Source organism: Labeo rohita, chromosome 7, assembly GCF_022985175.1.
Source record: "Labeo rohita strain BAU-BD-2019 chromosome 7, IGBB_LRoh.1.0, whole genome shotgun sequence".
NCBI lineage: Eukaryota > Metazoa > Chordata > Actinopteri > Cypriniformes > Cyprinidae > Labeo > Labeo rohita.
The window spans coordinates 14,709,130-14,997,487 of NC_066875.1; the positions used below are offsets into that span (position 1 = coordinate 14,709,130).

The following is a 288,358-nucleotide window of genomic DNA, read 5'->3' on the forward strand; positions in this document are numbered from 1 at the left end:
AGTTGGAAAGATCACGTGTGATCTTCATCTGTGTACTTCGGATCAAAAAGGTAGGGTAGGGTGAAAATCTCCACTTCAAAATTGTCTGGCATCGCTGTTTTACCTTTATTTATTTATTTATTTTTTTGTAAAGGGCATTTGACTTTGCATGTTTGCTTTGTAAAGACTGTGTTGGAACTTGTGCTTATGTCACACCCAACCTTTTCAACGTGACTAAATGCGTGAGGTCGAGTTAGTGCAAGACGAGCATTTGTGGTTAAAAAGTATATAAATTTTTATTCTTTTTAGAAAATGATTCAAAACAATCATTTTGCTAAATAAAAACCATATTCCTTGGCTGGGATTGTGTAGAGCCCTGCATTGAAACTGCAGTTTGGACCAACCTGTTGTAAATTAAGGAATTATATTTACTTAATTATTCAATAAAGTTTGTATACACCTCTGAAAACATAGTTATGTATATGATTGCATTTTTGTCAATAGATCCTTCTAAATATTACACATTGCACCTTTCATTTTGACTAAAGAAAGAAAGACATGAACATCTTGGATGACATGGGGGTGAGTAAATTATCAGGACAGTTTTATTCTGGAAGTGAACTAATCCTTTAATATCACCCTCCAGTGATTGGCCTTGTGTATGAGCAGAGGTTTGCCTTTCAATGACAGCCTGGGAGATCTCTTTTTTTAATACCATGCAGTCTCTCTATTTTATGTCATCTACCTTTACATTGCCTTGATTGTCTTCTAATCTAACCCTTGACATGTAGTGTGACTCATTTATCATGTAAATCATACAGCGTTCCATTCACATTTCATCTAGAAGTATATTGTCATATGACACCAGCAAACAGCCACACAGATACACTTGTAAGTCTTAAATGCACAAGCTCACCACCTAATCCGCTGTAATAACACAAACTCACACACATCGCCTTCAAGCAGCACCTGAAATAAGAATCGGAGCCTCATGCTCTCATTGGCAATCCAGGCACCCATTTTTTGGAGTCTCGCGGGAGACACACTGCCAGAGAACCAGTGAGAGGAAGAATGGGCACGAGGGCTGTCAGGTTGTCCAACCCTGGCTAGACAGATCAAACTGCCTCTGGGTATGACAAATCCCACCTCAGATTTTAGACATGTTAATGGATATAAAAACATACCCCTTTATTCAAGAAAAAACTAAAAAAAAATTACAAGTATTAAGACAGAATTACATAGACAGACAAATGGATAGGTCAGAAGATATAATCAACTCACATCTATAATCTAGAACACCCACATTTTATGTCATTTATACGCTGTCAGAAAAAAAGTTTAAAAATTGTACCTTAAGTGCCTAGCTTGCCACTGGGGCAGTACCCTCAAAGGGACACCTTTGTACCTTTGTTTACCCCGAAGCGTTAAGATCTTAGAGTAGTGATATGTACTCTAAAGGTACTAATGTTACCCTTTAAGTAGTAATGTGTACTATTATGGTACTATTATAAACCCTTTAGGGGTAAAGAAAGTACAAAGATGTCCCTTTGAGAGTACTGCCCCAGTGACGAGCTGCTACTACCCTAAAGGAACAATTTTTGCACATTTTTTCTGACAGGTAGCTCCTAAACTGCTGGCGGTGGCAAGATGATGAAAGGATGTATTGCATAATCTGTTATCACTCAGCAGGAATGATCCACAGTATAGCTTCTTAGAGCACCTTAATGAGACTAAATACAGGATTAAAATTCAATTGGTTTGAAATGCAATTTCAAGTTACATTACAAGGCATTGATCATGGTAAAATGTTGAGGTGTGCAATGTGTAAAGGGCAAAACACCAGCTGAAATTTATCACCAGCTTGATTTCTATTATTATTCCATGCAACTGGATCATGCATCAGTATATCAATATAATCAACAGCACATAAAAAATGAGAAATATGCCTGGAATGAATTGGAATGGTTTAGTGAGCACTCATCTCACTGGAAATAATTCTGCATCTTCTTGATAACTATGATAACTATGGTGTTATGACCCTAAACTTTTGAATGGTAGTGTAAAAATAAGAAGTCTTGTTTTTTTGTTTTTTTTAATGCCTTTAACCTGGACACTGCTTAAACATGGAAATGAAACTTAAACTTACAATGTGGGGAAAAAAAGAGAACGTGTCTCATAACTTCAACAGAGCACCAAGAGTCAAATTATTAAATGAATATGTAGGGCAGGAGTCACTTGTGAGGGCTCTAAACAAGTTCACTTGATTTAATGTACAGTTTCAGTTCATATTCTTTAATGGCATTTTCTTAAAAACATGTCAGGTTGACATTTAAAAGAAAATGAGAAAAAACTGCTGGGTGTCTCTAATGTTAATCACACATAGACATTTGTAGACGTCATATCATCATTTTAGACAAGCCAACGGCAAATACACCCCCACACACAGCACATACACACATCACCGCAGTAATATTAAATCGCTGGCGACCAGACAGGATGTAACCGAATCAGCGAATGTTCGTTTAACGGATGAATAAACCAGAGCCTGTGTGTGTATGAGTCAGAGAGCAGCTGCACACAGGTTGTTTGGTGTTTAGGGAGAATGAATCCACGTGCTCTTTACAAGGGGGCCACAGTATTTATACACACACCAACATGGAGGCGGAGACAGTAAAATAAGCATCTATGACTCATAAAGGGCCTCCCTTCTCCGTCTTTCTCTCTTTCTCTCTTTCTCCCTTTCTCAGTATTGTTATAAATAGATCTAGATGTGTTTGACATGCAGGCCCTCAAATGTTCAAACGGTTCACACAGAAGGAGTTACTGCTCAGTAAGGGGCTTGAAATAGTACAAAGAAAAAAAAATTGGAAAACAATCTCCTCTTCCCATTCACCTCATTTTGTGTCTTTCTCTCTGTCACCTTCTCCTCCCCCCCTGTTGTGACAGTACAAGGGGGGCCATAGACACAAACACGGAATGACAGAACATTCCTGGAGATGAAAGGGCACTGCGAGAACCTCAGGACCCACCACTGAGATGACACACACACGCTCACACGTGACTGTGTGCGCATACACCGACAGACACACTTACCTGTCATCTGCGCAACACATGCACTGACACACACAGCCAGGCCACCTGTCCTTGCGACTACACAGCCTCAGGGATGATTTCACCGAGATAAAAAAGAGAGTAAGATGGAAAAAGACAAACGAGAAGGGCGATCGGACACAAGAGCAGCAGTGTGGATGAGATGGATTCTGGTAACCAGCGAGTGATGCAATACAACAAAGTGAGAGCAGATGTGTCTGAAGAAGAATTGAAAAGATTTAAAGGAGGAGTTTGCAAAACTCATCATTTGCTCACCCTCATGTCATTTCCAAAACCTGTATGATTTTCTTTCGTCTGTGGAACACATAAGGAGGATTTTGAAATTTTGTACTGGTTGTTTCCCTACATGCAATTATAATGCAAGGGGACTGAGGTTTCAAAAAGCTTAAAGGTGGCAACAAATGTAAAACTGTGTTTACCTTGGCATGGTTGAATAATAACAGTTCTGTACATGGAAATGACATAAAGTGAGCCTCAAACACCATTGTTTCACCTGCTTATGTAAATCTTGTGTTTGCAAAAGAAAAAAGGCCAATTCCAACCTAACACCAACTGTTACGTACAGTCGGGATCATTAATAGCTCACCCCCAACATTTGCATATACCAGAAACAAGCAAGGACAATAACTAAAAAGGCAGATCATGGAAATAAATGTTATGTTCCAGGCTGTGCAGGGATGGATTGGTGCCTGTATTCAGAAAGGCACGTAAAACAAGTAACATGTTCTAATAAAATAACGCGAGCCACTAAAGGGACATGGTTAGCTGCTCGCTAACCGTAGCCTGTTACATTACAGTACATAAGATTTCACTTACCACATAAACAGAGTAAGGAGAGATGACTGAGGATGATGGAGAATGATTTACAGATGTTGAGCACCACTGACAAGCATCTGATCTTGTAAAATGTACGGTAAGTACTGCTGCTGTAGTACACACAGAGCATGTGCTATCGCAAATGTCGAAAGTGAAAATAAAAAGTGGTCATGCATTCAAAAGCAGAAGATGTAGTATGACTTCAGAAGACTTTGAAACAATGCAAATGATCACAATCTAATGATTTCCAAGCAGAATTTGCAAGTTTACAAGCAGAATGAAAAATGAAACAATACTTTTGATAAATGTACTGTATTAAACAATTAACATGTTCAATTAATATTCAGCTGAACATTCTGTCATGAGTTACCGACCCTTGCTTGACGTGAGAGAACCAAGGAGATTTGTATGAGATTTGTGTGTTTGTAAAAAAAAAAAAATAAGGGTAGTTTTTGGCTTTGGTCTAAACAGAGCAGCAGGGCTTATTGAAAAATGCAAATTAATTCTCTGCCAGCAGATGGCACTTTTAGCCAGGAATATAACCGTTACCTCCGTAACAGTAAACAAAGCAGCCCCTGGCCTTGAAACTTACAGCGCTCATATTTAATCAGTTTAACCATAGCCTTATGAAATGGAAGCTATGTCTCAATTTACAGGTAGGCATATATATATATCTATATATATATATATACATGAATGAAATGCTTTCCTCTAGCTCTTGAAGCCTGTAGAAAGCAAGAACTGATCAAATGTAAATGTGAGTGCAATGTAAGCCAAAATACATTGAAAAATCTGGATAAAAGTGTCTGCCAGATGAATGTAAATAAATGAAAGTCTCATTGTTTTTGAATGATATAGATGTAAGGGTAGGACTCAGTCATTTTTTGTGTGCTAACCCTTTCAGTGAATCTAATAAAACATACAGGACATGCCAATTTATTTTTCTCAAAATTTTCTGTGGACCACTTTTATGAAACCTGCTGGTTGTAAAAATGTTCATTCTCTTTTGGTTTTAGGACTACCGACTGAACTGGTCAATGTCTTTTCATTGTCAAATCAAATTATTTTTGTATAGGGCTTTTTAAAGTTGTAGCATTCATGCTATCAAAGATGCACGGAGGCAGAATGCAACTGAACTCAGCGGTCTCGTTTATTTCTTCTCTACAAAAGAGCAGCCATAACCACATGTGAATGTCGGTGCTGTGTGAATTATGTCTATTACTCAGTAATGTGTGAGGTGCTTGTATCTACTCCTACAAAGTCATACTGTTATATTGTGGTAATCTCAACATCCCATCCATCCATGCATCCAACCATCAACTGTATTGCCGTGTAATACTGTGAAATCAATACTGTATTAACCAATAACGCTACTGCTGTTCTAATGGATTCAAATATACACTTTTCCTCCATATTTTTCTTCTGGACATTCCTTTTATCTGCTGCTATATATCAAGGATAATATATATTTTTTCTCATTTAAAGAGTTTTTTTTCTTTTCTTTTCATGTTATCTGCTGGTTCTTCAGCATTGTTTTCTCCACTCTCATACATCGTTTTTTTCCCCTTTATGTTCACATTTTTTTTTAGCATTGTCTTTGATCAAACATGTGTTTGGATTGCAGGTTTATTTTCTTCAGTGCTGTTTTCTCATTTCCACCCAGCCATGTTGCTTTATGTATGTCAGTATGACTGAGTGCAGCTTTGTTTTTCAAGGATCACTGCTGAGGAACGAAATATTGTGTGTTTGGCTGAACACAAGTGTGTTTATATGTGTACAGATGGAAGAGAGACTGCAATATGTAGTTTTCCTGCAAATGATACATACAAATCAGATAGCAGGCTGAGAGATAGTATGTAAACGAAAACCACTGGAAAAGGAAAGAGAAGAATAATGGGACAGAGTCTGGGAGAGGACAGGCTGTCTCAGACAATGAGGAAAGGTAAAGAGAACTTAACCTTTTAAGGGAAGGGAAAGAAAAAACGTCCATCTCTTCGTTCTGGATAAATGAAGGAAAGCTGCAGAGCGAGACAGAGCAGGACCTGCGGGCAAAATCTGTTTCTCAGGTCCTTTAATCCAGCTCTCCTCTCACCTCTGCTCTGTTTTCTCTCTGTCTTTGTACAGCCCACGGCTCTCCATCACTTTCCCGCTCTGGATATTGTTGCCAAACAAGATGGAGGGGCTCATGGAATGTGGAGAAAGCAATAGACATTGGGAAAAAATGCAGGTAGTTGATGAGAGAGAATGGCCTGGGAGGGTTTTATCCTTGGTTGACCTTAAGCAGAAAGCCATCTGTGAAAATGATTTATTTAATTATTTAGAATAGACTCTGTAGTTCTGCCATCCAATGACAGGTGTCTTATGTGACATTACCAGCAAAACACTTGATGAAAAACACAATGAAAACTGTAATACTGTAGCTCTATTACTTTTTGTTGGAATTTTACAGTAAAATGCTGTTAAAAATACATATTTTTTGGAAGTGAATTTTAGTTTCATTAAAATATTAGCACTATTGTAGTGCCATGTGTGGTACCATGATGGTATTTTGTAATTGTATGACACTGTGCACCTAAATATATTATTATTTGCCTCAGCTTGTGGAAAGGCTACTTATGATCATGTGCTTGTTTTACCACCTGTATCATTAGGTCCAAATAAATTATACAGATACAAAACAGGTATTAGTATTTCAGTAGAATGGAATATTAACAGTATATTCGTCAATGAAATAGCATACAGTGCAGCATTTACAGTGTAGAATACAGATTCAGGAGTATAGATTTAGGGTGTAAACACTGGTGTAACTATTTATACAGTGAAAGACTACTGTAAATGCCTATTGCTGTTAAAGACAGGTACTACCGAGGCATCCTTGTTTTACACACAAGATGTTTTCGTTAAAGCCCTTTCACATGACTCACATCAAGGCTTCAATGCACTGCTTCGACCTGCAAATAAAAAAGACAGCATCATGGGAGGACTATTTTATACAGTTGCTACATAGCAAGAGTGCAGGCAGTGCATTCAGTAAACTATAATATAGTTAAAGCAAATGAAAGAGAAAAAGTCCTTGCGATGGCTTTGATACAAGACAGCAGGCACATTCTTTTTCACTAAATGTCATGATATGCCTGTGGCTTTGTGTTCTAAGGCATCAGTCTCTCTTCAATCTTGTTTCAATAATCTAGCCGGCACCGCCCACAACATGTGAACTGTCTGGTAAATTGTGCTTTGAACTTTGACCTAGGCTGAGATTGACACTGTAGCATGATGCTTTATATATATAAAGTTTAATAAAATATATTTACATATAGTCCACAAGATAAAATAATAGTTCAATTTATAAAAATGACCCCATTCAAAAGTTTACGCTCCCTTGATTCTTGAGAACCATTGTTACCTGAATGATCCACAGCTGCCTGCTGTTCTTCAGAAAAATCCTTCAGGTCCCACAAATTCTTTGGTTTTCCAGCATTTCTGTGTATTTGAATCCATTCCAACAATGACAGTATGATTTTGAGATGCATTTTTTCACACTGAGGACAACTGAGGGACTCATATGCAACTATTACAGAAGGTTCAAACAATGTATTAAGAGCTGGTGGGTGAAAACTTTTTAAACTTGAAGATCAGGGTTAAAATTTAACTTATTTTGTCTTCTGGGAAACATGTAACATATTCTGTAACCTCCGAAGGGCAGTACTAAATGAAGAAAATATGATATTTAGGCAAAATAAGAAATCCATTCTGTTCAAAAGTTTTCACCCCCCAGCTCTTAATGCATAATTTTTCCTTCTGGAACATTTGTGAGCATTTGAACCTTCTGTAATAGTTACATATGAGTCCCTGACTGTGGCTTTTGCCTCAACAAACTCCAAATTTGCTGTTTATTCATAGTTTATCAGGTCAAGGTCAAGATTAGGGAGGTCAGGTTAAGATTAGGGGATCTAACGTGGTCATGCAGAATAAGGCATTAATATGTGCTTTGTAAGTGCTAATAAACAGCCAATAATATGCATGCTAATAGGAAACTAGTTACTAGTGAGAACTGGTCCCTAACCTAAAGTGTTACCATTTCTTTAAAATAGCAAATGTTGTAGCAGCAACAGATTGAATTTGGAGGGCCCTCAGAAGCATGAAATTGACTTGTTTTTTCTTTGTCTGCTGCTTTTGACGAGTGATCAGTCACATGACAAATGTTCCTGAAACAAACACAGCAGCCTCCAGGTCACATACCTCTGAAGGTCAGTTAACAACAAAACAACTGCCTTTGAGATGAACCAAAATGTTAACAGTTTGTGGCTATTAAAATTATATAAAAGTTAAAAAAATAGTCAAATGTTCAGTGATGCATTACTGATCAGGTATAGAATTAATCTAACAATAAATAGTGTACCATATTTACTCTAAAATGCAGTAAGGTTAACATTGTATTCTGTTGGAGACTACAGATATTTCATACTGAGTGTATACCATCACCTTCATTTCAATCTTCTGCCTAAACAGATTGTGTGGTGAAAAATTGTAAGACTTTGGCATAGTCAAATGAGTACAGTGAGTACACTAGCTCACTAAATTCACTTCACACTATCACAAATCATTGTGTGTCAAACACTGTTTATGAATAAAGAGCTCACATGTGAGATATTTTTGTTGTAATTCTTTATTTAATTGATTGTATTATTTTCCATCTTTATTGAACATCTTTCTAATATGCAGCAACCATCAGGATATACTTTAGAACTGAGAAAAAGCAGAAAACAAAATAAACATTCATAAAACCATGTAAAATTGAAATAGAATGGCATCAAAACACATTGTTCAGACAAAACATTCATTTTCATCATAATTTAAGTGATTAAACTAAAGCATTTGGAGCTTTACTTCTTCAGCTTCAATAGTGAAATCCTCAACTGAAAGACTCAAGGACTGAATTGCTAATGTCCTCAGTTCTCCACCCACACAGAGAATTTGAGTTTACTATGAATTACAAATTTAACAGTAATTATCTCACAAGGATACAAAGAAAAACCCTTTGATAGGCAATAGTTGTAATTATGAAGATAATTATGAAGTTCCTTTTGTATAATTAACTGTAGCCTTGTTAGTTCAATAGAAATGTTCCACATTAAACCCACAAGCTGCTGGTTCCAAAAAGAACCTCACAGTTTCTTATTGATTGAGCTGTTCCCTTGTAAACATCAGACCATGGCAGAAACCGATAACCAGCATCATTTTTTTTTTTAAATACACAAACACATAAAGCGTTTTTTTTATGTTTAATTGAGCAGCTTCAATGAACACTAAATCATTTTGCATGTATCCCTGGTAACACGTGGGTGTCTGTATGCGTCTCTGGCTTTCATATGCATACACCCAAAATCATGCTGTCACATATACACTCAGACTGTTTGCACAGGCTCTCTCTAAAAGCTAATAATACAAGCTCAACATTTGTGAGAACCATGTGCAAGTCTTATGATATTTTGAAAAGCCATTGTGAAATTGAGGCACAATGGAAGACAGTTCTATCTCTCTGCACTAAGCCGTTGGTAAGCCAGCAAAAAGATTCAATCAGAAAAACTGAATGCATCCATGAGCTCAATATACAATCACCCTTGTCCCCTGATCTCTTCAGGCTGCATCAACTTTTTAATCAGTTTGACCATTTCTGTTTTGGACCCTATATGGCCCAAATCCGGATTTCCGATCGTGAATCGCAATTTCAGCTCATATCCACCTTGAAATGTCACGGTGAGGTTTCTATATGAAACTATAATCAAGGCTTATTTCAAGGTCAAGTATGAAATATCTTGTGCTGCATATCATTAATAACACAGACTGAAGACTCTTCCATAATTTATGGCACCTATAATTACCGTCTCCTTTTCTACAGCGTTAAAAGGTTTTTAAAAAGCATTCTGCTAAATGACAAAGCACATTGTTTCAGCCTTTAAGGGGGTTTATGTAAACATATTACACAATTACATTTGCAAAACATTCTGAAGGATTTGTAAAATGAAGCTTCTCTTTGCCGCCCCACAGACACGTTTTGCATTTATTTACTTCATTATTGCTTGTGTAATGACTTGCTGTTCACGTATAGTGCCAGCGTAAACCTGAGTGCTCCTGTGGTGTGAAAGGTGAGAGTGATTAAAAAGAAGAGCAGGATGAAGGAGAGGAGGAGAGGAAAAGGAAATCATAACGAATTGTTGTGTGGAAACTTTCAAAGACATTATTACACGCATTTGCTGCAGTGCATTAGCTACGCTCAGATTCCTTATAATGATATAGTTCTAAATAATGGCTGAATGATTGGTTTTGAATCTTTGATTATTGCTGATTGCGTACATACATCTGAATATATTACGTGTTTGCAATTACTCAACTTTATTGCTTTAGAAAGATGCGCAGAATGACGTTATGATGACGACAGTGTGCTTAATGTGCATCTACTAGAATAACTGCTTGTATAAATATTTCAGACATTTAAAATTGATTTTATGCTCCACTAACATGACATTAATATGAAACTGCTGTTCCTCTTCAAACTCACAACTTGCAGTGTTTCTCTCTCGCTCACACACAAACAATACACATATGCATAAAAAATTAGCTGTCATCTGGATTCATAATGAACTTTGTTTATTTTAATATATTATTATTACTTAAAAAATAATAAAACTATAATGGTCAGTCTGTAATGTAGGCATCTTGTACCTCCCTTCCTTGAGGCTGCAAGTAGATTCACTGGATTCACTGTATTCCTCAGTGTATTAAGACAGCTCTAACTGAATACCAAAGAGTGAATCACAAAGGCTTCTGTAGCTTCTGGTTACAGGCTATAAATATATATTCTGCATCAAATAACAGCCAAAAAAAAAAAATAAAAAAAACTGAAAGAGATTTTTACATCATGTTACAAATCATCAGTAATTATGACACCATCAGTCCACCAAATTACAAGTTCACTCTTAAAATGTTTTTTTTTTTTTTTTTTTTTTCAGAAAAGAAACCTTTAACCACTGTAGCTTTAAAACTTCATTCGGTTATTTCCAGGATGAGGTCATCCCCTTCCAGGCTGCTGTCGGCATTGACGTGCACCTTGGATATGATGCCTGAGATTGGCGAGTTGACAACTGTCTCCATCTTCATGGCGCTGAGGACGCAGAGAGGCTGACCTTTCTCCACCTTCTGGCCTGGCTTCACCTTTACTTCCACCACTTTACCGGGCATGGGAGCTCCAACCTGTCCTCGCACATCTTTCAAGGCTTTAGGGTGAAAGTGCATCTCCTGGTGGAGCAGAAAGCAGAATGAGATGATTACAGGGGAGACCAAAGGCAAAGGACACATTTTTCACATTTTCCCTCACAACTATTTTCAAATCGCCTGCCATCTTCTGCCTTGAGAAACATGTGTACAGGTGTAAATACAAGTGTAAATGGACCATTAAAATATTAACAATGAGAAAGATCATAATGCTAAATTTAGTACAAAAAACAGTAACTCTAATCCACTTTCTCAAATAAGAGTACACTTCAAACAAATAATATTTCTCCTTTATTAATATATACTCTTGATCAGAGCTGGGTAGATTACTTGCAAATTGTAATCCATTACTGATTCCAAATTACATGTCAAAAAGTTATCCATTACATTACACATTTTAGGTAATATAATCAGACTACTTTTAGATTACTTTTAGTTTACTTTTGACCTAACACAATCATTGTGTTGCTTTAAATAGGATAATCTTGTACCATATTGACAAAATAAGAGTAAACAATATATTACATTTGTTGTTATTAAAGGAGAAATTCACTTCCACAACAAAAATTTACAGATAATTTACTCACCACCTTGTCATGCAAGATGTTCGTGTCTTCAGTCGTAAAGAAATTATGTTTCTTGAGGAAAACATTCCAGAATTTCTCTCCATATAGTGGACTTCAATGGTGCCCTCAAGTTTGAACTTCCAAAATGCAATTTTAGTGCAGCTTCAAATGACTCTAAACGGTCCCAGCTGAGAAAGAAGGGTCTTATCTAGTGAAACGATCTGCCATTTTCTAAACAAATTGACAATTTATGTACTTTTTAACTTTAAATGCTCATCTTGACTCATCTCTGTGATGCGCATGGAGTAGTCTGTGTAATCCGGGTCAATACAGTTAGGGTAGGTCAAAAACTCCCGTCTCGTTTTCTTCTTCAACGTCAAAGTCGTCACGTCATCACAATACTGTCACATCGCTGTTTTACCTTTTTTTTTTTTTATAAAGGATGTTTGATGTTCTTTGCTTGTTCACTTTGTAAACACTGGGTCGGTACTTCTGCAGCGATGAAGGGCGATTTTGAAGTTGGGGAAGAAAACGAGATGGGAGTTACGCAGATACGCAGACCTGGACAAGACGAGTGTTTGAGGTTAAAAAGTATATAAATTGTCAATTTGTTTCGAAAATGACCGATCGTTTTGCTAGATAAGACCCTTCTTCCTCGGCTGGGATCATTTAGAGCCATTTGAAGGTGCATTTAAACTGCATTTTGGAAGTTCAAAATTGGGGGCACCATTGAACTCCACTATATGGAAAGAAATCCTAAAATGTTTTCCTCAAAAAACATAATTTCTTTACGACTGAAGAAAGACACAAACATCTTGGATGACAAGGGGGTGAGTACATCTGTAAATCTTTGAAATAAATCACTTTAAAATCAGTACATATTAAAGAATTACTAAAAAATGAAATATTTTATTTTTTACCTGCATGTCATGAGAACCAATGAACTTGCAGATGTGATACCTAATTATTAAATATTTATTTTAAAATCGCTGGGGTGCTTGAAGTAAATATATTAGGTGAAAGAGGATTGGATAACAAAAACGTTTGTGAATTTGTGCATTTTAATGTGTTTGAAAGACAAAAGCCTTTCAAAGACATAAAAATACATGGTTAAATAACCCACAGAGTGATAATTCAAATCAAAATCAATGTGTTCATCAGTAGTAGACGCATTGTTGAAACACTTCTTAAACCTGAAATGATTTTTGTAAATCAGCTGTCAAACGCTGTGTCGCCACCTGACTATTGACTGATCTTTATGTGAATGTACACAAAACTTAAAGACTTTATAAATGTATATAAGCAGTAAGCTATTTTAGAAAGAAACATTTAAAAGATGAAAAAGAGGAATTAGGGAGAATCAATATATGATGAATAATTTATTGCTATTGTGTAAATAATATGTGATCATGTAATCCGTAAAAAAGTAACTGTAGTCTGATTACAAGTATTTTAAAATGTAATTTAATCTAATTTCAAGTGCATAATTTTTGCAATCTCATTACATAATCCAGATTACATGTAATGAGTTACTACCCAGCTCTACTATTGATTAATACATGCCTTATCTCATCATTATTTCATAGTAAGCAATATTTACTTTAAGTATTAATATGATTATTCATGTGCTGTTCAAACTACTACTTTTATTTAGCAAGGATGTGTTAAATTGATAAAAAATGATAGTAAAGACTTATATTGTTAGAAAAGATGTCTATTTAAAATAAATGCTGTACTTTTTTTTTTACTTTTTCATTTATTAAAGAATCCTAAAAAAAGTATTACAGGTTCAAAAAAAATATTAATCCAACAACATTAATTTCCAACACTGATGATAAATCAGCATATTAGAGTGATTTCTGAAGGATCATGTGATACTGAAGCATCACAGAAATAAATTATATTTTAAAGTAGATTAAAATACAAAACCTTTATTTTAAATTGTAATAATATTTCACAACAGTATTGTTTTTCTTCTGTATTTTTGATCAAATAAATGCAGCCTTGATGAGCAGAAGAAATTCCTTTGAAAACATTCAAAATTTTATCAATCCCAAAGTTTCTTTTGTCACATTTCTAGATTTATTTCTATATATATATATATATATATATATAGATATATAATTTCCAGAACTGTTAACTGCATGTATGATAGATTCACAAGTGGTACAATTTTTATTTCGCAACTAGAGTTACATAACCCCCAACCTCATAGCCATGATAAATAAGGCAGAAAAGTCTAAATAGTCTAGAGATAAATCAAAATTTAGTTTCATTTCAAAGGTACTAAAACTTTAGACAGCAGAAGAAAAATGTTCATGTGTCACGAGGAGAAATGCTTTTACTAGTTGTCTTCCGGCAACATGAGAGCTCTACTGAGCATATGCTAAGTAAGTGTCATCCCTCTGACTTATCTGACACTAAGTGTGTTTGGATGTTTGGATTGTCCTTGGTCTGCCATACTAAGCCAAAGAAGACAATAATAAAGAAAAAGAGCATCTACAAGGAGAGGAAACCATCTTCCAGGCTAGGACTATTTGAATGTTTGTTTACCAGAGAGAATATCTTATAATGAATGAATCATCTTTAAGATGATGCGTTATGTGTGGGCAACGAAAGTGAGATCTTCAGTTCTGTCAAATCATGCTGTAATCTGCCAAATTATATTTTTATAGGCAGTGTGGTGCAGTTACAATTGCTGCGTCCATGGCTGACATTAAGTACCTACGCAGCACTACTGACTTGTAATGAAAACATACATTGTGCTTCCTGATAATTTAAAAGATGTTTTTTAACACTGCTGCCTCTACGTGATAAACGCCCATGACAGGGAGAGCAAGATCATTTTTAGCTTATGACAGAAATTATTCACACCTCGAGAGAGAAAAGGGAACATTCGCAAAACATGTCTGAATGATTGAGGGTACTGTTTGCATCAGGATAATTGCTTTTCAGTGATGAAACAAACCCATCTAGCGAGGAAAATAAACAGCGAACAGTTACCTTCATTGCTGCCGTATCCTTGACCAAGACTGAACGCAGCTGGCCGTTGAGTTCAAAAAACACCTCTCTCTGACCAGACTTGTTCAAGTCACCCAAGGCCAAGGCTTTGATGTGCAATGTTTTCCCTCTTTCCAACTCAACCTGTAAGAGGAAAGAGCCAATGTCACATAAAAAACATAGCAAATACAGTAGCTACTGTAGGTATGAGAAATGAAATGCAGTGGCTGAGCCGGAAAAACACACAAAATAAGATTGGAGCACAATAGGCTAAAAAACTTGGGCAAAATTAAAGCAGATTTAGGCTTGAGAGATTAGCACAGGCCTCTGGGAGGCATTAGGCCTGTACCGTGTGCTGTTTGGCTGTGGAGGGGATGCTATTTTGGGGTGCGCCTGCGTTCGCCTCGGTGACAGCTTAATATAGCTCATGCTAATCTACGCTAATCAGCCACGACTAACATCTCATTTGGAACACAAAACACAACGCCAAATAACTTCAGTCCCTGAGAAATTTACTATTACGCATGTTAACTGAGAATAATCTGTTTCAGTCTGAAAGGGTACAGAGAGACCTGGTTTGAAGAATCAGGCCAGAAGATGATTTAGAGGTGCAAGCAAACTCTCAGTCTAACAGATCTGATGCGTTTTCCAAGTAAAATTACTTTGTAGATAAGTTTGTTTCACTTCCTGTCTGGCTCTCGCTCCGTCTCAGAGCGTGATCAGCTATGCGAGTCCTGCATCTGGAGCTCTCAGCTCTTGTGGTGCCTGCAGTAGGACTCCGAGACACATTCATGCTTGCCAGGTAACACCCACTTTACTCATAATTGGGTTTTAAGAGCCAAACACACAGCTAAGCTCCAGTCAACACATTTAGAAACACCGTAGGGCATAGCTGGAGCGAGATACAGCCATACCAGTTCGAGATTATTCAGAAACTAGTATGGAGGAAGCTAAAAAAAAAGTAGGCTCACTGAACATTACAATGTTAAACTCTCGGTTAAATTAGAGTTGTAAAACATCATTTATGGTTTATCTGACTTCGCAACAACTTCACAAAGAGAGCCTAGATGTTCAAAGTAATATATTTTGAACACAAAAAGAGGCACGCTATTCAATCTTACTATGCCAATCAATTTTACAACCACAGTCTCAATAAAGTGTGCTAATAAACTTTGTAAAAAGTGGAGGCAAGTTGAGGACACAGGAAATCTAATTTGACAAATCCCGGTGAGAGAGCAGTCAGGCTCTTGGCTAAAGCTTAAAAGGTCAAATCCCATAGTGTTATAAATTTAACAGGGTGAAATATAGTTTAAATAACTTTGTACAAGAAATAAGGCACAGTGAAAAATACACAGTTCTGCTAATAACTTTACATACCCCTTGCAGAATATGCAAAATGTTAATAATTTCAACATAACAAAAACTGCAAGTTATATATTTTTTGTACTGTCCTGAATAAGCTATTTCACATAACTGATGTTAACACATACTCCACAACACAAAATATATAAAAAGGAACCCATTCAAAAGTTTACATGCCCTTGAATCTTATTACTGTGTGTTGTTACCTGGATGATTCACCACTGTTTTTGTTTTGTGATAGGTGTTCATGAGTCCCTGAGCAATTCAACTACCCCCTGTTCTTCAGAAAAGTCCTCTAGGTTCTGCACATTCTTTGATTTTCCAGCATCTTCTGCATTGTTGAACCCTTTCCAACAATGACTGTATGATTTTGAGATCCATTTTTGACTGAGGGACTCACAACTATTACAAAAGGTGAAAACATTTACTGATGCTTGAGACTGCATTAAGAGCTGAAGGGTGTAAACTTTTTGAATTGGGTGATTGGGGTAAACTGTACTTGTTTTGTCTTTTGGGAAACATGTAAGTATTTTATGTAGCTTCTGAAAGGCAGTACTAAATGTAAAAATATGATCTTTAAAGCAAGACACTGCAGGTGAATAGGGTAAAAAATACCCAGATGACTGATTACATTAATAATTGCAAACATTTTTCGTATTACAAGTTTTCTAAAATGTTAGGTTTAAATATGCTAACGAGGCATTATTTTATTAAATATGCACTAATTTGCATTAATTTCTAGTACAAAAATCTAACTGTATAAAGTCAGTTTCAAAATTCCTGTTTAAGTTTTTTGACATATAAAAGTCAAAAGGTTTTCCAGAGGGAATTTTGGGTATCTCATTTTTGCCACTGCATAATTCAGAAAATACTTAGAACAGAACAGACAGAAAACAATGTATTTTCACAATTTGGGGGGAATAAAATGTTGTATATAATCAAGCAAATTATATAAGGCAGGAATAAAAATGTAAAGTATGGCGTGTGTAAGTGCTACTGAAGTGGAGATTTATAGCTCAGTGTAGAAAATGGCCTTTAAAAATATGTATTGCAATTAAATTCTATTGACACAGATAAAGTGTTATACAGTGCCTTTTAAATATTTTCTTTTAACTAGTCTGAAAAAACACTTTATGAAAAAAACAAAAATCCCAAAATCTCAAACTTGACAGGTGCATGAAAAACTGTGTTTTTGCCTGCAGTGTCTCCCCTTAAACAAAATAAGAAAAATGTACACATCATCCTGTTCAAAAGTTCACACCCTCTGGATGTAAACGACACACAGTTTTAGATTCAAAGGTTTGTAAACTTTTGAACAGTGTCATTTTTTTAAACTTAGTTATTATTTTGCCTTGTGGAGCGTATGTTATGTGAAACTGCTTTTCATTATCCATCTTATTTTGTTAAAATGATTAACATTTAGCATATTCTGCAAGTGGTAAACACATGAGCAGAACTGTATAAATAACTAAAAAGAGACATCATTGAAGTTGATGTAACTGCTATCTACACATACTGTATCCTCAGGCCTTTTTTTGACGCACCTGAAACTCTTCTGCGATTTTGGGGCCATCCAGAAACAGGCGAGTGTTAAGGCAGTCCACTGGGCCGAAGTTTGATGTGAACTCTTTAAACTCCTGAAAGACTTTAGGGTACATGGCTGCTGACATCACATCTTCAGGAGTTATTTCATCACCATGTGCCATTCGCAGATCAGACTCGAGAGCCTCAAAATTCATGGGTGGAAGTGAAGCCCCTGGACGACCTTCGATTCGAGGCATCGACTTGAGCACCTTTGAGAAACATCAAACTTGTTACACTCTAGGAAAAAAATGTAAAAACAGTAGATTTAAAGGTACAACAGTTTGTCACTGGGGCACAAACTCATCTTATTAAAGTAAGTAAGTATCCTATTATTAGTAAAGTATTAGTAAAGTATCCTACTTGATGTCTTAACCAATTGATATGTTAGTTACTACATACCTCCAGTAATTTCAAGTCAATCACACCATTGCACACTGAGATTTGGGTCTCCGTGTGTTTACACTTTCACCAAAAGATGAGCAATTTAAATGTGCATTTTTTTCCCCAATGTTTAAGCGTTATTTTGGGTAAGTTTCACTACTTACTGTAAAATTAAGAGATTAATGTTTAGACTTTTGCAAATTATAACCTGTAACTTGGATGTGGGAAATAATTATAATTAGATCCAAAAGCTAGTTTTAGCTACATAGCGCAGATGCTACAGAACACAGCTAGCTGACTGGCTGTATAAATTTGTGTGCTACACTAACATATAACTTCACAGGCATTACTGGCTTGTATTTTTAAATCCATAACATTATAATTTTACAGTTTATTGCTGGTCTGTGGTTTTACACTGCCGTTATTTTTAAAGACTTAAAGCTTAAAGGGTGCACTACTATGAAAATCACACAGCTTCAGTGTGACATCAATAAGAAAAAGTATAATTTCATGAATATTGTTAATATTAGTTGTTCATATTAAAATATGTATGAACTTAATACGTGACCTGGAATATTTAATTTGCAACATTTTATAAATTTTATAAATATTACATGAAATGTATTAAAAATGGTTGCTGCTCCAGTTAAGCTCAGCTCAGCTCTTCCACATTGATTGTCTATGTAAATACTTCAGAAACAGACTTTAAATATTGACTGATGGTTGTCACTTTAAGTTATTCTTCATAAAATGATAAATAACTTATTTTCATAGATTTAAGATGACACAATTTAGATGTAATTACAGTTTATGCCCAAAGATGAAAGATGCATTCAAAGATGGAGCTATCAGAAACCTGTCATATCTGTCCAGGAAAAAAAGTGATTAAAGGCTGGAATAAAATACACAACTTTTAAAATTTGAACAGATTTTTAAGACACCAGGCATCATACAGACTATCTTTATACCGACTTTGTAAATAGTCATAAAAGAAAACAGGTCATTATACACATACATAAATGACTGAGGATCACACACTAGCAGACTTTAAATTCATTCCAATCACAACCAACTCACACAGAAATGTGCGCATTGTTGCATGACAAATGAAAACAATGTGTTCTAAAATTGGCTGAAAATATCAAACATGTTTGATCTCCGACTGGATGGAATCAAATCTGAAGCTAAAAAATTGGGGGCTGTGACCATCACACACTACACTATTTTCTATGGAATCAGTCGATACAAATCTGCAGACTGGCTCTGACCTTTGGCAACTAGCATCAGCTTCTCCAGACTGTAAACTGGTGGAAAATCGGGGCAAAAATCATGTAGTGTATTGCATCCTTAAGAGACTAGAGATACAAAAACGTACCCATTAAGCACAGCCAGACTTTTTGCATTTAATGATGTACATCTTAATTTAAATGCTTTCGTAAATATTTTTGTGTGAGAGATTAATATTTTATTTTAACATAACATTTGTGCCAAAACCAACATCTTGTGCACTAAAAATGTCTCAATGTAGATTCTGGTGAACTTTACCCTAAACCAGTGGTTTTCAAACCGGTCCTGCAAACACCCCCAACACTGCACATTTTCTGTGTCTCCCTCATCTATCACACCTGATTCAACTCATCAGCTTGTTAGTAGAGACAGCAAGACCTGAAATGGTGTGTCAGATATGAGAGACCTACAAAATGTGCAGTGTTGGGGGTACTCGCAGGACCGGTTTGAAAACCACTGCCCTATACAATGACAATTTAAATTTTTTTGAGTGAACACTGAAGAATGGCCAAGGAGAATTTGTCTTGTGTGAAATGACAACCAATCCAAGTTTTATATTCTGACAGCTCAGGAACAAGAGAGCTAAAAGAATGATGTGAGTCAGTCTGCAGGTCATGGGTCACATCTCTCTGGGATCACTCCTGCAACTTTGAGATTTCCAGCACACATTTTTAATGGATTTCATGACCAAAAATCATGAATATTTAGCTAATGAAACAACAGTAGCACAATTCACTATCTTACAGTGTTTTTGTCCTCTGGCTAGTGCCTGACTTTGCAAGCTCAAACATACTAAATACATCATTAGTGCTGTCAGAGTGGGCGTTAATGAACAAAGGCAGAAACACTTTGACAAATAGGTCAATTGCAAAGGAGAAGCTACACCATCAATATGCCATTAAAATGACTCAATTCATTATGGACAAAAACTTGCTGATTTCTTGGTGTTGGCAAGGCAACAACAACCAAGTGACACTTTTTTGTTTCACAGCAGTGAGAACGAATTGAAAAATGGTCCTTGGACTTGCACTGAGAAACAGTCTGGTGGCTAACGGGAGCAAAGTGAATAGACTACACAAAAGGGCTGGTGCAGCAGAGAGGGAGAAAACAATACAGATCAGCTCATAAAACGCTCAGCAGCCCACTTTGTTATTCAGATAAAATAGCTGAAAAGGCTGCCTGCAGTCCCAACCCACCTAACTTTTGAATAAATCGCCACTTCATAGCAGTTGAGTCATAATTTTAGGCCATATGTGCTCTGTTTTGTTTCATGCGTCCTATAGGTTTATTTTAGCGGTTCTGTGACTCAATTGCCCCGTTTGAGCATTTGTATGCAAGCTTATTTGTCCAGGCTAGCTGTGGGGTAGAGAAGCTCACATGTGCACGCACTTACTTCTAATCTTAATCACTCCATCACTTGAGATTCCACAAGGGAATTTATTTATTTTTCCATTCCAGTCCTGTGAAGTTGATGATTCATACATAACAATTTCAATACCTCAGAATTGAGAGGCTGTTTGTTTTTAGCAACAGAGTAACACATCTCAGAGTCCTCACTGGATGTGTCAGTGCCAGACATCACAAATTCATTCTTAAAATGATCCAAAGGCCAAAATATCTGCATAAAGATCATAACTAATATTATAGAGGCACTTTTATACATTTTATATATTACACATGGGATGTACATGGGATTGACAAAATAGTTTAGTTTGTCTTGTATATTTTTTCATTAGATCATGTTACAGCATGCCTCTCAGATGTTACAATATGCCCAACTATAGGGTATTTGGTCACATTTCATTTTTTACTATTGTGGGGCAAATAAAAAAGTATCCACCTTATTCTTAAATGCAGATGTGACTATGGGCAAGACTTCTGGTTCATTAGCCGCTATAGGGAAATAATGAGAAGAATAACACTGTAGTAAACAGTAAAACTACACAAACTACACAAACCAGTGTGTTCATAATTATGATAATAATACATTAAAATAACATGGTGAGACACCACTTTGCAATATTAAGCAGCAAAACAAGCTGTTTTGTACAGCTAAAAATTGCTGGACGTGGATGAGACTGGAAGCCAGACCCATAAAATGTACAAATGGCTACGCTCACTTTTACAGGAAAAATAAAGTGGATACACTGTAATTATGAAACAAAACCACATATTTATAGTAGACAAGTGTGAAATTAATGACGAAAAAATTATACTCTGAATCTCATGTGGATTTACAGTGAGGGAAAAAAATATTTCATCCCCTGCTGATTTTGTACCTTTGCCCACTGACAAAGAAATGATCAGTCTAGAATTTAATGGGAGGTTTATTTGAACAGTGAGAGACAGAATAACAACAAAAAATCCAGAAAAACACATTTCAAAAAAGTTGATTTGCATTTTAATGAGTGAAATAAGTATTTGACCCCTTCACAAAACATGACTTAGTACTTGGTGGCAAAACCCTTGTTGGCAATAACAGAGGTCAGACGTTTCTTGTAGTTGGCCACCAGGTTTGCACACATCTCAGGAAGGATTTTGTCCTACTCCTCTTTGCAGATCTTCTCCAAGTCATTACGGTTTTAGAGGCTGACGCTTGGCAGCTCAAACCTTCAGCTTCCTCCACAGATTTCTATGGGATTAAGGTCTGGAGACTGGCTAGGCCACTTCAGGACCTTCTTGAGCCACTCCTTTGTTGCCTTGGCTGTGTGTTTTGGGTCATTGTCATGCTGGAATACCCATCCACGACCCATTTTCATTGCCCTGGCTGAGGTTCTCACCCAAGATTTGATGGTAAAAAGGCCCCATCCACCGTCCCTTGGATGCGGTGTAGTTGTCCTGTCCCCTTAGCAGAAAAACACCCCCAAAGCATAATGTTTCCAACTCCATGTTAGACGGTGGGGATGGTGTTCTTGGGGTCATAAGTAGCATTCATCCTCCTCCAAACACGGCGAGTTGTGGCCAAAGAGCTTGATTTTGGTTTCATCTGACCACAGCGCTTTCACCCAGTTCTCCTCTGAATCATTCAGATGTTCATTCATTCAACTTCAGACGGGCCTGTACATGTGTTTTCTTGAGCAGGGTGACCTTGCGGGCGCTGCAGGATTTCAGTCCTTCATGGCGTAGTGTGTTACCAATTGTTTTCTTGGTGACTATGGTCCCAGCTGTCTGAAGATCATTAACAAGATCATCCTGTCTAGTTCTGGGCTGATTCCTCACCGTTCTCATGATCATTGAAACTCTGTGAGGTGAGATCTTGCATAAAGCCCCAGATGTTTCTTCCATTTGCGAATAATTGCACCAGCTGTTGTCACCTTCTTACCAAGCTGCTTAGCGATGGTCCTGTAGCCCATTTCAGCCTTGTGTAGGTCTACAATCGTGTCCCTGACATCCTTGGACAGCTCTTTGGTCTTGGCCATGGTGGAGATTTTGGAATCTGACTGATTGATTGCTTCTGTGGACAGGTGTCTTTTATACAGGTAACAAGCTGAGATTAGGAGCACTCCCTTTAAGAGAGTGCTCCTAATCTCATCTTGTTACCTGTATAAAAGACACATGGGAACCAGAAATCTTGCTGATTGATAGGGGATCAAATACTTATTTCACTCATTAAAATGCAAATCAATTTATAACTTTTTTGAAATGTGTTTTTCTGTATTTTTTGTTGTTATTCTGTCTCTCACTGTTAAAACCTTCCATTAAAATTATAGACCGATAATTTCTTTGTCAGTATACAAAATCAGCAGGGGCTCAAATAATTTTTCCCCCCACTGTACACAAACTGAGAAAGTCAAAGAGTGTTAGGTTGTGGCCCAATGGTTTTCAGAGTACATCAGAGCAGTGCCTATCTGTTATTTTAATAAACAAAACTGGTAGCCAATCATAGCAGTGGTTGTATACTTGTGAGTCTTCAATGCGCCCCGCCCATAAAAACAGACTGTTCTGCAGAGAGGCTCATAAACAAGGTAGAAAATAGCCTATTACTTCTAAATTATGCTAAATTATGTGAGGTAAAAATCACACTTACATTATAAATGAACCTCGAAGAACATTATAAAATAATTAAAAATACAGTTCATGACCCCTTTAAAGATTCTGAAAAGTCTCTATTTCTTTTCCATATTTAACATCATCTTCCAGGGAATGTACATATATTCCCAATGTCAAAAAATGAAACACAAAACTTAAAAAAGAAAGTAGTAAAAACAGTAAATCTACGGAATTGGAGTGAGAAGACTACAAAGCTAGCTTTCCAAGCCTGAGGTAAGGTAAGGAGCTTAAGGAGAAGACTTGAACTGCATTTATTTTTTAAGTTAAAGCATGGCATTATGTATTCCTTATCTGCTCTGTCATTACCATAAACTACTGTGAGAGCAATTGTGCTACCACACATACGGTGGAGAAAGATGCTTTCTAAGACTGCTGGCATGTGCACTTAGACCTCAGACTCGCTGCTATATCATTTGAAAACAGTGCTACATGGACTACTAGGTGATTTGCAGAGAATCTGCAGAAAAGTTTATGGACTCTTGTCAGAGGTTATATAATTTCATAACTCAGAAAATAGCAGTTACTATATCAGACGTCTGAGGCGAGAGAAGTTGCTAGGAGAGCTTCTGTTCCCCTCACATCGGTTGCTGGGCTGGGTGAAAGGGGATATTTGACACTGTTGACACAGATTGGAAGGAGATGAGATTTGCTCTTTTTTTCCCTGAATCATCTGTCCCCATCCGAGTGTGTGGATTTAGGCTGTTTGTCATTCTGTACTGTCATAGCCTGGCTAGAAATATCGCTAGGGTGATGTCATGTGCTAAACAATCCTCCTGGAAAGATCAATAAGCCTGGGTAAAAAAGGTGCCACCAAAATATTACCAGTCTCTGTGACCATTAATCACCAGACATCTGTCTGTCAGTACAAAGATAGGAAGTCAAGTGATGCTTAATTAAATTTTAAAATACATTAGGCGACTTACGAAGAGTTAAACTGCTTAAATTCATGGTGCTTCACTGAATACATCAATTAATAATAAATCTACATTCATGTGCCCCTGACTCATTGATTTCTACTTATAGGAATATTATAAAATGTAGAAATATTCACACACCAAATCTCCCTAAATTTCCATTGAAATGGGCATAAAAGAGATCGCATTTAATTATATGTCTGAAAATCCACTAGGAGTTTTTCTGCTCTCCATCTGTCTGAGAGTGCTCTCATGCACTTTAGCTAACAAAGAGACTCATTTCACTGGCCCAAATCAAATTCGTCAGGCGTGATGGTCCATTGCTTTCCTCACAGGATCCACAGGAGAGAAGACTACAAAGCAGTGGGCTGTAATGGGAACTCATGTAGCCATAAAACAGTGTGAAGCTTCTCGCTCTCTGACCTGAACGCATCTTCCTGTGGTCGAGCCTCAGAGGGAGCTGTGTAATTGTTCCAACTGTGAGTATGTTTACACACTAACTGTCAGATCATATATAGAAACATGAAGGAAAATCACAGCAGATTTTTAGCTGGTAGAGGCAGGTGTGTGCATGTGTTTGTGTTAGCATCAACAAGCATGTGTGTATGTGACTACACTTTATCATCTCTGGTCCAGAATACATGCAGTTTAATATCTTGTAGAACTGTGATACTTGACTTGAGACATTAAGACTGGCCACCAGTTTAAAAAAATACTTATGATACACATTTTAACAAATCAGTTTATATTAAATATCACTAAATAACACTATAAGCAGAATAATTTAAATAACTGAGTCAACAAATGAACAGCAGCATTTAACTAATAATAGGTATGTTCAAAAGTTTTGGGTCGGTAAGATTTGTAATTTTTAAAAAAATTTTTTTTTTTAAGTCTCTTGTCCTTACTTAGGCTGTAATTATATTATCCACTATATGGTAAAACCAGTAATATGGTGAAATATTAATACTATTTTTAAAAAAACAATTTTTTATTTTAATGTATTAATGTATTAATGTATATTTTAAATGTCTTACTTTCATGTCATTAATTATGCCACTAAAGACTCTGTAAATAAGAGTCTAAAAAGACTTTGTAAATCTTCCTGACTTGTCTCATTTTCTCAGCATATCCAATAGATCAGAAAAACTTGATTATGTAACAGAAACTATGAACTCTCTCTTTCTTAGCACTTTAGATTACGGTTGCTCCTATTTGCTTAAAGAAGATTAAGGAAAACAGTCCGACACCGTGGTATAACAAGCACACTCACGCCCCAAAAAGAGCAGCCAGGAAAATAGAGCGCAGCCGAAAGAAAACAAAACTTGGGTATTTCAAAAGTATTTCATATTGCATGGAGGGAAAGTACTTCCTCCTACAGAGAAGCCTTAAAAACTAGTTCTAATTTTTGTCTCTTTTAAAAGAAAACAAACACATGTATTAATTCCATAGAGTGGCTAAATTAACAAAAAATAAAGCATCAATAGGCGTTGACACTTAAATTCTGGCAATATTGCTGACTTGACTGGACAGATACTATTTGAACTGAACTGAGCTGGACAGATGACATCACTGAGTCAATGACGATCTGACTTAAAACTGATAACTGAGTGTTTACTATTATCCTCTTGCATTATCCACACATTATTTTCCAGTTTAATACTGTAAAGCTGCTTTGACACAATCTGTGTAGTAAAAAGCACTATATACAAAAAGATTTAAAAAAAAAAACACAAATGCAATGATACAGCTGAATTTTCAGCTGCCATTATTACAGTCTTCAGTGTCTCATGATCCTATGCTTTGTGGTGCTTGAGAAACATTTCTTATTATTATCTCAGTTGATAATACATTACTGACCCAAACTTTTAAATGTCTAAATTATTGTACAGCATTGAATAGTACAATTTCACTTTGTGTATTGCTGCAAAAAGGAACACGTAAAATGTCATTTGAGCACTAAATTTCAGTATATGTAAACTTTACATTGTCATTTAATTTAAAAACATTTGAGATGAAACTACTCATGAAAATGAACTGGAATTCCCAATGATATTTAAAGAGAAAGAATGGAAATTTTATGGAAAGACATATTGATAAATAAGCACTGACGTAGCTTTTTCACTCCTTGCTAAAAGAAGCTCATTACTGGAAAAAATATTCTGTTTTAAAAATAGCTGAGCTGTTGTGACGCTAATGAAAGTTACTAGTGTTGCTACTTTCAGTGTGTTATTCCCCAACACTGCTGTAGAGGTAAAATCATGACAGGTACCTATAGGGGAAGTGTACATTCAAGGCATTAGGACTGTGCCTATGGGCTGTGACAGAAATGGTCTGGCAGACTCAGAGTTGAAAGGGATGTAAAGAAGTGCGCTGTCATTTACACACTTCCTCTGAAACCTGTCTTAGTCAGTCCATCAATCAATCAATCATTTGACACAGTTAGAAGTGTGCAGATGAGTATGATCAGTCTGGACTGACAAAGAACCCACGTGATGGTAGAGAGACCATGTGGTTGTTTATCCTTAACAAAGTCTGACAGATATTTCATTTGTGACTCACCTACAAATCTTAATCTGAAGATGAGAAACAGGAAAGCTTTTGGCCTGCGTTCTTATCTTACAAGCTCTTTAAACAGTTATTTTATGACCTACTAAATTTCTGCAGCATCTCACTGATGCAGTCAGTCAGCATCTTGGGTGTAAATAAGCAACTGAGGGTGTTTTTTGGCAAGCAAATTTGTGTGTCAAATACATAAGAAATTTTTAATTAGCCTGCTATTTCTCTGTTCTAGTATTGAGCATTTAAATTGTTAAAATATTTCTAATTTATATAAACATACACAGGTGCTAAATTAGTTAGAATGTCTCTTTTGGTTAATTTATTGCTTCATTTTAAAAGGTTTTACAAAAATATCTAAGCAAACATAAAACTAACCCCCAAATTTCAAAATGTCAAATCAATACGAAAAGCCTACAAGTCTAGAAATTGGTGAGCAACAAAGCAGCTAATTAATATTCATAAGCCCTCTTTTTATACTGTGACATCAGAACCTGCCCACTCTAAAACTATTTTCAGTGCCACCGTCTGCATGATATAAAGTACAATCGTGTCTTGTGAGTTGCTCACGTCATCAGTGTGTAGTGCCAACTCTCTCCAGACCTCTTTACGCATTCTAAATTTGATGTGACATACCCTCCCATGATGGTCCTGCTTCTTCGATTAAGTTCTAAAGTGTCTCTGCTCTAGATGAGCCAGTTATTAGCACATTCAGCCAAGCTAATGCATTTTAAATAATACATAAAACATGCTGATTAGTGTATGGAGAAGCTCCCTGAGGATTGCCGGGAAAGGGTTTAGAGGCTTTTCCCTTGGCGGAGGCATGAGACACAAAAGAGGGCTCACCAATTCTATTAGTCACAGTGGCTGCAGTTCAAAGATGCTCCACGCTTCATTCAGTCACTCTTCATTAATTTGACAGCTTTTGAGGCCATTTATAAGCCAGGAATATGTGTGTATGTGTGTGTGTGGTAGGAAGGGTTTCTAAAGATAGAGTGCTTAATTGCCCTTAGGATTGAGACTAGAGCAATGTTTAATTGAAGTGTCTGCTAACGTCACTAAAATCACGTGCGTATAGGAAAAGGTGTGAAGAGGTTTTATCACCTCAAGCTGCTTCTTAGTCACTATAGACATAAATACAAACTTTAAATATTTAGTAAGTGATGGATGAAGTAACTGATGTTTATATGGAAGCCTGTGGTTGTGTTTTTCCATCTCAAACCATTGCAAATTTATAGGCTTCTTGACATGATGGCGCATGACATGTTTTGATCATATCATTAAGACTCTGGTTGTATTTCTTCCATCTCAACGTGTTTGCGCGTGTGAAAGTGTGTTTGTGTGTACGCCTGTGGGAGAAGATTGCCCACTCTTATCAGTGTTTGTCCAGTGGTGTGTAACGCACCACGTCTGGTTATCTGAGTTTATCTGGATGAGCTGATTGGCAGAGATAGAGCCGTGGATGCATGAGTGAGTCACCGTAGGTCCTGCCGCATGAACCTTTCCAGCCTATTATGACGAGTGAGTCTCAAATACACCCACAGACACATATGTTGACCATGCCTGGGGCTGTGGTGGTGTATGTGTATCCAGGTCAGAAGACATAGCATCATTAGCCTTTTAAAAAATGCTAATGCATTATGGGTAACGCCCCAAGTCAGTATTAGGGAGCGAATCTGTGCCAACTTGTATTTAGCCACTGGAAGTGACAGAACAACAGTAGTAATGTTTAGAGATGATGCATCAATGCGGTATATAACTACAACGCAGTGTAATGAAACATGAGTGGCCTAAACAGGTGCAACATGCCGGACGTCATATTGAATTTAACACTGATCAAAAATTAGGCTTTGAGGGATATATTTAGAGTCTTTACAGTGGCATGCACTGTATGCTTCTAGATCATAATTTTCCAAACTCAGAACTGTTATGAAGTGTTTGTCTAATGAAAGTTGTTTTTACTGAAAGATATTTTGTCAGCAGAACAATCAGTATGTTGTTACATAACAGTACAATCCACTTTTGTCCAATGATCCAATCTAATGAACCAATAACATGTAATTTGTGGATGAGATTTCAGTTTGGGTGGGTGTAAGCATTATGACACCACAAAAATAAAAACCAACATGTCCCATCAAGACATAATATCTTGACGATTGTTTACTGTTGCTTTTTCATAGCACGTCTGGTTGGGACTAGTCTCAGCCTTTCAGACAAAACAGCTATAGACTGCCAATTCTTTATCCACCACACTCACATCTGATGCTTATCTGATGCTAAACTGGAAACATTTTGGAAAAAATCTAAATCTGACTGGCTGATATCTAGTCTGCTAGGAAACAAATAGGTATTTAAATACTGGTATTTAAAGACTGTGACAAGTGTGTCACATAAATGCTAGATTTCAAAACATTTGTAAAAGGCAAACATCATGTTTTGAAATCAAGTGAGTTAGAAGGGTTAGAAATATTATTCAAATAAATTTAAATATATAGAGTTTTGTATGAGGCACTTATACATTGAATGCAAAAGAAATGAATGTAACAGATGTTACAGATGAATGTAAGAAAAAGTATTTTTTTTTCTTGGCTGACCCTTTGCCAGCATATGAAAGGATTGCAGAGTGATCTCATTTTATTAGCTGTATGTCCTCTTACATCTCACATTATAATGTAAGATAAGGTGAATACATCACTGAAAAAGCAATATCAACAACATATGAGGGTAAATATGAAAGTGCAGATGCTCACATCACAGCCAACTGATTATAGTATCTGCATCATCTGAACTGCTTGTGGGCACTAAAAGGGGAAACATGCTCCAACAGATGTGTACTTTGAGCGTCTGATTGGAATGGGTGTTGATAAAGTGCACACCATTGAAATAAATGGTGCTTATTTGTTTTAGATGGATTTAAATTCTGAAAAACAAACTTCAGATCATTTAAATGCAGATTGTAGTGCCATTATTCCCAATGCTTTAACATACATGCTGATCTTAAAGGGGTCATCGGATGCTAAGTTCACTTTTACATGTTGTTTGAACATTATTGTGTGTTGGCAGTGTATGTAAAAATCTACCCTATAATGATAAAAATCCATGCAATGGTTTTTAATTAATCTGTAAAAGTAATCTTCCCTTTTTCAAATCGAGCCATTCTCAGATGCCTGTCGTTGTGGCGTCACACCGACAGAGGCCGCTCCCACGATGGTTTATTAACATGAGCGTTTTTACCTCAGATCAGCTGTAACAGTCCGCCCTCTTTGTTTCGATGCCAGAGCAGGGATGTAAGTTAGACAAGAATATCTCCGATTGAGCGATTGAGGTGTTGTGTTGCTGGATGTAATAATGAACGTGGTGGTCGTCATTTACTCCCGACATCTAAGCTGCTGAAGATGCAGTAGATTACGTTTGTTTGTGAAGGGAATGTATCTACATATATCCGTCTATGTTCGCGCAAATCATTCATGATCCAGCTTCACTTACAGCAGATGTGAGTATAAGTTTTTTTTTTATGAATCTCTGCAACTGCCTTTCCTAATAATGTGCTAGTTAGCAAGTTTAGCGGCTAAAGTTAACAGACTCGTCTCTCCACAGAGAGAAGAGAGGGGCGGGGCGAGCAGAGCTCATTTGCATTTAAAGCAGCCTCGACCAGAATGAGATGATTTTTGCAGAGCTTATTTTGGCAAGGTAAAAAGGGTGTTGTTTTACACAACCATTGAGAATTTTTAACCAAAGTATATTATAGACTTTATATTAAGACCCTGAAGAATCATATCAACTTGTGGAAAATGGGCATCCGATGACCCCTTTAAACGAATGGCGTATGGCTGTTTTTAAAACTACAGTCCATAACTTTTGGCACTCTAGCGGTTAATAAACAGAACTGCATGCGTCTTGCAGAAGAACACTTTAGCAGGAGCTACTTCTCCACAGCAGTTCCTACTAGAACCAGTGTGAAATAAAATATAAAAACTTATTATATATTATACTCATTATTGCTTATTACGTAAATTCTGTAAATTTTGCTGACGAAACAAATTACGGACTGCAGCTTTAAGTACTTTTGTCATATTACAGCTAAAAAGCTAATAAATACTAATGGAAGGAGAACTTCCCTGTATTTTTTTTTCAAAGTTGTATATAAGATAGATTATTAGAGCACATTTCAGTAGAAAATACTATTTCAGTATTTTGATCTAAAAATGTCATATTTAATTAAATGTGTTGCTTGCCATTTCTTTGTAATTATTTGTTAAAGTTTCTGAGCGTAAATTGCACACCTTTTTTTTAGTGTAGCTGTAAGAACTACTGTACATGAACTAGCAACAAACTTTCTAGTTACTTAGCAACTTCAGCAAGGCAGGAAGTACATGGGGAGGATTATTTTTTTTTAATTACTGGAGCATTTATGTCAGTGATCACACTTTTAGACACTAATATCAGAAATATATCCTTGTTGCCTGGTGTCTCTGCACTAAAATATCATGTGGCCCCATGGTTTTGTTTGAAGAAAATTTAAAGCAGACTGCAGATGTCAAGTCACACTTACAAAGTGTAGTTGCTTTCATTCAGAGTCACAAAATAAATCATAATGTAGACTTTATTATATATTTTATCTGTTCTACTAAGACAGAATTAAAGTGAACTGTTCAAATCTTTTTCTCTGTGTTAAACTGAGGCCACACGTTGAGCTCTCTTACATGGAAATGCTGCCAGTGCTGACAAACAGCGTTTGATCATTCATTTTTGGACTTCACAGTGCGTCAAAAGGGTTTGTCTGTCTGTCTGTGTGTGTGTGCCAGAGAAATAGTAAATCAAAGTAAATCTGCCCTCAACTGTACAAGCAGGATGTCTGTCCTCAGTAACCATGCCATTTAAAAATTAAGCAAAAGACTCTCCTGTGACCTCAAGACTGTAGATGTGTGTGTGCGTTTGTGTGTGTGCATTATAGTAAATCAGTCTGACTCTGTGTGGTTTCTTTTCTGAGCAACTCTTTCAGCACAAGAAGACGTAAACGCCACAGCTACTACTGAGAAAGTGCCTGGCAAATGACAAGCTTTACTCAGCCTTAAACCTTTTGTCTCTTATCCTGTCTTTCACACATATACACAAACTTTGTGACGGATGCACACAAAGCTATTCTCTCAATCTCTTGAACTGTCTCTCTCACTTTATCGTATCCTCTTACCTTCTAATTTTCTTTCTCTCTCACACTACTCTCTATGTGTGGTTAGAGATTATTCAAAAACAATGCCACTGTCACTCTCAACAGCAACAACACAAAACACTTACGTTTTTCCTCATCTGAAGGTGTCTTGGATAATACCATCTGCTAAATGACTAAACGTAAAATACTCAATTATCTAGGGATCATTACTATGTGAAATGAAGTGACAGTTCTCAATGAATTCTTAAACACCATTCTTGATCTAATGAAGGCTTATTTGTCTTAAATTGCTGGGAGTCCCACTCATGTATTCCTGAGCAAAAAAATTTAAAGGGTAAATCTTGTTTATGCAGTACATTTTTATGTTCCCTGCCTTATAATAATGAATAAAAATATTAAACTTACAATTTTTTTTAAAGGGGTCTTATTATGCTCTTTTACAAAGTCTTGATTTTTTTTGGGGCTGTACAAGAACATGCTTTCATGCTTGATAGTTCAAAAAATGCATTTTTTTTCACATAATTTACATTATTACAACACCTTTCTCCCAGCCTGGCACAAATGGCTTGATTAGATCTGGGTTTGATGAAGGCCCGCCTTCCGAAAAGCGAAATGTGTTGTGATTGGTTAGCTGTCCCACAGCATTGCGACTGGCGAACAGCTTAGACTGATGAAGAGAAACACTCGTCTATGCTGTTCTAAATCTAAATCTTGGGAGTGCCAAGATTTTTAATATAACTCTGATTGCATTCGTCTGACAGAAGGAAGTCATATGTACCTAAGATGCATAGGGTGAGTAATATAATACAGTAGCGTTGGGTCCTATCGTCAGCCTGCCAGATTGCCGATACATGATATTATCGTGCTAATTTAATTATTTGCATATTTAGTTTCATTGCCTGAACCCAGCTCCAGCATAAGGCTAAAAGCAGCCTAACATTATCAAAGAACATCATCACTGATTAGCCTTGCCTTGTCTAGTGCAAGTTTATACATTTTAAAAAAAGGCAGGATTTATTTTAATGATATTCTAATGGACTGCATTGTGACATCATAACATGTGGAAAACAACGCTGTAGTCCAAAGGAGCCATTTGTTGTAGTTCTTGAAAAGGGATTTTTAAAAAACTAAATATTTCCCATTGGAGTGGACTTTGAGATTTGTAATTCTGTAGATCTTTTTATGCCTAAACATACACACCTCACACTGGCTAAAATTCAAAAAGTGAAAAAGCATAATAGGACCCCTTTAGAGATAGAAATCATGTTACTTTGTTTTCTTTATTAATGATTTTAAATAAAAAAAATAAAATAAATAACATTTACAAACAAAATATATTTTCTTGGGAATATTCAGACAGTGACAGCAAACCATGAAACACACTTTGTTTTCATTAAACTGTGTGATCTCACCTTTGACCTGAAGGGCTCAGGGAATCCTCCGTGTGGTATTCCAATGTGTCCTTGCAGGAACTCCACAACAGACAGAGGGAAGGAGAGCTCATCTGCTCTGTCTTCTACCTCAGCCCGAGAGAGAGAGTTCTGCACCATAAACTGAGCTAGATCACCCACAATCTTAGAGGAGGGGGTCACCTGAAGAAACAAAAGTGAGATAAATTATGTCCAGAAAAAGAGTTCTTCATTTCTCTTCATTCAAACTTTTAAAACCAACTCACACAGCACATTTCAAAGGAATATACTGCAAACTGAAACTCGACTTCCTTAGTCAGCTAGATGTGTTCACCCTGCACACGATTCTACTGACAAATTGAGCATAATAATCAATTCACATTGCAATGCTACAAACCCTAAGAAGAAAACATGAACCATAAGAACATAATTCATAACAATTCAATAAATCAAAAGAGGAATTGATTTGTGGAGAGGTCAGATTGAAACAAGTTATGCTCTTTTTAAGGAACAGCTTACCTATCATTTACTTGCACTCATGTTGTTCCAAACCTGCACAACTTACATTTTTTTTTCTACGGAACACGAAAGAATGAAGAATATTTTGAAGAATGAAGAATATTTTTGAAGAATATTTTGGTTACAGGATTCACCGAAAAGATCTGAATCAAAAGAAGGATTAGTTTTCGAAGACTTGGAATACAGTGCACAAGATACAGGTGCATCTCAATAAATTAGAATGTCGTGGAAAAGTTCATTTATTTCAGTAATTCAACTCAAATTGTGAAACTCGTGCAATAAATAAATTCAGTGCACACAGACTGAAGTAGTTTAAGTCTTTGGTTCTTTTAATTTTGATGATTTTGGCTCACATTTAACAAAAACCCACCAATTCACTATCTCAACAAATTAGAATATGGTGACATGCCAATCAGCTAATCAACTCAAAACACCTGCAAAGGTTACCTGAGTCTTCATGGGGAAGACTGCTGATCTGACAACCAGAAGATCTGACTCTCCAGAAGACAACCATTGACATCCTTCACAAGGAGGGTAAGCCACAAACATTCATTGCCAAAGAAGCTGGCTGTTCACAGAGTGCTGTATCCAAGCATGTAAACAGAAAGTTGAGTAGAAGAAAAAAATGTGGAAGAAAAAGATGCACAACCAAGAGAACCATAGCCTTGAGAGGCTTGTCAAGCAAAAACGATTCAAGAATTTGGGTGAACTTCACAAGGAATGGACTGAGGCTGGGGTCAAGGCATCAAGAGCCACCACACACAGACGTGTCAAGGAATTTGGCTACAGTTGTCGTATTCCTCTTGTTAGGCCACTCCTGAACCACAGACAACATCAGAGGTGTCTTATCTGGGCTAAGGAGAAGAAGAAATGGACTGTTGCCCAGTAGTCCAAAGTCCTCTTTTCAGATGAGAGCAAGTTTTGTATTTCATTTGGAAACCAAGGTCCTAGAGTCTCGAGGAAGGGTGGAGAAGCTCATAGCCCAACTTGCTTGAAGTCCATTTGGGGTGCAATGTCATCTGCTGGACACAAGCTGTGTTTTTTGAAAACCAAAGTCACTGCACCCGTTTACCAAGAAATTTTAGAGCACTTCATGCTTCCTTCTGCTGACCAGCTTGGTGCTGATTTCATTTTCCAGCAGGATTTGGCACCTGCCCACACTGCCAAAAGCACCAAAAGTTGGTTAAATGACCAGCACGGTGTACTTGACTGGGCAGCAAACTCACCAGACCTGAACCCCATAGAGAATCTATGGGGTATTGTCAAGAGGAAAATGAGAAACAAGAGACCAAAAAATGCAGATGAGCTGAAGGTCACCGTCAAAGAAACCTGGGCTTCCATACCACCTCAGCAGTGCCACAGACTGATCGCCTCCATGCCACGCCAAATTGAGGCAGTAATTAAAGCAAAAGGAGCCCCTACCAAGTATTGAGTACATATACAGTAAATGAATATACTTTTCAGAAGGCCAACAAGTCACTAAAAATGTTTTTTTTTATTGGTCTTATGAAGTATTCTAATTTGTTGAGATAGTGAATTGGTGGGTTTTTGTTAAATGTGAGCCAAAATCATCACAATTAAAAGAACCAAAGACTTAAACTACTTCAGTCTGTGTGCATTGGATTTATTTAATACACACGTTTCACAATTTTAGTTGAATTACTAAAATAAATGAATTTTTCCACGACATTCTGATTTATTGAGATGCACCTGTATATGTACCACTTCCATGATTGCTTCATTTAGCTTCATAATACTGGCCATTCTATTCAGGATACTCTAAAAATTCACCTTCTGTTTTACACAACAATGTAATTCATATGAGTATGAAGCAACATGAGAGTAAGTGATTTTCACTGTTGAGTAAATTGTTCCTTGAAATGTGAACAACACCAAATAATCAGAAAAAAAATTTCAAAATCTATTTTAGACATCCATTAAAGGTCATTCAGATTCAGCCAATAAAGTGAATGTAAGAAGAGTTAAGGATTCAGGCGAGAGATGGAAAATGACAAAAGAAACCAAGAGAACAAAACAAGAGAGTGGGAGAACTGTATGAAAATAAGAGAGCCATGAGGATTTGAAAGGAGGAAAGACACACAAGGTGAATAAAGGGAAAAAGCAAGAGATTCATGGAAGGAATAAAATGTTAAATGTCACGCCATTTTTCTTTCACATAAATAGTTTAGCACTCTGCGAAAAATACCTTATGTATAGCAAAACTGCTGTCAACTTTTCAGCTTGCTGTGTAGGCTAGATACACTTTGAAAGTGTTGTTTGTAAAAATGTACCATAGTTCAGTATTGGCATATCAGATATTTTAATGATTCTAACTTGGTTCTCCAAGGTATTTCAAAGGATATCATTGTATTACCATGGTATTACTATGTGTCCAAAAAACATACACAAAGTACCGAACTGTAAACACTCCACGACTGGATGGTTGGCAGTAGGTCATTTAGGATTAAGTTTTGTAATAGAGTCCAAAACAAAGGTTACGCAAGGTTAAATTGTTTAAATACAAAGCCACAGACATGACATGTGCAAAGACTTTTTGAGAGCAAAGGATTTAGCAACAACCCCACAGACCCTGAGTGACTCGAGCACCGCTGGGACTGTAGAGGATAACGCAGTGAAGACCTCCAAACTCTGATGTGAGCAATTATAAAACTTCTTATGCACATGAATGTCAACATTACAAACCTTTACATAAGTTACATGTGTTCTTTGAACAATATTAAAATTCTGACACTCTTGCATAACCCTCTTCTGCTTCAGAAGTTTAGTCATCTCAGCCAGGGAATACTACTCATAGAGAAATGACTCGGTGGAAGATGAGTACTTAACTGTCTGGATAATCAAATGTGATTTCACTAAATTAAGCGTGAACGTTTCCTTCATCCTGCCTCAGTCATTTGAAGTCAAGATGCTGGAGCTCATGTTAAATCAAATCCTAAGAACTCATGTTGGCTGGGGTGCTCCTGCTTTGTCATTTGACATGAAACACTGGTTGTGTTCAGAACAGCAGAGTACTGTACTATTTTGTTATTGTGGGTATTGCTTACAATTGTAATTAGTGTTATAATGTTCATAATGTGGGATACTATTTTGTATTAAAAAAAAATATATATATATATATATAGTCATAATGTTTAGAAAATAAACTCATAATAGGCCTTTTTAAAGTAGTGTTCCAAAATAATACTACTTTATTCTCTCAAATGTTAATTACAAACACTAATATTTTACATTTTAAAATACCTGTTTTCTATTTTAATATACAGCGCACAGCCCCTCTGAAACTTAAATTCAGCAATTACTCTTTATTTAGAAGACATGTCGGGGTTCTTTAGAGATATAATATTCCAGCAAGTCTGCTTCATCAGTTACCAAAGAAGAATGTTCAAACTATTCAGGAAAATACAATTATTTTATCAAAGTGATAAAATACTGTGTTGCAAAAATGAGTACACCCTCCTGAAAGTTACTAAATAAAACTAAATAAAAATTTCTGGTTTAACTTTAAGGCAAGTTTTGATCAAGAGGTAAGTATGTCAAACCAAAACTGTTAAAGATATGTTTAAAGTGTTAAAGACTGTTAAAGACTTAATGCTGACAACAATGAAACCACTTAAGAGAGAACTGTCAGGAGATTTATTTCTTAGCATAAAAGAGGACCGTGATACATAAGGAATACCAAATTATTGTTTTAAGTGTGAAAATATAGCAATAGTAACACAGAAATTCAAAAACAATGGACTTGTGAAAAGACCCCTGAAATAAATAGGTCTTCACTTGAAGCTTTCATTTAGTGCTAAGTGAGTTTTTGCTAGAAAAAGAGCAGGACAAATACCAAGAAATGTCTCAGAGCAGGCAAAAGCTACGAAAAGAGTAAGATGCAGCCTGCAGAAGTGACATGTATGGTTGTTTTTCCAAACCAGAACTACCTACTGTAGCCGAAGCACAATAAACTCATGTAGCTTTTTCCAAGGCCCATATTTACACAACATAGACTTCTGACACTTTGTAGAATTAAATCTAGGGTGTATTAATTTCTCCAATCCCTCATTCAAACAAAATTGGATAAGTTACTTATTTTGTTTCTGTTTTTATTAAGAATATGTTTAATACATTTCAATTTTGCCATCTGTCTATGAATTATATTGGTGATCATTTAAAAAAAAAACATCTTTTATATTTAATGAGAGGGGGTGTACTCATTTATGCTGTACACTGTATTATAAAAAAATCATGGTAAAGCTGTATTTCTTGTAGTCATTACTCCTGTCTTGATTGTCACATAATCCTTTGTAAATCATTCCAAAACGCTGGTGCTTAAGCATTTTTTATTATTATCAATTATTATAATCATTATTATCACTAATTTGAGATCTTTTAAAGTATTAATTTCTTTCATACCTACATAAATACATACATACATAATGGCCTCAAACATTTAAATAGTGAACAACTAATGGAACTAATGGACAACTGTAATGGACAAAATGTAAATATTAACGCAGCACAAAAATGGCATTCACAGCATACCTGTTGTATGTCCCATCTTCATTTTTCCCTACAATCCCATCTGTAACGTACAGCTATTTTCTCTGCATCATCAGCCAGTTTTGATTTAATTTCCGCTACTTTCACATCTGATTTTGCAGCAAGGTCTTCTCTCTTAGGATTTTATCTGTTGTGTTTTTTTTCTCTTCAAAACATTCTTTTAACTTTAACTTTATCCATTTTTAATATAACCATGATGTTATACTCTTAACTATCTGTTTAGCTAAATAAACAAAAACATTGCACATTATTGCATCATACCTTGCTGGGAAACAAGTAAGTGAAAAGAGTTCTTAGTATATATACATTTTTCAGAAATTAATTTCAGGTCCTGGTACAGAACATGATTCCTACAATAGAACGTTTAACGAAATATTCAAAATACACTTAAACAACCAATGTAGCCAAAAGAAATCCAAAAGAAAGCATGTTTCTGGTGAAAGATTCAAATTATGAGGATGCTGCCCTCAGTTACTGAAAAAAATCCTTTAACTTCTGCCTTGGAATAGAGAGAAAAATCAATGGGTTGTTAATTAAGTAGAGGATTTGTTAAGTACCCAGACACAATGCAAAACTCGGTCAGGCCAAGCCACTGTGATGGAGGCTGTCGGAGAAAGTGTTATAAGATGAGACTGAGACGGGATTAAGAGGGGATCAAACACACACACACACACACACACACACACACACAGTAATCCTCATGCCCGTCAGTGTCTCCTCTTACTGCTTTTCTGACGTACTGTAATCCTTCTGTGTACATCTCAGTTGCTCTCTGCTTCTGTCTTTCAGTCTTTCCTTCCCCCCCCCCTCTCTCTCACACACACACACACACACAGGTCTAGAAGTGTTTACTCTCTCCTGTGTTATTGTGCAGGGTATCTCCAGCTAACTGACAGGGTACATCTGTTTGGCCATCGGCATGGACAGCGAGCGCTTTGAACTCAAGAGAACGGTTTGTGTGTGTCAGTGCTTGCTGCTGCTTCAAAAGAAACAGAATTAGTGGAGTGTGTGTACGTGTGTGCTGGTGTGGATCTCAGTAAACCAGATAGCGAGAAAGAGCAAGACATGAAGGTTGTGTTCAGAACGAAAAAAGAAAAACTAGCATAATGCTTACTGTGCAAAATATACACTCTGCTGCCTAATATTTAGATATTTTTAAATGTGTTTTGAAAGGCTACATTTATTTGATAAAAAAAAAAAAAACAGTAAAATTGTGAAATATTATTAGAATTATTAGAAATATTATTAGAACTGATTTCAGTTTTAATATTTTTTTTTAATCTAATTTATTCCTGGCAGCCATTACTCCTTCATTACTTTCTTCTTCAGCGTCGCATGATAATTCAGAAAAATTTTTAACATGCTGATTTGGTGCTCAAGTAACATTTCTTATTATGATGAATGTCAAAAACAGTTGTGCTAGCAAATTTTTTTGTGGTAACTGATACATTTCTTTCAGGACTCTAGCATTTATTTGGAACATAAATCTTTTTTGTAGCAATGTGAAAGTCTTTACTGTCACTTTCCCTTTTTTACTTTTGGCAAATAATAAAACTTTGCCCTAACATCTGGTGAAGGATATCACTCTTGGTTCATTCATCATATCAGAGATGGTTTTAAACAGCACATTCTAGGCAAATGTACACTGTGTGCAGAATTATTAGGCATGTTGATATTCTGGTCATATTTTTTTTCCAAACGCATTTTACCAATTCCAAACCACATCAGTCTTAATAACTACTGTTAATTTTGTGTTTAATCATTTATATGTGATATATAATTGTCCGTGAAGGCTGGAAGTGAAAAACTCCTTATATTCAGGTGTGCAGAATTATTAGGCATGTTTTCGTTTACAGCTAAAATGAGCCAAAAAAGAGATTTAACCCAGACTGAAAAGTCCAAATTATTAAATGCCCATGAGAAGAATGCAATACTAATGCATTACAAGAATTTGCAAAGTTAAGGCTTGACCATTGGACAGTGAAATGCTTGTTGAGTCTGCATGGTCAGAAAAAACAGGTGGAGAAGAAAAGATGCATGTTAACTGCAAAAGAATTAGGAATTAAGGTGAAGAATTAGGTGTGACACCATCAGGAACCGTTTCCAGTTCTCCAGCGCCACCATTTTCCAGAACTGCAACCTACCTGGAGTCTTCAGAAGTGCAATGTGTCAGGTTCTCAGAGACTTTGCTTGGTAAAAAATCCTAAAAAATGCCCCTTACTTAATAAGAATAACAAGCTGACGTGTTGTGAAATACATGAAGACAGTTTTTTTATATGCTTTAGAGACAGATAAGTTGAGAGTGACTCTTGAAGGACAAGCATCACATCCTCTTGTGCCTCTGATTCAAGAATTTATCTTCCAAAATCTGGCAGTAAGTTTTGGGAGTTCATGTTTAGTCTCTTATCCTGAAAAGTCTGACTTGCAGAGATGGACTAAAATGAACTCCCAAAACTTACTGCCAGATTTTAGAAGATAAATTCTTGAATCAGAGGTACAAGAGGATGTGATGCTTGTCCTTCAAGAGTCACTCTCAACTTATCTGTCTCTAAAGCATATAAAAAAACTGTCTTCATGTATTTCACAAGACGTCAGCTTGTTATTCTTATTAAGTCAGGGGCATTTTTTAGGATTTTTTACCAAGCAAAGTCTCTGAGAACCTGACACATTGTACTTCTGAAGACTCCAGGTAGGTTGCAGTTCTGGAAAATGGTGGCGCTGGAGAACTGGAAACGGTTCCTGATGGTGTCACACCTAATTCTTCACCTTAATTCCTAATTCTTTTGCAGTTAACATGCATCTTTTCTTCTCCACCTGTTTTTTCTGACCATGCAGACTCAACAAGCATTTCGCTGTCCAATGGTCAAGCCTTAACTTTGCAAATTCTTGTAATGCATTAGTATTGCATTCTTCTCATGGGCATTTAATAATTTGGACTTTTCAGTCTGGGTTAAATCTCTTTTTTGGCTCATTTTAGCTGTAAACGAAAACATGCCTAATAATTCTGCACACCTGAATATAAGGAGTTTTTCACTTCCAGCCTTCACGGACAATTATATATCACATATAAATGATTAAACACAAAATTAACAGTAGTTATTAAGACTGATGTGGTTTGGAATTGGTAAAATGTGTTTGGAAAAAAAATATGACCAGAATATCAACATGCCTAATAATTCTGCACACAGTGTAGTAGGCCTTCAAGGCCTTCCATGCATAAAGAAAATTCACATACTGTACAAAGTATAAATAATGCATAAGGCTACTACTTTCTTTCAAAAATAGAATGTGGCATGCTATTCTGAACATAACCTGAGTGAGAGAGAGAGAGAGAGAGAGAGAGAGAGAGAGAGAGAGATGGCAACAGCAATAGGAATATAAATAGAGCATCAACACAAGTTCCCAAAGTCCAGCCCATTTCCCCCAACCCATGTACTAAATCTAAATGGAAGAGAAATGGCGTGGGAAAAAAGACAAAGAGTGTGAATTGAATAACAATCACATGCAGATAGACTGGAGGTAAATAGAAACTTCTATTAGGAGAATCCCAATAATTGATTGCCCTGAGCGGAAGACTGAACCAAGCGATGCCAGACACATTTCAGCTGATCGGTTAATTCGGCCTTAGAGGCCAGAGCGCAGCACAGCAGAAGCCAGCATTGGCAGGTGACACTGACTGTTGGTATCAGGTTATGAGTCTGATCATCTGATAACTAGAACACTCACTATCACACCGTTCCTGTGACAGAAATCACCAGAACGTGTTCTGATGTTAGCCAAAGAAATGCTGGATGGTGGCAGAATGTCAGTTAATCAAGCTGAATGAGAACTATACTAGATCTTTGTTTCTAAAATAACAATTTAATAATATATAATTATTTTAATTTGAACAGAGGAAAGAATGAAGTCTGATTGTGATGAAATTGTTATTTTGTCTCCATGCACAATTTAGGGTACACTGCAGCATTTTTTTTTTTATGTTTTAAGTTAATTGTTAGGTTTGAATCAACAGGGGGATGAGAGCTTCGACTATATACTTGTGGAATATAAATGACAGTAAATCCAATAGAAAAGAAAAAGCCACTTTATTCACTGGCCTTCAAGGACACTCTTCAGTATGTAGAACAGGAAGAGAAAGAAAGAAAGAAAGAAAGAAAGAGTGTGGGTGACACATTTGGAATCAAAATTAGGTTTTTGGAGGTCTTACTTTGATAAGGTCTCCCAGCAGCTTGTTGGCTTCAGCGTAGGCTTTTTTCACCTCTTTGAACTTGTTACCGAGGCCCATGCTGTGGGCCTGGAAGTGTAGGTTGGTGTACTGGCCCCCTGGGATCTCATTTTCATAAACATCTGCATTACCAGACTTCATTGTTGCGGTGCAGTCGAAGGGAGCATACAGACCACGAGCCACTTCCCAGTACTCACTGTAGTCAAAGACTTTGTCCAGAGAAACACCTGCATAACAGAAGAAGTGTGTTACAAATGCAGCAATTTTATTGTAGAATAATAAGCCATATGGCTTCATATATATGGCTTAAGGCTTCACATAAGACAACAATTTCAATTTCAACCACAATACCCATGATTCAGCAGAGATTCATTGACCAATCAGAAACTGTGGTGAACAAAATGTCCCAAAACAGCTCTGCAGTGACTGCTCAGTCTCCAGAAGGAAACACAATGCACAATAAACAGCCAGGGGGTGAAAACATTTGAACAGGATGAAGATGTCCAAATTTTTCTTATTTTGTTGAAATATCTTTTTTTTTTTTCATTTAGTACTGCCCTTTGGAAGCATCAGAAGATACTTGAATGTTTTCTGAAAGATAAATTAAGTACAATTTACCTTGATCTTCATATTCAAAAAGTTTGCATTTTATGCATCGTGTTTCATTTAAACTTTTTTAATAGATGTGTTTGAGTCCCTCAATTGTCCTCAGTGTGAAAGGATGTATCTCAAAATCATACAGTCACTGGAAAGGGTTCAATTATGCAAAAGATGCTAGAAAACTGAAGAATCTGCGGGACCTGAAGGATGTTTCTGAAGAACAGCGCTCAGTTTAACTGTTCAGAACAAGGACTCATGAACAACAATCACAAAACAAAAAAACAGTCATAGATCATCCAGGTAACCACACACAGTACTAAGAACCAAGGGTTCCCAAACTTTTGAAGGGGGCTATTTTATATATATATACACACAGATCCAGCATAACATTATGATCACTAACAGGTGAAGTGAATAACGCAGATTATATCTTCATCACAGCACCTGTTAGTGGGTGGGATATATTAGGCAAGTCAACATTTTGTCCTCAAAGTTGATGTGTTAGAAGCAGGAAAAATGGGCAAGCGTAAGGATTTGAGCAAGTTTGACAAGGGCAAAATTGTGATGGCTAGATGTCTGGGTCAGAGCATCTCCAAAACTGCAGTTCCTGTGGGGTGTTCCCACTCTGCAGTGGTCAGTATCTATCAAAAGTGGTCCATGGAAGAAACAATGGTTGAACTGGCGACGTTGTGAAAGCAGGCTGGCCCATGTGGTCCGATCCAACAGATCAACTGAACTGTAGCTCAGATTGCTGAAGAAGTTAATGCTGGTCCTAATGGAAAGGTGTCAGAATACACAGTGCATCGCAGTTTGTTGTGCATGGGGCTGCATAGCCGCAGACCAGTTAGGATGCCCATGGTGACCCCTGTCCACTGCCAAAAGCACCATAAAACTGGACCATAGAGCAATGGAAGAAGGTGGCCTGGTCTGATGAATCACGTTTTCTTTTACATCACATGGGTGGCCCGGTCCATGTGCGTCGCTTACCTGGAGAACACATGGCATCAGGATGCATTATGGGAAGAACGCAAGATGGCAGAGGCAGCGTGATGCTTTAGGCAAACCTTGGGTCCTGCCATCCATGTGGATGTTACTTTGACACGTACCACCTACTTAAGCATTGTTGCAGACCATGTACACCCTTTCATGGAAACTGTATTCCCTGGTGGCTGTGGCCTCTTTCAGCAGGATAATGCACTCTGCCCCAAAGCAAAAATGGTTCAGGAATGGTTTAAGGAGCACAACAAGTTTGAGGTGTAGACTTGGCTTCCAAATTCACCAAATCTCAGTCCAATCGAGCATCTGTGGGATGTGCTGAACAAACAAGTCTGGTACATGGAAGCCCCACCTCGCAACTTACAGGACTTAAAGGATCTGCTGCTAACAATTTGGTGCCAGATACCACAGCACACTTTCAGGCATCTAGTGGAGTCCATGACGTGATGGGTCAGGACTGTTTTGACAGCAAAAAAGGGACCAACACAATATTATGAAGGTGGTAATAATGTTATGCCTGACTGGTGTATATATATATATATATATATATATACACACATAATTACCCTCAAAGCTAGTTTATTTTAGGTCATGAAAAAAAAAACATATTTCATATTTATTTTTTTAATAAGTAGCCACATAATTATCACCCCTATATGCAGGGGTCTGTACTGACCGTAGATTATCCTTTATTTAGTCAAAGTGTAGGCTGTTTACAAGCACCAACAATTTAACAATCAAAAATCATTCAAATGACATACAGGTTGCAGTTTTGGCTATAGCAGTTATTTAACCATATTACTATTTCAAATTCATAATATGAATTTTATATTCACACAAGCTGTGAGATTGCCTTTTTCAAATCTGTTTAAGAAGATACAGTAACTTCTCAGAGTAATTAGTGATTAGAGATACTTTTTTTAAGTTCTATTTAAAGCCAGATATACTGTATATTAAAGATGAGACAGTTAGGCTGAAACTATTAATTTAGTGAAACTAATCACCCTGTTCTTTCATATGCATTTAAGTGGTAGTGTTGGTAGCTCTGTCTTTCTCTTTTTGCTTGGGACATTTGACTGACAGATACTGTTGTCCTCATCTGACACATCTCAAAACACACCATCAATCCATCAATAAAGGCCCTGCATAAAGTCAGACTGTAATAATCAATGTGGATTTAATTAAGCCTGATGCCGAAAGAGTCATCTTTCCACTCTTCAGGCCACACAATCAGACACACACACACACACTCACACACTTTTATTTTTAACACACTTGTATGTCATCAGTGAGAAGCTCCCTGCTATTATAATGCTCCTGCTGGGTTTGCGTCACTCCAATAGACAATAATCACCAGTCCATTAAGTAAAGTCAATGTACATTGTGTGCTGTACTTAATGTACTACAGCAGATAATTGTCCCTAAATGCTTTAAAAGTGAATGTGTGCTGATGAATGTATATTGTACTATGTATGTATGTGTGCTTGCATGAGCTATAAATTACGATACAATTTTCTGATGGCTGATTATTTTTTTGCTGTGTATAGAGCTTTGGGCTGTCACAGAGACAAGTGTGATTTCTCAGGGCACCTATTTCAGAGATATCTGTCAGGTAATAGGGATATTCAATGCATGATATTCTAAAAAATGCTTACAGCAGATTTAAGACAAGACGCTAAAACACACAAGTATGCCATTCACCTTCTGGAAAAAAAGAAAGAAAGAAACCTAAGGTAGTTGCCTGGTCTCCCAGTGTGGCAAAGCCTGGTTAATCTGGTATGTTTTGATGGTTTTAGAGGGGTTTTCGGTACTTTCAGCTAAGACACCCACTTGGATCAGACTGGCAGCATGGGAGATAAAGCTTAAAATAATGTCATATTGTAAAACAATGTTGCATTATGAGATGAAAAATCACCCTGCATGTTATAAAGTCACACTGTGAGATACAAAATCACACTGTGAGACATAAAGTCACTATTGGAAGATATAAAGCTGCAATAATAAAAGTGCCAATTATGAGATACAAATATCTATGCAAAATCAGAAAAAGGCTTTTACATGGGAGTCCAGATAAGATCAGCAAACATTGGTTTGAGATGTTTTTTCTAGCAGGGAAAACACACAATGGTACAATTATATGACATAATTCTATACTTTCTGTTCTCTGACAAAAGCAAATACTAAAACTTCAGTGTTCTAAACTAAACAAAACTAAGCATTGCATTTTGTGTTGAGCTCTGAGGTCAGAATAGTTTGTTCATATTATGCTGGAATTTATTGACATCCGTGTAGACTGGCTCAACATTGCAAAGATTGTGTGTGTGTAGGAGAGAGAGAGAGAGAGAGAGAGAGAGACTAAAGAGACTGAAGACAAAGCAGAAAGCCTTTTAAAAGTGAACATAAAGGGCTTGCACAGGGATAAAAGGTTTGATTGTGAAAGTGAGTCCAAACTTGTCTTTCCACTGAGAATTGAAAGATGTAGAGAAAAAGTGACAGATGGAGAACGAAAGAAAAGTGTTAGTGGAAGCAGTGGGTTTGAAGACTGCATGGAAAAACATGGAAATGGAAGAAAAGGAACTTAAAGATATAGAAGGACAAAAACAAAACCAACATATAGGGACAGATGTGGGTAGGCGAGTGAGAATGGGCGAAAGGAAATAAAGGAAAAGATTAAAAAAAGTGAACTAAAAAGCCTGAAGGGAGAAAATGGGGGAAAGAATATTTGAGAGACAAAGTGTGCTAGAAAGGAAAAAAGAAAAGAGAAGAAAGAGCAAGAGAAACACTAAATATTGAACTCAGCCAGAGAACACAAATCAATAGCAGGGCAGCTGGAAAGGGAAATATACAAACAGAAATATAAACAAACAAAAAACAAATAAATAAATGTAAAAAAATAAATATAGAGAATAACAAATTAACACGACATGTGAAAGAGGCTTTGATAAGTGTACGGTACAATAGTGGGTACAATAAATGTGTGTGTAATGACTCATTCAGAGTCAGTGTGCTAAAGCTTTACCTGTGCTAGCTTGCTACACTGGCAACTAAATTAACCAATGCAATACACTAGAGAGAAAACCAATGACAGTAAGAGAGAGTGATGAGAGGGAATAAGGGATCTTCAAGAAACTAGAGGTCTTCCGTGACCAATTACCTCAACAGATGCGCTCATGAATAAAAAACTGTATACTTAACACACAAACACACAAGCTGAGGTGTTAGAAAAGCACAAAAGATATATAGTATGTATCTCTATACTCAATTCTAATCACACACATTTTCTAGCAATTTTCTAGCATTACATATATTTATATATCTCAGACTTTATATATATATATATATATTTATATATTTATATATACATATAAGACTTTAGTGTTTAGAATTGTTGTTTAAAATATAGAAAATAATATAAAAATATAATATAGAAATAACAAAAATTATTTTACTATATTCTTTTAAATGAACAACTGTTCCATCTGTTAAGATTGGCACAAACCTTTGCAGCCATTTTTTTTTTTTTTTTTTTTAAACAGAAATTTGCACTTTCAGTCACATGCCCAGAGCCAATGCATTAAACTACGGTTTGGTGGCATTCATGAACAGATTGCTTTGCTAAGCAACTGTGTATATCTAAATGAATATATAAATGTATAGCAGAGGAACAATCTGGAAATATTTCTTTTGTCTCTATATTTGTTGTTGTTTGATAAACACCACTGTGAATACAAAAATCTGAACGGTTATCTGAAAACATGTAAATGCTGTTTTCATTTCCTTTCTTTTCTGTGATAAGTGGGTGTAAGAAATGGAAGTTATATAAACGGAAATTGATGTAAAAACAATAAATAAAATCAGCATATAACAAATCGGCCTAATAATAAATCCAAAATGAAAAAAATATATATAATCTTCTGCATTTTCCTGCAACACTGCAAACCTGCAGCTTTAAAGTTTGTGTTCTTTTAAATCATCTAAGTGGTTGACACAGCAATCTTTGATTTGTCACAAGTCTTTACATTACATTAATCTGAAGGTCAGAGCGCATCATAGTAGAAGTTTGGAATGCAGTGAAACGCAAAACTTCTTTGTGCTTGGATTTCTGGACTCTGGCATTCACATTTGTATGAATGGAAGTCAATGGAATGAAAAGTGTATTGTGCTCACCCTTAAATGGGTAACGTGGGTACTTTTTTCTTTTGCAAGAGCCTTCTATGTGAAGTGAAAATGGCATTTTCATTCATCAGTGTTTGTATGCAATAATCATTTTATGCACGTGAAAACTGCACATAATTTTTGTGGCTAACATTTGTGCGGCTATGAACAGACCTTAAGGGTTAGGGATTTAAATAAAAGTTTTAAAGGTCAAGACGTAAACCTGCTCAATTTGTGTTGTGACATAAATAATACTGCAAATTGTGTAGCCTTTATATAGCAGAAAATTTTCAGTTTTCACTTAGTAGACATGAAAAAATCCTGTTGATGCGTTTGGGGACCAGTTCTTACTATTAACTATTAACTATGATTTAAACTCCTAATTTGCTGCTTTTTGATTATTAGTAAGGTAGTTAAGTTTAGGTATGGGGTAGAATTAAGGCATCTAAACATGGTCATCCAGAAAAAGGCATTTATATGTGCTTTATAGAATAAAGCAATAAGCCCCAAGGGGCCGCGGTTTACAGTGAATTAATAACAACTAAGGGGCGTTGTTAGCCATGAATGTAAAGCGGAGTTCACTGTAAAACATGGGTGCTCAATCCTGGTCCTGGAGATCGATCTTCCTGCAGAGTTCAGCTCCAACCCTGACCAAACACACCTGAACCAGCTAATTAGGACCTGAAGGAGCACTTGATAATTACAGACAGGTGAGTTTGACTAGGGTTGGAACTAAACTCTGCAGGAAGGTTGATCTCCAGGAACAGGGTTGGGCACCCCTGCTGTAAACAATTCACTGTAAACCACGACTTCACAGGGCTTATTACTTTTATAAAATGTTCATTCCATATACATAGTAAGGTTTCACAAAATAAAACTGAGGAAATAAATTGTAATAATGTCATTAAAAACATTATTCTTCCGCCAAACAATGTAATTCCTTAGAAACAGTTGTGGTTGCAACAAAGTGGTAAAGTAATTTACAACAGCTTTGAACATGGCTCAACCAATCAGAATCAAGGACCGGAACTATCCGTTTTATAAGTACTAATAAATAGCCAATAAGCTTGTAATAATAAATAATAGTGAGAATTGGTCCCTAAACTAAGGCTACGTTTACACTAGTGCATTTTCATAACAAAAGGCGTAACTTTTGCTACAGTTACACCTATCGTTTACACTACTTCGGCTTTTGAAAACAAAAGTGTGGCTGCCTACATTCGCTCTGCGTATCCTTGACGACCGTGTAAACAATAACATCATGCTCATTGTTGAACCCATAGATATGTATAGGTAGATTCTATCTATACATATCTATGGTTGTACCTGCATGAATGGTCATGTGACATGCATTTTCGGTTGTGTAGTGTAGACGGAGATCGTTTCTGAAACGCATTGAAAACGCTAGTGTAAACGAGGATCGTTTTCATTTTAAAACAAAAATGCACTAGTGCAAACGGGGCCTAAAGTGTTATAACAATCCCATTAACTTACAATGAAAGACAGGCCCCAGCCATATCTGGGGACCAGTATAGGAATAGTATAAATACTTGGGATTGGGGCTCTTCTGATGTTAGTCTGTGAGCAACTACCACACCAACCCCATCTACTGCATAGCAATTCTCCTGGCAACCACTCAGAACACCTTAGCAACCGCATAGCAACGTTCTGGCAACCACCCAAAAGTGGCATTGTGGTGGCAATGTTCGCATAAACAATCACCTCTCACATCTTCCAGGTAAAATGTAAAAACATAAAAACATTCCCCCCCCTTTTTCTTTAACTCTTTTGTTTTGCTTTGTCCATTATATCTATATCTATCTCTCTCTCTCACTCTCTCTCTCTCTCTTTCTATATATATATATTGTGTTTAAAGAGCGACATTGACAGATTGTTGTGTATGGTGTGGCTATATGAGAGACTGCTCAAGATTATACTCTGGAGAATTTGAAACTGCAGTGGTCATTATCTAACCACCCTGCCTCAGAGGAACCATATTTGGGGAATAGAAGAGGGGGAGAGAGGGAGGAAAAGGCTGGGAAGCGGAGCTGTATGATTTAACTTTGACTGTAATGAAGTGGAGGAAGAGGAAATAAATGTGTAAGTGCAGTTAAAAAGAAAATTGGGGAAAGGGAAGGGAAGATTCTCTACCTCTCTTTTCTTCTCCGTCATTAGTCTTTGTCCAAGGTGTGTCAACACAATCCCCTCTCTGCTACTGCAGGCCTTTTGTTTTACATGGCTCTCAGAATACAGTAATTATCACACTCACATGGACATTACAGCACACATGCGCAGTACTGAATAAAAGTACAAATGTATTGATATATGACGACAGCCCCTGCTGGGTCCCTTGATTAATGAGCTTAGCGACTTGACTAATTAGACATCATTAATCAGTTGAGCCTGCCTGAACTTAGGCAACATTAAACTGATCATGGGCAGCCTGTTGAATTAAAGAGCGTATGCACTAACCTAGGCCAGAAACACACTTTGTGTAAACATAAAAGTGTGGAGCAAAAGTCACATGCTGTTGCATAATTCTTACCGTTTTGTTCTCACTTCATTTAACTTGCTTAGCACTATTTAGTTTTCAAACTTTTGCTGTGCCATGACAGTCGTTGACCTAAAATACAAAACTACAAAACTGACAAAAATATTAAGCAGCTGTTTTATCAGCAATGATAATAATAACAATAATAGGTAACACTTTATTTTAAGGACCAATTCTCACTATTAACTAGTTGCTGTTTATTAGCTGTTTATTAGTACTACTATTAGTATTAGCCTTATTCTGCGTGGCCACATTTTAAGATCCCTTAATCCTACCCAATACCTAATCTTAACAACTAATTTAATAAACTATTTCTTAAGCAGCAAATAAGCAGTTTGTTCAGGGAAAACTCTTAGTTAACAGTGAATATGTGTTTCCCATTCTAAAGTGGGACACACTTTATTTTAAGGTCCAGTTCTCGCTTTTAACAAACCACTAACTATGGCTTTTTCCTCAATAAACTCCTAATTGGCTGCCTATTAATAGTTAGTAAGGCGGTTGTTAGGTTTATGTATTGGGTAGGATTAGGGATGTCGAATATGATCACGCAGAATAGGTGCTTTATAAGTACTAATTAACAGCCAATATGTTAGTAATAGTGAGAATTGTTCCCTATACTAAAGTTGTACCCTAAAGTGTTAGCTAATAAGAATACGAAATGGTTCACAATCACAGCATATTGACTAGATTAATAGCTGCTAAAAATTCAGCTTTGCCGTGATAGGAATAAATTACATTTTAAAATACATTTAAAATAGAAAACATTTCTTGATTGCAATAATTACACAATATTACTGTTTTCACTGTATTTTTTTTTTATCGCAACACTCAAAAATCTTACTGACCACAAACTTTGGAAAGGCAGTATATTTAAAAGCTTTTTTAAAAATACATTTTTAAGTTATATTTTTGAGCACTGACATTACTTGAAAAAAGGACAGACAGGAGGTCATAAGAGAGGAGAGACTAGAAAAGGAACAGAAAAAAAGATAAGCTCGAGCCAAAACTCGGGTCCCCCGAGTTGTGCGATATGTCAAGAGCTCTGCCCACTAGCCTATGGCTCTGACTCTTTTTTCAAAGCTGAACTGCTATTAAATACTTTCAGACAAGATGTTGTAGCTGAAGATGTCAGACTGCATGTCTACACAGTCTAAGAATTAAAGAATAGCATAGATGGAATAAATGTTTGAGGTAACACTTTAGTAAGGGACCTATTCTCACTATTAACTAGTTGCTTATTAGCATGCCTATTATTAACATATTGGCTGTTTATTAGTACTTACATTACTTATATTAGTGTTTATTACTTATAAAGCACATAAAGTTTTTTTAGGAAAACATTTCAGGAATTACCAAACAATTTCTATACTTTTTAACCTCAAATGCTCGTCTTGTCTAAGCTCTGCCATGTGCATGCGTACTCTGTGTAATCTGGGTCAATATAGTTAGGGTATGTCAAAAAACTCCCATCTCATTTTCTCCTCCAATTTTAAAATCGTCCTACATCACTGCAGAAGTTCCAACCCAGTGTTTACAAAGTAAACATGCAAGAAAGATCAAATGCAGTTTACAAAAAAGGTAAAATTTTTTTTAGAAAATGACTGATCATTTTGCTAGACAAGACCCTTCTTCCTTGGCTGGGATCGTTTAGAGCCCTTGAAACTGCATTTAAACTGCATTTTGGACGTTCAAACTTGCGGGCACCACTGAAGTCCACTATATAACACAAGCTTTTGAGATTAAAAGTATATAAATTGTATTATTTTTATGAAAATAATTGTAATCGTTTCGCTAGATAAGGCCCTTCCTCGGCTGGGATCGTTTACAACCACATTTGGGATCGTTTGAAGCCACATTTCAACTGCATTTTGGAAGTTCAAACTCGGGGCACCATAGCAGTCCATGATATGGAGAAAAAAAACTCAAATGTTTTCCTCAAAAAACATCATTTCTTTACCACTGAAGAAAGAAAGACATGAACATCTTGAATGACAAGGGGGTGAGTACATTATCCGTAAATCTTTGTTCTGGAAGTGAACTTCTCCTTTAAGTCACTTTTAATGACTTTCAGTGCTTTACTTATCTATTACTATTTGGGTTTTTTTCTCAGTAATTTTGGAAAAATCCAGTCATTTTAATAGGAATCCATGTGATTGGGAGTTTCACTTTAGGGCAGAAAAGTTTTTGCTTGGGTTTAAGTTGAAACAGAAAGATGCCAGGTTGAAAGTGACGTCTGTGTAAACAGTGCTTCAATGATCATACACTATTGACAATAGAGCTATTTTTGCTTTTGAAATTTTGCTAATGTGGCCATACCTTTACAGGTTTCTTGTCTACTCACCAGTATCTAGTTTGGTTCCTTTGGTGCAGGCTACGATGGCACCCATGCTCGGTTGAGATGTCATGCCCGCCATCGAGTCCACTGCTACATCTACTATATCTGCACCTGCTTGTGCACAAGCTAACATTGCTGCGACTCCTGCACCCGCCGTATCGTGAGTGTGAACGTGGATAGGGACTTCAGGGAAACTGTCCCGCAGTGCTCCAATCAGTAAACGGCTTGCTTCGGGCTTCAACAGGCCAGCCATATCCTAGGAAAAAAATAGTGCAGAGCTGCTTTTAACCACTCAAGTGCACCCCACAGAAAAGAAAATCACATTATGACGATCACTGTCATTACAGCAGCTCAACAAAGAAAAAGAGAGAAGAAACAGAAATAACAGAGCGAGAATGAGTATTACTGTCAATGTCTTCAGTCATTACACCCTTGAGTAACTGCCAAACACAGCTGAAAATATCATGCTAAGAGTCCTGACACAAAAAAACAGCGGTTACGTTAACAAATCCCTCATCTCTGCCTTTGTGAGTGTGGAACATAAGATTGTCAGGCCAATTCTGTGTGAGCACACGTTTCTGTGGACACGTGATCTACCTTAATCGCCAGTATGTGTGTTCCAGCCTTAACTAGCTCATTGGCCAGCTTCAGGTAGTACTCCAGTGAGTATTTCTGTCTCATGGGGTCAGACACGTCTCCTGTGTAAGAAATGGCTGCCTCCACCACACCTCCCGCTGCCCCTGCAGCTTCCATCCCCAAAAGCATGTTGGGAATATAATTCAAGGAGTCAAAAACACGAAAGATATCCATTCCGTTCTCTTTGGCTACCTCGCAGAATCTAGAGAAAAAGACAGTGAAGATAAATGGAAATAAGGTTGTCAGCCCTGCACTACAGCCAACTCCTTTAAAGCTGACATTTATGGTTTATAAGAGTAAAGAGAGACATTTGTGTGAATGCACATTCAAGTCAAGCCATTGACATCAGAGTTTTTAATGCCTGCCAGAATATTATGTACTTGCCAACAGTTGCCATCAGAAGATTTTATTATGGAATGCGGAAATTCTAAGAAACTCACTGCTATTATAAGGTGTTGTGGGTGGTCGCAAATGCATTGCTATGTGTCTGATAAGGAGTTCTGAGTGAATTTTGACGTGTTGCTAAGGAGTTGTTAGGGGAATGAAACATCTATGTCCAATATTCTGCATATATACATGCTATTACACACTATATTTACACTATTGTATTCAGACAAATGAATATGAGCATCTTTACCAAAGTAACTGTATAACTTGGGAGATTAGTGGGGTATTTGTTACATTTGTGAGCAAACTTTGCCTATTATGAAAGCTTGAGAAAATCCTAACTAATGCGTGTACATGCAGTTTCCTGTAAAAAGAGTAGTTCACCTCCAGAACAAAAATTTACAGATAATGTACTCTTGTCATCCAAGATGTTCATGTCTGTCTTTCTTTCAGCTGTAAAGTTTTTTTAATTTTCTGAGAAAAACATTTCATCATTTCTCTCCCTAAAATGGACTTCTATGGTGCCCCTGAGTTTGAACTTCCAAAATGCAGTTTAAATGCAGCTTTAAATGGCTCTAAATGATCCCAGCCAAGGAATATACTTTTTAACCTCAAATGCTCATCTTGTCTCGGTCTGCCTGAACTTTGTGTTTTCCAGTTCATGACAGGTAGGGTATGTTGGAAAAACTCCCATCTCATTTTCTCCTCCAACTTCAAAATCGCCCTACATCGTTGCAGAAGTACCGACCCAGTGTTTACAAAGTAAACATTCAAAGAAGGTCAAATGCCCTTTACAAGTAAAAGGTAAAACAGTTGGAGGACTTTTGAAGTTGGAGGAGGAAATGAGAGGGGAATTTTTCAACATACCCTAACTGTCTTGAACCGGAAAACACAGACGAGCGTTTGAAGGTAAAAAGTATATTAATTGTAATTGTTTTTAGAAAATAACAGATCGTTCCACTAGATAAGACCCTTCCTCCCTGGCTGGAATAATTTAGAGCCCTTTTAAGCTGCATTCAAACTGCATTTTGGAAGTTCAAACTCGGGGGCACTATAGAAGAAAGTAAAGAAAGAAAGACATGAACATCTTGAATGACAAGGGGGTGAGTACATTATCTGTAAATTTTCATTCTGGAAGTGAACTACTCCTTTATTATTTTAACTAATATTAAAAAATGATTGTGAAGAGCACTGCAACTGTGTTTACCCCTGCTACGGTATCAACTCTAACTCTCTATGGATCAATACATGCACTGCCTTCTTTTGTGTGTGTGTGTTTATGTTGTGCCTACAAATGTAATCACCTAAATTGTGTGGACAAGCCAACAGCACCCACGGGGAAAACAGCTTAATAAACATACTAAACACTATCTTAAACATTTAAATATGCAGAAAGATTTCTGTGAGGGTAGGATAAGGACTAGAGGATAGAGAATAACATTAGCCAACGGATATGTATGTGTTTGTGTGTGTGATCTCACTTGAAAACTGCATTGTCAGGATAGTTTGTGTATCCCACAGCATTGGCTCCACGTAGTAGCATCTGAAATGGGACATTGGGAATCAGAGCTCGGAGCTCCTGAAGTCTCTTCCATGGACATTCCCAAAGAAAACGCATTGCTACATCAAATGTAGCTCCTAGAAAATGCAAGAGAGATACTAAGGTCATGTCAAAGACTGAAGTGATCCTCAGTAATCCAAAACACACACAGAGCTGAGGAACGTCTAAAAAAACTGTTTAATGAATTAGCTTCTTGTGTGAATGTATGTGAAGAAATGACTAAGGAATGACTAAAGACTTTGTGAATGTGTCACGTGCCTCCCCAGTTTTCCAGGCTGAAGAGATTATTGAAGTTGTGGCTCACGAATGGAGCAATCTTTTTGAGGTCGTGTGTCCTGACGCGAGTGGCCAGCAGGGACTGGTGGGCATCTCTGAAGGTAGTGTCCATTAATAGAAGACCCTGGTGCTTTCGAACTGCTCGTGCAAAACCTTCAGGACCCTCCTTCAACAGGACCTCACGTAAGCCCATGGGTGGCTCACCTGGAAGGAAGAAAAAACATTTGTGTATACAGTACACACATAAAGCCACCTGACCTAATCAAAATACCTTAGTAAAAGTATGGGATGATTAGGGGTGTACAATATTTACCAAAAATGTCATCTCAATATTTTCTGGGATCCTGTCGATAACAATAATTAAAACGAAAGTGTGTTTTTAGATTTTTTTTTTTTAAATAATACTTTAAATATAAAACTAAAATCACCAGTAATGGTAATTCCCTGGATGAATGAGTCATTGAGTCAGTTATGTTACCAGTTCATTTATATGGCTGATTCATTCAGGAACAAATAAAGTGACTGTGTTTATAAAAAAATCGCCACCTGTGGTCCAATCTCCTTAAAACTTTGCATGCTTGTTTAGAATCACCTGTCGCATATGCTCAACAGGTTTTGTGAAGTTTTGAGTTTTCCTTTGGGCTTTATAGGATTTTGGGTAAATTTGGACAGGCTCCTGTTCTAAACGAGTCCATTATAGCTTCCCAAAGAGTAATTTATTTATTTTTTTTTGATAATTATTGATGTAGAGAGTCCAGACAACTGTATTGGAGTGATTTTTTTTTCAGATTGAGTCAAAAACCTAGGACTAGTTTGCAAAAGTAGTTTTTTTTTCCCCACATCTTCTCAATCAATTAACAAACAATCTGATTGACAGCAGTGGTTCTACAGGCAAAGTTTTCTGGGATGGGGACTTCTATCGTATGATACGAAAATTGCGTGTATGTGTTCAATGTACAATGATTAACGCTTTTGAAAAACGCGATATTGCCCCCAGTGGCTTATTTATTACAGACATTTGTGGCACTTTGGACCTAGACCGTGCACATCAATTTTCACGTTGTTAGAACAAATGGTTGAATAGGTATAGACATTTTTATGTTTTTTTTTTCCCTTCTTATAGCAATACAAATGTCCAAGTGGCCAAACTCCACAATTTCAGGAGTTATAGACATTTTACTAAAAGTGGCCCCGTCCATTTTAAATGTTTTGGCATCCCTTTGCGACGGTGAGTCTAAAGTTTTTTTTGATAATTATTGATACTCACTCTCCAGAGAATCTTTTTGCACTGGTTTGGTTCCGATTGGGTAGATTTGTCAAAAAATCTGAAATACCCGAAAATTTCAGCAGGCTCATAATAGAATATGAGGCATATGTTTTGTCTGACGTGAGCCAAGGATTCCAGTGACATAAGATACTTGACTTTTGTTCGATGTAGTGCCCCCGTCAGGCTGATTGGGGCAAGCCTTGGTGGCGTTGTCAGCAGTTTGAGTACTACCATCCCTCTCTATGACTTACAGTTTGGTCTGCACGATCAGTTTTATGTGCAGATTGCTGCTCCTTGGCCATTCTAGTAGTTGCAATAGTGTTTCAGCGCTATGCAATTGAACCCCTAAAAATCACAGCTTTTTGTAGCTTGGAGATCTATAATGCAATTTTAGACTCTTTTAGATAGGGAAACAGCCAAAAAACCATGGGAAAATATCCCATTGGGTTTTTGTCTTATATCAGCATTGTATATTCTGGGGCCTCTGACTGCATTCTAATGCAATGAATGTGTGCATTAAGGCATTTTATTTTTTATTTTTTTGCAAAATGAGTGACATAGCTACTTGTCAGCTTGCACATATTTAAAACGACAATTAGTAGCATCATGGATACATATCGCACACCCCTAGGGACTGTATCTACTATTTATCTACTATTAACAACTGACAGTCTTTGATGAACAGCTATGGGCTGACGTTGCAGTAATCTGACTGCTTCTCATTGTGGGCCTGTCACACGTACAGCTTTGAAACAGGTGATCAATTAAATGAGTGCCACTGACACTTCTCACTGATTCCTTGTCATGCAATGTCTTGTTTTGGCAGCCAATCAAAGTAAACTCAAAATAAGAACAGGAACACCACATGAATGTTTGCTGAGGAGAACAGAAAGAAAATGTTGTGCTGAGTAGTTTAAACCAGGCCACATTTCTCTGCTAAACCTGCATTGTTTTTCTGCCTGGAGCTCACGGGTCAGTGCCAAAGCTACGAGAATCCACCAACCAACAGACAATGGGAAATTCCTACTATTTATAGGTCTCAGATGTGGCAGCTTGAGGGGCCATTAACCCAGCAGGCAGGTGGTGGTACAGTCAACTCTCTCTATTAATGCAAATGAGGCAAACACATAAAAACTCTCAAAAAAACTGGGTGGGTTGCTAGCTTATTCAAGCGAAAATCAAATCAAATCATGCTGTCCAATGAGAGAGGGAGTATGAGATAAAAAAGGACGGGGGAGACCAATGATAGAAATGCGGTAAGTAAGACATTGATGCATAGATTTGCATATTTCAAGGCATAAATACACCCACATGTGAGTTTAAATGTATGTGCTGCTGTGGGAATGTCTCTGTATGAAACGCTGGCGGCCATATAAAAGGAAAGATGAAGGCCAAAGCCTATTTATCGCTTATTGTGTGTGTCTGAAACGCACATGCAACACACACAATGCAGAGGAGCATCTCATGAGGCTTGGGATACACCTACCACAGATGTGACCTACTTACACAGACACTTGCATTTTTTATCCCATGAAAGACCTTTTCCACACAAACACCTACATAGACAACACGTATTTGGTCCAATTGTGTAGGGGGGATGATTTTGTACATGCTCTGCAAACTACAACCAGTCCCACTGAGAACTCTCATCTAAACATTGAGAATGGGAAGAAAGTGGGAAAACTTTTTTTGGTTAGGCATACTTATGTGCATACAATCCATCAAGGGTCCTTTGGGAATTATTTTACACATCATGCTCAACAAACAAGAAAAAAGGTATGCCAATGAGAAAAGGAGAAAATTGGCTAAATTAATTGCGCACACATATGCATACACATATCCATCCCTTAGGAATCTCTCTTTCTCTCTCACACACACACACGCAGAGGGAGTGTGGTATGCGGCTCACACACACCTAAACCCCTGTAATGAGATTTCTAATGTGGCCGGATCCCTCTTTCATTTGGCAGAGGGAAGGAGAGAAGGGAAGGATTAAAGCTGCATTATCACACTCTCGTCCATCCACAGAGAGAGAGAGAACAGAGTGGGGGGAGTGCTGCCAGTGTTTAGGGCAGCTATAAACAAGAGTATGAATTCCACAAACATCTGTTGTGGTACACTTTTAATGTGGCAAGTATGAGATATGTGTGTGCTGTGTAAGGGTGTAACTAAACTAAAAGAAACTAAAAGTATCTAAAACTAATGTAAAAGCAACAATGCTACTAAATTAGCAACAGTTTACCCAAAAATGAAAATTATTCATTTAGTCTTATTTAATTTCATGCACATATAAACACAAAAATCAGTCACACTATGACTTTTGCCTCAATAAACTTGATTTCAAAAAACTGATTTTCTGCTTATTAATAGTTAGTATTCCTAGGTATGGGGTAGGATTAAAGGTAGAGTATGAAAATTACCCCATGATTTACTCACCCTCAAGCTATCCTAGGTGTATATGGCTTCTTCTTTTAAACCAATACAACCAGAGCTACTTTAAAAAATGTCTTGGCTCTTCCAAGATGACATAAGACGTAGGCGAATGCAGTAACGAACGCAGAAGTGACAAACATGAAAGTGCAGTGGAGAGAGCAAAACAAAACACCGGTCATGAATTAGAAGTATAAAACGAGGATTTTTTTTAAAGTAAAGTAAAATAAAGTGAAATGTCAGAGGATTTCGATATAAGCCAAGAGGAGACTGGTTTTCCTTTACTGTAAACAAAACTCGGAACTCCCAAGACTAACATATTCTCCCCATAATAACCCCTGGAGCCATGTGGAGTAATTTTTATGATAAATAGATGCACTTTATTGGACTTCAATATCTCAACAGCCATTCACTGCCATTATAAAGCATCAACTCTGATTGTATTCATCTGAAAGAAGAAAGCCATACACACCAGGATGGTTTGAGGGTGAGTAAATCATGGGGATAATTTACATTTTTGGGAGAATTATCCCTTTAAGGGATTTAAAATATGGTCATGCAGAATAAGGAATTAATTTGTGCCTTATAAGTACTAATAAACAGCCAATTTGCTAGTAATAAGAGTGCTAATTAGTGCTGTGCAATGATTAATCATGATTAATTCAATCCAAAATAAAAGTTTTTGTTTACATAATATATGTGTGTGTTCTGTGTATATTTATTATGCATATATAAATACACACACATACAGTATATATTTTGAAAATATTTACATGTATTTACATGTATATATATTGATATAATTAATATTATATATAAACATTTAAAACATAAATATATGTGTGTGTATTTATACATACATAATAAATATACACAGCACACACACACATATTATGTAAACAAAAACTTTTCTTTTGGATGCAATTAATTGCGATTAATCGTTGCACAGCACTAAACTAGTTACTAGTGAGAAGTTGTCCCTAAACTAAAGTATTACCAAAAAATGATTTTTGTTTCTAAGATGAATGAAAGTGCTATGAGATTGGAGTGACATCCTTCCTAACTTATTTTTGAATACTTATTAAATTTTGTTTTTCCTCAGATAAAACTATTGTATGGATTCAAAATACTTAGAATATACAGTAATGCACAGGTCATAAGAACCCCTTTAATGATGCTTTTATGGTGCTACGTCACCCTTTTTAAAGCTTAAAAGCTGTACTCCATTCATTGCAAATGCATGTAAATGCAATGAAAAACATGCCCAGGCAACACACTCTAGTGACAACTGTTTTGCAGAATTGGTGGCGAATACTTACGAATTTTCATGAGATTATTAGTACTTTGTACAGTCTGCTTTACGCCCCATTGAGGTTTAGATTTGGACCTTCATATGTATTTTTTTTGGTTTTGTTTTTGTACAAATCAAATTATATTAATACAAAATCAGCAACTCATTAAAATAGTTACATTTTTTCATGAGATCGGTTAGACCAGGACATTCTTTAAAACTTCCCATTTATAGTGTTTAATGGAAAAAAATGAGGTAAGTAAATAGTAACAAAATGTTCCATTCAGGTTCGTTTTTGTTTTAAAGCAGTGCAACTTTTACAGAAACAAGCAGATTTTACACAGTAAAAAGTAATTTGTAACTTGGGAACCTACAGTTTCAAAGTATCTTTCCCAATTGCATATCTGTGTGTGTCATACCCAAAAAAACAGAAGGAACGACTGGATCAACAGATGAAGATTTGGCTTTCACTGGAATAGGAGTCATGGGTCCATTTACCATTATGTGACCTGTGGAGAAAAACAGCAGATGTTTAAACACAAATGCATTCACACACATTTTAGCCTATCACAGGTGCAAAACAATGATGAATACACACACACACACACGCACGCACACACTGACCCAGATAGTGCAGGAGTTTCTGGGCTCTGTTCTGAGTAGGCTTGAGGTTGAAAAGCTCCTGGTTCTCATCAATAAACTGGGTGTCAACTGTGGCGTACAGGAACTGGCCATTGCTCAATACATTCTGAAGGAAGGGGATATTAGTCTGAAAGAGAAGAAGAGAGAGAGAGGTTTAGATAATCAACTGACAGTCACAGCACAAGCATTTATGCAATATGTGTGGCAATGGGCAACAGAGCAAGTTATAGTCAATTTCGACAATTGCCAAATATTAATTATCTGAGGAAAAATGTGAGAAATCCTGCATGTGCAAAACTGCCAATTGTTATGCAGTTACTAAGATGTTCTGAATGCAATTATGTGGCTGCTATGGTGTTTCTATAAAGTCATTAAGTTGTTCTGAGTGGTTGTAGTATGAGGTTATGTGAATGCTAGAGTGTTGCTATATATCTATACAAGTTGTGCTGAGTGGCTTTAGAGCAGGGCTGTGCAATTCCGGTCCTGTAGAGTTTAGTTCCAACCCTACTCAAAAACATCTGCCTGTAATCCAAGCAATCCTTCACGACTTTTAATCCTGTTTTATCATTCATCTAATCCTTAGTATGAGCAATAATAATTCTATTTTCCTTAGCAAGTACCACTTACGCCAAAGAAACAATCAAACAAATACAATCCAGAACATTATTTGTGATGCTAACAAAGAGCAAAGCATCAAGATGGACTGGAGCCCATAATTGTCCACTTCATTGGCAGTGTTGTTTAGTACTCTCACAGGCCGTGGGAAGTTTGCATTGTAATCTGTATTGTCTGAAAGCACTCGGTTCTTTGCTGATGGCTTCTATAAATGCATTAGCATTTCAGACAGCTGCAGTTCTGCCATAACTGAGCTCCTGCACTGGAATAGGCCCCTAGACTGCAGCTATCAAAACAGCAGTGCACACCGCTCACTGCACCAATAAACACTGTTTTAGCGTATGCAATGGGGCATGAGACAGGAATGTGTGTCGTATGACAGAAAGAAACAAGCATAAAGCAAGTGCAGAAAAGAGATGGGGGTTTGTGTGCATTTTTATGTGACATACAGAAAGAGATCTACAAAGTGCAATGGGACTACAAGAGAGACAGGAGATGATGTCAAAGTAAGAATATAAAAAAAGATCTTGTGGAAAATGCAATGATGTTACATCTGAATTCAATCCCTTTCAGAGCTTACTACACTGACTGACACTTTGTCTCTACTATGTTGCCAGTATCTCTGCAAATACACACACACAGAGGGATGCCCTTAACTCACATACGTCACACACTGTGTTCTACAAAGGGATCAAAACCCAATTACCAAGCAAAACTTGAAAATAGGGGATTTCTCAAGAGGATTCCAAAGGAAGCTGAGGAGTTAATGGAGGATTTAATGCAGTTTTCTCTCCTATTCTTCTCCTGCTTGGATCTAATGTGATGAGTGATGAACAGTTATGAAAAGAACAGCCCGAGAAAACACAGATGAAGTGCTAAAGAAAAGTCATGGATGAAAGAAGGACTGTGAAAATCAGTTTTACTGGTCTTGTACATGTATGCTGCAGAAAAGAAGAGTTTGGTAGTGATAAAGCAGCCAATGTCTTGCTTTTCATGTCATTGTTGCTCTAATTTGGCTGTCGTTCACTCCTGTGAGACCCTGCAGGGTCAAATTCAGTCTCTGTCTTTGCTTTTTTGGCCTCATTTAACAGATCGGCTTTCACAGCAGTCTTATCTCTCTGTTTCTCTCAAATTGTTTTCTGTTTAATCATGTCCGTCTTTTGATAGAGAAGCCTCTCATTTTCTATGCTTCTTGGTCTTCACTGTTTCTGCTCCTTGATTTTGATCCAGTACATTCCATTGAATTCAGTTTGGTTCAACTGATTATTTCCGATCACATGGTTTGGTTCAACTTGACTCAGTTTGACTCATTACCCTTGATTCAATTAACTTACTTATTATTACTATTCCTAGTCTTTGATACAGTTACTTTTGGTTTGACTCAGTTCATCTTATTCAGATTATTAGTTCTTATTCAATTCAGTTTGGTTTAACTTTGTATTCCTGAGCACTGATTTAATTTAGTTTGATTCGACTTGATTTGACTCAGTTAAGCTCAGTCTAGTTTAGCTGAGATTAACTCAATTAAAGTGAATAAAATCCTAAAAGTAATCCATATGAACTGAGCAGTAAACACTGATCAGCGCAGATACTGCACACAGAGCTCATCAAACATGGTAAAAATAGAAACTTAATATTTGAGTGACACATGAAAACAATGTGTTCATTATATGTGCATTGTGTTTATATGTGAGAAAAAATCATCACATAAAGCAATTATGTCTCTTCAGAAGATTAAACCACTCAATTCATGTGGATTATTATTATTATTTTTACAATAGAACTTGTGTATGGTTATTTTATTTTAAGTGTAAGATGAGATTTGTAGTGTATATTTAATGTATGTACAAGACATATTCTAATAATTAGAAAGAAAACTTGAGCACATGTTATAATCTACAGAGAATTAAGAAATTCTAGTGATATTTCACAACTTGCTTAAGTCCACTGATTCCAGCTGTCCATCTGGTCTGTGGTAACGAAGCAAAGCCAAAAACCAACTGATATTAAAGAGAAAGATAAACTGAGCAACATCAAAGACAGATCTGACCCCATCTTACACAATATATATATATATATATGTATATATATATATATATATATATATATATATATATGTATGTATATATATATATATATATATATATATATATATCTTTCTAAATGTTAGATAAACTGAATATTTGTTAAACACTTCAAATTTCCAAACAGACCTGTGGCAAATTGTGCCTGTTTCAAACAGGTCTGTGACTGGCCACTATCTTTTTATTTGTACAAAGAGCAACACACACAAACAAACAAACAAATAAACAAATTACCATGAATGTGCACAATTCTATGCAAAATAAAGGTCTGAGACAATTTAATGAAAGGCCTTTATTTGTCTGTCTAGCGGGGTCTGACAAAGCAAAGTATAGTCCTGTCAGCGTAATTGACATCTGTTCAAGAACAAACAGTTCTTGAAAAAAAAAAGCACAACCAAAACACACATACACATTCTTCCTAAATGTGTGAAGCCATTAGTGCATGAATAGAGGCCTGTCAAGTAATCCATCGTTCCATCTATCCATCTGTCTCTCTCTCTTTTTCTACTAAACTGCAAAAGCGTATTAACAGACATGGTAAACACACAACAAAATTCATGTCAAGGCATACGCCAAAAAAATATAAGTGCAAAGCAAATGCTGCGTTAATACCATGCGCTGTCCGTGGTGCTGAACAGAGTTTTTGTGCATGAGACAAAACAAGAAAGAGTTCGATACTCAGTGTGACACTGTCTCTGTGATTAATTGTCTTCTTTTTTGATTTGTATGTGTTATAGCAATGGTGTGAATGCGCTATGACTAAATGTGTATGAGGATGGGGGAGGAACTAAATATAGAGGAACACAAAATGCACACATTGCTCTCTCACAGACAGACTCAGATGCATTCAGTAGGGTGGGGGTGGAGGCCCTTCTGCATAGTGTGAAAATAAATATTAGTTGACTAATATGGGCTTTTCAATGGCCTAACGCAAAACCCAAAACAGTGGCTCCAACATTATTAGGACACTTAAGCCGCTGTTACAAATGTATAAATGTCTTTGCAGTAGATAAAGACATGCACCATATAGCAATACCATATAAGTCATTAGTGGATATTAGGGTACTATTATTATTATAATTTAATGGATTTTGGTTAATACTGGATATTTAATTGTGTACACACACCCCTGCTTTTTCATCACTGAAAGTTTTTCTTTCAAACACTTCTAATTTAATAACACTGTTAAATGTAATCCTCAACATATTTCTAAAAAATAATTTCCATTTTTCATCCTGTACCTTGTAATTTTGTGATGGCTATAATCATTTAGAACATTTATAACTACTAATTTTAACTAATTACCACACACACAATATCATTTCAATATTGATGGCTTACTAGCATTGGGCAGAATTTAAATAGTGGTGCATCGTATATTTATATATTTTTAATATCTGATCCGAATATCTAAAAATAATGTCTTTTAAACAGGTACATTTTTTCCACTGTTATTTTGACTCGGTTGGTTGCCTTTTTGTACAATTCATTGCGTTAACAATGTTGCTCATTAGTCATGGACACAAGCTGTCAGAACTAACACACCTTGCACCACACACACACTGTAATTCTCTTTATATATGGTTATATATTATGGACATAGCTAATCAAAGATGATGTAAAATTGACATCTCCCATAAAATCAGACTAACAGCTTGAAAAAATATAATTATTTAGCTTAATAGCTAAATGATAGCTTATCTTATAATGATAGCAAAGCTTATCGTTGTGAATCAGGGTAAGGCAAGACACAAGGCAAGTTTTGAACACTGATTTTTTTATGTACTGTATTTTCTCAATAATTGTTTTTTTGTTCATTTTTAACTATACAGTCTTCTATACTGCAGCTTTAATCATATCACTTCAGAGTCAGACACAAAATATGTTGAAGTAACTCTTCTGTTCATTACACACAGTTTATTGGCTAATGCAGATAATCTCATGTCGTCTAAATGTTGTCAGATTAATCCACCTGCCCACTATATAACTAAGAATAGACAAGTATAACAGTGAGCACAAAGATGAGGAAGGAGTGCTGTTTTTCAGTAGTGTTACACACCACTGCATTCTAATCAACTGAACAAATGAGATGCGTCACATCTGAATAGTCTTTCTTTCTAATAAACCTCATACACAATAAACACACACATGCATACCTACACAAGCTGCTTTCTTTAGGATGCTGCATATTTATTATTAGTCTGGAGTGTTGATGTGTTGTTGACGTGCAAGTTTTTAGTGCTGTGTCAGTGTATAAAAGTGTTTGAGTCTTGTATGGTATTGGTTTGTGCTTGCCAGAATGTGGCCACCATTTTCCATATCATTATGGAAATAAACCAGCATATTGTAAAGATATTGTAAAATGCTTTTTAAAATGAAAAATGACACCAATGAAAATATAAAACTCTTAAGATAACACCATTACATATTCTCTCTCTGTCTGTCTGTCTCTCTCTCTCTCTTTCTTTCTCATTACTCGGTGTGTGTTTGCCTTTAACTGGGTAAATTCGAAGGCTGTTCATAACTCATCTATTCCAATAATAACTAATAAGACAAGACAAATATAGCAGGCAGAAATGGAAAGAGGTTCCCAGTGATGGTACAGCTAGATAAATCACACACACACACACACACACACTTACACGTCGGTTCTTAAACACACACTTTCTATCTTTCTCTATTTCCTTCTATTTCTCAGATATACAAATATCACATATGTTTGTTTTTCAAGATGGAGACTTCCATTGACTTCTATTGTTTTTAAACTGAGTTAATGAAATTTCCTATCGTTTACATCGAACCATCACAGAAACAGAATTTACAAAATGACCTAATTTAGTATATTAAGCCGACCTCCTCACGGGGACCATTTTATGCTGGTGATTTCAAGTTTTGCTATCTTTTGCAGGGAGATTTCATGGATTTCAATATTGTAGGCAAAACAAACAAACAAATATATGAGGAATATGAACAAATGTGTATATGTGAGCAAATGTGTACGTGTACATGTCATGTGTACATGTCATGTGTCCGGGAGTGAAAATCTCTTATTAACAGCAGGTAGCAGTAAGAGCTAAATCAATCCTTTCTGTGTTTGATGTACATCTTCATCTCCTTCCTCTCCGTATCACTCTCTTCCATCCATTTCTCCATACTTCTGCTTCTCTATCATCTCTTCCTCTATCGCTCCCTCGCTACCCCGACCATCACACTCAGCCAATACTGCTGGAGGCTGTCCATCTCTCTCTCTCTTTCTCTTTCTCTCTCTGTCTTTTAGCCCCCTCCCTCACTCTCTCTCTCCTGGTATCAGTGCGTGTAGTCGACACTCGCTCCTTAGTCGCTCGCTGGCTCACGCAAACATCTCAGCTGCTTGCAAAAGAAGAAGAAAAAATATGTGTAGAAACCTGAGAAAAACTGAACAAGAAGCAAATGAGAGTATGCAGGGGAACTGCTAAAAATATCTAGCTGTACAAAAAATCTGTCATTTTTCTTCTCACGTTCGCTCTAGTTTTTCTTTTTCTGTTCTGTTGTTCCCTGGATACCTGACCGACAGGATTAAAAATGACTTAAATTTCAATCAGCTGTGGCAGGAGAGAAAGAAAAAGGGATGAAAAAAGAGGAGTTTGTCCTCTGAAGAGATTCAGCGGCACACAGCTGGTGAGAACGAGGGAGTGTTAGACGGAGAGAGAGAAATCAAGAGAGGGAGGGAAGAGGACTGGAGTCCGAAAGAGAGAGAAAGAGGGTCTTGTTTCGCTTTTGAGGGAGCCCGGAGTCGGATCGCCGTTTCCTGTAGGACTACTCGACTGGAAATGCTGGAAAAGCAGGTTTGTGGGAATGCGTTTGTCATGTATGTGTCATTTGAATGATGGATTTTAAAATGGATATTGAGAGCAAAGAAAAGACACTGCTGTTAAGGACTATAAAAAAGACAAATGGATAAGGAGACAGAGAGATGGTGCTTAAATGAAAGCTTGTCAGTCTGCATGGTGACATGTCTGACGCCATATAAGACAGCTGCTTAACTCCTCTCTCCCTCTCTCTCTCTCTCGCTCACACACACACACACACACACACACACACACACATTAACTAGTAGTCACAGTCTCACACACAAAGCAGCACACACTGTCACCGCACCCACAGATTAAAAAACACTCTGTCTGCATCTGTGATTCTCTTGACGCAAACACACGCACACACATGCACACAGGAGGTGTTTAATTTGAATGCTGTCTGTGCTGTCTGAGACACGCTCAAGATGAATGACAAGCTGAAGAGGACACAAAAATACCTAGAGATGTGTGTGTGATAGAAAAGGAGCAGAGAGAGAGAGAAGGTGAGAGACAAAATGACAAGAAAACACTTTGGTGACATTTCCAAGAGGGATCAATGTTTTTCGGACGAGGTGAGAAAAAATGGAAAACAGTGAGAGACATAGATGACTAAACAAGGAGAGTGCAAAATAGAGAGACATCAGGGCTGGTGTCCGGGGCTGGGAGGGGGGTGTCCTGAGCCCTGCGATGGGGCTGTATGGGGGGACTACTAGGGTTATAATCATTTAGCCCAAGGGAGAGTGGGTCCATTTAGTACTGGACTATGTATGCATTTCAGTGGCAGCCATCGATGACATCAGAAGAAACATGTAATTAAATATTATCTCTCCCCACTGGAAAGAAAAATCCCAAATGAGATCTTGTTAATATCTCAATCAATTCTCCTTGATGGCAAGTTAAAAGCAGAGCAAATGGAGCTGAGGTCTCCTGCTTCTCAGATTTTTCCTCCTGAGAAAGACCCCAGTAATCTGATATTCATATCAGAAGAGATCTCAAGAATGTCCCATTCTAACTGTGCTCAAATTTGGCAAGATACCAAGACATTTCAAAGTCATTTTTTAGCAGAATTGTATTTATTGTTTTTTTTTTCATATTATTTTCAAAATTATGCATAATCTGTATTTGTTTACCATTTTTATACATTTATGTATTCTTATCTGTGTTCAATCAACAATTGTGATATTTGTATTTCCACCCAGGAATTTTAGAAGAAACATCTGTGACAACAATGAACTATAATTCGTTTAACAAATGCTTGAATAAATCCCATTAAATTGTCTTCTGGGTTTTAGTTTCAGTGTCTCTGTGTATGTGTGTATTTAGAACAACAATTGAAATTAATTGTTATTTTTATTTGTTTCTTCCTCCCTCTCATTCCATACTCATGCTCCCCATTTAGTCGTCCCTCCCTCCCACCATCCCATTTTTCTCTGTGCTTGGGACGTTTTGCCGTGAGACATAAAGGCCTCAGAACTGGCAGCTCACTGTAATTCGACACTGAAAGACGAATGGAACAAAACAACTGAAGAGGCGAATGCATGAAAACAACAATCAGAACAATTTGGAGGAGAACACAAACAAGGTGCACATCTGGAATAAGGAATAAACAGACTGACAGAATGAGAGAACGCAAAATGAGGAGGTGTTGAAGGGGAAAATGAGCACATGAACATGGCAGGTGGATGAAGAGGAGCAGGAATAGAAGGTGAGAGGAAGATAAAACAGCGGGATCCTGGAAAATAGACGAAAAAAACAGCTGGAAAGAGTCAAAGGTGGAAGAATATGGTAAGAATCTTAAAATGCGTTCAGTGGAAATGTGAAACTGCTGGTAGGCCCTAAGGCCAAAATGTTTCACAGCAGGAACATTTTAACAAGGGAAGAGCATATCCCAGTGCATATTCCAGATACGAGTGGAAATGAGAATCTGACTCAAGTTAAATCCTCATGTTTGAAGTGTGCACATGGACACAGGATAAACACATAAGCACACGCAGACGCTCCTCAACCTTGACGAGGGATAAACACCCCCGTCTGGATTAAAACACACTTCAGAAACTTAAACACATGCAGATAAACACCTGGAAATGAGCAGCTAATTGAACTGGGATCAACACAGACAGAAAAGGTAAATACTCTCACTCACACAAATACACACATATATACTGGAATGGTTGAAGACTAATGGACAAGGCAATTGACTGGCCTAAGATGAAAGATGCAGGGCAGAAAATCTTTACCCAGCTTTTGTATGCGCAGTCCTGTTCTCCATCCTTCAGCACACACAGTGGAACATTTTATCTCTTAGAGGTTGCTCTTTCAGAACTCAGGAGACTTAATGGTGTTCCGAGTTTCATTTAAGTATTGATTTTGTCTCCAAAAAAAAATTAAATGAGACTAATGCCTGGCATACAGGGTCTTTTCACAGTAAGCTGCCTATATAGACAGCCACTTTCTTAAGACACTTTCACATTTACCATTTATGTGTATTTTCATGAGCAAAGTCTAGTCATTTCAACAGCACTCCACAAAATCTGGAAATTCTTGTGAGGATGAAACATTTCCTCACACAGATTTCGCAAGAAGTTAATCAAATTTCTCATATGGATTCACTGCACTGACTAACAGAAATTTACCACACCTTAAAGCAGTATCCTACACAGATGGAAGGATACTCACAAATCACCACTGATTCCAATAGAGTTTGGTGTCTGCATGTTGTTTTTGTTATTGAATATCAAAATTTTAATCAAAATAACACTTTATGGGATGTAGGTGACTGCAGTGGATTCTGGGATTTGGGCAAAATGATGTATCTTAAGTTGTCTACCTTTCAAAACAGCTTTTGCATAGCCATAGCAACACTGGCTCAACCAACAGCATGAGTTTGAGGCGGGGCTATTTGTTTGCCAGACCAATGGCAGACAGTGGTGTTCCGGAAACAATGTTTTTGTATTTCTGTTTGCTGACACATCAGTTCTACACGTCACATTTCAAGAGATCTCATTTGTTATTTTCCTTCCTATGCTTCACTTCCTGTCTGAAAATATGTGTGGTGGTTGTATATTGCGGTGTTTTGGAGGAAGAGCTAGATGTTGGCCTTTTGTAGTCTTTTAAACAGCTGTAAGTTTGACTAGATACATTTGAATGGGTCAGAGAACAACATTCTGCTCTACAAACGGTATGATTGCACACAAATACCTCACTCCCTAAAATGAAAGAAAGATGTGTATATCCAGTTATTTATGGAGCTCAAAGTATGTTTTTGGGCATTTATTGTTCTACCTCTTTTCCCTCTTTCTCCCTCAAATCCTTGCATAAACACAAGCACATAGCCAACAGCGACTAACGCAGTGACACAAGAGAGATTGATTTTACAGTGCTATAAGGACAACACATGCATACACACACACAAAAACAGCTGAAGAGCTCTAGTGCTCTCCATCCAGAGTGCATGCTTTTCTATGCATATTCATGTGCACACATGAAGGACACTTTACACTGCACTACAGCCTTTATCTCTCTGCCTCTCTCACGCTGGTGTATTTTCTGTGTGTGTATCATTAAGTGTGAGAGAGGTTGCTTTAAAAGTAGCATGCATTCTCTTTGTAACCATACCAACATCAATACCAGCACCCCATACTTCAAGGACCGCCCTATAAACCCTCTTTAGTACTTTTGTCTATTTATTCATATTTATTCTCAAGTCTTTTCCTCTGAGTTATTGTTTCCTCTTCTCAATTCAAAGAAAGGCCTGGGTGTTTACAGGCACCTAGACTTTAGGCTTTCTACCTTATTATTTTAGTTCACCCAAAAATGAAAATTCTGCCACTTAATTATTCACTGTCACGTCGTTTCAAACCCGTAAGACCTTCGTTCGATTTTGGAACACAAATTAATATATTTTTGATGAAATCTAAAAGCTCTCTGACTCTCCATAGACAGCAAGGGTCCTTCCATGTTCAAGATCTAGAAAGTAACCAAGAACATTTACAAATGATTCCATTTGACATCAGTGGTTCAACTGTAATTTTATGAAGCTACGAGAATACTTTTTAGTGCAAATCAATGCATGCGCATGTGTCGTGGTACTCTCCAAAAGGACACTAGGGTGACGCGGAGGAGAAGAATTTTTAAATAAAGTTATTTTATTCTTTTCTTTTGTGCACAAGAAGTTTTCCCATAGCTTTATATGGTTGAACCACTGATGTCACACGGACTATTTTGCCTTGAACATGGTAGGACCCTTGCTGTCTATAGAGGGTCAGAGAGCTCTCGAATTTCATCAAAAATATTTTAATGTGTTCTGAAGATGAACAAAGGCTTTACAGATTTGGAATGCCATGAGGGTGACAGAATAACAGAATTGTAATTTTTGGGTCAATTATCCCTTTAAGATAATTCTATTCTGTCTTCCCTTTGTAGTTTGACATTTTTACCCACAAAGTTGTATTCTGTCTTGTCCTATCCTATCCTATCCTATCCTATCCTATCCTATCCTATCCTATCCTATCCTAATCTGACCTTTCCTGTATCCTATCCTGTCCTATCCTATTGTAATCTGACTTTTCCTTTCCTTTCCTTTCCTTTCCTTTCCTTTCCTTTCCTTTCCTTTCCTTTCCTTTCCTTTCCTTTTCTTTCCTTTATCCAGTCCTGTCCTGTCCTAATCTGACAGTTCCTGTATCCTATCCTATCCTATCCTATCCTATCCTGTCCTGTCCTGTCCTGTCCTGTCTTATCCTATTCTATCCTATTGTAATGACCTTTCCTTTCCTTTCCTTTCCTTTCCTTTCCTTTCCTTTCCTTTCCTTTCCTTTCCTTTCCGTTCCGTTCCTTTCCTTTCCTTTCCTCTCAATTATCCCTTTAAGATAATTCTATTCTGTCTTCCCTTTGTAGTTTGACATTTTTACCCACAAAGTTGTATTCTGTCTTGTCCTATCCTATCCTAATCTGACCTTTCCTGTATCCTATCCTGTCCTATCCTATTGTAATCTGACTTTTCCTTTCCTTTCCTTTCCTTTCCTTTATCCAGTCCTGTCCTGTCCTAATCTGACAGTTCCTGTATCCTATCCTATCCTATCCTATCCTGTCCTGTCCTGTCTTATCCTATTCTATCCTATTGTAATGACCTTTCCTTTCCTTTCCGTTCCGTTCCGTTCCTTTCCTTTCCTCTCAATTATCCCTTTAAGATAATTCTATTCTGTCTTCCCTTTGTAGTTTGATATTTTTACCCACAAAGTTGTATTCTGTCTTGTCCTATCCTATCCTGTCCTATCCTATCCTATCCTATCCCAATCTGACTGTATCCTATCCTATCCTATCCTATCTTATCCTATCCTAATCTGAACTTTCCTGTATTCTGTCCTATCCTATCCTATCCTATCCTATCCTATCATATCCTATCCTATGCTAATCTAACCATTCCTGTATCCTATCCTGTCCTGTCCTATTATAATCTGACTCTGCCTTTTCTTTTCCTTTCCTTTCCTTTCCTTTCCTTTCCTTTCCTTTCCTTTCCTTTCCTTTCCTTTCCTTTCCTTTCCTAGCCTGCCAAATATTGGTGTCCTACCTTTATGTCTATCAACTCTCTCTCTATTCCTGAGTATGTCCCTGCAGCAGCATTATATAAACTGAACAAGTTCATTAGCAGTTAGCTTGTAGCTGTGCAGGAACAGCAGGTTCTGATGAAGGAGGGCAGATCATGCAGAAGAGAGAGGTGCTCACTGAGCATTGTGAACATTGTGTTAAACTCTACATTGTGATACCCATCCTGCTATTTCATGAACCCTGCTGAAAAATAGCTTGAGCCAAAATAAATTCAGTTGCACTGTATGCTGGTGTGGGGCTGGTCCAGATGGTGTGCCAGCAGACGCATGCTCTTCACCAGCAAATCCTAGCTTGGGACACTGGTCAGCTAAAATGGCCTTATTGGTTAATTTAGGCATAAGACATCTTATTTGTTAAAGCATTATAAATAGGGGCATCCCAATCAATTTTCAAGACACTGAATATTGAGTATTTGCCAGAACCTAGGTCTGAGCCAAAACTTGTACTTTCCTAGTGCTTGCTGCACACTTCAAGTACATTATAGTTATTAAAATCACTCCAGAGCCATGCAAAAAGTTTCTCAATGGCAGGAGCTCAAATGTAAAAAGGGACATCTAGCACAATGGAATTACTATAGTAACTATATTTATAGGCATAGTCTGTCAGTCAATCTGAAGCAAAATGCAACCAATAGTGCTGTGTTATGGCAACGACATCTCATATAGTCTGACCGCAAATAAAAGTAAACAGTATAAATGACTTTTGAGTGATTTGTTGGAAAAGTGTGCATTAAATAAGCTAAAGATGGAAGCTTGAACAAGTGAGACGCTCTAGAACAGACATCACTGGTTCTTGTGCATCACCTCTTTTCCTTTTAATGGCGGTAAGCAAACCTACTCTAATGTGCACACTGCCACCTACTGCATGACACCTGTGCGATAGTTGACATAAAATAAATGATCGGGCTTAGGATAGCTTAATCGGCCCCAATACTGAGCCATGAAATCAGCTCTGGACCTCCCTAGCTATAAAACTAATCATAGGCCTCATAAATTAAGTCTATGTAGCAACATTCAAAATAGACAACAATAAATACTATATTGAGTCAGGGCTTTTGTGCGAAGTTTGACTACATTGTTAGGACCAAATGCCCCCAGAAGGATAGTAAAACCTAAAAACACCTGCAATGTGTGAACAAGCCAACTGTCCCAATGAGGAAAACAGTTTAATAAATATAGTAAATGTCTTTATGACATTATAAAAATGCAAAGTCCCCACCATGACAGATGAACAAACCTGCCAGTAATACATAAAATGCAAGATGTAGACTGACAGATATAAGTATCTTTTTCTACAGAATATCGAGCGCATTTCAGTGCTTAAGGATCAGAGTTTATATTCTGCTGATTCACTGCTCTGAAACAGAACTCAGAAACAGAAGAACAGGAAATGAGGAGAATTATGAGACTGACCTGCTCAAAAAGATTCATATAGAATGGAAGACACAGACGGAGAGATACAACAGGCAGACAAATTGGAAGGGTGGATGGAAAGATGATGGATGGCTGAATAAATAGAGAAATGGACAGGCATATGAAAGCATGGTTAGATGAATAATCAGATGCCTAGAAGGATCGATGCTGGGAGTCTGAGTGTGCAGTGCTCAAAGGGTCAGTGCAGGGTCAGATAAATAAGACTCTTCTGAAATATGAATTCATCCTGGAGTCAAAAAGTCTCACATTTGATTTACTAAAAAATACAAACGTCTCATTATTCTTTTATTATTAGTTATACTAAATTATATCTTATCATATATCTAGATATATAAACACCCTAGCAACATCAACAAGCACATAAATACCAATGCACCAATTCACCAGCTTCCACTCTCTCTCTCTGTTTCTCTCTCTCTACTGCTCTCTGTTTCTCTTTGGCAAGTTCCCTTTCAGACGCTTGATGGATCACTGCTGTCAGGCCGTCATCCGCCTCCATATCAGTGCATGTGAGTGTGCATGTGTGTTTGGGTGTAAGAAAGACACTGTGTGAACACCTTCCACATCTCTGCCTCTTCTCTTTACATCTTAATGACTTCATGACATTAAGTCACTTCGTCTACTGCTCACACAGACAGAAAGAGAGAGATAAAAAAACAGAGGAAAATGGCGAAGATATGGGAGAGTTGATGTACAACTGTGAGATGAGAACCAGGAAGATGAAAGCCATTTGTCAAAGAGTATGTGTGTGTATGCGCGTTTGATCATGTGCATGTGTGTGTGTTGAAGATCATTTCCTATAAAAGCAGGAGACATCTGAGGATCATTGATTCTCTTTGTTGCACAGATAATAAATCCCCCAGTTCAATTCACAGTAAGATATTTCATTAGAGGATAGAAGTCTTTAATACCACAGATCAGATGATATGAATGATATATGTGGGGCTACACCTATCACCTACAGCTCATCTTTTATATCCACACATATCCAGCATAATGCAGACTTAAACTCATTGTGACCTATGCCACCTGTCTAAACCTTCTTTCTGGCTCTCTCAGTCTTTCTCTTGCTTTTGCAAACACACCCACACACGTTGGGTTTTCCTGTCTTATGGCGACATAGGCGTAATGTTTTTCATACTGCACAAGCTGATTTTTTTCTATTGCCTTACCCTAACCATAACCCTACCCCTCACACAAAACTACTTGCATTTTTAGATTAAAAAAAATAATAATAAAATCTATCATTCTGTATGATTTATAAGCTGTTTTCCTCATGGGGACCAAAAAAAGTCCCCACAAGGACAAGGATTTTTGGATATTGTGACATTTTGTCCTCATAATGTAAGGTAGATCTAAACCACACACTCACACATTTGTTTTACACCTACCTCTCACAGAAACGTGCACAACACCAGATTAAAAAAAAAAAAAAAGTCCAATTTAGCTTTTTTAACTATTGGGGACCAGAAAATGTCCTCACTAGTGGGTTGTCATATTTCAATATATAAGTAAGGACATTTGGCCCTCACAATTATAGTTAAACAAGCACACACACATACGCTTGTACGTATATGTGGTTTACAGGGACTTTCCACAGACAAACTGTATTTTCTTTCCTCTAACATTACCCCTCACAGAAAGCCTACTGGCATTTTTTGAAATTCAGAAAACACTGTTTAATATGTTTTTTAAGACATCTGGTTGACAGGGACACCAGGAGTGTTCTAATAAGGGTTCTTATGGGTTTATGTTGTAATACCCATTTCAATATACATAATTGTGTCCTCATGAACTACGTATTCAAGCACATTACAGTCAGCACACACAGATATTACAAAATCTACCTCAACAAACAGAAAATCACACCTGACAAATACAAAATGCTGTTATTCTCCTTGAACTTCTGCTTTTTTGAGATATGAAGTTATAGTTCTATTTATTGCAATACTTAGAGTTTCTTGTATCACTCTTCAGCAGTCAGAGCTTTGTTTCTCTCCGGCCACTGAATTTAGTGTTATTAGAAAAATATATGAAGAGTTTATTTGCAAAAAAGACAAACGCCACTTTTTAAATAGAATAGATAAATAGATAAATAGATAAGATATGGAGTTATCTGCTTTTGCCAAAAAACAACTGTTGGAGTTATCTGCTTTTGCTATAAAACAAACTTTTGAGATATAAAAAAAGTTATAATTACTTAATCAAAACAACCCAATTGCAATTTGACTGATATTACTTGGAATGCACAAAAAAACATGATTTCTGAAAATAAATACAAACTGAGTTACCCGTTTTTGCAAATAAACTATTCATATACAACTCGAATTTTGGTTTTGCAGTTGAATGGAATTTGATGAGATATAATGAGAAATTTCACAAAGATCAACTGTCGATCAGCATTCAGCTTTTGCTGTTTAGTGTGGTAAATAAACCATTGCTGGTAGAGGCTGTAATTACATTATCTTTCTCCATTGACAGCTATTTAACAATAATAAAAATCTAGAATTTTGATGGATTATTTTATTTCATTTTATTTTTTATTTTTCTGAGGGCTTGCAAAAGTAGGCAATAGGCTCATAGTTCATGACCGATAAGGTTTTGGGGTCGTCAGTCAATCAGCCTGGTCATGTTGTCATTTCCTGCCACCACAGAGTGATTAGTCACTTTCCGGCTCGGGTAAGATTTCAAATCGCACACTTCCTGCGCTAAGTAAGCAGCTGTCCTTGAATGCTAATGGTTAGCTCTCTCCGGGTATTATAGACTTCCTTGTCTCAGACATGCACTTTGCTTCTCTATCGCTCATCGCTTTTATGAGACTGTTCCTGCTCTAAATTCTGACCACTCTCATTGACAATAAATTGTGTCCTAGTGGGAAACATTTCTATGGGCAGCACCCTGCACTATACTCCTCTTCCCATCACTACATCCCACTTGTGCTGCTTATACCTGTCTGGATATAAGAAAAACCTCAAGAGCTGCTAGAGGCCACAATAATAAAGTCAGTGAAATCATAAAATAACATGCAACAAAATTAGCTACAGACAAAACTATTCCCAAATTAAACAATGTTGAATTAAATCAGAATTTGACTAAAATGTGATAATAAATAAACTAAACTGATAATAAATTAAAACTAATTTGAGAATTTAAAATAAAGTGTTAAACAATATTAGATTTTAGCCAATTGACAATAAATAAATAAATTAATAAAATAAATGTACCTGCGAAATAATAAACTAAAATAAAATAAAATACACAATTTGGATAACAGTGACTACAATAAAAGAATAGCAGGTAAAGCTGATGGTTTGATGACAGGTCTCTGAGTACCGTGTTTATGGTGTCATGCTGCCCTGGAAAAAAAAGACTTCCTGGAAGCCTTCATTGCTGTACAACTTGAGCACCAAGGAGTCAGTAAAACTAAGCCAGGATGGTAATGATTCTTACTCGGTCAATGCTGCTTCAATTAGTCTTTCAGCCACTGTGTGTGTTTGTGTGTGTGACAGCTCTCTTCAGAGTGTTGTGCAGTACAGAACGTAATTGATGTGATAATCATTAGCAAATGGTCATCCGCTTTGTGGTCACTGAAGCTGTGGAGACGCTGACAACAGCAGCAAAACTCTGCGTCTGATTTAATATGAGGCAGCGAGGGATACGGGGAGATAGGAGGGGTGCACTGAGGACAGAATGTGTTGGCGAAAGAGGGCTGAGGGAGTTGCTAAGTGCAGAGAGATGTTCACCGTGAGACAAACACACACACATGCACGTACGCATAACGGACAGGGTTATTACGTTCTAAAGCCAGGCACTCGCAGTAGTTTTTCATTCAGTCTGAATCATGAATAACATTACGGATTACAAAAGGATTACCAGAATTTATATTCTATTCTAATCTAATCTATGCCCTACCAACACACACATGCACGCACACCCAATAGCTCTAGAAGATAAAATTAGACCAAGACAAGCACCGGCATGTCCTTAACTTAGAAACGAATATGAGTAAAGGACACAGAGGGCGGAGGATGAGAAAAGAGGGAGAGAGGATGGTAGGAGGAAAAGGCCTGATAATATTGAGGAAGGGCTGCTATCTATCCCGGGCGGCCGGATCGATGGAGGAGAGAGACAAGATCTATTTCGGCTGGTCTGTTCTCAGGTGGCTAAAGATGGTGAGAATGGGAGATGGAGAGAGAGAGGAGAGATACTTTAACTAATGTTGCACCACTTCTCAAGTTACCTCAAGGGCAGATGGGAAGAGTGGACACAGGTGATAAGCAGAACCCTGGATAATAGAGGGAAACTGAAAAAAGGGGCGTGGAGAAGAAATAGGGAGGGAGGGAGGGAGAGGAGAACAAAGGTCATTGGAGGTCAAAGGAAGACCACAGAGGAAAAGTGAAAAGGGGGAGAAGGAGACAGATAAAGCCGATACTTTCGCATAGCACTATAACGTTTTTCTGCTCGATCTCCCACAGACTTCTGGGAATGCAGAGTTCCAAGACATTAAAGGCACGTTGGAAATTGCACTCAATTGCACTTTCCTCTCCCTTCAACAGCACATAACAAATGTATTTCTTATGATAATTATTAATCACAGAGCACTGACATTCTCCATATGTCTTTGTTGAATTCCATCTCTTAAAGGGATAGCTGTCCCCAAAATGAAATGGTTGTTTACCAGATTGTTCTAAACATGTATGTTTAATTTAATTTCAGCTTTCTGTTTAAGTTAGTTGCATTTAAAAAAAAAAAAAAAAAAAAAAAAAAAATATATATATATATATATATATATATATATATATATATATATATATATATATATCATACTTTTTCCCTAATTTACAAAAGACACCCACTAAAAAGTCATTCAGTGTAACAATCTTGTCAGGCATATTTACAGCAAAAATCAATTTATGACATATTAAAAGATGAATTACTTCACTAATTATCCTAAATACTAATTAGTTGTAATTATACATTTTTTAAATTTGCCACTTTCTTTGGTTTTGCCAATTTATCTGTAAGAATTTTTTACTAATTTAAAACACAATAAAATTAAATATGATCCATTATTCTTTTACATATTTTAATATGTACAAGTAGGAATAAGCATGTCGTTTGAATTTTTAAATAAATATTGTGTTACACTGAATGACAATGTAACATTATTTCAACCAAATTTTGACATTTTATTCTCCAAAAACTTATTTGAAACCTTAAAAGTAGACACTTTATTTACATTTAATGTGTTTTCTATGGACATAAAATCGCTTTTGTAAATTTTTGACATCTTAACATCTTTGACGCGTATAAATTTCCTTTAAAAAAAATTAGCTTTTCGCGACCATAATTCTGTACATTGAAGAATCTTAAGGGTCACTGTGAGAATCTTTCAGAATAGGTTGTCCAATCAATACGGTAATCAATTTAATTATGAGGTTTAATCAGGCATTTCTATGTGAACATTATAAATGTTAAAGAACCCTCCTATTTCTCCCAAATTCACTGAGGACACTGAGGAGAAACTGCCACTATTTAATGAGTAATGTTCTGAAATACATGCTTAATTGAGTAAAGTTTGATTGTTCCCTGGTTAAATTTATCTGCATTTTTCAGTGTAATGACTTTGCAAAAATTATTATCTTGTTTTTTAGAAATTTGCATAATTACTGCTGTACTGTTAATAACATCGAAGAGGGGTGAGCAAGCACAAACTTTACTAATGATGTGCATTCATGGGTGTGTGAAGTACTGTGCGGACACAAACAGTTGGGAATGGTTATTTAAAGATCACTGTTACAGATGTGAGTCTGACGCGCACAGTGCTGGGGATGTTATTTTGAAGATGCAGCTAATTAAACTAAAGCCAAGCTATTGTTGAGTTAGCTAAAGTTAGCTACTAAATGGAACTAAAAATAAAACTAAATACTGTTAAAAAAATCAAGAGTACAACTAATATATGACATAAGTAATGAGCAACAACAAATAAAGAAAGCAAGAAAGCAAGAAAGAAAGAAAACAAGAAAGAAAGAAAGAAAGGAAGAAAGAAAGAAAGAAAGAAACAGGGAAACAGGCAATATTTCTTTATTAAGGTGAATCACCACCATTTGCCTTAAACACAGCTTCCAACCTACTTAGATAAAGATTCATACAACTTTTGAATAGTCTCTAGAGGAATGCCTTCTATCAAAACATCTGCCAGTTGCTTTAGAAATGTTAGAGGAAGGAGCTGGCTTCTGGCTCTTCTCTCCAAAACTGCCCACAGTGATAATATTCAAATCAAGTGATCGAGATAGCCCTGGCAGATGCTGAAGTTCATCTTGGTGCCCCAGCTGTCCAGGTTTTATGATCTCCATTTATATATATATATTTTTTTCTTTATTACATTTTAAGATTGGTGTCTGTGATTAAAGTTTTAATGTTGGCTTTGTGAAGTTTTCTGTGGTTGGGTTTTGTGGAAACAGGGTTTTTAAGATAAATGTTGCAGGTCATTACTGTCACTTTGCTGCAGCAGTTTGGTGTTGTTTGGACATAATTCTTTTTTAAGCGTTGGACAGTCCCTATCATTCACTTTCAAGTTTCAACCATTTTTCTTCTTTGCAGCCTTGCCATATTTTGTGTACTAAGTTATAACTGTAAAGACTATTGTTCTTCAATCACTAAACTACTGGACTGTTAAGGTTACAAACACTCATGCTAAATGGGCCTCCATGATTTGTCCTTTTTGGAAGTCTGAAATGTCAGTTCACAGACGACTTGTACTAAACACTTCTGAAAACAACTGATACACAAACTAGAGAACACAGACAACAGAGATATAAAATGATCACAACATTTGCTTTTTCACTGTAGCCTAGACACATTATATTAACCCATATTATAATAGGTGTCCACATCATTTTGTCTAAACCCCTGTATGAGCACTGTTTAAATCAATTCACTAGAATGAATCAGACTTTTTAATGATACATATGAGGACTGCTACAAACTAACCATCTCATTACAATAAATATCTCCCTGTTTGGCAGTATAAATATATATATAAAAAAAGAATATTAAAACCAGCTATTGTATGCAGCATTAAAGGAGAAGATCACTTCCAGAACAAGAAATTATAAATCATTTACTCACCCCCTTGTCATCCGCGATGTTCATGTCTTTCTTTCTTCAGTAGTAAAAAAAAATATATGTTTCTTGAGGAAAACATTTCAGGAATGTTTTCCATAGTGGACTTCTATGTTGCCTGTGAGTTTTTGGCTTTCCAAAATGCAGTTTAAATGCAGCTTCAAAGGACTCTGAACAATCCCAGCCTAGGAAGAAGGGTTGTATCTAGCGAAACGATCGGTTATTTTCTAAAAAATTTATATGCTTTTTAACCTCAAATTCTTGTCTTGTCTAGCTCTGTTATGTGCATGCGTAGTCTGTGTACACTGTTAGAAAAAAAGGTACAGTTCTGTTGCTGGAGCGGTACCCTAAGGTACAAAGTGAAAAGGTACAAATATGTACTTTTAAAGTATTAAAATGTACCTTTAAGGTACTAATATGTACTGTTTAGGGGTAGATAAGGTACAAAGATGTACCTTTTCACTTTTGTACCTTAGGGTACCGCCCCAGCGACAGAACTGTACCTTTTTTTCTGACAGTGTACACAGACTACACATGCACATCACAGAGCTAGACAAGACAAGAATTTGAGGTTAAAAAGCATATAAGACTGTAATCCGGGTCAACACAGTTCGGGTATGTCGAAAAACTCTCATTTCATTTTCTCCTCCAACTTCAAAATGGTCCTACATTGCTGCAGAAGTACTGACCCACTGTTTACAAAGTCAAAGTGCAAAGAAGATCAAACGCCCTTTCGAAAAAAAAAAGAAAAAAAAAAGGTAAAACAGTGATGTAGGACGATTTTGAAGTTGGAGGAGAAAATGAGAAAGGAGTTTTTTGACATACTCTAAGGGTGTGTTCACACTTGTCATGTTTGGTTTGATTAAAATGACTCTGGTGCGATTGCTCTGTCAGTGCGGTTCATTTGAGTAAGTGTGAATGCTGCCATCCGAACCCTGGTGCGCACCAAACAAGTGTACAGAGACCGCTAAAAAAAAGGGGCTTGGCCTGCTTCCAAACAAACTCGAATGAAATATGAATGTGACATGTACCAAAGGCTTCTAAATGAACCAAAAACAGGAAGTAAAAAAAAAAAAAAAACTGGAAGTATTGATGCAACATGGCTTCACGCAGGGAACAAGCGGTGTATCCAAAACAAAATGAGCAGAGGGCAAAAGTGGAGCAACGAGGAGGTAAAGTGCCTTTAATGAGCTCTTTGTGAGTTCGCAGGTAGTGAAAATAAAATCATATACACACAACACTGAGTGCGCTTAGTCCAGGAGATGCCATTAGGTGTATTCGACTTAAAGCGGCACTGATCAGACCGCTTTGTCGAACGCACCTTTTACTTTTGTTTGGAGTGTTTGGTAAGTTCCATCACAAAATATACGTCATTCAACCCGACCAATCAGGTTGTGAACGTATCACTATGACTTGAGGTTTGGTATCTTTAGGTTTGCTGTCAAAAATGCCAGTGTGAACGTTAAGCTGCCCAGGAACCAAACTTTTGAAGTTGTATTAAAACTGCATTTTGGAAGTTCAAACTCGCTGGCACCACAGAAGTCCACTATATGGAGAACATTCCTGAAATGTTTTCCTCAAGAAACATAATTTCTTTACAACTGAAGAAAGAAAGACATGAACATCTTGGATGACAAGGGGGTGAGGAAATTATATGTACATTTTTGTTCTGGAAGTGAATTTCTCCTTTAAGTTGACCTACAGTGCAAAAGTACCTTTGCTGGAAAAGCTACATTATTTTAACTGTCACACAAATGAAAAATGTATTTAAGTTAGTAGTGTCACTATTTTTAAAAGGCTATTTCCCAACACTGGCCATGAGGAAGACTGAATGTTTGATTTGTAAGTTAGCTCATCTGAGCTGTGGTCCACATTCTCATTCCACATGCAGAGATTTTATGATGATTTTCATGATGACATGCAGGAACATTTCATGATGATTTTGATCGCTGTTTTCCTTGGTTTGTACCTGCATGATTACATGCACTTAGTGTTAAGTGACACAGTTAAAGAGCATTTGCTGAATGTGCTAATGCAGGACAAAAGTGTGATGTGCAGTCTCAAAGAACTTGCTACCTCTTTAGCTTCATCTCTCAGTTGAAACCCATATTTTATGATGACAACTCAGTGCAAGGGACAAATTGGCGCAAGAGATCAAATTACAGATATTATAGATTTTTCAGTCTCAAACCTATAATTAGCATTTTTATGTGTTGTGATGATTCTTTCGTTCTTTTTGTCCTTCTCTCTTCCTGCATGTTTACGCATCAGTTCATCTGTTCAAGCAGGTTCAAGCAGTAAAGCAATCAGCTCTTCTTCAAGCTTACGAGCTTCCACTTCCAAAAAGCACTAAAATATTTGTTATATAGCTTTTCTATGCTTTTTAGAGGCTTGTGGGTGGTGAGTTTCCACCAATAGTGTATGAGAGTGTGGTTATGGCATAGGTTTATGCTGTCGTTTTATATGCAGTTATGCACAGGGCGCCCAAGCGTAGGAATTCCTGTGGAGAGCAACTGCATGAGCTCATTCAGAGTTATAGAAACCACACACATCAGCACTACAAAGTTGACACTTGAAACATGATGACTGATGTCTTTCTCTTTCTGCTTTTTCTAGGTCTGTGGATCACTCCCCTATCTACCATGCAAGACTCCCCACCCCTTCAGCCATTCAGAAAACCACATCCGTCCCACATTTTATGCCATCCTCATAGGAATACACACTCCCCCTCATTCCCCCCCCATCCATCCATCCATCTGAAACAAAATATCCTCAAACCCCCTGAAGCATTTCGTCAACCCTCTCCTCCGCTGTGGCCAAAGTTCACCAGCAGATACTCATCCCCAGACACATCCTCACCAACCCTACCACTGCAATTACTGCACTGGCTGGCACTAGTCACTTGTGCCTGCTTGCTGCCTGCTTTTTTCAGTCAGATTCCAGGAGCTGTAGCCGGTGAGACGTGGGGTGTAGTCTCAGCGTGCCCCTTTCATTGCGTCTGCAGGAATCTCTCAGAATCTCTAAGCACGCTTTGTGCCGACAAAGGCCTACTTTTTGTCCCGCCAAACATTGACCGGCGAACTGTTGAGCTTCGTCTTGCTGATAACTTCATTCGAGAAGTGGGAGGAGCTGACTTTGCCAACATGACGGGACTGGTTGATTTGACACTATCCCGGAATACCATCAGTCATATCCGGCCACTGGCATTTGCAGATCTGGAAAGTCTTCGTTCGTTGCACTTAGATGGCAACCGAATTTCAGAGCTGGGCCCACGAGACTTAGTAGGCATGATAAACCTGCAGCATCTTATTCTCAACAACAACCAACTCATCAATATCTCCTCCGAGGCCTTTGATGACTTTTTACTCACTCTAGAGGACTTGGACTTATCCTACAACAATCTGCGCAAGGCTCCCTGGGATGCCATTCAGAGTATGGCCAGTCTGCACACTTTAAATTTAGATCACAATCTCATCGACCAAATTGCTGAGGGGTCCTTTAGTGAGCTCTACAAACTAGCACGATTGGATATGACCTCAAATCGCCTACAGACTTTACCACCCGATCCATTGTTCGCTCGCTCCCAGACAGGGGTCATCAGCCCTACACCCTACAATGCCATAATCAACTTAAATTTTGGGGGCAACCCGTTACACTGCAACTGTGAATTGCTTTGGTTGAGGAGGCTGATCCGCAGTGATGATATGGAGACGTGTGCTACACCCCTTCATTTAGCAGGACGTTACTTCTGGTCTATCCCTGAGGAGGAATTTGCCTGTGAGCCTCCGCTTATTACCAGACATACACACAAACTGTGGGTTTTGGAGGGTCAAAGGGCAACGCTCAAATGTCGTGCTATTGGTGATCCAGAGCCAGTAGTGCACTGGGTCTCACCAGATGACCGCATCATTGGCAATTCCAGTCGCACCACATCTTTCAGGAATGGCACTCTTGAGCTGCATGTGACTGTTGCTCGTGATGATGGTACGTACACTTGCATTGCTATTAATGCTGCAGGTGAGGCCACCTCACTTGTTGACCTGAAGGTTATCCCCCTCCCTCATCGTGGAAATGGAACAGTATTGTTAGCTCGTGACCCAGGATCATCGGACATTACCAGGGGGAAGACTTCCAGTGGGCAAAGCCCTGGTCTGGAGACTAACAGTGACCCCCAGGAGGGACGGGAGGAGGGTCAGGCAGAGGGTGAGGATGTGGTCAGCGAAGGGGTTGAGGAGCAGATGGTGGGAGTACAAGGAGTGACCTCCACCTCAGCACAAGTGCGATGGGATAAGGGTCGAATGATGGGAGCCAGCCTGGTGTGGATGTATCAAATACAGTATAACTGCACTGCTGATGAGACGCTAATTTACAGGTGAGTAAAACTGCAAACATAGAAACCATGACATCAACTTTCAGGGTTATTGATGCATTTATAAGGTGATTTCAATTGAAGAACTGAAACAAATGCAATATAGATTGTATGGAATAGAGTGCATAATTCAAAATTGAATTGAATGCCTTTTGATTTCTAATTACATTTGTGAATTGAAGCCATCAAAACCATCTTTTTTTTTACACTAGAAAAGCAAAGTTTATCAAGAAAATTTTAAAATTTAAATTAAAATGTACACATGGCAGTATTTTCAAAATATTTTTTTCCCATTATGAACTGATACAAATTAACCCCAAAATATATCCATTCAAGTTTTAGCAGACAATTCATTAAGTAACTTGCAAGAAGTTCCAAATATCTTTTTTTGTGAAAATTAGCAGAAAATGTCAAGTGTTAGATCTCAAGATCAAACATGACTTCCAAGACTTCAACTAAAACAACTGCAAAAACTGTGCCAGTGCTGTCTAGTGCATTATTGGGTCACTGAGAATGACTCACCACAGATGATTCATGTCACTGAGTTTAGTGAGCAATTTTTAATTTTTATTTTTTTGGAAATTAACCAGACTAGCGTATGCTGACTAAATTTGGATTTCAAGAATAATTCACTGAAACTGACATTAAAGTGATGGACTGGAATTTCAATAGGTCTCAAACAACAGGCTTTTAAATATGATCTACTGTCATATTACAGGCTAATTGTTCAGAAAACCACTTATGTGCATTCAGAGCCAGCTTATATAACCCATTTAATATGACATTTAACAGCATTGCAATAATGAATATGCCATGCTCTGATTCTTGTCAGCATGAATCGTGATAATAATGAGCTCCATGTTGAACCTGAGGCAAAGGCAGTCCTACTGCTTTCTCATGTTATCAGTGTCTGTGGCTCTAGTAGCAGCTTCAGCCTAGTGGTTGTCAGACATTTTCGGAGCATGTTCAATACATCTTGCACTTCTCTGAGACATTATCTATGGCAAGTGACATACGCCCTCTTGCTGTCTGTCCTTCATTAAGGGGCCAAGAGGGACTGAATGTGTGTATGTGGTGTGGGAGAACTACAAGCTTCTGACACCACAGACATTGAAACTGACAGGGGGGCTGGTAGGGAGAGAGAGAGAGACAGAAAGAGGGAATGGGAAATAAAGAAGAGGGGTGGGACAGAGATAGAGATAGAGAGTTTGACAGAGGGCTCAAGGGATAGAATAATGAAGTCTTTAAATGAGCTTAAACTGCAGTGCCAATAAGTATGTCACAACCTATCTTGCTGACGGCCACCACAACAACAGGAAGAGGAGCAGAGAGTGAAAAATCGAGAATGAGAGAGATTATAGGTAAAGGGAAAGCTTTTATCTTGGCTTTGGTTTGGTGTCTGGATGTATAGTTTTTTTTCAAGAACAAGAAACAGCAGACAAGGTGTCTCAGTGGATGCACAGACGAAATGCAAAAAGAAAGAGGTAGATCCTGTTGAGGGAAGCAAGAAAGAAAAAGACTGACATTAACTGGGTGAGGATGGGAGGAAAGAGTGTGACAAGAAAAAGGCAGGGTTGAGTTTAGAGAATAAAAGCAGTCTGTTTATGAAGATTAAGTTGGTGGAGACAAAAGATGAAAGTCTTTTCTGTCTCCTTCCCCTTCGTTCAGGCTCCATCCCTCCTCTCTCTCTCTATTATTAGAGTGTTCTAATAATTGCCTGTTTCTGTGTCACCAGTTTCACAAAACATTTCCCTGTCAGTTTTTACTGCAGAATGGATGTGTATGAGTGTGTGTTGACGTATGACAAGACGAAATCCAAATTTGTGCAGTTCCATCTCACAAATTCAGACACACAAATTAAAGCCCCTAGAAGAAAAGGTCAAACCCACTCTTCTGAAACATTACGAGTGCTGACAATCCAGAAGAAAATTGTATTGATCTATGGCTGTTTTACTGTAGCTCAGGAGACCTAATAGAGTTTTCAATAATTTTCTATTTCATGTATCAACAGAAGAGGAAGAACAGACATTAGAAAATTGAATCAGAAAATTGTTAAGATATGGTACAGTAAAATTATAGAGCTGTGACAGTTCACAATAAAAATTCCCTTCATTTACTCACCCTCATGTTGCTCCAAACCTATGACTTTCAGCTAAATATCCTGACCATTTGTACCCCATTTATAAAGTTATCACCAAAAAGTTGTTTTTCAGTGAAAACCTTGACATCCACCTCTATCTCTTCTTGAATTCATTAAATTCCATGAGAGATGTAGCCATGTCTGATTCACATGGATAAGTATAGGCTACTTAGGGCTTTGGGTGTGCGCTTAAACAAATATGCACAAAAATATGTCAAAATGTCAGCATTGTGGTCAGTTATGTCGTAAGTGAACATAAACAGTTGGGAAACTAATTGAATACTAGTATATTAGATTGGTGTATTCGGTTTTAAAGTGACAGCAGCCTAAAAAAAAAACCTGTTGCTGTCTTTGTCATTTAATGTCAACTAAACAACAAAAGTAATCAAGAGAATCATTCACTGCTTATCATTACATAACTTTAGTAACTTTAATAAGACAAAATGTACGTATGTATGCATTTCATTCATACAGGTAAGACTATGCAGTGTTTTATTTTTACATTTGAGTGATTAATTTAGTTTTGCTTAGGGCTTAGTTTTGCTTAACCCCTTTAACTGTCACCCCCATTTTTGAACATGACAGGAAAGTGCAGTATCCAAACTCAAATTGTTATAAATGATTTTGATACCATTTCCATGCTAATGTAATGTCTAATTTTAAAATTGCTTTCACCGGATGAATTTTGAGGTTTTATGCTTTCAGTTGATATATAGTTTCTGATGATTTCTAAAATATGGCAGCGAAACAACACTTTTTGTGACAAAGGTCAGAACTCCTGTTATGATGCAGATTTTTGAGGCACATTCTTGTCAAAAATGAATCTATTACTCTTCCTACAAAATTTGTAACAAAAAGCAGTGGTAAAATTTCTATTTAGGAGTCTTAGACCTTTCCAACAATATATAGTTTGTCATGATTAGATTAGGATTTATTTGTAATATAGTAAAGTAAACTGAGAGGACAGGTGACAGTTTAAAGGTTAAAAGTCTAGAACAGGCAGTGATCTGATTTGCCAATGAACTGTACATTTTTAGTGAATTAATTATTCATTTTCACAAATTCAGTCAGAATGACTTGCTGAGCCAAAGATTTGGTCACAACGGGTAATAGAATAAAAGTTAGTAACACATATTTTTGAATAAAGAAATACACAATTTTTTTTAAATTTGGGGTTGGTAAGATTATTTGGTAACACTTTACAATAAGGTGTCATTTGTTAACATTGGTTAATGTATTAACTAAAATGAACTAACAATGAACAATACATTCTTTACACTAATAATGTTTGTTAAAGTTAATTAATAAAAATACAGTCAGTTCACAGTTCATTGTTAGTTTGTGCTATTTCACAGTGCATTAACTAATGTTAACAAACACAACTTGTGATTTTAATAATGCATTAGTAAATACTGGAATTAAAATTAACTAAGGTTAATAAATGCTGTAGAAGTATTTTTCATTCTTAGTTCATGTTAACTAATGTAGTTAACTAATATTAACTAATTAACCTTATTGTAAAGTGTTAACGATAATTTAAGACATCTCTCATTCTCTTTTTGTCAGAAAATTCTAAATAACGGCATTTATTTGAAATATAAATCTTTTGTATCATTGTCTTTTACTTTTGATCAACTTAATGTGTCCTTGACCGATAAAAATATTAATTTCTTATATTATATATTCCTTAACACTATTATTATATATTCCCTAAAATATATATTCCCTAAAATAGTAAAAAATACAGACCCCCACACTTTTGAATGGTAGTGTACATGTTAGTCTGTTCCTAACAAATAGCTATACTTTAGAAGACAACAAATTAACCCATTTTTTGATAATTTTATAGTCTATTTGTCATTTTGGAAATTGACAGATCCAAACCCATCCTTAATTCTTAATATGGCAAAGAGTGGCCAAGTTATTATTCAAAAATTCACCTTCTGCATACTAAAAAGGAAGGAATAGGTCTGTAAAGTCAAATAGGTCTGTAAGTTGAATAAATTATGATAAAAAATATATATACTTTTTGAACTATCCTTTTAATGTTATAGCATAGCTCAGATAATTTGGTCTTGTGGGAATTCTGTGAGAAATATTTCAGTTCATACTAAAATCTCAGTTTGAGCTCACTCTTAGGCAAGTATCAGGCTTTATAGCATTTGGTTTGGAAAGGAAAGGAAAGGAAAGGAAAGGAAAGGAAAGGAAAGGAAAGGAAAGGAAAGGAAAGGAAAGGAAAGGAAAGGAGAGGAAAGGAAAGGAAAGAAAATAATACAGACAATCATAAACATACTAAGACCGCTGAAGGTCACATCCACTCTGTATGGGACACAAGCCAATACTGATCTGCCCTGTCAATATGTGTATCTAGCTTCAATGCAGTTAGCACTGATTTGTCACCCAGAGACAGACACCTGCCACTTTCCTGCCAAGTATGCTTGTCTTTCTTTATCCTTTTTCCACTGGACGTCTAATTAGCTGTTATGGTATCTTTCTTCCCTTGTTTTACATTTGTGATGCAATCTAGGAAAACCCAACACATGGTGAAATTTGACCTTTTTTTAGATTTTCAGGAATAGAATTTTGAGAAAAATGGGTTAGATGGGGTACATTTTTACTTCACGGGTTTAACGAGAGCTGTCAGGAGCGTTATACTGCATCATTACACAAACAGACTACACTGTTACACTGAAGAGGACAGTTTTCCGTTGTTTATCATGGGCATAGTCTCTGAACATTTTATCACCCCTTGTATGTTTAGATAGCATGAATAGTGTACCAAAAAACCTAATTTTGACAAAATATGACATTCAACCTATTTTTCGAATTTCCTGAAAACGTCCCAGCGCAACATCTGACGGGTTTTCCTAGATTGCATCAAATTTGTAGATCCATTTTCACAAATAGTACAAATTCAACTGACATGTCAAATTAATGCAGCAATGCTATCATTACTGCTCTGTCATTCACACAAAGTGCACCTACTCATCTTGATAAAAAAGGAATTCGCCTACAGATATACTATATCTAGTTCACCTACGTGTTTTCCATGGTAATGCCTGTTTTAGCTTTAGGTTCTGTTCGATGTTGAGATGTTTACCTATACTAGCGCATGGTCAGTAACTTCTAAAATATGTCAGCTCAAGTATACTGTCTTAGATACAGCTACTGAGACATTGTTTCATGTTTATTTTAATAGTATATCTCTTCCTCTGCCTGGAAAACAACACAACAAGGGCATGCAGAGCTACACAGAGTCTGGAAATACAAAGCTATAAGAGGGCAGACAGAATGACCTTGAGCTGTAACTCATAATTTACAGCACAGCCGGGCTTAATAGATTCCGACCCCAATGACAGAGCAGCTCAGGCAGACAGAGTGTGTTTGTGTGTGTGTGTGTTTGACAAAGAGAGAAAGAGTAGGCGAGAGTCTTTTTTTAACCTTATTGATTTAATAAACAAATTACGCCAGTGCATTTATATTGGAAAACAAATGTTAGATTCTCCAGTCGTAAAATTAGAACAAATCTGAGGCTAAAATTTTGTTGTTGTTCAACTTCTATCATATATCCCATGTCATATATATATGACAACAAGTTACAACATGAACTAACCTTAGCTTGTCATAAAAAGGTCAAATTGGATTTTCAAATAATATGCTTTCAAATAATAATTTAAAGCATTTTTTGTTTTTTTGTTTTTTTTATAAATAGTAAACAATAATAACTGCGAAACAATATGACATTATATAATAAAAGGACAAAAAAGGATTACAAAAATATTCTTTGAAAACACTCTGGAACATAATTGAACAATTAAGGCAGTAAAAAAGCCCACTGCTGTATCATGTGTCTGTCTGCAGTTAATATTCCATGGGCATTATTTAAGGTGTCTTGTCATTTTTAGCTGAGACATAATTAAACCCATCAGGACCAGTGGACGGCAGGCATTAGCTGATGCTTTTCATCCATGAGAGAAAGATAAAGAAAAACGTCTGCGTGTGGGAGGATAAGGAGGTTTTAATAATGTGACTGAAGCAGTATTGTAATGTGTCAAGGTCTTGATCCGAGCCTGTAATTATGTGTCAATATTAGAGGTATTGTTTGGGATGGCCTTAATTTGGCTGGTTGTGTGCCAGAATAGCCCAGTACATTTCCATTACAGTAGTTGGTGTAAGTTTTGTGCTATGAACAAGAGAACCAAGGAACATGAGTCTAAGCAAAATGCTGTGATGGAATGGGGAAAAGGTAATTGCTTCAGGTTACTAACCGTCCACTCTTTTTTTCTCTCTCTCCCTCCCCTTCTCTTTTAGGATTCTGCCCCCCACCAGTGACAGCTTTCTACTGAAAAACCTGGTCTCTGGCTCAGACTACAATTTGTGTGTGCTAGCCATTTTTGACGACACAGTCACTTCCATGGCCGCCACAAAGGTTTTGGGTTGCACCCAGTTTAGCACCAAGGATAATTACCCAGATTGCCGTTCGCTTCAAGCCCACTTCCTTGGTGGGACTCTTACAATTCTGGTTGGTGGAGTTGTTGTGGTAACGCTGTTAGTGTTTACCGTGGCACTGATGGTACGTCACCGTGTGTGCAGTAACCATGACAATCACCATGAAGTAGGCGAGGAGGTGGGCTGCTCAGGAACAGACTCCCCACCTCTTCCAGCCAAGGGAGCCGATGTCTTTTCTCAGAGTAATGGAAATGGGAATGTAATGATGGTGGTGCTGCCCAACGGGCTTGTTCAAAAACGGAAAGTGGCAGAGGGAGGGTTGGGGTCACCGCCAAAACCAACTTCCAAAGTGAAACCGAAAACCCTCCCAAAGCCAAAAGTGAATCTGGAACAGTTCAGGGCAGGACTAGAAGTCGAGATGGGGGCTGTCAGGCCTCTTCCTCCATACATGCTGGAGAAAGAGCAAATGTCTTTGTATTATACCCCCAGTAATCATTCCCCCTCCACACTGCCACGTCCGTCACGCCAATTAGGAGCGAAACCACTCAAACTGCGACCTACCAATATGGACACAAGTAAACGGGCCAGTTTAAGTTTGGCTCCGCCCCCTACGTACAGTCGCGACAGACGGTTCAGCACAGGAGGGGGCATTGTAGTCCGTCGGGGAGGACCAGAGAGCCAGTGGAATTCCTCTCTGGCCTATCAGAGCCCTGTGTTGTCCCGCGAGAGTCCTCCTCACAGCGCACTGCGCTACAAGAGAAGCTCATCGTTCGATATGGGTGAAATCGCCACAACAGCCTGCTATAGTTATGCCAAGAGACTCAGCGTAATCTGGACCAAACGGAGCCAGTCGTTACATGGCATGCTTGTCCAGTGCACTTCAGCAACAAGCACCTCAACAACCAGCAGCGGCAGCGAAGATTTCCACATGCAGCATGCACGCGGATACATCCGTGCCTACAACGCCACCAACTCAAATTCCAACCCGCCGAAAGTGGAGGTTACAACTAATTCAAAGAACCTGTGGCTAAAGGATAAAGAAAAGGACAAAGAAAAGGGAGAAGAACTTGAGGAGAGTGTGGTGTAGGTAAAGAGAAGACAGATGAGACACACAAGTAGATAAATGACTAGGCTGTTAGGACCAAAAGATGGATGCGGAAGGATTCAAAGAGAAACCGGTTTAAAGGTGAGCTGAAAATGTAGGAAAGTTATTGTATAAGAGGGGATGAACCCTAGCGGGTAAAAAACAACATAAGCTGGTTTGGTGGTCTTAGCAGCTCTCTTGGTTTGGTAATAGTGATCTAGTTTGTTAGTTTTAGAGGGGTTTTGGGTACTTGCAATCTGGGCAGTCTGTGACACCAGATGGTTGACCAGCAAAACCAGGTGAAGATCTGCTTGACCAGGCTGAGAGACCAGTTAAGTCAGATACGTCATAGGATGGTTTTAGACTGGCTTTTCAGAAGGAAAGTTATTGAAGATATCATATAATATTGATGGATCATTCCAGAATGAAAGAGGTTTAGACAGCAGATATAAAAGTCAAGACTCCTAAAAAACTTACAAAAAGTCTGGTTTGTCTATGAATTTTGGAGAACCACAAACTATATTTCTTTTTAAAAGACAGTCAGTATGAACAGCAACAACAAAAACATGAATAAATGGAGGCAGGCCCATAGAAACAGTGATTACTAACTCACGTGGACCTTGGGGAAATATGATGGTTCATTTTCCATTGGCCACGTGCATTACAGGGACGAGGCCAGCAAGTGGACATGCCGACTCATGCACAATCGATCGGAGGAGATCAATTGATAATGGCAACAATGGTATTACAGCAAATGTGGAATGTAGCGGATCCAAGCTGCAAGGAAAGTGTACAAATTGAACAATGGTGGCATGATTTGGAACACTTTTAAAATATAAATGGGCATTGACTGACAATTGATATTTTGTGTGTGAGCCTGTATGTGTGTATGTGTTTGTAAGTGTGTAGGTGAGTGAGTGGATTAATGCACAAAAAAATAATCAAAAGTAATTTTATGACACCACTGGATCTATTGTACCATGTGAACACCATTATCCAGTACAGGAATGTGTTCTGTGACAATTATGTTGGCACAAGGATGCTGGACTATTATAGAAGAAAAAAAAAAAAATCATTTAAAAAAAATGCCATTCCAGAACCACAGAATCAATGAATAAATTCTGTTTTAAAATTGTTTTGTTTGGAGAAATGGATGAAAAGGACAGTAATGAGCTGTTTTGCCAGAAATGCTTCTTTTGTTTTCCATGAAATATACTAGCAGTGAAAAACAAAGTTACATTTTTTGTTGGAGTAAACTCAATGTCAATGTCATTAAGTGTTAAAATGATTTTTTACTGAGCATAGAAATGAAGATTAAAATAAGGGAACCACTGATATTAATAACCATTTTCAATATCTGTTTGTTACTGTATTTTATTTTGCCAAAGTAAACATTGTTACCTTGACTTTATATCCTTAAAGGAATATTCCATGATAATAAAAGTTAAGCTTAATCGACTGCATTCATGGCATTATGCTGATTACCACAAAAAATAAAATGATTAATTTCATCTCATCAAAAACAAATCTGTAAAGCACTTACAATGGATGTGAAAGGTGCAAACTGTATTTATTTATTTATTTTTATTTAGCAAGTGTGCATTAAATTGATCAAACTTTTTATGCTGTTTTCATCTTCTTTCAGCATTTGATAATAACAAAAAAAGTTTCTTTAATTCAAAATCTGCATATTAGAATGATTTCTGAAAGATCATGTGACACAAAAGACATGAGTAATGGCTGCTGAAAATTGAGATTTGTCATTACAGGATATTAAAACACAAAACATATATCTAATTTTACACCTTCATCACCATGACAACACCTAAACCTCAAAACGATATTTTATGGTAATCAGAATTATGCCACAGATGCTGTCGATTAAGCTTACCTTAAAAGAGACAGCATACATAACTGTTAAGCACTTTAAGTAAAGGTAAGATGAAAATAGTTACATTTTAAGATAGATTGTTACTTTTTAAGTTAGTTTTTTCCTTTCTTTTGTTGCCATAAAACGAGGGCAGGAGACTTGATTGCTAAATTACTCTCCCTCTTTTCCATTGTCATGTCCTGTCTATCTGCAGCTTGAGATAGTTGCTGAGGAAGGGCAGCGTGTGAGGCTGAGATAAAGACAGGGAAAGAGACGGATTGAGGGAAAGAGATAGGACGGACAGCACTGTCTGCAAGAGTGCTGATGCGGGACACAGAGAGAGGAAGAGCTAAAGTGAGCAAGCACAATGGATAGAGCTGGAGAAAAAGAGAGAGGACATTGTGTCTGTAATGTGCGCGTTAGCGGTATTTTTGTCATGTAAGTACTTTGCCAGAATTTATCTCATTGCCAATACAGCCCATTTAAGAATAGCTTAGGTGAACTGAGGGGGAGAAGATGAGTTGAGCTGCATGTGTGTGTGTGTGTGTGTGCATTGATGGATGTATGATTGCACAGACACTGTGTACATCTCTGCCTTCTGTATTTACCCACAGCAACAGACAGGCTTACAGCAAGTTCTGGGAACACAGACACAATAGGCAGTTATGTTTGGCCATACCAACCCAGGACTTGTGAATAATAGAGTGGAATCTGGATCATTAATATCTGATTCAGACAAAATACGACTCTTAGAAAATGATAAAACATTCAGACATTCAGTTGTGCATATAGTCTTAAAAAGATAGCTGACCCAAAAATCATTTACTGACTGACTTTCTTTCTTAAAAAAGGCTTTAGTGTTCATTATGTTCATACAATGAAACTCAGTGTGGGCTAATGTTATTTTGGATTTCATAGACTTTCACTGTGCTGAACTACTGGTGAACTATCCTTTTAAATGCCTTTCTTTTTACCTAATTTACATAGAAAAATAACAACAACAACAACAACAACAGACTTTTATAGAGTGAATGGCCGTGACCTTAGTGATCTGTGTTACATAATCGGATCCCAGTGGTCTGTATCATTTGAGAAGATTAACGTTGGCTCAGTGCTTATTGTGACCACGACCGTGTATTTGTCTAAAAGAGATGGGCCAAAAAGAGATGAGAAAATGTGCTATTTCTCACCCAGTCCCAGAGTGTGTGCATGTGTGAGATGTAGCCTAAAATAAAGGACATCCAGCTCTACTTCACATGCCTGCAGCAAATTCTGGCCCAATTTGACTAATTAAAACCAGTTTGATTGATGTGTACACACATACACAGTTTATTCTTACAATGTTTCTGAACTCAGCCAAATCAAACACATAAACTGGTTCATCTCTAATAGGCTGGCTACAGAATGGCCAAGAATGAGCTTGTCATCCAGGGCAGTCTCATAAGGGAAACCTAACTGTAACGATTTATAGCCTTGCATCATCAAAACGTCACTCTAGTGACATTCTCACCTTATTTCAGACGATTCCTTTAGACCTCTGCAACCTTTTATTATCAGGTGTATGACTTATTTGAGTGAATAAAAACACGGAAGCCAAACCCCATCCTTATTCTAAACCCTCACCTTACCAGCTAGGGTTGTCCGCCTGTCAAGTTTTCACCAGTTTTGTGCAGATGTTCTTAGTTGCATCACTTTATGAATTACATACCCAGGACAAGCAGAAACAACTAAATCGAGAAAGACAAAAGCAGCATGAAGTACTACAAAAGCAGTCTGTGTGACGTGCACTTTATCTACCCTAGTGAAAAATAAATATACTAAAAGGTATTTAAAATACATTTATTTTATGCTAAGTATACTACAAATACATTTACATATTATGTACTCAATAAAAATACCCTGCAGTTGTACTTTTAGTATACTAAACTGGTAGTATGCTAAATTGGAACAACTAATTTTGTACTTCATGCACTTCATTTGTGCAAAAGTAGAGCTGAAGTTCAACTAAAGATATACTTAAGTATATTTGATTGTGCTAAAGTGGAACTATTCCAAGCATACTTTAAGTACACTATATTTTGCATTTAAAGAAAATACAAAATACTCATCAAAGTGACATTAAAACATATTTTAGGCTTAATATTAAGAAATGTGCATTGTGCACAAGTAGTACTCCAAATAAAGTTTAATTACAATTTTTATATCAGTAAGTCTCGTGCGATATGTCAGTAATTATGTTAACAGATTTGAACTATACTTGATAAATGCATTTTAAATCCATTACTTTTTTTTTACTATGGTAACGCCAAATGAATGCCAAGTTTGAGGAACAGACCAAACCATTTTAATTCGTCTGTATGGAAAAGCAGCTAAATCTCCTTTTATGTTTCAGAGAAGATAGAAATGATGGGTTTCAAATGTCATAATGGTAAGTGAAAGATGCTATCCTTATTTTTGGGTGAACAAATGAGTGAAAATGCTATATTATAACAATAATACAACTAATAATGACACAAGAATAACATATTGGGCCATATGAATATATGTTGGTAGAAGGATGTTGGAAAGATTTTATTCTGTTTGAAGAATTTCAAAGATTTCACCAACCCATCATTTTCTCATGTACTTTGTATAATCCACAATTATTGTGGCATGAAGCGCTGTATTTAACTTGTGAGCAAGAGAATGACCACTCAAACATTCAAACAGTATTTACAACTTGATCTCATTATGTGAAAGTCTTGTCTTCAACAAAGCATTGGATTTGCTAGAGCCATAATTAAATTTGGCCATTTGCAGTACAACAGTCATGATATTGCTAAATGGATTTCTAGGCTAATTAAAAGCTTTTAGTTGACTAGACTTCAATGCTAAATGCAGTTAACTTTGATTACCTAATTGGTGCGCGTGATGTTCTGCAGTATTAGCTAACATAAGTTGTATTTGTTCTCGCTAACTTCAAATGTACTAGCAGACTTTTTTCTGGCAATTTGCCAGCCGCATGAGCCAATGAATTGGTCCTGAACAATTTGTTGGCATGGTAACAAGTAATGCCACCTGGCTTTGGCAGCCAATTGGAGCTGCTGACTGTCAGAATGACAAAGAGATTTGTTTGCAGTGATTTATAAGGACTTGCCACAGCTTGAAAAGAAAACAAATTGGTAGATCATTATGATGGCAACATTAAAGGTAGAATTTGAATTTGTACAAGATAAAGGTTCACCCTATCAAAAAGCCCAGATAACCTCAGAAGAGTAAAAGGTTTTTTTTTTATTCCTCTAGAGCATTTTATTTACTGTGCTCAACAAACTGGATTTTGGTTTTGATGGCCTATTAAAAGGGATAGTTAAAATGAAAAAGGGATAGTAAAAATGAAAAATTCTCTCATCCGTTTTACTCACCCTCATGTATTTCCAAACCTGCATGAATTTCTTTCTTCAGTGAAAAGATAAATGTAGGTATTTTTTGCAAAATTTTGTCTTGTGTTCCACAGAGGGAAAAAAATCATTTTCATGAGGTTTAAAACGACTTAAGTGGATTAAGTGCAAGTCAATTATGATACTGTCCAATGAAATGTATACTTAATATCTTCATAATTTTTAAATTAAATGGAAAACAAATGAATAATTCAAGCTTTTAATTCAAGATTTCACTGTACTATTAAAACATCCTTTAAGTTTCAGAACTCAAAACGTATTAGTCTAAAAATAGCTTATACTAAAGCCAACCTGCCAAAATGACAGGATGTGGAATGTGCCGCTTTGACATAATAGTGTGGCTAAGCACTGCCTCCACAAAAGAAGATCGACGGCTGCTTCTACATCACTGCCTGTTTAGCCCACCGATTCGCACTTGTAGTGTAAACAAAGAGAGGCAAAAGCAGGTCTACGCAGAAACCAAACGATAAAGATGGCTCAGAAGACAACAAGATGCCAGGTTGTGAAAAAACACAGTCTTTGCATTGCCTTTCTTCTGATCTCAACATTAGGAAAGAGTAGATGAACTTTATTTTTAATGAGATCCAGACCGCGTCAGTAAGAACTTGGTCCTTTGTTCACTTCATTTTACCACACATTCGTTTACAAACCAGGCACAATTCGACACAGGATTTTCAGAAAGATTGAAACTAAAAGACAAAGCTGTTCACATCTGCAGTGTCTTTGCAATATCATCTGATATTTACTGAGAGTACAGTTAAAGTCAAAAGTTTGCATACACCTTGTAGAATCTGCAAAATGTTAATTATTTTACCAAAATAAGGGGGATTATTCAAAATGCATGTTATTTGTTATTTAGTACTGTCCCGGATAAGATATTTTACATAAAAGATGTTTACATATAGTCAACAAGATAAAATAATAGCTGAATTTATAAAAATGACCCCGTTCAAAAGTTTACATACGCTTGATTCTTAATACTGTGTTGTTACCTGAATGATGCAGAGCTCTGTTTTTTTTTAATGGTTATTGATAATTGTTGTTTGTCCTGAACAGTTAAACTGCTCGCTGTTCTTCCGAAAAATCCTTCAGATCCCACAAATTCTTTGGTTTTTCAGCATTTTCAGCATTTTTCTGTATTTGAACCCTTTCCAGCAATGACTATGATTTTGAGATCCATCCTTCCACAACTGAGGGACAAATATGCAAATATTACAGAAGGTTTAAAAGCCCACTGATGCTTCAGAAAGAAAAACGATGCATTAAGAGCCAGGGGTATAAAGTTTTGAACAAAATAAAGATGTGTACATTTTTCTTATTTTACCAAAATATCAAATGTTTCCTAGAAGACAATATAAGTTACATTTACCGTGATCATCAAATTCAAAAAGTTTTTACCCACCAGCTCTTAATGCATCATGTTTTCTTCTAAAGCATCAGTGAGCGTTTGAACCCTCTGTAATAGTTGCATATGAGTCCCTCAGTTGTCCTCAGTGTCAAAAGATGGATCTTAAAATCATTCAGTCATTGTTGGAAAGGGTTCAAATACACAAAAATGCTGAAAAACCAAAGCATTTGTGGGACCTGAAGGATTTTTCTGAAGAACAGTGGGCAGTTTAACTGTTCAAAACAAACAAAGGACTCATGAACAAATATCCTATTCAGGTCAGTACTAAATAAAAAAAATAACATGCATTTTGTATGATCCCTCTTATTTTGGTAAAATAATTAACATTTTGCAGATTCTGCAAGGTGTTTGTAAACTTTTGACCTCAACTGTATTTATGCGTTTTTGACCTAAATCACAGCAGCGTCCATCTATGAAGGATGCGGGCTGTCAAACATACACAACTGTTATTTCCAAACTGTCCGGACACACACAGCAGTCAATTACATAAAACATTGCTAGATTCACTTTCATCTATTTTAGACAATACTGAATGCACTTTTAGCGCCACTCACTGGACTTTTTACTTTGAGAGAGTCACAAAATGTGCAAGATGCAATGTAACATCATTTTGCAGAAATGTCGCCACAGGCATGTTTTTCCCATGAGCCCGGTTTATTATTTTCTGACCAAGCTTAGCATATGCACAGAAATTAATCAAGCTGTTTCATGTATTTGTTTTCCTTTACATTTCATCAGAGAAAGCTTTATCGTATCTACCACTTTATCGTTCTAGTTTCCTGAACTACTGACCACCCCCTGCTGAGAGCTTGAGCTACCTACTTTCTATTCTCTTCGCTCACGCCCAGCTTCTCTCTTTGTCTTGATCTCTTTCAGCGGTGCATGGCCTGCACTTGTCATCTCCCCTGCAGTGCAAAGCCCACACTGGAGATAACAGCCAGTGCTAACACAAGAAATACACACCACAGACCAGCTTCACACTGTGAATGCTAAGTTCTAACTAGAGGCAAAGATGTTAGCGTTACCAGCACACTTATGTGTAATGTTCTCTTTAGGTTCTCTTGAGTTTAGTAAGATGTCTTACAGCTCTATGATAAAATAATGTAAAAAAAAAAAAAAAAACTCAGGTGTAGTTCTCCAATTCCCTTTCAAGCCATCTCTGGTAATTTGTCAGGATTGTCCTAAATCTTAACAACAGCTAACTTTATTTATTTATACCCAGATTAGGAGCTTTTATGCCCCTTGAAAGGAAATATCCTTCCTCATTTATATTGATTTTTCTCTTTGTTACAAGCTCCAATGCCAGCAGCCCTTATGCCTGAAGCTTTTGCCCATAGTAGTCGAGAGAAAGAGAGAGAGAGAGAGAGAGAGAGAGAGAGAGAGAGAAAACCTGAACAGGGTGCTTTAATCAAAACCCTCTGCTTAACTACAAGTCCACACATTGTACATATTGTCAGCTAATGGTTTGTTTATGCTGGCTTTCAGTATTCTGGGTGGCCTGGCGTAATTTGTTAACAGCAAATAACATAGGGTTTGACAGAGAGGCACTTAGCAGTCACATCAAACTAAATAAATAAATAAATGAAAATGAATAAAACAAGGACATGCGTCCAGCGAAAATACATCATTTAGAGATGACAGTGGTGACCGGATTCAAATAAGACTGCTAATCACAAAGACTTAGATGAGACAGGGAAAGCAGAGAAAGCAGTTAGAGAATGAGTAGAAGGACAAATAATTGAGAATAAATGGAACTATGTAAATTCTTGGATAAAATTGTTAAAGAAGAATGTGAAGGAAAACACAAGGAACAAAACAATGGAGGAAAGAGAGTCCCATTTCCATTTCAATCAAGAACTGTTGCCTTGACAATTAACAAGTGTGACATCAAACGCAATCAATTTAATCAGCCATAGCAAAACATCACCAACAATCATTGAAGATACACATTTAGAGTCTTTTTTCTCAATTAACATCTTCAGTTTTCACTGTAACCTCAGAGTAACCTCTCCTACATGTTCATGCCCACCGAACAGCACAACACAGGACAGATGTGTGGGGTGCCTGTGAATCTGGAGTCATGCACAAATTTAAGTGTGCATGCAAAACAAAATTACTCATTGCTTTTCCAAAGCCCTTCCCATGCATCTGGGAAGGCACAGAATTAATTAGTTACAAACATACATTACAGATGTTGTGACAGAACAGCTTTGTCATCATCTATTTGCTATTTTCTATCATCTGTCTCTGGCTAGAAGATGCACACTGAAAATAAAGCTAGATTTATTTAGAGTTTAGTTGATTTATTTTGCAATACAAATCTAAACAAGAATACTAAAAAGGAAATCTCATAAAATAAGTAATGGTTTACATGAGTGAAATATTACACTACTGTTTAAAGGTCTGTGGTCAATAAGATAGATTGATTGATTTAAAATGTATTTTATACCTTATGTTATAAAATACATTAAAATGGAAAGCAGCTATTTAATATTGTAATAGTTTTATAAAGGGGTCATCGGATGCCCATTTTCCACAAGTTGATATGATTCTTTAGGGTCTTAATGAAAAGTCTATAACATGCTTTGGCCCCTCTCTTCTCTCTGTTTACTTTAGCCGCATTTAGCCGCGTTTAGCCGCAAAACTTGCTAACTAGCACATTATTAGGAAAGGCGATTGCAAAGATTCATTAAAAAAAAAAAACTATACTCACTTCTGCTGTAAGTGAAGCTGGATCACGAATGATTTGCGTGAACATAGACTGATATATGTAGATCGGGAGGTGCATTCCATACTCAAACAAACGTAATCCACTGCATCTTCAGCGGCTCAGATGTCGGGAGTAAATGACGACCACTATGTTCATTATTACATCCAGCAACACAACACCTCAATTGGAGATATTCTTGTCTAACTAGCTGGATTAAATAGCTGGAGCCTTGAGAGCCATAAGAGGCATCTTTCAAAAGAAAGAAAAAAAAAAAAAAAAAAAAACCTTTTTGAACCGTAATGTACTTTCTGTATGAAATACTGCAAATGATGGAATGTGGCCAAATTGGGTGAAAGTAAATATTAATGTTCCAATATTTATAAAAGAGTTCCGTATAAATACACAACTGTAAGTCATATTACCTACTTGAGAGTAATTGCAGTCTGCTTTAAATGTATTGAGAGAATTTTCCTCAAGGACAGAAAAGGCAGTGCATACAGAGGATGACCATTCACCCTTTAAATCTTGTCTTTGTCTGCAGCGGCAGCAGGAACCATGCTTGGTTCATTCTTCACATCTGTGGATGTGTGGATAACTTCACCATATCTCTCTTTCATGAGGTGATGCTTGGGGTGTTGAATATGAAATGATCAATTATGCTCCATTTCTACAGAAGAGGGTTGCTACTCAAGGGAGTTCTGCCACTCTCAGATGCGAGTTTCGCAGCAACTCTTGTTCTGGAAAAACAGCTCAGATGGTTTATACTGGAGTGCCTCTCTATCCCAGTTGTAATGCAGCTGATGAGTATCTATCCATTCTACAATTTAGTATTAATTATCTGTAATGACTGAGCTTGGAGTAATGTGCATGTCTACAGTTACACTTTATCTAGCCACCTTTCTGTCACCTTATTTTTTTTAACTAACATGTTCATTATGAATTCTATGTGGGCTCCCTCTCTCTTCTTCTTTCTAAGGCAACAGGAAACAGAAGCCTTAGAGGATGAGAAGAGATTACAAGAGGTTTTGTGTGTTTTTTTGAGGGAGGTCGACCTTTAAGGCTGAGCAGTGTAATGATCTCCTACACCTTGTCTGTGTCTCCGGTTGAAGTAGAGAGTATAATTGAGGTGTAGATATAAAAGGAAGATCATTAAAACTGCTATCTCTCTTTCTTACCCTCACCTTTGGTTCCCTCTCTATTGTTTTTCTTTGTGCCTTCTACTACCTTCCTACTGCCCTGAGACCTTTGGCTGAAAACACTCTTTCTTTTGGCTGTGGAACACTACTAAAATTATTTATGTCTTCAGTGTAGGCTATCCTTTAACCTCCCAGTCATAAAATCATAAGCCTCAGTAAAAATTAAAACACCACAACAACACTGAAAAGTTAGCACCTCAAAATTATCTTTCTGGCTCAGTCGCAGGTGATAAAAGGATGAAAAACAAACCTGCATTTGGTTCAGGGTCTAAAAAGGACACCTACTGTAACACCTGCATGTTTTTGGCAGCACTACAATGTGGGTCTCAAGATCATTCAAGACATTCCAGAGCCCAGCCAGGAAGACGGCCCCTGGTGGAGCCGATGGAGGGAGAAGCCATGGTGGAGAAAGGGCTGACAACTCCAGGGAGCCGGCTGTAGGTGGCAGAACCGGTGGTGATGAAGCCCAGGGCAGAGATGAAGAGCTGCAGAGCCAGGGTGATGGAGAAGATCCGGAGGGCCAAGGTGGAGCTGATGGTTAAGGCGACTGAGGCACAGGTGGGGATCCAGAAGGCCGCGGTGAAGCCGGAGTGACAGAGGACCAAGGTGGAGCTGGAGGGAACGAGAAGCCCGACAGAGCCAGAGGGACAGAGTGATAAGGTGAAGCTGGTGCAGTGGAGTCTGGAGGTGGCGGATGGTCCATGACTGACCAAGGCAGAGCCAGAGGGAAGAGGGAGCCCGGTGGAGCTGGTGGACTGAGAGGCCACGGCGGAGAGGAAGGAGCTAGGAGCCATGATGAAGCCGCTGGGTCAACAGGCCGAGACAGAGTCTGGGACTCAGAGGCCTGAGGCGGAGACAAGGGATACTACAGCCACTATGCCGATGGATACTGGCAGACCCATAGCAATCCCACCACACAGATGGTGGGCTGAGGGTGAGCTGAGAGGCTGAAAGGAAGCAGCAGCAAAATGGCATAAGATGGCAAGGCTGATGGAACAGTGATGATATGAGGAGGCAGGAGAGGGAGGGTGGGTGGGAAATCATGACAGGTAGAGGGTTCCAGGATGGTGTGTGCTCCTCATGACTCCCAATACCCAATACTCCGATAGGGAAACGACCTCCATGGTCATGATGGGACAGACAGGTATTCCAATATGGGCAGACATTTCAGGGCTGACAAACAAAACATAACCGGCCTCCATGTTTGTGACGGGACAAACAGACCAAGTAGACAAACAGACCAACTCTTTCAGATGGAAGAAGAACCTCAGAATAAAAGTCTATTAAATCTCCCGAGTCCTGTCTCAGCTGACCCTCAGTAGTGGTACAGTGGGTGGGGCTTTCCTCCGCGCTCTCGTGCTCCACTGTCTCATCGTCTGTCGTGTACATTGTTGCCGGCTCTCGCACCTGGTCAGACGACAAATCAGGCTGTGGGCTCTTGGCAATCCTCAGCCCTGTCGCTCCCCTTGGCGATGACTCAACGGTTGCTGGCTCTCCATCTGCGATGGGCTCTAGCTGTAGCTCCACGCAGAGGGGTGATGTTTGGCTGGGCTCTGGGTTGAGAGCAGGACAGGTGAACTGTCATGCTCTAACAGTGTCGAAGATGAAGAAGGTTTAACAGTCTTTAATTAATCCACACAAAGATAAATCCAACATAGAGGAAGGTAGTGACACATGTAGACATTGACATTAACAATACCAGATGAATACAAACTGAAAAGACTGGAATTTAAATACACAAGCAAATGAGGATAATTAATGAAACACACCTGAACAATGACGAACTCAAATCAGTGACCATGACAACAAACAACGGTGAAAACGGTGTGAACAGAGTCTAAACAGTGACGAGGTGTTTAAACAGTGACAAGCAGGATGTTTAAAGATGGAAATGGAAAACCACATAGCCAACAGTTTCGGGATAACTCAAGATTCTGATGGAAAAGAGAATTTTGATTACCTATGAGATACCTAAGTCTGGTGTATCTGAGACACTTTTAGGGAAGAAAAACATGAATAATTATATAAACAATATAAACAAATACAATATTTTCTATCATCATCAATGCTTCAGTAGACCCCTTAAAATTTAATGTTTAAATATATATATAAACAGAATTAAAAGAATAACGTGCAGTGGGCCGATGATTCAAGGGCTTATCCATATGGTTAGCACTTTGGCTGGAATATGAGTTTGTGTGTCAAGTATCGCAGGAATAGATGCCGGCACTCTTTGATGTTGGATGCTTAAAACGCCACCGCTGTCCAGATTCCCCCTTGATACACTCATCCAGCCCAGTACAGTGAAACCCCTCAGATCAAGGCATAAAAGCTCAAACCTACAAAAAACATTTTTTTATCCCTCTTTTTGGATTTCCACTCATCCTTATCCATCTACCCACTCAGCCCTCTCTCTCTCAATCTTGACTTTTTGTTGCTGCTTTCAAAGGCGGTCACAGCAATTCCCAACCGCAAAATCCCCATTAAGCTTCAAAGCTCTGTTTACTCCTCCCTCTTCAACATGTGCATATATGTGTGCATGTGTGTGACAGAACGCTTTACTGGAAGGTGTTCAGCTCTTAAGCACGTAACTAGGTAAACAAACACAAACTCACTGCTTAGAAGTGAATGTTATCTTTAGCAATCATGTAATTACTGATTAATGGGTCAATTTAAGATTTATTTTTAACTCAATTTCATAGAAATTATGTCTTAAAGGGATAGTTTATACACAAATGAATTTATATAACATTTTTACAAAATGCCTTACAATGGAGGTCAAAGGTTACTAAAATTCTTCAAAACATCTTTGTGTGTGAATTCAGCAGAAGAAAGTCAACCAAGTTTAGAAAGGCATAGAAAGGGCTAAATAATGACAGATTTTTAATTTTGGGGTGAAATAACCCCTTAAGGTGGATGTTTGTCTGTCTGCAACTACTGTCACTAAACAAGTCCTCTGCGCCATTGGTATAACAAACAGCAAAGGTTTGATAGAGTCGCAGAGCCAGTGTTTACACTTTTTTTCAGAGAAATCAGCCTATAAATGGCTTACTTACAGTTGTCTCTGCATATTAAGCTGGAATAGAAGAAAAATGACACACTTCAACTCTAACTCTGATCCGTGTGAGCGTGCAGTACGTGCGAGATTCAGGCCGTATACTTCTGATGTGATTCTTTAGGAAACAGCTGTTCGGAGTGTAAGACCATTACTCACACTCTCAGTGTTACTGTATCTTGCCTAAAACGAATCTCTCCCCCTCTATTCCTCTCCAAAGGCTTTTTTCCATCTTATTGTGCCTGTTCCTCCTACTCTCATCTCTCAATTTCCCTCTTCCTCCCACTTTTCTCCCTGCTCTCTTTCTCTGCTGAGTTCTTGGCTCTTTTGATATGAATGATACATGTATTCCTTAACGATTTTTCTGTCTGATCTTTCTGTGACTGCAACAATTCTCATTAATGTTTAATCTCAAAGCCTTTTATGCACAAGACACACACATAAATCACAGAACTCAAACCACACACAAACAATTGCATATGCACCAACTTTACCTAAGAGCCAATTAAATGAATGCAGCACATAAGCCAATTAAATGCATGAAGCATCAGCTGAAGATCAAGTCAAATCCTACAAAGACTGATGGAATTGAACATGAGAGGCAGAAACAGATTTCCAATAATGATTGATTCATTTGACTAACTTATGTTCTCATGACTAAATATGTTTTCACCCGTGAATGAGTGAGAGTTTAATCAAACATGTCAATAAGCCAGTGAATAACTGGAGTGCTTAATAAACCAATTACCAAGCTGGCTTAGTTCACCATTAATTGTGATCTTTAAAAGGATAATGTCACTCAAAGTTATCATTTGTTCCAAGTCTGTATGACTTACTTTTTTCAGTGGGTCACAAAAATTCAATACAATTTTACTGTACCTAAAAAGAGCAGCATGAACATTCTTCAAACTTTCTCCTTTTGAGGTTCACTGAAAAAAGTAAGTCGCAAAAGTCTGGAACAACATGAGGGTGAGTTAGTGTCCTTGTGCGCACTCCAGAGTGGGCATGAGTCGGCGTACTGGTGTTCTCATTCGCTCCAAGATGATATATGCTTCATCACGAGCATAAAATATGATGATAAGTGGAAAACCTGGAGTGGAGCTAGAACAGAGTGATTAGAGAGCACTTTAAGCAGGAGGGGGGATTGCTGTTGTTCTGCTTGGCTCACACGCTCTGAGAAATAATGACAGAATTTTCATTTCTGAGGAAAATAACCCTTTAAGCTCAAGTGATCCTACTGATCTATTTCATGTGAGTGTTATTCTACAGTTCATTTTCTCAGCACAGATAAGCACTTCAAGCACAGATAAGGCTGCCTAACTTTCCATGAGCTTGTGTTATAGTTATACACTGCAGTCTGATCTTATTCTATCTCCAAAGTTCAGTGATTTCTGCCTTCTGTTCATAAAGTGTCTCCAGATAGCAGTGAAAGGCAGATAATGGTTAAAAGAGATGATTAGATGCAAAGATGGGAAAACATGCCAGGAAGAACAGAACAAGCAAGAAAATGTAAAGACAGACTGAGACTGAGGTGTGAGGCACATCAGAAGACCATCTGGCTTTGATTTAATGCTTCCTGAATGGCCTCTCTTCAAAGATCCACTTCACCAAAAGCTTCCCCTCTTTTTCCCTTATCTTGCTATTCCTCCTTCTCTCCTGCACTCATCTCGTTGTCCTTGCAATCATGTTTCAACCATAGCATCATCTCTCAAAAATACGCCTGCAAACAAACAAGTCACATCAAAACCAAGTAAAAAATGGCTCAAAGCAAGAAACGCCAGAGACAGACAAGCTTTCAGCTCGGAAACCTTTTCAAGTATATTAGACTGCTACTTCAGCACATCCCTCTCTCCTCCTCAGTCTCTCACATGCTGCCGTCTTCATGCTCTCCATATCTCCACTCCCAGAGAAGAGAGCAAATTTGCACTTTTGTGGGTACATCTAAAGAAGACTTTCATTTGTACAGAAAACCCTAAAGGCACAGCTGATCAGATCACATCAGATGTGGCACATTCACAAATTGAATTTCTGCACAAAATCTGATGATTTATAATGTAATATTTTCATACTTTGAAGGTGAAGCGTTTGGTTTTTAGTGTTAAAATACTTTCTCCTATATCCCAGTGTAATTTGCAGAGACAACTATAAAGAAGCCATTCATAGGCTGAAAGAGTGAGCACCATAAATGTTGGGTTAAGGAGTGGTGTGCTTTTTCTTTTGCATTTCTATTTACAGCTGCCAATTGTGAGTTAATTTCTATGAATTGCTACTTTACCACAATTGTATTTTTTTTCTTGTGTCTACAAATATAAATTAAAATTCTGTCATCATTTACTCAATTTTTTTTTTGTTACATCTGTGAAATATAAAAGTAATTTTGAGAAATGTCATGTTTTTGTTTAAACAATGGACGTTAATGGTCATCAAAACTAGTTACTAATATTTTTTTAAAATATTTTCTTATAAAATACTTTCTTTAATTAAAAAAATACGCAACCAGTCAAAAGTTTTTGATTGATTTTTAATCTTTTTTCTCTTCTGCTCAGCAAGACTGCATTTATTTGATCCAAATACAGGAAAAACAGTAACACTGAAATATTTGTACTATTTAAAATATCAGTTTACTAACAATATTTAACAATAACACAATATTTAACAATATTACCAATTTTGCTGTATTTTGGATCAAATAAATGCAGGCTTGGTGAGCAGAAGTGAATTCTTTAAAAAGCTTCTTACTGTTTAAAAATTTATGACTGGGAGTGTATAGTGTATATGTAACAATATCATAGTAAGTAAATTACAAAAGATTTCTTTTTTTTTTTAAGAATGATAACTCAAATAGAATGATAACTCATGAATTTGTGACTATATATCTCTCAATTGTAACTTTTAAGTAAGTGCTTTTTACCCACTGTTAACTAACTGACACATAGTAATTTAAACCAGGAGTAAAGGACTTGCTATTAGGAGTAAATAGTTCTCTCTTTAGATCAGATAACAGAAAATACTAAATTGACATTAATTAGGGACTTTAAACCTACCTTAATTACTTATTATACTTACACTTTAATACTTATTACAAACGTTTTCTGCCAAGGAGCTGCTTTGTGACATTTTATTTGAAATGCGAAATTGTAGATAAAAGGATGTAAAAGGATTAATCCTTTTTATCAAAGCATTATACTATATGTTCTATAAATATTTAAAAGAGTAAACTGTTCCTTGGATATGAAAATAACATCAAATAAATTGTAATACATTTGCAAGCTATTGCCACTCACTCATGATTAATGGGATCCTCTGCGATATATACATTTCAACACTTTGCAAAATAAAAACAAATCACTTTTGTTTTGAGCAGTGTGCAGTGACCGTTAAAGCTCTGGGCTTGCTGCATTGCGTGGAGGTGGTTTTCAGCTTCGGCATTGACAGGTCTTTCTCCTTCTCTCCCAAATGCGAAAAGCACTGCAACCAGTGCCTCTTCTTAGTAAGACATGCTTGTTGGTGACAATTGCTATGGGCACTACCAACTCACATGTCATTTACAGTTACCATCTCTCCCACTGTGTTGCTCTTTTGCCTGTTTTGCCACATCGCGCACCCCCAACCCTGTCTTTTCTCTTCCTTATGTCCATTCACTCCCAACTTTATGCACACACACTACATTTGTTTAAATAGTTTTCAGGTCAGTACGATCTGGTGTTCAGACATCTTGTCTACAAAGCTAACGAGTGTTCAGAGAGATTGCACAGCTGAAATATTGCAGGCAAAGGAATTCATTCTGGCTAATTAGATGGTGTCTGATCGGCTGATGAAATTAGCTCTGCTCTGTCAGTACGGTATGACTTGTGTAAAAAAAAAAAAATGAGAAAGAGATTTATGGGGATCAGAAATATGGCCATTCCGGGCATGAAAAAGCCAGTACTAGTCAGCCACGTTAAAAAATAATAAATAAATACAAACGCAAATACAAATGCAAACTGAGTACAATTGTACAAACTGTGTATCGGGAAATATCCAAAGAAGCCTGAATGACATGATGATGAGCACTTAATAGCTGGCTAATCTTGATTATTTCAAGAGATTCATAACCCTGAAATATGACAGCCGACTAAGAGTTTAGACTGTTACGCAAAATGCTTTGGGGCATGTGATAAACAGGCATGACTGCAATAACAACAACAGCAACAGTGACTAATAAATGATCTGAGTCACCAAGCCCTTGATTTAAATAATATCAGCATGCTGACAGCAACTTAAAGATGCCCAAATCTCGTTCCACATGCAAACTACACAACAAATACATTCTGACTGACTATGGTTGTGTAACCTTACGCAGAATTTTTGCTTTCAGCTTGGACAAACAAATCTATTGTCATGTACCTTATTTTCTGTCCTTCGGGCCTGATTATTAGTCAACAGTCTATTAAAAAAGTCCCTTTCCTTTGTAATATCTGTATGCGCTTGGTTGAGACAGTCTCAGATCTCTATCAAAAGGTGCCTTTATGTCTTAGGAACCTCTGATCCCTTGAGCTTCTGTGGATTTTTGAAACAGCGCCACTGTCAAAGGGCTCGTCTGATACAAAAGAGTTCGAAATTTTTAGAAGTCAGGGAGCCTCAAAGCCTAAATGTGTTCTCAGTTGACACAGGTAAACATAAATCGCTAAATTCAACCAAAAATACCAGATAAAACAAAACATTTCGGTGAAAACTTTGACATATGACTAAGAAGGTCTACAATTCCTGATAGCATTATCATTCAGACACAATTACCTTTGAATGGATGTTTTTATAGCATTAAAACAGGTGATAACCAGCCAACCTTGCATGTGACACTCGGGGGTGCCATTAAAGCAGCCAATTGCTAAAGGATCAATTTTACACCTACCTTAACACCACGAACTCTGAACTCGGTAAGTGCTCTGTGCATTTTGGTTGCGGCGGTGGGGAGGTCTTTGCCGCTGGCTATGACTTTAACCAGCAGTGAGTCATAGTGAGGGGAGATGACAGCTCCCTGAAACGCAGACGCACTATCCAGACGAATACCCATACCTTCTCCACTGCGAAACACCTGTTGAACGATGGAAAAGAAATAGAGATGAAAGAATAAACCAGGAGAAATACTACTAGAATAAGGATGAGTCTAACTATAACAATACAGTTATAGTGCACAGTGTTGACACAGTTTGTTAAATAAGTCAGGCTGAAAATGACAAAAAAATAATAACATGTCTAGTTTTTGCAAATACATTAAACCACCACTCCAGCACTTTCTAGTGATAATTCTACTTTTGTGGAACAAAAGTGAGCATGACTACAGTATATTTAGAGAGTTATGTGAGAGATATGTGTCAATCATAATGATCAGATACAATCAACTAGGAAGGCTTTTCAGTCAATAGATTGTGTGCTTTTTAATGTGCCGTTTAATGTAAAAGTATATTATTTAAATGGCAATACAATGGGTTCTATACATTTATCATAGTATTTCCATATACACGATACAATACATTAAATACCATTATAAAATCACAAATTTGTGAGCCTTAGGAGAACTGAAAGTGTCAGAATAAACATGAAACACACGTCATCATTGTCGTTGTCGTCATTAAGTTTGAATTGTGAAACAGCTGTGTTGTTATCAGAGCTCCTGCAGCCGCTCTGAAGAAACTGCCACGACTGAGCCAGCCAAATTGCTCTCTCAGGACCCTACTGGTCACAGTGGCTCTAAAGCCTAACCACACACATGGACATAAACTGCCTCAGCTACAATTAAAGCAACACTTTAATAAAGCTTTAATGTTTTCATTTTTCATTTCATGGCTATGTGCTTCAGTGCTATGTGCTGTAGAGCGTCGTGAGTCTCGGCATGCCTGCATTATTTATGCTGCAATCAGCCTGCTGTGGCACATATTAGTAGAAAATAATCGCATTACATAACCAACTATGCCAGTACTTGCTGAGGTCATTCTCTCCTCAAATAAAGTACTCTAATCAGACAAACATTTGTGAATAAAAGAAGGACAAGAAAGAAATGTCATAGGGGTGCAGAAATGGGTATTAAAACACTGCTTTTACTTTAATGTAATGCTGAACTGGTGCTCAGACATGTCTAAATTGTATTTTTTGTTTGCTATTTGTTTAAAATAACTACATTGTGACTGGAACATACAATAAGCTATAATGTATGAAAGGATTCAGTTATGTCTGATTATGTCTAGGTTTGTCAAAATGAACAAAATACATTAACACCAGTGATTAGGAAACGGTTTGTGTTAATTGCTTTTAACACAACTGACACATTTATCTAATGTGATATTAGAACTACGTCTCTCCGGTCGGTTTTTCAGCAATTTTCCAACACTGATACAAACCTCTACCACCAACAGTTTTTTTTTTCTTTTTTACAAAAATCTATTGCTATGCTGGTTTTTACAAATGAGGACATCCCTAAAAGGAGGTTTTCAAATTAAGGTGGGACATTTAACAGCAATTTAAATCTGTTAGGGGTTTGTTATAGTATTTATATCTAGATTTATATCAACACAAATCAACAAGCATAAAACACACCATTATTCTTGGAAACATTAATGCAGGCGTGTCCAATCCTGCTCCTGGAGGGCCCTCTTTCTGCTGCGTTTAGCTCCAACACACTGCCAAGAAGTTTCTAGAGATGCTGAAGGTCTTGATTAGCTGGTTCAGGTGTGTTTAATTAGGGTTGGCACTAAACTCTGCAGGAAGGTGGCCCTCCAGGAGACATCTCGCATTAATGCGATAACTGTCAGAAAACAACACTGCTCTACAAAGCCAACTGTGCCAACAAAGAATGTGAGAACAAAATAGCTTGATTTTTTAAAAGAGAATTTTGATTGGTTTGATATCCTTTATCACACTTTACTTTTTTAAAATTCTAGTCACGGCAAATTTATATTTTACAGTCTACCAGACACAATTTCAGCCATAACTCAAATATAGCTATGTTTACATGCACCCAAATAATCCATTAGTAATCAGATTGACGGCTCAATCAGATTGAAAATTCTTCATGTAAATACCTCAGTCAATCCTATTGAGTTTGATCTGAATGAATTTTTTATCGGATTGGAAGGGGTAGTGAAGACCTGAAGTAATACGATCAATAGGACAAAAAAACAAAACACATGTAAACACTTGATGAGAACTACCTTCCCAATCAGATTCAAAAATATCTTGTATGCGCAGTGCTGTGAGGTGTATTTTTACAAGAGCACTTTTATAATGACACTGCACATATGCTTAAGTTTTTCAAAATACATAAATGCACATGTAAATGAAAATGTTAATTGGACTGCAAATCCAGATAGGCAATGTCGATACCTTTCAACACTTGTCTTGCCTTCGTGCATAACGCACATATATTCTATTCTAAGTGTTTTTCAAACAAACTGCCAAACCCAGCTATTAAAAAAGAATGAATGCACTAGTGTGACAAATAATATAAGATAAATTATGATTAAGTATTATATTCAACTGACTGCCTTAGTCTACTCTTCGCATAGATGCACACTTATTCCCTAACACTGAAAACTTTTTGTGTATAGAAAACGAAAGCAAAAATTAAAATCAATAAATGAGAGCAGACAAGCAAGTGGTCTATCTCCAATCACACATTAATCGGGGTATCATCAAGGCTCAATGATTAGACTGTATTGATCAGCCAAGATCCAGGTACCTAGATGCCCTTAAGGCAATTAGTGATGTCTGCAATCCACAGGAGCTGCTTCTCAAGAGCTGCTTCCCTCATAATCAAAAGCAGCTCAGCGAGAGCAGGGAAACTGACCATTATGGAGAATCGTACCTTTCATATGAGTTGTATGGAGCCTGTTACATTCATTATTACATTACAGCGACCCAGCAAGTTTCACCTCTCTTTCTTTCTTTGCTCTCCTTCCACCCCACTATCCGTACAATCCTCCACATCATTAAAATTTTCTGTCATTCATTTTCTGTTGAAACTTTTCCCCTCTCTTCATCCTCAGAGGATGCCAAATCTAATTTCTGTCTTCTACTGGTTTAATGGCAATTACATCTTCACAAAGCACCCCCCCCACACACACACACACTCGTCTGAAAGCACATTTCAAAAACGACTTAATTTCAGAGTTCTTTACAAAACACCACTGATCATATTGATTAATACATATACACAATTGCTAAGTTTCATGCCCACATTCAAACATGTACCCTAGAATCCCTTTGAGGGTATAAGGGTAATTAAAGTCTTGTGCAGTTAAACATCCTTGACATTGACTAAGACTATTCAGCATCTGACAAAGGTTTTAAATGGGAATTTCATGTACTGTATATTAAATTGTGGTTACTGAGGCATTACTACTTCATATATTCAGAGTCAAGGGGTCTTTCACTACTTTTGGGTAGTAAGTAACCACCTAGTAACCCTCAGGGACATTGCATAGCCAAGGCATAGTAACATAGTAACATGCCGGAATGCCATAACATACATTTCACATGGACCCATGGAATAAGTACCACTCAAATATAAATATCTGGTTTTTGAATATAAGTCTTGATTTTCTTTCTAACCCCAGCACATAAACTTGGTTGAAATGTTAAATGTCTAATTAGCTGTGATTTCTCTTTCAATGTGCTGGCAGAGAAATTCTCCCTTTGCACTACCTGCGAGTTCACCAGAGCACGATACTACCACACTTTTGCCTACACAATTGAAAAGACTGTTCAAGCAATTCCAATTAAAAAATTAGCCATAAGCAGTAATCATCGGGACCCATGCAGAATGAAAAAGGGAACAATATTACCACAATAGCCATTGTAAAAGAACAGATACTGTGGATGTTGTGAATAAGGTGCTGTGGGGTTAAACGCCAATTTCTTTTATCACCACTGTAAAGTTTTGTGAATTTTTTTGAATTATAGAGGTCTATATCTCTGGAAACTGACTAAATGTGTCCTCAGATTGTGTCCATGTGCATCCTTAGATTATTCTGGCATTGTAGTTTTTGACAGGACTCAGACAAATCAACAAAAGGAGTTAACCTTAACACTGCCCAGAAAATATAAAAAAAGAGGAGAAAAATGAGTTTCTGGGTATTTAAGATTCTAGCCCATATGTTTACTTGAGATATGAACAAATGTTGCAGTAGCTCATTCAATTTAATTCCTACAAAATATGGTTTTACATCCACTTCATGCACTAAATTTAAAGATTTCACTGTAACTGTTAAAAAGATTTAATTATTAGAAAGATTTACATTTAAAAAGATCATATCTCTCTTCTTTTCTGCTTTTCACCTCTGCTCTTGCTTTGTGTACTAATCTAGTGTATATTTATTATACTTTATACTTTTAACCATTGTATACTATACTGCTGATTCAAATTGCTTGCACTGTTCCTCATTTGTAAGTCACTTGGAATAAAAGAGTCTATTAAACTTAAATGTAAATGATGATCCATGACTGAAATTATTTTACATGATTTGTCTGATTAAGAATATAAGGATTTGTCACCTAAGTAAATGCCTGCCAGATTTCAACTTCCTTCATCATCAGTTACAAAGTTATGAAGTTTTTGAAGTTGCATCACAAGGACATCACATGCGCAATGGCAGGACAAACTTAAAGTTTTTTTTTTTTTTTTGCTATTTGATCATAAAAAACATCACAAAGGCAATATCAGATTTTATTACTGATTTAAAATGTTATTTAAATGCTAGTTTGGCAAACGGTTAATTGGTTTCTGGTATTACATTTAAGTAGACAGGAGTTGATCATGCTGAGACGTTGCAAATATAGCCGGTGAGTGAACTGACTTTGCTGGAAAGGGACATTTTTGTAGCGCATTTGAGCTGAGCAAAAACATTGGCTTTATATAGCATCACCTAAAATTGGAAGGATGTGTGCATAGCGATGGTCAAGTTTGGAGGCTTTGACTTCTGGTCTCTAAGGCCCAAACTGTTTTAAAGCAGAAAAATAATGAAGACGAACATCTGAACAAACACATCAGGGGACAAGCACCACCACTGCATGAACCTCTAAAAAGGGTGAAACTTCGAGAAGATAAAAACTTGAAAAAAAAAAAAAAAAAGGTGAAAAAACAAAACAAAACAACAACAAAAATGTAATAGATCACAATTACATCTGGCATTTAACTGCTTGTGTGTTGACGAGCTAATAGAAGAAAATGGTGCTAATGGAGGGAGGAAGGATGTTTGAAAGAATATTACATATACTCCCTTTTGCTCCTTCAATTAGGGTCACATGCATAAAAAAGAGGCTCTCAACAAACTCTAATGGTGCCGGCTAATGATTCACTTAAGCACTCCTGCGCTCTCTTTCCTTCAGAATATACTGTATTTGTGCACCACAGGGGATCGTGAAAGACCGCCATCACGGATTATTCCACTATAACAATAAGAAAATGAGAAGGAAAGAAAAAGACAGAGAGAGAGAGAGAAGGAGAATAATTAGAGAGGCATTACTGCTCTATTTGTTGTATGGGTTCAAATACCATGTAATACATGCTGTGTTTGCCAGAAAATGCTACTTGTAAGTGGTTCTTGAACAGAGGGGAAAATTGCCTTGATCTTCAATTGCATCATCAATACGGTAATCTCTCTCAGGCGTTCAATTGCATTCAAGATGGAAAGGAGTACTGTTAAATAGACACATTACACCGAAGTTGCTCTCTAGTTCGCACAGACAGGTAAAAAAGTTGAGTGTGGTAGAGATATCACACAATTATGATGCAAACCTGCACATGCACACTTTGGAAGCAACTGGAAAATAGGCACTGTAATTTACATGGTCATGCAGATGGGCACCTCAGGGATCTAATCATGCATGTCTGAAGCCTCTCAGCCTGCAGGAACTAATTCTGCAATCATATGTGTGATATCTGCGAGCATGGGCTTGAGACGATGTGTGTGCGTGTGAACTCACTCGAGCTTCAGCGGAGCCAAAATACTACAGATGAATAACAGCACTGCACTATATAAAACTGCAGAATTAGTCGCTTTGGTATTAAATGCAGTTATATAAAAAATGCAAAATCAACTAAATGAAGCTGAATAAACATGTTAAAGAAACTTAAATAGTATTCTAAATGGCAGTGTTAATTTCATTACCTACTAATTTTTATCAACATTTTTTCACTGTTGATAAAAAAAGTTTTAAATGACAAAAACTATGATGAAAATCTATTGACATTTTTGATAAAACAAAGACAAGATGAAAATGTTAGGGAGGGATTATTTGGGAATTGATTCATTCAGAACGGACGTGTACAGACATATGGATAAATGTAATGCAAAAGAGTCCGGTTTGGTGAGCACAGACACTGAAACAGCACCTCTCACACAGCACACGAGGACTCTTTTGCGTCGCATGAACAGAGAAATACACACAAAATTATATTAAATTATCCGTTTTGACAAGCATTCATGTAACTACACTCGGTTAACAGTTAACTCGGTGAACAGTTGGGAGAATATCAAACGTGTATCAGTACACTTTTGGTTTTCAAGGGTAATTTAGTTGCTATTCTCTGTAGCATTTATGTTAATCAAGAAAAAAAAAACTGCTCTTGACTCAATCAATTTAATAGCCATAACACAGTTTAAGATTAATGCATAATTATCCTATATAACCATTGGCATTTCATTGAAAATAAGACCATGTTTTTGTTTCTTTATGAGAAGTGGTTTCATTTAATTTTGATATGAAGGCATTAATTTTATATCATGATAAAACCTTAATATCAAACCTATACAATGAGTTTGGTAATTTTAGAGAAATGCGTAATTAAATGCATTACGCTGTACATAAACCGATTAGATTTTAGCCAACTGACTAACAATAAATCAAAATTACCTAAATGGTATCTATCTATCTATCTATCTATCTATCTATCTATCTATCTATCTATCTATCTATCTATCTATCAAATCTATCAAAATGTCATGAATTTACCATCTAGTTCTCTCTAGTGACAGAGTGCCAGACTTCTCCAATGGATTCTGTTCACAGACTGTGAACCACAGTTATTGGAAAATCTAATAAGTATTTTACATTTTCATTTTGTTTTTAATGTGTACATTTATAACACTATAATGTGTATTTAATGTACATATACAACACTATACTTTGTGTTATATTACCTTTAAACCAAAGACTATAGAATACTTAAGACGTGTCATTCGTATAGTTTTGAATAGGGAAAAATGCAATGCTCAATATGGCTGCTGTATCGAAGGAAGCTCCATCTTCTGAATAAAAGAGCCAATCGGTAATCTGTAAAGTCATGGCGTCACTCCAGCTGCCGTTAGAAGTCGCGGTTGCTATAGAAACAGTCAGCATCCTGAAAGTTGCACTTAGGACTGTGTATGTGCACAGGCTGATCTAGTCTGCAAAATAACCCTTTGTAACGCTATTTGAGCAAAAGAAACAAGATGTATGATAGCTGTTTCATTGGTGACTTCAAACATGAAATTTAACTGTAAGCTTGGCAAACAGTTTTGGAAAAATCGGGCACTTGCATGCCCGAGAGGCGTTTTAAAGATGGCTGTCCAAGTGAAATGGATGTTTTTCCAACTACAGTATGATGACTTCCACTTCTGAGAACCCCAGAAATATATAATCTGCTTAAACGTCCCTCCTTTCTTACAACCAACTGCAAGCTCTGATTCAGACCAGCCTCCAACCGATGGATAAAACCCCCACCCTTTATTTTTTCAATTCTATTTCAATAATCTGTTATACTCAAATGTGTCACAATATGGAGAACAAAGAGCTGTCCTTGCTTCAGTTATGTTGCAATGTTTTTTTACAGTACATAACAAGTACAATTGGCTCCAAGATCTAAAAAGATTTAATATTTGCTCATATTTGCAATTGGTGATGAAAACAGAACACTTGTTCACTCACCAACAACTACACATTGAGTGTTTGTCTAATATATCCCCGTTGAAAAATCCAGCATATGATGGTTAGGTATGTTTTGAAGCATGGGTGCTGGTTTGAGCTAGCCTAAGATGATCCTTAGCTGGTCATGAACTGGTTTACACTGGTTCCTAGCTGCTCATGTGCTGGTCCTAACCAACTAGCTCCTGCTCAGGACCAGCACATGACCAGCTTAAACCAGCTCAAACCAGCAGCCATGCTTCAATGCATATGCTGGATTTTTGACATGGATATTAGCATTTACAATCCACTGTAGCCAATGTCTCAGCACAGAAAAGGTGATGTTTATTAGCAGTTCTGAATGGGCTAATTGAAATGCAGCTCTGTACACATGATTACATTTAATACATGGATGTCCACACTGCTGTTTTGAGGCAACACATCCTGTCTGAGCCACAACTTTTGAACATGTAAATTTTGAAATTCTGATGCTCTTAAAAAGCCAGGACTGCGAAAGAATAATTTATTTTTAGCAATATCCATAGCTTTTTGCCATCAGCAATAAAAGCACACGCACACAAAAAAGCACTGTTCACTTTTCTATCTTGTTTATTTATCTCCCTAGATTATTATGTAAATGAGAAACAACCAAAGCCTGCTTTATATCACTAAACATGACTGCTAATCACTAAATGACTGTGGTATTTGGAAGCATGTGATTTTAAAGTTCATGCTGATTAGGCGTTCCTGAATACATTGGATTGAGAGTGAGCAAATGAAAGGGATGTTAAGTCGAGGTGTGAGCGTATGAGTAAGCCCAAGGACGAGCGTGCATGCATCTCTTCGGACGAGTGTGCTCTTCTCATGCTCTGTCTCCACGGAAACCAGACAATCCAACATGGCAGCCTGCCAAAGCACCCCTCCCTGCGTCTCTCCGTCTTTTTCCCATTAAACACACCATCCCTCTGTTTCTAAACTAGGTCACTACACCTCCGCTACTCCCTCCATCCCTCCTCTCCCACCCCAGCCTTCCTTTATCTCTCACTCCATGTGAGCATCTCTATTACCATAACCTCCTCTTCTCTCCATCTCTTTGCTTCTCTCGTTTCTCTTATTCATCCTCTGTCTCTTCCATTCTATGCAGTCAAAGTTTAAGCACTTTACAGGCTTGACAAGTTGAACCACTGCTACAAATGCCCCCAAGCAGTTAAAAATACATGATAGAGCGAGTGAGGAAGAGAGGGATGAAGTCAAGGGTCTCTCTCTTCTTTTTAGACATTCATTACATCTCTCTACTACTGATAGCTCGCACTTGCCCTCCTGCTCCATTTTCAACTTTCAACCTTTTCTCCCCCACCTCTTCAGGTACATTTTTATCCTCCTAAATCCTTCGTATTATCCTTTTCACCTCATCTTTGCCATCATTTCCCTTCTCTCCCTCTCCTCTTCCACCTTCCTACCTACTTTCAAAAGACTCTATTAAGGGACATCCACACAGACAGGGATTTGCAGCGATAAAGCGACCAGAAGTCTTTCATTTTCCATGGGAGTTGGCAATTTCCAGCAAACGTGAGGGACAGCGACCGCGATGTGGACGCGTTCAGCGATGAGACGCTTGAGAATTTGTGGCCCAACCAATAGGAGTGAAGACAGAGGTGCTCCCGTGAGTCAGGCGCAGGGAAGAGTGATTGATTTCATTATATGATTTACCTCTGCTCGCACTGGCTATGTTCACACTGTCAGCATTTGGGACTGACAACCGTATTTACTTACAGGAGTGAGTTTGAAAATGTCCTGTTCACACAGCAGCTTACAATAGTGTCTTGGGTGACTATCACCTGTAACCATAGCAACAGTGACTAAAGTAATACCAAAGACGGCAAAACTATAAAGTCATGTCACATCTGAAATTACAAATTTACGTTCGTTGTAAGCTCATTTACAGAAGTTGGTTCTCACTTAAATAAATAACCAAACTGTGTGTGAATGCAACCATATTAAGGACTCAAATACTGGACTGACAGCTGTATTCTGTTGCTGGGTCAATGACATGATGCAAATATTTTGGGGTCCAAGTGCGTTATGTCCTTTCAAAATTTCATGTATCACTTTATTTCATAAAACCTATTTAGTTTGAATACATTTTCAGTACATTAAAACAATACATATTATTTTGTGTTTTTGTATCTCAAACCTCCAAAACGTCAGGTGGCACAACTGTCTGTCTGAACAAACTAAGAAAACTATTTAAAATGGTGTTTTAGTGATAATAAATTTCAAATAAATACTGTGCCATTTTATGTTTGAAACCTTTCCTATAAACAAATGTCCCAGACAGCAGTGGTTTTAAAGTTGTTGAGATAATTGAAAAACTTTTGTTTGGCAATTTGTATGTTCTCATTAAATTAGTCATTTAGCAGATGCTTTTATCCAAAGCGACTTACAAATGAAGACAACAATAGAAGCAATCAGACCAACAAGAGGGCAACAGTATACAAGTGCTGTGACAAGTCTCAGGGTGGTGCAACTGAAAACATACGACCATTATTATGAAATGAAAAGGTAATAACAGCAAATATGATATTGCATCATCCAGAGGAGCCCAAATGATCTTAATGGCTGTGTTAAAATATTTGTAGATCTTAAAGGGCTGCTATTATGCTTTTTCACTTTTTGAACTTTAGTCAGTGTGTGGTGTGTATCTTTGGGCATAAAAAAATATACAAAGTTGCAAATCTCAAAGTCCACTCCAAAAGGAGATATTTCGTTTTTAAAAAAACCCTTTTCAAGAACTACACCGAACGGCTCCTTTGGACTACAACGTATGCAAAGTATGCAAAGATGTCTTTAGCGATGCAGCGCAAAGAACTGCTTCAACAAGATATAAACACAAGCATTGACTACAGTGGCCGCTTTAGAGCAGTAAAGCGCCGCAGACGTGTGCAGTACAGGGGGTCGAAACACATGCAGAAGCCACGATCTACTCCGGTTGTGCGTCGGAGCCGTAACGCGCCGCAGATGTGTGCAGTGTGTGGTAAGAGATTCATTCATCATACACTAGAATAGGCTAGGCTAATCAGTGATGATGTTCTTTAATAATGTTAGGTTGCTTTTATGCTGGAGCTGGTTAACCCACCCTCCAGGGGAGGGGTTAATAAAGGCCTCCTGTAGTGAATCAATGTGTTTTTGTAAGAAAAATATCCATATTTAAAACGTAAGAATCACTTTAATCTAGCTTGTGCCAACAGTTGTACACGGAACTTGCTTCTTTGACAAGGGGCGTAGCAGTACTGAAACACCGCCTAAGCTGTTTGTCAATCGCAACGCAGGCCTTCATTAAACCCGGAACTAATCGAGCCAGGCTGGGAGAGATTATAATAATGTAAGTTACGTTAAAAATAATGTGTTTTTTGTAGCAATAGTCTATAGATAATAATAATAATTTATAGATTTTTCTTTTATGCCAAAAATCATTAGAATATTAAGTAAAGGTCATGTTCCATGAAGATATTTAGCAAATTTCCTACCGTAAACATATCAAAACTTAATTTTTGATTAGTAATATGTTTTGCTAAGAACTTAATTTGGACAACTTTAAAGGTGTTTTTCTCAATATTTAGATTTTTTTCAGATTTTCAGATAGAATTTCAAATAGTTGTATCTCGGCCAAATATTGTCCTATCTTAACAAACCATACATTAATGGAAAGCTTATTTATTAAATTAAAAAAGACTATGACTTATGACTAGTTTTGTGGTCCAGGATCACATATTTTTGAACTGAAATAGGCAAAAGGTAATACCAAGTTGAAGCCTGTTGCAAGTAAAATTCAAGTGGCATAGTCAGGTAGCATTATATTTTGTTATTACTTTTATACAGCAGTTGATCATTAAAATGATCGCCATGTGTATTTAAGCCTTTTAGTTTAATCTGTTATTTGTTCGGGATCGTTTGTGTCATGCATGCTGTCACAATCTGGATTCTGTCCTTTGCATTACCTAGCTTTGTTTTTCTTTTGTTTAATAAACTTGCTTAGTTATATCTTCTTCATCTCCCCCTCGTCTTCATTACACTCAAAATACTATAGACATACAGGGATATAGGGACAATAGGGATGGTTGTGACAACAGAAGCTGTACGTTTTTTGTGTACAAATTTAGAAATTTAAATATTAACATTTTGGATTATAATAACATTGGCATTCAGGTTAAATGCATGCTACATAAGAGGATACATAATATTTTGTCTCATTTGTTTAACTTCTGAATTCAATTCTTAAAAGAGAAGACTTTGATTTACACTGTTCAGGAATAAGTTGTAGATTTCAAAACAATGTTAATTTGTAGCAGATGGCTGGAAAATTCTATTAAAGTCTGAGATAAATAGCATTAAATACTCACAGGCATTAAAGCAAAAGTTTTTACAACCACCCCCTCTATTCCCCATTATAATATTTGTTATTGTCATGCTTAGCATTCTGCTCCAGTTTCCATGCATTTTCCCCCCGAATGTTAATTTGACCTGTGTTTGTGATCAGGTTTTCAAAAGCTATGGATGCATAGCCCACCAGTGTTAGAAAATCCAGCCATATGAACAGCCACTATGACCATCAATACAATCGCAGTGATTAAAAAACACTGTATGTAGTTACACAAGCTCTCCAGTCTTGCCATCCTCTCTCTCTTTTCTCTCTTGTCCTCCCTTATCCCCTACATTTCCCAAGCCACCAAACACAGTTAATCACCCTATGTAGAGAAGATTAAGCTGTAACTCACACTAGGCCCTTTGGCCTATAACTACACTCAAGTGCTCTACTGTGTACAGTGTACAGGCCTACTTAATTGCAAAAGCCTGTGTTGGTGTTTTTCTAATATGTGCGTCATGACTGTAATAAATTGGACTCTGCATTTTAACACAGCAAGCAAATCAGTGGCATTCATGGACGCTGCTTTTGATTCCAATGAATAATTAACATGCCTTTGTCAGCCGGGGCTTTTTTAACGAGGAGAGAAACCTTTGATCCAACCTCATGGACTGATCACTCGCCGAGCGAGACGCGCCGCATACCCTGCACGACCTCATCATCTCTTTTCTTTCTGTCTTTTCTGTCTCGTTTCCTCATTCACTTTCTTCATCATTCATTCTTGTCCTGCTCCTTTTGCTCTAATTATGTTCAACACCACGACTCAGCAATTTCTTCCATAAGGCATTTTTTAAATGGCTCATGGCAGGGCTTCAATGTACTGCTCGATGTGAGAGCAGATTGGACTTGGAAAACAAGATCATGGGTTCATTTTCCAACTCATAAACTGTATACCTCAAATACAATGTAAGTCACTTTGGATGAAGTATATGTCTGCCTAATACATAAAAATAAATATAAAATATATACTCTACTATTCAAAAGACCGTCATTTTAAAAAAAGTACCTTTATTCGCTAAAATGATCAAACTTGACTGTAAAAATATTTATAATGTTACAAAGGATTTATGTGTCAAATGAATGCTGTTCCTTTGAACTTCTATTATGAACTAACCCTGAATACAATGTATCTTGGTTTCCACAACAGTATTAAGAACAACTGTTTTTAGCACTGATAACACATGTTTCTTAAGCACCAAATCAACATGATTGATAGAATGATTTCTGAAAGACAATATGACACTGAAAACCGAAGTATTCAGCTTTGCCACCACAGGAATAAATGGCATTTTAAAATACATTTAAATAGAAAACTATTATTTTACACTGTAGTAATTACTCACAACATCATCATACTTTTACTGCATTTTTAAGAAAAATAAATGCAGCCTTAATAAGCATACGAGACATCTTATATATACAGTAATCGGAGTGTCCTCCTAAAGTCAGAGAGTTTTTAAACTTGCCTTGTTGCTTTTAACTCTAACTGCCACTGCAAGTAAGGTAAGATGTGTAAAAAGCGTACATTTTAGACATGCCATTGCAAAGCCAATACTCATTGGCATGACATACTGTATCATGCCAACGATCTGGAAATCACTGACTGTTAGTGCTTAACTTTGAGCTTCACACAATGCTCAATGGCATTTTACACTGAACCACTGACACTTTACTCTAGGGGACAACATCAGTGCAAGTCACATGAAAAGGCTTTCGCTATTGTGCTGCTATCTTACTTCTCCCACTTTTCATCTCATTGTGTTTATCAGGATACTGTTGTAGTTCTGAACCTTTATTTTGCCCTTTTTTGTTGCTCATTTTTGCCGCAGACCATATATTTTTTATTCATTCAGGATTTTGCTACCTGATCTCATGGGAAAAGCATGTTTATGTATAAGTTTTTACAAAATGTTGTCGCAGTAGGTACAAATCGCTGCAGTTTTCATATGAAATGACCAATAGCGGTGATACGGTGGCACAAAAGGTTAATAAAAACTAATAAAGTCTGTTCCTTACACAAAGCAATTGTTAGACTTCAAAAGGCTTGCAAAACAGAGCATGAGTTGCAGAGAAAAGAGCAGCCTGAGGGTGAGCAGATAATGAAACATTTTTAATTTTGGGTAACTATCCCAATATTAGTATTCTGCTGTATACCTACTGCGGTTTCCCTGTAGCTTCACTGTTGGAGTCCCAGGAAATAGATAAACTCACAGAATTTACATTGAATGGATAGTAACTGGCTTAAATGTAACTGAACACGCTATGGTTAAATAATATGCTTTTAAATTTATATATTTAAAAAGAAATTTAAAAACGCATACCTGCTGTTTTGTATGGTTGATTCAAAAATAGAAGTATGGATATGTTCTGCTTTTTAACCTTATTAAAGCCTCATCTATATAGCCGAAAATAAGACATAATTTTCAAGAGCATGCACAACATACCCCCCCCCCCGCCCGCCCCCCGCTTTCTCCTTCACTGTCAATTTTCTGTCTCCCCTCAGAGTATGATGAAACTTTAAAGCTGACTGAATGACTTTAACTTTCTGTGTTGTTGTTCCAAGCTTTCTCTCTTTCATTTTAGAAGGTTTTACTCTGGGCATTTGGCTTGTCTCTTCTCCTCACCTGCTGTCTGTACTTGTTATTGTCTTTGCAACCACTTGTACAATGTGTGACATTTCTTTCACTGAGATATATGATTTTCTTTTTCATCATCCTTTACTCTCACACTCTCATTGTTCGTGCCTTATCATCTCTGATCAGTCTTCTTTTACTTACTTTCTAACTTGTTTTTCTCCCCCTAACATAAGCTTTCATCTCTGCATTGTTCAAACATCAACATGAACAATGCAGAGACATCAGAGACAGAATGCAGTACAACTTGTATATATGTCGTCCTCTCTCATGTCTATTCTTACTCAAGACTACAATAAGTTAAAAGGTTTTGCAGACTGATGGCCATTTGAGAACATGTAGAGTCCCAAATGTTCATCCTGTTTTTCTTCAGAAAAGCATCTGTATACAGAAGCTGTGGAGGAATGCTCAATATAAGTTAAGCTCAATAGACAAAATCTGTGACATACTGTTGTTTCACAAAGAAAATATTTTCTACTCATTTCTCAAAAAGGTAAGGGAGTAAAAATCATGTTTACAGTACTAAGAACAGAAGTCAGGGGTTCAACAGCCACAGTTAGAGTCACAAAAAGGAAACATTCGGCCATGTATGATTATTATCGATTGTGGCTAAGATCAGGGCCATTTTCTCAGAGGAGGTAAAAAATTGGAAGAGAATATAATTCATCGCACAAAATAAAACAATCCAAATATTACAGAATATAACATGTATTTGATTTACAAATGTATATAAATCAAATTTTTCTAAGATAACACTGTCTAACAGCAACACCAGCAGGTAAAGTTACAGCAGGAGGCCACATCTCTCTTGCTCCCCTGAACCCAATGAGTTTTGACAGTCCCTAAAGCATGCAGTGATGTTGGTAGGTGGTAATTGACAATGAATGAAGGAAAGTCACGTGAGAGAAGGAAATCCCACTATCACGCTGTGATTGGTTATAATTGGATATAACTGGCTCAAGCAATAAATCCCACCTCTTGTGCGCGCTCCATGTTTGCAAATCAGTCTTTTTATAGTGAGAAATCTCCATGTCTGTGGCTAGTGTTTACAGAGTTTGTTTCATGATTTATTCTTGGTTTTAATAAAAGAAGGCAAGTATTCTCTCTACAGATATCATACATATCATTTTTTTCCACGTCATACAGGGTCAGTACTTTATAGAATGTTTTCATAGAAGTGCACTCAAGTCATTATGTATACAAACTGCATTTTCACATACTAATTTTTCCTGCTCTCATACTCATTGTTGCTCTTCTTCCAAACTGTTCAGATATACAGCATTTATCCAAAAGCAACTTACATTTCATTTAAGCTATACATTTTATCAGTTTATGAGTATCAATTATTTATCAGTACTGAGTTTCAAACCCATGACCTTATTGTTGTGAGTGCCATGTTCTCTGTTTGAGCTATGGGAATGTTTTTAACTAGACAGCTAGACAGACAAATTGACAGCAAGTCAGACAGACTGACTCACTGACTGAACGGTCAATCCCACGTGGGAGATTGGGATGCATTAGCAGCCAGACAATAAAACTCTACAGTATGCAGAAATAGCCACATATAATTAAATGAAAATAAAGCAAATAGGTCGACATTTCCTTTGCAAATAGATGCATCTGACTAAATTTTACTTGCAAAAATGTACCTGCAAATGCAATTAAATGCAGTTTCCAGCTAAAATTAACACTGAAATTAGGTAATAAAATGGCAACAAATTTTATTTGCATGGCTATTGCCTATTTTTGCCTTAAAGCTCTTTTACCATGCATGATTTGTATACTAATACATTTTGATGTTCCCATGACATAACCAGCTCCATATGTATGACTTTTCTAGCGCACAGCATACAGTAGTAAACTTGATCAGTATCTCACCTGGTATAGTACAGCACTGCACCTGTGATGTGGAGACTCGTAAAAGCAAAGACTTCTAAAAGCAAGCAAAAATGAAATGGTTGCTTTGGCAAATGCGTTTTACCCAACCTGATTTTACGACAAAAACGTACCCGTGGGAATTTTGTCGCAATACGCAAAATAAGTAGCGCCATGTACATTTCATGACACATTCGATGTGAAATGTCCACTGAGTGACGCTAAAAGAGTATTCGTTTTTTTTCTCCCGGAACAGGTGAACGTACATATTAGGGGTGTAACGATACATGTATTCGTACTGAACCGTCACGGTACGGACATCTCGGTTCAATGCATGAGGCCTTACAACGAATACAGGCAATTCACCCTCAAACCAGAAGGGGGCGTCCGCAGTAATGCAATGCTGTTTGATAACCGCCAGCAGAACAATAACGAATGCCGTGAGTTGCGCATTTGCGCAACAAAGCTCACTAGACAGTGATCATGTGCTGATTCTGAATGCGTCTCTCACTGACAAAGGAATATAACATACTTTAAAGGCTTGTGCATTCAACTGTTTGCAAAATGGAGCTTTGTGCTTGTGTATCCTACCTATCACATTCAGCACAAATCCAAATATTCCATAATATTTCCATATTTGCAATGTATCCAAATGCTAAACTATTATTATAAACTACTATACTATAGTATGTAAATTATAGGCTTTGTACTTCAGTCGCATTCCAATGTTGAAACAATGAGCTGGGCGTGTTTGCTTCACGTTTTTTTTTTAATAAAATACCAACTGCGCTGTCAAGTTAGCAATGCTGGAAGCCTCGAACTGATATGTTTTGTGTGTGTGTGTGCGCCTGTGCAATTACTTAAACTTTACTTACTTTTCTTCTACCAGCTAAATCAACTTAAAAGACTGTCATTTGCTGTCTTATTAATAATGCATCACTGTAAAAGGTCATTTGTAAATTAAAGAAAACAAATCGGTCACAAAAATGAACTGAAACTCAGCATATATAGGCTATGTTACGTGTTGCTCTGTTTATTTCCCTTGTTTATCTGTTAACCAAATCAAATATATTTCAAGTATTTATTCCTTGTATGTATATATGTTCTGCAGATTATATATATATATATATATATATATATATAATATATTATAATTTGATATTATATTTACTATTTTCACATCTAGGTGGAAAAAAATAGTAATTTGTACGACTGTCTGTTCAAAATAATGAAAAGAAACTTAGCATAACAAGCATAGTAGATTTGTTTTTTTTTCCTGTTGTACTGAAATCGTATCTAACTGTGACCAACCGAACCGAGGTACTTACCGAACCTTGACATCTGTGTTCCGTTACACCCCTAGTACATATGGTTTGTTTTATGTGACGTTAGTTTTGTACGTGTCACTGCAGTTCTGACTTGAAATGTCTATTGAGTGGTATAACTTTAATGCGGCGTGAGATTTTAAAATAACTTACCTTTTGCACTACACCTAAACCTAGTATAAACAAGCATGGACAAAAGTGAATGTGACGTAAAAACACAATCGCAAGCATGCCGTTTTAGCTTTTTTTCAATCTCTCATCTTTCAGGTATTTTTCACGAGATTCGTACCCAAGGATTCCACATCCTAAGTCCAATTTTGTGCTGCCTGAGCTACTGACCAAGCTTGTTACGTTTAGTGTTGTGCCCATTTTCGACCTCCTGAAAAAATTATTACCCCCTCTCATTGAAATCGCTACATGATTGCCTAATCCTAACCCCACCCGCACACCTAACCCTAAACCTACCAATACTAGTAATGTGGCAGGGGTCAGAATTTGGCACAACTGAAAGTGAAACATACAGAGCTGTAATCATAACTGTGTATGAAAATAATTACAAGTGCTCGCTGTATTACCACCTCTAGTGTTTATTTCTGTTGGAAACTGGAGTGATATGTACTTTTTGCTACGTATTTCGCATCTCACAGGTATGTTTTTGTCATGAGATCAGGTAGGTGACATTTGCTTCTGTTAACACTATGGGTTGTTGTTGTTTAGTGTAGGTGGTACATATTTTCAATGCAACAGATTATGAACTTTTCAGCGCCACTCGCTAGGCATTTAATTTCCGAACTGCTAAGATACGTACGACAACCAACGTCATGATACAAATTTCACTTTGAAATCCTGCAGGAAGCAGCGCGATTTGATTTTGCAGAAATGTTGTAACATGCACATATTTACAATGAGCCTGGGTCGAAAACAGGACATTAGAAAGAGCCTTCTCACTGCTTCAGAGATGAGAGTGGCCTGAGCAGTGACCCGCACACACACATGCCTGTTCACTGGTGATTAACAATATTGTGCTGTGCTGCTAAGTGTGATTAACCAGACGCTATGGCAACAAGCAATAAACAAACAGCAAGTGGTGTATCAAGACTGGCACGCCATTTCTGAGCAAACACAATGATTAATAACAGAGAGCTGGATGATGGAGAGCCGTTTTTCATCTGTCAGCCTCTTTCTCCCTCTCTGTGCATTCACAAAATGTCCTTTGGGCCACCTCTCCTGTCTGTCTCTCTATCTCATCTCTCTGTCTTCTCTACCTGCATTGTCTGTTTGTTGTCTTCATTTCTTTCTATTACATACAAAATCCAGGAGCACACAGTAAATCCAGCCCATGATGCTATCTCTCTCTGCATTCTCACGGTCCGTTCCATTCACTCTGATGAGATAAGAGAGAAGCAGATGTCCCAGCTGTCCACAGTGTACTCCGCAGAGGCAGCTGTGCCGAGAAAGGCTCTGCATGGAGACGTTCATACCCGTCACAAACGTTTTTTTGACTGTCACTTGTTTTTGCTCGGAGACAAGTGTCAAGTTGTTGCTAGGTTACTAGACATGGGAGACTTGATGTGCACATGACAGACATACATATGGGAAGCACCTTGCCCTTGTCGAGAAAAAGTCCATTGAGCAGCTTCTCAAATGCATTATAAATTAGCTTTAATATCACACTTGACCTCAAAGTTTAGTCGCATGCCACAATGCTTATAGCACATGAAACTGAAACGTACTTTAGCTCTGACTGGATGAGCATGCACAACGTAAACAGCAAACAGGTTGTTCTATCAGCTCACTTGAAAATGAAACTGAAAGATACCAGATAACACTTTAGGTTTAATTAGTCAATGCATCAGTATGATAAACTAACAATAATAATACTTTTACATAAAACACCTAAATCCAAACACCAGTGGAGGCTGACACAAAGAGATATACAGAGTTACTACAAATTTTAAATTTTGTGGTGATAAAAGGGAACCACAAAGCCGATGATGCAACTAACCGGTCATTCTTGTCATTCGAACATCTAATTACACTATAGCCTGCCAAACTGAATTAGTTAACTTAGCTTTCATTAGCTTTCATGAATAACATGAACAACATTTTATAGCATTTATCAAACTGGGTGAATGTTAAATAAATAAATTCTTGTTCACTGTTAATTCATGCATAAAAAATGTTTTAGTGTATGTAAAAATTTACAGTAACCTAGACTAATAAATGCTGTTTTTGTTCAACTGTAAAAAAAAAAAATGTATTTCATGACAGCAAAAGCTTTAACTATTCAAGTTAATTATTTAAGTATTTAAGTTGATATTTGGAGTTCGGAAGAAGTTTGGAACGTCAGTGGCCTTAAAGCTTTGAAAGTTTTTTAAAATCAGAGTTTTGTTTGAGGCAAATGAACATGGTGGTTAATCAGGCATAAAATTAACTAAGCACAAAAAAAAGGAAAACCCAAATCACCCCTTTCTATACAGGGTTCCCACTCTTTCATGAATACCAGATTCAAGGACTTTTTAAAGCACCATTTATTTTATATCAAGCACCTATCAAATTTACACGCCAGCATATGTAGCATCATGAAAGACCTCTTACAGTACTTAAAATTTCACTTACACTTAACACTTTCATTTAAAAAATTCAAAGTAATGAGGTTTTGAATGTGTAGGTTTCATAAATTTAGACCATTTTGAGAAGTCGTGTTCAAAGGAATTTGGAATTTCTCAAATATTGATAAAAATGTATATTCTTGCATCAAACTGTTTTTTGCTGTAAAAGATTTAAATTTGAAAGAATTTCTCAATTTTTCACTTAATAAAAAATGTTTAAACAGGGCTCTACACTTACTTTTCTTTTTAGGAGTACTTGTGCTCCTAATTCTAAAAAAATCAGGAGCACAGTCAAAAATTTCAGGAGCACCTTCTCTAATCAATAATCAAATTCTGATCAAACATTAGATATTTGACTCCTTAAAGTGATTTACAAGAACTTTTGTAAAAAATTATATTTATAAGCTTTTTTAAACATTTCTAATTAAAACAACAGAATAAAAACAAGTAGAATCAGTTACCACAGAGCAGATAGAATGCTGTGTTTGAACGAAGATGCGCAGCAGCTCAGCTGTTACTTTGGTTGAAACAATTTTCGTTGACAAAATCAGGCAATAGCGTTCAGACAGTGCAAGTCACTTAATATTAACTTCTGGCTTTCTTGAACTGTTGTATTAAATCAATATCATTTGCAACTCCCTTAATCAATAAATATGTCTCTCTCCGTCGTTCATCGTGATCTTCAATTATAATCAATGCAGCTCATCCACAGAGGACTGGTTATAGGCGTGGGGAGGGTGTAATGCCAAGCCAGCAGAGGGAGCCATCACCCGAATACTGACTGTGCGCTCCCTCTGCTGCTTCTACACTCACTTCCTGTTTGGGACTACTTAAGCTGTGACCATGTGCTTTTACATTGCGAAGTATTGCCAGTTTACCTGCCTTACTGAGCGTTTTCTGATTATTCTGTTTTGTTTGCACGTGTATGATTCTGCCTCGTTTTCTGACTACCGATTTCTTGGATTTCCCGTTTGGATTGTTTGCCTGTGTGGACTGATATCAAGGTTTGACTTTATTGCCTGGTTTCTCACTACGATTCACGGATTACCCTTGGACTGTCGAAAGAGTGGACTGCTTTTGGTTATCGACCCTCTGCCTGGTTACACGTGTATGTTTGCTGTTATTTGCAATAAACTTCCGCATATGGATTCTACCGCCGCCTCAGCATCTCCGTTACAGAGGGGCATTTTTACTGCATGATTAATATAAGCAGCACGACACAATATATTTGCGCAGTGTGCGCATATCAAAAAAAAAAAAAAATTCCAATTTGAAGCCTGTGACAAACACGCACATCAACCTGATCACTTTATCTAGCGTTCATGTAAACACTACATTTAGATTCATCAATCTGAATTAATTCAATCAGATTGAACCAAAACTTGTGCATGTAAACGTAGTTGTGTTCAAGAAATCAACATATGTCTATGATACATTACTCACCACTGCAAAAACATGATGTCAGTACATTAGAAACCTTTGAAGCTCCTCTCAGGGCAAGCACAAATATGCTGATATGGTCATTGCACTGATGCTCTTATATATTTTTTCATAGTCGCACGCAGTAGTTTTCAGTCACAAATGCACTGCTTCTCCATAGGTTCATGCAGGGCTGTGCAATGTGCGCATCAGCTCGCATGCTAAGATTTTTTTCTCGCACTACCCCATTTTCGCCCCAATCGTTAACACTGTTTCATTTAGTCTTTGACTGCGCATATAGGAACATTTTTGAAATAGCACCATTCTACTAAACAAAATTTAGCAAATTAATTTCAAGCACTTTCAAAGACCTATATTTGTTTTCAAGTACCTTGCAGGCTTTGAATCCATGTGTCTGATATTCAGGTACTTTCAAGTACTTTCAAGAAGCGTGGGAGCCCTATCTATACTGTAAATTAATATACTAAAGAGAGTATTTAATAATTATTATTATTACAGCTTATTTTACAAGACACCACTAAAATTACAATACTAATATTTATGGTTGTCTTAATTTCTTTCAGACATTAAAATATAGAGCTTTCATTTTCGCAAAAAAAAACTGCAAGGAGCTTAAAGCTTCACTTTCTTGACAACAAAAAAGATTTTTTATTGATTTATAAATGATTTCATTACAAATTTGGGAAGATGGCTGGCACATATCAAGTTTTCAACTGTTTGTTATGAATGACCCGAACTCGCAGCACTTGCAGAGATGCAGTTTGTATGGAGCAGCATTTACTGTGGACCAAGCCATTTTGAGACACTAAGAACGTGTCTCAAAATGGCTTGATGCGGTCCTCATATGTAAAAAAAAAACCAACAAAAAAAAACAGTGTCTCAGAATATATATTTATGTAATTAAATAGAAGCCTTTGAGATTTAGTAAACTGCACCAACTGGTGAGTAACAGATTCATATACTAGCCAAGACCAAAAGGAATACAAGCATAAAATATTTCTGATAATAATTGTTTAGAAATTAAGGTCATTTAGCAATTTACATGGATAATACTTCTCGGGTTGGAAAATATACAAATCTGTCTAAATATGGATTAAATTACATCCCTTGTTATTCCTATTTTTCCACCTTGATCTGTCATTGTGGTACAGTATAATGTATTTCAAATGAACACTAAAAAGCATGTAAAATTAAACAAACTGCGGTGGGTTTCTTTCTGTCTGAATGAGTGGTTCTTTGCCAGAATAAGATGCAATGTGGACCTGACTTTATGCCTACTGACAGCTATCTGGATACATAGGACTATGTGGACGCCAACACAACACACACACGCAAATAATTAAACTCATCATGTTCACACACACACACAAATCTACTAATATGGAATGACAATGAATAAGGGCACATACCTACAAACAAAATACCTACAAAATACTTTACAAAAAAATTATAATCCATTCTTTAAAAAAAAAAAGATCATGAATTCTCACTTTCACAGTGCAACACACACATGCGCCAGCATACTGATATGAGACTGCAAGTGCTCATAACTCTTTTTCCTTCTTTTCTTGGCCCCATCACATCCCTTGTGACTGCCTCTGTCTCCTGTTTCTGAAAGGGGTCTCCGTCTCTTTAACAATGAATGCAGGGACTACCCATCTGTTGGTACTGATAACCACAGTCTCCCCTCCCTCCCTACTTCTCCCATTTAGGATGCTGCCACTTCAGCTGTACTCTGTCACTAAAAGGGCAAGAGTCTGGTGCCAAGCTTCTGGAAGAAAATGGCAATTAGTGAGCCAAGTGAAGAAAAGGAAGAGAACAAGCGATTTTGAAAAGGGTTTGTGCCCTTTTAAAAGGTAACAATTACAAAAATGGTAGAATTAACACAATTACACACATACAAGTACATTAAAGAGAGACACAGAAGGAAGGAGAACATCTGAAGTTTATATTTGTTTGTCAGCTTTAACTGGATAGTATCTTGTGGGTTTCTGTTATCAGTATGCTTTCACTTTTTTTGACCTGATTGTCCTGACCTGTGCCTTATTTTCCAATTAGTCCATGTGTATATAGAAAGGTTGAAATTTTAAAAAGGTGAAAAGACACGTCACATCTGGTCAACTGAAATGCCTTCACCAGGTCAATAAAGGCAGCATATATGTAATATATGTAAATGTGAAAAGTTGTAATGTATGTAAAAGTTTTTATGTTTTTCTATTTATTATTACATTTATACTGAGCTTATAATAAGTTTTGTACTCACTAAATATTTGGGCCATCATCACTAAAGATCACCAGAAATTGTGGCCACTGGTACAATCATCTGCTCAAATAGAACCCTTCTAAGTTTCAGAAGGTAACGAAATATGCTTTATTTTATTCTCTGTAATTGTTCTTAAAATATATGGGTCTAGGTCGCTTAAGACCCGAATATGTAATAGTGACTGGCGAAACACTCATGCATTTAAGGGTTAAGATTACAATTCAATTTGCATAACCTTCATAAATTGAATAAAAATACACTTTAGGCATGTTGGTAACACTTTAGAATAGGGAACAAATGTTCACTATTAATTAAGAATTTTTCCTGAACAAAATCCTAATTTGCTGTTAAAAAAAACTAAATTAACAGTTAGTAAGGTAGTCGTTAAGTTTAGGTATTGGGCAAGATTAAGAAATCTAAAATATGGTAATGCAGAAAGCATTAGTATAACGCATTAATATGTGCTTTATAAGTACATAAACAGTCAATATGCTCGTAATATGCATGCTAATAAGCAACTAGAAAATGATCGAAATGACGATCACAAAGACCAACGCGGAGGACTGCACACCCTCTTTGTTTTCTTTATTTCACAAAACCACAGAGTGTTGTTGTTATTACTGTATGAGTGTATACAAATAAAAGTAGACCCTTTACAGATTCGATTGATGTATTGCTCTTATCTGAGTATTTGAAGTTCTTTTAGGCATTATCAGAAAAACTGCCACAAACCGCGTCAGACCCCAGAGGGTTAATAGTGAGAATTGGTCTTTAAAATAAAGCATTACCAGCATGTTTTTATTCACTAATGTTCTAGATCATTAGTAGCTACATTATAATGACTTTTAAAAACATTTAATAAGCATTTCAAGTAGGACGTATGTGTGTGTTTGTGTATTTGTGAGACGTGTCAAATTTGTGAACTGATATCCGGTTCTTTCTTTACACTGGAAATGGAGGGTTGAGAGCTGCACTTGAGTTTTTAATCTCTTTTTTTAGGTTACAGAAAAAAGAGTGAGAGAGGCATAGTAGTAACAAAAATATGTATTTTGCAGTGAAAAAATGGGAGGACATCTGTCTGGGACATTATTACATATTTAAGAGAGCTACACACAAAAAAGACAACCTTTGAAAAACAACTCTGAGACTCAACTCTGAGACTTTGAAACAGTGCTAAGTCAGGGGGAAAAGGCATTTATAAACATGCTAGCCTGAATTAGACTGCATAGCTGGAAAACACCAGTGCTACCCGAAAAAAAGAGGAATGACAGTGAGTAGGCGAAAAGAAGGACGAGTAGAGCATAAGAGGAGGACAAGGGATATGGCACGCTAGTGAGAGAAATAGAGAGAAAGGATAATCTAGGGAAAAAAAAGGTTATTAGAAAGGGATGGAAGAAAAACAATATCCCTCATAAGATGTAACAAATATGTTTAGACAGAGCCTATACAGTGAAACAGATTCAGGCAAATATATGGAACAGAGGAGCAAAGAGAAGAGGTGAGGAGAGATGTAGTGATGGAGTCTATGGAGACAGGACAAGAGAAGAGAGAAATGAACAGTGACAAACTACATTGTGGCTTGAAGTACTAGGAGAAAGAAATGAAAAAAAAATCTAAATTGAAACTGAGGATGTGTGAAAACACATCAGCAACTGGGACAGTGCGTGTGTGTGTGTTTATGTTTAAAATGAGAGAGAGAGAAAAAAGATGAATATTACAAAGGGGAAAAGAAATATATATATATATATATATATATAAATATAAATATATATATATATAAATATAAATATATATATATGTGTGAAAATAAAATAGGCGAAGCGATGTAGAAATTGTAAGTTTACATCATCTCCTAAAAAATGAAAAATGATTTATTTCAAATGAAAAAACAAGTACTTTGCAATAATTTATTACTTGCACAAAATATTTATTTATTTTTTTAAAGAGCAAACTAGTACACTGCTGTTCAAAAGTGTCAGTAATTTTTTTTGGCTGCATTTATTCTTCATAAAAATACATTAAAAACAGTAATACTATGGAATATTTCTACAATTTAAAATCACTGTTTTCTGTTTTAATATATTTTAAAATCTAATTTACTCCTGTGATGACAAAGCTACATTGTCAGCAGTCATTAGTCTTCAGTGTCACATAATCCTTAAGAAATCATTCTAATATGCTGTTCTAGTGCTCAAAAATGTTTGTATTATAGTCAATGTTGAAAACAAAAACAGTTGTGTGGTAAAACAGAACAAACTGGTTATACAAAAATTCTATTTCAGTGTGAAATTCTTTACTGTCTTTACTAATTTTGATCAATTTAATTCTTGAGTAACACACTGAGGCAAAACACAGTTACAATATCTAGAAAAAATACAGAATTTCCAAAGATGTAATTTGGTAGACTCAAAGTGAACTAAATGCATCTCTAAGCATTATTTTTTTATATCTATATTGTTGTACAAAAATGTACGGATATCCTAAAGGTCTTACTATGTTTTACATGTAGCTAGCATGCTCAAATTCATTAAATTATTCTTACAATTTGGGATTTAAGACAAGTCTGAGGCTATCCTAAACCCTGAAGCTATCCTGTAAAGAAGTTACAATGATTTTTAAGAAGATTCTTTTCATGAATTTGAAGTTGTATCTTACGGACAATCTTAAGAAACAACAGTTCTAAGAGTATTCTTAAGAAGAATTTTCAGAATATTTGTGAATAGCAAAATGAATAGAAACTGTAACATTTCTAGGGCTATACTTGAAAAATTAAAAACAGCAATGTTCTCACTTGTGGTCGCATGATTTAGCAATGTATTTGCTTAAACCAGACAGAGATCAAAAGGTGGGTACATGCACTTCAAAAAGTGATTTTGGTACTTGCTCAATTTAGGCCCTTGTGTCTAACACAATTGTTCAGTGTTTCACCATAACTTACTTTCACTGCATGCAATCTATTACGACTACTATTTTGCATAGAACTGGATGGGGAGCATGAATGTTGAAACAAATGTTATTTTATGCATCTTTGAGAAAGAAGTCAAAGGAAGTATCTTGCTAGCATTTACTGTTCTTGCATGTTGGGAATGAGACTTTTCAAAGGTTACCATACATACAAAGTATACTTATCTGATGGTGTAGTGACTGTGCAATACCAGCACCACACACAACATTAGTTACAATAGCATGTTGGTAATTATATTGCATTCTATGTGTTATGTGATGATTTCGCTGTTTAATTGAATGTATTCTTTAGGGCTGTGCAATTTTTCAGATTTTATTGATTAATTCGAATGTAATGTTTTGCCACAATTTTACTTTTTAGAAATCGAGGAATCACGATTTTGAATAGAATTATGATCAAACGTTAGAATCAGACACTCTGACAGTATGCCAATAACAGGAAAGAGAATAGAATGTCCCAACCGCATGTTGACGCACGTGATTAACCGCTCAAGTGTGATGCGCTCACATTGTTAGGAGCGTTCACACAGAATGTGCTTTTGTGTTGACAAAGAAGCAACACGGGCAGTGGAATAGGAAAAACATGCAAGGAGATGGGAGTGAACTTCTTTTAACTTGAGTGCTGCATTTTTATAATGCCGTTTCATTCATGAGACGCTGCAAGAGACGTGAGTGCAACAGTCAAACGCATCCGTGTTTCCATAGAATAAACGATAGAAAAGCAGCGCAAACCTGTGAAGAACTACTACTGTATGTCTGATATTTCATGTTTGCATCGTGTTGACAGGCTAAAATCTGCTGTTCATTGTTTTTACAGAACATTTATAGTTAATAATAGTCTACTGGTGTTATATTTTCAGTCATTTTGAATTTTAATTACCTTGACTTTTACAATTCTTTTAAAGCATTTTGCTCCTAATATTTCTTAACATGTAATATGTATAAGACAAGTTTGTACAAGATGTAGTTGTAGTTCATGCATCTTTTCTATAAAGATATTTAACAAGTGATTTGTTTAACATTTACTTCATGTTGACAACTTAATGCGTGGTGCACTTGGAATAGAATTTAACTTTAACTAGAGGGTTAATAAAAAAAAAAAATAAAATTATTTGAATCATGTTGTAGTTATATTTTCAAGCTGACTAGTTAAAGGAGAAGTCTTTCCAGAAGAAAAATTTACAGATAATGTACTCACCCCCTTGTCATCCAAGATGTTCATGTTTTTCTTTCTTCAGTTGTAAAGAAATTACGTTTTTTGAGGAAAACATTTCAGGATTATTCTCCATATAGTGGACTTCTATGGTGCCCCGAGTTTGAACTTCCAAAATGTAGTTTAAATGCGGCTTCAAATGATCCCAAATGCGGTTGTAAACGATCCCAGCCCAAGAAGGTTCTTATCTAGCAAAACAATTAGTTATTTTAATAAAAATAATAAAATTTATATACTTTTTAATTTCAAACACTCATCTTGTCTTGCTCTGCCTGAACTCTGTTTTTTCCGTTTCATGACAGTTCGGGTATGTCGAAAAACTCCCATCTCATGTTCTCCCTCAACTTTAAAATCATCCTATATCTCTGTTTTACCTTTTTTGTTAAGGGTGTTTGATCTACTTTGCATGTTCACTTTGCAAAGACTGCATTGGCACTGCAGTGATGTAGGATGATTTTGAAATGATTTTTGAAGTTGAGGGAGAAAATACTGTCTTGAACCAGAATACACAGAGTTCAGGCAGAGCAAGACAAGATGAGCGTTTGAGATTGAAAAGTATTTAAATTGTATTTTTAAAATAAAAATAACTGATCGTTTCGCTAGATAAGACCCTTCTTCCTCGGCTGGGATCGCATTTGGGATCGTTTGAAGCCGCATTTAAACAGCATTTTGGAAGTTCAAACTTGGGGCACCACAGGAGTCCATTATATGGAGAAAAATCCTGAAATGTTTTTCTCAGAAAACATAATTTCTTGAAGAAAGAAAGACAAGAACATCTTGGATGACAAGGAGGTGAGTACATTACCTGTAAATTTTTGTTCTAGAAGTGGACTTCTCCTTTAAAAATCGTTAAAAAAAAAAAAACGGGAATCGTTCAAACATTTTGAAAAAACTGAGATTTTAATTTTTGCCATATCGCCCAGCCCTAGTATCCTTAGTCCACTATGGAAATGTACAGACAGTTAAGACATATTCATACAACTTGCCACTCAGTGTACATCTCCATGTCAATATACAAATAACTTATTTACTCAATAATTAAAAGAGAAATAGAGAGAATAACCTTCAAAAGCAGAAACTGAATGAAAGGAAATGGAAAGAACACACAACCTGAACACACACTCAGAGCTCCCATTCATACCAAAATAGACCTTTACAGGGTTAGAGGTTATGTTATCACTGCTATGCTTCCACTAAAACACCTGTCAATCACCCATTGCTATGGAAACACCAATCTGACCTTTTATATAACACTCTAGACAAACCGTATCAGACAGCTCCATCTCTCTCTCTCTCTCTCTCACTCTGTTATTGTTTTCCCAAAGACATTGTTTTTTCAATTTCAGTCATGATGCATTCAATTAATAGGTTTCATGCTGTAGCACAAGACAAAAAACAGGCAGACAGACATCAATCCTGGTAACTTTTATCTAAATAAGCCATGTGAGTCAGGCAGAAATCTAAAATCTAAAATGAGTAGGTCAGCATGTGCTTGTATTATTATTTCAGAGTTAAAAGACATATCTAACAAGAGTGCATCATTCAGCAGAGCATGTCAGGTCAACATGTTGCTGTTACATCCTGTTTGCTTTTCTCTAGCCCTCCTTTGCCACAGCTCATGTCAGGCCTCTTCATATTTGACAGAAAACTCATTCCTAAGGGAAGTTCATGATATTTGCACACAGCCATCACTGATGAGACTGATAAATGTCATATCACTGTGTTCACATAACACCCTTTGGGATAACCGGCAGACGCAAACACAAATATACAAGTTACTGCTCTCTCCAGATATGAATCTGCTTGCTCAAGAAGGCCGAAATCATAAATACACAGTTAGATATTCTGCTGCTGTGCCAAACTGTTTAAGTTATTGACTGCATGCACTGCAAAAATCATTTTCATAATCATTCTTGTTTCCCTGTAAAAACATCCTTAAAACACGATCAATTTACCCATAAGGCATAACAGCTATTCAGATTTTATTCAGTCAATTTATTCAGTTATTCAGTTTTTTTTTTTTCTTTTCACTTAAAATTTATTAAGGTGTATGCATCTTTAGACTGCATACTACTACAACTGGGAAAAAAAAAAAGACAACTAATAAAAAGAAAAAAAGTGTGATGGATAATTTGGTTTGTACAATGTTTTTTTAATATCACCACTCTGTGGTCCACAAGTTTGTTTAAAAACAGATGATCATGATATCCAGATAAGGGAGTTAGAAAAGTAGAAATAGATCCATAATATAACAATAGCAAATTACCTCTTTTTATAGTGTATATTTATTTGTTTTAACAACATTTGGATATTTATAATTAAAAACGGAAACAAGACAAATATACTGATTCAGGAATTTCTATATTTCTGCAGTACACACAGTAAACAGTATTGAGTCAAAAATAAAACAAGGCTCAGAGTCACTAAAAGTGAAAAAAAAACACAACTCCATTTTATGTCATCCATTTTTGACATTTTATACATTACATAATATTCGACTGCAATGTACAAAATATTGACTGTTTTACTTCACTACACTAAAAGTAAAATGGTTTAATAAAGGTAAACAAATTCAATACCACAGCAAAAATCCTGGCCCTAAAAAATCCATTCATTCATTCACAGAGTGTCTTAAAAATGTAAAAGATTGGATGACCAATAATTTGCTCCTATTAAATTCAGATAAGATTTTACTTATTGGACCAAAAAACAGTACGCAGGATCTCTTGGATTACAATTTGCAACTAGATGGATGTACTGTTACTTCCTCTACAGTCAAAAATCTGGGTGTTATATTAGACAGCAACTTTTTTTGAAAATCATATTTCTCATGTTGCAAAACAGCATTCTTCCATCTTAGAAACTTCGCCAAGCTACGAAACATGTTACCTGTTTCTAATGCAGAAAAGCTAGTTCATGCATTCATGACCTCTAGACTGGACTATTGTAATGCACTACTAGGTGGTTTTCCTGCATCTTCAATAAACAAGCTACAGGTAGTCCAAAAGGTCAAGAAAATGTGATCATATTACCTCAATTTTACAGTCTCTACACTGGCTACCTATTAGGTTACAAAACAGTTACAAAATATTACTTCTTACCTATAAGGCCCTGAATGGTTTAGCTCCTGTGTACTTAACTAGTTCTCTACCACGCTACAATCCATCACGCTCCCTAAGGTCGCAAAACTCTGGAAAGGAAGTCCACTAAAGGAGGCAGAGCTTTTTTCGCATTTGGCTCCCAAACTCTGGAAAAGCCTTCCTGATAACGTTCAGAGTTCAGACACACTCTCTGTTTAAATCTAGATTAAAGACACATCTTTTTAGCTAAGCATTCAAATAATGCATCTCATAATCTTGTACTGCAGTTATATCTGATCAAATTCTCAATACGCCATCAAATTGTTCTTTAGCTTGGTTGGAACAGCAGCTATGCTAATTATATCCCTATTTGTTTGAACTGACATCCCGTGGTAAAATTCATTCATTCATTCATTCATTCATGTTCTTTACAAAAAAAAAAAAGCTGAGGGATGTCTACTCCATATGCACTAGTAGGCGATAAAAAGGAGAGTGGTTGATGTGTATGTGAGAAAGTGCATTGCTACACCTGTAATTACTCAGTTATCAGATCTCTACTGAATTAATTACGGTGGTGCTGCAGTTTAGTGTGGGAAGCCTGTAACTGAGTGTGTGTGTGTGTGTGTGAGCAAACAAGACCTCCTTGGTTCTGCAGGAAAGCTGTATACAGAAAGAATGGAATACATTTAAGCTGTGAAGACATCAAGATACGTCCTCTCTCTGTACATCTCTATATCTCAATCCACTCCCCCAGCCCTGTTAGCACCCATCTCTCCCTCATAAAAATTAATCATCTTCCCTTGCTGTTTTTACTGCAGATGGACTGAAAAGAGGAGAGATGAGGGGGAAAAACACTGTAGATCTGCAATGTATAGTGGTGCCAAAAAGTGTTAGGAGAAATATGTCAGAATGTTGTTACATTAGATTCAAAATATCCCTTATAAAGTCCCTTATGAATGTATCTGATCAAAATATGTAACACTTGGTTTGAAATACTAAAATACGATAATGTAAAACTATAGCTGCAAGTAGCAATTAAGGGACCAAGCACAACGGAGGCAAAATGAGGAGCTAAGCATGACACTGAGCATCAGACCAACTGTAACAATGAGTGATTAAAGCTGTTTCAGGATGATTTTAGTCGAAATGATTGAAAAATCATAAATAAAACCTCTAGTAATATGATTTAATGAGTGATCACTTTTGACCAATCGGTGGTGCTGTTATCAAATCACTGTGGTGTATTCTGTGTGATGGCACACACAAAGTTTGGTGTCAATATGTCAAAGCTTTGCAGAGATACAGCTTCAGATGTAGTCTCACATCATGCCTCAAATTTGTTGCGGTGCTATACAAAAGCAGTTTTGGCTATCAACACGAAATCCATAACTTTTTTGTCTGCACAGTCTGAAGATGATCTGACTCTATTTTGGTGAAAATCGGACCAACAATCGAGAAGGAGTTGGAAAAAGTTGTTTTTCAACATAAATCAAAATGGCGGACAGGAAGTTCAGCCTACTACAGCAAAATTGGTATCTATGTTCTCGGTATGACCCAAGGAATATTTGGAGACCATCTTAATTACAATAGGTTAATGTAATGAAAAGTCATAAGCGTTTTTTAAAAATTTCATTGTTAATGCTTAATGAATGGTTTATTACTTTTGTCCAAAAAGTGCTGTTACCAAATTGATGTTGCATGGTCAGTGTGAGGTGACAATAACACATACAAAGTTTGGTGTCAATATGTCAAAGCTTTGTTGAGATACAGTGTCAGATGTAGTTTGGCATCATTCCAGCACATTTGTTGATGAGTTAATTGATAACCATTGTATACATTAATACGAAATCCATAACTTTTTGCCAGCATGGTCTGAAGATGATCTGACCCAAATTTGGTGAAAATCGGACCAACGGTCTAGGAGGAGTTAGAAAAAGCAGGTTTTCAACATGAATTAAAATGACCGACAGGAAGTTTGGCTGACTATAGAGGGTATGCATGTGACATCACCGTCAGCTGGAGTGGCAGCATTGGTTTCAACGCGAATGCTGTGACAGAACACACAAAACACCTGTAAAACCAAAACAAGCTTTGCGATTGACTGTACAAATAGATTTGACAAGAAACCTGAGTTATAATTTTACAGACTGCTGAAAGCTACTGAAAAGAGAAGCAAATTAATTGTTGCAGTTCAAAGAAACAAATGGTCTCCAGGCAGTGAAACACGGATTTGCAGTTTTCATTTCATGCTAATATGTTGAATTGTGCAATAAAATCATATCCTATATATTGTATTATAGTATATCGTATTGACAAGTCATCAACTAAATATTTACCATCTTAAATTCTGCTTTTGTCAGTTTTGCACTGACAAAAACTACATGCGTTTTTCATCTGGACGATATGACAATATAACATTGATATAAGTGATCACTGGGGTTTAGACCAACCTATTTTGTATTTACAAAATGAGTTCACAGGCAAATTTGCTTTATTTATTTTCCCTGGCGTCAAAATCAGACACATGGCTGCATCAATATCTATTGACCACTGGATATTTGTTAAGTTGTTAGGAACATAATATCAAGTTCAGCAACCTTTAGTTTAAACTGATTATCATTTATTTTACTCGCGTTTTCGCATCTTCCCTATTAAATCAATTGACGCTGAAGACTCTTTCGCCACTCAGTCAAGCTGAGGGGGCGTGTCCTGGCGGGAAAGTGACGTCAATGCATACCCTCTATAGCAAAATTGTTATCTATGTTCCTAGCATGACTGAAAGAATATATTGAAATCATTTTCATTACAATAGCCCAATTTATTAAAAAATTATTTGCGTGTTAGGTTCAGGGTTAGAAATTCTTTCATGCGTTATTCGAGAACGGATGGACTAATCAACTAGAATTCCATAACTTTTAGCCAGCATGGTCTGAAGATGATCTGAGCCAATTTAGTTGAAACTGAGACAAACCGTCTAGGACGAGTTTCAAAAAGTAGGTTTTTAGAACTATTAAAAATACAGAAGAAAAAAAAAAAACAGCATGAGCCTTTGGTGCTTGGCCCCTAATAACTGTTTTCTATTTTCATATATTTTAAAATACAATTTATTCCTGTGATGGCAAAGCTGTATATTTAGCAGCCATTACTCCAGTCTTTGGTATCACATGATTCTACAGAAATCATTCTAATATGCTCATTTTGATAATGAAGTAACATTTCTTTTTACTAACATCAATTCTGACATCAGTTTTCAGAAAAACACATGACCTTAAACTTTTCATCTTTCGGGTTTTAAAAATGTTTTGTTTTGCTACATTCAAAATAAATGTTGTATGTTTGTTACATAACATTTTAATGTGTCTTAAGTGTCCAAATACTTTTTGCAACCACTGTAGATCCCAGATCCTGTACCGAGCTTTCAGAATTGATGAAAGTACTGCATTAGAGAGATGTGTGTGTTTGTGTGCATTATTCATTTCTGTGTGGTCTAAGTGATTCCACTGTCCTCTTTGACCAACCACCGTGATAAACGATTTCATCCCGACCCCAAACCTCAGCCCAGTACGTACCACTTCTCTTTGTCTGCATGCATGTGTATGTGTATATGCATTATTAAACAACTAGACCACATGATGGAGCTGATAATAACAATAATGATGTTGATGATGAAGACTACGACTTAATCAAGATAACAATCAAGTGCTAATACTGCATTGATGAGAAGAATAATTATAATGCTGTCATCAATGACAATATTTCTTCCCAGGAAGCTTCTCAGTAGGAAGCTAAATATTTATCACATGATCAAACATGCTCTCACCCTCTATCTCAACCTCTTTGATGTATAGCTACTGCGTGAATGCTAATATGGGCATCTTTGTGTTTTCACTTTAACCCTTCAGTGGAATTTAATGCATTTTATTTTTGATGGGAGAACTATAAAACTGCAAATAAAAGCAGTATTTTGAAGAGAACATTTAAAATGTTTTCCTTTATTACCTCACTCCTAATTGTTTTGAAAAACAGCATTTATATGGTTAACAAAAACCAAAGCCTGCACACATACTTCTGGTACTTCTATCTGTTAATATATTATTCTGTGTGTACCAGCTATGTATAATAATTGCAGTGGGCTGAATTATGAGCTGAGCATGTGCGTATAATGTATGTACGGTGGGTTTCGTAAGTCTGAGCAACGAAATAGCTGAACATTTCCAAACCACACTGTCATCATGACAATTTGAATGAAAAGTTAACATTAACATAATGTCTTAATATTTAACTTCAAGTCTATCAATGTGTGCAAAACCTGATGATGTTTTTATAATTTGAGTACATTTTAGTGGAACTGGAGCTTCATTACAAGAATGTCTATTTGTCTGAATAAAGAGTACAAATACTGCTACTTGATTAGAGGCCTAGAAATAATACATATTCTTTATTTTATTTTGTCTGTTTTAAACACTACAACTTTGTTCACTTCAAGGTTTAAATGGGGAAAAATGCTCCGATTTCAATATGATATCAGACTTTTGGATCCCACTGTATATGCATAATAAAACATAAGCTGTACAGTATAGCTGGGAGTCTCTGCTCAGAGTGTGTCGCCCACACATTGTTTTAATATCGCGACTGAGAGTATGTCTGTGTAAACTGATGTATTTTTGCATTTCACATGCGCAGTAAGGTAGCGTTTCATCCCTGCTGAGAGAAAAAGGATGATGAGGTGAGGAGGAGGAGGAGTATAGTGAGGGAGAGACTGAAAGATATGTGATTGAGAGAGGAATTCAATCTGCAATTCAATTCTGATTGCATGGAGAAAGCAGGCGTGCGTGAGTGTGTGAATGTGCATGTAAAGGTCTCATGCAGGAAGGGCACGATTCACAGTGGCTGTTCACGTTGCAGCAGAAAACCACTGCCATTCATGATCAGAGAGCTAAAACTGTTCATAAACAGCTCTGTTATAAAGAGCTTTGGCTGTATAAGCACAGAGCAAGTTTGGATAATATGTATGAGAAGAACTCGTACAGTTTTTTAAATGGCAACACTGACTGTGTGAACGGAGTCTGCATGTCTTTTTTTTATTGATCTCTCCATCAACATGTCCCTAATACATCACTGTCTCCCACTGTCTGCATTTGCCTCTCTCCTTCACCCTGCACATCCATACATTTACATCCCTCCCTCTACCATGCTCGCTCTCTTTCCATATATCAGAACAATACCCCATTCACTCAATCACTATTACGTTCCTCTCTTTCCTCTTTACACACTCTATTCCTGTCATCTTTTGACTCTTCTCTTGGGTCATAGGAAGGTCGTATTATTATTATTATTTTTTTCAAACAAAACCCCAAAAAAAAAAAAAAAAAAAAAAAACCCAAACCAAACAAAAATGGCACTACTGTGACTGGGAACTCCACTTCCACAACAACAATTTACAAATAATTTACTCACCCGCTTGTCATCCAAGATGTTCATGTCTTTCTTTCTTCAGCTGTAAAGAAATTATGTTTTTTGAGAAAACATTTCAGCATTTTTCTTCATATAATGGACATCCATGGTGCCCCGATTTTGAACTTCCAAAATGTAGTTTAAATGCAACTTCAAACGATCCCAAATGCGGTTGTAAAGAATCCCAGCCGAGGAAGAAGGGTCTTATCTAGCGAAACGATCGGTTATTTTAATTTTAAAAAATACAATTTATATACTTTTTAATGCCAAATGTTTTTGTTCCGGTTCGTGACGAAAAACTCCCACCTCATGTTCACCCTCAAATTAAAAATCGCCCTATATCGCTGTTTTATCTTTTTTGTTAAGGGTGTTTGATCTTCTTTGCAAAGACTGGGTCGGTACTTCTGCAGTAATGTAGGATGATTTTGAAATGATTTTTGAAGTTAAGGGAAAAAATACGAGTTTTTCGACATACCCTAACTGTCTTGAGTCAGAATACACAGGGTTCATGGAGAGAAAGGCAAGACGAGCGTTTGAGATTACAAAGTATTTAAATTGTATTTTTTTAATGAAAATATCCAATCGTTTCGCTAGATAATACCTTTCTTCCTCGGCTGGATTCATTTACAACCGCATTTGGGATCGTTTGAAGCCGCATTTAAACTGCATTTTGGAATCAAAATCGGGGCACCATAGCAGTCCATTATATGGAGAAAAATGCAGAAAGGTTTTCCTCAAAAAACATGATTTCTTTACGACTGAAAAAAAGAAAGAAATGAACATCTTGGATGACAAGGGGGTGAGTACATTATATGTGAATCTTTGTTTTGGAAGTGGACTTCTTGTGTGTATGAGTTCATTCTGAAAACACAATAACAACAACATGCTATCCCTGCAGTATTTTTTATTTGGAAGAAATACTTCTCCGCCTGGTAGAAACTTGTTGAATCCATATGTTTTCTGTTTCAGCTAATTAGGCTGAATGATAAATCCTTAATAAAGCCAAGGCTTAGCAATGAACTTTGTATTGTTGTGTCTGCTGCTGAGCACTGTAGCTGGGGGGGATACACATAGGCTTTTGCGCTTGAATAATTTAATTCTGTATGCTTGATAACAGGGTAGGAATTTAGGGGGACATAGTTGTTTTTAAAATTAATAACAGTTTTTGCTCTTTATAATATTACTTTCTTTTTTTAGGCTGATTGGGGTTCCCTTTGAACAAAGCTGGAAAATAAGTAATTTTGCTCCTCAAAAATAAGCACACATACACATTGGGACTATCATGTTTGACTGAGCCAGAGTCAGACAAATGACAATACAATTAATATGATGACTGTCATTTAGTTAATGAGGGAGAATCAACTGAAATGATTGAGTAAAACAATTAACTGAATCTACCTACAATTAAACTGCTGCAATTAAACGGTTAAGTCGACTCTTTCTGAAAACCCCATTAGGTGAACTTAATGAGAGAAGTTTTCAGTGATGCCATTACTTAATATGATGGAACAAATTTCTCAAATTAGTATATTTAACTCCTACAAATATATAGTTTGAGTAGACAGTCTCCAAAAGCAAGGCAATGAGAAATCTACTGTCAACGGCATTTTAATTCAACTGTCCCCATCTCTTTCTGTACCCCACTGTTTCTCAGAAGGACTGTGTGCATTTCTGTGCTCGGGGAGTCATTCTTTCATTTTCTTCACCTCTTTATCTCTCTTTCTCTCTCTTGCGCTCAACTAAAATGCTATGATCTCTTGCTGGGCCAGACATTTTAAGCCCTTTCTCGGCGAGCTTTCTCTCTCTTTCCTCCCTCTGTGCATCTCTTCCACCTCTCTGGAGCACTCAAGCCATGACTTATTCATTCAACCCAGGATTTATTATGTTTGGCCATGCATTTTTAACAGTGTATTTTTTTAGGTACACACATTTCACGGCTGAACTACATCTGTGTTTGCTGAGCCCCCACTCTCTGATCATGTCTGACGTTCTACCTGCTGGGAAGAAAAAATAGGAAAGAGAAAATTAAGCAAACAGAGGAAGTGGGAGGAAATGAGAGGACGACAGTTGTAAGTTAGAGATATAGAACTTTTTTGTTATTGATTCACATGGGTACTTAGCGCTGCACAATTAATCAATAATAAAAATGATAATAGTTTTATTATTATTATTTTTTTTTAAATATTTTTTCCATATTTCCATATTGATTTTTGCAGTGCTACAAACAAGCACACCAAACCTGGAATTTTAAATTGCAGTAACAATTTTTATCATAAAACGTGCAGCTATAGGGGGAAAAAGTATAAAAAAAACAAAATCACAGTCTTGTGGTTGAGACAAACACTAGCATCCCATGAGACTCTGTCATCACACCAGGCGAAAGATAGAAACAAAAGATAGAGTGAAGATTTCAGGCAGGAAAGATTTAAGAATAATGAGAAACAGATGAGTCAGGAAGACAGAGAGAGAGAGTGTTCTGTGTTTCCACAGGCACTCTGGTCTAACTTCCTAAACTTTTAATAATGCTATTTTGATACGTCTGATAGTATCCAATTCAGAGATGAAAGATAAAAATGAAATATGAAACGTGTGGCTGCATCATGTCAAAGCAAGTTTTAACACTTAAAGGGGTCATCGGATGGAAAACTAACTTTTACATGTTGTTTGAACATATATGTATATTGGCAGTGTGTACACAACCACCTTCTAATGATAAAAATCCACTCAGTAGTATTTTTTTTAATCTTCATAAGTAATATCCCCTTTTTCAAATCTTCTCTATGGGCGTTCCCACGATAGTTGATTGACGAGGCTGTCTTACCTTAGACCCGGCCCTGACTGAACTGTTTGACCAGTTTGACTGCCACTGTGTCTCCGATTAAGCAATTGAGGTGTTTTGCTGTTGGATGCAATAATGAACACAGTAGTGATCATTTACTCCAACATCTGAGCCGCTGAAGATGCAGAGGATTAACGTTACGGGTCATCACCCTACAGTAGAGAGGGTGCGGTGAGCAGCACTCTTTAGCATTTAAAGGCAAATGCAATGAAACGGCTCGCTCTAAAAAGGGCTGATTTTGACAAGGTAAAAAGGGTGTTTTTTACACTACCACTAAGAAATTTTAATCAAAGTAGGTTATAGACTTCTCATTTAGTGCCTAAAGAATTATTTTCAACTTGTGACCCGATCCGATGACCCCTTTAAACTTTTATCTTCAGGCATGTCAAAATTGACAGTTCGCAAACTGCTTGATTGATAGGCAATCTGACCAATCATAAAACACGTGAAATAAAATACGTTATGATGTTAATTCATGTTTTTTTTTTTGGTGTTTTAAGTAAAGAATAAAAGACAATCGGTTCACGTGTCATTGATCCAGAAAGGCAATACGCTGATCTGTCAGGATACATTAAAGATCCACAAAACTTGTATTGTTTGAATTTCTTTAAAATGACTACATTTTAAAGCTGAGACCTTGTTTCATACCAGAAGTAACCGTTTCTGTCTTGTCTGCCGGCGTGTTGTCAGTATCCTCTTTGCTCTGCGATTTATTTTTCACTGCATTAGAACATGATGTGTAGTGTGAGACCAGCATTGTTTGTCGGACATAGCAACAGTAACTAACAGGGATGTCACAATTCTCAATATAATATCGAACCGTTCAGTACGACATCCATGGTTTAATACGCACTTGTGAATTGCGTTTTTTTAGTTTTGCATTTAAATAATTTCCTTATTTTATTTCTCTTGAAATTTGCAGTGTGTGCCTGTGATTTCATGTGATGAGATGAGGAAACACCTCCCCATCTGAAAAATCAACACTTGAAGAGCATCTTCCCTTCTAATGAAATGCAATGATAACTCTTTCTAAACTTATATTTTTGATTCACAGCATCAGTCGAGTGTTTGAAATAACTTCCTTTTGTGATCTTATGTGGCTTCTTATCATAGAATGAGGCAGACAATATATGCTATACTGTATATCAATTAGCAGTGGCTTACAAATATACTTAATCATTATGAAAATACCCGAGATGGCTTGAAGAACACAGATAAACCATATATTATTGCAGATGAGTGTTTATTGTCCTTACATTTCATCACTCAAAATGTTTAACGTTATATCTTGTTTTTATTCAGTTACAGCAATAGCGACGCCTTTATCTATGGCCGCGTCCGAAAGCCGAGTCAGCTGACTTGCTGCCTCACTGCCTTATCAGGCATTGACTTCAAAGGCTGCGAAGGCAACTCCGGGAACAGTTTCAGACAGACTTCAGAGGCAGCAGAACATCACGCCGTTGCTAGGTTACCTAACGGTTAAGTTGTAGATTTTGGAGAAAACGATCTTATACAGTTATGTATAAATGCTTTAATAATATATAAAGACCTCAATGTCATTACCCACCGAAGGTCTGTGCATCGGAGAAGACGACTGAGAATAAGTGCTTAAAAAAATAAAAAGCACTTATGCAAGTAATATTGCAGAACAGGTCATTGTTATTAGTGGCTGTTTCGTTATTACTGATAGTATATTGTGAATATTATTCTTATTTACTACTCATTTGAACCCTTTTAACATTTTTTATTATACTATATACTATTATTACAAACAATGTTAGTAAAGTTTATCATGGTCAAGATCTCATCTATTATATAAAGCAACAAGTCTAATTTCACCAGAATATCTTTATTTACATATGACGCACACGCACAGGTTTGTGGGAAATCGAAGGCAGCAAAGGATACATCTATGCTGCCTTCAAAATTAAATCAGAAGAAGGTACCTCCGGAGACAGGAAGTGAAGCAGAATTTGAATTTGGACGTGCCTTGATGCCTTCCTGCCTTGGAATGCTGCCACTGAAGGCAGTATTTTAGAGCTTTCGGACGCAGCCAATATATTGTATACTGTATGTCGATTAGCAATCGCTTACAAATATACTTAATCATTATGAAAATACCCGAGATGGCTTGAAGAACACAGATAAAGCATATATTATTGCAGACGAGTGTTCATTGTCTTTACATTTCATCATTCAAAATGTTTAACGTTATATCATGTTTTTATTCAGTTACCGCAATAGCGATGCCTTTAACCATATTAGATATTAAAGCTGGAACGGAACGTAATCATTGCTGCTTCTTTGATACATATGTAGATTTTCTGAAAGGGCGCCCTCTGACGGCCAGTATGAATGAAACCCATTCTGAGTAAAAATCGGAAAAATACCTCTCTCAAAAGAAATATTAAGCAGACATAAAATAATCCATGCTTTTTCCAGTGGACAGAGGTTTACAGGAGTATTAGATGAAAAAAAACACACTGATGTGGCATGCTATCAGAACCGAACTGAACCGAAAACCATTGTTAAAAACCGAGGTATGGATGCCAAATAAAGCCAAAATACAACACCCAGGAACATGCTTTGGTTGGCTATTAGTAGCTCCATAAGAATGTTAAAAAAACAAAAAAAAAAAAAACATCCTGTAAGTTTCAGAACTCAAAACTTAGTTGTTAATTTACAAACGGCTTATATTGAAGGTAGTCTGCCAAAACGACAGCTTTTGGAATGTTCTACTCTATGATGTAATAGTGTGGCTAAACACCACCTCCGCAGAAGAAGATCAATGCTTATACATCACTGCCTGTTTAGCCCCGCCCACCGATTTGCACATGTAGTGTTTACCAGAGAGGCGAATGCAGAGGTCTACGCAGTGTCAAACATACACAGCTATCTCCCAATCATAGCAGTGGGCATTTACTTCTGAGTCTACAATCTGCCACGCCAATTCAAAAAAGATTGTTCTGATGAGGGGGGTTAAAAACAGGACAGAATGTAGCTTATTACTTCTAAATTGTGATGTTTTTTGATGTAAAACATCATGATAACATTATAAGTGGACCTCAGAGAACAGTGCACAATAAAAAAGCAGTTCATGACCCCTTTAAGTAATGAAGGCCAATTAATCATGTACCCTGTTCAAACATGCTGAGTTTTTTTTTTAGTCCATCCACAGTTGAAGTGGCATTATGCAAAGCCAGATTTCTTTGTACATAAGGCGAGAACTAAGTGCAGTTTCTCAGCAGCACCCGACACAAATGAATGGAGCTTGTTCTGCTCTTGTGATGGTTTTTCTCAGTAACATTAAAATGTTGCCACTGGAACAGAACGGTGCGTCAGTTCAAGCAATGCAAAGGGCTAGTTTCCTCTCAATAAGAGCACTCCCTGAAAATCGCTTTCAATCAATGCTCGCTGCTCGATGACTCATCAAAATAACGCCTCTTTGAAAATGTGTGAGTTTTTGTGTGCATTTTAGTGTTCATGAATGCAGAGTGCAGAGAGAAATCCAGATAAAAGAGCGTAGCCACTATAATGGCCAGATTGTAAAACAACAGGATTGTAGCTTTAGATTCAATTCTTGGTTTCTGGACAAAAACAGTTATAAAACAGCTTTCAAAAACAAAATAAAAGTAGTCATGAAACGAGTAAAATTAGAGGGAAATAAAATACGTTTATTTTATTATGAATAAAGATGTTATTGAACAGACTAACATCAAAGATTTGTTTCTAGCTCCTTGCTGCTTCACATTGTTTCCTGTTATTTCACAATCTGTCAAGTCCTGTATTATTTAGTGGGGTGTTACTGTAATTTGCATAACTGCATGTCCTTTAGCAGACTTACCTCTATGCGACCTGTGTCTGGTTGAAAACCACGGGAGGGGTCTTCTGTAGTGACCCGGCACTGAATGGCACAGCCATTGATCTGGATCTTGTCCTGTTCGAGACCCAGCTCAGGAAGACTGCGGCCCTCACACACACGCAGCTGTGCGTGAACCAAATCCACACTAACAGAAGGAGAGAAAGACAGAGAGCCGTTATCAGCACTAACCAATGAATAAACCCTGAAGTGGAGTAGAATTCATTACACAGACTTGAAACAGCAATCTCACTTTTATCTGACAATCACAGCTGCATAATTAATTCGCTGATCTTCCCCCTTTTGAAATGTTTATCCATGAAAGAAGTTTGCCCACTTAGCACTCACACCAATATCAACCAATCTGCTTTGATTCTTTTTAATCCTTTATGATGTAGACATATTGATTGTCAATGAGACACAGTTTCTAATAATCCAAATCAACCCTTCCTTAATTCATCCAATTAAAGTCTTTCAGACTTGATTTAGAGTTTGAAAAAAACAAACAAAAAAAAACATTCTGTAGAATTTGATTAAATTAAAAATGGCTATACAAAGAGCATTAAGCACAAATACCTATATGCTCTCAAAACAACCTTAGGGCATATCTAGCAAATCATGCCAGGGGCTAAAGCGATCTGCTAATTTAGCTGACAGGAACTATGCTAATTTTAAAGTTAAGCTGCTTAAGTTAATAAACCACTTTACATTTTATTTTTTAGATTTTGAAAGATGGGGAAAGACTTAAAAAAATGTATCTCATGTTCTTAGCTGGATGTAAAGCATACAGTGATTAAGAAGCTGCTTTGACATTTCTTTGAAAGACAGGAGGTACGCTAATGATTTGGCATAAAAATGTCAAAAATAAGCACAAAACCGCATGCTGTCAAGCATTTAACATACAACACCTGTATACATCTTCTACTTGTCAACAGTAGCATAGGGTAACATCAGAAGAGGTACACAATCCTTCAGAGATCTGAATGCAAGGGTGAACTATTTAAAGTTATTTTTTTTCTGGTATGTAGCAAGAATATTTTGCTTAAACTACAAATTAATGTTGATACCTGACTTACTATGTGTATTAATTATGCATTAGCAGAGATCTTTTCTTTTGCACAGAGCTGTTTTTATTCCACACTGGTTGCAGTCTAGTGCCGGGTCAGCTGAGGAATTAATAATGTTTGTTAAACCCAGGTAAACACATAGCTAATGGTCTGTAATGCAACTAGATAATGGTCTAGTTAATTGAAACAAAATCTAAGGGTGAATATGGCACACACACACTCACAAACACACATTCAGTGGACACGACCTCCTACTGAACAAAGGAAGACAGGAAGTACAGTACATTAGCAATGTACATTACTGTCAGAGGATGTGAAAGAGGAGAAGAAAACAAATGTATGTGTGAGAGAGGAAGAGAGAAAGAGAGTGTATGTGTAGGTTTGGCTATACTTGGGCCAAATTAACTAAAAATGAAAACAAATACAGTAAAGCATGTCAAAAACTGACATTTCAAGTGGTCTTCACTATTTGAAAAACTTATAAAACAGACAAATCATGTTTGCTAATGTAATGTAAACAACAAGAAGCTGTGTCAGAGTTAGGTTTTAAGGGGTCATCAGATGCAAAATTCACTTTTACATGTTGTTTGAACATAAATGTGTGTTGGCAGTGTGTGTACACATCCACCCTATAATGATAAAAATCCACCCTGTGTGTTTTTTTTTTTTTTTTTAATCCCTATAAATAAAAACCCTCTTCCAAATCAAGCCATTCCCAGGTTCTTGGCTGTGTGATGTCACACAGACCAAGGTCATTCCCACAATTGTTGATTGACACGGCAGTCTTACTTTAAACCCGCCCTGAGTGATCGGTAAACTGTCACTGTTTCATAGCCGGAGCAGGAGTAGACAAGAATGGCTCCTAAGCAATTAAGGTGTTTTGTTGTTGGATGTAATAAAGAACATAGCAGTTGTCATGTACTCACGGCATTTGAGCCGCTGAAGATGCAGAGGTTTAATACTGTGAACAGAGCCGTTTTTGACAAGGTAAAAAGGGTGCTGTTTTTACAGTACAATTAAGAAAATTCTACCTAAGTATATTATAGACTTTTCATTAAGACCCTAAAGAATCATATGAACTTGTGGAAAATGGGCGTCTGATGACCACTATAAGGGTAGGGCATAGGAAATATTATTATATTAGTATAAAAACCACTGATATAGATTCAAAAGTCTAGTGTCTGTGTGTATTTTGAAGAATGTGGATCTAAAAGAATGCATATAAAACTGAAATAGGTCAAAGTGTGAACTGGGGAATTTTGACACATACAAACATTGTCAAACACAAAAATGGAGTAGATGCACCCACAGAAACAGGATGAATCCCAAAGCATTCTATGAAGACTGACACATATACACAGACATGCACAGCAGCCCAAAAACTATTTTTATGCATCTCTAAAAATGATATATCTCCAGAGAAAATTAATACCTTGTCAACATTTTAACACATGAATTAAGCAACTGTACACTTAAGCAGGACAAGAGCCCAAACCATAGTGAAGCAGAACACCATTTAAGCCTGATCTTGTGGGGTACCCAGCTAATAATCTTTAGTTTTCTTCTGGAGGTTGAGTACAGCCCCAGAGCCCCAGCACATTAAACCATAATGAAAGTATTATTTTTCAGCCTGTTTCTGTTTATAGCTTTTCCCTCATTATCCGTGCCTACCAAAAATGTAGGATGCGGATGGGATGAAAATACACTGATTATACCCATAAAAAGAAATTTGAGAACAACTCTGGATGAAACGAAATGCAATTTTGGAGACATCATTTTTTTTTAGTAACAATGACATAAAATACACAGCTGTTTTTTGTCCAGGAGAATATGGCTGAATTCACTAAACATATTTGCCACTTTTGCATGCATTTCAGCTCAAAAACATTTTCACTAATCGAATGCAATCAATATTAACTTGACGTTAAATTTTATTTTATTATCTATGCGTCTATTATAGTCTTATTTAAGCTATACATAGTTTTACATAACTTAACTAATGACTACTGAATTGTGAAATTGCCGTTCTTTTCAACTTTAGACATACAGTTTTATGTGAAAGTTTGGGAACCCCTTGCAGAATCTGTGAAAATGTGAATAATTTTAACAAAATAAGAGAGATCATACAAAATGCATGTCATTTTTTATTTAGTACTGTCCTGAGTAAGATGTTTAAATATAGTCCATAAGACAAAAAAAAAAAAAAATAGCTGAAATTATTAAAATAACCACTGCAAAAGTTTGCAGTGAACCATTGGTTCCTAATACTGTGTGTGTTTTTTTTTTTTTGTTTTGTGATGGTCCTTCTTGAGTCCCTTGTTTCCAGAAGGGAACACGATGCATTAAGAGCCAGGGGGGTGAAAACTTTTGAACAGGATGAAGATGTCCAAATTTTTCTTATTTTGTTGAAATTTATATTTTTTTCCATTTAGTAATTCCCTTCGGAAGCAACAGAATGTACGCGCATCTTTCCCGGAAGACAAATTAAGTACAATTTACCTTGATCTTCAAATTCAAAAAGTATAATAAGTAAATTATTGTATTACAGATATTCAAAAGTCAGTAATATTTTAAATGAAACTGTTTATATATGTTTGTAAACACTCTTTATTCACAATGGCAGCACTAAATCATTAGTCTCAAGTATCCTCTACATAGCGCTCAGAATGGAAACTGTCATGCAAACTGCATTTATCACAATTTTTGTGCATGTTTGTGCTGTTACTTGCTACCTGATTAATTCCTTTATAATTCCTTTAGTGAAATGGATGCTAAATGCATAAATAGTGCATGCATACTAAATGGAACTTTCAGTGGGTGCAATTTATTCTTGCCTTTTGTCTTTTTGTGGTCTTTGTGCGTGTGAAACTCCAAAGTCAGTTTGAGTCCAGAGACACTTTAAATTTCAATGGCCGTAAGGCATTCCACTTTGATAGCGAATCTTGTTTTTGCTTTCTCTTTAATGAGAATCAAAATCAAATAAATATGTGAGAGGACAAGCGAGAGGTACTCATGAATAAAGCTGCACCGATAATGTAGAAAAGAAGTTTCGAATACTTTGCCGAATTTAGTTTTAATACTTTCAAGCAATACTTTCCACTAAAAGCCTGAATAAACAAATCTTCCTTCATTTAAAAGCTGTTTTTTTGTAGTCTGCCTCTCTTTCCTCACACACACAGGTTCAAAATAAACTTTTTGCCAATGGCAGGAGAATTTTTCAGTCATAAATATTTATTTTCAGACATTAACTGTATTTTGCAATTTTATGAGAATAATAACAATAAGAATTTTTTCCCCCATGACAACATAATTATTAAACATTTGATTCGTAACAAACAGCACAGGCCACTGGGTGAGTGGCAGCACCATATACGAGATGAATCAATCCTTATGCTTTGTTATCTTATCTAATATTCTGCTTGGGCTCTTTCTCTTGTTGTAGTTTAATGTACCAGTAAGACCAAACCTGAGTGGAACTTGTATTGTGTAAATTCAGTGCAGATTTCAGTATAACTATCCACAGATGCATAGGAACAATTTCACAAAGCCTGTCTAGAACAACAATCCCAAAATTACAGTGAGGTGAATGTCCACTCATGATGAATGCCCCACCGTGCAATTCACACACAAGAACAAAGGCACAAGCAATCACTACTGCTGTCAGCAGCTACATAGATGTCTGTAATTTAAATACTCAGACATGCTCTCACCTGTGATCTGCATACAAAACACACATACCTTTTTTTGCCTGTAGGCATCACTTTATTTTCAGCGAACTCATAATTAATGTCTGCCACTGCTATTGAGCTGAGACACAGAGCGAGAAGTTGAGAATGTGTGAGGTGTAGAATAGCTAATGTCCTACATGCCAAAAAGGAGTGAGAGAGAGGTGTATACGAGAGAAGAAATGATTGCTAATCATTTGCTGAGACACATGAAAGCCTGAAAAAAAATGTGAAGTACAGCTAAATGTTTCTTTTACCCTCCAACAATAAAATGAAGCAATGAAAAATGAAGTTAAGCAAAAATGTAATGTAATGCACTGTATTTGTATTTGAATGTTAAAAATTATTGCACTACATGCTTGTTATTATAAGCCAGGACTAAAATTATGCAGCAACAGGGGTCCTGAAAAAGGTTAAAGACCCCTGCAACAAGAAAAATATTGCTTACTTGTCTTATTCTCAATATAGATAGTGACTCACCACAGGTCCAGGGTCAAGCATGTGCTGTTCAAATCGAAGAGGTCAGAGAGGACAAGCGTCACTCAATACTGATCAAAGATCAGCAGGAATGTGTTAATGAGCCTTTAACACCAGGCTGACCTTGAGTGGTCGAAGCCACATCCTTCCCACAAACAAACACAAAAACACACCTTTGCATCTTCTGCATATCCGAACGAAAACGTGTACACAGATACAAAAGCACGTACTGTATGTACAGAGGGGACAAATCCATGTTTCCTATAAGCTTACTTTAACCTCTATTTTCTAGCTCTTGTATTTCATCTGGGTTTCACCCTCAGCCTGCTGTTCACAGAAGCATTAATTATTGGCTTACCGCTTTTATCTGCCACCCCACACTCATGAGTCAGAAAACACATTCAGGAGATAATAGGATAATAATGAAAAAAAATCTCAAGCAATAAATACAACATGAAAGAGACAATGAGGCCAGCAGAGACACAGAGAAAGAGAGAAGCAGCAATAGCAAAGGAGTGTTATGAAATCAAGAAAAACACAAAATACTTTTGGACAAGAAAAAGCACAACTACAGATTGCTCTTGATTTAGAAGCAAAGCAATGTTGAAGTGTTTTTTTTTCCTACTCAAGTGTATAGTAGATGTAACTATAGTGGGATCAAAAGTCTGAAATCACACTGAAAATATGTGATTTTGTTCAAGCAGGAAATAAACAAAAGGTAGGTTCAATTCAGTTTCGAGTACTCGATTTTTAAATATCCCTGATTGCATTTTGCCCATGTTGATTAACCAGCAAAATACTGGAAGTATTTCAAATTACATTTGAAAATATAATAAAGCATAATTCTAGAGTGAATTCACAAACACTATGATTCAGTTAAATAAATATATGTTACTAATATACAAGCTTTAATTCTTAAAGGGAGGGCTCCTAATCAAAGAGCAAAGAGCTGTCCAAGGATGTCAGGGACAAGACTGTAGACTTACACAAGGCTGGAATGAGCTACAAGACGATCGCCAAGCAGCTTGGTGAGAAGATGACAACAGCTGGTGCGATTATTTGCAAATGAAAAAAACACAAAAAAACTGTCAGTCTCCCTCGGCCTGGGGCTCCAGGCAAGATTTTACCTTTTGGAGTTTCAATGATCATGAGAATGGTGAGGAAAATCCTGCAGCACCCGCAAGGTCCCCCTGCTCAAGAAAGCACATGTACAGGTCCGTCTGAAGTGTGCAAATGAACATCTGAATGATTCAGAGGAGAACTCGGTGAAAGCGCTGTGGTCAGATGAGACCAAAATCGAGCTCTTTGGCATCAACTCAATTTGCCGTGTTTGGAGAAGGAGGAATGCTGCCTATGACCCCAAGAACACCATCGCCATCATCAAAGGAGGTGGAGGTGGAAACATTATGCTTTGGGGGTGTTTGTCTGCTAAGGGGACAGGACAACTGCATCGTATCAAAGAGACAATGGACAGGGCCATGTACCGTCAAATCTTGGGTGAAAACCTCCTTCCCTCATTAAAAATGTATTGTGGATGGGTATTCCAGCATGACAATGAGCCAAAACACACGGCCAAGGCAACAAACGAAGTGGCTCAAGAAGAAGTACAAAAAGAAAAGTACATTAAGGTCATGGAGTGGGCTAGCCAGTCTCCAGACCTTAATCCCATAGAAAATCTGTGGAGGGAGCTGAAGGTTCGAGTTTCCAAACGTCAGCCTCGAAACCTTTATGACTTGGAGAGGATCTGCAAAGAGGAGTGGGACAAAATCCCTCCTGAGATGTGTGCAAACCTGGTGGCCAACTACAAGAAACGTCTGACCTCTGTGATTGCCAATAAGTGTTTTGCCACCAAGTACTAAGTCACGTTTTGCGAAGGGGTCAAACACTTATTTCACTCCTTAAAATGCAAATCAATTTATAACTTTTTTGAAATGCGTTTTTCTGGATTTTTTTTGTTGCTATTCTGTCTCTTACTGTTCAAATAAACCTAGCATTAAAATTCTAGCCTGATCATTTCTTTGTCAGTGGGCAAACGTGCAAAATCAGCAGGGGGACCAAATAATTTTTCCCCCACTGTAAAGCACATCCATCCATACTAAAAAAGTGCCTCCCACAGCTCCGTGGGGTGAATAAAGGTCTCCTGTAGTGAATCAATGCGTTTTTGTACGAAAAATATCCATATTTAAACGTAATAATCAATTTAATCTTGCTTGTGCTAACAGTTGTACACGGAAGCAGCTCCGGCCATAGGACGTCGGCGTTGCGCGTGCTCCAGTGAGTCTCGTGAAAACCAACGTTTGTTTACAAGAGCAAAGGAAGCAAAGTTTACTGACTTTAGCAAAGGAAAACCAGTCTCCTCTTGGCTTATATCGAAATCCTCTGCCATTTTTCTTTACAAATCAGGAATGTGCCTCATTTTGTACTTGTAATTCGTGACCGTTGTTTTGTTTTAATCTCTACACTGCGTGAACACTCTTCACTTCTGAGCAGCGCATGCACAACACCGACGTCTGGACGGAGCTGATTCCATGTACAACTGTTAGCGCAAACTAGATTAAAGTGATTATTATGTTTTAAATATAGATATTTTTCTTACAAAAATGCATCAGTTTGCTACAGGAGGCCTTTATTCACCCCCCGGAGCTATGTGAGGTACTCTTTATTATGGATGGATACGCTTTATTGGACTTGTTTTAGACTGATGAAGAGAAACACCTGCCCATTGCATTATAAAGCTTAAAGGAGCCAGAACAAGTTTTAATATAACTTCGATTGCATTTGCCTGAAAGAAGAAAGTCATATACCTGTACACCTTGAGGGTGAGTAAATAATGAGCTAATTTTCATTTTTGGATGAACTAACCCTTCAATGTAAAACAAATTCTGCACTATTTCTCAGTTCCTAATTAAATAGGTAAACTTGTGACACTGATCATCTGGCTTCCATTTATGTACTAAAAGCAAGGAAAAAAGAAAAAAAGCTATCCCAAAAAGTGTAAACACTGTGGTACATTTCCAACATGTCAGATTCAGGCTCTACCAAAGGTGTGAGTTAGAGGTGGCACTACCTGCTTCCAATTGATTTAATTAGTGTCACAGCAGTTACACACACTGCTTTCATTAAGGCCTTCAGTGGTAAATAAACAATAGTGTAGCACTCAAATGAAAGGGAAAAAATGAAATATAAAAAAAAAGAGTGCAAAGAACAGAGAAAAGGGAGAAGAAAAATCAGTCTCAGGAGGAGATAAATAATGGCAGATGTATATATTTTGGGGTGGTTATTGGCTTTTTGAATATTCAGATTTGCTGCTTAATATCTACAAATGAAGGTCATAGATTGCAGGATCCCAAATGAAGATTCCAGCTCATTTGCATTCTCATGAATATGCACGATAAAACCAAACAGACTTCCAACCTAACTTTTTTAATAAAGGTGTTTATTTATTTGCTTCTGTCATTCAGTGTGATCAAGAGGATATGAGACAGAAAATGGTAAAGGTCAGATAAGATGGAACATTCCCTTGATGGATGAGCCATGAATAAAACAAAATGAATAATAAAAAATAAAAGCTGGAGTTTTCTCACGCAGTATGATTCATTTTTGAAAGCCACCTCTGATGTAATTTTCATCATTCTCCTTCAGGAGCCATTTAGTAGCCAAAAACCTGAAGTTTGTGTGTGTGCACATTAAATGTTTATTTCTTGGATAGAGTTCTAAGTCCAGAACACACAAGACCACAATTCTTTGTAGAGGGTATCTGTGTTTTTCTGAGTCTTTTCTGACCGCACTACTTCAGATAGTAAGAGGGTTTCTTAGACATTTCAATTAACATGGTAAAAAATCCAGCAAATCCATTACTGCATTACTGCCTTCTATTTTTACATTTTTTAAAATGTAATTTTCTCCTGTAATAGCAAAAACATTCAGCAGCCATTACTGCAGGTTTTAGTGCTATATGATCTTGATTTGGTGCTCAAGAAACATTTCTTATTATTATCATCAATGCTGAAAATAGTTGTGCTGCTTAATTTTTTGTGAATACTTTGAAACATAGTTTTCAGGATTCTTTGATAAATAAAAATTAATTATTATATAAAATAATTAGTATTTATTCATATTTCTTTTTTATTCTATTTTCTATTTAAAGGAGAACTCCATTTCCAGAACAACAGTTTACAAATAATTTACTCACCCCCTTGTCATCCAAGATGTTCATGTCTTTCTTTCTTCAGTCGTAAAGAAATTATGTTTTTTGAGGAAAACATTTCAGCATTTTTCTCCAAATAGGTCATCTATGGTGCCCCGATTTTGAACTTCCAAAATGCAGTTTAAATGCAGCTTAAAACGATCCCAAGTTACGATTGGAGTTTTTCGACATACCTTAACTGTCTTGAGTCAGAATAGACAGAGTTCACAGAGAGAAAGACAAGACGAGTGTTTGAGATTAAAAATTATTTAAATTGTATTATTTTGATGAAAGTAACTGATCGTTTTGCTAGATAAGAGCCTTCTTCCTTGGCTTGGATCGTTTACAAACATTTGGGATTGTTTGAAGCCGCTTTTAAACTGCCTTTTGGAAGTTCAAAATCGGGACACCATACCTGTCCATTATATGGAGAAAAACCCAGAAATGGGTTCTTCAAAACACATTCTTTACGACTGAAGAAAGAAAGACATGAAAATCTTGGATGACAAGGGGGTGAGTACATTATATGTGAATCTGTTTTGGACGTGGACCTCTCCTTTAAATTCTGCTTATTTTAAATAATCTTAAATAATATTATTAAAAATAACAGTATTTATTTAAAATACAAATGTACTCAATTGATTAATTTAAATAATCTTACGGACCCTAATGTTTAAACAATGGTGTATTTAAAGTCAGGTTAACGTGTATTTGGACAGGTCATCAAGACAGGGCAGTTAAAGTGAAGAGAAAGTGAAAACGTGCAAAGAAACCAGCACTTCAGTATCTTTATCAGAGCGCAGCATGCAACTACAAAAAAAGCCCATTTCCAGCTCTTATCACACAGAGCAGGCCCCAGCACGGAGCTCCACCCTAAGGCTCATTATTCCAATCATATCAAATACAAGCAGGCACGGCTCCTCACAGCTTAGGTTATCCACATTGTTTGATGATGCTCAGTGGGGCTCAGCATGGAGCTCTGCTATGGGCCTCATACTGCACCTCAGGTCAGTGTGAATAGGCCTGAGTGTTGAGTTGCGCTGTGAGGCGCGGCTGATTGAACGCAGAGGCCGCAGCCTGTTGGCATTCTCAAGTAACTGTGCTGGATTTCACTGGCCTGCACTATGCTGTCCTGGGGAATATGATTGAAAGCAGGTTCTGTAAAAAGCTACAGGTAAAAGGAGATTTTTTACAATTGGTAAAGTGCTTTACACAATACTTAGTGTATGCTTTCAATACTCTTAAGACAGTGAGCACAACAGCAGTGTAGAGGATTGTTTAGTCTTTACTTTGATACAAAATGCACTCAATGACCTCCTAAACTCAAACACTAGCAAAACTCTATGAAACTATAGTAGTAACCTATGCTTTAACAAAAGCTAAGAACAGTATTTTTAATCCTTTCTATTTAATATGGACCATATTTGTAATGATTATAGATACTGGAAAAGACAACTGGCAAAATCTAATTGTACACCACTGTACATTTTCAGATAATATAAGAAGGAATGAACAACAGATTCTCAGCTAGTACCCTACAGAAACAGCCTGGTAACACCCTTGAAACTAGTGTTTACCGATAATTTTTTTTTGATCGATTGATGTGATATATTAGAGACCAGTGTTGGGGAAAGTTACTTTTAAAAGTAATGCATTACAATTTTGCGTTACTCCCTGAAAAAGTAACTAATTACGGTACTTAGTTACTTTTTTTAAGCAATGCGTTACGTTACTTTTGCGTTACTTTTTAAATCTGGGCAGGGCTTGCTCCTTTATTTTTAATATAAAACAATTCTAATGTAAAAGCCCTTATACACCAAAAGTGAAATGAATTCACCTCAGGCTGAAAGAAAAGTACATTTATGCAGGAGATCACTCCTCAGCTATAAAAAAATGAAGCACAAATGTTAGTTTATCTAAAGTCATTTTTGCTTATTAATATGGTTGAATTACATCATCGAAGGTCAGTAGCAAAGACACTGTCATAGTTAATGGTTTGTTAATAGCGAGAATTTTACCTTAAAATAAAGTGTGACTGAAAAGGAATCAATCTGAAAAAAAATATTTGGAAAAAATAAACACAACTGTATTGTTTCTCATTGTACTCACTGTGCTGCACCGAATCTAATGCAACCAAAATATTTGGCTACACTGCTCTAAAAATGTCTTTGTCATCTCTTGACCAGAAGGTGGTGATGTGCTGAAACTGTGGAAGCACTCTCAGGTCATACTGGTAAAGACAGATAAGAAGTTTTGTCACAATATACCAAAGCATTTTGGAGTTAAAGCCTAACATCCATTTCCGCATGCTCTTCATTGAATTTGTTGATTGCGCTATATAAGAATGGTTTGGTCTATCAAAAATGCCACCATAGAATGCAATCGACTCGGCATGAGCCAAGAAATCAGAGAGAAAAGAATTTTGCTTCTAGCACTGTACTTTACCTACAGTACATAGTGAGTAAGACAGCACTGTAGCACAGCACAGTTTGAAATCAAGGATTTAAAGCGTGTCCAGTAATAGCAGACCTTTCCGCATCCAATTTACATGGAAAGACCATCACGCACAGAGTGCATGTGTTTTTTTGCAGGCCACAATTTACCCCAGAGGACGCACAGTATGAACTGGATTCATTAAAGTTTGCAATGTTTGTGACATTAAATATTTTTTGAATATTGAATGACTTCTTTAAATTACATAAATTTGCAGAATGCTGACAGTATATGAAAAAAAGTATTACAGCATTTGCCTTAACTAAGACAAAATTAATGTCAATTAATGAAGATGGAGAATGGAAAGTGCTGGGGTTCTAATTTCTGTTGAAACAAAAGTCCTGCTTCAGAATTGCATCAACCTTTTAGAAAAACTATTGGCTGAAAAAAGCCAAATATTAGATGATACATCAGTCAACCACTACTAGCAAATACCCACAAGAAAAGGAAAGGAAAGGAAAGGAAAGGAAAGGAAAGGAAAGGAAAGGAAAGAAAAGAAAAGAAAAGAAAAGAAAAGAAAAGAAAAGAAAAGAAAAGAAAAGAAAAGAAAAGAAAAGAAAAGAAAAGAAAAGAAAAGAAAAGAAAAGAAAAGAAAAGAAAAAAAAAAGCAGCAGCCTAATGGTCTGCATATCCAAAGGTTGCATGTGGAGTTGTAAGTAAAGGTCACCCCAGAGACTTACTGAGATTCTGCTCTGTCATCATTGTGTCCTTCAGTAAAGCTGTTAACCTGACTGCTCTAGGGGAACCGTTTCTGCAATTAGTGTACTCGGATGACAAATGTCTGCTAAATGGCAAATAAAAACACACACACACAGCCATAAAGACCCTGATCTCTCCATACTAGAGCCAGTCGTTTTAAAAAGCAACACCTTGGTTTATTGTAGAGCATGTTCTCAGGAAAAAAGATGGACCAAAATACGAATAAAAACAGCAGAGGGTAAAGCTCCAGTGCAGAGCTACATCCACCAGGAACCATTACATTTAATGAAATCCTTCTTTGCAATGCCCTAAGCACATAAAGCTAGCGGCTACTGTTCTACAGACCTCCAACAGATTTTAAAGGAAATACAATCCCACTAGGGTTTCCATTTATATCCTGATCTAAGAATAACTTCATTTGTCCAAACTGCACAGCAGAGATGGTAAAACTGGTCTGGGATCAGAACAGAAAAGTGTCAGAGGAGGGTGACCTCTGAGGTCAGTTCTGTGCTTTGATTTATGATGCTAGAGCAAGAGTTTGGGTGAAGGAAGGTAAGGATCAATATGAACTGGAAGACCCTCGGAAACAAGAAGAGAGATTCAATGCACATTTCAAAGAATGTGTCAATGAACAAATGATAAAGATTCTCAATGGAGCATTCCCTCTTTACGAACATAAATTCACTGTCAGCAAATTATGTTGTAATGAGCTGGAAAAAATGAAGTAATGTCAGAAATGTTACACAGAAATGTTATAAACAAATGTTTGGGAAACAGAATCTTCATCTAATCCAGCCAATCATATCACAAGAATATGCATATACTGTATAGCTGCTTACCTCAATCCTGCAACAGAAATATAAAAATGAACCAATAAGAATGAACACAGAAGAAATAGACAAGACTGATGAATGATGGGAAAAGGGAGTCCAAACAAAAGCCAGAGAGGATGAGACAGAGAGAAGTGGTTGGACAGAAGGACAGGGAAATAAAGAAATGGAAGAAAAACATGAAGGAGACTGAAAGAAGAGGAAAGGGGAAGGGAAAGGTTGTGAACTAAATCACAGAGATTGATAAGGGTATTAGTGTCAGAAAGAAAGGTGAAATAGGTTTTCTGGTTTTGGGTCACCAAAACCCTCACTCACTTCTGACTTTAGCCTTTCTACAACCTTATTTCTCTTAGTTTTTAGCCTCTTTTGCAGTTTATTCTTGTTTCTGTGTCCTCTACTTCTGTCTCAAACAGTGCAACCCAAAATAAAGATCTACTGCAGCAATTTAGAGACTGTTGCGTGGTCATTACTCAATATGTGGTGGGCTGCCCTGAACACACAAACATCCACCTGCTCACACACAAACACTATAACAACATATACTGTACATGCACAAGCACAAAAACCTTGCCCATATTTCACTCCAAAATCATAAGCAGTATAATACAATATGAAGCCTGTTAGGACCATAAGGATTTTTGTGCATTAGTTTTATGACAATTCTCAGTACTCTAATGTAATAGGAAATAATGATAAATTATGTCAATTATACAGTATTTATACATTTTGGTAGTACCAGTTATTTCAATTTTATGTAAAATATTTAACTGTTATTTGATGTACTGAATTTAATTTACGCTAATTTACAATAAACCAATCTTTGTGTCTGCACGGGACCATTTTCATTACTGATCGTTGGCATTACAGTAATGAGAATTAAGGGGAAAATGTGCTTAATTGTGCTTAATCATGAACAAGATATTTTAATGGTTTTCCCAGACAGATTAATGAGATTAAATGTGGAGCTTCTCCCATTTGCTTCTCAGCCTGAGAAAGACCCCCAATAATCTCTTATGTTCTCCTAGAGTTTCAGAAGAGATCTCAATAATGTCTCAATCTGTGCTAAGATTTTCCAAATCAAAAGTTTGTGATATAAAGTCTGAGATTTCAGTAAAAAAAAGTAAGGGAGTCATAATACATCAGTATTGATGATAACTATGTAATTAAAAAAGAAATACTCATTTCATGTTTCAAACAGATGATCTAGTTCACACTATCCACATTCATTTTATAGCTCTAAATTATCATTTCGTCAGAAAAAACACTGTACACGGCTATATACAACAAACAGACACAGAAGTAGGAAAGAGTTGGATAGTACATTACCGTAAAGTAAACAAAAGTACAGAAAAAAGTATATAAAAAGGTCTTCCCCTTTCAAGACCACATTTCCATTTTTTTCATTATAATAAGCATGTGAAAACGAAATTACAGTGTTTGTATCAAATCAAAAACACACAATCACACTTTATAACATTAAACAAACAGAAACCGCAACGAATGGATCACATTAGTGTATAAAATGGAATATATTATCTTTCACACACACACACACACACACACACATTGTGCTGCAAAATAAGCATGTACAAATATGATTGCATTACAAATCTATATTTCCCAGTGTAAAAGAGGCAGTATGCTATCCATACAAATGACAAACTAATACTCATTATATATTTCAGTAAATCCTTTGCAAATCTAAGATGGCAGCACACGCAATGAGAGCCAATTCAAAGCAGTGCTGTCAACTACACTTGACAACTCTGATATCTATAATGTATGAGTCTCCATTTCTGTGGTGAGGAACTTGTGCTGGAAAACACAAAGATGTGTTTGTGTGTGTGTGTATGAGTGTAGAGGAAGAATGAAAGGAGTGCTATCAATCATTTGACTCATCAGTGCGTTAATGTCTGCGTGCTTGTCAGCATGTGTGTATGTGTGTGCATGTGTGATGAGATCGGGCTCATCTCTATGTCATTATGGAGCAGCTCATAGGTTATCAGGGGAGGTGAGAGCTATTTATAATGCCTCTTTCCTTTTCCTTCCTCTCTCTCACACTCTATTTCTCTCACACACATGCTGTTCCTAACACATGTTCTCTCTAGTTCCCTCTTCCTACTATCTCTCTCTCCCCTTGACCAACTTCTCAAGGTGGGGTGGCAGACAAGCATTTATCCTAGATGCTGTACAATGACAGTGTGCGAACACATACACCTACGTATAGATGCAAATTCACATGCATGCTGCATGTCCTCACACGCTGTTAATATTCTGGCCTACACATTAATTGTGGAACCATTGAGGCAAATACTTCAAATAACTAATCAAAAACAGTCAACACATCATTTACTTCAGATTGTTTTCAGGCACCAATTTATGATTCACTTATTTGAGGAACCACATTCGCATCGACTGAACATACAAAATCTCTTCCAGGACCAAGGTTGCCAAATCTGCAGTTTTCCTGCCAGTGTTGGCAAGTCCGCGGTTTTCCAGTGGAATTAAGCTACTTTAACACTGTTGCCACGGGTTGTTTTTCATGTCGACGGGTTGAAGCTACCCCAAAAACGTGATATTCAGCCCCATTCTTAAAATAATGTTTATAGGATGTTCTTGTAACATTATTAATAATTAAAAACATTCTCGGAACGTTCTTTTGATGTTATTTGTACACAATTAAGGTTCTTGTTATGAGAAAACGGTCTTAGAACAACATTCTTAGAACTTTCTTTTGATGTTTTTTGTACACGATTGAGGTTCTCGTAATGGTAAGAGAAAACATTCTTATAACTAAATTCTCAAAACGTTTAAAATTTACAGTGAATAACCGTAAATTGACATTCCCAGAATTCCCTGCATTGCATTTTTTTAAATTTCATATTTTTTTGTTGAAATAACTGTTTCTTAAATAGTTTTTTCATTCATCAGTTTTGTACATTAGGGTTGTATGTTACATCTACTGTTGTTAAATTAATGTTTATTGCATTATTTCGGTTTCATACAGTAGTACTAGCACTACTACATTTGTTGATTTGACTTAAGGAAAAAATAGGCCATACTAGCTTAAGCTGTCTGAGAAATAGTTTGTAACTGGTACAATGTGACCAGTATCTACAATTTGACCTGCTACAGTGGTTCTCAACCTTTGTATCTTTTTGATAAAGACCCACCATTGTCTACAACAATATTCAAACACACTCTATCACTGTTTTTTACTTATTTTTTAATGTTTGGAAATTCCTTGTAAATTAATTAACAATTTAAAAAACTAAACAGGTCTACCAGGTTGAAAGCAGGTTAAGTTTGAACCAGTTAGAAACCATATAAATTCAGCTATCAGACTGTCATGAGAACTCTGAGTGCTACTACAGCATTTGAATGCAATTACTGCATTTGTATATTTGTACACAAGTGCTCTTCAGTGCTTGACTGTTTAAGTAATTGCAGTGTACATGATTTTTGTGCTTTCTTAGAATTCGCTTTGATAAAAAAACGTCTAATAGCAAATATAAATGTAATATCCTCCGGACATTCTGTTTCAGAAAAATGAATGGAGCGTATGCACACAAACACAAAGCTTTGATGTGTTTTTGATTTGCTATTCATTTAATGCTCAACAAGTTAATATTTTGGAAAATAGCTCAAAACAAGCTATCAATCTAGTAAAAAGCTATAAAATCCTTAACATCATTGGGAGTTTATTTCCTGTGCATATTTCAAATGTCACTGCATAGTTGGTCACTCACTCAGTAATTTCCTCTGTAACCGTATGTTCCACCTGTAGACGGGAGTTCACCTCGATGAAGTAGTGTTTTCCATGTTTATCCACCAGGAACTCCACTGTGCCTGCGTTCTCATAGCCCACCTATGGAAAACAGAGTTATAGTGTTAGCATGAAAATACATTGTGAGCATTGTGTTGTTTATGGACCACCTTAAAACTCCTTAACACACAAATCTTGTGTACTCTACTAAAATTAGGTGTGTTGGAACATCTAATTGAGTAGAGTTCAGGGATTGGCACGTTCTGTCCTGCAAAGTTTAGTTCCATCCCTGATCAAACACACCTGTCTGTAATTTTTAAGCAATCCTAAAGATTTAGACTAGAGCTAAACTCTGCAGGGCAGTGGCCCTCCAGGACCTTATATCTTATATAGATCTTATATAGCTCAAGCTGCACTGTGCTTTGGAAGGCATCCAGTAAAATCAGTTGCTAAATTGAAACATGCTACAAGAACCCAACACATAAGCTCCACAGAATACAATAATCAGAAGATGCCTTCTGTTAGAACTTAGAAATAGTTGTAACAATGTCAGATATTTTGGTATGGAAATTATGAGAAGACGGGTAAGTTTGAGAACTTTATTTACATGTGCCGGTATCCCCAGGGGCTTCTGCTTGAGCTCCCAGAGGAATGACAATTTGAACCTAACATGATGAGCAGAGATTTAGTTTAAAAAGCTCAAACTTTCCCTCTTAAATCTCTCCAGCTTGTAGAAAAAAAAAACCCTCCGGCAATTGGTTAATTCTGCTGAACAGCGTGGTGCCAGCAGAAAGAAGCAAAGAGGCTTCTGATAAAAGCCATGAAATCAGCAGGACTGCTGGTCTTGACACCAGCCAAAAACACAACCCATGGAGCAGGAGATGTGTAGGAGATATAGAGACAGATATCCTAGGTGAGATGAAGACAGTCTCACATTAAACATAAAAGACAAAAACAGAAGGAGACAAAGATACAGGAACCCGCTTCTTCTAAAGTCTGCAACTCTCTTTTCTGGTATCTTCTCTCTCATGCTCTCTTTCATAAACACTCATTCAGGCTACTTGGATACACTGAAGGGATTGAAGATAATCCAGTGCCAAAATTCACTGTAATCTGATCCAATTTCTCCCCACAATTCAGCGTTGCCTACTAATCCCACTCTGCAACGAGCTTGCCAAAAGCAGACGCTCACCCACACGAACACCACAAACACAAATATACACACACAAATATAATTTCAAACATAGCTTTGCAAACTTACTCTGACATATTACAATATTTACCACATATACATGGACATAAATCCACACTTCACACAAATAAACAGACTGATGCCGATTTGACAAAATTAATTCACTCTTTTACTTGGCTCCCGCCTTTTTTCCATTCATCCCTCTTTCCTGCATCCCTCCACACCCCATGTCAATCGTGCCAGAAGGATTTGATGCTTTTTAATCTTAACCGACTAACATGACCGTGAGAACAGGGTTCAAACTGATGTCAGCTAAACCACTACAGAGGGAGAGAGAGAAAAAAAAATGAATGAATCAATGAACAAACATATGGGTGACTGAACAAACACATAAATCAATGAATGAATAAAAAATGAACGAACTAATGAATTCTGGAAAGTCTAATGTAAAACCACAAGGCCTCTTCGTGGATAAAAAAACCCTGTTATTTTTTGTCAATTTTCATGGTGCTAAATTTATAATCTGTCTTTCTTCATACATGCACAAAATACATGCTGATGTCAATGCAAATAGATGGAATTGCACCCACAAAGTGATTTATCAAGCCTGAATGTCGCTTCAGAACTTGCAACTGCATGTACAAATTGATACCACCGGAAGGCAGGAATTGATCCGATTCGTGTGGATACACATGTGGCTACTGTCATTATGGCAAAATGGAAAATTATGAGAATATGTAGATTTACCTAATGCTGCTGGTGTTCTGACACGCACCAATGTAACATGATTTTTTTTTTCACAAGCAATTGATTTATTCAAACTCATAACTGAACTTCAAGGGGTTTCATGTAAAATGATGAATATATTCATTTAAATAAATATACTATAGCTGACGTGTATATAAAAATGCGTAGGACACATATATTCATACAATAAATCATATTATATGCATCTATTATTCTATACAATATATATCATATAAATGAGCATTCTTGAGTCATATATCAGGGTTAAAGGATACTGTCAAATCACTCCAAACTCAAACTAAACAACAACAAATCCCTGACATGACATAGCTAGAGAAACATTAAAATTTACACAGTGGATTTCAATCTTTTTAACTCCAAGGCTCCACTTTTACCCAACACAATATTCAAAGGCAGTCCTATCTACGGTAAGATAATATGTACCTCTTTGACTTCTGTTCTGATAAAAATAAATAAATAAACATGGTGTCAATGGTTCTGTGAATCATGCAACCACCCTTAGCAACATAAACAATCAATAAAATTGTTCCATGTATTATGTATTTCAACAATTATAATTTCACCCTTCCCACTGTCAAAGAAAGTCTTCTCATAGGGGAGACACTTCTCATAAGGGATATTTCGTTTTGAGTCTTGCCCAATTACATCCTTCAGTCGTGACTTAATACAGCCTCTAAGGTACTGTTTCCATATCTCGAAGACTTATTGGGGCCTTACTGGAAGCTGGGTTTACATCTACTTTTCACCTAAAAATAAGGTCTTTCCTTGAATTGAGCTACTCAGCTTTACTTAACTACTTTTTTTTCACTGTCCTACCTGTATTAGTCTACCAGGTCTCACGGCAAAAACTTACCTGAGGGAACTTTTTTGCAATATGCGAAATACTAATCAATACGTACATATCACAGTGGTTTCGCTAAGGCTGCATTTACTAGAAGAAAAAAGGAAACATTTCTTATTATAATCATTGTTAAAAACAGTGCTGCTTCATAATTTTGCTCAAACTGTAAACAAAAATTATTTGTATTATATTTTATTATTATTTTAATATTATACTGTAAATGTCTTTACTGTCAGCTGGATCAATTTAATGCATGCTTGCATTAAAAAAAATTAACTGCTCCTAAACTTTTGATCAGTAACATGTATACCATTCTTGTGGTCCCTACTCTATTAACATCTGACAGATCCCTCAAGACTTACGGATAGAAAAATTATAATTAAACTTTATGTGGAGTACTACTTGTGCACATTACATATTTATTAACATTAAGCCTAAAATGTGTTTAAATGTCACTATTGATGATGATTGCATGATTTAAAAAAAAAAAAAAATATCAGTCTTCAAATGCAAGTTATTTAAAGTGAAAATAAATGTATTTCAAATACATTTTAGTACATTTATTTTTCACTAGGGTTGTTATAATTTTCCTGTGGCTCCATAGTGATTAAACGCAATACAAGCCATTTGCAGAAATGTAGAGACATGTTGTAAAATGTAATAAAAACTAGAATCTGTGATTTATTAAATCTCTTTAACCTTTATTTAGCTAACAAAAGTTCAAAAAAAGATCTTAAGCTTACTTGATACAAAACTTCACCTGCTCAACAGTCAGTTGTTATGTTGTCTTTTTCTCGTCTTCATAATGTGCCATACATTTTCAATACGAGAGAGATTTGGACTGCAGGCAGGCCAGTCAAGCACATCCAGTCTCTCTATGAAACCATACTGTTGTTGCTCGTGCAGAAAGAGGCCTGGCATTGTCTCACTCTAATAACCATGGGCTACCCAGGAAAAGATGTCATTTTGATGGCAGCATATGTCTCTGTACAATCTCAATATATGACTCAGCCTCAATTGTACCTTCATATGTAATGTAATGGTACCTTCAACATATGTAATGCCGTGGGCACTGATTTACCCCAATACAATGACAGATGTTGGCTTGTGCACCTGTTGCTATTATAAGTCTGGATGGTCTCTTTTGTCTTTGGCATGGAGAAATCAATGTCTGTTATTCCCAAAACAAGCTGAAACATGGACTCATCAGAACACAGCACACATTACCACTGTCTTTTGGACCATTTGAGATAAGCTTAGGCCCAGAGAACAAGGCAGCATCTTTGCACAGAATTGATGTATGACTTTCTTCTTGAGTAACAGAGATTCAAGCTACATTTCTTGATGCAGAAACAGGCTTTCTTAAGTGACAACGGTTTTCCGAATTACTCTTGACCCCATGTGGCTATATTTAACACAGTACCACGTTTTCTCATGCAATGCTCGAAGGTTACACACATTCAGCACAGTTTTTCCTGACTTTCCATATATGGACTGAGATTTCTCCAGATTCCGTAAATATATCCTCACATTACCAATTTACCTGCTTTTTTGTGGAATGTTTTAAAATACTTTAACTTTGACAATCTCTTCACTTTTATTTTATCTCTGTCTCAACTTTGCATCCATCTAAAGTACAATTTGTTTATTTACGAACAATTAGGTTGGTAAGCAAAATCACTGGAAATCTTTCCTTTGTAGTTTTGTCAAAGATTAAAGAGAATTAACAAATCACAGGTTTTTGATTTTATTGCATTTTATAAAATGTCCCAATTTTATGGGAAACGGGGGTTGTACACTTATGCCCCAAACAAAAAAAATATGGCTTCAATAAGGTTTCTGCTGTTTTCCAGGAGATGAACAGCAATGCTAATGGATAGCTTTCTGCAGATGCTACAGAGCTCCTTGACCTGCAGAAGTGTCAATAGACCTCCCTATCTCCTTTAATCTCGCCAATGGATCTTTCAGCAAAATTCTTTTCAGCTAAATTCAATAAACTTTATTCTGCTACTTCCCTTTATGATGCAGCATAAATAAGCAGGTTATAACAAGTACCATAAGGAGAAGCAGGATGAAAGGACAGATGGTTAAGAGAAAAGTGTGGGGTGGGCAGAGAGAGAGAGACGCAATCAGTGTCTTTTTGATCAGACGTGTTTGTGGTGACATGTGTGATTATAATCGGCTCTCAAGCGGCTGCTATGGTGACCATTCACCTACAGATATGACCCATAATACGTCAATGAGAAAAGTGGTAATTGCGTCCAAAGATGAATTATAGGCACTAGCAGATGTGAACACATGAGGAGAATAAAAGGAGAAGTATAAAATCACTATGGTTATTAGCACACATCATTGTTCAGTCATTACCTGCAGCGTGTCAGAGCTCCAGACGTGCTTAGACTTAACTCACTGCTTTAGTGACATCTAGAGAACGCTTTATGTTATGAACTAATGAAACTCTTTAAATGAGTGTACGAAAGTGTAATAAACAAGACAAGTTCAAATAAAACTTATTATGAGGGTCTGCTTTACTGTTTATAGATTTTATAGCTCAGTGTTTCAGACAATAAAGCAGATGGCAGATTTTTAGTTCAGAACACATTTGAGAAGCACTGACACAAACACAGCCTTTCATGCACTACAGTAAGCAGTCTGCTAGCTCTGTGTGCAAAAGCACAATATTGGGAAAACCACTGGGGTCATCCTCTCCCTCAATTCATTCAGCATAGGACCAAAGCAAAAAGAAAGAAAGGAATGTGTTTGACTGCTTTGAAGAAATAAGACACTGATTATGATTCAGAACCTTAAAAAACAGAGCTAAATAAAAAGCAAGCTCAAGACAAGAGTGAACAAGTGAGTGAGTCAGTAAGTGAATAAGCGACTGAGTCAATTAATAAATAAGTAAGTTGGTCAATGAGTCAGTGAGCAAGTGAATAGGTTCATGCCAACTTGCGTACTTACGCACACAATTCGTGGATTAATCCAGAGATTTTTCAAATGCATCGTGATTCTCTCTGTAAACGATTCTGAGCTTATTTTTCCAACAGTAGTTTTTAACCGCATACTCAAATACTCACGAAGAAGAGCGCTTGTGTGTTCGACTGAGTCATGTAATTGCACCTCGTATTTCACTTCAATATTGTGGAACTTTATGAATGATTATTTTAGGTGCAAGTGTGTATAAGGAATTGGAAGTAAGCAGAGTACAGCTATTTTTAAAGCATGCAGTGCCATCTGCTGTTAAAAAGCTTAGAATCGATTAAAAAGAGAATCACAATTCATTCTGAAAATCTCAGAATCAATGCAGAATCATTTCTCTATTCACAATGCATCAATTTTTTTTTCCCCAACCCTACAGTGCCTTGCAAAAGTATTCACACCCCTCAACTTTTTCTCGTTTTATGTTGCAGCCTTATGTTAAACTGCTTTAAATTACTTTTTTTCCCACATCAATCTACACTACATACACCATAATGACAATGCACAAAACAGATTTGTGACAACTTTACAAATTTATCAAAAATAAAATGCTGAAATACGTACATTGAATAAGTATTCATACCCTTAACTCAGTACTTAGTTGACAAGTTTTTCAAATCTCCATCTGGCAATTATCTGCCATTCTTCGCCTGACCTCTTCACCTCTCAAGCTCTGTCAGCTTGGACGGGGGCTGGCAAACATTTTCAGGTTGCTGTGTGCTTAGGATCATTGTCCTGATGGAATGTGAACCTTCGGCCCAGTCTGAGGTTCTGAATGCTCTGGACTGGGTTTTAATTTAAAATTTTTAATCTCAATTTTTTGGTGCATTGAGCTTTCCTTCTCCTCTAACGAGTCCCTCAGTCCCTGTTGCTGAAAAAAGAGACGGAATGTGGAAAAGTGAAGTATACCTGGGGCTTTCCTGTTGGTATGGCACTCTGCAGGTGATGAGCAGTGCCTGGTTTCTTCCATACATGATGCTTGGAATTGAGATTCATTAGACCAGAGAATGTTGTTCCTCACAATCTGAGAGTTTTGCAAATTCCAAGTGGGCTTTCATATGTTTTCATTGAGGAGGATTGAGTCTGGCCACACCACCATAAAGCCAAGATCAGTAGAGTGTTGCAGTGATGTTTGTCTTTCTGTAGGTTTCTCCCATCTGTATATATGATTGTGGAGCTCAACTAGAGTGACCATCAGCTTCTTGGTCACCAGTATAACCAAGGCCCTTCTCCATCAATTGCTCAGTTTGGCCAGGAGGCCAGCTCTAGGAAAGAATGCTCCCAGAAAAGGGTATGAACACTCTGGTGAAAAAACAGCATATGCTGGTAGGTATGTTTTGATGCTGAGATGCTGGTTAGGTATGTATTGATGCTGGTTTAAGCTGGTCCTTTGCTGCTTTAAGATGGTCCTTTGCTGGTTTAAGCTGGTCCTTAGCTGGTTTATACTGGTCCTTTGCTGGTTTATGCTGGTCCTTAGCTGGTTTATGCTGGTCCTTTGCTGGTTTATGCTGGTCCCTAGCTGGTCATGTTGCTGGTCAAGGACCAGCATAAACCAGCAAAGGACCAGCATGAACCAGCTAAGGACAAGCATAAACCAGCACAGGACCATCTTAAACCAGCATCTAAACATACCTAACCAGCATCCCAGCATCAAAACATACCTACCAGCATATGCTGTTTTTTTCAGCAGGGCACTTATGCAATGGAACTATATCAATTTTTTATTTCTAATACATTTGCAAAGTTGTTACAAACCTGTTTTGTGCTTTGTCATTTTATGGAGTGTAGATTGATGTGGAAAAAGTAATTTAAAGCATTTTAACATAAGGCTGCAACACAACAAAATGTGAAAAAAAAAAAATAAGGGTTATCAATATTTTCGCAAGGCGCTGTATGCAAAATTCTATGCAATTTTGTAGTATAAATAGTGAAAATTGTGTGTCCACACTGAAAATTCCAAAAAGAAAAGGTACACTTCAAATGCCTAGAAACTGCATTTATTTAACCGAAAAAAGACTTGAAGAATACTTTATGCACTCAGCTGTCACAGATTTCCTTAAGTAAGGAAAGTCCTGTCAGCCTTAGTGCATAGTCCATAGTCCATGTCATTTGGGACTAACTATAAGTGAGTGAGTGACTGACTGACTGACTGAATCAGTGAGTGAGTTAGTAAAAGAGTGAAGCAATGAGCGAATCAGTGAGCAAGTGAATGAGTCTGAGTGAATAAGCAAGTGAAGTAGTCAATACTTCACAACTGTACTTCATAGCTCATTAGGAATCTTGAGGCATGAGAACGGTTGGCAAGGCAACACAGACAATGAAATAAACTAGAATTGTAAAAAACTCAAAATTGCTCATTAAATCATGCTGTCTCCTCATTGATCTGGCTCATCATTTTTTCCTCCATTCCTTATTTGCAACCTTTCATCCACCCAGTCACCTTAATAGAGGAAAATACTCTCTCTCCCCTTCTCTTTCTGTACTGTAATTGTAATGTACAAAGTGCAGTATTTTGTGCTACAACTTTTTTACTGCATCTTGATGTTTACAACTTGAAGTCCAAACTTTGTGATCCGATCAGGCCGACTGGATCATAACTCATACACATCAAGCAGTTTACTCGCATCAAGCAGATTCTGTATCCCAGTGCATAATTTAAATTTAAAATCTATAGTCTTTACGACAAGTGCTGGGTTTCCCTTTTAAAGTATTTGCAATCACGAGGTTGAGCATTTAATTTCGTTGTTTTCAAATACCATATGTTTTGCTGACACTGGATCTAGTTTCCTGCATAACCTTCTTGATGCATCTTTTACGAACACATTAGCACTTGTCTTTTTAATGTAAAATACACAACGTTTAGATAAAGGTTACATTTTAAGTGTAAACATGTCCTTTCACTGCATGGACTTTTCTGCTTTGTATTCCAATGTCCATCCTTTGTTCTCGCCTCCCTCTTTCTTTTGCTTGTTAAAAAAGAACAAAAAAAAAAAAAAAAAAACTTGAGACAGAAGTTCTGCTGAATCCACCAAACTGGCCCACAGACAAGGCAATAAACACCATGGCAAATGTCCCATAATACTCGGTAAGACCCCAAAGCTTTAGTGAATATAATCCAAGGCATCCACGCTAAACTGAAAAACAAACAAACAAAATGAACAACACCATCCCTTCCACACACACACACTCCAGATGAAACCAATGAAATCCCTCAAAAATTCCCTTGCTGGCAGTCTGGTGGAATTAAGATTGATGTTCTCAGTCAGAATATAAAATAAGAGCCAGCAGACAAGTGCGGTCCTAAAGCTTGTTAACACCAGCAGGACATTCTGCAGAAGACCACTTCTGCCGGTCTCTCTTTATCTCTCTGTGAAATGCATTAAATATGAGCTCCTGCATGAACAGCTCAATTAGAATGGCTTGGGAAAAAAGATATTGTATATATATATATTTTTGCGCACACATGTTTCTGAGAACTTATACAGCAATTGTGAATGCAGCTCACATCAGGTGGCACAGACAAGAGCTTAAAAGCTTAGAGAACAGAAATGTATTTGTTGCTCAAGCGTGTTTGTGTACACACACTTTCAGGGAAAAAATGTATAGATACACACAGAAGATGAGGCTATAAATGCAATGAACTGTGAACAATCCAGTTTATCTATGGGTTAATGTATGCCTATGTATAATGTATGCCTAGAAGTGGGTATAGCATTTAGTCTTATTTAGTTATTTATTTATAAGTAAGTAAGTAAGTAATCCAATATATACAGTACACAGATGTACAGTAGTACATCACAATATGAAAGAAAAGGCCTCATGCATCCAGCGCAATGTGGCGCCAGGCACGATGCAAGTGTTTATTGCTAGATGTGGCCGGACGCAGTTATCATTTTCACGTCCTGAGCCACGTTGTTTAAATAGCAAATGCATTTGTGCCCATTTGTGCGCCGATGGTCGTGCTGGTCTAAAAACGAGGTGTGTCCAGGCTCATTGTTGGCATGTTGGTATTTTGAGGCAAATTAAATAGACTGCACCATTGACCAACTGAAACCTGGTCTAAAGTCAATGGCGCAATTTTTTTGTTATTTAAAGAGCGTGTTATTAATATGCGCCTATAGGCAGGTGCACAATGCACATAGACTCTGCTTATTACACACACATGAATGCACAGCAGCACACACGTCAAATATTAAAAATTAAAGGATTACAATGTAAAAGATTATTATTGTGTATATAAATATAAAAATGCCTACATGTCATAATGGATAGTTAATCGCTTTCTTATGCGATGTGTTTTTTTTTTGGTTTCACTTTCGCATTCGAAAACGTTCAGCAAGGAGGGGAGAGGATGGAAAAGAGGTGAACAGTAACTCATTTAAGGGGGCTCGGCCCGTGAATGCCCCCCTTGGCCCTCCCTTTCTCTGGAGAAGCAGTCTTTGTTGTAGCGAATTCTGCCGTGTAACTAGCAAATCCGCCATGGCATAAGCACTACTGGCTCTTAAAGGGAATAGGAGATGAGACTCTGATTAGTTTAATGCATGTTACGCACAAAACACACCCATGACTCATTAAGTGAACAGGGACAACCTTTTTAGACCATGAGCCAGGCGTGCAGACCATTTTTCTCGTCCTTAAAATAGCAAAAGTGGATTCAGACTAGGGATGGCTCGATACCATAATTTTAATCTTCGGTACTATACCAGAATGTGACACCTCAGTATCAATACTAAAATGATACCATAGGTAACACATATCCAGCCTTAAAAGACAAGTGAATTGAAAACAATTTAGTTAGTAATGTTAACATACTAAACAAAACTAATTACTGACCTAGATTAATAAGTGCTGTAATACTGTTAGATCAGATTACCTAATGAATTTTAACAAGGCTTTCTTTACTGTAAAGTGTTATTCTAACAGTCAAAGTGTTCAAAATCACGTTATTATCTCTCTCTCTCTCTGATTGTTTTCAGATTTCAGACTCAGATAGCCAAAGAAAAAGCATATGATTTACACATGATTTATAGCAATGCTTGCATACAGGTGCAGTAAGGTCAGCTCGTTCACCTTTATCATCTGTTCTGTACGCAAAATAATGTCAAATTTCACTTCTTCTGTTGTCTTTATTTACTAGTTTTGAGCACGTTGATGGAGTTTCATCTGTTTGATAATCCATCGCGTTGTTCTGTTGTCACGTTTACCCATTTCGCAGCAATTTGGGAAGAACTGCGGAACAGCAGCATATAAAATACCGAATTGATCAAAATTATAGTATCGAACTATTTGAAATAAAATATATACTTGTATTTGTCCAGTACCAGTATACACACCCTAAGTGCACATGCTTTGTGTGCTTTAGACCATGCGCCTAGATCGTTAAAACTTAAACAAGTTAAATAACTAGTTATTCTAGATAAAAACGTATTCCATATCAATCCTTTTAGAACTTCTGTGGAATAATATGGAATACTTACTGCATAACTGGCACTTAGCAGTCTGTTTCCAATCATTCGGATTTTAAATCAGATTTCAAATGAATCAAACTGAATTTCAAACCACTACAATAAAACTTATAAACTCATAACTATACATTGTCAAACAACCACAGTAGTTACAGTAAGTGCAGCAAAACACATTAACAGTTATTGGATCAACATGAAAAAAAGTAACATTTTGTCATTCAGTAAATTAACTAGATGAATGTTGTATATAAGTGAATTTAGTTTATAAGGGATTTTGATTCACTTAAAAAAAAAAAACTGATTTATAACAGTCAATGGATTGGAAATTAGACTACACTGGCTGTGCTGTGCGTTTTTGATTCACTAAAAAGAACTGACTCATAAAAGGCAGCAATTTATGAATCACACTGCGCTTATTGAATAGTAGTGCACTAAACACTTTCAGAGTATTTCAGTGCTCAGATGAATTCAGTGCTTATTTAAAACCATTTGGATTAAAAACGAGAAGTAAAAAAATGGTACCTTCTAGATCTTGACTTTAGTTATCTATGAGGTGCTATCCTATTTAGCATACATAAGTGTGTAATTAGTCTGTCCTTGACTTAAGTGGGTTTATATTTACAGTATGTATGGTTAAGTTAATAAGGCGCACATAAGACACATCGTTAAACAGAAATAGATTAACTGGGAACAGAAATGAAAAGTCTTTCTTTAATGGCCGGCCCTACATGCATTTATCTGAGTGTGGGTCAACAGCTCGCTCTAAACCCTCTAGGACAGGGCCTCTACAAAAGACTGGCATTTATAACAGCAGCGGCCCGTCTGTTTTAGAGAGATTTGGCAGTCATTTGCGCTACACCCACTTTGCAGCACTCCACACAGCCTTAGGGAAGAGCAAGCAGAGAATGAGAGAGACTGCAGTATGCTGAAGAATGGTTTGTATTTCTCTGTAGGGAGTAGAGAGGTGAGATGTGAGGAGGGAATGATAGAATCGGGTTATCTTGGGCTTCTGTGTTATTTGATGAGCTAGTTTTATCTGTAATCCTTCCTTGAAGATTTATTCATGAATTTTGCTTGCTATAGTCAATCAACTCAGAGTTAATGGCTTTTAGCTACGAAATTCATTGTCATCCAATAACTATTTGCATTTCAAATCGGCGAGGGGGAGTGAGAAAGCGATATCGAGAGAGAAAGAAAGGGAGGACATGTTTCTGATCACATTTACAGGATCTGCAATCACCCTGACACTAGATCAGACACATACGCAACAGATAAGCAGGGCTTTAAAGTGGGTGTTCATACCAAGTGTATGCAAATAGCTGAAAAGCAATTGCAGAGCTTCATTCAAAGTCTGAATTACACACTATACCACATGTGGATGTGCATGTGGTGTGTTAACTGTATCTGTCAACAAAGCTTTTGTGCTCTCCGTTGATTTAAAACATGCTCATTTCTGTTTGAATCACATCCGTTTTCTATAAATCCCTGAAAGAAGGACTGAAATAGAGCGAGAGATATCAGCCAACAAGAACAGACACTGAACAAGTCAGACTGCTGACGATTGCGAGCTGCCGGCTATTCTGTTGTTTATCCCTCAGTTTCCGCTGTTTATGAAAGGTTAAGTGCACTTAGCATTTTTATTTTAGCGCGGGGCATTTAGATAGACGCAGGGAGAGGTGCGAATGTGCATGAATGGACAGAGCGAAGGAAGGAAAGGGAAGGCACAACAGGCCTTTTCTTCCAACACAAAGAGATTCTGATACCACTCGCTTAATCTCAGAATTCAATCTTTTTGAGCACAGACCACAAGACTGTCGAATGAGATTTTATTGAAAATACAATAAAACGGTGTGAGAGCGAGTATAAATGACTTACGGTGCCCTTTAAAGTGCTTACACTGCCAGCCGGCTGTAGCCATTTAGATTTCAGCCATGTCAACAACAGCAGCCAGAAGTAATAAATCAATTCAACAGCTCTGGCCATCAACAGTAGAGCACAACTCCACATGGTATACTGTGGGAGCCTCAGGCCTGTGTGTGTGTGCGATGCGTTCATGTCAAAAATTGTGTGTTTATTTTGCAACCAAGGGAATGTCCTTCACAGTACAGTACTGACCGTCTCCTCGCTGCTCTTTCCATCCCTACCAGCGTTTACTTCTTTATTCATTCGTGTCTTTCATCCTGTCCAGAAGATCCATTTCTCTTTAATATATCCTCACTCTCTTTTTCAGTCTAGCCCCATTTAATTTAGTTACAGGGTATAAAAAGAACGGAGTTTCAAGATTTATGTCCACATGTTCTTTTTAAATTGTTGTTGCCGCAATTTGTTAAGGTTCTGTAACATAATAAACTGTCCCCTCAGAACTGAGGTGATCTGCTGAAGAATTAACTATCCGCTGTTGCTTACTCACAACCTCACAAGACAAATGTATACAGCATTTAAAATGAAAGCATTTCAGAACCACGGACAGCGACAGGATTAAGGCACAAAATCACAGAAAGTGTCACAATTGTAAGGATAAAGCCCTAATCAATCACAAAAACTGTCTTGCAGCAATGTCATGGAGACCAGAGCAAAATTTTAAAAGACTATTCTTAGTTTTTTTTTTTTTTTAATATCAAGACATTTTATGTTTATGTTACTTTTTTAATCCATAAAGAACACTAATGCCTATGCCAGGACTATGGAGTTGTGGCTTAAATGAGTTGGCCTGATAAAATTGGAAGTTTACTGTTTTTTAAATACTATATTTATGCTATAACATCTATAAATGAATTTGCTTGTAAATATATACATTAAACACAAAAGTTTGGAGGCAAGTATCCACCTTATTTTTCCCATAAGAGTGGGTGCAGCCATTTGTAAATTTTTTATGTCTGGCTTCCAGACTCATCCACCTCCAGCTATTTTTAGCTGCACAAAAAGCTTGTTTTGCTGCTTGATATTGCAAACTGGTGTATCTTACCATATTATTTTAATGTATTATCTTAATTATGAACACACTAGTTTGTAGTGCAAACTCTTTTACAGTTTACTGCACTTCGATGTTCTTCTCCTAATGTCCCTATGGTGGATTATGAACAGGACATCTAACACAATACCAGAAAACAGCCTACTTCCACATTGAAAAATAAGGTGGATACAGTGCCGCCTAAAAGTTTGTGAACCCTTTAGAATTTTCTATATTTCTGGATAAATATGACCAAAACATTAATCAGATTTTCACACAAGTCCTGAAAGTTGACAAAGGCAGCCCAGTCAAACAAATGAGATGAATATATATAGTTTGTTATTTATTTATTGTGAAAAATGGTCCAGTGTTAAATATGTGTGAGTTGCAAAAGTATGTGAATCTCTAGGATTAGCAGTTCATTTTAAGGTGAAATTAGAGTCCATTTGTTTAGATGTGTTATCAATCGATAGGATGACTATCAGGTGCAAGTGTATGCCCTGTTTTAATTAATTGCTCACCTGGCTAGAAAAGGTTACAAAACCAGCTCTAAAGAGTTTGGACTCCACAAATCCACAGTCATACAGATTGTTTACAAATGGAGGAAATTTAAGACCACTATTACCCTCCCTAGGAGTGGTCAACCAACAAAGATCACTCAAGACTAGTAATAGTCTGCAAGGTTGCAAAAGACCTCATGGTAATTTTAAGCACGTAAAGGCCTTTCTCACATTGGTTAATAATAATGTTTATGAGTCCATCATCAGGAAAACACTGAACAACTGTGATATGAATGACAGAGTTGCAAAGAGAAAGCCAACTCTAAAAAAAAAAAAAAATAAATAAATAAAAACACTGCTGTCAACACAAGTCAGTTGGCTATTGGAGAAATGTTTTGTGGCTTGATAAGACGAAAATAAAACTTTTTGGGCTTAAATGAGAAGTGTTATGTTTGGAAAAAGAAAAAACACTTGGTGGTGGTAGTATCATGGTTTGGGACGGCTTTGCTGCATCTTGGCCAGACTGGCTTGCCATCATTGATGGAACAATAAATTCTGAATTATACCAGCAAATTCTAAAGGAAAATGTCAGGATATCTGTCTGAGAACTGAATCTTAGAAGAAAGTGGGTCATGCACCAAAACAATGACCACAAGCACACATTATACTAAAAGTCATTATACCAAAAAATTGTTAAAGAAGAACAAGGTTAATGATTTGGAATGCCTGAGTCAAAGTCCAGACCTCAATCCAAATGAAATGTTGTGGAAGTGACCTGAAGCAAGCAGTTCATAGGAGGAAACCTACCAATATCACAGGGTTCAAGTGTTTCTGTACTGAACAATGGGCTAAAATTTCTATAAGCTGTTGTGCAGGACTGATCAGCGGTTACAAAATATGTTACCTACGGTTATTGCTTAAAAAAGGGGTTACAAAGCAAAGATTCACACACTTTTGCAGCTCACAAATATTTAACACTGGATCATGTTTCTCAGTAAATAAATGACAAAGTTATTTGTTGATTAGGTTCTCTTTGTCAAATTTCAGGACTTGTGTGAAAATCTGATGATGTTTTGTGTTACATTTATGCAAAAATGTAGAAGGGTTCAAAAACTTTGGATTAAATAAATGCAGCCTTGGTGGACATAACTTCTTTGGAAAAAAAATCTTACCAACTCCACACATTTGAAAGGCATTGCACAATTTATTTTTTACATAAAGTTAACAAATTGCAGCAACAACAATTTAAAAAAGCATGTGTACATCAACCTTGAAAATCCGATCTTTTTATCCACCTTATTTTTCCCGAGAGAGCAGCCAAGGCCATTTGTCTGACTTCCAATAAATTTTTAGCTATACAAAACAGCTTGTTTTGCTGTTTAATATTGCAAACTGATGTGTTTTACCATGTTATTTTAATGTATTATCTTAATTATGAACATACTGGTTTGTAGTGCAAACAGTTTTACCATTTACTGTTACTTTGTCATTTTTCTTGTTATTTCCCTGTAGCAGCAAATGAACTGGAAGTCTCGACAACAGGCTTACTTCCGAGTTGAAGAATAAGGTGGATGCACTGTAACTAAATTAATTGGGGCTAGATGGAAAAAGAGAGTGAGGATACAGTAAGAGAAATGGATCTTCTACACAGGATGAAAGATGCAAACGAATAAAGTAGATCAGAGTAAAAAACTTATCATCATTTTACATTATTTATCCTTAAAGAACATGCCTAAGCTCTCTCTCTCTCTCTCTCTCTCTCTCTCTACATATATACACATACATACACACACACATATTATATATATATATATGGCATCAAGTACTAGGTCATGTTTTGTGAAGGGGTCAAATACTTATTTCACTCATTAAAATGCAAAATCAATTCATAACTATTTTGAAATGCGTTTTTCTGGATTTTTGGTTGTTTTTATTCTGTCTCTCACTGTTCAAATAAATCTACCATTAAAATTATAGACCGATCATTTTTTTGTCATATAATATACAGTATCTCACAGAAGTGAGTACACCCCTCACATTCCAGTAATCATTTTAGTATCTTCTCAAGGGACAATACTATAGAAATGAAACTTGGATATATTTTAAAGTAGTCAATTTGCAGCTTGTATAGCAGTGTATATTTACTGTCCCCTGAAAATAACTCAACATACAGCCATTATTGTCAAAATAGTTGGCAACAAAAGTGAGTACACCACATACAGTAAGTGATAACAGCACTATGTCATTTAACCATGCAAAGCGACATGTCCTATTCATCATGCTCATGTTTTGTCTGCTTGACAGGACCATACAAAGTTGTGTGTCTTGTATTAGAGCAGTTAAAATTTGGTGCTTTGAGTACAATTCTCTCATACTGACCACTGCATGTTCAACAAGGCACCTCATGGCAAAGAACTCACTGAAGATTTGAGAATTAGAATTGTTGATCTCCAAAAAGATGGCCTAGGCTATAAGAGGTTCAGTAACAACCTGAAACTGAGTTACAGTATTGTGACCAGGGTCCATACAGAGGTTTTCCAAGACTGGTTCCACTCAGAATAGGGCCCGCAAGGGTCGATCAAGAAGTTGGGTGCTCGTTCTGTGCATCAGGTGCAAAACCTGGCTTCAAAAAACAGATGCATGAGTGCTGCCAGCATTGCTTTAGAGGTTGCAGAAGTAGAAGGTCCGCTTGTCAGTGCTCAGACATACGCTGCACACAAGTCGGTTTGCATTGGCATCATCCGAGAAGGAAGCCTCTTCTGAAGCTGGCTTACAAGAAAGCCCGCAAACAGTTTGCTGAAGACAACCTGTCCAAGAGCATTAATTACTGGAACCATGTCCTATGGTCTGATGAGACTAAGATAAACTTGTCTGGCTCAGATGGTGTCCAGCATGTGTGTGATGCCCTGGTGAGTACCAAGAAAATTGTGTCTCTCTTACAATCAAGCATGGTGGTGGTAGCATCATGGTCTGGGGCTGCATGAGTGCTGCTGGCACTGGGGAGCTGCGGTTTTATTGAGGGAAACATGGATTTCATTATGTACTGTACATTTCTGAAGCAGAACATGATGCCTTCCCTTCAGAAACTGGGCCGAACAGCAGTTTTTCAACATGATAATGACCCCAAACACACCACTAAGATGATAATTGCCTTGCTGAGGAAGGTGCAGGTGAAGGTGATCTGACCTGAACCCTATTGAGCACCTATTGGGCATCCTCAAGCAGAAGGTGGAGAAGCACCATGTGTCTAACATCCAGCAGCTCCTTGATGTAATTATGGAGGTTTTGAAGAGGATCCCAGCAAATTCCATGCACAGAATGATTAAGGCAGCTCTAGGTAACAATGGTTTGACACAAAATATTGACACATTGGACACAGTTTTGACAAGTTCACTTAGGGTGTACTCACTTTAGTTGCCAGCTGTTTTGACAATAATGGCTGTATGTTGAGTTATTTTTAGGGGACAGTAAATATACACTCCTATACAAGCCGCACATTGACTATTCTAAAATATATCCAAGTTTCATTTCTATAGTATTGTCCGTTAAGAAGGTATACTAAAATGATTGCTGAAATGTGAGGGGTGTACTCACTTTTGTGAGATACTGTATATATTATTAAAGAAAATATATACATTTGTTGCTGGCCCATCAGGAAAAGATCCTGTGCTCCCTCTGACTAGTCAATCCCTACTGACATCTCTGTCTGGTGAATAACAATGGAGATATTATTTAGGCCTAATACATGTCTTTCCTTTTTCCAGGTGACAGAAAAGGTGTCAGACTTCCATTCTCGGTTATGTCAAAAACGGCATGTCTTTAGCCTGCAAGGCCCATAGGACGCCAACCAACTTGTCAAGACGTAAGAGCTTGAGAGGCTACTCAGGTGAGGGCTAATGATTACACAGGGAGAGAGAGCCAACAGAAAGGCGTCGACTAAGGAGAATTTCAGCATCTCATACTATTACAGTTGGGATTAGTCCGGCCTGGATTCCATCAGCTGTTACTGACTCAGTAATGGATAAAAAAAAGCTGATGTTAAAATAAAGCTTTTTCCACAGCCAAAAAAAAACAAACAAAAAAAAACACTCATGCTCAACCAGCAATGGAGACCAAGAAGGCGAGTATAATTTATTATCAAATTACTACAGCATTATAATAAATGGCCTATATTTCATGTCATGCAGGCCAGAAGAATAAAAAGAGCTGCTGGTTGGGCTTCAATCCAAAACTAGAGAGCTTTACCACCAAGAGCTCTAAAGATCAATTCTACTGGCAAGGCAAGTGCATTAGTTGTGGGATTTTTGAGCTTTTGTGCGTAAAATACCTTCTAAGACTGCCAGCAATAGAGATTTTGAAAGAACTGGGCCACTACCTAAATCCAAGGTAATGAGTTCATCCTGGTCTTAGTGGATTATTCCATCCAGTAACAGGAATTCCCGAAATCATCAAAGTGATATGGGACCAACAAACCTTTCCGCATAGGTGAGTGTATAAAACTGGCACAGGACTAACAGCTAACTGATTTTGGCCATTGTGAAAATGCAATCATTTTCACAACAGAAGAAGAAAATCATACATTCACCTAACATTTTTGCTGTAAATTGTATTATATAATACTGCATTTGGCCATTAAACAACTCATACTGGCAGACTGTCAGTTGTCACTGTGCCTTAACTAATTGAATTGTATATTAAAATGCAGTCTCATCCAAATCCAGCTCTCAAATATTCATCAGGCATATTCGAAAGTTGTCGAATAAGCCCACAGCTCTTACAAACCAGCAACAAAACGTGTTCACACAACCTCCTGCTACTACTACTGTATTGCCTTTTTTGTTGTGTCGCACCTCTGCTTCCAGCAACTCACTTGTCTCCTGTATTTCACATTGTCTCTTTTTTCCATTCGCTGGTGCTACTATCAAAGGTATTTAAAATGCTTTCACATCAGCGATCATGTGATCACCCAATAAAGCCCTTAAACACCCATGTAAACTCTGTAGGAGGGTAGTAGGCTATTAGACTTGCTAAACATACACCAACAAGTATTGGTATACCTCCAAAGGTGCTAAAGTACAAAGAACAGAGTTTTTATACTGTAATCCAACAGCAGCTGAGATAAAAGTTGGCTCTCTAATTTGAAACAATCAGTGGCTAACACAGGCCTATGACCTTGCGCAGATAATGAATGAAAACTGTGAAATCTTAATTGTGGAAAGCTTTCAGTAGGCGCACTACACATTTAATTAGTTTGTGTTGTTAGCTCACTGTATAAATGAGATCTTCTTTACTTTGCTATGGAGAATACAAGTACAAAAAAGTAATTACAGGGTCATTTAAGGTGGACTGTTCTTCTGTTTTCTCGACAATCCAAAGGAAAGCTTACAAGCCTAAAACAAGTTGGAATGAAATACCGCCACCTGTTGTACATGTACCTATATTGCAGGTAGTTTCTACAAAAAAACAAGAGGGACTGTGGACATGCAACAGCTTGCCAGATTTCATCAAGCCAAAAAAATAGAACAGTAAACCCATCCTGTCTGCTGCACCTGCCCAATATTGATTTATCCTGTCTCTCCATCTTTATCTGTCATCTCTTGCTCTCTCGCTCTCTCTTGCCTGGATGGTCTCTCTTTCCCTCTCTCTCGCTTTACCTTTTCTCTGCTGCTGCCAGCATCACTAATATCATTTCAAAAGATGATACATACAAATTTGACTCCTACAGGGGCAAGTGACTTATCAAAACTGACAGCATGTGGTTTATCAACAGATGGGAATTGGTAACGGTTCTCATGCACACACCTTGTAATCACTGGGTGGCGAGTCCATCTCTCCAAATCCGTAATCCTTCTGTCACTAACTCTAAGGTCAGAGGAGATATCTAAAAGTGTGTGTGTGTGTGTGTGTGTGTGTGTGTGTGTGTGCAAGCTTGCACTCAGTTTTGACAGAGCAGGCAGATCAACACAGATTAATCTCTACAAATAGAAACACTTTCCCAGCATGCACCAGGAGGGTTTCCCTCTACTCTTTATTCTTTTTTTTCCCCCTCCTGAAAAGTGAAATGTCAGACTACTGATTTTCCACTGGAACGTTTTGACATCAAAAACTCAACTCGAGTGTTCCACTGCATTAGCCCAAATATCTCTATATCAAGCCTAGTTCTGTCATTCTTCTCATTTTCATCCAAGCCATCTCAAATGTCATGTGGCAATACAATACGTTTCTACTTAGTAATCAGTTCAAATGAAGAAGCTGTGGTCATTTGATCATTTTTGTCCTTTTGCAGTTTTTGTCTTTACTTTGTAGCTCGTTTGTAAGCGTCTACATTGGGTTGTTACATTTATATTCAGTTTTGGTCATCCATATATTTCTATTATCTATACATATTTAACTATTTAATATATTTCTTATATATATTTCATCTTTTGCGGAATACAGTGGGATCCAAATATATAATGTACTCTCTTTCTCTCTCTCTCTCTCTATATATATATATATATATACAGTTAAGGTCAAAAGTGTGCACCCCCCTTTCAGAATCATTAAAAAATTACTTTACCAAAATAAGACAGGTCATACAAAATGCATATTCCCCAAAAAAAGTTCCCGGTTCAAAAGTTTACATCCCCTTGATTCTTAATACTGTGTTCTTACCTGACTGATCCACAGCTGTGTTGTTCATGAGTCCCTTGTTTGTCCTGAACAGTTCAACTGCCCGATGTTCTTCAAAAAAATCCTTCAGGTCCCACAAATTCTTTCGTTTCTCAGCATTTTTGTGTATTTGAACCCTTTTCAGCAGTGACTGTGTGATTTTGAGATTCGTCTTTTCACACTGAGGACAACTAAGGGGCTCATATGCAACTATAACAGAAGGTTAAAATGCTCACTGATGTTCCAGAAGGAAAAACGATGCATTAAGAGAACTTTTGAACAGAATGGAGATGTGTACACTTTTCTTATTTTGCCTAAATACCATATTTTTCATTTAATACTGCCCTTCAGAAGGTAGTTACATGTTTCCCAGAAGACAAAACAAGTTAAATTCACCATGATCTTCAAATTCAAAAGTTTTCACCCCCCCGGCTCTTAATGCATTGTGTTTCCTTCTGGAGGATTAAATGGGCATTTGAAACTTCTGTAATAGTTGTTCTCCGTCAGTTGTCCTCAGTGTGAAAAGATGGATCTCAAAATCACACAGTCATTGTTGGAAAGGGTTTAAATACATAAAAATGCTGGAAAACCAAAGAATTTGTGGGACCTGAAGGATTTTTCTGAAGAACAGCAGGCAGTTTAACCATTCAGGACAAACAAGGGACTCATGAACAACTATCATTAAACAAGAAAAAACATGTAGATTACTTTACATAATCTCAAAGGAATATAGCATGTAAAATAAGCTGCATAAATTCCGTTGCAAATTTACACAAGTGGAGCTGGGGGAGGTGGAGGGTTTCAGAGGAACTTCAGCTTACAGTGAAAACAGAACCAGACTATTAAAATGCTGAACAAAAAATCTTATTGACTGTAGAATTAGCATCAGCCAATCAGCTTGTGCCATGTGATTGCTAACAAATTTCAAGTTTGTTACTAATCATCTACAGAAAGAACAGAGATAAGAGGACATACAGAAAAATAGTGAGAGACAAATTCTGTAGGCAGTGCAACACATATCTCTATAATGACAGACATCACTAAGAGTTTACTACCAATAACTCATCGATCGCTTCAATCTCCATTTATTAGCCTCTGCTAAATACATCAATAAATAAAACACCTTCCTCTGAGGCTAGATCTTTTGACCGAGCAGCACTGAGAACTAACATATGTTAATCATTCAGTACACACATACAGCAAAGGAGCCGAGAGAAATCTGGGCCCGGTTGCACATGCCTTGAGGGGGTGTGTGTGCGTGTGACCAGGAATAATGAGAGAAGGTATTATAACCTTGAGTTGATTGACTCACACTGTCTAGAGGAGCTCAGGAAGGGCATGCTAAGTATGCTGCTAAAAGAAATCTATGTGCAAGCTGTGGTCGCAGGTTGTACACATGTCAATCATTCGCGCTTGTGTGTGTAATGTACCTGTTTGGCCAGATTGACTGAGTCTGAGGTCAGTCTGTCTCTTAGGTGAGGGTCAAGCTGGGCAGCAGGAGCGATCTCTACCACTTTCTGATGTCTTCTCTGGATAGAGCAATCCCTCTCATACAGATGAATTACGTTTCCATATTTATCACCTGTGAGTGAAAGCGAGGAGAATAAATATTGATAGAAAGGACAGAAAGAGATGTGAACAGAGAAGTTTAAGTTTGCCCAGCTTAAAGGGGTCATGAACTGAGAAATCAAAATTCCCTTGATCTTTTGACATATAAGAGGTCACTGTACTACAAAAACATCCAATCCTGTAAGAAGTCAAACCTTTCAAATTTGTTTAAAAACTGTTTATATTGAAGCCAATCTACCAAAATGACAGGTTGTGGAATGTGCCATTTTATGACGCAATAGTGTGGCTAATTATGTTGTTTTTTGATTTAAAACTCTTGACTACATTATAAGTGGACCTCAGAGAACAATACAAAATAAAAAAAAAATAAAAAACTGCTCATGAACCATTTAAATGGGTTATTCCCACAATGCAGAACATTACCATGTCCCAATATACAGGTGCATCTCAATAAATTAGAGTGTCGTGGAAAAGTTCATTTATTTCAGTAATTCAACTTAAATTGTGAAACTCGTGTATTAAAAAAATTCAGTGCACACAGACTGAAGTAGTTTAAGTCTTTAGTTTTTTTTAATTGTGATGATTTTGGCTCACATTTATCAAAAACCCACCAATTCTTAGTGAATTTTTTGTGAATTGTTGGCCCTCTAGAAAGTATGTTCATTTACTGTATATGTACTCAATACTTGGTAGGGGCTCCTTTTGCTTTAATTACTGCCTCAATTCAGTGTGGCGTGGAGGTGATCATGGAAGCCCAGGTTTCTTTAACAGTGGCCTTCAGCTCATCTGCATTTTTTGGTTTCTTGTTTCTCATTTTCCTCTTGACAATACCCCATAGATTCTCTATGGGGTTCAGGTCTGGTGAGTTTGCTGGCCAGTAAAGCACACCAACATCATGGTCATTTGACCAACTTTTGGTGCTTTTGGCAGTGTAGGCAGGTGCCAAATCCTGCTCGAAAATGAAATCATCATCTTTAAAAAGCTGGTCAGCAGAAGAAAGCAGGAAGTGCTCTAAAAATTTCTTGGTAGATGGGTGCAGTTTTCAAAAAACACAGTGGACCAACACCAGCAGATGACATTGCACCCCAAATCAGCACAGACTGTGGAAACTTAACACTGGACTTCAAGCAACTTGGGCTATGAGCTTCTCCACCCACCTTCCAGACTCTAGGACCTTGGTTTCCAAATGAAATACAAAACTTGCTCTCATCTGAAAAGAGGACTTTGGACCACTGGGCAACAGTCCATTTCTTCTTCTCCTTAGCCCAGGTAAGACGCCTCTGACGTCGTCTGTGGTTCAGGAGGGGCTGAACAAGTGGAATACGACAACTGTAGCCAAATTTCTTGACACGTCTGTGTGTGGTGGCTCTTGATGCCTTGACCCCAGCCTCAGTCCATTCCTTGTGAAGTTCACCCAAATTCTTGAATCGATTTTGCTTGACAAGCCTCTCAAGGCTGCGGTTCTCTTGGTGCGTTGTGCATCTTTTTCTTCCACACTTTTTCCTTCCACTCAACTTTCTGTTAACATGCTTGGATACAGCACTCTGTAAACAGCCAGCTTCTTTTGCAAAGAATGTTTGTGGCTTACCCTCCTTGTGAAGGGTGTCAATGATTGTTTTCTGGACAACTGTCAGATCAGCAGTCTTCCCCATGATTGTGCAGCCTAGTGAACCAAACTGAGAAACCATTTTGAAGGCTCAGGAAACCTTTGCAGGTGTTTTGAGTTGATTAGCTGATTGGCATGTCACCATATTATAATTTGAGTGAATTGGTGGGTTTTTGTTAAATGTCAGCCAAAATCATCACAATTAAAAGAGCCAAAGACTTAAACTACTTCAGTCTGTGTGCACTGAATTTATTTAATACACAAGTTTCACAATTTGAGTTGAATTACTGAAATAAATTACTTTTTCCACGACATTCTAATTTATTGAGATGCACCTGTACCTAATAAAACATTTTCTTAATATATAAACAAAAGATAAAATATAAAAATAACATTTGTTTTTATCACAAATAAGTGAGAATTAATTTTATTCAGTTTACTACTTTAAGCAGATGTTCTCATTATTGTCATGTCACATGAAAAACTAGAAATAAATTAGGATCTGTTTCAGGTTTTTCATATTGTAGGTTTTTACTGTGTCCTCAATTGCACTTGTTTTCTGTTTATCTTTTGTGATATCCCTTTAGTTTAACTAAAAAAAGGAGTGACATTTTTTTGTGGGAAAACAACCAAAACAGGAGCAAGATTTAGCAATCTATCAGATAAAATATGTGATATTCTTTGTATTATCGCTAAAACATTTCATCCTGTGACAGAAAACAAGATAATACAATTGTTTCAAACAGTGGTTAAAACAGTCTTCTTCAAGTGAATATGCTGGGTTGTGTCGATATTCTCCTTTATATTTGAGTTAATTCTTTTGTATCTCAGATATTTGTCTACATAGCTTTAATATTAGATTCACAATGGAGGATAAGAAGACAGTCATAAAATCAGTTTATCTGAGAATGAGAGAAAGGGAGAGAGAGAGAGAGAGAGCATGTGGTTGGTGTTCCCTGGACACACACAGAGCCATTCTCTGTTAACAAGCCCAATTCAATTCCAGCTGTATGTTATCGACTATGAGCTCTGTTCCAGACGAGCAAATCACGTCTAATGAGCCAAAATACTCAGCTATAATGGCTCAAATACACCAGAGAGAAGCTAATAGATCATAGTAAGCATAGTAAACAAATATGTGCACACAGCCTAGGGACTAGCAGACAAATTCTTATATTATCCGTCTCTGTTTCTTTTGTCAACACAAACATACACAAACACAAAATACATGGATTAATATACTCACCAAGAATTTGTACTTCAATGTGTCGAGGTTTCTCAAGGAACTTTTCAACAAACAGAGCACCATCGCCAAATGCCGCCAGAGCCTCTGAATATGCTCTTTGATAGTTCTCCTCTAATTCCTGTAAATAAGTCACAAAATTCAATATTACAATAATAAAAACACTTAATGTATATACACTATTGTTGAACTTAGTATACTTTGATTTCTCTTCTGTGAAGTACACAGTCGAAGACATTAAATGAAGTCAATCCAGAAAAAATGGGGGACAATATTTACACACTCTTTACAAGACAATGCCTGTCCACTTGTCTCACAGAGCCTTGTAGATAGAGGCAATAAACACTAAACACTTTTCACTAGTGACAATAAATACAGGCAATAAATACAGCAAATGGACTATGTAGAGCAAGTAATGTCAATGTGATATAGTATTGCAATGGAGTAGCAATTGTCACATGTGCATGTCCACGTGTCAAGTGGAGGACAATGAGCATCTATTGTACCGTAACGCAATTGAAAGCAATCGTAAAACAGATGGTATCCACTCACAAATAATATATGTTGTATACACGTGCAGAAAAATAGGCCCATTAACAGTCGTGATCGACATGGTTTAGTGGGCTAGCCTTGAAACATCACAGTTATCTGTTTAAGGGGAAAAGGGCACTACTGTCAGATACTGTCAGAACACAATGTCAGAGTTTTTTTAAAGAGGCGAAGGGTGATTTTGTAAGTCTAGCAAGAATCCCTGAGGCCTTGAGTGAAAATCTGATATGTGCAATTTTTCAATTTTAAAATGCTTTCTTCTATTCCAGTTTAATTTGTAGAAGCAGCTGTAATAAGTTTACAGCGTTGTGGCACTCTGTATATTAAAATGGCTGACCTGCTATCAACAAAGTGACATATGATGGTTTTTGATTCCCTGATTGTTTATTTTTTAGGCCTTTAGGGGTCAGAAGATACACAGACCTCATAATTTCGAACCACCCTCATCCCACGGCCTCCTCCTCCATATGCAGCTTTAAAGATGATGGGAAAGCCATATGTTTTGGCAAACTCCTGAGCCTCTTGAAGAGATGAGATAGGTGCGTCTGTTCCAGGAACAACTGGAACACCTTCACACACACACACACACACACACATTTTCAATGATTCATATATAAGTTTCACAAACAAGTACTGTAACAAAAATAACTTATGAATATATGTATGTATGTATATACATATATATGTATATAAATATATATAGGAATGCGTGCGTGTAAACAGCAAAAACACACATTGATCAAATTATTTGCTATGTTTTTGCTGTTTACACCATGGGACAAGCTGAATATGGAATAAGCTGCTTTGTTGTTGACAAATGATAGACATTTGCAAGTTTTGTTTTCTACAATGGATTGCAGGTAAATATCCACTACACCCAGTGCTCTTTTTGTTTTCTGTCTTATAAAAATATCCCAGTGAAATATATTTCGGTGTGTGAAACCACTGAAAACAATTATGTGCATCAGTGAACTTTCCTAATAAATCAAACTGAATTGCGAACAATTTCAGACTTTTTTACAAACCCGTTAAAACAATTAGATCAAAAGATTCAATCACGAATCTGCCATTGTTCTTAAAAAAATAAAAAACATACTTTTCAGCTGAAATATTATTAGAGAAAATGATTCTCATCCATAGATATGCGGTAATCTGACAATATTTTACTGGGGCACAGCAGTATTTTACCAATACAAAGGGGCCTGCGACCCCCCCACACATACAACCAGATGGATTTGGCCTAAATCGAATGTGAAAAATTAACAGAATTTGATTCAGATCTATTTATTTTTTGCATACTATTTGAGCAACAAAATATACAACAAAATATACAAAATAAACATGCAATAAAAGAGATTAAAAAATTAAAAGTTAACATCAACTAAGATTCTACAATAAAATGAATATGAGGGACATATAAGGAAAAGATGTTTAAAAAAAACCGCAGAAACAGAGCTCGATAAGGAAAGCCAATACAGATTAAGCACTACTTGTGCTCTGCTGATCAGGAAATTAACAAGAAATTCCAAAGAACCGGCACAGTACCAAAGCCAGTAAACTGATGCCCATTCTATTTCTGATGTACACCAAGTGCTCACGCTACTTTTGACACAAAGGACAATTGAATTTGGAATGGTCACATTGTTGCATCTAGTGTAGACATGATGTAAGGTGTTTAACTGATTGTCAGGGGTCCTGAGCACTTGTCTGTGGTTTAGGCTGGAAGCTACACCAGCCTGGCCAAGCAGGGGACCAACTAGATAAACCACTTTCAAATTGTTTAGTCATGCACAATTTTTGCAGAAATTTAATTACTGTACATTGATATACAAACTGCAAATCACTGACTCAGGTTTGTTATACACTCAAAGCCCTTTCGTGGCCACATTTTATAATAATGTGAAGGTGATTTTTCTTTAAATAAATGAAGAATTATGCAAAGGATTAGCGAAATGCAGCATTACAAATTGTGAGAGGAAGCATGTCCCAAAGAGAAATATGCTATTTTATTTCTAATAACCACACAAAGAAATATTCACTTTATAAAGGTTATGAAAAGAATATACACAATTGCTTGTGTTATTTTTTTAGGCAGCCTGTTCTCCATTAAATAATTAACTACCTTCTTTAGAAGATTCCTTGACTTTTCAAGAACAAGGACATGTAAAATAATGTTCTTTGGGGCGTTCAGGTTAAACACAGGACTACTAGGCCTACTAGAAATACCTAACAAGGTTATATCATGCTGACTGACAGACTTGACAGGTATTCATGTAAACACAGCTGGCTATGTCTGAAGTAAACGTGAAGTGAAAGTAACAGATGGGACAAAAAAGGAAATTTGTCAAAAGATCAGTTCTGTGATTTACACCTTGTAGTGTAAAAGCAGTAATAATTCCATAAAAAGCTCTTACCCTGAACAAATGTTTTCATTATATGGCTTGGTTTGATTTAATTTGACTTGCTAAGTGGTAAATTTAGTATTTTTTCACTGTTTGTATCTGCTTGTTTGTGTTTACGCATTTCAGACAGACTGTCAGTCAGTCAGATATATGCAGCTGCAGTGCAGAGCCAAACGTGACAGCAGTTCCTGACTATCATTCTCAGTATAGAAGTTAAGGCAGAGCTGAGGAATGCCTAACCTCATTCCACCACTGAACCCAACCAAAACTCCAAGAGTCTATAAGCTGTGCCTTAACTTTCTAACTGAGACTTCTGATCAAAAACTGCCATCACAACTTAGTAGCGGAGATTTTTCAGTGACTCTTTACGCCAGTTACATTGTTAAAGGAGAAGTCCACTTCCAGAACAAAAATTTACAGATAATGTACTCACCCCTTCTCATCCAAGATGTTCATGTTTTTCTTTCTTCAGTCATAAAGAAATTGCATTTTTTTGAGGAAAACATTTCAGGATTTTTCTCCATATAGTGGACTTCTATGGTGCCCCGAGTTTGAACTTCCAAAATGTAGTTTAAATGTGGCTTCAAACGATCCCAAATGCGGTTGTAAACGATCCCAGCCAAGGAAGAAGGGTCTTATCTAGTGAAACGATCAGTTTTTTCATAAAAATAATACAATTTATATACTTTTTTAATGTCAAACGCTTGTCTTGTCTTGCTCTGCCTGAACTTTTTTTTTTTCTGGTTCATGACAGTTAGGGTATGTTGCAAAACTCCCATCTCATGGTTTCCCTCATCTTCAAAATCACCCTATATCGCTGTTTTACTTTTTTGTTAAGAGTGTTTGATCTTCTTTGCATGTTTACTTTGCAAAGACTGGGTTGGAACTTCTGCAGCGATGTAGGATGATTTTCAAATTATTTTTGAAGCTGAGGGAGAAAATACGATTGGAGTTTTTCAACATACCCTAACTGTTTAGAACCAGAATACAGAGAGTTCAGGCAGAGCAAGACAAGATGAGCGTTTTCGATTAAAATGTATTTAAATCGTATTTTTTTAAATGAAAATAACCGTTTCACTAGATAAGACCCTTCTTCCTCGGCTGGGATTGTTTATAACCACATTTGGGATTGTATGAAGATGCATTTAAACTACATTTTGGGAGTTTAAACTCAGGGCACCATAGCAGTCCATTATATGGAGAAAAATCTTAAAATGTTTTCTTCAAAAAACATAATTTCTTTACGACTAAAGAAAGAAAGACATGAACATCTTGGATGACAAGGGGGTGAGTACATTATCTGTAAATGTTTGTTCTGGAAGTAGACTACTCTCTTAAGCCAGTACAGGTGATGACACAATGAGACTGTCTTATTGATTCACTGATTAACATCTATTTAACCAATTCGTTCAAAACACTAATTTATTCAGAAAATTTATGTTTACGAGTGAGTTATTGATTCATCCACTCAACCAATTTGTTCAAAAACATGTGGTTTATTTTGCTGTGGCTTCATTTGGAATTATTAGAAAAAAATAAACAAAATAACAAAAGCAATAATTTGCCTGCAAGTTTAAGTTAATCATACAGAATGAAATGTTAGTTATATGAACAAATATGAAACATTAATAATTGATAATAAATAGTAATTAGTTTTCTTGTATAAATATATAATTTCTTGGTTGTTGTTTTTTTTTCTACACTGAAAAATTGTACAAAATTTTCTTAATTGCAAATACCCTCGTGCTAGGATTGTCCTGGTAGTATTTACCCCAAATAAAAGAGTTTAATTGGTACCTGCTTTTATGGCCAGGCCACGGGCTTCCACTTTATCCCCCATCTTGCGCACAACCTCTGGGGAAGGACCAATGAATCTTACCCCGGCATCAGCACAGGCTTGGGCAAAGTCTGCGCGCTCTGATAAAAAGCCATAACCAGGGTGGATTGCATCCACATTATTTTCCTGAGAGGGAGCACAGGCAGGGAAACACAGAAGGGACGAGTGATAGAAAGTCAGAAAGCAAAAAGAGAGCAGAATGAAAAAACATTAGTCAGGGATGTGTATGTGGCACAGCAGTCAGGCCTAATTATTCTGATGCTGGAAAATACTAATTTCATTAAAATCCCAATCAGAGAGAATTTGAAAGGCCTCTCTCTCTCTGTTGGCTGACTGCGTGCAACATGGTAATTGCATTGGAGAAAGACTAATTATTCTGAGACCGTCTGCTGAGGTTAGAGACGATGATGTTGGCTGCTTGTTCAGTTTTAATACGGTGTGGTGTGGTGTGTGTGTTATGCTTTGTGTTTATGCATTATTAGTGCATTGTTGTGGTGGCTGAGCTGCTGGTTTAAGAGATGAGCTGCCTGTGGCATAATGAGAGAGATAGCCAAAGGATCTGAATCTGGCTGGCATCTCTGACACTGTTCCAAAAAAACAGGAAAGGACCTATTTGAGCACCATATAGTGAAGTGCTGATGTGAATACTAAGCACTGGAAGAGAGCCGTTTAGTGCACAATGCAGACAGGCCGTCATTCAAAGGGTGACAGATAAGGTGAATCACAGTCTAACGGATAGATATATAACTGCCTAACCTTAGCCACTTTGATTATGTCGGGGATATGGAGATAGGCTGCAACGGGGGACAGGCCTCTGCCAATGAGGTAAGCCTCATCTGCCTTCTGTCTGTGCATCTGCCCCGTGTCCTGCTCCGAATATACAGCCACTGTACGGATCCCAAGCTCTGTGCATGCCCGAAACACCCGAATGGCTATTTCACCTGATGGGAGAAAGAGAAACTATTTAAAAACAAGAAAAAATTCAAATCAAATTTGTGAAATGTATACTGTGGTTAGTGGACGGTAGTGGTAGTTGAGCCCAGGTGAGGACAAAACAATGACAACAAAAAATGACAGAAAAAAAAATGGTATAAAATGGAGATAATCATTTTGGGGGGTACATGGCATCAAAAAGTTTGAAAACCTCATGAAAACCCCCTATGAGGCCGTGTGTTGGCATGCAGATCTGACAAGTCAGTGAATAAATAAGAACAAGCTTCGGATGAGTAAATAATGACAAGAGGGTGGGTAAATAAAAACAAGTAAACCACAATTAATTTAAAACGCACCACTCACGGGCATGTGTGTATTTAGTTTTTCAGAGCACTAATCCATGGAACAGGCTTTCACTTTCCATAGTCTTTTCACTGTTTGCAAAATATTTAATCTCGGGATTACAAGTCTTACCTCTGTTTGCCACCATGACCTTTTTGATTGGTCGATACTCCAGGCTTTGGGGAGACAAATGGGCAGAACGACAAAACAAACCCACTCTCCTGATGAGCAGGATGCCCATCTTGCTCCTGGACCCTCCCAAATGCAGGAGCATCCTAGAGAAATACAAACAAAGATGAACAGATCGCTTGTAGTTATCCTCCCTTAATTAGTTTTAAAAATACGGACAGTGGAGGAGTCAAAATTGAACGATCTGTAGCTACACGCTTTAGAATACATGAAACAAAGCTCCTAATAAGGTCTTCACCGAAATAATAAGTCAGTCAAATTTTAACGAGCCTTTATGTATTTTAAAACTGTTTTCATATTTCACTAGCTATGTAGAGGTAATACTATCTATAGTGTTTTGAATCTGCTGTAGTAAGGGACTGCTGCCATCTAGTGGTCGTCATGTAAACTGTTTTATACTTGCGTTTTTCCTTGTTGGTCTATGCATTGTTTCTTTGTGCGAGCATTTTGAGGACCAAATGTCCACACAAATATAGTAATACCAGTAAATTTTGACCTTGTGGGGACATTTTTTTTCCATGAGGAAAACAGTTTATAAATCATATAGAATAAAGAGTTTTAAAAATCTAAAATAAGGTTTAGGGGAAGGTTTAGGGGTAGGATTATGGTAAAAGGATGGAAAATACAGTTTGTACAGTATAGAAAAATTCTGTTTATACAGTATAAAAATTGCCTATGGAATTACCCCACCAAAAAATTGAAACCAGTAGGAGAGAGTGGGGTGAGATGAGCTTTTTTTTTTGTTGTTGTTGTTTTCTTACTTATGTGGTCCTTAAGATAAGGGAAAATTAGGCAGAAGTACAATGAAAGTATCTACAGTAATTTCTGGATGTTTTCAATCATAAATTATCAGAATGTATCTATGACAAAAGGTTCTAAAAATATGGCTTCTTATAAAAAAGTCCAATTTGCTTCAGGTTAGGGGTAAATTGACCCGAGTCAGGGGGTAAGATGCACCGTCTGGGTGAAAACTCACCATATGACTGAATTTGAGTCAAACCCATATGAAAAGATAATTAAAGATAATTTACCTCTTTTAAAAAACTAATTTAATAATCAAATTTCATTTTACAAACTGTCATATTTATTTTTATTAAAGCTAACTTGAACAAAATAAAAGAAATCAAATTAAATTTAATTTTTAATCTTTAATTATTTGCATTTCTGAAATAACGTGTTGAACACCAAAGTTTTAACCTTCCCAAAAACAGACTAAACAGGGAGTTTGTTGAGTAAATTTAAATAAAAACTGAATTAGAATGAAGGAATAAATGTCACTGAAACTAATACATATTTTAGCCAAAAGATTATTTGCATGGTACATTTTCTGCAATGTCGAACCGGCCATTAAGGACTATGGGTGAAAAGATATATTTGATTATGTGATGAAAAGCATCTTCTGGTTCTCAGAGTAGGATTTGGTGCACTTGTACACTGTCCCTATCAAATGAACTACAAAAAATATCTATATATATGATAAATTAAACCAGTTGCGTAATATCACATTAAAATACCAGTTTATACTTAAGAGATTTAACTTAACTTCAGCGCCTTATGCTGGCTCAACTTACCCCACAGCATTTGGCTCACTTTGCCCCATAAAAAGAACTAGCTAGCTTACCAATTCAGGCTAATTTTTAGCTAAATGATTTGCATGGTTTTATATTTTGCTAAATCACCTATATGCATGCAAATTTGTTTTGATGTAACAGCCATTACATCTCTTATGCTAAAATTTTACTCTGACAAGCCAAAAGTAAATGGGTTCCTTCCACTCCTCTCATGTGTTTCTCCTTTTCACAGTCTGGCAGAAATGTGTGATTCCAAAATACATCTTCCCATGACAATAAAAGTGTACAGCTGCCAAGATACAGGGGGTGGGTCAACTTACCAACTGGCTCAACTTACCCCACTCTCCCTCTGTGTGTGTGTGTGTGTGTGTGGCTGAGTATCTATAAGTTTATCATATTTATGAGTAAACAACATTAAAATTATTTTAAAACATTTCTTGGCTACTTCAATATATCAGTTATAGATTCAGAACAATTATCAGCAAAGATGCTGCTTGATGAATTACAGGGGGCCATCAGAAGTTTGAAATTGTCTTACTGAGACATTTATACCAATATATGCATATTTATACCTGTCTGATAGGTCTAAGAAAACTGTTCCATTGTGTCTGTTCAAATTAGTTTAGAGTGTGTTTGTGTGTGTTTCAGTGGGAAGCAAACTACAAATTACGCCCCGCTATGCTAATTCTCATTTCACTGTTTTACTCTATTTCTGTCTATGTCTCACCTACACTGTCTCAGATGGCAGACATAATATTGAAACTCATTTTTTCACCTACTTTATATTCAATGTGAACACACCAACCTTTTTAACAGCACTGTAATGCAAATTTAGAAGTTTGATTTTTCATTTGTCTCCTAGTGCTAATTACATACTTACACTGATATTCATCATGAAATAAAAATGCATAGAAGCTCACATTTTCTTTAAAAACTGGTATTTGCAAAAAAAAAAAAGAAAAAAAAAAAAAAAAGAAGAAGTGCTTAAGTGCTTAAGTGATTTTAGGCATGTTGCTATGCGGTTGCTAGGTAGCTGCTTTATGTCCCATGTCAAATGAACCCACTCCAAAGTCTCTATGATATTCTTGTCTCTGATTTTGCTTTGGTCTCTCCTCCAGTGTAACTTGCAGGCCAAAGTTCAATAATCATGGTTGGGGATTTGTTCAAATCTGTAACGCTAAGTATGAGTGAAAGAAATATTTATACAAGCTTTAGAAAGCATCAGTAGATAACAGGGTTGGTAGGTTTTCACAACAAAACCCACCTAATTGCTTCTCAAAACTAGCCCAAATCGGGGGGGAATTCCATGGGAAAACTGTGGACTTGGCAACACTGCTAGAAAAGCAATACATATTGAAAGGCGCAGTCCATGAAACCTTTTCTAGGTTAAAGGACACAGCTCAAAGCCAGAAGTGCTGGATAAAAGAGTCAGTGGGTTTGTAGCTCATAAACAGAGAAAAACTTTGAACTAAAGAGTTAGTGGGTTATTAGGTGTCCCTTCATCAAGAATCCTGTGTCAACATGAACTTCGATCGTGTGGGAAAATCCAGTGAACATCCACATTTCTTAAACTTCGGTGACACTAAATGCAGTACAACTCAGTAGGTATATTAGCTGCTTTGTTAAGCTATACTCTCTTTTAGGTAGGAAAAACATATTTTTTTCAGAATAAACCATAATTTAGATGGCACACCTATGAACCTGCCGATGGCTCCAAGAGGGGAAATTACAGAGAAAAATATAATGATCGGCCTATTGGTGCCTTTCAAAATTGCTCAGTTAGCGTTAAATTACTCTGAACACTGCCCTAAAAGGCCAAGCTGGGTAAAATCATCATGCTCAACCACCTCCGTACACAATCTAAATAGAGCCATACATCAGCAGAGCTTTTTTGGAGCCTTTTGTTGCTTGCTCTTGCTCTCTTTTCAGTCTATTCCCTCACCTCACCTTCCACCTGACTAACACTTCCTGCGGTGTTTGTCCATTAGAGCTCTGGCAGATAGATGTTCAGTGTCTTTACATTCTGAGCAGTGCAAATGTTCTGCCATTAGGACAGATGAGCCCTGCTCAAGCAATACAAACACAAATTCACGACTTTATGAATTTACAGTTTGAGCCAAAGTCAACCCCAGAAGTCAACATGGACATGCTTAAACTGAAACTAAAGAGTAAAAAAAAAAATAAAAGAAAAGAAATAAATAAATAAAAATGTAATAACATCTATAATTAAAATAATAATAATAATAATAATAATAATAATAATAATGTACACAATATATATTATAATATATGCAACAATAGGTTGTGAGGTTAACTTACAAAGTTTTTTTGTTTTGTTTTGCAATGTGGACAACTTCTAGCCTTTAACCCCCCTCTGTGAACCAATTCAGACTCTGTTACTGGTTCTTTCTGGATGTGTAGTACGTGAGCACTGTTATCTGTCAAGAACAAATTATCCCATCCTCCTTTGATGAGCTTTACGTGGACAGCGTGTTCAAAGTTGGGGGTCTTCTTTGTTTGTTTCTCTGTGGTGTTTTGTTACATATTAAACAACACCAGACTGAACTCTGTACAGAGTATTTTATCGTCTCGGGAGTTGAATGATGAATAAGTTAATGATAACAAAATACAATTGATTTGCCAAGTTGCTCAAATACCAATCCAAGTCAAAAAGATATGCAATCAGATATGCTATCACACAAGTGGCATTTTGTTTTGATCCTTCAGGTAGTAGGACTCCATTCTATTGTTCTTGTGCAAACTTTTGTCTTCTTATGTAAATAACTATGCTGCTGATATGTCCTTAATGCTGCAAGAACAACTGAACTAGTTTATGTTGCACAGTCCTGCACCAAAAACCGACCAAAGGTCTTGCAGTCCACACAGTGTTAAGATTCAATTTTTTACACACAGTTTATGTATTCCACTGTCCTGTATTTCTTCCTGAAATAATCATGCATGTGCATACTTACACTCTCACTCACATATGGACAAAATTTATGTTGGACCAATTTTAAAATGGTGTCAATGGTATCATCATATTTGCATGCTGTTAGCCAATAAACAAATGATATTAAAATTCTATACAACTGCATAACAAATTAAAACGCTAATGAGTCATTTTAATCCCTAGGACCTTTAGGCATCACAACTTTACTGTGTAATGTGCAGTATAAAAGTGGATTTTCATTTAGAAACTTGATTTAAATATTATTTGTAAATCTTAAATTATTAGTCTTTTTAAAAATGAACTACAAGTAGGTATATATAAGGTAAAGGTACTCTAAATATAAAAATAGAGAAAACACAAGCAATTAAATATCAAAAATTGACCAACATATATCCGGTATTAACCAATATCAGCCAATATCGATATATAGTACTAATACATATATTGTGCAACCCTGACAAAAAATAGCATTTGTGTGGTCCTATTTATGACCAAACAAGCACATATTCTGACACAAAATGCACTTATGTTTAGGAAATGTTTTGAACACACACAATCACTATACTGACATAGTAGTAGTTGCATCACCACGTGCACTTGATCTCTGAATGTACACACACATACACACACACACACACACTTCAAAACAAAGTTAACAGCATGAGGCTTCACCCTGTAGCGTGAAAAGTATCTATTACATTTCCCCTCAAAACAGTGAATACCCAACCAACCGCACACAGCTGTACTCACTTGTCCAGTCAAGTCCAGATACAGTCCAAAATCACAGCAGGTGTCAGATGTAAACAAATAAATGGGCCAGAAAGTTCTGCCGCAGTCCTGTGGTACAATGAGCAGATCCAGGGAACGGAGAGTGTTGGCAGCGTTATGACATGCACCCAGGCTCTATCATGCACACAGTCAGAACTGCTCTTCTGTCACACTGGCTCTGAGACTGGAAGGCCTGGATCCTGTTAATCTCTTTCTGTCGCTCTCACTCACTCTCACTTCTGACCTCTCTCACTAGATGCAGGTTTTCATCCTCTGATTGTTACGTAATACTTACACACCCCCGTTCACATGGGCCAACCACAGGCACTCTGTTTCCACTACCAAAGAGCGGCAGGATTTAAAGACTGAGATGGGGAGGGAGGAATGGATAGGGAGGAGGGAGAAGAGAGAAATGATAAACAGAGTTTTGCTAAATGCTGTGCATTATATGATGAAAGGAGAGTGAAGGAATTGAAACCAACACAAGAAAAAAATAGTTCATAATATTAGGGGAACACAGAGCTGTAGTCCAAACAACAGTCTAGCTTTTAACCCCTTCTCAACACCCTTCATTGTGGCATGGGGACAATAAATGATATACTCATACTGTTTTTTAAAGAAGTTTCTTATGCTGATCAAGGCTGCTTTTATTTAAAATACAGTAAAATGTGAACTATCACTGCAATTTAAAATAGATGATTTCTATATGAACATGTTGTAAAATGTAATTTTATCCTGTGATCAAAGCTGAATTTTCAGCATCATTAGTGTCACATGATCCTTCAGAAATCATTCTAATATGGTGATTTATTATCAATGTCGAAAACAGATATGCCACTTAATTCAGGATTTTTTGATGAATAATAAATAAACAAAAATAAAAAAGAGAAAGAAAACCATTTATTTAAAATAAAAATGATTTGTAACAATATACCATTCAAAAGTTTGGGGTAATTTTTTTCAGAAAAGATGTGATAGTTAAGACTGCAAAAACGCAACAGATAGAAAAGTAAAGATGTGACTGATAAATAGTGTTACACTTACACTACCAGTTAAAAGTTTTTGGACAGTATACATTTTCTATTGTTTTTTAAAGATGTGTCTTCTGCTCACTAAGCCTGCATTTATTTGATCTAAAGTACAATGAAAACAGTCAAATTTTAAAATATTTTTACTATTTAAAATAACTGTTTTCTATTTGAATATATTTTATAATGTAATTTACTCCTGTGATTTTAAAGCAGAATTTTTAGCATCATTACTCCAGTCACATGATCCTTCAAAAATCATTCTTATTCTGATTTGATGCTCAAACATTTATTATTATTATTATTATTATTATTATTATTATGTTGAAAACAGCTGATTAGATTTTTTCAGGTTTCTTTGATTAATAGATCTCTTTGGATCTTTCTATTCATCAAATAATTCTGAAGGAAAAAATGTACTCAACTGTTTTAAATATTAATGATAATATTAAAAAAAAAGTTTCTTGAACAGCAAATCATATATAATGATTTCTGAAGGCTCATGTGGCATTGAAGACTAAAGTAATGATGCTGAAAATTCAGCTTTGATCACAGGAATAAATTACATTTTAAAATACAATCAAGTAGAAAGTAGTTATTTCAAGTAGTAAAAATATTTCAAAATATGGTACTGTTTTTGCTGTATTTTGCATCAAATAAAGGCTTGGTGGGCAGACGAGACATCTTTAAAAAATCTTGGTAGTGTATATTGTTAAAACAGATTTCTATTTTGAATAAATGTTGTTCCTTTTGACTTTGTATTCATCAAAGAATCCTGAAAAAAGTATCTTGGGTTCCAAAAAAATATTAGGCAGTACAACTGTTTCCAACATTGTTAATAAATCTGCATATTAAAAATAAATCAGAATGGTTTAAGGATCATGTGACACTGAAGTAATGGCTAATCAAAATTCAGCTGCATCACAGAAAAAAATATATATATATATTTTAAACTATACTATAATAGAAATCTGTCATTTTAAATTGTAATAATATTTCATAGTATTACAACTTTTTTCCTGTATTTTTGAACACATAAATGCTGCCTTGATGAACAGAAGAGATTTCTTTACAAACATTAAAAATCTTGCTGATCCCAAAATTTTGAACAGCAGTGTAATTGCATTCACATCACCACAGACTGCACACTCTCAAAATAGGTATTTCTTTTAAATAAAGAATTACTTGACTTCAAAAAGTATGTGCAATACACTATAAAAAAAACCAAACAAACAAACAAACAAAAAAACCTTTGTTTAAAACAACTATTTATTTATTTATTTACAGTGTATAAGCCGTCCCAATTCAAAGGACGCATCTTTCAAAAGCTGCATTCAAAAGCCATTCTTTGTTTCCCAGGCCATGAAAGATACAGCCGATGGATCCTTCGCAGCCTGGACTATTTCTACAAGCTGGTGATGATAAGACTTTTTGGAAGAAAAGATTACGCTTTTAAATTTAAATAAATAAAATAGGTTTTGACCAAACACGATTCAATCAGTAGTTGCAAATGATTAAATCAAGTTATTTGGACATGTCTAATTTTACCCAGTTCACTTTGGCTCATCCTACATGAAGAATTAGAGTAAACATTAATCCATCATGATTATGTGAAAACACACTTCACCACAACGGTAACTCACCCAAAAACACACCAACATAACAAAAAGTCTTTTAAAAGACCAATATAACAAAATATTAAACATTAACAAGTCTCCCTATTTTCTTACTTTACTAAAAAAAAAAAAAAAAAAAACAAACAAAAAAAAGAAAAGCATGATGGGAAGTATAAAAAGTATTTTAAGACTGAAATATATTCTTTCACAATGAAAACATGGAGTTAAGGCAAAAAGTAACCATTTCAAGCTGGGTTAACATGACAGAATTATGTTTGAATGAGAAAGCTGATACAATGGTGTTAAAGAAAATGAATTGTTTAAATAAAGTCCTGTACAAACATTACCGCTGCTTGTCAGCGGAAGCTGTCACAGTTGCTAGACGACAAGAGCAATCCTCGCTAGACCCTCCCATTTAGCAACACCAGGTCTTACCTTTGCAGCCAGTCCGTGTCCTGCGAAGGATGCAGCCAGAGTTGTCATGTGACCTACCAACAGATGCGTCACTTCAGTGCCATTCACAAATCCTCTCCTGTGGCCTCATGGGATAGTAAAGTGTCCATCTGACTCACACTTCAGAATCTCACCAAATGTAATAGGACATCTGGGAACTTTTTGTCTAACACTGTGAATTCGGAAAAACTGCTCTTTTTACATACTGTGATGTGATGTGATTTGGCTGTAGGCTATTTATTATATTATATAAATATATTATTTAATTATTATATATTATTATTTATTTATTTACACTCTGCCACACTGAACAGCACTCTTGTTAACGGAATATTAATTATGAGATATTATTAATTGCACTGTGTATCAAGTATTGTGTATATTTAATTTGACATTTGACATCATTGGTGTATCTAATTTGAAATAAAAATAAATAAAGGCCCTCTTTTTTTCCAACACAGGCTAAGGCCCTTATTCTTTTAAAACAGTGGTGAATGGTTATCCTGCACTGATAAGACAGTGAACTAATCATCTTGGAAAAGTATGTTTTACAACAGTTTATCTCCTCCTTGTTGTTCTCATGTAGAGGTGTATAGATTCCTCACCTCCTCTAATGTTAATGATAAAATTTCCCACTTTCATCTCTTTGTTTCAGTTCCAGTCTCACCTATTCTTACACCCTGTCTTTCTTTCTGTTTCTCTCTCTGTGAGTGCATTTGTGCATTTGAGGAAGGCTGATTGTTTCAGAGTGTTGTTTTGACTAAAACTTCACACTCCTAAAACAGGAATATTTTAATCACATTCCATTTCACATGACAACAGAGAAGAAAAATACCAAGGCAGAGAAAAAGAAAGAGAGATCAAGAGAATAAAAACTAATCTTAAATGGCTGATGCTGTGGAATAGAAATACATGTAACATGTATGGACAGAAGTATTTACATAAACGGTGACTAATAGCGTTTCTGATTTTTAGTATCACCTAAAAATTTTTATTTATTTATTTTTTTTTTATATATATCTCCAAGGATTGTGGATTCATGATCATGGGACAGAACATTGATTCAGAGTAAACAGACACACCAGAAGAGCTTTCTGTAACACGCAACATAAACAATACACTGGAAATGTCTGGAAAAGAAGATCTCTGTTTTCCTTGCAGCTGATGGCTTTAAAGTGTTAAAGGAAAACCCACAGAAAGATAAGAATAATGATAAGGAGGCATTCAAAGCATTAAATACTTAAATATATGACATGGTAGATAAAATACTCTCCATGTAATACTCCATGTAATATTTTTAAAAAGACACCAATGATTATGCTTCTTGTGTATCTTATCACACTCCCAGGCTTTTATCAAGCATTAATGTTGATCCAACAGAAAAGAGAGAAAAGAATGTCAGGGAGGCAATGTGTTCATTTTATTGCAGCACATGTAAACACAAAGTATCATCTGCCAAGGCCAAACTAGTGATGTCAGAGGCATGTCCAAATCAAACAGATTGCCACACTGACCAACAATCCTCTTTAATCTTTAGAGTGTGATGATGCAAAGCTTTCTGCACGAGAGCTTTCGTAATAGCACTCAAATAATTAGAGATGTGCATATAGACTGCCCATAAAATCTTTATTTTAATGAGGAAGCTAAAAGGGTCATATAAATTGAGAAATCAAATTTTACCTGTTACATATACAGTGGCCTCAACTAATATTGGCACCCTTGGTAAATATGAGTAAAGGTGGCTGTGAAAATAAATCTGCATCATTTATCTTTTTGGATCATTAAAAAAAAAAAAAAAAAAAAAAAATTCTAGTTCATGTTGGCCACAATTATTGGCACCCAATTATTGCAACATACTTTCCCCAAGATAACAGCTCCGAGTTTTCTCCCATAATGCCTGATGAGTTTGGAGAACACCTGACAAGAGATCAGAGACCACTTCTTCATACAAAATCTCTCCAGATCCTACAGAATCCCATGTTAGTGCTACTTCTTTTCAGTTCACCCTACTCATTTTCTGTATAGGGCTCAGGTTAGGGAACTGGGATGGCCATGGCAGAAGCTTCATTTTGTGCTCAGTGACACATTTTTGTGTTGATTTCGATGTTTGTTTTGGATCATTGTCTTGATGGAAGATTCTAATGAGACAGTCAGGTTTAGATTTTTTTTTATCTGTTAGTATTTTATAGAATCCATGATGCTGAACAAGATGTCCAGGACCTCCAGCAGAAAAATAGGCCCACAACATTAAAGGTCCAGCTGTACATTTAATCTTTTTTATTTTATTTTTTTTTATCCCTGATTACATTAAAACCTATCTGGTGGATTTGCTGCCCTTTTTTTTTGTTTGTTTGTGTTTTTTGTTTGTTTTTGTTTTTGTTCTGAGATGCTTTAGCTATTTTCTTATTGAAACTTTGTATTTTGTGAAGATCAACAATCTTGTTCTGCACATCAGAACTATATTCTTTGGTTTTACACCTTGTGATGGATGATTTAAGTCTTTGTGTTCCTCACATTTGGAAGTCATGTCTGGACCATTTCACGGTCCCAGTCATCCTGGAGATATTTTACTCATAAAAATTTCTAGAGGTGCCAATAATTATGGCCAACATGCATTGGAGAAAACCATTTATTTCATATTGTGAGTTTCCCTCTCTTTCAGTTGTTTTACTTCAATAAAAGGTTAGAATATTGTTATTATTTTTGAAAGAAATCCAAAAAGATAAATGATGCAGATATATTTTCACAGTCGCCTTTGCTCATTTTACCAAGGATGCCAATATTACTACCAATATGCTACTCCAAAAACAGCTTCTTTAAAAAAAAAAAAAAAAAAAAAAACCAAGCTGCCAAAAGGATGAAAAGATGAATGATGATGAAGAAGATCAACGCCTACTTCTACATTACTGCCTCTTTAGCCCCGCCCACTATATGTTATAGTAACAATGTTTTTTACCCTGTGTTACCATTGATATGTCTATTACAAATTGTACTATTTATACGTTTTTAACTAAAATGACACATATTGTTTTTAGGGTTCATCATAGCCATCATAGTGTCCATCTTTTATTTTAAAAAGGCCAACTGCCAGCCCTGTCATAGAATAAATAAAATTACAATACACCAAATAATTACTGTGCTACAGCCTTGTGTTTAATAACAGCATCTTTCTAATAATGATCTCAAATATAATGTTCATATACAACACTGTTTTTTTTTTTTAATAATTATAATGTTCTTCACATTTCTCCCCCCCCTTCATTCCCCTTCCTTTGATAACTCAATACACATAGGAAAATTATTAACACCCATCAGTCCAGTGCAGTGCGTCAGTATCTTTTGCTGTCATCAGTGTTTGTACAGAGTGGGGTCCAAAAGTCTGACACATTTGAAAATCTGGAATTTTTTTAAAAACCTAAAAAAAAACAGTTCTTCAAAAAGGAAATGTTCTTCATTGCAGTCATTGCAAGAATTATTGATTATGACGATTTTTTATTTATTTATTTATTTATATATGTATATATATATATATATATATATATATATATATATTTTTTTTTTTTATTTATTTATTTATTTATTTATTTTTTTTTTTTAAGAAATTAGGGTCAATTTTGATTTCTTGTTGAAGAATGCCTGTAATGTCATGACTTTAAGAAAGACTGTTCAGATTTGCTGTATGTGACACAGGTTTCCTTTGTGCAAACAGAAAATAGCTGATAGGAGAATGCAGCTTACGTGATTGTCTACATAGAGCCTGAACAGTCTGTGACTCCATCTCCATCTCTGGCTGAATTCTGGCCTGCAGTCGTAAGCTCAGCAAAAGCACTGTTGGGTAGCAAAGCCTGACCCATATGATCTTTTTAATTTCTTTATGAGAAATGTTTCTATAATAGTTCAATTTCTAAGAAATGTTTGCACCAATCTATTGCTTTTTTTCTGCATCTTCTTTCTGTCATTAACCAATGTTTTGCAGGGCAGTGAGAAATGCTTGTTTAAATATATATGTTCATTATATTCACAGTTCACAGCAATTGTGTTGTGTTGTTTGTTCTAGTTCTCTTTCATATCTCCTTGTTTTCTTTTGGAATGACTTTTTAAACAATCACTACTTTTTTATATTGCCCCACTGTCTCTATTACAGCTAATATTTATAGACAAGAGAACTGACCTTATCCAATTTAGAGACATGAGAACAACACAAGTAGGTTTGTTTGTGGTTGTTATTTATTTATTTATTGAGCAAGGATGCATTTAATTTATGTAGTATTATATTAAATTAAATTATTTATGTAAAATGTTTTCAGCTCCTGTTTCCTGTTACTTTATGCCGCCCATACACTACATGATTTTCTAAATAATCGGATCGCTGTTCCTTTCACACAACATGCCTGTTTATGGTATCATGAAGTTGCTGTGGTTTGCACATTACACAATGGATCAGTGACTGGGGGTCACACATTACACAATATTTCACCTGGAAGAATCCCCAACAACTATAGGCTATCTTTTATATACATGATATGTGGGAGAAGTGAAACAGGGAATGACACAAGACTATGACTCTTCCCCCTGAAATTTCCCTTGACCCTCATTGGCTGTTGGTCGTCACCAATGTCATTTCCAGTCGAAACACATTTCACATTACAAGACTTACAAGGCTGCGGCTGAAATCGCATACTCTGTTGAGTAGATGCTTTTTTGAATATGTCATTACTTCACGACCGCAAAAAGAGTATGTTCTGCATAGTATAAATGTGGTGTCAGACCTGTGTGTGCCATTTTGACTGTTTTTGGTTGTTTTCCCTAGTGTTTTTCCCCTCCGTTTCTAGTTCATTTGGTTTAATCCTTGTTCCCCCCCTTTGGTTTTGTATATGTTTGGTTTTGTCTTGCCCTTATTTGTACTTCCCCTCGTTTCCTCGTTTGTAGCCACTCCCCAGGTTCCGTGTATTTAAGTTTGGCTGTGCGCCTTGGTTTTTGTCGGTGATTGTTTTGTTTCACGCTGGGTTTTTTTTGGTCGTGGTTGCTTTTCCCTGCTGGTGTTCTTCGTTTTATGTACTTTGGATTGTTTAATAAACAGCAAGCATTGGATCTCCGCTCTCCTCCTGCGTTATTTCCCCGCACACAACGACATACCCGTGACATGTAGTTTAAATGTAAATCTGGATGTACACTCCCTGACAAAAGTCTTGTCGCCTATCCAAGTTGTAGGAACAACAAATAATAACTTGACTTCTAGTTGATCATTTGGAATCAGAAGTGGCTTATATGAAAGGCAAAGGCCTCTAGATTACGCTTATTTACAACAATTATACATAATATATACAATTATAACATAAAGTTATGGTGCAGTGGAAAAGGAATTAATATTGTGTATGACTCCCATGAGCTTGGAGGACTGCATCCATACGTCTCGGCAATGACTCAAATAACTTATTAATAAAGTCATCTGGAATGGCAAAGAAAGCATTCTTGCAGGACTCCCAGAGTTCATCAAGATTCTTTGGTTTCATCTTCAGTGCCTCCTCCTTCGTCTTACCCCAGACATGCTCAATAATGTTCATGTCTGGTGACTGGGCTGGCCAATCCTGGAGCAACTTGACCTTCTGTGCTTTCAGGAACTTTGATGTGGAGGCTGAAGTATGAGAAGGAGCACCATCCTGCTGAAGAATTTGCCCTCTCCTGTGGTTTGGAATGTAATGGGCAGCAAGAATGTCTTCATACCTCAGGCTGTTGATGTTGCCATCCACTCTGCAGATCTCTTGCACGCCACCATACTGAATGTAACCCCAAACCATGATTTTTCCTTCACCGAACTTGACTGTTTTCTGTATGAATCTTGGGTTCATGCGGGTTCCAATAGGTCTTCTGCAGTATTTGCGACGATTGGGATGCAGTTCAATAGATGATTCATCAGAAAAATCTGCCACTTTTCCGCAGTCCATCCTTCCTGCAAGCTGTGGGCCTTGGCAAATGCAACATGATTTTTTAGTGGTTTTCTGTTTAATGCTGGTTTCTGAGCATTAATTCGGCCATTGAGACCACTGCGTGAGAGAATTCGACAGACTGTTCTTGTAGATACAGGGGTTTCTGGTGAACAGTTGTTATGTAGCTCTGCTGCAGTTGAAAAAGGGCTGACCCTGGACTGTCGAACCAACAAACGGTCCTCTCGAACAGTTGTCTTATGGGGTCTGCCTGACCTGGGCCTGTCATGAACTTCACCAGTTTCTTCAAATCTTTTTCTTATCCTCTCCACTTGACATTTAGATACATTAAAGATGTCTGCCACCTCAGCAGGAGACTTGGTCTTCAGGCTCTTGATGATCAGCACTTTGGTCTGTGGTTGAATCTTTGTCATGCTGTCAGGTCAGGATGCATTTCAAATGAAGGTTGGGTGTGCTGGGGTTCTTCTTCTACACACCTGGGAATATGTTAATTACAGTATTTATCACAGGTGATGCTCTAATCTGTGATTGGTTGAATCCTTTAAAGATGTGACAAGACTTTTGTCTAAGCAAAGTCTTACCTTTCTGTCCTAATTAAATAATGATTAAAAATCACGGCATGATAAGATTTTATTTTGGTAAAATAAGCGTAATCTAGAGGCCTTTCATATAAGCCACTTCTGATTCCAAATGATCAACTAGAAGTCAAGTTATTATTTGTTGTTCCTACAACTTGGATAGGCGACAAGACTTTTGTCAGGGAGTGTACTACATTCACCATAATGTCATTGTCACTACCTCTTATACTATTTTACACACTTCCGAATCCTGCCAGAAGTAGTAAGTCATCCGGGTACTTTTTGCCTACTCTTTCAAATGTACCGTGAATTTGTATATACTTCTTTAGTCACATACTGTTTTTTTGCATACTATATAGTAGGCAAGCATACAATTTCAGATACAGTTTTTTTTTTCTTTTTTTTTTTTCTGCTGACTTTATGTCTGACTTTGCAGCCAACCAAATAGAGACAGTTTTGGTGATAACTAAGCAAATACTTAATTACTACAATACTAATTTCTCACTACAAATGAAAAAAAAAAAATGTGAAAAAAAAAAAAATAATAATAATAATTGGTCAAAAACTTATTTTTTACAGACAAACTGACTGCCAACCACATCAAGGTGCCATTTAGATTTTTTTTTTTTTAGCTCACTTTTAGCTGTTTTTTTTTTTTTTTTTTTAACTCACATGAACAAGCACTATTTTGCCTCAGGACTTTTATCACCAGAAAACTGTGAGCGAGTGAAAATCGGCCTTAAATCGTGTAGTCTATTACCCAACATTAGTTAGTATGTTCTCATTTATTCCCTTGGTTACTGATTAAGTTCTTAACTGTCTCTTGATTAGTTTCTTATTTACCTGTGTATATTACCCTGTGTGTTTGTAGTTGAGTGTGTCGTTATTGTTAATATTAAGTTGTTTAATGTCTCACATGTTCCTGAGTTAAACAGCACAACAGTTTTCAACATTTATAATAATAAGAATGATTTATGAAAATTTCTGAAAATTAATCAAATTAACATTTATTTCAGTCACTGGTTAATCAGGAGTTTGAATTTTGATCTTTGTCTCTATCAGCTTTTTTTGGAGTGGCATCCACAAGAAAATGTGACGTGCCCTGCTGGATAAGCAAAAATGTAATATTTCACAATATTACAGTTTTTACTGTATTTTAGAACAAATATATGCAGCTTTGGAGAGTGTGGTTTTTTTTTTTTATAACTTCTAACTGGTAGTGTGTGTGTGTTACATGGTAAACAATATAACAATAAACAAAATTAAAAGTACAAAATTACATACTGTCCCTGGATTATTTGCTTTTGTAATGTCAGTCTTTATCCACTTGGTGTCAGCAGATACAAATGAAATAATAATAATAATAATAATAAGCTGTATTCGCAATGTCTCATATTTGCACCATTAAAAAAAGCTTTTTAAATCTAGCTTTTAAAATAACAGATGTAAGTAAAATGTTTTGGTTTAGTTGCAGACGATCTGTTGATACACCTGCTTTTTGGGTGAATGGTGTATCAGAGCTATATATGATTAAGATTAGTTGATTATTATTTTTTAAAATATACATTTATTTCAAAGTGCAGCAAACCACAAAGAGTAAATGAATGAATAGATAATCACACCATGCTTTCTAGAGATTTTTACGGAGTGATGTTCTCAGAAAGTTTAATTCTGGTGCACATTCTTCATCAGTAACTAAATGGGACTGTTAATAACTGGAATTAAATTATGAATCAAGACTGGAACAAAATAGAGTGAAATATGGTCTGCGAGAGAGAAGTTTCTTTCAACCCAGATCTTCAAATCCTCAGCTGTTCTCTCCCTGTCTGCCTCGCTGTCTCTTTATTCATCAGCCCTTCTCTCTGTCTTTTTCTGTCTAACAGTAGATTGTGCATAATTTAATTCGGCCATTCTTCCATGTTCCAATCTTTTCCCCAGTAGCACTGGCATTAATGAGGAGCTCAGGTGTCAGGGGAAGAGACGTGTGTCAGACGTCAGGAGATACCACTGCGGAGACACAGAAGGGGAGCAACCAAAAGGGGTTCAGAGGAGAGTGGGTGAGGTGAGAACTGCAGCTAATAAAGTATTAAACACAGACTTTATATTTTTAAAGATTTTCAACATCAGACGCAATCAAACATAAGAATGGAACAAATAACCTGTGTGCACCCACATACACACTTTACACTACCACAAGTTTTCCCATCTAACAGGTGTTTGTTGCATATCCTGAGCGTGTGTGGCCGTGGGGGGTGTCATTAGAGCCACTCGTTGGGCTGGTGGGTGGCCAGGGCATGTGTGGAGATCCGGACGCCTATAAATGTCACAGAAGAAAGTCCTACTGTGCATAGAACTCATTTCCTGTTAACAGCCAGCTCTCTCTAGTTCTGCATTATTGATAAAGGCCACACGTATGCTTGCAAACACATACACACACACACACACACACATGTTTGTTTTTGTGAATTGTGGGGACTTTCCATAGACTTCTATAGATTTTATACTGACCAAACAATATTGTCTATCCCCAAACCCAACCCTAACCCTAAACCTAGCCCTCACAGAAAACATGTTTGCATCGTTACACTTTCAGATAAACATCATTTACTATTTTTAATCATTTTTTAACATTGTGGGGACTGCAGGCCAGTCCCCACAATGTCAAAAATTTCAGGTTTCACTATCCTTGTGGGGACATTTGGTCCCCACAATGTAGCAAAAACAAGTACACACACACACACACACACACACACACACACACACACATTTATGCAAACAATACCAAACTATCTTGATAAGTAATTCACTAAGAAGAAGAACAACAACACTGATAAAATGTCAGATCTTGAAACGTCTTAATAATTTAGAGTCTGCAGAAAGAGTTCTGGTAAATAAAACTGTTGATTGTCAAGTCAAACCTTTTGTGGGAGGGTTGACTTGTTCGGTTTAAGAAATACACCATGTAGTTGTTATATGTAGTTGTTATCAATCATCTTTAAACAGTATACAGGTTTGTAAACAGCATTAGAGCATGTGGTGCATGATGAACTGGAGTTGTCTATGTAAACATGCACTACTAGACAGACGTGTTTGACTGCTGCGCTCGTGTCTTTTGTGCCGTGATGTTCTAAAAATGTGGCACTAAAGTTAAAATAATTTCAGCATTTAAAAAAACACGTATCTAGACTTTGCATGTCTATGCCCTGCATTTTAAATGCAAATACGTCTTCTGTGTGAATGGCCTATGGTCTCTTCAATAAAACATTTTGTATTTCTGTTCAGAAAAATGTGAAAAAAACAACAGATGGGGTGAATGAAAGAAAGAGTAAAAGGGAAGTTAAACATTATTTACATGTTTTCATACACTGTGGTGTTCGCTGTGGTGTTTATGAAAGAACACCAAATGCAAAGTACAGAAACAAGACATACAGTTCTGGATTCTTCCTCTGCTGTTCACTGCTTAGCAAAATATTCTGTTCCTGAAAACACGTGTCTAGACTTTGCATGTCTATGCCCTGCATTTTAAATGCAAATATGTCTTCTGTGTGAATGGCCTATGGTCTCTTCAATAAAATATTTTGTATTTCTGTTCAGAAAAGTGTGAAAAAAAACAACAGATGGGGTGAATGAAAGAAAGAGTAAATGGGAAGTCAATCATTATTTACATGTTTTCATACACTGTGGTGTTCGCTGTGGTGTTTATGAAAGAACACCAAATGCAAAGTACAGAAACAGTACATACAGTTCTGGATTTTTCCTCTGCTGTTCACCGCTTTGCAAAATATTCTGTTCCTGAGCGCCACCAAACTGCAGTTTTATGTAACAGCAGCAAATTTTGGCCCAACTCAAAAAAAGAGTTGTACGACTCAGAAATCGACTCAAAATCAGAATAAAATCACAAATCGTACGCTAAGCTTTAGAGTTCATTTATTTACAGTTTAAGTCAAAAGTTTACATACACCTTGCAGAATCTGTGAAATGGTAATTACCAAAATAAATTATTACCAAATTATTACCAAAATTAGCGTTTTTTTTTTTTTTTTTTTGTAATGAATAAGATATTCACATAAAAGACATTTACATATGGTCCACAAGAGAAAATAATAGCTGAATTTATAAAAATCACCCTGTTCAAAAGTTTACAGAAGATTCTTTGGTTTTTCAGCATTTTTGTGTATTAAAAGCCTTTCCAGCAATGACTGTATGATTTTGAGATCCATTTTTTGACACTGAGGACAACTAAGGTCTCATAAGTAACTTACAGAAGGTTCAAACACTCACTGATGCTTTAGAAGGAAACATGATGCATTGCCGGGGGATGAAAACTTTTTGTTGAAAAGAAAATTTTGTGTAGCTTCTGAAGGGCAGTACTAAATGGGGGATGGGGGGTGGGGGGTGGAGATATTTAGGCAAAATAAGAAAAATGTAGGGTACAATGGGACGAAAGGCACCCCCTAAGAAAGGCACCCCCTTTCTTTTACTGTGCCCGAAGAATATCATAACATTTATGGAGCAACATATTTTGTGTGAAAATAAATCATACAAGTTGTTTATTTTGTTAAAAAATCTCATAAATGTATAAGGTGGCCACAGGCGGGGTAAAAGGCCCACCAGCATGGGGTAAAAGGCACAAAGTGTTGATACAAATACTTTAAAATAATGTTTTCTTTTTTAATAATGTTTAAGTTAATATATGTTCAAAACAATTACTTTAGCAAAGTCTGTACTATATTTCTGCTTATTTTCAAAAATAAAATAATTATTTTTTGTTGAATAAATATACTGTCATTAAAATATGTTATTATAAAACATATATTTTAAAATATAGAATATAGATATACAGAAACAAAATCATTTCAAAATGTAAAGATTCTGAAAGCATCGGAGGAGATCCACTAATAATTTAATACAGATTTACAGTAGTTACAACAAATGATATATGATTAATAGCATGTTTTTAAATATGATGATTTCATTCTAAACATGGTGATTATTTCTAAGATTGACACCCAACATAATATATGATAATTACCACCGGAATCTAACCATGTCATGTCAAATGGAAACGTCAGCCTTCTATTAATTATCATGTTAATTACTGTGTGCCTTTAGCCCCAACAGCAGGGGCGCTTTTTTACCCCAAATAGCATACTTTTACATATTCTTTCGTAAAAAGTGGATGTTTTGGAAAGTGCTACGCCACGTTTTTGTGCCAGCTAGTGGTTTAGATGAGAATAATATCAAAGGCACCTTTTACCCCAGGGCGCTTTTAGCCCTGTTGTACCCTACACATCTTTATTCTGTTCAAAAGTTTACAACCCTGTCTCTTAATCCATCGTTTTTCCTTCTGGAGCATCAGTGAACGTTTGAACCCTACTGTAATAGTTGAGTCCCTTAGTTGTCCTCAGTGTCAAAAGATGGATCTCAAAATCAGCAGGCAGTTTAACAGCAGAAAGTTTAACTGTTCAGAACAAATAAGGGGCTCATGGACAACTATCACAAAAAAAAAAAAAACCCAAACAAACAAACAAAAAAAAAAAAAAAACAGCTGTGGATCATTCAGGTAACAACACTATTAAGAATCAAGTGTATGTAAACTTTTGAACAGGGTCATTTTCATAAATTTAATTATTATTTTCTTTTGTGGACTATATGTGAACATCTTTTATGTGAAATACCTTAGATCAGTACTAAATAAAAAAAACAACATGCATTTTATATGATTTCTCTTAATGATTTTGATAAAAATAATTAACATTTTGCAGATTCTGCAAGGTGTATGTAAACCTTTGACTTCAACTGTACATACGACCCACATACACTCTGAATGTGAAATAAATGCATGAATTAACAAATAAATGACCTTGGATTACGATCTAATGTAATCCAAGGTCATTTATTTGTTAATTCATTTATTTATTTATTCATTCATTCGTAAAAAAAAAGAAAAAAAAATCTAACAATTCAAATGACCAACAGTCACTTTAAGGGGCCATTGAATTTAGATCATGTCTCAATTACTTTCCAGTGAGGAAAAAATAATCCATATTGATTCGATACTATCTTATCTGTTTAGACAAAGCGACAAGTCTGTCGTTGCCTATGGAGCTTTCAGACATTCTGAGCTGTGAGGAAAAGAAAAACAGCAGGGTAGGAGAATCGTGTTGGAAATGTCTATGAGGAATTCACGCCTCGACTGCCCAGACATACTGTTATTTCCCACTGTGGTGCTAGGGGCTAACACCCTTCTCAACAGCCAGAGATATGAGACACACACTCAGACACACACACACAGGACACAGAAGAGTTTAGGACACAGGCCCATCAATTTTCTCAGTTTTTCACACAAGGGATGTCTTCTCACAGTTGCTTTTGTGGCACTGTTCAAAAAGTGTTTAGTGTGCATGGCTGTGCGTGTGTGTGTGTGCTGTTTTATATCAAAATGCTAATTTGGCCCAGGTGTAACACCTTCTCCCCAGAACATGTTGGTGCCTGTCTTTCCAGACTAATTAAATCGATGATGGAGTGTTTCACTTGTTTACTTCCTGACATTTTCTTTCATAAATCATGACAGCTAATGTTATTTCCTGAGAAATCATCATATATTCATCATATTCCTCTGTGTAGGATTAAATATTGCATTTCTTCAGTCAATAATTGCAAATCATACAGCAAAGTCCCTATTTTTTATGTATCTGTTGACAAAATTATTTGCATCTGTATGTGGACACAACTGGGTGTGGGTGGGGTGCGATCGTTAATCATTTGATTCATTTTATTCGGAGCGGAACTTTGGTGCGTTTTTCCGAATCATTTGATTCAGATCAGAACTATAACATTATTATTCAGATCGGGACTACAGAGCATGGATCGCAAATTATTTGATTCAAATCGGGACTTCAGAATGCGAATCATGAATCATTTGATTCAGATCAGAACTTCGGAATGGGTTCGCGAATCATTTTGCAAATTGAAGGATTTCTGATTCTCGCTCTAAAGTCCCAATCTGAAATGATGGTTTGCGAATCATTATTCAGATCAGGACTACGGAGCACGGATTGCAAATTATTTGATTCAAATCGGGACTTCAGAGGGCGAATCACGAATCATTTGATTCAGATCAGAACTTCGGAACGGTTCATGAATCATTTCGCGAATTTAAGGATTCCCAATCCGCTCTCCGAAGTCCCAATCTGAAGTTATGGTTCACAAATAATTATTTAGATTGGAACTTTGGAGCGGGTTTGCGAATTTTTTGATTCAGATCGTGACCATTGCATGGATCGTGAATCATTTGATTCAGAGCGGAACTTCAGATCGGGTTTGCGAATCTTTTGATTCAGATCGGGACTTCGGCGCACGAATCGTGAATCATTTGATTCAGAGTGGTTCTTCGGTGCAGGTTTGTGAATCATTTGATTTAGATCAAAACTTCGCGCAGATCATGAATCATTTGATTCAGCTCGGGACTTCGGTGTGTGTTTGCGAGTCTAAAAAAAGCTGGAACAACCAGCTAAAACCAGCCTGACCAGCCTAGCCAGGCTGGGAGACCAACTAAAACCAGCTACTTCCAGTTTAAACTAGCTAAGACCAGCCAACCAGCCAAGGCTGGTTTTATTTATTTATTTATTTATTTATTTTTTCAGCAGGGAGGGACTTAAGTGCGGGTTTGTGAATCTTTTATAGCAAATCTTTTTTTTCTGATTTCTGTATTTATGAAACATTACAAAACATTAAACCAGAAAGAAAAAAGGAAAGAAATTGGGCCTACAGTATATACAAATACAAATTCCTTAAGAATTTTTTTACTATAGTAAAAGTGTAGTAACCACTTTTTTTGTGCATAAGTTTTACTACAAATACATTTGTTAAACTATGGTTTAAATAGCATGTATTTTGTATAATCCCTCTTATTTTGGTAAAATAATTAACATTTTTAATGATTCTGTAAGGGGGCAACACAAGTTCGAATCCTGACTCCAGTCCAGTCTCCCTCTCTTTTCTACTTTGTTTTTCTCAATTATTACCCTATCTGCAAAAAACTGTCAAAAATAAATCTTGAAAAACTAATTTGCATTTCATGTCATTATTTTTGATGGACACTTTTTAATTGGTTGACAGTGATGATGAAAAAGTTGTTGCCATTAAAGTTAACAGAAGTAATTGTCTGGGTCTTAGTGTGGAAACTCCACTTATTCCTGAGCACAAACACACATATACAAGTTAACGCCCTGCTGCACATCTTGTATTCTCTGCTCATGGCTCTTGAGATCTGTGCGTGACCCTGTAGCCGTCTCTCCTGCCTGAGCTGCATAAAGGTCAGTGTGTCTGCTCAGGGAAGAAAGAAATATATAAATAAATCATGCTGCACACACAGACATACAGGCAATAAATAAACCATCACATGTAAGACCACTCTCGCTGTGTAAATGTTATAAAAATAGCCACTTCCTTTCAATCTTAATGAAATATCTCACTGTGGGAATAACGAGGACTCTGAACATGTCCTGAGGGGAGGATCACCAGACACTGATTCACTATCCGTTTTTATGGTGGTTGTGCTTTCCGTGTATTGAACGAGAAAGGTGGTTTTGGGTCAGATTTTTTGAGTGTAGATTGCTTTATGGTTCACTTCAGTTAACATGATGCAGTTTCTCAGCCTGGGTGAGTCAGCGATGAGAAAAAACAAGGGTCTTCCCTCATACACAAACAAACACATTACAAATGGTGCGTATCATCCTGTTTTAATATTGTGTTTGCATGCTGTTGTTTGATATGTTGTGTTACGGTAACGGGTATATGTGTGTGCGTTCTGTTGCTCGTCTGTTGACTTAATAAATGTGATTTGCTGTGGGAGTCTGGGGTCGCTCCAGTAATGAGACTCAGTCTTGCGCGCTCATGCACTCATGTCTCTCATCCTCCCCACAACCCCCTCCAGCTTCTCTCTCTTACTTTAATTTTCCTTCACATTAATCTGTAATACATTTCTATCCTCTACATTCTTTTTTTAAACCACTTTTTTACTTTTGATATGTCCTGTCATATAAGTATGATTCTACTATTTACCACATAAATAATGATTCACTGGCACTTGCAAGCCCAAAAACTCATCCTCCACTGCTGGATATGAAAGTTACCTCAAATCATGAGGTTTGTTGGGAAGAGAAATGCTGTGTAAAAACACTAAAAATGACATAAATGTAAGAAGAGACCAAAACAATATCAATATGTGTCTTATACCAAAAACCTGTTTACATCAAGTCTTGTCTGGTACACAAAACTGCATTAATAGGTTGACAGATGAAGCAGTCCTACTTTATATTAGGTGGCCCTAACTACTATGTACTTACATAAAAAAATATGTACAGTGTATATATTGTGCTCATATTGTATTACAAAACACTTGCTGCTGTTGAGGTGGGATACGGGTAAGGTTAGGGACAGGTTTAGTGTTATGGATAGGTTTATGAATGGGTTAAGATAAGGGAAGGGTCAACAGTGTAATTATAAATGTAATTACAGAAATCAATACATACGTGTATTTTTTTTTTTAAACAAAAAAGTACAAACATGTATGTGCTTACACAGTTAAGTGCATTGTAATACATGATTCGTTTGAATGTAAGTACATGTTAGTTACAGGCATAGTTCACCCCAAAAAAAAAAAAAAAAAAAAAAAAAAAAAAATAGCCCATTATTTACTCATCCTACTGGCATCCTGTGTCCTGACTTCCTTCTTTCAGACGAATCCAATCAGAGTTATAGTATAAAAAATTATCCTGGCACTTCCGAGCTTTAGAATGGCAATAGGCAGGTGTTTCTCTTCATCAGTCCAAACCAAGTCCAATGAAGTGCACCCATCCATAATAAAAAGTGCCTAACATGGGTGAATAAAGGCCTCCTATACTGAGTTAATGCATTTTTGTAAGAAAAATATCCATATTTAAATGTAATAATCACTTTAATGTAGCTTGCGCCAACACAAAATCTTTTCCGGCGGATGGCGTAGGACGTCGGCATTGCGAACGCGAACACACTGTGGAGAGTGGTAAACACAGCAACGGTCATAAATTAGAAGTTCAAAACGAGGATTTGTAAAGAACAATTTCGATATAAACCAGGAGGAGACTGGTTTTCCTTTGCTAAAGTATGAACACTTTGCTTCCTTTGCTCCTGTAAACAAATGTTGGTTTGTGTGAGACTCACCGGCGCATGCGCTACACCGGCGTCCTACACCACCTGCCTGGAAAGGCTTCTGTGTACAACAATAAGCACAAGCTAAAGTGATTATTACGTTTTAAATATGGATATTTTTTATTACAAATTACAGGAGGCCTTTATTCCCCCCCCCCGGAGTCATGTAAGACACTTTTTATTATGTTTGGATGCACTTTATTGGACTTGTTTTAGACTGATGAAGAGAAACACCTGCCCATGCCATTCTAAAGCTTGGAAGTGGCAGGATAATTTTTAATATAACTCTAAATGGATTTGTCTTAAAGAAAGAAGTCATATGCACCTAGGATGCCAGGAGGGTGAGTACATAATGGGCTAATTTTCATTTATGGGTGAACTATCCCTTTAAGGCCACCTAATATAAAGTGGGATTGAGTAAGCCATAAAATAGCAGAAAGCAGATGCTAATGATAAAATTAGCAGGGTTTATTAAATAATCTGTTTCAGTGCTTAGATATGATCTGAACTTCATCTTGACTTCATCCTTCTTAACTCTTAATCATAAAGAAAAAAAAAAATAGACCATGAAACCCCATCATCATAAGACTAAACAACAATAACAAGCATTGCAAGGGCAAGGAAAATAAGCACAGTAGTTAATAACAATGAATAAATGATTATATGATTACATAGAATTCTGTCAATTTAAATTAATACAAAAAAAAGACAAGAAAACACAACACAGATGTCTGGTCACTCTCTTTAACCTACATGCACAGGCTGCTATTAAGAATCCTTGTTTGTTCCTACAAAAGTCCAAAATGAAATCGACAACCATCAATTACCTGTCAAACAGGAATTAAAAAAGTATAGGCCTGTATTTGAAAAAAGACACCAAATCATTCATGATGTCAAATACGCACAATTCTGTAAGCACATTGAACATTTGACTGAGTGAGCCGTCTGCTAAACATAATGGTTTTTCGATATCAAATTCATTAAAAGGAATGTTTGCCATATGTGAGAATAAAGGAAATATACGCTGGTCACAGTTAATCATCTAGTGGAGCCTGGCTCTTCTGCAGATTTGAAGTGATCATTAAAAAGAGGCTGAGGAAGCGACCCAGTAATAAAAGCAGTCAGCACAGTAATCACTTCAGAATGGCTGAGTAGAGAACACAGGTCTACATGTCTACACATGCCTGGGGGAGAGAGAAAACATGTACATACTGACATTTACACGTGTAATGAGGGGGAAAAGAGAATTTTGAAGAATATTTGGAAATTCAGTGGGTTTCAAAACAACCTTTGACTTATTTGACATGATTGCATGGATTCTAAATACCTTCTTTTGTGTTCCACAGAAGAAAACAAGTATTACAAGATCCTCTCTTAATGAACATGTCTTTGGGATGTTAGTGCCACTGTTTGCTGCTAACCATGTCTTACTAACCCTCTCCCTCTCCCTTTCTTTTGGGCCAAACCCTGACCTTTCAGCATCCCCCGAAGGACAGCCGAACCATTACAGTAATTAACTGAAGAGAGAGAGAGAGGAATGGAGGGGAAAAGAGAGGGAGGGGGCTCTTTTCTGCAGAGACAGCAACTCTTGCATGTGGCTAGCCATAGTGATGGCTGCAGTTAATGCCTAACTCGCTTCCATTACCAATGAGTGCATGGGGGCAGGCCCAATATTAATCTAACAAAGAGCTAAGGAACAGTTTCACACATCTGACAGTCAGCTGCTTATGTTTTGGCTGCGAGAGGGATGAAGACAGCAAAAAGGAGAGTAAAAGAATGATGTTCAGCACGATTACATTTGAATAAGAAATACTACACTCAAATGACATTTACTACAAATACCCAAAAATATACACAAAAAACTAAGTAAGTGGTTGATATTGTTATATGCTGATACTGTTTTTTAAACTGCATATTCTGCATTTATAATATTAGTATGACTGGGTAAATTTGTTGCAAATTAAATAAGTGTTACATGTGGAACTCTTTTAAAGAGGTCATCGGATGCAAAACACACTTTTACATGTTGTTTGAACATGAATGTGTGTTGGACACAACCACCCTTTAATGATAAAAATCCACCCAGTGATGTTGTTTTAATCTTTATAAGAAATATCCCCTTTTTCAAATCAAGCCATTCTCAGCTTCTTGTCTGTGTGATATCACACCAACAAAGGGCGCTCCCTAGACAGTTCATTGACATGACCGTCTTACCTTAGACTAGAGTTCGACCTGAGCCCGTCTTTCCCCCGCCTTCTCCCAAAACAGCTTATACTACTGTTTCAGCTATTAAAATGGTTCAGTTTTGTATGTAATGGCAAAGTGATTATATTTTGCTTCCTACTGTTAAGTTAATTTAGAAAACACGTTTGAAGCATTTTTTTGTTACAAAAATACAAGTTTTTGTTTTTTAAAGTAACAACAATTTTGCCTTTTAAATCATCATGACTTGCCTAAAATAAAATCTATAGATATAAAACAGTTCAAGTATAAACCAATGTTAGTTTAAATGTTAAACCTAGATAAATGTGTGTTAGTAGGTACATATTCAATCAGAGAGTGGTAGCTAAAGCCAGTTTGCAGGACATGGAGGCTCCAGCGCGATCACTTGCATTTTTTCCAGTGAAAACACTTCTAAATATTCCATTATTTTTGCTCATAAAGGTAAAGTAATACATCATTCGGAACTGTAAAGGGTCTACTTTATTTGTGTGCACTCATAATATCAAAACGTTGCAAACCGTGCTTTTATAAAATAAAGAAAACAAACATGATGTACTTTCTGTCATCTCAACAGAAGCGCTTCAGAAAAAGGAACTGAAAGTCAGAGGATACATACCTCACAGACATGATAAATATATCTGTAGAAAGCTTTAAATTAAATAAATAGAAAACAAATACTCTGTCATTATGTAATCTGTATGAATTTCTCTTTAAAGGTGCATCCAAAGAGGACATGGATCAGCAATGACTCAAAACACGCTAGTTTATTAATAAATAATTAAAAAAATCTCCTACTATTTCTCCCCGACACATTCATGGTAAAAACTTTCGCTGGTGCTTTGCTATTGTGTGCGCTTGAGCACGGAACTGTTCCAGCTGTGCTGAAGGCGTGCTTGATGCTGCTGCTAATGGAGACACTAAGCGCCTTCCGAGCCGGTCTCTAAATTGAAAGCGAAAGTGAAGTCTCGTGTTGTTTCCACCGCAGAATTTTTTTTTAATCACAATAACTGGGGGATGTCTAAAATATAAAAATAAGGAGAAGCCTAAAACAGGCCCGAAGCCCAGCCCACGTCTGAACTATGACGTGAAAATTTGCCTGAAGTCCGGCCCTAGGAGGGTAAAAAAAGTAGGGGCCCGGTGGGCTTGGGCTGAAATGCAAGGCTCTGCCTTAGACTCTGAACAGTCCAACTCCGACCGCCATTGTTTTGACTCCGGTGCAGGGGAAGACAAGAATGTCTCTCATTAAAAGTTTGAGGTACTTTGTTGTTGGATGCAATAATGGATGCACAGCAGTCGTTATTTACTCCCGAAATCCGAACCGCTGAAGATGCAGAGGATTAACGTTACTTTTGTTTTAGAAGGAAATGCACCCGGTGATCTACATAAATGTGTCTATGTTCGCGTGAATCATTCGTGATCAAGTTAGCAGAAGTTAGCAAGTTTTGCAGCTAAATGCGGCGGAGACCCCGGTAAGACTACACAATTTTAGCCCGATTTTGCCATGATCTGCTTGTCGTACGTTTCCATTGTTATGGTGATGATACTCAACTATATATTTCAACACGACCAGATGAAACTGAAATTATCGAAGTTAACAGAGTGTGTTAAAAATGTAAAAGATTTGATGACCAATAATTTTCTCCTATTAAATTCAGATAAGACCGAGATATTACTTATTGGACCAAAAAACAGTACACAGAATCTCTTGGCTTACAATCTACAACTAGACGGATGTACTGATGTACTATTGAAAATCATATTGCTCATGTTACAAAAACAGCATTCTTCTATCTTAGAAACATTGCCAAGCTACAAAACATGTTACCTGTTTCTGATGCAGAAAAGCTAGTTCATGCATTCATGACCTCTAGACTGGACTATTGTAATGCACTACTAGGTGGTTGTCCTGCATCTTCAATAAACAAGCTACAGATGCAGCTGCTAGAGTCCTTTCCAGGTCAAGAAAATAAGATCATATTACCCCAATTTTAAAGTCTCTACACTGGCTACCTATTAGGTTCCACATCAGCTACAAAATATAACTTCTTACCTATAAGGCCCTTAACGGTTTAGCTCCTGCGTACCTAACTAGTCTTCTACCACGCTACAATCCATCACGATCCCTAAGGTCGCAAAACTCCGGACTTTTGGTAGTTCCTAGAATAGCAAAGTCCACTAAAGGAGGTAGAGATTTTCACATTTGACTCCCAAACTCTGGGATAGCCTTCCTGATAACGTTCGGAGATCGGACACACTCTCTCTGTTTAAATCTAGATTAAAGACTCATCTTTTTAGCCAAGCATTCAAATAAATGCATCTCATAAACTTTTACAGTTATATCTGATTAAATGCACATTATTATTCTTTTAGCTCTGGTTGAACAAATCTTTCTTTGCTTGGTTTGAACAGCAGCTATGCTAATTATGTTCCTATTTGTTTTCTGTTTCTGCCCTGGGATTGACATCCCATGGTAACTAGGAATTCACAAGCTTCAGTCTGGATCCAGAACACTTAAGAAGAGATGATGCCAACCCCTCAGATGACTTCAGATGATGCCAACCCTGAAACAACATACAGCACTACTGAATTTTGCTACTAATTTATAGAGTTCTTTGTCTGTTTGATTACATCATTAATTGATCTTTACCATACATCTCTGCCATATGTACATCAACTTAAAGCTTAAAGTAAACATTACAGTTCGTTACTCCATGGAAGAGAGGGGCGGGGTGAGCAGAGCTCATTAGCATATAAAGGAACATGCAACAGAACAGCTCGCTCTAAAAAGGGTTGATTTTGACATGGTAAAAATATGTTTTTTTACACTACCGGTGAGAAATTTGCATCTTTGCTCACTTTCTGCATTTAACTGAATCAATTTAAAAATTACTTATAAAAGGAACAATTTGAAGCTGACTGTTTCTTCAATATCTTGATTTACTAATCCATAAACAGCAAAAATTGTCTGACTGTACATGAGTCTTTACACAAAGCAATGATTAGCATTAGATTTAACACAGTTACGTGTTGCGGCATTACTGTCTGATCCACATCTTTCTGTAAAAGTTTGTTTGTAAAGCCGAATTCCAACTGGTTTAGCAAAGAATCCACAATGAAATGTACTGAACAAACAAAATCTACTGAGACATTTAGATGAAAATAAACAGCCACCTTTTAGGACACTTTTGAAGGTAATGTTATTTTCAGTCCAGTGATCCGGTTTGTTTGGAATTCTGAAACTTACATTGCATTTTTATAATGCGCTTATATGCCAAAAGATCAGAGAAAATTTATTTCTCAATTCATTGCGCTTTTGAAACCTATGATGGTCTAAACCAGGGGTGGCGAACTCCGGTCCTGGAGAGCCGTAGCCCTGCAGAGTTCAGCTCCAACCCTAATTAAATCTCACCTGCATGTTGCTTTCTAGTAACCCTTCAGACCTTGATTAGCTTGTTCAGGTGCGTTTAATTAGGGTTGAAGCAAAACTATGCAGGGCTGCGGCTCTCCAGGACCGACGTTCGCCACCCCTGGTCTAAACCAAGAGTGAAATGATTATTACCAAAAACAGCTTCCCCTAAACTGTGACATAATTTAGATTATTAAATTTAATTTTACACTAATAAAGTTTTTCAAAAGCTATTGTATTCATTTACCAATGAGACAACAAGTGTCAGTGAAGACCTTGAGATCAAATATGAGATGTGATGTTTAAAGAAAACAAAGAAAAATCAAGGTAAATATCATATGTAAACTGAGTTTGTGCATCATTTTTAGTAAAGGAGTAATTTTGTCAAACTGTGTTATCAAAAGTGTTAAAATATTACTTAATTGTGTATTTTTATAAATAGCATAAAATGCTAGCTATGAAATAAGCTCTAGAAAGACAAAGGAGACATCATTTTAATATATTTATAATATTTATAGTCAAACTGTAATTTCAGCCACTGTCATTTCCTCCACAAATACACAAATACAGCACATGACTAACGCTGTGGTGGAAATAGCACTGTGGTTAAAATAATTTCCAAAATGGCATAATTTTCCTGTGTTTCCACTGCTGGACATTGCTAGTAGAAGTGAAGTGAAGCTGTAAAACTGTTTTTAGAGAGTTTTTTTTTCTTAAAGAACAGGTCATATGGGTTTTCGAAAAATATCTTTTTTGCAGTTTGTAACGTTGCTATCCTTCAAAGTAAACAATCTGCAAAGTTGTTGATCAAAAAGTGCATTTGCCCGCCTGTCCATGAAATATAAACACTCTGACTTGTTCACAAACACTTCCGCTAGTTAGTGTGTTTACATCATGTCGAGAAGATGCTGTGTTCTGTGCTGTGAAAGCAAGTTTGTTTTGTTTTCATGGCATGATTGGTTACATTTTTTTTCCACAAAACCGTAGCAATACAGTTCGTACCACATACACTTTAAACTTACCACTAAAAAACGTCCTGATCAAGTCATGCTTTGAATGGAGCTTTTGGTTGAGTGACTGCACGGTATCATCCTCAGACTCTGGCTTAAACTGATAAGGTAATATCGATGTTGTTTCTTTTAACCTTATAGCATCTTTGTTTACAAGTAACCCTTTGGAGCAAGAATGGTAATGGGCGTTTCGTTTCTGACACGCATCGTATACGGACAGACCAATCACAACAGACTTGGCCAGCTAACCAATCAAAGCAGAGTAGGCTTATGGAAGGGGTTATGGGAGGTGTTTATAGACCTTAAGCTCAAAACTGCTTCAAACGAATAGTTTCGAAATCATTGAAAAATGATTCTAAGTGTAAATGTATATGAATGACAGTGTTTTCTGACCTTAGACGCATTTACACCTGTTGTAGTAGACTCCAACGCATTATGCATTTCTTTCTTCTGTGGAACAAAAAAAAAAAATATATATATATATATATATATATATATATATATATATATATATATATATACTGGTAACCAAATAGTTTTGGCGTTATGGACAACTGGTGTTATAGAACTATATGTGGGTGAGCAAATGATGACAGAATTTTCATTTATCAATGATTTTTTTCTTTTACAGTCCACAGGGCCTTTAATTAACCAAATGAGGCTCTGTGCTAGCCTGTGCTGTATTCAGTGTTTTTTCATTGCATTGACTGACAGAATGAGTTAATAGTAGTAATCATCTGTAACATCCTCCTCCGTCTGCTCTGTTTGGAATATCATGGCAGACATCATGCACTGAGTCAGCGGCCCTCTGATAGCATTAGTGCTTGGCTTCAGGGCCGGGCAGGGACAGCCCCTCCTTCAGAGATGCAGAAATGTCAGGGCAATTCATCCATCCACACATACATTTGTCCAGCAATCTTTTTGTCTCATATCTCTGTCCTTTCAGCCTTGTATTCATCTGTGTGTTCATCCATCTGTCCATCCATCCATGCATTCCTGCATCAATCTTCAATAAATGTGTTTTTTCTCCAACAGTCTTGTCTCTCTCATTTCGTTCAGGTTCAGGAGCCTGTTTTTGTTTTGCTGTTGATTGGCTTTGGCATTGCTGACTCCTCGTAAAAAGCATTTGTGTGTGTGTTTGAAAGAGAGAGAGAGAGAGAGAGATTTGTGATAGCTACGTCAGCTTACTCTTTCAAGTGAAAAGAAAAATATAGACAGCACAGAGCACATACGTAGAACCACATAAACAACAACCCGGTTACATTTTAATTTATTGTTCCCAATACAGATGCAACACCACACTAAAATACTCTGATATAGTTTCATCCTAGGCTACTCTGCATGCTAACTCAGTGGCACCGCAAAATCGCTACTGAATCTACACACGGCGTGACTGATTGGCAAACGAATGACTCGTATGGTTCTTTATAGAGAATCCAAATTGTTCAGCCCATACTCCAAATGAATGATTTATAATGAGCCAGTACTGTATGATGAATCAAATGGCCTGTTCCAAAACCCACACTTGTGGGCTTGGCCCCTTGTGTAGTGTACACGACAAAATGCAAAAATGCGAAAGGGCCCTTAACGCAAAGTCCTTAATACCAATTCGGAGCGGTATTTGAGGCTAAGCCTATCCTATTATTCAGTAATGTTCAGAAACTCGCCTGCACTGAAAACACACTATCCAAGAAAACTTTACAGCAAGTTATATTAATTATGATTTGCTAGTTAAACACCTTCTGTGAGTACAGTACTCTTAATGCAATTAAAGCAGAGATGGGTGTGTTTTTTTGTAAAATGCTTAATTAGAAGCACCACAATTAAATTTTGTTGTCTGTTACATTGGAACTACAGAACAGAAATGTGTAAGATTATTTTAAAATTATTGCACGTGTCTCATCAGTTAATCAAAAGTTCCATGTCCACTTTCGCAATTGGGCCATATACTGTACATCACGTAAGTAGACAAGCAGTCAAATGCAAAGACTGGAGTTGTGACATGACCCCAAAGCTGCCTCTTCCTTTTTGGATGTTTCTATGCCACATGGTTAATGTTGCTTGCTGCATGACGTCAAATGAGATCCACTTCTGTCTGGTTGATAAGGTCAGTGCAGTACTTCTGATGGTCTTGTCACAAGAGTGCTTGAATGTCTTCTGCTCACTTCGGAGCATTCTTAGTCCTCTGTGAGACTGTTGAGAGATTCTTCAGGGACTATTTGGCATAAAGGCCAAAACTGAATGTGTCCAACATGCGCTGAGGACTGCTGCCATAGGCAGCTAGCCCAAGACTAATCCCAATGGGGTCTATTTCTACCTGTCATCTGTCTTTCCCTGGCTGTCACAAATACTTTCCTTGATTGCCAGCTGTCCTTTCACAGCGATCATTGAGCTAGTCCAGGTGATGTGGCAGGTCTAAGGATACCAAACAGATATTGTTAACATGTAAATGTGGCAGTCATGTGTTCGTATGCATACATACAGAAGTTCAGAATTCCTTTTGGCAGTTTTTAATAAAAACCTCTTCTATTTAAAAAAGATAAAGGATACCCCAACCCTTTTAATTTCTTAACAATTGTCAAAATGTAATTTTTCACAAATATAAATCAAATTAACCCTTTGAAATCATTTCTAATGTTAATTTATCATAATAAATAATATGCTGATGCTGATGTCAGTGTAATATGGTGACATTCGGTGAAACCAGTGAGCTCTTTAGAATTTTTTTTTTTTTTTTTTTTTTTATAACCAGAAGGTGCATGTCATAATGATCACAGGATAATTATGAACCAAATCTAGGGCATATTTCAGCAAATAAGGAGAGAAATGGAACCGTGGTTAACAAACATATTTGCAGAAATGAAAGCTCAGGCAAAACCCCACCTGCAGGCAATGTTCATCATGTTTATCAGTGCTTCATGAACGACCACTAATTCATAAGCACGCTCATTATTAGACAACTATTAGCTGAAACCAGATCTAATTGAAAGGAAATAAAACAGTGTTTTAAATCTGCAAAATACAATAAAGAGAATTTCAGAAGAGTTCAGGTGCAAAAGCCTCTAAATCCATCTGACGTATTTCTTTAAAATGAGCATTTCTTTCTGGCTACTTTGTATAGGTTTCTATGTAAGTACTGGTACTTATGATTGGGCTGAGGCTGGAATTTAGCAAGTTTGATATAAAAGTATTTGATGGACATATACTATGTGTCAGGAGCATTCACTCAGTATCTCATTTTTGACTGAGATGGCTATTAGCTGGTTTTGCATCTGAACTCTTGACAATCTAATTCCCCTATAGGACACTGTAGCTCTTCTTGGTCAGATGCTTGATATGGCCTATTTGGTGTTGATGTTGATGGAAAATCCCAAATAAATTAATGAAACTCTCAATGGAAACAGAAAATCCTTTATGACATACAGAGAACAGAAAAGCTTCTTTTTTCCACACATTATAGCAAAATGAGAAAAAACAAAACAAAAATGGGAAGCGGGGACAGTTTGTAGTCTGGTTTGTTAATTGGGTTGCACTTGTTCTGTTTCACTCTGTACACAGACACACATGTGCCAACTAAGCAGTACAGACATACTCCACCTGTAGACAAAAAACAGAAATCTTCCAGAAAGCTTTAATTTGCTCTTCAGCAAATTAACTTCAGTCCTGGAAAAAAGCTCCAAGTCTGCTCTAAAAACTTGATTTAGGAGTGCACTGAAAAACTTTGATTTATGTATATATCCTGATCTGAGTCTGTTTGTTGGCAAACATAAGAGTTTGGTTTAATTAGTTGGATTTCCAACCTGTTGTTGATATGACATAACTTCTATAAAATAACTAAAGAATTTGTACCATGATCTTGACTTTTTCATACACATGCACTGTCTTCAAAAACTTGTAAGAACAGGTCTCTGACAGCAAAAGTGAGCAGTGAAAAATCCTCAAAGCCTCTTTTCATGTCAAGGGCTGAATTTGGTGCTTTGGATCTGCCTTCTTCATTCTGCCATCACACATCAGTATAAAAAGTGAACTGTTTTTAATTCACAATCACTGAACTCAAGTGAGACATTAAAAGTGCATATTGTGTAATGTCTGTATTTGCCTTCTTTCCTTCGTAGAACTCTCTAAATATTAATACTGTTGAGCACTGAGAGGACGCAGGAAGCCAGTGCTGCTGGATATTGCGGTAATTAATCCTGTGTCAAACAGGCGACGCTAACACTATGCATTCTCTCTGAACCCATAGATTAAATACGCAATGAGGGGCCTGATTTGCATAAGAAATAGTTATATAAGACATAGCACTAAGTAAAATAGTTTTGCATATGCAATTTCAATTATTTTATCAGTGGTTACTTTGCTGTTGGTGGCTACGAAGAAGCTAATGTTAATGAATTCAAACCAGGGCTGCAGAATAAGGTGTTTTCCTTTCAGGTGTATTCAGTTCTTTTTCAAATGTATGAAATTGTGGTCTTGAAGTGCTGACATATAGTTTTGCTGCCCCCAGAAAACCTTGCAAGTCCTCGAAACCGCCTATTAAGAAAGACATGGCAAAGAAAAGAAATAAAAAAGAGAGTTAAAAAAGGAGTTAAACACAATGACAAAGTATTTTAGTACCATTTTAACTTGCTCCTAAGCTGAAAGAAATCATTACATTGTCTTCTATGCATGCATTAGGTACAATTATCAGAAAATTGCCTCTGTGAATATCATTTTAGTGGGTTCCTCAGTGAAAGTGGATGTCTATACTTTAATGTTCTCCTACTTAGCCATTTTCAAATCTCCTTTGAAAAAGTACACCAGTTCACAAATGCACAGCGTTGTTCATTAGCAAAACAAAATGATGGGTAATTTATGCAGGTCTCAGCTCATTGCTGTAAAGTCTCACATGTAATAATCTGGAAACCCAGAGGACAGATTTCAGAGGGAACAGCAAAACACCACTGCATTTATTCATTTAACAGCTTCCTGTAAAATCCTGTCAAGGGACTTTCATATCAAATGATTCCTGAGCTGCACACATGTGATGTGAGGATACTATTAGAAAAACAAAACAAGAACAGATTAATGAGGACACACATTGCTCAGTGCAAACAGATATTGCACCAGTCACATAGTTTTGTTATCTGGAATATGTGTAAAATATTGTGTGATGATGACATAAATGACTAATGTTGCCATCGATTGGATACTGCATTGCATTTCACTGGTCAGGTGTAATAATTGCTCATTAGAGTTCTCAATAAATAGAATATCAAGCAGTAAACACATTCTCATCCAGCATTTAAAATTCAAATGTAATATCTGAAATTTAACTTTAAATTGAGGCATTATTGCAGTTAATGTTGCTTACACAGAAGACCATCTTGAACCTTTTGTAATATCTGTGTAGGGAAATCTCCCCCCCCCAAAAAAAAATTAAGAATTCCAGATTGCATGAATTCCTATGTATTGAAACCTTGAGACACACAAGAGACATTTAATTACATTTCAGCACTAGCTTATTTTCAGCTATAGGCTGTTGTAAAATGCACTTACTAAAAAATGATTGATTGATTTTAATCTAGTGAATAATTTCCAAGAATTTATTTTGATGGTTTAAATGAAGTTGTTAGCACTTTTCTATCACATAAAATCTGCAAAATCAGTATTAAAATGGCAAGTAAATAACAACACAGTTCCGTCATGAGTATGGTTAGCATGGTGAGAAATAAGTGGGTGGAGAGGTATGTAACAAAACAAAACAAACAAAAAAAAAAAATAAATAAAAAAAAGCCAATGATTACCCACCATCCTCAGAGCTGTTTAACCCAATGAGGGAAAAATACTTTTTAAGCACATCACAAAGTTGCCATTTAGAGTTGCGCCATGAGAACTGGTGTCTGCAAGTATACTCTTAAAAACTGCAGCTGTGGATGAAATCCTTAATGGTGACTGCACTTCCAAACTGATAATTTCACTCTCCAGTTAACACTCATTTAGCTTCACATTGAGTGAGAGCTGGACACAAAGACACACCACCACATTTTGTTTCGCTGCCTCTCTTTCCCTCCATCTAATTAATGTAGGCCTGTTGAACTGAAACACTCTTGCCAAGCTTCTTTATCCTTGTCCCTTTAAAGGCATCTGAAGTTTGAAGAATCAAGCTGGCAGATGTTGTCTCTTGAGAGCCATTAGTGTATCTAGCTTAGTGAGAACATGATTAAAGACTCTTTCAATGGCCACATGAAAAGCCATATGCTGCTGGTCAGATGACAGTCAAGCGTTGTGTCCTCCCATCACTGCTCCGCTAATCTATCCAGCATGAACAGAGCTAATAGTAAAGATCACATACACGTGTGTATATTCAAACATAACTAACTCTCTTTTGTTTCTGTCTCCTGGTGCCTTTATAAGCCCTACTATGAAAATGTCTTAAATCTTTGTTCACTTATTGGTGAGCTAAAAGTTCAACATTTAAAGTCCTTTTGCTTTAATAGTACTTATTTTGTTTAAATTGCAGATAAATCGAGATGAAGCCTCTAGTCATATCTAGTGGTTGCCATGTTGAGATAACATATATAGCTTACGTAGTAAACACAAACTTACCTTAAACTCTTAAAACCTTCTCAAGAACATCATTCACATTTGTCAACCTGCAGTAATATCACATAAACACTCTTGGTGCTCCAGTGCTGTTGGGGGCAGCAGAGTGTTAGTTGTATCCTTTGTTTAGGAAGACCAGGGAAAACCGCGGACTTGGGCTACTTTGACACTATTGCCACGGGTGTTTTTTATGTCCGCTGGTTGAAGCGCCCCCAATAACGTGATATTTAGCCCCTGGAATGTGAATATTACTGGAGGAACCCCGCCAAAAAACGTGTATTTTACACCCCAGAAACGCGATTGGGCTAGTTTTGGGCTAGTTTTGAGTAGCGATTGGGCGGGTTTTGTTGTGAAAACCTGGCAACCCTGAGGAACCCAAATACAGTCATGTGAGTCAAAGAAACATGCTATTAGTGCACCTCGATCAGAACAATGAAGGCAGTTTACCTATTTTTCAAGTATAGGATTATTATGGAAATTTCATTCCGTTTCAGTGTTGTCTACTCTTTGTGAACTATTGCTGGTCTTATGTAGTAACAAAGCATTTCGAAGATTAGGCAAGTGGATGTATTCTTGTTTCTATGGAAACTATTACACAGCACATGCTCTCGGCTGCCCTCTTAGAACTCACTAGACAGTAATTTAATATAGAGAGATAATTTGGCATGTTGTCACACTATATGGGGTAAGCCATCAGCCTATGGTTATGCCTATTATTAATAATTTGTGTAATTAGAGTTAATAGACTTTAAACATTACAGTTACTAAGATTAAGACTTTATAAAAACTCCCCAGTAGCTCATGCTCCCCTATATAACATTATATGACATATTGTAATAATATGTTACATAATCATATTGTATATTATAGCATATATATGAGCAAAAAATATGCATTAAGAGTCAGGGGTGTTTTTGAACAGAATGAAGATATGTACATTTTTTCTTATTATGCTTAAATATGATATTTATTTTCAATTAGTACTGCCCTTCAGAAGCTACAGAAGCTAGTTACATGTTTAACAGAAGGCAGGACAAGCAAGGGATGCGTTAATTGTGCGATTATTATTATTTTTTCAGTTTAACGTGTTACAAATATTTAATGCAATTAACACAACGTCCATTTTTTTCCTGGCATCCCTTTGGCAGTAGAGTATATGAACATGCTATCAAGTACAATATGACTTAAGAGAACTTAAATGTTACATATTCGGGTCTTTAGCGACTTGGACCTATATATCCAGCACAGATGGATCTCTAACTGCTGAAATAGCACAAAACTCTCATGTTTTAGAAACAATTACAGAAGAATAAAATAAAGCATATTTCGTTACCTTTTAAAACTTAGAAAGGTTCAATCTGAGCGAATGATAGCCATCATCGTCAGAGCGCTCTTCCACAGTACATTCAGTATCTGGCTCATATTCGCATTTTAAATGACTTCAAAATCAGTAGTTTGATCGCTATCAGTTTATTCACCATATCTACCATCAAATGATAGTGACATTTATATTGCTCCGCAGTAAAGCCATTCAAACCAGTTACATTTTTTTTTCTAATTATTCCTTTGTTTTATGCCTGCAGTAATTATGAATGAAACATCACGTCCTTGTTGTCTATTAAACAGTGCCACCTCGAGGAACAAAGGTGAATTTCATGTATTGAGTCATCAGATATTTGAATATTTTTTTCAAAGAAAAAATATTCTCTAGCGACCCTATACACTTTTTATAAAAAAATAAAAAAATAAATAAAGCAGACATTCTTTTGAATTTTGTTATTATATTTTTTTTAGTTATATTGTTTAGAATGAATAGATTGACGAACACTAATAAAGTTGATGTAATACTTTTTTTTAAAAAATGAAGTAGGTGAGAGGGTAGTGAATGACGTCCTGGGTCGTTAAAGACCCAAGGTATGCATTTAAGGGTTAATTACTAAATTCGAGTTGTCTGCAAACAACTCTCTCAGTGCATCCAAACTTGTGTACTGAGTACTACATTTGAAATATGAATTCACTTCATGACAGCTAAAAAAAGTATGTTCGGTAACACTTTAGTATAGGGAGCAATTAGGGGAGAGCAGGGACGAAAATAACATGCGACGAAAGTAGCAAAGCTATTTTCTCAGGGCCCAGACTAAATTTGCTTTCCAAGCTATGACAGCACATTCTGAGAAATATCATGTGATTTCGTCATTGTTTCCCATGGTTAGGTCCGGAAAGCAGTTTTCAAATACAATAACTAAATTATGGAATTGTTAATTTTTTTTTAAATGAGTTGTTGTGTTTCTCGTTTCATGTTTCACAGTAATGTGAAAATCTACATGTTATTTAGTGCTGTAATACATCCTGAAGTTTGGCTTTTCAGAGTTTTTTAGAAGTAAATTGGATTTAAATGTCAGGAGTTCCTGTTGGGATGAAAGTAACACTTGTTACCCTACAGTGACAACAAGTGTTTCTTTTGTCCCGCAGCATGCTAATTTAGTGACTTTTTGTGTCTTGCATCATTTTTTGAAACGTTTATCATAAATGTTTATGTTGTATTATACCAAAAGAATATGCCAAGAGTGAGGGTCAGAAGGACAGACAGAGGTCTGATTCAGCCGCATGTTCACGAGAGGGCGTTTCTGGACATCTGTCTCAGGGCTGTTGCTACATCGCATTTACCTTAGTCATATTTCGATTTTAGCCATACCTCAGCTTTGCCACCTCCACCTATGAATTTGCAGTGTTTCCAGATGTTTTAATGCACATTTTGAATTTATGCATGCAAACAACTGGATGGAACCATTAATAGGCCTACTGTTAAATTATGTTGAGAATTTATAGTTTGCTCATCTAATTTTCATATTGTTCATTCTGTTAAAAAATGTTTTATAAAAATAAGTTGAATAAATAAATAAATAAATCATTTAAATAAATAAATAATTTAAATAATTCAAGTTTGTACACTTTAGGTTTTGAAACATTTGATGAAACTTAAATTTAAAAGGAAAATGTAATATATTTTTTGCAAAGAGTAAGGACAAATAATGTTTGCAGTTACATATTAACAAGGTCATAGTCACGTATATTTAATAAAAACAAGAGCACAAAAAATATAGCTTGTATTGTTGTGTTACTTTTGACCCACCTGTGTGTTACTTTCGTCCCAACCAACGGGGTCGAAAGTAACAAAAGTCTTTCTACATTTTTACAAAATACCACCTAGTATTAATAGACCACACTTCTGAGTTATAGGCCACAGCAAAAATATATCTAACTTTATCTTTTTAAATTATGTTTTTCTGAAAAATTGTACTTTCGTCCCCGCTCTCCCCTACTTATAAAGCACTTATTCTGCATGACCATATTCTACATCCTTAATCCTACCCAACACCTGAACTTAACAAATACCTTACTAACTATTAATAAGCAGCAAATTAGTAGTTTATTGAGGCAAAAGCCTTAGTTAATGGTTTGATAATAGCAAGAACTGGACCTTAAAATAAAGTGTGACCATATGTTCTATATAGTATGAACATGGGTAGTATGAATGAAATTTGGATGTACTTCACCATGTTGTTACTGTCACATGACCTACCGCAGATGCATCATTTTGCCATTCATAAATCTTCTCCTGTGGCCTCATTGAATAGTGTGCATTGAATGTGCATTGAATCGAATTGTCCATCGAATGCACGCTTCCTGTAATCCGGGCAGATGTACTGTAGTAGGTCATCCGGGTACTTTTCACCTACTGTTTTTCAAATATGAATTCAGTCATACTACTCACCTCACATACTGTTTTCACATACTATAAAGTAGGGAAGCATGCAATTTCGGATGCAGTGTTTGTGAACACTGTGCACACAAGAAACCGCTTCAGACAGCGCACCAGTAGCGCATTCTCTTTCATGGACAAAAGCACACACAATTATGTCAAAATGCCAGTTTTTGGAAAGTGACCTTGTGAACACTTTCTTAAATGAGGTAAATAGCCCTAAATGTCCAAAAAGATTTGGAAGAACATCAGATATGTGTCAGATCAACATCATGTGCATCAAGTTTTAAAGAGACAGCACTGCTTTTAAAATGAAACCTGCTGCAGTCTGTCGATGTAAATCAAAGAACAAAAGGAAAATCACTCACTGCTCTTTGTACATTAACTTTTGTAGCTTAAATAAAGATTAATCTACACCGTGTGCACAATTATTAGGCAAGTTATATTTTTGAGGATAAATTTTGTTATTGTACAACTACAGTGCTCTTGGTCAATCCAAAATGTTAAACCCTCAAACCTGAACATTTAAGTAGTAAAAGTTTTGGCTTTCTTAAGAGAATATCTACATGTACACCAGTATTAGGCAACTATTAGTGTGCAGCATTATTATGCAACTAAATGACAAACAAAGATTTTCCCATCTCACTTGTTTATTTTCACCTGTTAAAGTGAGAATAATAAACAAACTCAATTTACAAATAAACATTTCTGAAATTTCAAAAAGAAAACCTCAGTGACCAATATAACCACCCTTCTTTTCGATAGCAGTCACAAGCCTTCCATTCACAGAGTCAGTCAGTTTCTTGATCTGCTCAGAATCAACTTTTTGTGCAGCCGCAACCACAGCCTCCCAGACACTGTTCAGAGAGGTGTACTGTTTACCTTCAAATTTCCTGCTTAAGAATGGCCCAAAAATTCTCAATAGGGTATAAGTCAGGTGAAGAAGGGGGCCATGTCATTAGTTTTTCATCTTTAAGGCCTTTACTGGCCAGCCACGCAGTGGAGTACTTTGATGCATGTGATGGAGCGTTGTCTTGCATAAAAATTAAAGTCTTCTTGGAAGATGCAGACTTTTTCCTGTACAACTGCTTGAAGAAAGTGTTTTCTAAAAATTGGCAGTAGGTCTGAGAGTTGATTTTGAGTCCATTTTCAACCCGAAAAGGTCCAACTAGCTCATCTTTAATAATACCTGCCCATACCAGTACCCCACCTCCACCTTGCTGGCGTCTGAGTCGAAGCGGAGCTCTGTGTCCGTTACTGATCCAACCACGGGCCCATCCATCTGGTCCGTCAAGAGTCACTCTCATCTCATCAGTCCACAAAACCTTTGAAAAATCTGTCTTCAGATATTTCTTGGCCCATTCTTGACGTTTCAACTTATGTGTCTTGTTCAGAGGTGGTCAGGTTTCAGCCTTTCTTACCTTGGCCATGTCTCTGAGAACTGAACACCTCGTACTTCTTGACACTCCAGGTAGGTTGCAGTTGTGGAATACGGCAGCACTGGAGGATAACGGGTTCCTGGTAGCTTCATGTTTGATTCTTCTCAAATTTTTGGTGGTTAATTTGCATCTTTTCTTCTCGACACGTTTCTTGCGACCCTGTTGACTATTTGCTACAAAACGTTTGATGGTTCTGTGATCATGCCCCAATATCTTAGATATTTCAAGAGTGGTGCATCCCTGTGAAAGACTTTTTACAATTTTTGACTTTTCAGAGTCAGTTAAAATTTATTTTTTGGCCCATTTTTCCTGGGGAGAAGAATCTGCCTAATAATTATGCACACCTTGATATAGGGTGTTGATCTCCTTAGGCCACACCCTCCCTCGTTACACAAATACACATCACCTGATATGCATTAAATCCAATAAGCATTCAAGTTTAGACAGCTTGGAGTTGGAAATTATGGATAAAATGATGATATGGTCAAAATACTCACTTGCCTAATAATTGTGCACACAGTGTATATTCAATTTATACTTTACGCATGTAGCCTACAGTTTATACAATTTAGTTTATGTGAAGGGTTTTTTTTAAGTTTACTTAAATTAAAAGTTTGTGTATTTCATATCAAAGCCTACTAAATGTTAAAGATAATGACATGTTGTATGGCTGTACTGTAATATTGAATGGCTATAATTAATAGCTAAATGCATTTAATACAGACATCAGTAGCAGTATTGGTATCAATAATGATACTGGTCCTCATTAATGATGGGCTACTTAGTAAAAAAAAAAAAAATCATTAAGCACATATTTAAAAAAATACAATTTTTATGTTGTTTGGAGGTTTATAATTTGGATATTCAGTGTGTAATTATGACATTAATATAGATGATAGATGGCACTAATAATAGTGGAAATTAAAAAAAATAAAATAAATAAATAAGATTAAAAAATGTAACTTGTACATTAAAACACACCCACACAATCTTGCTGGAAGCCATAGCACAATCTGATCACATTTACGCTAACAAGCTGGCAGCATAGAAGACGCTGCATCAGAAATGAGGTGAGTCATTCACCCAGGGTGACAAAAACCACACAAACACACTTAAAAACTGAGAATGGCTCACATATGCTAAATACAATAATATTACAAAAATACCATATAATGAAAATAGTGCAATACAGTTCTGAAGTAACTAAAAATAACAATACACCATCAATAAACATCTCAGTCATATTAGTCTAAAGTTGGTTCTTTTTTATGCTAAAGCTTATGAAAAAAATAATAATATCAAAACAAGCTGATTTATTATGTCATTGGACATAAAACATTTTTGTGCTTCTTACGAAAATTTAAAGATACTACACAGAGAACCTGTGTCGCTGTTAGTGATACTGGAGAGCAGAATGCTGTGCTGAAAGTGCTAATGCTGCTGTCACTTATAGGGTCTGCTCCAAAACCTGCTGCCAACTGCCTACATAGGCAGCATCCTAACAGAGATGGAACATCATAATTGACTGATTTGGAATGCCCTACCTAGGCAAAAACTCAGATGATGTTCCTAATGCCATACTTTATCATTTCCAATATATTCTGGCGTTAGCATGTGGCTAAGCTGCCTTTCAGGCACAAAGCAAATCTTAATGGAATCAGCGCAGTGCCCTGATTATCATCGACATACCGGTATGGTACACAAAATATTGTGCAACATGAGAAATTTTTATGAAATACATTAAAATACATTGCAATTAATTCTTTTAATTAACTACAGAATATTGACTCCAATACATTTATACATTTTGTCCATCTTGGATTTAAATTTCAGTTGATTTTCAGTTGCATTCTGTAATTGCTTACTCTTCCTTCAAAAATGGGCTTCCTTTTTGCTGTCTCCTAGGTTTTGAAACAGAACTAATGTGTTTGTTGAGTACTATGAGCTTTGACGTTCCCTCGATGCTAGTCTGACAGAAGAAGATATATTAGGTCCTGATTGATTTCATTACCATTCTAAACTCAGTGTGGCAATGTTGTTTTATTTCAGCGCTGAGAGAAAGAAATCTGCTATAGACATCTGAAAGAGAAGGATTACTAGCCTACACATTTAAGTCAGTGTGCAGTAGTGTGCTATAAACAGTGACAATAGTGTGCTGACGTTTTGCCTTGGAGCAGTGAACAAAAGAAAAAGTGTGTAAGTGTGTGTGTGTGTGTGTGTCCTTGCAAATCCATGTAACTCTGCTGAGTAATGAGAGAGGTTTAAAATAGTGAGTCAGTAGCTTTACTTCTCTCTCTCTTCTCTGCTTTAGCTCACGCCTGTGCTATCAGACAAACCCTGACAGGAGTGACCAATAAACTACATCACAACCATGACTTATGGCTAAGCTTCTGATTCATGCGTGCACACACACATATGCATCCTTCCTTAGTGTCTGCAGCTGTTTTCATCTCTGGGGAGCTTTGACACAACAGGAAAGATGACTGTTTAAAAAGTGTTGAGGTTGAAGTGTTGCAGGCATGAGAGGGGGATACCAAACAAAGACGGAAATGTGCAAAGCAGTGAAATTGCAGGAAGTGGAGCTCTCTATGGGGTAACAGCTGCAGGACAAAGAGGGAAATGCTAATAACAGCATGCTAATAGTCTGCATGTACTGAAGCAGATGGGCTGCTGATGTTTAACTCTTAATAAGAAGTGCTGTTAAACAGATATTGAGTTATTGAGTCCCACTGCACCGTGAGATGGGACACAATATCAATATTTGCCAAAGAGAGTCTCAGAGAGACTATGCACTTGCACTGTTTCACTAATCAGGAGAAGATTTGTCTTAACTTTGCCAAGCAGCACCAACCTCCATTATTAATATCTCCATTATTAATATCTCAGTTTGGTTGGCACTGAGCTATAACTGAGTTCATTGTTGCTAATTTTGAACTGTAAATGGAGTCTGCTTTGGAAAATTAGCCATTTTATCCTCCATTTTCGTAACGAACCTGCCACGTTTTCAATCATGGGAGGCACTTACGGTTTGGAGAAGTTCCACTAAAAAAGCCTAAAACAAATAATTCCAGATAACAAAACTTTTGTAAAAACTACAAATTATCCTTATCTGTACATTTTCTTCATGTTCTAATTTTAGACGTCAAGAAAATGATGTAACACTTGATATTTTAATGTGACATGGTGTGACAAAAACATCTATGGCAAGAGCTCTTTTCAGTCTGCTGCATCTTTTCCTCCTGATTATTTTATTTTTTCCTTTGTATTCCGCTTTAACAGTATAAAAAAAAAGACAATACACTGTGCATTTGTGTTCTGCTTTCCTGATTTAATTTACCATATATCCTATGAATAATTCACTGGAATGCACTAAGAATACGTAATTTTTCTTCCCAAATCCTCACATCTCTTTGCAGGCTTGTTTTCATATGGACACTTTAAAATGTATTTATCTCCCCTTTTTATTTCTAATCCCTACTGTTTCTAAAGATGTATTACAAATCTCAGGTGTCCCCAGAAGGTGTCTGTGAAGTTTCTTTCAGCTCAAAATACCCCACAGATCATTTATTACATCATTTTGAAAATGCCTATTTTGACTGGAAGCAGAAACAGGCTGTTTTAGTGCATGTCTCTTTAAATGCAAACAAGCTGCTGCTCCCCCCATTTTTTCTTCCAGAACAGTGCTATGCTACTTTAGCTCCTGTCTCAGATCTCTGCCAAAAAGCATCTGTTTTTGATTATCATGTATATCGTGCTGAACTAATGCGTTTTGAAGCCATATCAGTTTAAATTTCTGATACACGTTTTTCACATCCGAACACACGATCAGGAAGGGGCTGTCACACACATGTGAGTACTAAACGAAGTTCTCTTTTACACACAAGTTTGTTAAAACACACATAAGTTACAAAAACAGAGTCGGTTATGTCTATTAAGGTAAACAGCTGGGAAAGAAATTGCATGTTTATATTCGATCGGTGTATTACGTGACAGCAACATAATATACAGTACCTATACTGCTGTTTGGGTCTACACTGTTAATATGACCCCAACAATACAATAAAATCAGAAAATCACTCACTGCAGTAATGTCTATAGCTGTAATAAGACAACATTTCTTCCTTGAAAACTGATTTTAAATGCTCTGGTGTGAAAATAAACATGGCAGATAGTGTGTTTTGGCTCTCTCAAGGCTATGTCAGTCAACTATTGTGGGCAGGACTGGTAAAGTGTGATGTCACACATTACCAGTGCTGGGAGTAACGCATTACAAGTAAAAATATTACAGCAGTATATTACTTTTTGCTGTAACGCAGTAATATAACGCATTACTAATACAATTTGGGTAATATTATTACTCGTTACATTCTCAGTAATGCAAGTTACAACAACATATTTTAGCTCAACATTAAGTGGTGAATTTACCACGAGAACAACGCCGTTTGCTTTCAGTTTCGTTTTGAATTAGCCTAATTAGTTTTGGCTTGTTTAGCAACTCCAAAATAGCCTATAGGCTAGGTATTGTGTTTATTGTTTGTACATTATAACACCTCATAACTTTATTTACCGGTGTTATTTCTGAACGTAATAATGCGGTTTGTGCTTATCTGTGTTTAACCTAAACTACAATGTAACATTAATGTAGACACATCGGTTATCTAAATATGATTTTATAATTTAAAACTATATAGATCTACCATATTACCCTCCAATGGATGTAGAATGAGCAGCAAAAAACTACATTTTGACATTTAATAATGCCTAGTCATACTTCTGTGGATATTTTGGTGAAAGTAACTCAAAAGTAACTTAAAAGTAGTGTAACATTACAATTCAGAGACAGTAATATTGTAATGTAACTAATTACTTTCAAAAGACAGTAACTAGTAATATATAATGTATTACATTTTGGCAGTAACTTGCCCAACACTGCACATTACGGAGTCTGTGATTAGTAAGATATGAGACACTGTTTATGATTTATAGAGATTTTAAAAAAGGAGTGGATTTTTATCAATATTGGGTGGTTGTGTATACACACTGCCTACACACATTTATGTTTAAACAATATGGAAAAGTGAATTTTATATAATAGGTGCCCTTTACTGTTAATGAACATTTTTTGATTAAGGCCACATATGTTGCATAATATATACATATATTACTGTAGTGATATTTAACATATGTAATATTGGATGAGAATATTCAAGATTTTGGAGTAATTCATGGTATGTTGAAAGTAAATTGTTAATGCCTTTACATTTTTAAATTAACTTTTTAATGTTCAAAGGTTATAAAGGCTGAGTAGAATAATGTCACCTCACTGTATCCAGTTTTTGAAAATGCTTATAATTGTGCTCATAGAGCAAACCTTTCACTGACTGTTTATAGTTTAATGGAAGTTACTCCCATAATTTACGCAAAGTATCATGGGGCATGGGAAAACTGTATAGGAAAAACCAAGAAACTGTTTTCAACACATTTTCTAAACCACATATATTTACAGCACCACATATTAATTTCTTGTTTGGCTCACTTCAACAGTTAGCCCCAGCTGGTACTACATTTAATCATTTAACAGATGCTTTTATCCAAAGTGTCTTACAAATGAGCAACATCACAAGCAATATATAAAACATGAGTCAGCGAAGTTCTCGAAGTTTAAGAGTACAAAGTGACAAGAGTAAGTTTGAGTACAACAACAGAGATCAACATGAGAAGTTTAATTATATTTGATGTTTTTCTCATAGCAGCATGGAATATATTAATATTTACATGATATTTACAGCTCAGGTAATTGGCTCAATGAAAAAAAAAAAAAAAATAAAAAAAATAAATAAATAAACAAAATAAAATAAAATACATCTCAAACAAAGACAGCTGCAAGCTCCAGCTGAGCAACTGCCACAAATCAATATATATTATGATGCATAATACTTTTACTTTTTGGGCAAGTTTTACTAACAGCCTGTGCCAGCACAAACCGTCTTTTGGCAATAAAATTGTACTGTCAGGTTTTACTAAAGATGTGCAGTGATGAATTAGTGCTGAAAAGGCGTGGACACAGTTATTTTGGTTACACTTTATTTTAAGGTGTCTTTGTTACAGTGTAATTATTCATTTAAGTACTGAGTAATATTAATTAACTACATGTGTTTGCCATATGGTTAGGATTAGGGTTTGGCTTTGGGTTACTTGCATGTAATTATGTATAATATATTGTTATTATAACAGTAAGTACGTACAGGGTGCAATTTGTGACAAAAACAGAGTTGCTTCAGTGCTTTCAATGCTTTTGAAAACTTTTTTTCTGTCTCCATAAGTGGAGGTTACCCCAACTCCAGTATATACTATAGCCTAAGTAACCTTAGTGTAATCTGTTAAGAATGCACATTATATAACCGTCTTTTTAGGCAAGTACCAGATAATGAGTGTCATGTCATGAAATGTATTTAATACGATGGAAACTGCATCTAATGTGATCACAATTTAACAAAAACATTGAAAGTTAGGCCTATTATTTGTAATGATTTCATTTCAAACAATGAATTAATTATATAGAGAAAGCGAGCAAAGAACACTTTATCAACGGAGCTTTTTGAAACTCCGAACCAGTTTGAACGGGACTTTAAAGTGCGTTTGGCAAATCATTTAATTCAGAACGGGACTTTAAACGAGACCCGGCAAATTGCAGCCTGAGTACATGTAACGTCTAACAAGGACATCTTAATATAAAGTGTTACCGTTATTTTTGCGCCTGACTTACGCAAAATTTATGGGAGGAGAGTATTCAAATGATTTAGGCAATGCGTTTTACTAACGTTTCTGCTCATCAAATTACTGGCATTATTTAACATCCTCCCAAAAAAGCATGTCTTAAACTACTGCAATTATTGCTGCTAGAGGAGGCACCACAGAGAACAGAGAGCGTGTGGTAGAAGGGAGGATTTTTTCCACACGTATTAATTTATTTGGAAGGCCAGAAGAACACATTATCCGAACATATCATTTGCCAAGCCATGTTATTTTTAATTTACTTCAGAAAATAAAAGATGGCTCTAAACCCTCAACTAGGAGTTATGCAATACCAGGTCTATCAAAACTTCCAGGTCTATCAAAACCCTAATTTTTTGGCCTATGGTTCTTTTTTAATGTACTAATGTACTAATGTACTTCTTTATTTCTTTATTCTTTATTTGCGACTACGATAATTTGCGCTGCACTTGGTATATTGCATTGGTTGATTTGTAAATGAGATGTTGCATCTGTGTTCTTTCATTTGCACATTGTTAGTAAATAGCCCGCAGAAATTTCCCCTCACATTGCTGTTTTGGAATTGCACTCTCGCGCTGTTTAGTAAAACTGGCCCCTAGTATTTCTAATGGGTTACCCTATGTATGACAGTTGTCCAAATCACTACATCTATAAGAAAATCACTACCGTACCTCTGTAAGAAAATCTCTGTTGTTCATGTCACTCTTAAGGGAAATTAGATTATGCTTCTGACCTAATTCATTTTTCACACATATACAGTATTTGTCAACCCAATGAAGTGAAACGATTTACATTTAGTCATTTAGCAGATGATTTCATCCAAAGCAACTTAAAAATGAGGACAATGGAAGCAACAGTGCCAGTCCTGAACTTCAGGGGGGGCCCTTCGCAAAACTGTGTGGGCTGGGGGGTGGGGTGGTATTAATGAATGAATAAAAAATGCATTTGTCCGTGGTTCATGCCATCTCAAATTGCACTCATGGAAAGCGCTTGAGAGGCAGCTGTCTTTTCCGTGGCTCAACTCGTTTTTTTAAGTCTCAAGCAAGACACTGTACGGCTATCACGTTGCATGATTTAACAGATTTTTAACGTAGAAAGGGCGACAGCGCACCGCATTAAAGAAATGAACATTTATGTTTTGATAATCGCTGACCCACTTCAAAAACAAAACTAAAAATAAATCATCTTTGAGAGCAAGAGTGCTTGCATATTTTGCATATAGGGAGGATCAGCTCCGCGATGCAATCAAAATTAAGAAATATAAATAACAAGCAAGTGCTATGACATGTCTCAGTTAGCCTAACACATTTTTTTTGGAAAAAAAACAAACAACAAAAAAAACATAAACATGAAGGTCCACCCCAACTCCACCCCTAACCAAGAAGGTCGTTAGAAGATTGTATAAATTTTGAAGAAAAATTGTACAAATTCATATAAATTATCCACCAATTTGCCAAAATGTAAAATTCTTACAAATTGCACTTAGAGAAATTTAATTTTATTTTAGTAGCACTAATACACATATATTTTTGGACTGTTTTAATGAGTCATTGCCTCAGAATAATATCTTTCATTTATTTTTGTTTTGGAACTAGATGGGCAACTAACTATATTGAGTTATTGAGTCCCACTACTGTGTATGTTGGGACACAGTCTCAATATTTGCCATGTCGACCTCAGAAAGACTACTCGCACTAATCAATAGAAAAATGTTTCTTCTTTCACTTCACCAAGCAGCACAAGCGCCATTATTAATATCTTGACTCAAGCCCCAAGTCCCTGTCAGCTTGTTACCATGGATCCCAACTTGTGCTTGTATGCAAATGAAGCAAGAGGTCAACTCACATCCCCAGGGCATTATGGGTATTCTTGGCTTATATTTTCCAAATGGCCCTGAATTTCTTGTTCTGCTTTAGCTTTAATAACTCCCTCTCGCTTCTTTTCTGGTTGCATGGAAATTTCACCAGACATCCAATTAAGAAGGCATTTCTCACAGTTCATGACACCTTAGTGCTTGTGGGAGATGTTGGGCTCTCTGTTTCTGACCTCAGCACTGTCAGAACATAATACAAATATCCTGCTCTTGAATATCTATTCAGATAATGGAATCCCTAAGTTTCCACCAAGGCAACTGAATTCCAAACAGGCTTTTTGAGTAAGACTTGAATACATCTAAATTGTCCAAAACAAATCTCTGAGCTTTGACAGCAATTCTTTAAGTTAAGTTTTTCTAGATATTCAGAACAAGCTTTGTAAAATGTGTCACTGACAAATACAGATTGAAAAAAAATTACAACATTGAAGGTCAGTCTACACATCAGTTCTCCTCTTGTTGCAATTTTGCAGTAGACGGTTTTTTACCGTTGTTGTGAGCAGTATATTATTTGTTCACTCCCCTTCTAACGTTTTAACAAGCTAACGCTCACTCAGTCACAACAGGGGCGGCTCTTTCTCACACAGTGGTCATAGTTCAGGTGTGAAATTGGTGTGGAGTTGTGTGAAGTTTGTGTCTTTGTTTCACTTGTAAAATAACAAAAACAAGACAAGGTGTGGGAGATTGCATCTCACAGCTTTCAGTGGGCCCTCAAACCAAGCGGATACATGCCACACACAGAGTGTGAGTGCTAGATAAAGTGGGAGGAGAAAAGTAATGGAAAGAAATGATCCAAAACGGAGGATTTGGACAATGCAGAAGAAAGATGTTTATGGCCATTTTCAGGCATTTCACACAATTCACACATTGTTCTATGTGAGCCATATGTGACAAATCAACCTCCAAAACCAAACAAACATTGAAAGAAAATATATCTGTGTATCTATCTAAAGCATGCTGGGCAATAATAATGGGAAAATCATAAACCTTAGGCGCAAAGCTGTTAATGATAAGGAAATCAAAGCAGAAAGTGTGCATCATGAAGATATTAAACTGACCATAAAAAACAAAAACAAAAACAAAAAAAAAAAACAATCAAGATCAACAATGATTTTAATAAAAGGAAAATCTAGGATAAATGCAATTTTCAAATAATCTAATCATTGTCAATAATGTGATTGCCATGCTTAAGCTGCAAGAGCTGATGATTGAAAATTTTATTTTCAATCATAGAGTAAAACTAACTACATTCTAAACTACAATTTTATCTGCTTATGCCCCACTGACATTTAGGTTTAGGGGTGGGGTTAGATTTATTTTTCTAAAAATCACATTTTCCAAATTCATACGAAATTTTCCCTACATAAACTATTTCCATTTTCTCACGAGAATGGGTTGAATTGTTTAAACTTTGTTTTAATTTTCAGAACAAATTTTTATTTTAGTAAACTTTATAGTAAACTATCTAGTAAACTATAAACTATTATAGTCAGCGCCGACATACAGTGCTGTTGCACTACAGGCGTCCCGAGTTCGAATGTTGGCTCGAGCGAACCTTTCCCAATCCCTCCTCCCTCTCTCTCTCTCTCTCTCTCTCTCTCTCTCTCTCTCTCTCCACTTTGCTTGATGTGAACTCTGTACTATCGTAATAAAGGCAAAAATGCAGAAAAATACATCTTTAAACTTTTATTATAATCAGTATGTAATCTAAACTGGGTCTAGGCAGATGAACACTATAAATCTAACACGTTGTAATATTAAAAATATGTACACTGCTACTGTCAACCAGAAAGGTTAATTGTATGTTAGGTGTCCACTAAACATGAATTGGTAAGTTCAGAAGTAATCAGCTCCTGCTGTGTGCCATAAACGTCTTCTGATGGTTTAGTGCCCTCGGGTTAGAGTGGAAATGCTGACCCGTCTTCTCCTGAGTAATCGTCTTATTAAACAGCAGTGCTAGCAGCTTGGACCTCGGCACAACATCATCACTGACTTCACCTTTTTGCTTTCATCTGTCTGCCTCTGATTGACAAGATTATGATAAAAGCTACTGACTGTGAATAGAAAATGGTTGAATATTGGTTGAATGATATACTTAAATGAATGATATAAACGAGCACATCCCCTCTAAAACTTAACAAATTCAGCAATTACTCTTTACTTAGAAGACATGTTAGGGTTCTTTGGAAATATAATGTTCCAGCAAGTCTGCTTAATCAATTACCAAAGAAGAATGTCAAAATTATTCAGGAAAATAAGATTTTCTTATCAAAGTGACAAAATATTGTGTTGCAAAAATGAGTACACCCTCCTGAAAGTTACTAAAACTAAAATAAAACAAAAGAAATAAATAAAATGTTTAGTGTAGGTTTAAGGCAATTTTTCATCATTAGGTAAGTATATTGTATAAAAACTTTTAAAGACAAGTAATTTTCTGACAATTGAAAGTGTTATATAGACTACTAAATCATACTCAGACTTAATGCTGGCAACAATGGAACCACTTGGGAGGGAACTGCCATCTGACTTATTTCTTAACATAAAAGAGGACAATGGTACAACAGGAATACCAAATTATTGTTTTAAGTGTGAAAATATAGCACAAGTAACACCGACATTCAAAAACAATGGACTTGTGACAAGACTCCTGAAATAATCAGGTCTTCACTTTAAGTTTTCATTTAGTGGTGAGTGAATCTTTGCTAGAAAAAGAGCAGGAGAAACACCATGCAAGTGTCTCAGAGCCAGTAAAAGCTATGGAAAGAGTGACACTTTATTTAACAGTACAGTCCAGCCTGCAGAAGTGAAATGCATGGTTGTTGTCACCACTAGAATTACCTACTGTAGCCAAAGCAAAATAAACTCATTTAACCTCTTCTAAGGCCCATATTTACCAAAAAATTGACTTCTGGAAATCCATACTCTGGTCTCAAGAGACCAAGTCAATCATTTCGGATCCAAAAGCATTCAAAATGTTATGGTATTGCTAGAGGAGGAGTACAGTGAGAACTGCCTGGTTCCCAAAGTGACGTTCAGTGGTAGTAAAGCTTTTATATAGGGATATATGAGTGCTAAAGGTTTGAGGGAGTTGTGCTTTATCAGTGCTGTCATGAATTTACACACCACTGTGTGATGTAATGCAAAAACTTGAAACAGAAGTTGCTACCCTCTCTTCATTCCCCACATTGTTGTTCATTTTTTCAACATGATAATGAAGATATTCATTTTTCTCAAGGGGAAAATCCTTCAGTGGACATGTATTTCACTCAGTCTTAACACTCTTGATCAGCTGTGGGGGATTCTGTAGAGATGAGCCAAACAACACCCATTAAAGACCAAGGCATTTAAGGAGGTCGTCCTCCAGGAGTTAAACAGGACAGATGTGACATTTTGTCATGAACTTGTACACTCACTGCCAAGAAGGGTCAGAGCAGTAATTTAAGTAATTTACTTCGTTATTTTTAAAATCACAATTCGTTACGGAGTACTGTAATTTGAATTAATATTTCAACCACCCACTGACTGGCATTTCGGTAGCCAATAAAAATATCACATCTTAACGGACCAATGAAAAGCTGAAAAACAAGTTCCGTCTACTGCAGGTTTACGTGAGCTGACCGTCATCATACAGTCAAGAAGTTATTGACTGACACATGGAGATTCAAGACAGCAATAATGAATCTAAAGAATGCAGAAATGACAAAGAAATAGCAGAGGATGAGTGCCCATGGCCACACCTGGAGGAGCTGTTCACCTATAGAGGGTGGAAAGGGGACAGTGTGCTGATGCAGTGTAAACAATGTCTGCCATCTGCTGTGATTTCGGTTTACAAGACTTCACCCTCTAATCTAAAAAAACACATTATGGTAAGAAGACTTATAACTCTATTTGTGTGATATTTTATTTATTTATTAATATATTTAGGCACTAGGCAGTGTTGTTCTGTGGTTTCTGACGGTTCGGTTCGCGCGATTAGGTTAATAGCAAAGTTTCTCCATAATTTGCAAGTGATTTTAATCCACTCAAGTCGCTGTTATGGATCAACCGGGGATCATGTTATCTGGGGATATGCGCATGTATGCAAATAGTTTCACCTGAGATTCCAACAGATGTTGGACGGCCACAGATTCGTCGCATGGAATTTTCTACGGAACAGATTTCAAAGCTTTCCACATTATTTTTATTTTTGAATGTTTGTATCCTTATTGTTGTTTTCCCTTTCGCTATTCCAATGTATCAGACGCCGTTTAAGGGAAGTTTAATGCGTTTTCATGTCGCGTCTCACAGAACACGCCCAGATTATTTTGTTTAGGCTACATTCGTGGATTGAATGGGTTTTGTTTCCTAATAACAATTAGCAATAAGGTATTTACTTTGTAAAACGCCTGTATGTGCAGTAGTTAAAAAAAAATATTATTATTAAAAAATTATTTAAGTAGGAATATTGCTGTGGTTAAAGGGACCTCAAGCATTTATTAACTTTATTTATTTATTTTCTTTTTTTTAAATATTGATAAAGAATAAGTGATGAACAAGCTATAGTTTTGCATTGTGCCTATAATTTCGAATTAGTGACACAGATAAGATGCAGCAATTATCTGTGCTTAATTAAGTTCAACAAATTATTTATTGTTTAACAAACATTTATGTAATGTTTATCAAACATATATACATAGGCGTTAAAGCAAAATCACAAAAAGCACTTTTAACAATACATATACCATAGCTTCAAAGCAGCATTACATAAAATACATGTTTCTGTTACTAGGAAGAGAAATCTGCTATGTCAAAAATGACACATGTCAGTGTAATGTCCATATGTGACCCTGGACCACAAAACCAGTCATAAGGGTCAATTTTTTTAAATTGAGATTTATACATCAGCTAAAAGCTAAATAAATAAGCTATTGATGTATGGTTTGTTAGGATAGTTATTTGGCTGAGATACAACTACTTTAAAATCTGTAATCTGAGGGTGCAAAAAAAAAAAAAAAAAAACTGCGTAAAATACGGAGACAAGAACACGGCGAAATCAAAGCGCTTTATTTTGCATAGCAAATGTATACTACTGGTGAAACACATTTTTAATTCTATGATCTGTGCAATTTCGCATGTGACGAATCTGTTTACGAATCGTCTAACATCTACTGAAAATCCAGGTAAACATACTTGCGTGCACGCGCACATCCCCAGTTAACATGACACCCAGTTGTTCCATAACATCGGCAAAGGCGCTCGTACAGATTTTCCCTTTTGATCGTACAGATAGAAGATAAGAGAGGCATCATTTGAAAGGGTAAAGAGTCTATTTTTATTTGTGTATATTTCTGTAGTCTTTATACTTACAATAGCAAAACATTGTTTTTGTAAAATAATTGCGGCACGCTATTGATAAGATAATCATCACTAGAACATGTAAATTCATCATCATTGTAATACAGACTGTATTAATTAATTAATTCCTAATTTGTTTATTTGTTCTTATTTCATTGCTTCATTGCTGTGTACTTGTTTTAATATCTTAAATATATAATAGTAAGGCATACTGTTTTTTTCGTTATTGTAAGTGTTATGTAATGAATGGAAAATATATATATATATAGGCTGATTAACCTATAATTTAATTTGTATAATTCCATCAAGAAGCTGTCTATGAAGTTAAATACAGCTCTGCCTGCCTCAGCTGCATGTAAACGGCTTTTTAGGTGTGCTACTGTTCACATCTAAAAGAAGCCGGATAGACTCTGTGAACTTTGAAAATTAGCTTCTGCTGAAACTGAACAAAAGGTTCAGAAGGTAAACTGTTATAATATGATATGTTAGTATGTAAGGTCCGTGTAGTAAGGACCTTGCCCAGCTGTTTGTTATCCCATGGCACTGGGATAAGTTAATACTGTTTACAAATTTACAAAAGAAAACATAAATATATATATATGTTTAGGGGTGTTGTTCTGTGATTCGTATATAAAACCACACCTGACAGTTCAGTTAATGCTGTTTACAAAGTTTCAAAAGTGTTTACAGTATCTTTAAATGTGTTTTGTAAAATGTATTTTATTGTCTGGATCTTGTCTAATTCAGCAATTATAGATAATTCAATAAATAACACCAGCTAAAAAGTAATTAGTACTCTGAGTAGTTTTTATGAAGAGTAATTTGTACTTTTACTTAAGTACTTTTTAACACCAGTACTTTTACTTGTAATTGAGTATAATTTCAGCAATGTAACAGTACTTGTAATTGAGTATAAATTTTCAGTACTCTTTCCACCACTGTGTATATATGTATATATATATATATATATATATATATATCATATTTACAGGACCGAAATCCATGCAAGATTAATATAAATAAATGATTAGTATTTATGATATATAAAAAAATAAAAAAATAAATAATATTTATAAAAAATAATGCAATGAATTGCAAAAAAATTCCCCATGTGACATAAATACAGCAGAGATCCACTGTGTTTAAAACCGAAGAGCCCTGACCTTTATAGTGAAATAACGTCTACCTTCAAAGTCTAGCGATATGAAGCCTTTTCAAAGGGAGAGGACGAGAACGAGTCAGTGCACAGTTGTATGTGCTGTTGGTTGAAAGGGTGATGAGGAGGAGGGTAAGTACACGCCAGTATTTCTCATTTCCTAATTGAGCTGACGAGGTAAATTACTGTTGGGTCTTGCTTTGTAGGAGGATTAGCTTCCCTTTAAAATCAATGGTACTTAAAGTGCCTCATTTGCTTGTTCTCTGATGAGCATTTTTTCCTGTGAGAGTGAATCAGCATCTTTCACAGAGGAGATCTAAGGCCTTTGATTGTCTGCACACATGTGTGTTTGTGGTGCTATTGGAGATGGACCCTTTGTCCCAGGGGCCTCACTTTCTTCTTCATGATTCACTGTTTTCGCTGCTATTTAAAGACTGAACAATTCAAGGTCTTGCTTTTAAACTCACTAATGTGATTCAATAGACCCTGTATACAGTAAAATACAATTACCAATTACAGTAAAATACAATGACCATTATTTCATTTTTATACCAATTCCAGAAATGTTGGGATGTTTCGTGAAATGCCATAAAATCAAGAATATATTATCTGTTTATTCTCTTTAACCTTTATTTAATTAACTACAGTCAAAAAAAAAAAAAAAAAAATCCAATGTTTTCAGTGGCCAACTTTTAATTTTATTTTGTAAATATAACCAAATTTTAATTTTCATGGCTGCAACACACTGCAAAAAGTTGGAACAGATGCAACATAAAAGTGAAATTTTATATAATTTTCTAGAATATCCTAATTAAACTGTTTTGAAACAGTTCACAGTAGGCAGGTGAAACTGAAATAGGTGTGGAACTTATGTTTGGGTATAAAAGGAGAATTTCAGTCTTTGCAAGCAAAGTTAGATCATGTCTCTTTGTGCCAAATTTCATGACAAAAATGTCAAACAAATAAAAAAAATTCTCAATAGAAAATCACAAAGAATTTAGGTCTTTTATTGTGAAAAGATTCAGGGAATCCAGAGGAATGTCAGTTTGTGTAGGGCAAGACAAGACATCTCAGGTGAAAGTGCATGAACTTTGAGCCCCCAGAAGGCATTGCATAAGAAACCGTCATGCTGGGGTGTTAGATATATAGCCACATGGGCCCAGGAGTACTTCAGAAAACTGATGTCACTTAACACATTCTGCAGCTGCATCAATAAATGCATTTTTAATTTCTGTTACTCTAACAGAAAGCTATTCATCAATTCTATGCTGTGATGCCATGGGGTTCTTTGGGCTGGAGCTCATCTCAGATAGTCAAAAAGATGATAGAAATGTGTACTGTGGTCAGACGAGTCCACTTTTCAGCTTGTTTCTGGGAAAAATAGACGTTGAGTTCTCAGTACCAAAGACCTAAGGGACCATCCAGACTTACATCTGGGACAGATGCAAACGCAAATGACTGTCATGGTATGGGGATGCAGCAGAGCAAGCGGCATTGGTGTCTGGAATATGTGTGAAGGTACCACTGAAATAGAGGTATTGAAATTGTTCAGACACATATACTACCATCAAGATGATGCCTTTCATGGGAAGTCCATGGTTATTAGATCAAGACAAAGCCAGGTCTCATTCTGCATGTGCTACAACAGCATGGTTTCGTAGACACAGACTAAATGTGCTAGACTGGCCTGCCTGCAGTCCAGATCTGTCTCCTAATGACAATGTATGACCGGCCATTAAAAGTAGAATCAGACAACAATGATAACAGACTGCTGAGCATCTTAAGATTTTTATTGAGCCAGATTGGACAACAATTTTGCTTGCAAAACTTGAAGTATTAGTATCCTCAATTCCCAAACAATTAAACATTGTAATTAAAAGGAAAGTCGATGTGGCACAGTGTTAAGCATGCCTCTCTCATAACTGTTTTGGAGTGTGTTGCAGCCATGAAAATCAAAATTTGGTTATATTTACAAAATAAAATTAAAAGTTGGCAACTGAAAGCATTGGATTTTTTTTTTCTTTGTACTTTAGTCAAATAAATAAAGGTTAAATAGAATGAACAGATAACATGTTCTTGATTTAATGGCATTTCACGAAACGTCCCAACTTTTCTGTAACTGGGGTTGTATAATTTTATCATGAGCAGAACTGTGATCTTAGTTACTCTCCAATTCCTTTGTTTCATAAATTGTTATCCAATAGACTGTCATCCCAAGATTTTCTCTTTAATTTCTCAGTTGTTAATATCTCAATTGGCCCTGCTCATCAGATTTTTCTCTTGAAATATGAAGGCATCATTCTTGTGTCTCTCTTAGAGTTTCAGAAGAAAACTCAACTGTGCTCAGATTTGTCAAGATATCAAATTCTGCAATCAAAAGTCTTTTATTTTAATTTGAACTTGAATGTTTCCCCTAAAATTTCCTCAAGACTATTATCTGTGCTATCTACTTTCATTTTCTATACTCATATTCATCCATTGTGCTATTTGTGCCCACCTTTTTATCATTATATAGAAGGATCTGAAATAAAGCTGGCATTCAGTGCATCCTGAGAACTCCATTAAATAAAATCTTATTTAGCTTTCAATTCACCTGAGCTGAGAAAAAGCAATACACTGAGAGAAAATAAACCTCTGGCACCAAACTGTACCACCATGTTTACTAGTATTTCCTTTTTTACATGAAAACATTATTATTTCGAAAGCTAAAAATAATCCTTCTTGCAATGGCCTTGAACGATTTACAAAGCAATTTACTGATCAGTTTGACCAAGTGACATCTGTTGATCGTTCTGCTGAGTGACTTCCGAAAAGCTTTTCCTCTCAGGATATGGCCTTCGTCTTATCACTGCAGACACTGTCCCATAATTCTGCCCTTTTCTAAGGGCTGCAAACTCCTTAGAAAGTGTTTGAATGAAAGCAGCAAAATCCTCCACAGAGGAAACGGAGGGAAGTGGCTTTGGTGATCATTTAATAATGCTAACGCTTATCAGTAAAGAACAAGCCTAAACTTAATGGTGTGGCCTGTAGCAGACAAGAGATCATTTCATACATGAGGGAATTAGATGAATGTGCCTACAAAGTGCAAAGCAGGAGGTAATTGGAATGGAGGGAAGCTGAAATTACTGTGTGTATTAATAGAAGATTGAAAGGCTAATGTGTGTGTGACAGAGGCTTGGACAGAGAGGGGAACAGAGGGGACGGAAGGGACGACTGGGATGGTGGGAGGTCGCTCCTATGAGATTTATATAATTTAACATGGAATTTAAATAAGGAAAACCTATGTAGGTGTAAAACCTTGAACATTTGAATGTGTGTGTTGTAAGAAATAATAGTTTATTTTGTAAGGACGGATTGAATGGATCAGCAAAGACATGTAATGTTAAAACAATCAGTTTCAAATAAATGCTGTTCTTTTGAATCTTCTATCCATCAAAGGATTCTGAAAAAAAGTATGATGATTTCTACAAAAATATTAAGCAGCATGAGAATTTCTAAATACTAAAATAGTTTCTTTAGCACAAGATTAGCATATTAGAATGATTTCTAAAGGATCATTTGAAATGTATGATTTTTGCTGTAAAATCATTATTAATGTTATTTGAACTTATTTTTAATAGTAATAATATGTTGCATTCCAGTTTTGACTTGGAACTGAACATGAAGTGAGACCACAAAGAAATAAACATGAACAATGGCAGGTCAGGTCAATGCATCTATACAACTAAAGCATACATGTATTTATAAATCCTGTCATACTGAATATGTCAAATGTGACCCTGGACCACAAAACCATAAGGGTAATTTATTATTATTATTATTATTATTGTTATTATTGAGATTTATACATCATCTAAAAGAATAATAAAGAATATTAAGAATAAATAAGCTTTCCACTGATGTATGGTTTGTTAGGATAGGACAATATTTGGCCGAGATATTTGGAAATCTGGAATCTGAAGGTGCAAAAAAAAATAAATAAATAAAAATAAATAAATAAATAAATAATTGAGAAAATCACCCTTAAAGTTGTCCAAATGAAGTTCTTAGAAATTATTTATTGATGAAATTGATTATTACTAATTGATTAAGTTTTGATTTATTTAGGGTAGGAAATTTACAAAATATCTTCATGGAACATAAGGTTTTCTTAGTATACTAATGATTTTTGGCATAAAAGAAAAATCAATCATTTTGACCCATACAATGTATTTTTGGCTATTGCTACAAATATGGTTTTGTGGTCCAGATACACATATTGTATACACAGAATATCATAACTGTCCCCACCACCATTAAAACTTTAAATGTGACATCCATGCATCCATGACAAAGGTAACCTTCACTATTGGCTTTAAATGTCCTGCCATTTGTCTCCTTTAGAATAATCTAACAAAAGCATTGTGAGTCACCAGCGCATTTTTTTTTCTTTTGGGTTTTACTGAAGGTCATGCTCCTTTTCCCCTCTCTCTTTCGAGGACCATTCCATCTCAGACAGGCAATAATCTGATAATCAGATCCCCAGCGCTCCATCAGGACAGCACTAATAATCAGCTGTATGTATGAGTGAAAATCCACCTGACAAGCAGCACTTATGTATGAGGGGGGTAAACAGACTGTGACAAGCATGTGTGTGTGTGGGTAGATGGGTGGGTGTGTGTTTGTGGGGTTGGACAAGCACATCTGTTCTTTTTTTATGAGACACATTAAAAGAAAATACAGGTTGGTCATCATGATATCATGCATCATATATGTGTTTATCACTTCACTGGTTTCATTCTTTTTTTCCCCCCTTGCAAGATAAAATCCTTTATCACATTCTGTCCTCTACCTCCTCTATAAACTTCCTGTCTTTTTTTCTGACAGATTTGGTAAATAACAGTAACCATAGCTAATTGAAAAGCTGATTAATATTTAATATTGTCTTGGCAGAATCCAGCCAGCTGTCCTTTTCCAAATTGCGCATGGTGTCCCTCGATACAGGAATGACCTTCACTGCCAACTACCCATGACACTCATTTGTCCTTTTCTATTTCCATTGCCTTTTTTAGTTAATGTGCCTTCAGTCAACACAAATTCAGAAGTATTTACTTGATGAATAATCCTGGCCTGATTGTGCAGGCATCACTACTATGTTATTCCAAAGGAAATATTTGTCTTTTTCTTAATCAAAAAGTAAAAATGCTCTTCTACTGAAATAACTTTCCATTAGGCTGCAGGGGCTGGTTAAGGTGGCCAAAAAGCATTTAACTGTTTAAAGCTAATAGCCAACAGCTATTAGTGAACTAAGCAAGCCAGAGGCAACAGCAGCAAGGAACCAAAACTCCATCGGTGACAGAAATGGAGCAAAAAACAGGCTCAGTCAGGGGGATAGTTTTCCTCTGGCCAGACGAAACCAGCAGTTCAGTTCCAGGCTGTAGCAAAGTCAGATTGTGCAGAGGTCTCATCTGGTATGTTTCATCAGGTATGTATCATCGGCATAGCAGTGAAAGCTAACACCATGTTTCCTGATGATATCTCCCAAGGGTAGGATGTAAAATGTGAAAAGCAATGGTCCTAGTACTGAGCCTTGAGGTACTCCATACTGCACTTGTGATCGGTAGTGATACCTCTTCATTCACTGCTACGAACTGATGATGGTCAGATAAGTATTATTTGAACCATGCCAATGCACTTCCACTAATGTCAACATAAGTTTCAGGTCTATTTAAAAGAATGTTGTGGTCAGTAGTGTTCGAACGTAGTGCTAAGATCCAGTAGCACTAATAGAGACAGCCACTTTTCATGATTCCCCATAAAATAAAATAAATAAAATAATGTAGGAAATACAGTAATTGGGTATCACGATCTCCACTGCTGTTTCACAGACTCAATTTCCCATAACACCCTCTGCCTAGGAACTGATTACTGACATTTGACTCTAATCAAGCATATGTTCACACCGTAAAAAAAAAAAAAAAACGTCTCAGGTTACGTATGTAACCCCGGTTCCCCGAAGGGAACGAGACGCCGCGTCGAAACGCTTTGGGAACGCCTTCAGCGTGACCGCGCTCTGAATCACGTGTGCAATCAGACCAATGGAAGAACGAAACGTCATAGGCATAAAAGCACGTGCGCCAGAACGAGCGTCAGCTTCCAGGAGAGAAGCAGCGCTCGCAGGGACGCAGGAGGATGGCTACGAGACGCGGCGTCTCGTTCCCTTTGGGGAACCAGGGTTACATACGTAACCTGAGACGTTCCCCTTCAGGAACTCGAGCCGCGTCGAAACGCTTTGGGAACGAGATGCCCACGCCGCCAGACCCCAGTCCCTGCCTAGGATGTGCTAGAAACAAGGACAGAGGAACCAGGCGAGACCCGCAGGTCAAGTTCATAAAACCTCACAAAGGTCAAAGGTGTGGACCATCCCGCAGCGTTACAAATATCTTGCATGGGGACCCCAGCAAGAAAAGCTGTGGAGGCAGCCATGCTCCGGGTAGAGTGAGCTCTGACCCCTAGAGGAGGAGGAAGGTCAGAGGCCTCATAAGCGGAACAAATAGCGTCCACTATCCAGCGACGGAAACGTGTAACAAGGGGGTCTCTTCCCACGGAAAGACCACCAAGAGGGGCGTGGTAGGCCGCAATGGCCGCCACGTAGACCTTCAAGGTGGAGTGGGATAACCCTGCAGACAGCCGGCCCTGCAGGAACTCCAGCACTGAACCAACTGGGCAGTTAACTGGGTCTTGCTGGCGGCGTCCGCACCAAGAAGTGAAAAGTTTCCACTTCAAGGCGTACAGTTTCCTCGTGGAGGGAGCTCTAGATTGGAGGATGGTCTCAACAACCTCGGTTGAGAGACCGGAAGCTAAGAGGTGTGCCCCCTCAGAGGCCACACCCAAAGCTTCCACAGCTCCGGCCGGGGGTGAAGAATGGAGCCCCCTGCCTGTGAGAGGAGATCTCTCCTGACGGGAATCTCCCAGGGAGAGCCGTCGAGGAGAGAAATCAAGTCCGAGAACCATACTCGGCCTGGCCAGAACGGGGCTACTAGAAGAAGGGACATCTCGTCCCGGCACACTCTCTCTAGAACTCCCGGGAGCAGAGCGATCGGGGGAAAAGCGTACAGACGTAGCCTCGGCCACGTCTGCACCATGGCATCCAGCCCCAGGGGAGCTGGATGAACTAGAGAGCACCAGAGGGGACATTGCGTGTTCTCCCTTGTGGCAAAAAGGTCCACCTGGGCTGGACCAAACACTCTCCAGATCTGCTTCACCACCTCGAGGTGAAGCATCCATTCCCCGGGCCTCGGCCCCTGTCTCGACAGGATGTCTGCTCCCAAGTTGAGATGCCCAGGAACATAAACTGCTCTCAGCGAGAGGAGTTTGTCCTGGGACCACACAAGGATCTGGTGCGCCAGCTTGTACAAGGGGCGCGAACGCAGACCTCCCTGGTGGTTGATGTAAGAGACCACCGAGGTGTTGTCGGTGTGGACCAACACATGGCGGTCTCTTAGGTCCGGGAGAAAGTGTTTCAGAGCCCGAAACACGGCCAGCATCTCCAGGCAATTTATGTGCCACGTGAGTTGGCGACCGCTCCACAGACCGCGGGCAGGGTGGCCACTCATGACCGCTCCCCAACCGGTGAGGGACGCGTCCGTCGCTGGCGTTACGCGGCGACAAGGAGCTCCCAACACCGGGCCCTGAGACAAGAACCAAGGCTTCCTCCACATGTCCAGGGCACGTAGGCAGCGCCGCGTGACCCTGATCATCCGAAGTGGGTTTCCTCTCGGGGAGAACCCCTTGGTCTTGAGCCACCACTGTAGGGGTCTCATGTACAGCAGGCCAAAAGATATCACGTTGGACGCTGCTGCCATCAGACCCAGCAGTTGCTGGAACTGCTTCACAGTGAGTGACCGGCCTTCCTGCACTCTCTTGACTGCAGTGAGGATCGACTCGATCCGAGCAGGAGACAAACGTGCCTGCATCGTGGTCGAATCCCACACCACGCCCAGATAAGTGGTCCTCTGTAATGGAGAAAGCACACTTTTCTTGGCGTTCAGTCTCAACCCCAGCGCCTTCATGTGAGTGAGAACGACATCTCGATGCCGAACTGCCACCATCTCCGACTGGGCTAGGATCAGCCAGTCATCGATGTAATTGAGTATGCGGATGCCCTGGAGTCGCAGAGGAGCCAGAGCTGCATCCACACACTTCGTAAAAGTGCGGGGGGAGAGTGCTAGTCCGAACGGAAGAACCCGATATTGGTAAGCTTCACCCCTGAAAGCAAACCTCAGGAACTTCCTGTGTTGAGGAAGGATGGAGACGTGAAAATATGCGTCTTTTAGATCTATCGTGACAAACCAGTCCTCGGACCTGATCTGAGACACGACTTGCTTGATGGTGAGCATCTTGAACTTCAGTCGCTTGACTGAGCGGTTCAGCAGACGCAGATCTAAAATGGGACGCAGGCCCCCATCCTTCTTCGGAACAATGAAGTACCGGCTGTAGAACCCGGACTCTCTTTCGTGAGGAGGGACCACCTCGATGGCCTCCTTCCTCAGGAGAGTAGCTACTTCCTGTTCCATTACCAGACCCTGCTCGGGGCCCACCAGCGTGGGAGAGACCCCGTTGAACGGCGGAGGTGGTGCGCCGAACTGAATGCGATAACCTCGCTCTAGTATGCAGGACCCAAGCAGACACATTGGGCAGTAGTTTCCACGCTGCCAAATGATCTACTAAGGGAACCAGCCTCTCGAGGCTGGCCTCTGGTGTTATGTGGGCCGCTGGAACGGTGTCCTGAAACGGTTGCCCGGCAGGAAGCACCTGAACCAGCGGTCCCAGAGACCCCCGTGGGGGTGGCGAGCTCCCCAGCCCCGCTACGTTGCCGGGCGGGAAAAACTGGGGTGAATGCTCGCTGGAGACCGCTGCGCCCTGAAGCACCGGCAGGGTTGGCAGAACGATCTCCCGAGGGCACAGGGGGGACCCAGACACCGAATACTGCGGTGCGACCCGTTTCCCCCCGGATGGGGCTGCCCTCGGCGGTCCCGACCCGTCAGGACCGCTTGGTCGAGGACCTCTTCGACTGAAGCACGACCCTCAGATCGGGCTTAGCCTGGGAGGTCCTCGACCTAGAGCGTTTGACCACTTGCTTTCGATGGGGAGGAGTGCGAGTGGCCAAGCTCTGCTTTTGAGCTTCCCTGTGTGAGGAGCTGGTAGACGGCCGGGGCTGCTCCGTCGCAGTAGCCCCGTGAGCTGGATGGCGGCGAGGGAGGAACCACTGAAACGCCGCCGCTTGCTTACATGCCTCCTGGTATCTGTCGACGACGGCATTGACGGCGTCGCCGAACAGACCAGCGGGCAAAGCGGGGCGTCTAAGAGGAAGACCCTGTCCTTCTCCTTCATGTCGGACAGGGTCAACCAGAGATGTCTCTCCGCGGCCACAAGGGCTGCCATAGACCGCCCAATGGCATGGGTGGTCTCCTTAGTGGCGCGGAGAGACAAATCAGCGGTCCTCCTCAGCTCGGAGATATCACTGTCCTTTATCTCCTCGCCTTCATCCAACTCTTTTAGCAGGTCAGCCTGGTACGCCTGTAACACCGACATGGTGTGCGGACACGCACCAGCCTGACCCGCAGCCGTGTACCCCTTGCCCACCAGCGCTGAGGTGACTCGCAGCCTTCAGAGATGATGCAGACTCGGGGGACAGATAGCTCGCGAGCGTCTGTTCCACCCGAGGCATCGCTCTGTACCCTCGCTCATCCAACCCCGCCACATACCCGTAGTTATACGAGGCAGGGATGAACAAGCGGGATGAGAAGGGTGAATTCCATGATCTCGACACCTCAGTGTGGAGATCAGGAAAAAAGGGGAGGCTCCGGCGTGCTGGAGGTGGTCGAGACCGCAGAAACCTCTCGTCCAGTTTACTTTTCTGCGGTTCGACTAATGGCTCGGCGGGCCAATCGATGCTCAGTTTGGCCACCGCCCGAGTCACCACCTCCAGCAGCTCCTCATACTGGGGAAACTGAGGTGCTGCAGCCTCATCCACACTCACCACATCAACCTCCTCGGAGGAAGATATGGGGAGCGTGGAGGCCGACCCCCGCGGGGGGAAGAAACCGCAGCGCGGGCTTCCGATCCCGAGGGCCGGGCAGCGGATCTGGTGGGTGAGGCAGGAGATAGGGGGTCACCCGTCTCCATACCCTCCACCAGATCCAGTTGCGAACCCCATGAGTGCAGCCGCCGCTCCGCCTCGGCGGAAGCGGGACCGGACCTGCGGGGAACGCTGATGAAGGCTTCCTCCGCGGAGAAGAGAGCCTTCCGGGAGCAGAGCAGACGCATGGGTAATACGTCACAATGCGGGCAATCGCCCCCCCTCGAGGGCCGATGCCGCATGCTCCGCTCCCAGGCAAGCCACGCATAGAGCGTGTGTATCCCCGCTCGAGATGTAACGAGAGCAGGGAGGAACACAAGCTCTAAAACCTGGCTTGCCAACGTTTTTGGTCTTTTCAGTACACTTTTTTGACATACTGTCTCAAAAGAAAAGTGGCGCAAACTAGCAGCCAAAAAGGAGACAGCACAGACACAACACAGAGCGCTGCTGAAAGACAGAAACTGATGCTCGTTCTGGCGCACGTGCTTTTATGCTTCCTGGTCAGTGACGTCACCCGCCTATGACGTTTCGTTCTTCCATTGGTCTGATTGCACACGTGATTCAGAGCGCGGTCACGCTGAAGGCGTTCCCAAAGCGTTTCGACGCGGCTCGAGTTCCTGAAGGGGAACTGTACATTTTACGGTAAAAAAACGGCAGCTATAGTTGCCTGAATTTTACCGCAAAAAAATATGGTAGCAATGTAATTTCATTAAATGATATAATGTTAATATACCAACCTATTAAAGTACTAAAATCTGTTTTGTATCTTTGTAGAACATTGATAACCACCAAAAGCAGGTGGTGATGAGAAAGTCACATGACGAGCCAAAGCCCATCACAAGCAGCTGTTAAATATTAACATATATAGAAGGTGCACAGTGTCATTCACACAAACACTAAACACCATCATGGTAACACACATGAAACTGAAATAATGCAATAAACATTAATTTAACAACATTAGATGTAACATACAACCCTAATATACAAAAATTGATTGGTGTGGTTGCTCTGTTAGTGCGGTTCTTTTGAGTAATTGTGAACCCTGCCAAAATGTTTAGCTGCCACTAAAAAGATGGGTCTTGGTCCGCTTCCAAATAAACCCAGTGCCGCTTTAAGTTGAACGCACCTTTTCCTTTTGTTTGGAGTGTTCAGTGAGTTCAGTCAAACAGGCTGTGAATGTATCAATATGCCTTTAGGTTTGTATCTTTAGGTTCGCTGTCATAAATGTCAGTGTGAACGCTAAGCAGACCGGGACCACATGAATAATTTTTCATAATTTCATCATTTTCATTATCCTTTTAACTCAGTGTATATAAAACGATAAATTTCATCTACACTAAAGGATGACATACTGTAATTTACTAAACAGTAAATGTAATTCAAATTGTTACTTTGTAAAAAAAAAAAAAAAAAAAATGGGGTACGTATATATCAAATATGTTTCATCCAGGGCACTTATAAAATGAGTGAATACATATAGCATTTTTACCAACATTTTTTTTCCTCTGTTCCAAAGCTTAATTTTGATTGCAACTCAGTTCTGTTGTGTTTTTAAACTTTGGTTAGCAGTTATTTTGTTGTGTTGTTTAACCCTGGGGCACTATAGTAAGACACTTATTCATTCACTGAAATAGGTCAGAGTGGTTTTCGAGTTACAACTCCTACTTATCCTAGCACAGACTCTAGCATCCTGTTGCCGCCCCCACTTCTCCACTACTGTAATCAGCCATAGCCACAGAGTTTTTTCATGGGTAACTTTAACTTGCGTTACCTTCCTTAATGTGTTTTTTTTTTTTTTTTTTTTTACTCAAGTATCCCTTCAAAAAAACAGCATATGCTGATGCTGGTAGGTAGGTGTTGATGCTGGGATGATGGTTAGCTAGGTTTTGATGCTGGTTTAAGTTGGTCCTTTGCTGGTTTATGCTGGACCTTAGCTGGTTTATGCCGGTTCTTAACCAGCAACAGTGATATGTCATATCATGGGAAACCACATTCATTTGCTCAGACAGTGTACTCAGTATCTACTATACAGCACTGTATATACATCACCTGCTAGCAGTGCAGCTGTAGATGTAAGCCTCAGTGATGCCAAGAGACTTTCTTATACAACAATGGCGAGTAGCTGTCAGTATGGAAAGACAGGATGGAAAACTGGAAATGCTGCTTCATGTCTGTCATGACAACTCGCTGCAGAGTTGAACTCACAAGATGCACGAGAGAACATATGTGACAAAGGCATTTTACACTTAACTGTATGTTACATGTCATACTGTAGTTCCTTATGTGAGGAAACAGTGAGTGTTACTTGATGAAAAACGCTTAAAATCTGAATCTGATTCTGATTTTATTGGACTTCAAATCACATATGAATGTGGTTTGGATCAAGTTTGTAAACACTGGATGTGGCTTTTTGTTATTTAGACTAAAAAGCAGATTTGAGTTTCATATACTAAAACATTGGGAAGTTGGCTGCCTGACTGAACAAAGAAGATCTGAGTGGTCCAAATTACTACAGAGAAGAAAAAAAACATTGCTGTAGCAATTGTAAAATAAAGTTTGACAATGTGCCATGGTTTAGAGGAACAGTACAAACATTGTTTAATTGGGGTTTTCAAGCCACACTCCAGCAACAGTCTGTCTCAGTCTGTTGCCACTTCCATGAATAGTGTGCGAGAGAGTGAGTGTGGGTCAGGTTTTGTTTTCATTGTGTGACCAGCCAGTGGTCCCCACAAGAGAAATGGCTTAATAAGCACAATAAATAATAAAAATCTAAAAATACAGAAAGGTTTGTATGAAGGTTTAGAGGATATACAACTTCATTAGCTCAGTACAACGACCACAGAGTCAATGGAAAGTCCTTGCCATGGCTGGAAAACAAACATTTGCATGAAAGACTTTGTGCACATGCACATCCTCTCTTTTGTCAGTGTTTTAAAACGAAAGCTGAAATTAAATAAAGTATACCTCATTAAATTAATTAAACCGAGCCGGGAAAAGGAACAAAAAACAAAGAGAGGAGCTATCCCTAATTTAACAGGGCATCCAACTGTCATAACTGTGTATGTGTGATCTGTTGTGCAGTCTTAAAATAGCCAGAGCGGATAACCCTGACAGGCATCAGAGGGAGGGAAGGAAAAGAGGGAGGGAGCTGTGAAGACACTACCTGTGGCCATACACATCCAACAGCATCACTCATTATCTCTGTTTGTGCTTTCCTTCCCATTCAAATGCGTTTATTTATTTATTTTTTTCAGCCCTTTATTTTTACTATGATGTTGGATGGTTACCATGATCCCACTCTTTTTCTCTCTCCTTTGCTTCCCCCTTCTTTTTTGCTATCTCTCTACATTGAGTTAAACCATTGTGACGGCTTGGGTTTTGGCAATGGTGAGTCTGATGCCTTAGGTCTGAGCTAACACACTCACAAATATACGCACATACATACATCAGAAGGCCACGTATTGATGTAAGCTGATGGAAAAGTGCTCTTACTTGTTCATTTGGCGTTATGCAGTGCTTTTTATATGTTAATCATATAGTAACATTGCATTTTCTGTTGATAATTGATGGATAAGTATTATATTGACAGGCCTGCTGCTGGCATTCAGCTCTTTCCCTCTCTGTGGTAATTAGACAATGTATGTTATGATAAGAGACCATTTTGCATTTCCAAAAGAACAATGTTTCTCAAACTGTCAGCTATTTAAAAAAAACATCATAATTCCCATTTGTGCTTTTACATCTACTAGGGTGTCTGTGTGAAAAAAGAAAACAACTGGAAAAGACAGAGAAAGTAATTAGGCAAGCGCATTGTCATTGTCAGATGTCACATGCAAATCCAGCTCAAAGAAACAACACTATCAAAGTTCTGCCAGATAATGCAAGCACAGCTGTTTCAACCCATTGAGAGAACTGAAAGATCTGTGTTTTGTTAGCGTAGCATTTTAGCCTTTCTTCTTTCTCCTTGTGTTTGCGTCATAAAATTTCTCATTGTCCTGATAAGATGGAAGCTGATAAACGGAAGCTTGACTGCAGGAAAAAAAAATTATCTTCAAATGAACACCATGCATTTGTCTCAATGTGTATGGTCCAGTGCACTTGAATATGTTAATATCAGCTAATTGGGCTAATTGAATATGTCCTCATACTGTTCAGTTATATAAATATGTTTTGGCATTGCTGTTGTTGTAAGAAAGTTCCTTACTTCGTTGTACACTGTTGAAAATGAATAAAATATGGATTTCATATTTTATTTAAGAAACCAAAAATGTCATGCCCATGAAATGGCACAATACATGGCTGAAAAAAAAAAAAATCACCAAATTACCTCACTATCATATAAATTTATCTCAATAGCTAAAATGTAAGGCTATACATGATACTCCACAACAATGCCTAACTGACATGATCCATTTTGTATCTTTGTGTAAGCATGCCTTTGGCAAAGCCTGGGGTGATGCTGTCAGGTTGTAATTATCAGTGAGGATGGTTCATGGTAGTTGTGTCAGATGAATACAAAACACATGTAACAGACACTCTTTAGAAAATACAGCAGAGCAAGAAAGAGGAAAGATAATGTGTGTCCACTTGAGTTCCGATGAGGGAAGCACCTAGTAACCAGTAAGTTTCTGTGACTTTTAACTTGTTTGGTTCTCAATATGTGTGCATGTTTGTGTGTGCATGAATGGGCTCATGAGGCCTTATTTACGTATTGAACCATGACTGTATTGACTCCCAGACTGCACTGTGCGGCCATGGCCCCATTACTATAATTAGTGCAGACCACTGTCTAGTCTGGGATGTTTAAAATCGAATGGAAATTTAAATCTTTTGAGACCCTACAGGAAGGAATGTACCCAAATAAATTGTAATTAATGTTAATAAATGCAATCAAATGATTTTTATCCATGTGCGTCCCATAGGAAAAACTGTGGTACAGTCATTGTGATTAAACCAGAGCAACAGTGTGTTGTGTTTGAAAACTCATCTACCACTCAAGAGCTTGTTTGTGCTCAAGTTGATCACAGTAGAGTGCAAGGACACAAAAGAAGAAATAAAAATAATAATAACAATAATAATAATAAAGGTGTAAAGAGAAACATTTAAAGGTATCAACTCTGTGTTTATGATTCACACAGTATCCTTGTCACAGGGATTGTTGACTTGGAACAGCCTACAAGTTCTTCTCAAGAAAAAAAAAAAAAATATATATATATATATATAGATAGATAGATAGATAGATAGAAATTAGATATTTAAAGGAGAACTGCACTTCCAGAACAACAAATAATTTACTCACCCTCTTGTCATTCACGATGTTCATGTCTTTCATGTCGTGAAGAAATTATGTTCTTGAGGAAAACATTTCAGCATTTTTCCCCAAATAATGGACTGCTATGGTGCCCTGATTTTGAACTTTTCAAAATGCAGTTTAAATGCGGCTTCATACGATCCCAAATGCAGTTGTAAACTATTCCAGGCAAGGAAGAAGGGTCTTATCTAGTGAAATGGTCGGTTATTTACATACAAAAATACAATTTAAATACTTTTTATTCTCAAACGCTCGTCTTGCCTTTCCCGCCCTAAACTCTGTGTATTCTGGCTCAAGACAGTTAGGGTATGTCAAAAAACTCTGACTGTATTTTCTCCCTCAACTTCAAAAATCATTTCAAAATCATCCTACATCATTGCAGATGTTCTGACCCAGTCTTTGCAAAGTGAACATGCAAAGAAGATCAAAAATCCTTAACAAAAAAGGTAAAACAGTGATATAGGAAGATTTTGAAGTTGAGGGAGAACATGAGATGGGAGTTTTTCGACATACTCTAACTGTCATGAACAGGAACAAAAACAGTCCAGGCAGAGTGAGACAAGATGAGCATTTGGCATTAAAAAGTATATAAATTGTATTATTTTTATAAAAAAAAACAATCGTTACGCTAGATAAGACCCTTCTTCCTGGGCTGGAGTTGTTTACAACCGCATTTGGGATGGTTTGAAGCCGCATTTAAACTGCATTTTGGAAGTTCAAAATCGGGGCACCAGATCAGTCCATTATATGGGGAAAAAGGCTGAAATGTTTTCCTCAAAAAACAATTTCTTTACAACTGTAGAAAGAAAGACATGAACATCGTGGATGACAAGGGGGTAAGTTAATTATTTGTAAACTGTTCTTCTGGAAGTGGACTTCTCCTTTGAGTATGCAGGCAAAATATGTCCCTATAGCTTTAATCTGTCATCAGACATTTGATAGATTTAATAATATTCTAATTTTGGCCTGTCTAGAATTTAGCAGACACAACCATGACCTGTAAATGTCAAATATCTATATGCATAATCTCAGAGGACAGTGTGATATAATATGAGGTGATTTTTTCTTGTAGAAACTTCGATTAATCCTGAAAACAAAACAAAACAAAAAACAACAACATTACACCGAAATGCTCATTGCCCCCCTTAATATAAAAGATAATTTATGACACTGGATATTACTATCAATTTACATTTACCTCATAAGTTCAGGTTTGGTGAGCCATATTTATCAGTTATTGCTTCTCTTCTTCTTTCTTAAGCCAGGTTAGAAACAAGTAAACGTAAAGATGTACTGTTTCAACATTTATTTTAAATGATCATATTCTTAAATTTCATCAAATGATGAGACTAGAAACTAACTTGAAGAAAACAAATCTTTTGCAAATTTCTAACCATACAATGATCATAAGGCAGGCCTTTAAAGTCAATGAAATACAAATATAACAAAATACAGTGTGTTTTATGCATTTCTTAACATAAGCCTGACATATTATTGCATGGTCACGATAGAGAGAACTTTTACAAAAGCATCCATTAGAGATATAATAGAAAGAAAGCAGAAAAGGATTATTAAATGAAATTAAAAATGTGAATAAGACAATCTCTCCATGTCCCAAGTTTCCACAATTCTCAAGTGTGGTGCGTAATCACACCAATGCTAATTGAAATGCAAACGAGCCATGCCTTTGATTAAAAAGTTTTTAATATTAACATTTTTTCATGCTTGGTACCTAAGTCCTCATTATGAGCTTTGTGTTAGCATTTCCTCTTTGCGATTATAGCATTTTTAAATTTAAATAGAAAAAGAAAGTACGTGCGTACAGGCACAAACATACACACACAAAATCACACGTTTTGCATGATTTCCTCCAGGACTTGCATTGACTTTAAATTTCTTTATGTTGAGTGTATACTGATTGACCTTGAAGTGGCTGAAACACGCATGTACACATACACACACACACACACACACAGACACTTTTCAGAGGCCACAGTGTTAATATTAAGGATAAGCTTGTCCATGAACTCCTCAGCTCTCCTGCTGTCTCCATAGCAACGTGACTACAGAGGATATACTTGATTCTTCATAAAGGAAATTTCAGGATACGCAATAAATACCACACATTCACACACAGGCACACATTTGTGTTTGCATACCACTCTGTGTTTGTGTTTGTAATTCTCTACATACTTAAAAAATGACAAAGATGTGGTTTAATTATTCAAATAGAATAAATTCACCACATGAAATGCCCCCAAGACTATTACATGCAGTCTTAATTTGTGTACTTTCGTGTGTGATGTGCTTGATATATGTGGACTGTATACAGTATGATGTGTCTAAAGAGTAAACGTTTTGCTGTAGGTTGGCATAAGCATGCCCTTCTAGTAGATGTCATAACTACACCATCTGATTCTGAAAAAAATACAAATATTTCTCCATTGATGGCCATTCAAAAAAAAAAAAAAATGCTGTGCTTTCTGCCTAACAAAAAGCAACATACATCATATAATCTCTAACATTTAATTCACGAGTTCACACTTACATATAATGAAACAGTAAAGGTTATGCATATTTGGCGTGCTGTGTGAGCGGAGGGCTCTGAGCTCGGAATTTTGGCCCGAGCCCAGAGTAAGCCATGTTGACACTGTAATACCTATGTCATTATACACAATTGTGTTCTCATAAATCACATATACCAGAACTAGCCTAGTCTCATTGTTTATACATAGGCATTAGTATGTAATGTTTACAAGCACAAAATGTACATGCTGAATCATGTTAATCTGCACGTATTTCAATGTTTTATGTATCAATATTTATGTATTTTTAGCTAGAAAATGTAAACTATTTACAAATCTTTTATGTCATTAAGATATTTGTATCAATGCATTTTTATTGATTTAGATTTTTAGACTCCTTAACCTACCCCCTACCTACTGTATTTTACAATTGAAAAATATGTATATACACTACCGTTCAAAAGTTTGGGGTCAGTACATTTTTATTGTTTCTTTTTTTATTTTTTTTTTATTTTTAAGAAATTAATACTTTTATTCACCAAGGATGTATTCAGTTAATAATTAAAAGATTATTAAAAGTTCATAATAAATAATTTACATTGTTATAAAATATTTATATTTTGAATAAACACTGTACTTTTTAAACTTGTTATTCATGAAAGAATCCTGAAAAAAAAAAAAAAATCACAGGTTCAAAAAAATATTTGGCAGCACAGCTGTTGATAATGTCCAACATTGATCATTCTAATAATAAATCCGCATATTAGAATGATTTCTGAAGGATCATGTGACACTTAAGACTGGAGTAACAGCTGATAAAAATTCAGCTTTTCATCACAGGAATAAATTCTATTTTAAAGTATGTTAAAATAAAAAACATTATTTTATATTGTAAAAACATTTTGCAATATTACTGTTTTTTTTCTATATTTTTAATCAAATAAATGCAGCCTTGATGAGCATAAGAGACTTCTTTAAAGACTATTACAAGTCTTACTGACCCCAAACTTTTGAACGGTAGTGTATATATATATATATATATATATATATTTATAGTGGGTAATCCCACTCCTACCACTAAACCATAAATATTTCTGTACAGAATAAAAAACATGATAGACAGATAAGTACAATCCAAATGACGATGCATTGCAGCCACAGTTCTCTCTGGTGGAATACAATAGTTTTCTATGATGTGCATAATGCAGAATTTATTTATTTCATGATGCATGATTTCAATTCAATTCAATTCAAATGTATTTGTATAGCGCCTTTCACAATACATATCATTGCAAAGCTTACTAGTGGTGACTATGTCAAGTTGATGTACATATGGCAGAGATGTATGGTAAAGATCAATTAATGATGTAATCAAACAGACAAAGAACTCTATAAATTAGTAGCAAAATTCGGTAGTGCTGTATGTTGTTTCAGGGTTGGCATCATCTGAAGTCCTCTGAGGGGTTGGCATCATTTCTTCTTAAGTGTTCTGGATCCAGACTGAACCTTGTGACTTCCTGGTTACCACGGGATGTCAATCCCATGGCAGAAACAGAGAACAAATAGGAACATAATTAGCATAGCTGCTGTTCAAACCAAGCAATGAAAGATTTGTTCAACCAGAGATAAAAGATTAATAATGTGCATTTGATCAGATATAACTGCAGTAAATGTTTGTGAGATGCATTATTTGAATGCTTGGCTAAAAAGATGAGTCTTTAATCTAGATTTAAAAAGAGCATTTAAGTTGTTAATCATGGAAAATATTATCCAGATTATCCCGATCCACTCCATGAAGGCACACATTTATCATTCAAACACACCTCACCAGAAACACAGCAGACGAGAGCCAATGAACGCTTGATTTTCAATAAAACCTGTCATAAAATGTCTTTAAGTATCAACTTAACATTTGTAATGAGGGTGTCAGTGTGGGTTTTGATGCTTGCAGTCGCTGCACAGGATGGAGATGAAGATGAACAAAGGCTTGAGTTTGGTTCTGTTCCTCGCAGTCTTTAGATTCTGAAGAGTTGGATTACAGCACACAAAAAAAACTGATTTCTTTTTGTAATTGTGTTGCATTTATTTTGTTTGCTTTATGGTTCTACTGTCAATCACAGCATGCCTGAGAAACCTTTGGTGTCCAATGGCAGCAAAGTAAATATTACATTATAGGTAATGGTTAAACGTTTGCAGAAATGTTATTGATTTTAAGGGTTTAAAGTGTAGTCTTGTTTTCTAGTTATTTTTTCTTCAAAATGAGTTGGCAGCATAAATCACACAGAAGAGAATGAAAGGTTAACATTTTATATTAAAAGTAAATGAGAAATCTTAATAATACAATTGAAAATATAATGCCATCAATATGACAAATTAATACAATAATAATAAGATGAATGCCTCAATTTCAATATTCATAATTATTCATTTGTAAGTCTGTAAAGTTGTTCATACATAAATAATTTATATTTTAGGTGTCATCAACATGTCAGTATTGTATGTTTAAGTGTTGAAAATATGTCAGCATTGTACATTTAAATGCTGTAAATACATTAGTATTGTACATTTTAGTGTCTGTAAAAAAGTAAGTAAATGTATGTATTGTAGAACCATATTTTATGTAAAATACATACTTATTAACATGAGATCACGTTGACCCCAACACACACAAACACACGTTTGTTTTTGTGAATTGTGGGGACTTTCCATAGACTTCTATAGACATTTGGTCCCCACAGTATAGCAAAAACAAGTACACACACACACACACACACACACACACACACACACATATTCCTATCATTATGGGTTCATTAGACGTAATGGTTTTTTTACTGTACAAACTGTATTTTCTATCACTTACCCTACCCCTACCTCTAAACCTACCCCTCACACAAAATTTACTGCATTTTTAGATTTTCAAAACATTTTCTGTATAATGTGTAAGCTTGTTTCCTAATGGGGACATTTTCTTAAAAAATGTCAACATTTACTGGTTTTACTAAACCAGCTAATACTTTTTTGTGTTGGGTGTTTTGTGTTTTTCACTAAAATGAATCTGAATGCTAATGGATACTTTCTCCAATTATAATAGAGCTGCTTGGTTGTGTGTATGCTTGTGTTTTATGTTTTTATTGTATGTTAACGTGTATTCTTTTTGTATTTTGTGCTTATGCGCTTGTCTGTATGTGTGCTATCTGAGCAACAACTCTTTTGAGACTCTTTGTCTGCATTTGCTGTTTGTCTAACCGATGACAAATGTGCCGTAATCTTTTATTGACTCCTCTCTTCTCCTCCAGGAGCCCATTTAAGACTCTCTGTGTGTGTATGTGTGTGTATGAATAAAACCCTCTAACACAGTCCTGTGCTCATCTTATTGGGCCTGTCACACTTACATATAGACATAAAATACTGGAGGCCTAGACTGCATAATCTCATTAGCTGCTTTTATTAAGATGAATCATGGGAAATGAATACCTTTCCTCATCAGAGCTACTTGACTTGCCCGGCTTCTCTGTTCAAATGACAGGCGATCCAAATCAGTCAATGCAATCATTTTTCACAGGGCATGTCAGTCAATTAAAGAAAGGGGTTTGATTTGAGTGTACAGGGAATTCTACAGTAAACATTTAGACCTCCACCACTTGCTGATGTTGAAGATTATATGGGTGTGAAGGAACCATACATAATCAGCATTTGTACTTGGAGTATCGTTTGGAGTGCAGGCCAAGATAAGCTACTGGAAAGGATTTAAAGTCAATGCAGTAGATGCAATAGAAATTGAATAAATGGATCTTATTTATGTAATTATTTTATCTCTCTTGACTTGTTACTAGAACCACAAGCAGTCTGCACTTACAGAACTCTTGAAATGTTCTTCAACCTTTTTTTTTTTTTTTTTGTTTAAGACTGTACTTGCAGTTAAAGGGGTAATGAACTGCCATGAACTACAAGATTTTAACATCAAAAAGCATCATGTAAGATGCATGATAAGGTAATATTTTGGCATGATTTTGGCAATATTTTTAAAAATCCTGCATTGAATTGTACTTTGTTTATAAACAAATCTGTGCTGAAATGAAGTGAACAAATGAACAATGTTGGAATCAGAATGAAGGCACTGCAAAGACTGAATTTCCACAACTTCGCACTGCACAGTGTCTTGTCTTCAGAGCCATCTTTAATTATTATTATTATTATTATTTTTTAATTTCTGCATAAACCTGTGTTTGCCTCTATCATTATTTACCCTACATGACTACATGCGCAAATCGGTGGGCGGGACCAAACAGGCCATGATGTAGAAACAGGCATTGATCTTCTTCTGCGGAGGCACTGTTTAGCTACACTGTAACGTCATAAAGTGACACATTCTTCATCCTCTTTTGGCAGATTGGCTTCAATATATGCTGTTTTTAGACTAATGAGAAGTTCTGAGGTGGAGTTCTGAAACTTACAGGATGTTTTTATAGTACAATGGCCTCAGTTCATGACCCCTTTAAACCTAAATAAAAATTCAGTACACAAACAAATTCATGAATGTTTCTCCACAAAGTGCACTTTGTAATAATGTCAAGTTACAACTTTTACTTTAAAGTACATTCTAAATCATTGTTGTCCTTTAAAGTACACTTATTTTAATGTGTTGACTAACTACTAAAGACATGCAAAGTACTTGATATAAACTGTACTGTGTTATTCAATATTACATTTAAATACATGACATTCTCATTTCAGTAGAAATGACATTAAAGTATATTTTAATGTACTAAATGCTTGTCTATATTATTGCCATTACATTTATAAGTAATACTAAAGTTATATATAAAGATGTACTTAAAGGCATGCACGTCCTGATTTTGCTGAGTTAGATGTGTTCCTGGGTCAACATATTTTGTTGACCCTGGAACAAGATTTTAATCAAAAAATGTAATCTTGACCACATCCCTACACCTAAACCTAACCTTACCCATGAGTAATCCCTAAAATCAGAGGAAATGATACTGATTGTAAGCCTAAACTTCACAAAAACTATAAACTGTTTTTTTTTCAAATCTGATTGGTTAATCAGTGTGGTTCCAGGGTCAACAAAGATGTTGATCCAGGAACATGCCGTACTTGGTAAAATCAGGTTCTTCTTAAAGGCATAGTCACCCCCCCCCTCCCCCCCCAAAAAAAAAATAATAATAAAAAAATAAATAAATAAAACATAAAAAAAAATAAACCCTCAAGATGTTCCAAACCTACAAAATAATTCCAAAATAATTACA

General features: G+C 36.9%; 2 protein-coding genes across 3 annotated transcripts; one reads left to right on the plus strand and one right to left on the minus strand.

The window, feature by feature from the left end:
* Positions 1–8,554: 8,554 nt before the first annotated feature.
* On the minus strand, positions 8,555–212,071 carry pcxb (pyruvate carboxylase b). The gene is made up of 21 exons (XM_051114648.1): positions 211,738–212,071; positions 206,410–206,552; positions 205,759–205,943; positions 204,963–205,128; positions 201,187–201,332; positions 200,218–200,335; positions 197,227–197,378; positions 174,434–174,552; positions 157,193–157,355; positions 113,201–113,383; positions 61,880–62,024; positions 61,675–61,764; positions 56,250–56,471; positions 55,912–56,068; positions 54,005–54,245; positions 53,414–53,663; positions 42,753–42,997; positions 33,464–33,643; positions 17,651–17,899; positions 14,748–14,888; positions 8,555–11,202 (listed from the first exon to the last, which is right to left on the minus strand). The coding sequence occupies exons 2-21, from the start codon at positions 206,549–206,551 to the stop codon at positions 10,951–10,953; spliced, it is 3,546 nt and encodes a 1,181-aa protein (XP_050970605.1). The 5' UTR covers position 206,552; positions 211,738–212,071; the 3' UTR covers positions 8,555–10,950.
* Positions 67,936–96,107, plus strand: LOC127168096 (leucine-rich repeat and fibronectin type-III domain-containing protein 4). 2 transcript variants are annotated; one of them, XM_051114649.1, is made up of 4 exons: positions 67,936–68,420; positions 69,829–70,554; positions 85,208–86,963; positions 93,412–96,107. In XM_051114649.1, exons 3-4 carry the CDS (start codon positions 85,234–85,236, stop codon positions 94,634–94,636), a joined length of 2,955 nt encoding a protein of 984 aa, XP_050970606.1. In that variant the 5' UTR covers positions 67,936–68,420; positions 69,829–70,554; positions 85,208–85,233; the 3' UTR covers positions 94,637–96,107. The 2 variants fall into 2 exon arrangements, with proteins under 2 accessions (XP_050970606.1, XP_050970607.1); XM_051114650.1 differs by having other exon boundaries at positions 69,829–70,214.
* Positions 212,072–288,358: the final 76,287 nt, after the last annotated feature.

Excerpts from the sequence above, each read along its gene's own strand:
- LOC127168096 (XM_051114649.1), top strand. The coding sequence starts at position 85,234 with ATGCAAGACTCCCCACCCCTTCAGCCATTCAGAAAACCACATCCGTCC. Across the intron at positions 86,964-93,411 it reads GATGAGACGCTAATTTACAG|GATTCTGCCCCCCACCAGTG; the intron begins GTGAGTAAAACT and ends CTTCTCTTTTAG.
- pcxb (XM_051114648.1), bottom strand. The coding sequence starts at position 206,551 with ATGCTCCTGCATTTGGGAGGGTCCAGGAGCAAGATGGGCATCCTGCTC. Across the intron at positions 200,336-201,186 it reads GGGTGGTTCGAAATTATGAG|GAATTAGAGGAGAACTATCA; the intron begins GTCTGTGTATCT and ends ACTTATTTACAG. Across the intron at positions 42,998-53,413 it reads AGGAACCAAACTAGATACTG|GTGTTTCTCTGGACAAAGTC; the intron begins GTGAGTAGACAA and ends TCTGTTATGCAG.